The sequence below is a fragment of the Mustela putorius genome, unplaced genomic scaffold (assembly GCF_011764305.1).
Source record: "Mustela putorius furo isolate JIRA1106 unplaced genomic scaffold, ASM1176430v1.1 tig00003834_pilon_pilon_pilon, whole genome shotgun sequence".
NCBI lineage: Eukaryota > Metazoa > Chordata > Mammalia > Carnivora > Mustelidae > Mustela > Mustela putorius.
Window position 1 is genome coordinate 70,431,077 of NW_025421987.1, and position 287,510 is coordinate 70,718,586.

At 36.8% G+C, this 287,510-nt stretch overlaps 3 protein-coding genes and 2 long non-coding RNA genes across 14 annotated transcripts; 3 read left to right on the forward strand and 2 right to left on the reverse strand.

Moving 5' to 3' along the window:
* Positions 1 to 3,558: 3,558 nt before the first annotated feature.
* PDCD10 (programmed cell death 10) lies at positions 3,559 to 47,344 on the reverse strand. Of its 5 annotated transcripts, none has more exons than XM_004756507.3 (8): positions 47,197 to 47,344; positions 28,619 to 28,826; positions 19,162 to 19,215; positions 14,127 to 14,244; positions 13,362 to 13,488; positions 7,270 to 7,348; positions 6,919 to 7,001; positions 3,559 to 4,040 (listed from the first exon to the last, which is right to left on the reverse strand). In XM_004756507.3, exons 2-8 carry the CDS (start codon positions 28,712 to 28,714, stop codon positions 3,959 to 3,961), a joined length of 639 nt encoding a protein of 212 aa, XP_004756564.1. In that variant the 5' UTR covers positions 28,715 to 28,826; positions 47,197 to 47,344; the 3' UTR covers positions 3,559 to 3,958. The 5 variants fall into 5 exon arrangements, with proteins under 5 accessions (XP_004756564.1, XP_012913746.2, XP_012913749.2 ...); XM_013058292.2 differs by having other exon boundaries at positions 28,619 to 28,745; positions 47,197 to 47,329; XM_013058295.2 differs by having other exon boundaries at positions 28,619 to 28,725; positions 47,197 to 47,324.
* A 291-nt stretch (positions 47,345 to 47,635) lies between these two features.
* On the forward strand, positions 47,636 to 119,340 carry SERPINI1 (serpin family I member 1). Of its 4 annotated transcripts, XM_004756514.3 has the most exons (10): positions 47,636 to 48,224; positions 51,662 to 51,773; positions 91,923 to 92,189; positions 93,220 to 93,450; positions 95,625 to 95,819; positions 97,174 to 97,378; positions 102,894 to 102,991; positions 116,985 to 117,071; positions 118,695 to 118,784; positions 119,023 to 119,340. In XM_004756514.3, exons 3-10 carry the CDS (start codon positions 91,940 to 91,942, stop codon positions 119,097 to 119,099), a joined length of 1,233 nt encoding a protein of 410 aa, XP_004756571.1. In that variant the 5' UTR covers positions 47,636 to 48,224; positions 51,662 to 51,773; positions 91,923 to 91,939; the 3' UTR covers positions 119,100 to 119,340. The 4 variants fall into 4 exon arrangements, with proteins under 4 accessions (XP_004756571.1, XP_004756572.1, XP_004756570.1 ...); XM_004756515.3 differs by lacking the exon at positions 51,662 to 51,773 and having other exon boundaries at positions 47,636 to 48,213; XM_004756513.3 differs by lacking the exon at positions 51,662 to 51,773 and having other exon boundaries at positions 47,638 to 48,224.
* LOC123394408 lies at positions 118,898 to 239,240 on the reverse strand. 2 transcript variants are annotated; one of them, XR_006609137.1, is made up of 4 exons: positions 238,891 to 239,240; positions 173,781 to 173,931; positions 121,133 to 121,353; positions 118,898 to 119,055 (listed from the first exon to the last, which is right to left on the reverse strand). It is a non-coding gene; the product is annotated as an uncharacterized LOC123394408 (long non-coding RNA). The 2 variants fall into 2 exon arrangements; XR_006609136.1 differs by lacking the exon at positions 173,781 to 173,931 and having other exon boundaries at positions 238,891 to 239,236.
* LOC101681441 (protein phosphatase 1 regulatory subunit 7) lies at positions 197,587 to 222,849 on the forward strand. Of its 2 annotated transcripts, none has more exons than XM_004756517.3 (7): positions 197,587 to 197,745; positions 205,576 to 205,717; positions 208,901 to 208,994; positions 213,359 to 213,477; positions 216,119 to 216,261; positions 219,243 to 219,440; positions 222,566 to 222,849. In XM_004756517.3, the coding sequence occupies exons 1-7, from the start codon at positions 197,720 to 197,722 to the stop codon at positions 222,675 to 222,677; spliced, it is 834 nt and encodes a 277-aa protein (XP_004756574.1). In that variant the 5' UTR covers positions 197,587 to 197,719; the 3' UTR covers positions 222,678 to 222,849. The 2 variants fall into 2 exon arrangements, with proteins under 2 accessions (XP_004756574.1, XP_004756575.1); XM_004756518.3 differs by having other exon boundaries at positions 216,140 to 216,261; positions 222,566 to 222,848.
* A 19,330-nt stretch (positions 239,241 to 258,570) lies between the features above and the next one.
* Positions 258,571 to 270,437, forward strand: LOC106006200. The gene is made up of 3 exons (XR_001180137.2): positions 258,571 to 258,871; positions 267,379 to 267,514; positions 269,765 to 270,437. It is a non-coding gene; the product is annotated as an uncharacterized LOC106006200 (long non-coding RNA).
* Positions 270,438 to 287,510: the final 17,073 nt, after the last annotated feature.

Consider the following 287,510-nt stretch of genomic DNA (forward strand, 5'->3'; position numbering starts at 1 on the left):
AAAAAAAAACCTTTATTACTTTTCTTCATAAAAGGAAACATGGTGGGCAAACAGTGAAGCTGGATATGTATGAAGGGGCTGGGGAATGGGGCAGAAGGGATATAAGAGAGTAACACTTCTCAGTTAAACTTTGGTATAGTTATGACTTTTTGAAATATGTTAGTATTCCATGTATTTTAAAAATGTAATCAACAAGGATGCAAAGTGTGTATGTAGGAGGGACCTTAAACTTAGAAAAAAACTAAAACCAATGAATCCAATTTATTTCAAATAAATAACATAATCACAGTGAGAGAAAAAAGAGTTAACCCAAGTAATTTATGAACACAGCATGTAATTATATATTCTTATTTGGCAGAGTAAAGGTAGGGAGAGAACTGCAAACAAGCTTTTAAGTGTTCAGTGACATGGGCAAAAGCAATTCTAAGAACTGTTTTAGATGTACTATGGGACTGACCAAGTGAATAAATTCACTTGTGCCAGAATTCTGAAAAAACAGAAACATAGAAATATGGAACGGGGAAGTCAAGAAAAGACCCCTAAGGATGGACTGAAATTGGAGGTATTAGTGTGAACTCATGATTTCTGAAATCAAACACAGTGTGTATATAAGCACGTGTAAACTGTACACGGCATGTGCATACTTATGTTTACGATGTACATGCATTTCCTAATTCTGTCTGAATAGGCCTAGAAGCAGATGATACCCAGCAACCAGATCTATGTGTCTAATAATATTCCCCAGGGTTTCTTAGAGAAATCGCCGAAATCCTGATCCTAGAACATCTTTTATTTAAGAGAATGTGCTAAATAAATAAATAAATAAATAAAACTAAAACGGATGCCACAAGGACACAGGAGCCAGACTGAAGGAGCTCCTACTGAGCAAATTTAAGACAATTTAAGCGCCAAAGTAATGAATTCTAAGCCATTGAAAAAACAACCAAGAGTCCAAAACAATAGTAAATATAAAACTGTACGCACACCTGTATAGATGAATGAATGGATAGCTGGGGCAGAAAGGGTTCCCGCTGACAGCAGAATGCTGAGTGCCAAATGGTAGATGAGGACAGAACACTGGACTCAGAAAAATCAGTATTTTCCCAATTAGCGAAGAATGATAAGCAAAAATCACCAAAGGCTGCTAAATCCTGGTGGAAAATTTTGACGTTATAGCATGGGCTAAAGAGTCTTCTTCAGATTGTTTATTAAACACAAGGTATAAAAACAGTAACTATATATTAGAGAAACTGAGAAACACCTTGACCAGGTGACCAAAATTTCTATCACCAATGAGGAGCAGACAGACACTCCTGTGCCTCCAGATGTGATGCTCTGATGACACTGTTGGGAGTATTCTGAGAATGAATAACCTGAATCTCTTGCAGAAACCGCCAAATTCTACTGGTGGGGGGAAGGGGGAGCAAAAGACTACATCTCCAAAAACATGTTGTATCAATGCCATAAAAAACAAAGGGGACATGGAAATGATCCCCAGTGGAGGGGACTTAAGGGCAAATGAACAATCAAAAGATAAAAACAAAAATGGTAAGGTTTAAGCAATAGGGGAATCTGGGTAAAAGATATATTGATGTTCTTTGTATTATTCTTGCCAATTTTCAGTAAATTTTAAATCATTTCCATATAGAAAGTTAAAAAAAAAAAAAAAACCAAAAAACAATTAGGAACTGATACCAGATTGTGAACCTCATGTTTTGCTAACAAGGTTATTAAACTACAATCATTTAAAAAAAAAAAAAAACAAAAAAACTACCATTGACTATTATATCATTTGGTTTTAAAAAGTGTGAAGAGGGGCATTTTAAATATCCAAAACATAGTAGTCATACCCAAAAAAAGAATGGTCCTTTAAAATGCATAAATTTGTATTTAAGAAAAAGACATCACACGGTCATATTTTTCTCATTTCCCTGTGGACAAGGGGAACTTTGTCAGTGTGGTATTAAGGAATTAGAATTCTAAACAACATATGTTTTCAGCAATGGATGAAGTACAGATCAATGGAAAGAGCATGAAGGCAAGCATGTAATTCAAATCCTCATGCAGGAAGTTACCAGCTTTGTAACCTAAGTTCCCTTAGCCAGTTTCCTCACTTGCAAGGCAGATAGTTTAATCATGGGACTCTTAAGAGAATTAAATTGAATAAATGTATCTAGAATAGCACTTGACACAGAGAAGGGTGCTCAAAAAAATGTCTCCTCCTCTTCCTTTTCTTTCTGTTCTCTGGAGATGACTGGGGCCATATTCGCCTTTTCCTCATTGATCCAAACGTGGCCCCATTAGGCTTATGTTAAGAAACAGCATTTTCCTGAGGACCTCCTTTCTGAGTAAACTTTTTGGTCAACTTCATGAAAATGGAAGCCAGAGATATTGGACAGTGAAATGGAAAGACAGATGACTTATAAAATCAGATGACTTGGGGAATGGCTGGTTAACTGATGAGTTCTGTTAAAGAGGTCAAGGCAATTGGAGGGAAGATAGTGTTAGTCTGTATTAGAAAAGTTTGCTGCTCAAAAAAGATAAAACAGTACTTTTTCTTCATATAGTCACAAGTCTATTTTGCAAACAACCATCTAATACCAAGAATGAATAATTTATATAAAAGTAAATTGTATTAAAGTCACCAATTCCATTTGTTTTACCAGCTATGTATTTTTGGGAAAAAAATCAATTCAATAAAATGTCCATAAATGAGATTGGATGAGATTTCATCCTATTGTCTATTGGGGTTTTTTTGGCTTCCTTTCATATATTTTCTGTTCATACCTAATAGGATGATTTCCTTTTATACTGCCAATGATAGTAATTCTTTAAAAATCTATTTTTAAAAATAAAGAAAAAAATTAAAAAAAAAAACCTAAATTGCATTATAGGAAAGAAATTTATATTGCCAAACAGAAATTTAGTTTTAACACTTAAAATCTTTATAGAAGATAAACAAATCCTGATTTTCCCTTTATTTTATCATAATTGAAAAATGAAATCACTTAACATGATCACTTGACACATAATTTCCTTAAAACTTCTCTCTGGTGAAACAAAGCTCTATATACTTAAAGAGTGTGTATAACATTTATAACACCCATGACAATTTCAAACCAACTAGCACTGGTATAGCTTCAAATTACTATTAGTTGTGGCTACTGTTGGAAAAAGGGTACAAAGCTTATTGGGGCCCAGCATACCAGAAAAACTTAATTTTATACTGTCATAGAGTTCAAGAACTGACATTATAGTGTGAAGACACTATAAACTGCCATTTCTTTCTCAGAAGTCTCTTAAAACAGGCTGCAAAAATATTCAGTACCTCATATATATTAACTAACAAAAATATTTCCATTCATTACCTTTGCCCAAAGTGATTAAGGACCAAAAAATAGAATTCTTGTTGCTTTATTATCTGATAAACTGCTAGTAAGCTCCCGTTAGAAGTTCTTTAGACATTACACCAAGTCATCTTGGTCTTCTGATCATATATATATTCATATATATATACTCATATATATATATATATGTATTTTTTCAAGTAAAGAAATGTTTAACAGATGTAAACTATTTATTGAATATTTGCCACCAAATATTGTTAAATACATTATCTTGCAGCATATCGCTTTCAAGTTAAAATGTCAAACAAACACCAATATTTACAATTCTTTTAAGGAATGTTATATAATGACACATTAAGGCGTAAATTCTTTTGGCTTATAATTCTTAAAAGAATGATAATAGCAAAAGTGATGCAAAATCTTCAGTGTGAGATTATGATTAAGCTACATTTTACAAAAATATGGTGTAAGATGGCAATAATCCCATTCAACATCCTGGATTAGATCCCTTCAGGAGGGACTGATAATTTATACAGTCAAACTTTAAAATTTACAGATAAAGGCAGTCCAATACTGCCACTGAGAAGTACATCTCTTAACATATACAACTTTCAGGCCACAGTTTTGAAGGTCTGAAGTATCAAGTTGGTTTGATGAATTAGTCGGTTGGCACTTATGAACACATTTATTGCCCTGTTTAAAAAAAAAAAAAAGGCATTAATTTTATCCAAAAAATTCATCCTTTAAAAACATTTATACTTGATGCCATCCACTAACAGTAACAAGGAAATCAATTTAGAGGGAGGGGAAAAGGCAAGTTAGTACTGAGGATCGTGTTTTATACCAGCTTGGAATTGAATGATCCTGCATCATTTCAAACTATCTAGGAATTACTGCCCCCTAGTGGTTCTGGCTGGCAATAAGGTGTTGATGGGCTGCTAATGATAGGTGGCGCCTCAACAACCAGATATCAGGAGGTTGAACAAGTAACTGGCCAAAGAGAGGATTTAAATGTAGTCTATAGCTGACTTCAAGGTAAGTTACCAAAATAGTATCTGCTCCAGTATTATACTCAGCCTCAAAATCTCTACATTAGCGGACAACAAATTCGAAAAACTTAAATTCAAAAAACTTAACTACTTTTTTGTAAAAGTTACTTTACATTTGATTTACACCATCTCTCAACTTCTTTCAAAAACAAAAAACTAGAATTCTAAACTACTTTCAGAATAAATCTACTTTTAAAACAAAAAAATCATGTAATTTCAATATTTAAGAGCTAACAATATATAAAAATATGTTCTTAAAAATTACTTTGTGCTACACACATTTTTCCTATCAGCCCATCTTCATGTTACTGGAATAAAGAACTGATGCCCTAGTCCCACTGTGTGGTCTAATCAGTTTCTCAGTATCATAGCTAAAACTTCTTTATTCATCCTAGACACTTCTCAGAAAAGAGGGACCAGAGAGAATTAGCTGTACCTATGCAAATTCATCCCCTTATTGGAAGAGGGCTCAAAGAATAGGCTCTATTAACAGTTATCAGTTTCAAGAAAACAGGTACAAAACTAAATCCAAAATAATGGCACATTATTCATATATGAATAATGAGATTATGATTAAGCTACATTTTACAAAAATATGGTGTAAGATGGCAATAATTATCAAGAAGCTAGTGAATGGAGAAAAAGTAGTAACCGGGAGCTGGAATAATCCATATGTAGAGTACATAACTTCAGATTAATGAAAATTAGGCTCTAAAGGAATTTCTACCTTTTGATGTGCTTATTTCACGATAATTCTTAGTTAGAATCAGAAATAAGGATCCCATCATGTAAATTATTCTTTTGATGTGTTTTGGTTATTCTGGTTTAGCAGTGGAGACCAAGAAAAAAACAGATGTAAGTTTATTTTCAGAACACACCTGCAAGCTTATTAAACTAAGCCATCAAGGAGCATTTCCCCTAGATATCAGAAGAATAACAAAACCACCAATAAAATGTAGTTCAATGCCTTTAATTCATAATAAAAATTTAAAGATTTCAGCCTATTTGAACTGTTAAAAATAAATGAAAATTAACAGACTCTTCTAATGTATTTTTAAATATTATTATCACAATATTGTAATGTTTGACATGGATGTAAGAATTCTTAAACTTCAATGGTAGAATAAAAAGTTAGATGTCCCTGCCAATGATACATGAAATAATCATTATTTAGGTTGTTTTTATGACTTTAAGAACTGTCAGAAAATGGTCTTGTCCACAGATTTCTAGTATTCTACCTTATGAAAAACTCTCGATAAGGCAAAATGCTATAGAAGACATGGCCTCTCTACCAGCTTATATGTTATATGTACATGTGTAAAATGTATATGTAAAAACACAAAATGTCTTGGTTTTCTGGGGTGTTGTATAGATAACTCTATGTAAACCTAAAAACATCCAATTTACTTTTATATATATTACTTATCTTATAGAACAACAGTGAAAGTCTCCCTCCTTCTGAAAAACGGGTCACAACCTTTGTAGTACTTTTAAATCACCTGAACACTTTCTATTAAAGACTTAAACCCTGATCCCACTCCAAACTACCTAAATCAGACCTCTGAAGTTGGGACCAAGGCACTGGAATTTTAAAAAACTAAATCAAAGTGATTCTAATGTGCAAATGGGACTGACAACCATTGCTTTCATTAACTTTAGTTCTCAACACACCTGGCAGTATTAGTACTATCTGGAAACTTCTTAGAAATGCAAATTCTTTGGGCACCTGGGTGGTTTAGTTAGTTGTATACTGGACTCCTGATTTTGGCTCAGGTCATGATCTTAGGGTCATGAGATCTAGCCCCAAGTCTGGCTCCACAGGCAGTCTGCATGAGATTCTTTCCCTCTGCCCCTCCACCAGTTTATGTGCTCTCCCTCCCTCTCTTTTAAACTGAAGGAAAAAAAAGAGAGAAAGAAATGCAAATTCTTGGGTCCACCCTAGATTTGAGAAGGAAAGAGGGGCTCCAAAAACAATTATATGTACATGTGTAAAATGTGTATTTTTTTTCTGTAATAAGCCCTCCAGGTAATTCTGATGCGTCTAAAGTTTGATAATCACAGTTTCAGGTCTGTAGGCCAGTAAGCCAAATCTCACTTCCCATGTTTCTGTACAGCCTACAGATAAGAATACCTTTACATTTTTAAATGACCAAAAAAAAAAAGTATTTTGTAACAGGTGAAAATCAAACAAAATTCAAATTTCAGTGTCTATAAATAAAATTTTATTAGAACACAGTCATAATGTCACTTGTTTCCAAACTATGACTGCTTCTACACCACAAGAGCAGAGGGGAAGTTCTTACAAGCCCACCAAGTCAAAATACTTGCCATGAGGTCTATTTCAGAACAAGTCTGCCAACTTCTGCTCTAGATAAGTTATGGCTAGATTATCAACCAACAGTCTTAGTTATTAGTTAACTTGCGTATGAACAATATAGGGCTTAATTTATATGGTTTTAGTATTACATAAAACCACATAATTTAATTTAAAATAAAAAAGGATGATAAATGACACTACTTACTTGCCATCTTTAAAATAGGTTTTCAGAGTATCACTGAAACTTTTGGAGTACTTTACAAATTCTTTCTTTTGGTGTTCAAGTGCCTACAGACAACAGAGTGAGAAAAAAAAATACTAAATAAGAAAATAATAAAAGCCAAAATCAAAGAAGAGGTTACACAGAATATAGGATGGGCTTTATATTACAAATTAGAATTTTTAGAAGTATTTACTTAAACATATTTTAATTCAAAGACAAAAGCAGTGGTTAATGATACGAAACTATTTTCAGTAATCAAACCATCTTACAACTACTAAGTGTAAATCAACAACATCTAGCTGGCAGCTTATACAAGGCTTCTACAAAACTTACCCTGCGGTTCTGGTATTGATACTTCTTGAAGACATTATTCACCGTGTCAAGAAGTTCTTTTATTGCACTAGCTATATCCCTGTTGGATAAGGAAAAAAGAATCTTCTTAAAATCAGTTGTATTCGGAAGAGGGGTATGTATTTTATATATATATTCCCTGCCCCCAGGATTACTAATCACACTGTTAATTACCAAACTAACACAGCATCAAGCCCAAACATCTGACTAGTTGGTTGGATGGAGTTTTCACCTGTACCCTTTTGTGATCCTGACTTCTCTTGCACTGCTAACCAAAAGTTCTGCAACTAATTTCAACCTTCCCAAACCAGTAACATTTCATTCAGCATTACTTACTCAAATTTATAAGAATTACCTCTGCTTCTCACCTTTTCAGATATTTTTCCTTTCTCTGATGTAGCTGACTTCAAGCTACTATATTCTCTATATTTGCTATCTCATTAACAATTATATAAAATTTTAGTATTACATGTAACTCACTTCTGTATTTATCACCACTTCCAGTTACATAGTTTTGATGTTTAAAAAGAAATATTTCCTTTTCAGACATAGCTCTTCCAAGACACATCCACCTTCTAACAACTGCTTATACCTCTCTTCCAAAAACTCTGCTGTTATTTCCTTTGGAAAATATATTTAAATTCCTGAGAGAGAAAATATCAGAATATTTTTCTACCTTAACCTTTTCAGCAATCATCCTTGGACTACATATATATCAAAACCTTCCTCCCCTTTTAAGCAGATAAAGAGAAGAAACCAGTAATTCTCATGAGTTGACTGTTCTCCCTATCCATTTTTTCCCCCTAAACTCCTCTTGTCTTTTTATCTATGCTCTTTTCAATTTTCATCTTCTAACTGCACAGCAATTTTTACTGGTCAAACTTCTGCTGTGCAAATGCAATTCAAGAGTGAAGATATGAATTATTAAGACATAAAACTAGACCATCCCAAACATCATCTTTCAGTACTTTTTAATCACAAAGGTCAGATTTCAGTTATTTCATACCTGAAACATTTCAGCTTTATTAAAGAAAAAACTGGAAAGCTCTGTATCCAGATTTCTGTGTGTATATGTGTGCGTTTCATAATATATTTCTAGTAAATATGCATGTGGGATGTCTATGAATTACAAGTATACAGGATTTGGGTATTAAGAAATTTTTAGCCTACTCTGAAATAGTAATCACATGTATTAAATATTTTATTTTATTTATTTTTTTTGTATTAAATACTTTAATAAATAATTACTTATTACCTCCTATATGTCAAACACTGATATCAGGTTGAACATTAAAAGATTTAAATAAGACAATGAATATTACATAGAAGTGGTATTTGTCCACTCATTTTTTTTTCTCTTTTTGTCTCTAGTTTAGGAATAGCTGTTTTAACTTACATAATTGTTCCTTTCATTTATAGTTTCAAGTAAGTTGGCTCCTGTATTGCTATGATTTGCATAAATTCACCATTGCTTAATAAAATGATGTCATAAGACCATGTCATGAGAAAAACAACAATTTCAACAATTAAGTATTTGGAAGGTTCTTCAAATCCAAAATGAACCCATTTAAAGCAGAATATAATGGAGCAAACTACAGTGATCAGTGAGGTGTTTATACACAACTACTTTGTAGAATACTAATTTGCTTTAAAAAAGGATTATAAAAATATGCTTCAGGGCTAATAGATGAACATGTATCCATATACAATAATAGCTAGAAATCATAGGTCAAAAGAGTATGAATTCTCACTCAACTGTAAAGGAAGAAAAAGAAAAAGAAAAAAAAAGCAAGGGTTTTCTAAATGGTATCCCAGACTTACTATGAGTACTGGAAATCTGTCTGTACCTTAAAAAAAAAAACAAACCTTAAAAAATAAGCCCCCAGGTGATTTTGCTGATGAACCAAATTTGGAAACCTGTTTTTGGGATCCTAAAGCCTAGAACTAAGGTTTGATCTATTACTGGCCATAGAGCTTTACAAAGAACTCTACAGAATGACCCAGGCTGTTTATCCCAAGGCCTGGCCTTCTCTAAAAACAATCTATGTATGGCAATTTATATCAAATACTACATCATTTATATGTACACAGAACAGTATTTTCACTTAAGGTGCTAGGGTCTGTAGCAGGGAAGCTAAATTGTATTAGTAACTAAGAGTCTGTTTCCTAGAAGAGAAAATAATCAGCTCTAAAAAATACTGCATACAATTAAACAGATCAAGAACTGGAGAAAATCTGAAGGTAAAATAACTATAGTGTAATTATAAACAGTCTGGAGTTAAGTGATTCTGTGACAAGGGAGAGAGAGTAGGGGTATACCAGGACCAAATTTTAGCAATTTCCAACTTTTATGATGCAACTTTGGGGAAACATACATTCAAAAGAGAAGATGACAGGCATCAGAGAAAATGTAAACATACATTTTATCAAAAAATTGCAATGGTAGACTTTCTAATCATGTAACCCAAATTTATATAACATGTATTTATGTGAACATTCTAAAGGAAGAAAAGTCCTATGCTGTGTGTTTAGTTAGGTCTAGACTGGACATCTCTAGAAAAGCTTCTCTGAAGCCATCAGGAAAACCAAACTCTGGTGAATTTTAGAGCATGAATATGCAAATACATATTGTAAACAGTGATAAATGCATGGCTTTCTGGTTTATTAATTCACAAGTCTCTACTTGTCATCCATTAGAACGTGTAAGACCTAAAAAACCCTATAAATTAAATTTATGTATGTCCTTTCTCTCAGTTCTTAAAACTGTTACTTTCATCTTCATAAGCAGAAACTAGAGTAACAGAAGCTAAGCAACTTATCCAAGGTCACACAGCTAAATGTGGGAATGGAAATTTAAACCTAGGTCTGCTAACATACACAAAAATACCTAGACATTTGCTAGCTGACAGGACTCTTTTTTCTCCTTAATATAATCTATGAAATCACATATAGTACTTGGGATAATAAGTATTTGATACATGTTTCATGAAAAATACTGCTATAAAATAAATGAAGAAGATAACTAACTACCTTAAGTATGAAAAAGTAAAATATTTTAAGATTTTTTTTTTTGGACAGAGATCACAAGTAGGCAGAGAGGCAGTCAGAGAGAGAGGGAGACAGGCTCCCTGCTGAGCAGAGAGCCTGATGCAGGGCTTGATCCCAGGTCCCTGGGATCATGACCTGAGCAGAAGGCAGAGGCTTTAACCCCACTGAGCCACACAAGCACCCCGAAAAAGTAAAATATTAAAAAAAAAACAGTAACTACACAGTACATTGTCCCTGAAGGATAAGTCATTTTTTATTTTGGTGCAATTTTATCTACTAATTTGTTAATTAACCATGGGGACAAGATGTAGCAAAATGTATCAGTATCTATCAGTGATACAAATAATTATACCTTATCTATGTTAATTTACACATGGTCTCATAAATATATATTATGAACAAACTTTCCAGGGCCAATTATACCTCCTAAAATGATTAAGAAATAAATTTTAACTGCCAATACTCTCAACTCAGTTGTGCAGAGTGCACTCCAGAAAACAGAACTGAAATATTACTACTGCCCCATAAATGAGAGACAAGCCCCTAATTTGGCCTCTGTCAATGACTATGGACAAGACTCTTGGCCTCCTGACCTCAACTTTCTTATGATTAAAATGTGGCTGTTTATACAGTGTTTTTCAAATGTATCTCTCTAAAGCTACAATGGGTTTAACAGAGATGCCTTAAGGACACCCCCAGAGGGGTAAGATGGTTAATGGAGCAGGATGAGGGCTTTGGGCCTACCATATCTAGCCTAGCTTCAACTATAGCACTCTTCTCTCTCTTACCTACTGGCATTCTGTATTAAGATATCCTTTATCACACGTCTTCCAGATAGCTGAAACGTTCTTTAATCGCTAAGTCAGAACAGCATTACTCATCTCAGAGTGGGAAGCAGCAGAGAAGACCACGGAGTGAGTCGGCCTGGGTTTGAACCCAGATCTACCAACTTATCAGCTCTGTGACCTTGGAAAAGTTACTTAATTTCTTCACCAGTTATAGCAGCGTTATATAATACATTATATATGCAAAATGTTTAAAAAAGCAATGAGAAAGTAATTCTAATAAGTGACTGCTATTAAGGTGGCACTGATTCAATAAACCTTTCCTTCACTGATTTGAGGCAAAATTTGTTGGAAATACTATTTTTAAATGTCAGATCTTCACAGAAATGTAGAGAGATCATAAACAAATATATGATCATTAAAACAAAATTTTATTATTTGAAAATTCTAAAAATAAGTTGTTTAAACAACTATGCTTCAGATAACTGGCAATTTATCCTTTTATGAGCTAAACATGTTTACTTTATATCAGACTAAAAATAAAAATCCATAAACAGTTGACTATCTTCCTTTTTCCAATATTAAAAATAGTTAAAGGAAGTTGAGGCTTTCCTATAAGGGTAAAATATTTACCTCAGGATTTGTTCTCTGTGTCATGAATTTTAGCTAGGCAATGAAAAGTCTTTTTCGTACTTTCAGGTTCTCAATCAGAAGACCTAAAAGAGGAGGGTCGCTCCTTAATAGCTGGGTTGCATACCCATCACAAACTACACTTTCCTAAAGTGAGACTGTCTGCCCCCTATACCACTCAAAACAGGTGCCCATACTAGCTAAAATAGCTTTTTGCAATGTGAATTACGAAAAATACTGTTTCTAGGAGATGGATGTTAATATTAACTATAAGTGAACTTCTTTCCATTCTTTGAAGATACTTAGTATGATGATGTAGCCTCTTTCAAAAACAACAAAACCTGTGCTATATCTTTCAATTTCTACTTGTGCAAAAAAGGTTGCACTGCTAGTGCCACTCAATTATTCCCAATTTCGTATTATACCCAGTGAGGCTGAAGAAAATTGAGACTCTTTACTCATCCAGAAATTATGTATGGATTTCCCCCCTCAGTCTCCCACCCTCTTTAACATGAGGAGACTGCCCCTGATTTGAGAACCACCGCTTAAGCATGACCCTTCTTGCGGCTCCTCACCAGTCAGCCTCCTAGCCCCACACGTATTTTCAGTCTTATTTAACCTGTATCTCAAAGGTTTAGGATTTGGAGATTTACAATTTGGCTAATATTTAAAAATGCTATTCAAGCCTAAGAATACACTACTTATTCTAATGACTTATGCCATTTCTGAAACAAAAACAATACTGGTGTTATGTTACCAATACTATAATTTTTTTGTTGTTGTTGTTTCCACCGGCCCAGGGAGCCTCGAGGTCTCCCTGCGGTGGACAGACTCCGTCCAGAGCCGAGGCACCTCTGGAACGGACAGACGGACGTAGCCCTCGGACAGATGAGGGGCCCCCAAAAATTGGGCCCCTCGACACCCTGGAGCGTCCCCCAGGGTTGGCAGGGGAGAAGTCCGAGCTCGTCAGCTCCTTCTCAAGCTGCCTACAGAATACAGACCAACAACGCACGCTGTTGTACAGTCCTATGCTACCGAAGCATAGGCAGAACAAACACAGACTTAGACAGGACAAGACGAGGAGACGAAGGGACAGTTTTGGGCTAGCCAGCTATCTTACCTCCCGGTGGGAGTCCGTTGGATCCCTGGGCAGGAGTCCGATGGTCTCAGTGGAACCTCCAAATGAAAGACCCGCGGATCCCCTTACCCAAGAATCCAACACTGCCACTGGATGCAATCAGCAAGAGGTTCTTTATTGTTACGCAGGTGCCTGCGGGTGGTCAGCGCGCGCCTGCGGGTGGTCAGCAGCTCCTGCTAGCTGAGCACCTCCAATACTATAATTTTTTGCATTATTTTTTAGTTCAAACTATATTCCAATTTTTATACTTTTATTCACTGTTTTTATATTAACATTCTAAGAAATGTTATCATACTCTAAAGCCAAATACCACAGCTTAGTAGTATAAACATGCAGCACTTAAAAATTTCTAGTCTGATTTCAAATTAATATATTAATTTAATATTATATCATACCAAAATAAAACACCTAGCATGAGTGGTTCCTTTGAAGTACTTTCAAGAAAAGAAGAACAAAAGCCAAAAGTTGCTTACTTGATTGTCTGCAGAAACCTCACTCTGTCATTGATCTCATCTGGGATCTTACTGAGAATCTGTTTAAGTGCTCGTGCCTTTTCATTTAGGTCCTGGAATTCTGGCTCTGGTCGTTCAATCATATACTCTGATAAAATAGATACATAATAAAAACCATCATGCAACTCCCTGCCAAATTCAAGTCTACAAATTCCCAATGCTGGTTAAAGAGGTGGAGGGAGAAGAGAAAGGGAAAGGGAAGGAAAGACAAGGCTGTAAGGCAGAATTCATTAAAGTTCAACTTAGCTCAGAAAAAGTATTATGGCTCTCCCCAAGTAAAAGTATCAGAAGATGAAAGACTAAACATTTCCAATTTGGAATAAATGGAAATTCCATGAAATCTTAAAACAAACAAATAAACAAGAGATAGGCTAAATCAAATTTATCAGGCCTCTGAAGCTGTATTTCACAAGGAAACCTTGAAGTAGTAACATTCATAACAAATATAATGACGATATCTGTCAAGAGGGAAGAGTTTAATAAAAACCTCCATATTGAATATGTAATGAGCTCATATCAAAACCCAACCTACTAATATCTTCTTGAAATCTCACTTGAAAACAAAAATAACTTATACAGCTCTTTCCTCCATTATCATCACAATAATAACAGTAACAGTAAGAAAGGGGAGGAGAAGGGGAAGGGCAGAAGACCCATTTGTCAAATAAATACTTGGAGGAAGTGCTTTTCAACAACTTTAAGAAAATTACAGGAGACTCTGGCTACCTTCTACATCATCAGCTGCCATTCGAAGAAGGGACTCTGTGAAGTTAACTTCTACACTTTTTTTCTCTAAAATTTTCATAATGATGTCTTGTGTGAGTCCTGGATTTTCTTTTTCAGCCTATAAAGAAGAGAAAGCTAGTTTTAAAATACAGAAGCTCAATCAGCATTTTAAAGCCAAAACGTTAATTGTTTAGAATCTGCTGGGAACTTCTTAGAGTAATCAACTTATGACAGCAGAAATCTTGGTAAAGTAGGTGCGGTGACGGCATTCACTTATGTTTTGTCGAGAACTTATACATTGGTGACTTCTTATTACAGCCATGGTCCCATTTGCCATTTGAACATAAAGTACTTAACATTTCCTATTTCTCCTCTACTCTCACTTGCAATCAAACTAGTAACAAAAATAGAAATAAAGATTATACATATTTTGGTAATCCATCAATTACTCTGTTCAGTAGTTTAAATACACTAAGGATTTTTAGCTTTTTTTTCATTAGCTAACATTCCAACTAGAGGATCAAGCAATAACTCATCTTACCAATACTCTGCAGATTCTTTGCACTTAAATGAACAGAATGTCAGGAAAAACAAAAATGAAAACAGAAACACAGGATTTCTTTTGCAGGTTTGATTTAAGCTATAGCATCCTTCACTTTCCCACATAACAACTTTCATTTCCTATTGTATTTCTGTAGCAAGAATATCTCCTTTTATAGCAAGAATAATTTACAGAACATCATTTAATCTTTTTGCTACCTCCTGAGCTTATTTCACAGATGAGTTTGCATTAGTTTTATGTTATTTACACTCACTAGGGCACTAAAATCTTCTAGCCATCTCAAGACTGAACACAGAAAGTTCTGAGTTTACCAAATTTAATTTTCAGATTTGGGTTTTCCCCAGTAATTCTGTCCCATTTTATTATTTTAAAAAACGTTGTTTCTTTTAGGATGCCTGAAAATTTTAATTATGCTGATGATTTCCTATCTTTTTTACCCAATATTAAATAGCAAATAGAAACACAATTTATGATCCTAATCAGACAGCAATCTATTTGTTTCCATATGTGTCAAGCACATTTAACGTCTGTCTTTTCAATTCCATTCTGGTATCATGGCAGATCCAGTTTTCTTCTGTTTCTATTGCTCTTTCCATTATAACATCTTGTTTCTTATTAGGGTTGAGGTATCAAAAACTGAAAGGTTTTGGAATGGAATGGGAGAAGAAAATATTCACATTTATCTTAATCCTGGGATCATTTTAACTGCTGTCATATGCTAATCAAGGAAATCATTTTGATAGATGTTTAATAACAATAAAGTGTATCCTACTGAATTCCATGTCCGTTATAACCTGTTTTGATTTCCTCTTCCATGAATATACTTAAGATACAATCTACTTTTTAAAAACAAGAGTTACCTTAAAGGAAAAGTTGTACAAATATGGGTTAAGATGGTATCAGCATTATTAATTTGGTGACTGGCCACAAAACTATATACAGTATTTAAATAAGCCAGTATTTGATAAAGTGGTCTATTGTCTTTCTCTAGCATTAAATTAGCTATACAATCCATCATCTTATGAGGTAGGGGAATACCCTCCATGTGCTTACAAATTATGCCAGGAGAAAAATAATCTCTCTGATTAAGTTATAATAAACTGCTAAAATCATTAAATGCTAAGTCTGAGATAAAGTTTTCAACACCAAGTTGGTGTGGAGCCCCAAATTGCCAAAATTGGAGCATTACAGAACTCTTACACAGAGGTCTCTCACACAAGTGTTTTTCATGCAAAGAAAACAGTGGCTGGCTATGTATTAAGTAGGCAGGTTCAAATAACTTAGTAAGTACTTGTGTCCTAACAACTGTCCTTAAAAAATACACAATTTAAAAGAAAAACATTTTATTTCATTCTTAAATAACCATGATTACTTATTAATGAGATGCATTCACCTGTTGGGCCCTACACAATTTCTCAAATGTTGGTATTAGACTGGATCCTGCCAGCCTCATTTCCAACCACAGATCTTCTTGTGGTACTTAATTTTTATCACAGCAATGGCCAAAATTCCGATTTCATAAAAATATGACATCGCTGAAAGGAATGTAGCCCAATCTAATATGCTGAAATTGCAAACTACCTCAAGCTAGCATAGTTCACAGTGTCAGATGTTTAATATCGTTGTGCTCCTTTAAAGTTTTAAAATAACTCATGGTACTCTTCTGAGTTTGCTGAGGGCCCCAGGGTGCCTCAGCACCTAGCCTGGGAACAACCGTCTTAGTATCTTCTGGCTGAAATCCTAATTAAGCTACTTAAACTTTTCATTTTAAAAGCTTTAAATTTACCCAATTCCTCTGACTAACAAAATAAATAGATCTGTGCTTAAATTGATGACTTTTAACTATCTATACCTTCAGGTTTTCTCCCAGAATACAACCTTGAATTCTGTGGGGATCCAATTTTTATGAAGAATCCAACTGTGAGAGAAAACTATCCCCCAGTGGCAGTAACATCCACGCTCATGATTCAGTGATCCTCAACAGCACAACCTATCAGAACTTTCCAGATGGGAAAAGAAAGTGAATAGATATCTTAAAAGATAATATTCATTAATATTTTATCTTGGGGAAAATAATTTTAATCCTTTTCTCATGATAATAAAAATAAATATTAAATTACCTTGATAAATGACACTTGTGGTCAAAGAACTAGAAATATGGACATATATTTTAGGAATATTAGTAGGGATATATGGGTGGGCGAGGCATTTATTTTATTTATCTTTTGAGAGAAAGAGAAAGTACAAGGTGGAGTGGGTCAGGGGTGGTGGGGGGGTAGAAGCACAGGAAAGAGAAGCAGACTCCCCTGCTGAGCAGGGAGCCTGATGCAGACCTGATCCCAAGACGCTGAGATCATGACCTAAGCTAAAGGCAGATGCTTAACTGAGCCACCCAGGCGCCCTTTGGTGAGGCTTTTAAAATCTTTTTTGCAAATAAGCTGGTAGTTTTAGAAACACAAAAATCATCTTTTTAATGCATACCCTTTTAATTCCATTTGAAATGTAACAAATTAAATATAATAAAAATAAATCAATGCAAAACTAATTTGTATTCCTCTCAAAATAACTTCCACTTTCCCCAATTATTAATCAATGCATGGGTAATAAAATTTATCCATATGTTAAATCGGATCTATCACAGCCACATACTTTAAATATACTGTTTGCTTTTAAATTGTACTTTACTGTTAAAACATCAGATGTAAGCATATTTATAAGAAAAAACTTAATGAACTTCATTATTTTCTCTCTTTTAGAAATGACACTGAGGATATCATCTACTACTTCAGACAGTCCTCCTTATGAAGATCCACAGGAGAAATCTCTCTGTTCTTGCTATCAAAAAAGCTAAACACTGACTTTTCCATAACAATACTGTATTATGCAATAGGTCGCCTGCCTTCCTTTCTCTGGCCACAAAGAAAATACTCAGCAAATTAACATAAAATAGTTTTCATCATGCTTCCCTAATAACCAAATATGCCATTACAGAGCCACACTGAAGCTCAAAGAAAAAAGAAAAAAAACTGAAGGTGTTATTTCATTCATTCTCTTCATTAACCCAATAATTTGTCAGAACATACTTTAATAAAGCTACTATGTATGTATACACAGGAACTGCATTTTAGAGTATTAATCACGCCAAAATAACTCTAATATATATAACGTAAATTCTCATGGTAAAGTAAGACAGATGTCTAGTGACATTACCAGTGCTAGCAGTTAAAAGTGGTATTAATAAACGATCTTTGTGGGGCACCTGGGAGGCTCAGTGGGTTAAAGCCTCTGCCTTCAGCTCAGGTCATGATCCCAGGGTCCTAGGATCAAGCCCCGCGTTGGGCCTCTGTTCACAGGGAGCCTGCTTCCTCCTCTCTCTCTGCCTGCCTCTCTGCCTACTTGTGATCTCTGTCAAATAAATAAATAAAATCTTTTAAAAATAAATAAATAAATAAACAAACTATCTTTATCATAAAAAGAACTCAAACTTGATTTATAGTTTTAATCCAATAAAACTTGATTATAAATTTATTCTAGATTTAAACATTAAAATACCTGAAATATAAGTTATTTTAGCTATTGACACGAACATAAACACAGTAAGTAAATAAAAATTGAAGTTTTAGGCACCATGATATGTACTGGGAAAGGAAAGGGGATGGATAAAGTTTTATATGAAAGAACGCACCCAGTATATATAATAGGGCTGTCCAACAGAAATATAACACAAGCAACAAATTTCATTGTTAATTATAAATTTTCTAGTGGCCATGTTACAAAAGTAAAAATAAATACATGAAATCATTTTAAGAGTACATCCAAAATATTATTAATTTCAACATGCAATTAATATAAAATACTAATTCCTGAGTTATTTTACATTCTTTACCTTATACTAAGTATTCAAAATCTGGTGTGTATTTTATACTTGGGAGTACAACTCAATTTGAACTAGCCATATTTTAAGTACTCAACTGCAACATGTAGCTAGTATTTATCAAACAGTTCAGGTCTAAAGACAACAAAAAATTCACTCTGAATGACTTGGTTGTATGCTTGCAATGTATCCTTAATCTGACTCCCACACAGGTCTTGTTTTCCTATCAAAAATACTGTTTTATTCTTATGTTCTATAATTAAGCATTATGAAAAACATCTTTTTGAGTTATAATTTTACAAAAATTTTTAGCAAGTCAAATAATAGAAAAAGAAATTCAAAAATATACTCTAAAGCTAAAGAGAAAAAACTCCAGTCAGTTTTCAAAGTACAAAGTGACAAAAAGATGAATGCAAAGGAAACAGCATTTGTTTTAATTCACTTCTGAGAAGTGTTTTAAGCTTTACAGAGTACACTAAAACAGACATAAAACAGCTGAAGAGATTTTCACTAAAAGGAAATAAAGTGGCAATTCTTACATGATATTCAGATTTATATACAACATACATTTTAATCATAATAAATTATTTGCACCTCACCTTAATGAAAGCTGCTCTCAGTGTCTGAGCTGCTGACAGGTTTACTCGTTCTAGCTGCAATATAAATTTTAAATCACTATTAGTACCAATTTCCTTAGAAAAGGTGCATTTTTGATATGCCAGTCTATAGTAATAACTCTGATACATCCATCATTTGCTCAACAAAAATACTTGCTAATTATTCTAAATCACCTTAATTCTTCAAATACACAGGTCATCTAAAATTTTCATTAGAAACCATGAGAAATTGAGGGATGTATGAATTCTTCATTCTTTTTAAAAACAAGACACACTCTACCTTAAAATTGGATTTAAGATGAGCACAGAATGCAAAATAATATCAAGTTATTATAAAAAGAATAAACATATTTACTTCAATTACTGAAAATAGGGTTTAAGATCAACTCTCAATGCTCTGTTGCCAGTATATGGCAAATTGAATGAACAGAAATGACCAACACCAAGAAAACATTTATTATTTAAGATTCTTTGTATTAATTACCTTACTCTTTTTAAATTATTTTACAATCCCTCAGTCAGGGACTAAGTTGAGGTTAGTCTATTTTATGAATTAGCAAACAGCACTGACACAAGGTTTGATAGTAAGTAAGGACTGTAGATCATCTGTCCTCTATGTTATCTGGATTTAAGAAAGGTTACCTAAAATACTGAATCAAAAGTTCAATCCCAAAGCTTTTAATTTTAATATAAAATATGTGAGATTTACAATTCTGAAAGATATATGTCCTGGGGTCGGCTGGGTGGTTCAGTGGGTTAAAGCCTCTGCCTTCGGCTCAGGTCATGATCCCAGGGTCCTGGGATCGAGCCCCACGTCGGCTCCCTGCTCAACAAAGAGCCTGCTTCTCCCTCTCCGTCTGCCTCTGCCTGCTGCTCTGCCTACTTGTGCTCTCTCTAATAAATAAATAAAATCTTAAAAAAAAAGATACATGTCCTTATTATACACTTTACAGAATTCATTTTTCAGTGAGCTTAAAAAAAAAAAAATCCATTTGTTGAAAAGTTAAATGTTAGGCTTAAAATAACTACCTTCAGTTAAATTCCAATTTTTTTAGTCCCTAAAAATTGGGCCAATTAACTCAATAAAACTCAATGTATACATTTTTTATGGGGGACAATATTAAAATGTTCAAAAACAATGTTAACTTTTGTACGATTTTTATGCAAGTGCAGTCTTTTCACAAAAATCTTACGAACATATCATACCTTGCAATAAATATTCCTTTCAACCCCTTGAGGCAATAAATGTAAGTTTTCCTTTATAAACAACATATATACACATATATATCTAAGGCATGGCCTACACTTTATTAAATCACTTTATTTTCTAAACAAGACAGAAATGTCAAGAACCTTATCTCCCTACAAGTTATGCACGCTAAGCAAAAAAGCAACAAAATGTGCCAAGATAAATACTTTATCTCCAAAAATAAATATCAGGCCATTAAATCAGTTTTAAACTTGGCTTCTATAAATCCAGTAAAATCTAACATTGCCTTAGTAGATAAAAGGGAAGATACAGGAGGACCAGGTAGGAAAATACAGCAAAACAAAAACAAAAAAACCAAACAAACCACAAATGAACAACAAGAACAACAAAAACCCTGTAAAATTGGTGAAAATAAGCTGCCACAAATGAAAAACTTTCATCTTCCACGGAATTCATTTAATTGTAATGAATCCTACTTAAGATTAAAATAGTAATTCAGCTCTTCTGATCTCAAGTTCTTGTTGTGTAAGGGAGGGAGAGGCAGGCAGACAGGATGAATGTTTCCACTCTGATAGGAACCATTTCCTTATTTGGGTTTACAGCACACTCTGACCTCTTTCAACAAGTCAAAGGTCTGAGTCACACATGTACCTCCAAGTATCAGCATTACTAACTCATTCTGTACTGCTCTGGCTGGTATGTGAAAGGGTCAAGGGAAGTAAAGAGAGGCAAAGAATAGTCCGTGAAGAACTAATAAAATTAGCCAAGATAGACATCAGATTTCTAGATTAAGTTTACATACGTGTGTCTTAGAAAAGAAAGGGAAAGGCCAGACATATACTAAATCAGATCCGTGAGCTGTGAAGCACCTCAACCAGAACTCTGCTGGGAGTCATTCTGAGATACATTATATATCCACACATCTTGCAGTAAATCCACTAGGCTTCATTATGCATATGATACTCCCATTAGCCAAGGAGCACTAGGCATAACAGGCACATATCTAGTTTTTGAATTAAACTTAATCTCTCATCCATAAATTTATCTAAATTATTCTTAAATCTATTTATAATTTGCAGCCTGTAATACTTAGTGCAATATGTTTTTATCTTCCCTAATAAAAAGTGCTTCCCTATTAGATCTTTAGTGATAGATGATTTGATGATAAAATCACTTTCACCTTACCGTTCATGACAGTGTAAGGTTCTGGCAGTATCTTAACAATTATCATTTACTTAGCACCAGTAATGAACTTTGTTATATATTTTCATAAAGAGCATCTCATCCTCACAATCTATAACTAGTTATCATCAACTCTATTTTATAGAGGCAGAAATTCAGTTTGTATAAATTTACCTAGTATTTAACAGCTAGTGCATACAGAGGCAGGATTAATAAGAAAACTGTCTGGCTCTAAAACTTGTGCACAAGCCACTTAATGCTACCCTGCCTCCCTGAATTCACCCTTTCCAGACTGGCATCAACTCCCTCACTGAATCTCTTCAACTACTTAAGAACTAACAAATTCCTGAGTTTCTACCATGTGCAAGTCAGTGTGAGAGATACAAAGAAATAGATTACAATCCTGGAACCCCAGAAGATCATTTTAAGTAAGCAGCTACATGGAAACTGATGGGATCACTGTCAGCTGTAGTAGAAAAAAAAAGTCTTTATGGAGGTGAGATCTGAACTGGTCCCTGAAGAACACAGCCTCTTAAAATCACCTTCCTGAGCCATTTGCCCACTTACGGGTTTCTTCAGGGTTGGTTAACACATGCGGGAGTAAAGTTTTTATGTGAGTTTAGAACAGAAAAGAATTTCCATTTTGTTTTTAATACTTCCACTAATTAGTCCAGTAATTTTTTTTTAAAGATTTTGTTTACTTGACACAGAGAGATATCAGAAGTAGACAGAGAGGCAAGCAAAGAGAGAGGGAGAAGCAGGCTCCCCGCTGAGCAGAGAGCCCGATGCAGGGCTTGATCCCAGGACTCTGAGATCATGACTTGAGCCAAAGGCAGAGGCTCAACTCACTGAGCCACCCAGGCACCCCAATACAGTAATTTTTTTAAGATTTTGAGATAACAGCTGTTGCTTAGGATATCTTTAAAGAGCCAATGCAATCACTTCTTAGTAGTATTTGATTCTGAATTCGAAAGAGGAGGAAGAAACATACATTTACACCTTGCATTAATGGGTATCTGGATAAAAAGAGGCCTTCCTCGGGCCTCAGCCATCTATGAATTTTATGGCACCAATAAAAGGCTAAAGGGAAAAAAGAGAATAAGCACAAGAGAACAGGGCACCTAATCTCATTTCACCAAAAAAAGTAAGGAAAGTGCCTCCTGAAGTCCCAGCTAGAAGAAAGACAGGCTGAATGAACTTAACAGAAGGGCTCTCACCCCCCAACAACACATTCTTCCTGTTCTGTTTTGTGAGCTCCTCCTGTAATGTATACTTGATAGCTTCTGACAGCACTATTAACTGCAAACTTGGTCAAATTTAACTCTCCATAATATTTATAAAAATATTTCAAAAGCTTACACAAAATTTTGATTCCAATCAGAGTGCATTTATTGCATTGGTCCCTCCAAAGGTATCAATCAGCTCATCACTACCTTATTTTCTAGTTATCAAGCCCAACTCCTACACCCATAACTGGGAAAAAAAAAATCCATTTAACTCCTTCGTTACTTAAGTTTTGTAGGTCTCATATAAAATCTTTTGAAAGTATTCCTTCTTGCTGACAACCTTCTCCCCTCACCACAAAAACTATTGAGTCTATCCTTAAAAGGAATCAAACAAGGCCAAGACACAAGAAAAACGGGCACCTCGGTGGCTCAGTTGGTTATGCATTCAACTTGATTTCAGCTCAGGTCATGATCTCAGGGTCCCGGGATGGAGCCCCTAGCAGAGCTGGGCATGGAGTCTGCTTGTCCCTCTCTCTCTGCCCTTCCTCCTGCACGTGTGTGCACGCTCTCTTTTTCTCTCTCTCTTAAATAAATAGACAAATCTTGAAAAAAAAGAATAAAAGGTACATCTCTTATAACTCAAATGAAAATGAGTAGTCAGATTAAAAAAACAAGCTAGAAGGTAAGTAGATAGACTCAAGAGGCCACCTATTATATTAACTTTTGTGCTGCCACAGAGAAGACAAATGCAGTAATGTGTTTTAAACATATTAAATGCAGTAGTGGTTTCTAAAATAATCTGTTTCTGGGGTTGCCAAGTTGTCCAGCAAAAAAGGTAAGGAGAGTCACCTATTATAAAAATGTTTCATTAAAAATTGCCTACTAGAATGTAAAAGTCTAGGGAATGATCACAATTGATCAGAAAATTGCCCAAAGACTTCCGAATAACAGCTCTACCTGGTACTAGTCTCAGTACTACAACATGTTAAGTCTTTTACTTTACAGAGTTATGAAAAATAAATATATTACTGTTTATCATCAGTTTATAAACAAGGTAAGAAATATAAGACTACATAGCCTAGAGTAAGGGGCGGAGCAGTAATTCTTATGCAAGGTATTAACTATGATCACCTTTGGATGAAGGAAGGGACTGCAGATAAAACCCATGCCTTCACTATGGAGAGGTATGTTTACTATGCTTCAATTTTGGGGTTTGATTTTTTTCTTTTAATTAAAAAAAAAAAAAGATAGTTAGGTATCTGAAGTTGGAGAAATAGTCCCAGATTTCATTTGCTTGTTGGAAAAAATTAAGAGTTGTATATTCTGCTGAGTTGGCAGAAATAACTGTTGGATGCTTCTGAATAGAGTATTAATTACTTACTCAGAACTACCACTTTTGTATCATTTATAAACAAGCCTATAAACCCTGGTGATCTAAAATTTATATTTGGTTGCAAGATTTTTTATTCCTATCTCAAAACACAATATAGATTCTTTCAGAAATTATACTTCACCTTAAAATAATTCCTCTAAAAAGTCACAGGAAATGATTCATGGTGTGTCTTTTCCTGGAATGAAGAACTGAACTATACTTCACTTCTCCTCCATACGCACAGAATCAGTAGAAAGTTATACAGTACAGGAGAACCTGATCTAAGACTTGTCACAAGGCTTCTATAAACTCATTATTCCATAAGGTAACCAGGAGACCTATTTCACAGTACATTTACAACACATGCAATATACTTGGACTCTGAACTCTGCAGCAGTTGATTAAATAACAAGACTAACCCTTTCTCAGCTATCTTGGCACAGCTTCATTAAGTTTAGCAAGCATCAAACTCCCAGAATGCCATAAATAACTTCCCTTTGTGAGCTGGAGTAACAGTACTAAAATTTCCCAGATGTAAGGATGCTATCTAAGGATACTACCTAAATATCTGTTCTACAAGTTGACTTCAGACCACCATTGTTACTATTACGGATGTTATGTTAGGGTGAGAATGTATAAGTTTTTTAACTCTTTCAACACACTGTGGACAAAATTAAGTATATCATTTAGCTCCAGAGTTAAACATTCATCCTTACTGATACTATTTTCTCTAAATTAATTTCACAAACATTTTATCTTTAAATCCGTATAGCACAAAAAAACAAACTAAATTCTAATTTCCCCATTAGATCTGTAGAAAAATCTATGTTTGAACTACGGTTAAATACTAATGTTTAACTGACTAGGTATCTCATTTATTTATTTATTTATTCATTTAAAAGATTTTATTTATTTATTTGACAGACAGAGATCACAAGTAGGCAGAGAGGCAGGCAGAGAGAGAGAGAGGAGTTAGCAGGCTCCCCGCAGAGCAGAGAGCCCCATGTGGGGCTCGATCCCAGGACCCCAGGACCATGACCCGAGCCGAAGGCAGAGGCTTTAACCCACTGAGCCACCCAGGCGCCCCTTAATTATTTTTTTAAAATATTGTATTTATTTATTTGACAAAGAGAGACAGTGAAAGAGGGAACACAAGCAGGAAGAGTAGGAGAGGGAGAAGCAGAGCAGGCATCCCGAGGCTTTAACCCACTGAGCCACCCAGGCGCCCCTTAATTATTTTTTTAAAATATTGTATTTATTTATTTGACAAAGAGAGACAGTGAAAGAGGGAACACAAGCAGGAAGAGTAGGAGAGGGAGAAGCAGAGCATGGAATCCCGAAGTAGGGCTAGATCTTAGGACCCTGGGATCATGACCTGAGCAGAAGGCAGATGCTTAACGACTGAGCCACCCAGGCAGCCCTAGGTATTTTATTTTAGATGTTACATTAATACACTGGAATGTCAGACAATAATGCTAGTATTTTATTCTTTTCAACCAAACACTTCACATTTGAAGGCTTAATTATTTTATTCCATTCCTAAATCAAGCCCCATATTTGATACCTCTATCAAAGAGGAGACCTACTATCACAACTCCTAAAGGCCTATTATTTCTGAATACTTGTTTTTAAGTAACATGACAGAAATAATTTTTATAGAAAGTTTGATACCATGATGTTAGACCATAAATTCCAGAACTAGACCTGACAATCTGACACAGTATCTCTCAGTCTGCTACATCTAGCCATTTCATTTTCCAATTCAGTTTTAACAATTAATTCTTGAACCAACTATGAAACATTTGGGAACACGTTCTAATTCTGAGCCATTAACCCACATATTTTTTAGATGTTATCTAGTGAGAATCATTGCCTTTATTTCTGGAAAAGATTTACCAGTCCATTCATAGCCATTTCCTTTTCTTTCAAATTATTTTTTTTTTACACATGAATAAATTAGAATAGATGGCTCCAGTATGAATTCCAATAGTTCATTTTATCAGAATCTCATATCCTATATGACTATTTTCTAAAGTCAAGATTTGAATAAAATCCATTTTCCTTATGTAGGAAACGATCACTCTAGTTGTTGCAAAAAATCCCTTCTCTCACTCCTCTTCACTAACTAGAAGATCAAACAAGCTCTGCAATATAAACCGCCCTTCCTTCAGGTAATGACTCAAAATACTAGATAAATATAGAAATGTCCCAAACAACTTAACCCAATAGCCCATAGGGGCAGCTACCTATAGAGACCCAAGAAGAGGGAGCACCTCTGGGTAGAACCGCCATAATGGTTCTGGAAGTACCTGAGAAGTTTAAAACACTAACCATCAATACATATTACTTAACAGTTTCAGTGACTATCTTCTTACCTCATCCTTGGTATAAGGATAATTACATAATGCATCTGCTTAAACTCCTGTGTAAGATGTTTAAGAAAATAGTTCTCTATGGTTAAGAAGAGGTATAATGCCTTTTTATTTTTCACATGTCCAGACCCTAGCAGACTACTCAGCAAATAAATGACTGACATTTAGTAAATAGTTACTAAGCAAAACTGAAGCACTTGCTTCTAACAATAATTATAGCTTTGTAATGAATGGGTACATATTGGAACAAAGTGCGAGAATTAATTACTGGAGTGTTGGCTATACCTACCAGAGATGGGTATTAACAGCCCTGAAAGAGTGCCTCCAATGCTACCATAGAATTAGTATAACAGGGACAGGTTTTTCAAAAGATGCCTCCTATTGCTTCCTCTTTAGTGAAAAAACTTCTAAATTTCCCAACCTCCTTTGCAGCTAGGTGTGGTCATTAAGACTAGGTTCTTGCCAATGAGATATAAATGGAAGTCTTATATAGGACTTTCAAAAAGGTTACTTGAAGGAAGTTGAATTGGCTGGAAGGAACACTCACCTCCTATTCCATTTTTTTGTGTGTGTGCCTTCCAGACAACAACTTAGGACATGATGAATGGAGATTCAGCAGCTATTCCACATGCTGAGGTAACCCTGATAACGGAAGTAAGCACTAGGATACTGAGTCATAATAACACTAGCACTGGACCACTTACAGCAAGAGAATTAACTTTTATACAAGCCAGTTTTTGAGTTTTCTTTTATGCTCTCTGAATCTAATAAGACTATTTGATAGACAGCATTTAGAATTTCAAAATACATGTCTGAAATGGCAACTAGGTCCATGATTTCCAAGTTGAAGAGGATGAATCACTCCTCATTGTCCCCAAGACCTAAGACCACAAATGCATCAAATACATTATTATTAAACCTACTGTGGGATAAAGGGCTTTGAAATCCAGAATCTTATTCTAATTTAAATACTTTACAAAAAGGAATAAAGTCATTGGAAATGGTGAGGGTTTCCAAGCTACAGCAGCAACAATAAGGTCAATGGCATGGAGAGCTTTATAACTGAATAGCAAAACAAAAACAAGAAGACCCTAATTAAATGTACAGAAAGGCTAAGGGTGAAGCCACTGAATTTGGAACCCCAGATTTTAGTTCTAGGTAATTTCAGGAACACCATTTCACATACTAAGAACTTGGTTCACCATTAAAAGGAGGGACATGATTAAATCCTTTCTAAGGAATTTTCAGCTCTAATTCTCTAATACCTTAGCGTATTAACATTAAATTAAAAGAAAACCCAAGGGGCGCCTGGGTGGCTCAGTGGGTTAAAGCCTCTGCTTTCAGCTCAGGTCATGATCCCAGGGTCCTGGGATCGAGCCCCACATTGGGCTCTCTGCTCAGCAGGGAGCCTGCTTTCTCCTCTCTCTCTGCCTGCTTCTCTGCCTACTTGTGATCTCTGTCTGTCAAATAAATAAAATCTTTAAATAAATAAAAGAAAACCCAAAAATGTATTAAGTCCTAGATAAAATCCCTCAAATAAAAAGACAACTATATCTTTTCTAGATACTAAAGCAATGGTATCTTCCATTTATCAGTAAAAATATGTTTTGTCTCTACTGACTAGAATTCATCAGGATATTTTTGTGCCTGCTCTTCCGGCTACCTAAAATGTGTTTATCCCAAACTCAACTGTCTAACCCTCATTTACCTCTTTTCGATCTTAGCATGTATGTCTCATCTTCGGTGAAGTTGGTCCTGACCCCTAAAGAAGGTTCCACCAGCTATTTTATTGAACATTTGATTTTTGGTAACTTCACAGGACTCACCACAACTTTCCATTTATGTAATTACTTGTATTCTCTTGTTCAATGTCTGTCTCTCCCTCTATAATGAAACCTCCAGATGGGAAGCAATATATCTAGGTTCCTCCCTCCCCACTGTTTTATGTCCACTCCTGGTACAATGCCTAACATACAGATAAAATTCATTTATGTGTTTGTTATATGAAGGAACAAACAATAAATGAGGCAGGCATCAAGAATTGAAGAGATCATATGAGAAATGATTACCCACTTACCTCATTAAACACAGGATACATGACTGCATAAAGGGGCATAGAAACCATGGAAGTGGTCTCAGCTTCATTCTTCATCTCTTCCATTGTCATCCTCATTCAAAAGCCAACTACAGTAGAAAAAGCAGTGCTAAAATGCAGAGGAATCTTCATTCACTACAGTATTTCTTCTCTTTTTTGTGATAAAATAGGGCACAAAATATATACTGACCTGGTTAAAAGGAAAGAAAGAACAGAGATTTACTCTATGAAGGGAAAAGTACAAATACCAATAGCTTTCTTGGCCAGTGTCTCTATCTTATGAACAGCTGATGTGTTAATATATCTTGTTTGTGAGGATACCCTTAATCAGTAACACACCTCTATTCCTCCTCAGACTCAAGAATTTGCCCTTTCTTACAACTAATTTTCCCTCACTAGGTACTAATTCACAGAGCTGTGATTCATGAACCCACTCATCTTTAACTGAGAGTGCTCCCTGAAGCACCACGGAATAATGAAGCATCTAATTCCAACGTATATGCAATCAAAAAGTTAATACAAGAAATTATCAACAAAGTAGAATTATAGCACTTACATATAACATAAAACTATAACTATGAAATACAGAGAGCATAAATGTTTATGGAAAACTTCATTAAGAATTAGGAAAAAAGAATTAAAGGTGTTTAGAGTAAAATCTTTTGCTAATAATTCACTGATTTTGCCACCTAAAAATAACAAAAACATAGCCAACCACCAGAAATATAAGACAAATCTTTAAAAAACTGGGAAAAGTCTATCAAATGTGGTCTATTTGGGGATAAAATGTTATTTAATTTTGCCAGTGGTATTTCTGAATCTTTGTCCAAATCACACAAAAACGAAGTAGAAAGATCCATAGACACTGATAATTTGGCATTAAAATACTGAGAATTCAACAATATGAGAGAAATTTGGCCTTGAATAGTTAGTTGAGGAAGTATTTTTTTTTTTAAGAGAAAGCAACTGTATTTATTTCCTTTGCTAGGCTAAAAAATGAGCCTAATTATAAAGTGAGAGAGTAATATTAGTGACATATCTGTATTTCAAACAATGTATATTGGTATACATATTTTAAAAACATCAATTTTTATTAACTTCTACCATTTATAAAGCATTTTCAGATGATAAAACATTTTTCACACGCTTTTAGTCCTCAAAATTACATTAACTGTTATTCTAACCTTACAGAAAGGCAGGTTCTGAGATGATAAATGATTTGACCAATAACAATATGCAGAGGCCCAAGACTTGATCCTAATACTCTCAATCCAGACCTAGTAAGTCTGCATTAAAAAAGAAGAAAAAACAACTAAGTTTGAAGTAGAGCCAAAGAACCTCAGCTCATCTACCCAAGAAAATACTCAGAAGTTATTAATTCACTGAATAAATTTATGTTTAGCCCTTACTCTGTAGAAGATGCAGTGAAGGGGTGATTAAGATGTGGTCCTTATCATTAAAACTTATCTGGGCCAGGCTGCGGAAGACCTGAGCAGTTTGAAAGATACAATCAAAGGTCTGAGTATGCAGAGCTTCATAAAGCTCTAATAACCTGTCCCATCTGAGAACTGCTTACCATCCTTCCATAATTCTTACCAGTGAAGGGGAAAAGGACACCTATTGAAACCATTTAGTCCCATTTCTGGTAGTTCTAAATATGGAAAAAGTTTTTTGTTTTGGGGGTACAAGCTGCTCACTAACTTCACAGAACCAAATCAATAAGTAAAAATAAGGCCAATTCCCAAGTTTATCCTATAGGGTATTAGAAAACCATTACCTGATCAAATTATTTATTTAAGCAGACTGCTTTGGTCATACTGTTAAGGATAGAATGGAGGAACATAAACTGAGGGCAGAGGAAACTTAAGAGACCTAGTATAGTTATACAAAAGACCCACTGGACCTAAGCAAGTAGCAAGAGGAAGAAGGTTAAGTATCAATTGTGAATCTGCTGTATCTATTTAACTACTTAATTGGCCATTTGGTAATCTACTTTTCCACTTTAGAAATAAATTATGAATACTTTTTCATAGTAAACTTGGAACAAAAAAAAAAGAAGCTGAAATGCAGGGACAGCAGTCAAAATGAAAATGATGGATACTGGATGCACAGTATAGACAGTAATTGAAGGCATCAGTATCAATGGAAAAAAATAAGCAAGAAATAGAACAGGGCTGACACCAGAACTTGACGAGCCATCTCATGGGGTAACAGAAAGAAAAAAAAAAAATCATTCGTTTGTTTAACAAATATTTATCCATTACCTATACAGAATTAGGCCTAGGACTAGCTATGGAGCAGTGAACAAGACAAGACAGTCTCTGACCTCATGGAGCTTATAATATGAAAGGAAAGCCAGAAAATGAACAACTGTCAGTATATACAAGGGAGAAGTGCAGATGCTGTACTGCTATGGGAGAATTGGGTGACAGAACCAGCATCACAGAAACCAGGTGTTTCAAAGAGAAGGCTGTCCAGAGTTTTAAATGCCCCTGAGCATAGTCAATAACTTTTACCGGGATTTCTTGATGAGGTCATGTATAATGCTCACAGAATAATGTCACTTGTATACTGGGGGAAAGAACTACCTACCTGCAGGAACTGACACAGTGAGGTGGTGAGAGAGGTGATTTCAATAAAAATGGGATGAATTCCCAAAGTAGCCTCAACTGGATTATTTTTGTCTTTTATTTTTTTGAACATGTATGTAGTATCCCTGCATATATAAAGGCAGACAGAGTGAAGGGATCCATAAAAGTAGCTAGAGTCACTCAGAATCCTGCTGGCACCTACCTATCTAACCCACGAAACCTGTTCAAATACTTAATTTTTACCTTTTTTTTTTTTAAGATTTTATTTATTTATTTGAGAGAGAGACAGTGAGAGAGAGCATGAGCGAGAAGAAGGTCAGAGAGCGAAGCAGACTCCCCATGGAGCTGGGAGCCTGATGTGGGACTCGATCCCGGGACTCCGGGATCATGACCTGAGCCGAAGGCAGTCGTCCAACCAACTGAGCCACCCAGGCGTCCTAATTTTTACCTTTTGTAAATCGTGGCATTGAAACTTCTTTTAATTGAATCAATAGTACTGTCCCATGTCAGGAGTTTCACTTAAGGTATTTATGATTCAAATTTAAAAAAACCAAACATATACATATATTTCTTGCCTCTAAAACTAACTTACAGTACTAGTAGCTACTATGTCATCAAAAAGAAAGTGTTAAAGGAGTGCCTGGGTGGCCTAGTCGGTTAAGTATCTGCCTTGGGCTCAGGTCATGATCTTGGAATCCTGGGATCAGCCCTGCATCGGGCTTCCTACTCAGCAAGGACTCTGCTTCTCTTTCTCTGTTTCTCTCTCTCTGCCCCTCCCCACTGCTTGTTCTCTCTCTCAAATAAAGTCTTTAAAAAAAAAAGTAAGTATGATAGCAATATTTATTTATTTTTAATGATTTTATTTATCTGACAGAGATCAAAAGTAGGCAGAGAGGCAGGCAGAGGGGGGGAAGCAAGCTTCCCACTGAGCAGAGAGCCCAACTCAGGGACCCTGGGGATCATGACCCAAGCGGAAGGCAGATGCCCCAACCCAGTAAACCACCCAGCCGCCTTGTATTATAGCAATATTATGAGCTAAATAGGTGTCTGTCTTACATCACATTTATCTACCTTTTAATACTGTTTCTATGGAAAATGTTTAAAGAACCAAGTTACAACTGAACTTCTCAGAACACACATTCACAAAACTGGGGCCACTCATAGTTTCATCAATGTTTACATGAGATTAAAAAATCAACAATTTCAATAAGGCTTTTTAAATATGCCAATTTTAGTTCAAGATGAAATATGCTGCCATTTCTTCTACATGCTTCTTTATTTGAAATGGTTCAATGGACAAGCTACAATTACTCCAAGCAACAAGGAGCCTGTCAACCTGAAGAGCAAGGGTCAACTGAACTGAGCAAGAGCCTGAGGCCCTACCCCTTTGAGAAGGTTTCTTCGTTTCACCACGGGTGTCAGCAGGCCCAGGGCAGGTGGGCAGCACATTACCAGTTTCAACTCCCTAAGGGATACTGGTTTCTGAGGTAAGCACTCATCATTCATGCAAAGCCAACTGAACCCCTAATCCCAAATCTGGAAAGGCCTCAAAAAGTCACCTCATCTACCATGCAGTACAACAGAAACCACAGTCCAAAAAATGACTTGCCATGGTCATAACTGCTAAGTAATAATAAATAAAAATTTAATGTGGGTATAGTGGCAACAAGACAGGAACAGTTACTTAGTTTCCCATCTCCAATGTGTTGCATTAGGGAAAAAGTTTTCATTTCAAAGTAAACTTTGTTTCCCAAGGAGATAGCATCAAAACATTTTTAAAAAACCAGAATCACAGACGTCGATAACTTAAGACAAAATGTGTACTTTTAAGCACCCTTTTCTTCAAAAATACGCTCTGTATATGCTAATACCATACAAATAGAATAAGCAACCAATTCATTTATACTTTCCCCCTTATATCCCTGAATGTTCAAAACAGCAGTACTTGAATGCTGTACAAATGCTTAAGTATTAAACACTTCGTGCACTTAAGACAATTACTATTTCTTTAAAGTGAAGGGAAAACGGGGGCGCCTAGGTGGCTCAGTGGGTTAAAGCCTCTGCCTTCGGTTCAGTACATGATCCCAGGGTCCTGGGATCGAGCCCTGCATTGGGCTCTCTGCTCGACAGGGAGCCTGCTTCCCTTCCTCTCTCTCTCTGCCTGCCTTTCTGCCTACTTGCGATCTCTGTCAAATAAATAAAATAAAAATCTTTAAAAAATAAACCTTTAAAAAAAATAAAATAAAGTGAAGGGAAAACAAAAATAGGTTCTTGGGCATTCTACTGCCAAAGTCTTAGTCTTAGGAGTTTCTGTCCTGACCTGCCCAAAGAACCAACAGGAGTCTGTTCATTTAAAGAACTATACTCAACTGTATCTTACAGATCAGAATCAGCATTTCCTGTGAGAGCCTCATTTTAATCCATCTGGGCAGGAGATAATTCTAGAGCTAAAGTTATTTACTCAAATATAAGGAGGAGATAAGCAAAGTCCATGGTACTGAAATATGCAGTTCTTGGGGAGAAAAAGAAGGCTCCTAAATAAATTCTACCCTTAAGACATCTGTAGGCAGGTGTAATTGTCTTGTTTTTCTTCAGAGTCAAATCCAAAACTTAGCCCTCTCACCTGGCCTTAAATTCTTATAATTCCTTTATTCTCTTTCCTTGAAGTGGGAAAGAACAACTGATGGATTTTGATTAGACCCCCAACCAACTCATGAACATTTAGCTAACAGAAGTTTATTCATTCTGGCAGTAAGCAAAATTCATGTTTATGCCAACATCTGTATTTCTTTTTCCCAACAGAGACATCAGTCAGTGTAGAAGGTACACAGTTGACAATGTTTGTTGAATGAACAAATTAATGAGATAAGAGATGGGCAATCTATAAGCTGAATCAGTCTTGCTAATACTTTCCAAATATCAAGCCTAGCAAAATAAAACACAGAAAGCTAATTAATTCTATTAACAAAGTCTAATTTACCAGTCACAGTTACCAGATTTTACTACTTCTTGCTATCCCAAGCTCTTCCTAGTATGGTAGGCTAAGAGAATATTAGCATCAGATGACTGCAACTAAAATCAGAATTCCAACAGAAATATACATGAAAACCAAATAAAACTAAAGAAAATATAATAATCACAGATTATACATTCCTAATGTCTTTTATTAGGGCTGCTACAGTATCTTTTAGATCATGGGACAAAACTGGCATTTAATTTAACAGTTCACAAAATTCGCAAAGTGCAAGAATTTCCAACATAGGTTAGCCTTGCCTTATACATAAGCAAGATCCAAAAACTTATCCAGCTTTGAGCATAAAACAAAACTTTCTCTATGGGAAAGCGTGCAGGAGTAGTGTAGTTTCCAAATGGATGACTTAAGCCATCACAATCACTTCAGTCCTTATTAAAAACATTCCCAAAATGACTCCATCAAAATCTCCAAGATAGGGTCAATGAAGCTGTATTTTTAGTAAATTCTCATGAACAGGACAAGCTGGAAAACACTGGTAGGGAAAGAACAGTGCCTAGAGAGTCAGAAAATCTACCTGCCAAGGCCAGGCTCAAAGATTTGGGTAAAACGAAGTACCTGAGACAGGGGTTCTTTTTGGTTCTGATTTTGTGGAAGTTTCCCTTAATCACTGGACTTGTTTTCTGAACAGAAACAAAGAGGGAATAAAAGTCTATCACTTTAAAGACTCTGGTATTCTAAAATTTCAGTGATAATAAAATGTCATTACTGTGATCTACTACAGGTTCAAAAGATCTCATGGGAAACTAAAAAAAAAAAAAAAAAAAAAAAAAAAAATTTTATCAGATCACAAAAACTATTTATGAATTCTAGTAGAAAGAGCCTGTCCAATAGTAGGTCGATTCAAGGTTTCAAATACCTGACACATTCCGCGTTCTCTCAAGCACCTCAGATCGTGACTCATACCCATCAGCCTCGCAGCGAAACTGAATTTATTCTAAGGCTTTGTAGCTCAGTCTGGCCATTTAGCACCCCTGAAAAAGGTGAGCCTTTGATGATCACAACCTACCTTATAGGGCCCTCTCACCTCAAAATGTAGCCACTTTTACAAGAGACAAAATACTTCGAGGAGAAAGCTAGGAAAAAGGGAGGCAGAGGAATAGTGCTGAGTAGATCCCACTTAGCCCATAATAAGCTTAAAACCTTCAAGATATACCTACATCTCTCTCCTTCCTCTGCAAATTATATTTTCTATAATCAAGGTCTTCCATATGTAGCTTTCTTTTTTAATAAGGGTATGTGGAACTCAACCTCCCTGAGCATGCACTACAACTAGTTCAGTTTTTAAAGAATTTTGCATTTAGGGACATCTAGAAACAATTCCTTCTTAATGGTTAAGTGTAACATAGGACACTCTGCCACCATATTGTTTACACATATCAAAATTTTTTCTAGATATCTTCAAGGTATCCGTGGAGAATATGCACACAGCTACAGAAGAAAAGCCTAAGTATTAGGTCCGAAAGTAAGGGCTCAATGCATACTGTCATTATAAACCATCTTACCTCTGAGCAAGGCACTTCACCTCTCCATGCTTTAGTTTCTTTTTTAAAATGAACAAAAACCAAGCTGCATACTTGTAAAAGATGAGGTGATTTCTAAATCAAACCATAAAACCTCTAAATTAAATACCTGTAATTTACTAAGCACTGTGTTTTTGCACTTTTAAATAACTATTCAAAGAAAGCACACATTCCACTATGAATTATCACTTCACTGGAAGGTCTAACCTCTCAATCAAAAAAAAAATTTTTTTTAAAGATTTTATTTATTTACTTGACAGAGACAGAGAGATCACAAGTAGTCAAAGAGGTAGGCAGAGAGAGAGGAGGAAGCAGGCTCCCTGCTGAGCAGAGAGCCCCAGACGGGGCTTGATCCCAGGACCCTGAGATCACGACCTGAGCCAAACGCAGAGGCTTTTAATCCACTGAGCCATCCAGGTGCCCTCAATCAAATTTTTAAAGGAACCTCTTTGTTATAACACAATTTCCAGGTATCTGATACCACTAATGGTTAAAGGACTCCAGCTATGGTTTGTTAAAAAACAGGATAAAAAAGATAAAAGTCTTCAGTATCTCTGTAAACATGATTGGCCAAACAAGCATTTGCTAAGCTGTTAATTAAGAAGTAAGTTTCTAACTAAAACATCATCTGAAAGCTAAGATGTCTTTGAAAACAGGTAAGACTGGCAAATTAAAACACAATGACCCATAAAGGAAAAATGCAAAATGTAAAAGTGCTCTAAATTTAACTCCATTCTTTTATCTTTCTTTGTTAATTCTCATATGTTTGTCACTGATAAGTTTCTTTACTAATAAGCACACTTGGTTCTAAACATAAAATTACAAATCAGTCACTTAAAACTTAATGATTTTTTCTGTGGAGAAGTAAGATTCTAAGAAACACTTCAAAATCCACAATGTTACCTACAAAAAAGAAAGAATAGGAATGTTTCTACTATACTTAGCTAACATTAATAGCACTGTCATTAGAGAGGTGAGTAATAAGCACAGTGATTCTAGAACCAGAGTTGCCTAGATGCAATCCCAGATCTACCACTTACTATATGGTGTGACCTGCAGCAAGTTATCTAACTTCTCTGTGCTACAGTCTTCTCATCTATGAAATGAGAGTAAGTCTCTCTCTTAAGGCTGATGTGATGATTCAACAAGTTATTACAGATAAAGTGTTCAGAACAGTGCATGGCACACAATATTATTCAATATTAGCTATTATAACAACATTTTAACTGAAGATGAAATTTCAGATCTCTTTCTAGAAATCAGGTCTCCTGTACAATCATCTAGCCAGGGAAATCAAGGATGCCTGAGAGCCAGATAAAGAAAGGTAAATGATTTTAAGCCTCTTTAAAACAGTGGAACTATTGTTTTCGAATAAAATCTTTTATCAAAGAGAGATAAAACACACTCAACTGTTCATCTGTCCAATAAATGGATGAAGTAACTAGTTTACCAGCTTCTAGTCTCTCCTTCTCATAGCTCTTTAGCAACTCTCTCCACAGCTGTAAAACTACTGCTCTAGGACAATCAGGACACAAACATAATTAAAAAAAAGAAAAAAAAAAGGCATTATGAAGAACAAAGGGGAATGAGTGATCCCAAAAGTAAGGGTAAGTGCTGGCAAAAGCCTTTCTGTGCCCAGATTTTTCTATAACTCAGTTCTATGTCTCAATCTCTCACCAATAAATTTACCCTTACTCTTGTCTTGTGCCTATGCACTTAAGAAACTTAAATGTTAAGACCCTAAAATTTTAAAGTAAAAACAGCCATTATATATTATTTCATCCAATCTCCAAATTTTACAACTTAGAAATGTCCACAGAAATTCACATTAAGAAACTGAACAGAACGGCGATAGAGATTTTAAACAAATAAGCTACAGAGCTACTATAGCCTATTGTCCACCAAATGAACTACTTCTAGACCTGCCCTGACCTTTACATCATCCATGGGTCAATCTGCTTACAGCCAACCCCCAAATTCCACATGGAGTGTTTGAAGACTGAAGCCAGCAAGAGTGGGGCTCTGATTTAAGGTGGTACTAAGCAGTACAAATTTGTGGATTTTCAATTTGGTGCTGATGAGACCTCTTGACTCACTCACCTTAAAAGTTAACTGCATCATGTCAGTGTATGCATTTGCATATTTTGGATAGCACAGTTTCTTGTGGGGATGTGGGAGTATTGTTTCTTAGTATAGAAATCTATAAAGTGGACAAGAATTAAGTTTTTCTACACACAGATGGGACAGTACAGAGCACTAAGTATATGCTCTCAAATTTGAAACAAGGACCTGAGTTTCAATTTTTGCTCAGCTGGGCGTTATTTAGTTATTCATCTCTCTATACTGAGAAATTAATGAAAATATTGGAGTGTTCACCTGACATTGTATTAAGAGTATTAAGGAGTACATGGTTATTAAGAGTAAGTGTTTACCTTACACCTTACATGGTTATTCATACGAAGCAGTTATTCATACAGTGGCTGACACACAATAAGCATTTAATTCATATTGCTACATTTTATTTATTTATTTTAAATATTTTATTTATTTGACAGAGGGACAGTGCCCACACACAAACAGGGGGAGCAGGAGGATGAGAAGTAGACTCCCTGATGAGCAGGAAGCCCAACACAGGGCTGGATCCCAGGATGCTGAGATCATGACCTGAGCTGTAAGTAGACACTTAACGGACTGAGCCACCCAGATGCCCCAGTCACTGACATTTTAGACAGAATTCTATGAACCTGACAGCAAAAGGACTGAAACTAGGGTGAGGCCAAACAAACCACTCAGAGCACAAAACCTGGCTCTGACCTGCATGACACAGAGTAAGTGCCTCCTTAAATTTTGTACCCTAGGCCCCTCATTTACCTCACACTAGTCCACAGAGGCACAGCACAATGACAACCTCTTACTGGTATCCCAACATCAGAAAGGTCACTTTACATAGCGTATTTTAAAAACAATTTTCTCCTCCATTTGCCAAAATGGAGGCATAAAATACTTGGATCACCAGATAAAAGTTACATATCGTCCAAAACAAGCTACATAGTCTTAGAATACTTAAAAGAATCTGACCATCAAGCCTATGTTAAAATTACTTTTTATTCTCTTCATGTGAACAGATCAATTTTTTAAAAAAGATTTTATTTATTTATTTGACAGACAGAGATCGCTCGATCCCAGGACCCTGGGATCACAACCTGAGCCGGAGGCAGACACTTTAACCCACCAGGTGCCCCAAAAGATCAACTTTAATAGAGAAAACTGGCCCAGAGGCAGACTGGGTAACACACTGAAAATAAAGATGCAATCAAAGACCTCAAGATAATTCATAAAAGGGCATAACCTATAGGATAATATATAGCTGAAAACAAAACCAAAGGGCTCGTTACCTCTGAATTGCTTAATAGGAAATGGGAATAATAAAAGTGGCAACAACTGGCTTCCAAGATACCTCTGCACAAATAATTCAGGAGAAAATAGTCCATCTCTTTAGTTGCGACAATCTTCCATTTTTTCCTATTCCAATGCCTAAATTTTTGTTAAAATCCTAGTCTGAACAAAATTAAAATGAAAACATTTGTTGTAGGGCAGGAAACAAATTCAACCCCTTGAATATGTGCATCTTTTGTTTTAAGTTCTTAACCTAGAGGCTCAATCAAATAATGCTCAGTTGAGTAGCCATTAGGTGTCTGAGGTACATCTTTCTATTTTCCTTTTTACTGGTATTTGTGATCTCCTGTTTTACTTTCTCTAATACGATACTAAAGCTTTCCTCTAAAATCCCTTAGAAATACAACTAAACTTAAACCTTCATACTGTTTCTATGCTCTCTATGCTTGAAGGTACAATTTAAGGAGACTGTACCACATGGGTTAGGCCCACCTGCTCTGTATCACTGACAATCTTAGATTCCATTTATCTTAACGACTCTTAATTGCCTAAGGTCCTCTACCAAATGCAAAGTGTATTTTCTTTACCTTACCTTACAAAATTTCTTTGCACCAATACACTGCCACAAGGCACTCAAATGTTGATAAAACTGTGAGCTCCAGATAACAAATTCACTGGGTCATTTGTTTAAAACTAGGTGCTAATACGGACAACGTTTTATCTTGATAGTGGCATTTAACTTCATTTTTAGCTCTGCATCTCAAATACAAATGCTATTAGTCACATATATACACACACACAAAATAAGGATATCTGCTTGTATATATATTTCCTCCCGTAGCCTTCCTTTCAAAACTGTAATTATTTTTAAGGAGGCACACCAAAATTAAGATAGGACCTGAGAAATCTAGATTTTTGACAACACTGCCAGAATGTCAATTTTATTATGGATAAAGCATATGTATTTCTGAATAAGAGACTACAGCAAAATTCAAAGTTTTTTGGAATTAAATTAATTAAACCTTGCAACACTGTGAACTGGTATAGGCAGGAGTTGCAGCCTGAAGGCCAGGCCTGACTCCTCTACCATTCCCAACTGGCTTTGTGGTAATAACCTCATATTAAGTCTGAGATGGGAGAAGGGGTGTACCATCTTAGGGTTTTGTCATTCCTTAACTCCACTCCCCACTGAAGTTCCAGTTCATCCTGAAGACAGGATGGCTGAACGAGGCAGTAAGGCATGTTTTAGTACCAGAGACCCTATGGTAAGCTAGAGAAACTAATTTTTTTCCCCTTTTCTATCTGCTACCTAAAATTAACAAATAAGCAGATGCATGCATCACGTAATATGCAATGAAGGGGGGGTAGAAGAGGTTAAAAGATAAAAAGAAAAAAAAATTAGAAAAAAAAATATTAGAAAGGCTAACTGCCCATGTAACAATCTTCCCACCCCCTTCCCCTTCTACCCACTAAAGGATAATCACAATGAAGAGAAGCTTTATTCCTTTCTCTATTTCCTAGTAGCTAGTGCAGTACTCTGCAAAGTCAGTTGAAGTCAGCAGGTGTTAGGTGGAGATGTGGTGATGAAAAGTCAGAAAAAGTCCATGCCCTTGAGGGCGATGCAGTGTTGCAGGGAAGAGGAACAGTAAAGAAATACAACATGTCAAGCTGCCACTTTGCATAACTCCTCAAGCACACCTGCCTCATGTTACTTACCATACACAAGTGCAACACACATGTTTAACACTTCTTAAAGAAATCAAAAAAGAGAACTACTGGAATCCATAGATGATCATAATTCCATTCCAAGCGCATAAGTCCCAGAATGGAAGATAGGACAGACATGGCTATGCTATTCCTCCTGTCAGACTTGGAGACACAGTACCCTCTCGCTATGAACAGGTCACCACATTATTATTCCTGTGTTATACATATTACTTTTCCAACATGGCTCTGAATAACAAGTCAATGCTTCACCTACTAGTCAAAGGAAAAGGAATTCTACCTCAGTGCTAAAGAAAACTGGCTGGAAGTTATGTTAGTCTCCAACGTGCTAAATCCCTAAAAGATGTTTTCAAGTATATTTGAATGTAAGAAATTTTTGCCTGACATACTGGCCTCAGCATCTAGTATAAAAGTTCTTTGTAACTGCAACTTTAAATCTAACTGCCCTCCAATAGAGCTCAACCAGTACACCATTTTTATGGCAATAATTCTAAATATAGTCCCTTGAGTGAGGCAGTCTGGATTCAAATTCTAATTCCAAGCAATTACTGGTTGTATAACCTTGGACAAGTTGCTTAACCTCTCTGTATTTTGATTTCTCCCATTTAAATTGGGGATAATAGTGCCTCTACTCCTAGGACTGTTGCTAGGATTATATGACATCATGTGGCTTAGTATGATGCCCGACACTGAGTTACTGCTCAATAAATGCTAGCTACCAGATTATATCCCAGCTTTTTCTAAATATTTAGGTTAATTTCACACATAATATATACTCAGTAAATATTTGACAAATGAATAAACCAAAGTATTATTAAGCAATCTATACTTACTTCTAGTAAGTATAAGTCCCTTATTTCCAAGGGACTGGCCTGCGTAAACAGTAGTCACTACCATTTAATACACAGCATTACCATTACCCAATACATCATAAGCTTGCTGATAAAATCTTTTTTCTTTTCTTTTAAATAGCAACAATTAACGGATTCCAACCAACTACAGAAAAGTAGGATCTTTTTTTTTTTTAAGATTTTATTCATTTATTTGAGAGACAGAGATAGCGAGAGAGGACAGGCAGGGAGAAGAGGGAGAAGCAGGTTCCCTGCTGAGCAGGGGGCCCAATGTGGGGCTCCATCCTAGGACCCCGGGACCATAAACTGAACTGTAGGCTGAGCCTCCCTGGAGCCCTGAAAAGTATGAGTAAGACTGAATAGATTAAACTCACTTTTTGAGTAGTTAACCAAAAAAAAAAAAGTTTATTCAAACCAAAAATATAAGGGTAATTTTGAAAAGTAAGATTGTGGGGCGCCTGGGTGGCTCAGTGGGTTAAACTCTGCCTTTGGCTCAGGTCATGATCTCAGGGTCCTGGGATCAAGCCCCATATCCCCATATCCGGCTATCTGCTCAGCGGGGAGCCTGCTTCCCTTCCTCTCTCTCTGCCTACCTGTGATCTCTGTCAAATGAATAAATAAAATCTTAAAAAAAAGAGAGAGAAAAAGAAAAATAAGATTGTAATACAACACTACATCAAAGATGCAATGAATTTTGTAGATAAAATTTAAAAACTTAATTTTTCATTTTCCTACAAAAATGGACCTTCCTGCAAATAAGTTATTTCTAAATGCTACAATAAAGTTGTTTTCATTAGTTACACTGTGTGTGCCCCCCAAAAATCAGTATCTAAGACTGCCACTTTGTATAACATTCCAAATGAAGTAATATACACAAAAAAATTCATACTTACTTCTAAATCTCCTTTACAGTTTATTTACCATGAAATAAGCTGAAAACTTGAAGTAACATTACCTATTTTAATGACCCTGATAACCCAAAAACATGTAAAAAGCAGTGCTTCAGCTTTATTCTCCACATTAAGGTTAAACTAGGTAAATATGAATTTCTTGGCTAAAAAAAATACCATAAATTTTTTTAAAAAAACATAAAAACAGACTTTTTTAAAAAAAAGTAAGTTTAGGACTTATTAAAGACTTACATTTATTAATAAAAACTGGGAGCATTATCAAATTTTAAAGCCAAATACTAGCAATAATTTTTTTGACAATCTCTCCTAGGAATGGGAATTGGTAAATTCATGAAAGCATTTAAGGTTATAGCAACTCAGAGCTGTTCAATTTATTCTATACAATTATTATAGTACCACAAAGGATTATTAACTTTGTTTTCACTACCAAAATCTAACACAAATTTATCCCTGAAAATGGGTTTGCATATTTTTAAAATAATGATCATTTAACTTTCATAAGTATCTAAGTTTAAAGCAAACAGGACCCAGTGAAATATGAAACTTTCCAAGAAGCTCAAAATATAAGCTCCTCTGAAACAAGCATGACTCCATTTTACAAAGTCACCTTGTCTAAAGCAGATGATACTAAAAGTAAAATTCAAAAGAAGATACCATGGTTAAAAAACAGAATGAAACAACAAAGAAAAAAGAAAAGCATGAATTCTAGTTCAGGACAAAATGAGATCACATTAGGGAAGCACAGAATCCATTAAAAGTTTGTTTCCTCTACATCTGTATTTTGTTATAATGAATGTTGCTTGCAAAAAGCAAGACAGAGATAAGGTCTCCAAAATGCTTTGTTATACACAAAGTTTGCTGTAACAGAAAATGACTCCTTTGTCATTTCCCTACAGAAAACAATATCTTCTGCTTTTAGAGGCCTCCAAAAAGAACAAACATCTTTCTATGATTTTTATTATAAAACTTCTGTAGTAAGTCCTTTCATCTAAGGGTGGAAAGCAAATCTGTTTTACTTATTTCTATACTTCTGCCCCTAGCAGAGTGCTGGAGGCACTGTGCATGAATGCACTCATTCAATCAGTTACTCACTCATTCAGCAAGTATTTACTGAAAACTTACTTGTGCCAGATACTGCCTAAGTAGTGTGAGTGTGCCAGTCACATGACAAATGAGAGGGTCCTACCTAGGTAGCTTATAGTCTAGTGAGGGAGTCAGACATTTATCAAATAAGTAAAGAAATAATTAAGTTCCTATTGTGATGATGCTACAAAGTGAAGGTGAAGATACACTGGGAACTTACTATAGTAAGTTCTAGTCTTAGGAAGGAAGGGTCAAAGAAGGTCAGGTAAGGTTCCTCTGAGGAATGACATTAAAACTGAAATCTGCAAATTAACTACATGTTTTGCCAGATTTAGGAAAGGGAGGGAGAAGAATCCCACAGGGAGATGAAATATGTACAAAGGTTCCTAAGTCGGGAAGGAACTTATGTTTGTAGTAACTGAAAGGTGCAGTAAATAAGAAAGGTTGGGAATAAGTACAGAGAGCTGGAAGGGAGGCAAAGGATGAACAGTCAGCATTAAAAAAAGAGTATGAGGGTAAGAGAATTTGAATATTTAAGTCATTTTAAGTCCTCTTCTCATATAAAATAAATTATTTTAGGAACCCAGTCTTTATTCATTAATAGTAATATCTATAACCAGAAGACCTGGCTTATACCTTAATCCCACCAATCAGTAGTTTCATAACTTTACACTTAACTAATACGAACTTCTTCATTCTCTGTGTAAACAGGTACTCAATTATTTTACCTACTGGGAATGCAATGATAATAGAGTCCTGTTCTCATGACCTTCTACCCTCAACGACAGATGTATATGGGAGACATCTTAAGTCCTGTAAGAGATGATGTCCAAAAGTGACACAATGCTCCTGCAAAATCAAAAGTGACAACAAATGTGGATACTGGTGAACTGCAAACTATTATAAAAATACAAGTATACACATAACTCTGGGAACCCTAAATTCTTCAATGCGCAGAGATCCAAAGTGACCACAGTACACCAGCATGAGACTGAAAGATGATAAATATATAATAAAAACCTTACTCCATCACTGCAAACAGATGAAATATCAAAACTATAACTAACCTAAGAGATCGAGAGTAATGATAGAACTGAACCCAGGACAAAAACTAACACACACTGAACAAGTACATTAATTTTACTTGTTTCCAAAATTTCCTGACTTTTAATTCAAAAGCTCATTCCACAACCTCATAGCTGCATTCCAAACGTTAGATAATTCCCTTGATACTTCCTCCAACAAAAAGGAAATGCCTACACTGCCACCTAGAAAATACATTAACACTCTTGCTTTACTATCACTAACTCACATTCAGTTTACTTACACTCTATGTAAACTACCATTTCCTCCTGTAATATAGCATAGAGCCAGTTATCCTCAAATAATTTTGTTTAGGCGGTCTTTCTTCCTTGTGTATTGCATTACTCATGGAGCTATGTTACTCCAATACTTCCTTACTTCATTCTGTAATATTGTATCTCTATCCTATGTTAAAGGTTATATTAATTTCCGTGGGACGCCTGGGTGCCTGTTAGTTAAGCAGCTGACTTCAACTCAGGTCATGATCCCAGGGTCCTGGGATGGATCACATCCTGCTCCTTGCTCAGCAGGGAGCCTGCTTCTCTCTCTGCCTCTGCCTACCACTTTGCTTGCTTGTGCGCTCTCTCTCTGACAAATAAATAAAAACTTTAAAAAAAAAGATTATATTAATTTCCAGATCATCTTAACTTCAATCATACAGGAACAATACACAATATATGATTCTAGAAAGCATTTTTGTATTCAAAAGTTAGACACTGTTAATAATCGCAGAATACATTCAAAAAGCAGAATATTTCAATGGTCAACTTATACAACAGTAAGCCAGGATTAACTGCTAGCTATCAGTAGATACTGAATCACTGCACATAAACATCACAAAAGAAATTTTGATGTCAAAAACACACACCTAAAATTCTATTAAAGATTTAGTAATATTCATGAGCTATAAATGGCCAAACAATTATAAAGGATAAGACCAGTACAAGGATACTGCTTTGTGCTCAATATAAAATATAAATGTCCAATTTTCCCATCCTTCAGTATAAATAGATGATTAAAAGTCATTTATAATGCTAAGAAAAATAAAATAGATAAGCACCTGATGATTTTATACAGACATACACATACACTGGAGTCAAGAAAATGAGGGGAAAAGTAAAGAGAAATCAACAAAAATGTGATGTTAATTCCAAGAAATGCAACGTAACTGCTTTTCTAGTAAGGAGCACATTAAACTCTCTTGATGCTACTATTAATTGAAAAACGTATAAAGTAAGTTTTGTGAAAGAATTCCTACACTACTGGCGTCAGTTTTACAAAATCAGAGTAAAAACCGTCAGTCCTAAGGTAGGTAGGAAAAGGAGTAACTTCTAAAAAGGTAAAGATGGGATGTATTTTTTTACCTTCTCCTAACTCATTATCTAGCGTTTGAAATGGTGGTACAGTCCTCACTTAGGATACCCGTAGTAAGTAGGCTGAACACTCATTCTTATTTTTCCAAAAAGTCAGAGTGTGTCCTTGTTTTACTGAGGAATTTCTCCAACTTAAAAAACTCTTCACCTCACAAGGTCTTCTCAGAAATACATAAAATGCCTTACTTTGCAACTTCCCCCACTCACTTCAAAAAACCACCAACCTCCCTACTCTCTCTTTCTGGTGCGGCAGCCCTGATTCAGAAACTGGATTACAACTGGGTTAGATTCGGATCAGTCCCTACGTGTGTGACCTTGGGCACTTCACTGATCCCCTCAGTTTCTCAGCAGCATCTGAAAACTGTCTTTGAAAACAGAACGGGTGTGAAGATACCTTTGGAATTACACCTAAGAGGGTGAAGGTTTTCTGCTTAGAGGCAAAATTACCTCCTTAGAAGGGCCACATCATGAAACTGGAACTGAATCCGTAGCTCTCTGTCAACATATGACTCTTCTTTTACAGTTCTCCTCTTCTTTCAAAGGGCATAACCTGAGTCACCCTAAGAGCAGACTCCCAAGCGCCCCTTTCCTTCTCCACTTCTCCCCTATCCTACTTCTAAAGCAGGGGGAAAAGAGCAGCCACATCTCCCCGCCCCAAGCCACACCTTCAGAGGACCCCACCCCAGACACATCCGCCCTCTCCCTGCTCCAGGGGCACCAGAGGCCAACCTCGCCCTTCCCCTCCCGCCCCCACCTAGAGGAGACTTCCTGGAGGCGTTCAGGCCCGAGCAGGGTAGGCAGCATTTACAAACCCGCTTTACGCCACTCGCGTAGGGTAACCTCGCTTACGCCCATAGGGCCCCGTTCCCAGCCCCGTCCGCTCCGCCTGCCGGAGCCAAGCCCGAGTGCCTCGGCCACGGCCCCTGTGTGACCCCAGACCTCCTCTGTTCCGCTGGGGGCTACAGAGACTGAGATAGAAGAGCCACACCTTACCGGCAACTGGGGCACTGACTTCACTTCCCACCTTTGGAGCCCTCTTCAACTCCCGGATCAATTCACTCCGGCGACGCCGGAAGGACCCGAGAGGAACCAGGCGTTGTCCGGAATCCTGCCCAGCCGGAGTCGCGCAGGGGCCTATGGGGACTCGTAGTCCCACTCGCCAGCTTCGTCGGCAATGTCTACAAAAGCAAGACTACAATTCCCGGCAGGCGATGCGGTAGAGCCTAAGGCGATGGGTGGGGACACTTCTAGCCAATAACAAGAGAGTTCCCTGCCTTTGCGGGAGGAGGTGAGACCGAGAGAGAGGGTGTTCAAAAGGAGGAGGAAGGGAGGGGTCAGCTCTCACCTGCACCAATCAGGGTGCCGGGTCGGCCCTGCAGGCGACTCACCCATTGTGGGGGCGGGCTAGCAGAGCAGAGGAAGTAAGGGGGTTGGGGGGAGAGCTTGAGGCGGGTAACGTGGGGCGGCAGAGCTGTGGCCGCTGCACCAGAGGGCGGAAGCGCCGGGGGAGTCGCTGGCGTAGAGAGAGGGAGCGGTGTGGGGATGCGTCCTGGCCGGAGGAGCAGCTTCCCTGAAAGTGGACAAGCCCCAGGCACACCAGGCGGCCAGACCTGAGGGTCGTCAGGAAGGGATAGTGTGAGCCTGGGTTTCTGGAGGCGGCGCGCGGGCGGGGTAGGAGGCAGCTGCAGGTGGGAGGCCACTGACTGAGACGAGAGGAGTTCCCAGGGGAAGGGAAGCGGCAGGAGCAACTGCAGAAGTGGAGGGAACGGGAAGGTACTAGGGCAGCAGCTTCCCGCCGCCACCAGCCGGGGCCGCAGCAGGAACAGCAGGGGGAGGAGCAACAGCTGCCGAATTCTCCAACTAGAGGAGGGGGAGGCGGAGCTTGGGTCCCCGTAGCCGCCGGAGGCGCAGTCTGGACTCTAGTTTCCCGGGAGAGACGAGAGCTGGAGCACGAGCCGAGCGGAGCGCGTCCTCCGAGCATCAGCTCCAGCATCCCGCCAGGGGTTGCAGGTGTGTGGGAGGTAAGCGTGGGTGCCTCTTCTGGGCGTCCTCACACTGCCCAGGAGAAAGCGTCTTCCAATAGGAATTCTATCAAGGCACAGCTAAGAGTCCCTGACTCGGGTTAGGGAACTGATGCGAATCCTTTTAGATGAAAGATGTACATTTTGGACTTTTTAGTGGGGAGAAAAAGCAAAAGGTGGCTTGGTTCTGAGTATTAAGGGCGTGGTTGGTGTTTTTGGTGTGAGTTATACCATTAAAACTGTTCTGGGAGGTCTTAAGGTTGAGGGAAACCCTGCTAATTGAGGATAAGGAGGATGATATCTGGATAGGTGCGTAGCTGGTAAAAACCCCCAAATTTTGTCATTGATAGAGAATTACTTCAGAACTCTTTTACTAGGAAAATAACTTTGCATTTTTCTTCAGTGTCTACCCTGTACGTTGTTTTATCAGATTGTCCTGCTACCGACCTGTTTTCCAGGGTGGTTTACTGCAGGTTCCTAAAATTGAAAGAGATTGGTACTAAGGAAGCAAATGCAGGCAGGAATAATCAAAATAACTAGACCTATCAGAAGTATAACTTTGCCAGCAATAATGTAAAAACGTTTTAATGGATGGATACTTAGCATTCCTTCTAGAGGCTCTAGAATATTGGAACAAAGACCAGGACTCAGCCTCCAGTGGGAACATATGGTGTACTTCATTGCTGCCCCTTATTCTCTCATTTGGGTCTGATAATAATTGTACATTAAAAAAAAACTAAAGTACAAGAAAAACTGTGAGGATCTTTTCTGTTTAGGGAGTGTGTGCCAGACGATTACCCTCGGTATGTGCTGTGATGTGTTAGGCTTAAAACACATGTAATAGTGTCATAAAATCATAGTTTATTCTTGGTGTTAAGCCTTGTGCAGTTTCTTTGAATGTTATTAAATACCTGTGGATGAAAATATGCTTTAAGGTAAAGGTGAAAGTCACACCTCCCTTTGTGTAACTATCACAAAATAGCAGCCTTTCTTTTTAGAAAAGTAAGTAAATAGCTATTTTCCTAGTCATTTTCTTTTTGTTACAGAGGTCTTTCAGATTACATGGCTTTTAATCATAGTAGCATATTGCAGCACATTTTGCTCTGAAATGCTTTCATTGTGACAATTGTGTATTTCAGGATCTGGGCAAAAATAATCTGGATTTTCTTTTTTTAAACTAGGATCAATACAACGGGGTAATTACCTTCTATTTTCTTGTTTTCAGGCTTTTCTCATTTACTTAGGATTTTTGGATTTTGTTTTTGTAACACATGCAAAATTCCTTTTTGAAAAGAAATGGCCAGAAGGAATTCTTTTCATAGATTAAAGTTCTGTCCTACTGAGTGCTACTACTGATAAGCCTAAAAGACTTATCAGTGTACTTACTCCTCCCCTCCAGCACCCCCTGCCACATTTGTAGGCACCAGAGAAATACACAGATGGACAGATCTTAGAAAAACAGCTGCCTTTAGATTGTCCCCAAGCAGATCAGATATTAGAAGCAGCAGAGAGCTTGGTATAAAGAAAAAGCAACAGTAGCCACTAAACTTAGCCATGGTAAGGATCTAAGTTTATCTTTACTCTATCTCGGGAGAGTCTATTAATCCACGTAGCTGATCAGACCCTATGTACATGATTTTAGGAGAAAAAAAATGGGTATAGAGTAAAATGGAAAAGATTGTGTTTATCCTTATTTATGATTAAGTGGATTGTTCTGAGTCAGAGTCTTAGAATATTTCTTAGTCTATGTCTCTGATTGATTTTGTGAAATAGAACACTTGCTGTCATTAATTTATTTACCCCATGTAATAATAATAATTAGTAATGATATTGGCAATGAAGTTCTTTCAGAGCCTTTAATAAAAGATCTTTTGAAAGAGTTTGGTTGAGAATCAGTTAGTAATCAAGTAAATCGGATAGAAAAAAAATACCAAAACAGCTGAAATTCAGATGTACTTGGAATCCCAACTGTTTCTGGGTCTTCTGCTGTGAGGTATCATAAAGGATAGAATCTCATTAGGAGTGAATGAGTTTTTGGTATTAAAGTATTGGATGTTTTGCCTGCTTCCAAGATTTGGATCCTCTTTAATTTGTCCGTGAAAGAGATTGATTTCCTGTATCATTTGGGAGTAAGAGCATGTTTTTATAAGGGAGAAAATCATTAGCAATATATAGTACTTCGGTATTTGTGACTTTGAACTTGTCTCAAAAGATTTTAAATTGGTGTTCATTTTAAATCTCAGATAATCTGAAGACTTCTTGACTATATGTTATTGGTGTTGAGATGATTTTATCTGTGACAGTTTATAATTTTATGTAAAGCTCTTCTTAGGTTAAAAGCATATTATTTATTCTGCCCTTGATTTTTAGTGTTTGTGTATGGCTATTAGTGAGCATATGATATGATGAGAAAGAAAAACCAACGGAGTGAAGAATGTCTCTCTGGACAGTGGTCTGGGGATCACTGTTCTTTAGCCAAAAGACTTGGTTAATTTCAAATTATAATATGTTTTGAACTTTTTTAAATTCAAATTTCTGACTCTAAGCTTATTGACTGAAAATAATTGAGTAGCGTGGATTTCTCGTTCTAACAGGAGGATTCACTGATGCATGCAGCACAAAAGAGTGAGACTTAAAGATTCAAGATCACACGTTTTTAGTGTGTTGGGAGGGCGATTTATAGAAGGGGATAGATATGAAAAATACTATTTGATAAACAGTTTGAGAAACTGTCCTTAGCAAAAGAGTAACAAGATTTGATCTGTTTTGTTAAATGCCTATAAGTGGTTCCATGGCCTTTTTCCCCCAATCATTTCTAGAAGCCTAATACCTATAGTTGGAGATAGTACTTTCCTGTGTTGTCATTTTATTATTTTTTTTAAAGACTTTTTTTTTAATTTATTTAACAGACAGAGATCACAAGTAGGCAGAGAGGCAGGCAGAGAGGGAGAGAAGCAGGCTTCCCCCTGAGCGGAGAGCCCCATGCGGGGTTGGATCCCGGGACCCTGGGATCATGACCTGAGCCAAAGGCAGAGGCTTTAACCCATTGAGCCACCCAGTGCCCCTGTGTTGTCATTTTAAACTGGAGTCAGACTGACATTAATCCATTAGATTTTGAGTAATCATGGGTTATTAAAATAAAGCAAAAAAGATCTTCTGTGTATACATTCATTTCTGAGTGGATGAATTATTTGGACGGGGTGCCTGGGTGGCTCAGTGGGTTAAGCCACTGCCTTCGGCTCCGGTCATGATCTCAGGGTCCTGGGATCGAGTCCCGCGTCAGGCTCTCTGCTCAGCAGGGAGCCTGCTTCCTCCTCTCTCTCTGCCTGCCTCTTTGTCTACTTGTGCTCTCTCTGTGTCAAATAAATAAATAAAATCTTTAAAAAAAAAAAAAAAAGAAGTGAAAATGTAAAAGATATTTCTCCCCTTCATAACAGAGATCCTGAACCAGACCCTAAAGATGAGCAAGAATACTTCCCACCCCTTTCTGCAGCAAACTTCGAAGGTTAAATAGTGCTTTGGGGGATGAGGGTTAATTATTATACAAAGGTAAGGATTTGTTTTTGTTTTGTTTTCAGTCTTCTAATGTTTCCAAAATTCAGTCCTTAAAGTTGGGTAAGTGTATTTTAAGTAACTAAATTATTGGATCCTGGAGACGACATACTTCTTTCCTATCTCCTGCTTGTGCTGAGCATCCTTTGTCACGCTCAGCATGAAGTGGCCCTAGGACCGCTTACTGAATTAGAACTACTGACTAAGACTTTTTTAATATACACATTGAGACATTTTGCATTTTGACAGACAAGAGTTAAGTTGACCTTAGAATAATTACTATGCATTAGGCTTTCTGAGAATGTCTTCGTGCTGATTGGCCTTTGCAAAAGTGTCCATTGGGCCCAATTTCATTTAGATGGTGGGGGTTCGAAGACTGATCTACAGTTTTCTGTGCCAACATTTCTAAATTCATTCCAGAGATAGGGAATATGGATGAGGGGAAAGGGCTCTCCCACTGGTGTCAAACAAGGTCTGCGTTTTCTAGCCAGGGAAGCCTATGGCTCAACATCATTTTACCTAAATAAGATACCTTTGTTGAAGCTTACTCATGAAACATATATTTCATTCCATAAAAGCTAAATTTGTTCTTCTATTTTTCTGATCATTTCTTAAAAGAAAAAAAAAAAAAAAGCCAAGAAGAAAGGAAGTAGAAATGTGTTTAAGCTTGGGCATTTATTGTCTTCTGCGTTCAACCTTCCAGAATCAAATTAATCTGATTAGTGTTAGCATGAAGAATTCAAATGTTATTTTCCTTTCGTTATTATAAGACCTGGAGAATTTGAGTTAATTATAGATAGTTTTTTAGTAGTAAATAATAATAGCAGATATTTAACTGCCTTTTCTTTGCTTTTTAACGTCTTTCCAGCATACAAATAGATACAGAGTGGCTTAGAATTGGTGACTGATTAACCTTCCTTCTTCATATTCTTTGGCATTACTCTTCATGCTTAGCATTGTGTCTTGTATTAGAGTTAGCTGAATTCATAACTGTCTTCCTCACCAGATGCTTAGTGACTTCAGAACTGAGTTTCGTGTACCTTTCTATTTAAGAGTCTTATATAAAGTCTATACTTGGTAACAAATTTTAAATATTTGACAGTCTGTAATGAAACATCATATTACATTTTTCACAAACAAGTACAACTAGAAGAGTGAATTTTTCATAGACATCTGTTTTAACACCCTGTACAGCCCTCTGCCCACAATACTTGCTTATAGTGAGCTAAATATAAATATTGGTGTCTACTCTTGACTTTGTGAACAAATAGAGCAAACATCACTATTAATTGCAACCTTGCGTATGAATGTACCTTAAATATAAATTTATTAATTGTATGCCTTTTGGAATTTGGTCCTCTTTGCCTCTAAAATTTTGCTGACTTAAAGACGTACTTTTAAGTAACATTCCCTGCACATTCATAGGCACGCTTTCTACGACTGTTTTTTTCCTTGACACAGAAATAGAGATTTAGGGAAAAACAGATAAATGTAATATGAGGCTTTATCTTAACTAAAATTTAACTGGTCTTAGATGTTCAGCATTTAATGAAATGGTTACATTGGAAGGCCTGATTCAGGCTTCTTAATCCCAAATTATAGAGGTATTTGTCATCTTTGAGTGAGCATGGGCAGGGGATGAATTCTGAGATTTGGCATTAACAGTACACAGTGCTAGCCTTCTGTACATCATAACAGCAGAATGGTACCTCCAGCTCCAGCCCGTTTCAGGACCTCCTCCTGGTTCTGCCTAGAAAAGGAGACTTCTGAGCTCCTCATAGCTCCTAATTTAGTGTGCGAAAGAAGGCAGATAGAATTTATTTTGATAATCTCATTTTCCCAAGTATACTGTTTTTCTCAGTTATATCTCATACCAGAGTTTTCAATAACAGTAACTCAAGTGTCACAAAGTGTTATCTATTGCATAATCTAGCAATTGAATGAGTACCTAACAACTCGAAGCCCATTTCCCTAGCATCCTGGCTTCTTTTGAATGGGCCCAAAACAGCTCAGTGGAATATTTTTGATATGTTGCCCACATCAGCTTGCTTCCATCATTTTCCTGATGACCTAAATTTTGAAAAACTAACTAGTTTTATTTGAGGTCTTTAACCCTATGTCACTTGAGTTAATAAACTTCATTTTTTCCACCTTTTACTAGTGTGCTAAAATACTGTATTGTGATATATAATTTTGCTATTTAATTTTTGTTTACTTCATAAAGCAATCTAAAAATCATTGAAGCAATTAATTTTTTTCTTAGGTATAGTCAGTCTTCCAGTTAAGAAACCTGCACAAAGTATCCTAAATTGCTTATAGATATTAAATTCTTGTTCTGTGTTCAAAGCAGGTTAAATTATATCTTATATCCTAAATCATTTGACATATAATACTGGATAAAATTTTATAATATCCGTATCCTTACAGGCACATAACAATGGTATAATTTTGGTTTTACTAAGTCAGGGGACTTTTAGAAATTATATTAAAAATAAAATGCTAATAACCTAGAATCATAAAGGCCTAATAATAACTATTCATTTTTTTTATTATAACAGGAGATTTAGCTAATAATTACTAATATAAAGTTAAACATTTTGAAGGAGAATAAATCTTACTATCAAGATTATCTGTAAAGGCAAATTTTTACTCATGGCCCAAAAGGAGTTGACAATTTTAAAAAACAGTTTTATAGTGTATGTCACTTAGAAATGCTTTCAGTTTTAAGTTTTTTTTTTTTTTTTAAGATTTTATTTATTTATTTGACAGAGAGAAATCACAAGTAGATGGAGAGGCAGGCAGAGAGAGAGAGAGAGGGAAGCGGGCTCTCCGCTGAGCAGAGAGCCCGATGCGGGACTCGATCCCAGGACTCTGAGATCATGACCTGAGCTGAAGGCAGCGGCCTAATCCACTGAGCCACCCAGGCGCCCCTCAGTTTTAAGTTTTATGTAGAAGAACATAAAACAATAAGGATTTATCATTCTAGAACAAGAAATAGTTGTTTACTTTTTGTTTGGAGTCTCAGTGTTGTAAGGCTTATGTCCTCATACTCTTTCTTGTGCTTGCTGCAAGATGGATAGGATATTCCTGCTGATCCAGATATCATATTCTAGTTCAGGGCAGCAAGAATAGGAATTGCTGTATGTCTTTTGAGTGTTTCCTTTAATCAGGAAATAATAGCTTTCCCAACACCTTCCTCTTGCAAATGACTACTGTGGACCTGCTGGCTGGCCCCTAGCATGCGGATGGCCTTAGCTTATTTAAGAGAGGCTGAGGTATCACGAACTTTTGGCCTTTATGGTGGATAAAGCAGGAGAACAGTGGTTTGAGAATGATTAGGGGGTAACCAGTTAATAGTTTCCGCTGTTGTATGAAAATTAAAACCATGTTAACTTTAAATTATATTTCTTGTCATTCTAACTGACTCTGCCTCATGTTTATTTTTTCCCCCAGATTAGAAAATGCTAACCTTCTTACACTCAAGTTTTTACATCTATGACTACCAAACTTCAAGTCTCTGGGCAAAGGCATTCTTCAGAGACTGCTGGTATCTCTGGTTAAAGGTCATCTGGCCCATACCACATTTAATACTAGTCCAAAGCTTTTTATTACAGGCATAACAACACCTGAAACGATGATTCTGTCTACTTTAAACTACCATAATCCTCAAGGTATCAAAGAATCTCCATGTAGCCTGCATTTGAGAACAAATGAAAGAACAATTGAATATTAGGTTCTTTTTAAAGAAGATGTGTTTAGCTGCCTGAAAAAGCAAAATAAGCCATTGTTTCATAGAGAAGAGCTCACCCTAAAAAATTTTAATCCTGGAATTTATTGTTATTACTCATTCCTTAAAAAGTGTAAATTATTATCAACATCCATACAGTAATTACTACCTAAATTTTGACTAATTTTTACAAGGACATATCTTCGACTTACGGTTTTGATAAACTATGATTCCTTAGGGTTGGGAAGTCTGAGGAAAAAGTGGTAACTAAAGAAAATGGAAACAAATACATAGTTATTCTACATTAAAAAAGCCTCATGATCAAAGATTTTACTGTAGAAACTCGGTTGTATTACAGTTGTCTACTTTTCCATATCAACATCTTGTTTTTCAATTTTTACATTTCTATCATGTGATTTCAGGTGAGTGGCTTTATCAAAATTCTACAGATATGGTGATACATACATTTCTATACTACTTTTACAATCTGTAATATGGGGTTGGGTGCCTTATAGAGATAAAACAAAATGAATAAAGTCACTTACTCCTTGGCATAGTCTTTTGTCAATACAGTTAACAAAAGAAGACATTTTAAAAACAAGGATATGTGACTTAGGACTGGTATTACAATAGCTATTATGGTAGACGTCCACAAGCGGAAGAAATTGATCTAATATGGCAATCTGGATGGCTTTGAAGAAGAAGTAGGGCAGTGTGGTATGTGGGTTAAGAGCACAGGGTGGCACATTATGGGCTGCAGGCACACTACTTTTTTGGTAAATCAAATTTTATTGAAATACAGCTATGCCCATCGTTTACATATTATGGAGGTTGCTTTCTTGATACAACAGCAGAGTTGAGTCATTGTGACAAAGACCATATGGCCCAGAGCCGAAACTATTTCCTATCTAGCCCTTTTAAAAAAGTTTGTCAACCACTAGTTAAGAATGTGGGCTCTGCGGGGCATCTGGGTGGCTCCGTGGGTTAAATCCTCTGCCTTCGGCGCAGGTTGTGATTCCTGGGATCAAGCCCCGCATCTAGCTCTCTGCTCATTAGGGAGCCTGCTTCCCCCTCTCTCTCTGCCTGCCTCTCTGCCAACTTGTGATCTCTGTCTGTCAAATAAATAAATAAATCTTAAAAAAAAAATGTGGGCTCTGCTGTCAAACAAAACTGGGTTCAAATTTGGTTTTGTAATCTGTAATTGACTCAAAGACTATTTATGGTGATATAATGAGGTTTCACACAAAGTGTACTGCAGAATACCTGGCCTGTTCATAAGTATTATTTTATTAAATGTTAGATTTTATTTTGTTATGATCTATTATTTTAACTGAACTGTAACTTCAAATTCAAATGAAAACTAAAAACTAAATTTAAGTACTCCCTACTGCTAAAATAAATGTTCAGGAAACTGGGAAGGGTGTCATCTAATTGTAAAACATTTTCAAGTGTTGCACAAAATATTGGATAGGTACAATGAGATCAATGTAAAAGTGAAAGAACCTCAATGTATGGAAAAGTAGAGCCCAAACTTTAAAATACAATTAATAGTGAACAGCATATTGAATATTGTATGAAGCCATGCCAGTCAATAGAAAAAGAAGTTAAGTTACTTTATTAGAATTTAGAAGAAAATGATATTTAAAAGTAAATATACTAAAGAAGAGACATCACTACCAGTCTCAAAGAAATAAAAGATTATTAGGGAACACTGAACAATTATGTTGTATAAATTATATAACCTAGATGAAATGAGCAAATTGATACTTAAACACAAACTACCAAAACAGAAAATATGAATATATACTCCAAAATCCTCAACAAAATGCTAGTAAATCAAATCTGGCAACAGATAAAAATTATATACTTATATACCATGATCAAGTGGGATTTATTCCAGGAATGCAAGGTTGGTTTAACATGAAAATGCATCAGTGTAATACACTGTATCAGTAGAATAAAAGGCACATAATCATCTCGATAGACACAAAAACATTTGACAAAACTCACCTCATTTTCTTGATAAAAACATTCAACAAACTAGAATAGGAAAGAATCTCCTCACCTGATAAAGGACATATACAAAAACCTAACAGCTAATGTCATTCTTAATGGAAAGACTGAATATTTTACTTTAAGATAGGAATAAGAAGCACGTTGGCTTTCACTTTCTATTCAACATTTTGCTAGAGGTTCTAACCAGCATAGTTAGGCAAGAAAAAGAAATTTTAAAAATCTAGATTGGAAAGGAAGAAGTAAATCCATCTTTATTCGTAGATGAAATTATCTTGTATATAGACAACTCTAAAAAATTCATACACACACATAAACACACGCAGAACTATTAGAACAAGTTCAGCAAGTTTGCAGGATATAAGATAAAGACATCAATTATATTTCTATATACTGACAATGAACATCCAAAACCAAAATACTTTAATCCAATTGAAATAGCATCAAAAAATTGCTTAGGAAATACAAGACTTGTATACCAAAAACATAAGACAATGTACAAAACATCACTACAAAAGATGAAAGAAGACCTAAATAAATTGAGATACCTTGTGTTTCTGGATGGAAACAATATTATTGCTATGAATCAAAATAGATCGTTTTTTTAAAAAATTGACAAGATTTTAAAACTTATGTGAAAATGCAGTGTACCTAAACATATACTTATTAGTAGAGTGGCACTGAGAGTCCAGAAACAAACCCTTAATTTTATAGTCAATTAATTTTTGTCAAGAGAAAGGATAGTCTTCAAGAACTAATACTGAGACAACTGGACATCCACCTACAAAATAATGAAATTGGACCCTGTATCACACCATGTACAAAAATTATGACTCAAAATGGATCATGGGCCCGAACATAAGAGCTAAAATTGTAATATGCTTGGAAGAAAACATAGGAGTAAATTGTCACCATCTTGCATTAGTAACCAAAAGAAAATGTAAATTGAACTTCATCAAATTTAAAACTTTTGTGATTAAGAGACACAAAAAATATGAGAATACAAACCACAGGAAGGGATTAAATATTTGTAAATATTTAAATATATATTATGTATAGTATATATATATTTAAATATAAATTAAAATTATGAATGTGGGTATAGTTGACTCTTGATCAATACAAGTTTGAACTGTACAGGTGTACTTACATGTCAATTTTTTTGATAAATGTACTAAACATTATGATTTTCTTAATTTCTCTAGCTTTATTAAAAAAATAGTGTGTAAATATATACAAAGTATGTGTTAATTGCCGGTTAAATTAAATATTTAATATTTAAATATATATTATATATATAATACATTTGATTTAAATATAATTATATTTTAAAATATTTCTAAATATCTAAATATCAAAATTTGGGAAGAGATTTATAGCCAAAGGACGTAAAGAACTTTTTTATAATTCAAAAATAAAAGACAACCAATTAAAATTAAGCAGAGGATTTGAACAGACATTTCTTTCTCCAAACAAGATACACAGATGCCAAATAAGCAAATGAAAATATGCATAATGTTGGCTACTAGGGAAAGGCAAATCAACCACAATGAGATACTATTTCATATCCATTAGATGGCTAAAATAAAAAAGATAGACAATAACAAGTATTAGGATATAGAGAAAATTGAACATTTATAAACTCCTAGAGGGGTTACAAAGTGGTACAGCCACACTGAAAAACAATTTGGCTAGTACTCAAAATGTTAACCATATAGTTAGCACATGAACTAGCAATTCCACTCTAAGCATATGCCTAATAGAATTGAAAAAATATGTCCACACAAAAACTTGTACACAAATGTTACATAGGAGCATAATTAATAGTCAAAAAGCAGTGTGAACAGGGGTGCCTGGGTGGTATTGGGTGCCTTACTTAAGCATCTGACTCTCTATTTCAGCTCAGATCCTGATCTCAGGGATGGATCCTGCTTAAGATTTTCTCTCCCCCTCGCCCCTACCCCCTACCCCTTCTCAAAAATAAAAGACAGAAACAGCCCACTGCCCCTCAATGAATGTGTATACCCATGCAGTGGAATGTTATTTTACCATAAAAAGGAATGAGGTGCTGATAGGTGCTACAACATGAATGTCTTGAAAACAGTGGGTTAAAAAAAGCAAGACACAACAAGCTATGTTTTATGTAAAATACTCAGAATAGGCAAATCCATAAAGACAAAATAGATTAGTGCCAAGGGACATGAGAAATGTAGAGTCACTTCTAATGGTTATAGGGTTTCTTTCTAGGATGATGAAATGTTCTAAAATTAAATAGTGGTGATGGTACAGTTTAATGAATACATAAAAACCTGCTAAACTGTATGCCTTAAAAATGTGCATGTAAAAATGTGAGTATAGTTGACTCTTGATCAATACAAGTTTGAACTGTACGGGTGCACTTATATGTCAATTTTTTGATAAATATAGTTGTAAAAATGTATTTCTTATGATTTTCTTAATATTTTCTCTGGCTTTATTGAAAAAATAGAGTATATAAATATATACACAGTATGTGTTAATTGACTATTCAAGTTTTCAGTAAGGATTTTGGTCAACAGTAGACTATTAGTAATTAAGTTTTGGAGGAGTCAAAAGTTATGCACAGATTATCTACCATACTGAGGTCAGAGCCCCTATTGTTCACAGGTCAACTGTATATTATAAAATTGAAGAATATATATAGGGAAGACTTACGGAGGATTGAATTATAAGGAACCCAGATTAGCAGATAAAATAGAAGGTAATAGTCTCATTTATATAACTTAGTCTCAGAACACCAGGCAAAATTAATGAACAGAGACCAAGATTTAATCACACTTATTTATTTATTTATTTTTAAGATTTTATTTATTTACTGACAGAGATCACAGTAGTCAGAGGGGGAGGGGGGAATAGGCTCCCTGCTGAGCAGAGAGCCCGATGAGGGGCTCGATTCCAGGACCCTGAGATCATGACCTGAGCCAAAGGCAGAGGCTTAACCCACTGAGCCACCCAGGCACCCCTAACCATGCTTTTTTAAAGTTGTTTTTTCATTTGTAAGTTTTTATTTTAAAATGAAAGGGAGGGGGACCCTTAACTGCAAAGAAAAATAAAGGGAGTAGAAATCAGCTTATCATCAGACTTCCCTTCTGCAGCATTTAGTAATGAAAGGTAACAGGCCAATATGTATAGAATTGCAATGGGATAAGTTTACGATTCAAAACTGCTTATCCAGCTAGGCTGTGATTCGGCGTGCATAAGAACAAAAGAACAATCTTCTCATCATACAAAGGCAGACACACATACCACCATCACCACCAACAAAAAAATGCATACTTACATGCTTACTTGCCAAATAATGATCAAGAATTCAAGATTGGGACTATGAAATGAAACATGACATTTATATAGTTGTTGCTATTGTTTTAAAACAAGGTGTTAAAATTAATTCTTACAAGATTCCTATGGTAAGAAAAAGTTAATAAAATTCTGGATCAAATATCTCTGATCACTTCAAAAAGCAATATAAGAAAGTATATTAAATGCCTTATTGTGTAAATCATGGATTCAATAGATATTTTTTCCTTCACATTCATGGAAAATACATATTTTAGAACAAAGGAAAGAAATGCAATCAATGTAAAAAGAAAAAGCCAAACATGACAAAATGCTAAACACATACATTACAATTACTATTAGATTTAATCCTTTATTAAAAGGTAGAAATTACCAGGCTGGTTGAAAAACAAAATCAAACTATTAGGTTTTAAAAGAAACAAAGCTAGGCAACATGATACCAGTTTAAAGACAAAAGGTGGCAAAGCACTAATAGACAAAATTAATTTAAAAATATGGGGTGGCCATATTTTTCAAAATAAGACACAATTCAAGGCAAGGGCTTTAATTTGGTGAAAAAAAGGTATTTTATATTGGCAAAGATGTAATCCATACTGAACATTGAATAGCCATGAGCCTATTTGTACTGAGTGTGTAGAATTAAAATATGTAGAACAATCTGGAAAGGAATATATGGCCTTGGGCACCTGGGTGGCTCAGTGGGTTAAAGCCTCAGCCTTCGGCTCAGGTCATGATCTCAGGGTCCTGGGTTTGATCCCCGCATTGGGCTTTCTGCTTGACAGGGAGCCTGCTTCCTCCTCTTTCTGTCTGCCTCTCTGCCTTCTTGTGATTTCTCTCTGTCAAATAAATAAATAAAATCTTAAAAAAACAAAAAAGAATATATGGTGTTGGTATTAGATTTGGATTCAAGGGAAACAAGTAAATAAACACACAACATAAAGAATAAAGAGAGGACAGAAATAGACTTGGGAAGAAGCAAAGGCAAGGTGCTGACCCAGAAATGGCAGTAACAATGACGGAGATTCAGGGAAAATTTGGGTTACACAATAGTTTTTATCCTTCTGTTCAGTACTGTACAAAGATTACAAAATAAGTCAGAAGTCAGCCCACAGGTAAGTTGTATGTGTGTGTGTGTGTGTGTGTGTGTGTCTGTTTACTGTATTTGAATACCAGTTTTCCACAATCACCACCATTCTCTTTTGTCTTCTATGGGGCTACTTAGGGTCATTTACCTTACGCCCCTGGCTTCTGTAGGCATTTCAATTTGTGATCCCTAGAATGAGATAAGGGGAATGGCTAAGGAAGAATGACTAAGGAAGAATGAGTCTGAGAAGTAAGAGATTAATTGTTCAAAAAGTAACAATTGCATACACTTAAAAATGGTTAAGATGGGAGAACTTTGATATGTATTTTATCACATTAAAACAAGCTTAGAAACCTAAAAAGATAGTAACAATTATGAATCTACTGAAGCATTTAAATCTACCTTAAGGGGATTGTATTTATTCACCTGTACTCAGTTTGGTTCATATTATAAAAAGTAATGGCTTATTGAGACATTGATACATGTCTGTAAAAATTTCCCTTTGCCTTCAGAGCAAAGAAGTCAACTTTAAAATTTTGTCTCATTTCCTCTCTTTTCGGTCTTAAAATTTTTTAGTTGCTCTAGTTTATGTTCATATCACCTTCCTTTTATGTCATCCTATTTGGAAAACTTTAGTTTTTGGTTTGATAACTGCATCTTAAGTGCCAAAAAACATTAATTATGTATTTTACCCATATAGAAACATAATGTTCAGCTAGCTAACTAGCATAAATAATCAATCCATCCCTGAGAGTTAGTAACCATATACAACAAACCGGAGTAATTCCTATCTTTATACAAGTAAAGACAAGCATTTGATTGTAAATCTGACAACACACAAGTTTTCTCTTTATGTATTTGTTTAATAGTACACCAGCTGATATTTTAAGAAATGTTTTCTTCTTTCTCCCCATCAGAATAAGTTGTCAATGAAAACCTTTAAGATTTCATTTATCAGATGGATCCAGAATTCCTATCAAAACACCCAGCCTTAGAACCTAGGAAGTAAGCTTCACAACCCGGACAAACTTGTTGCTATGAAAGTCACCTTATTTATTTGTAAGGCCCTTAAGCCCTATTCAGAGCCTCTTTATTTCCAATAAACGATTTGACTGTTTATTATTGAATTTGTATGTGTAGACAGATTCACAATGATTCAATGGTGTAAACCCTCTCAATGATAAAAATGAGAGGGAAAAAACTGCAAAACTAAAAAAGCGTAGTTGTGAGAAGGGCACATGTCTTGACAACTCAGTGAAGAGAATTTTCTTAAGCCAGATGGAAGATTGGAGATGTATGAAGTCACAAGTGCTTACCCTGCTGAATGTGCTTTCCAGGGGATAGATTACTGGGGTTCTCAGCAGTCCGAATATGGTGATAGGTTGTCAATGGCATTTTCAGGCTGTCAGCCTGACTTTCAGGGTAGAACTAATAGGTAAGAGTTATGTAGCATTAGTGTGTATGATTTGTTTTAATGTCTTTTGCAGCATCTAAGGTAATAGAAGAGTCTCTAATATAAGCAAAAGATCACTTTTCATAGGTGAAAGGGCAACATTTTAGGACTATATACTATACCGTGATTTAAATGGGTTTTGTTCCAAAATGTGTTAGTATCAGGTTGAACTTCATGAAGTTGCCAAAATTGGACTGTTTCTGACTTGCCAAAAAAAAAAAAAAAAAGGCAATTCATGTGGTTCAACGTAATACATCAGCTATTCCAGCCTACAGAGTATTGTTCCAACTGGGAATCTGTTTTTCAAGGGAAACTAAAATATAATTTTGTTTCTAGGTGAGTAATAAACATGCCTTGTGTCCCTTTTGCCAGGCCCTATTCTCACATGGATGATAATTTTCTCTCTTTATCCTCCCAAGTCTTACATGTAATGGAATTTCCTAGAGCTTGGCCATAGGCCATCTCCCCCACAGCCCGCAGGAAATCTCATCCATCCTGATAGTCTTAAATGTGCTGACAACTCCCAAATATATCGTTGTCCCAGACCTGTGCTCTGAACTCTAACCTTGTTTATCTAACAACTTCCTTAGCTCCCAAAGTGCATGGCATGAAGGCATCTCAGATTTATCTAACCGGAGCACAATTCCTAATGACCTCTCAACCCTCTCTGTTTTCGCCCAACCTTCTCCATCTAGAGAAGGGCACCCTCACTCACCCAAGTGGCCTAGGAGAACTCTGAAAGTCATCTTTTCTATTACCTATGTCCTGTCCAGTCTCTGTCTTAATAAGAATGTCCAGAATCTTTCTGCTCCTTTTCTACCAACATCAATACGGCTACTATCTCCTTTCACCGAAATTATTGTAATAACCACTCAATTTGTCCTTAAGCTTCTGCTCTGGACTCCCTATAATCCATTTTGTAAATATCAGCTTCTTAAATTGTTCTACAGTTTGGGAAAATGCAGCCTTCTTGCTACCTACAAGGCCCTGTATGATCTGGTCCCTACCTACTTAAGCTGGCCTCTTTCCATTTTGTTTCCTGATTTCTTTCAGTTCCTCACAATCACAAGGCTCTGTCCTGCCTCCTGCACCTTCAGGTTGTTCCCTCTGTCTGGAATATTGCCTCCCTCTTTAACTCTTACTTATCCTTTAGCTCTCAGCCTACATGACCCTTGTTCAGAGAGGCCTTGCCTGATCTCCTCTCCAACAGGAAGTAGGCCCCCATGAATCATTCATGTAGCACAGTATGTTTTATTCATTGCACTTAACAGAGTTTGCACTAAGATATTTGCATGTATATTTATCTGGTCAGTGTAAACTCCACGAGGCAGGGCCCTTGCCTGCGGTGCTCACCACTGGGAGGGCCCAGACCATGCTAGATGGTACCTGCTTAAAGTGAAAAACAGTCTGTCTTGGATGTTTGTACTTGAAGACCAGATTGTTCAGAAGAGGTTGGGACATGACGGTCCTCTAGAAGTATGGTATATGGTACGTGGAACTCGGGCTGCTTCCAGATCTCATCTTCACCTCATGTGAGTTAACACAACTATTCTGAGGCCCTGAGTTGTAAGTTTCGAAGGCAGACAGTCTCTTCTGTTCACTCCTGTATCCCCAATGCCTAGAAAAATTCCTGGTAAATAGTAGATGCTTAATAAATAGTTGATAAATGAACGAACTTCTGTTTCCTCTTTTGCAAAGTTCTTGTCTCATGACACTGAGGGGTTTAATTTAAAAAAACAAATGAACATAGTAAGTGCCTAGTACATAGCAGGTACTCAGTAAATGCCAGACACCCTAATGTCTTCTTCAAAATGTAATTCTGATTTTTTTTTAATACCACTGATTCTTTAAAACTCTGGGCTCCCACAAAGCTTGAGGATGAGGGGCCGTGAGGTGGGTGCATTAACCTTTGAGGCTTTTTTCAAACTACCTAAACTTTACTGGCCTCACCTCCCCTGTCTACTACAGAGTGGCTATTCTTTTTTTTTTCTTTTTTTTTTTTTTAAAGATTTTATTTATTTATTTGACAGACAGAGATCACAAGTAGGCAGAGAGGCAGGCAGAGAGAGAGGAGGAAACAGGCTCCCTGATGAGCAGAGAGCCCGATGCGGGGCTCGATCCCAGGACCCGAGATCATGACCTGAGCCGAAGGCAGAGGCTTTAACCCACTGAGCCACCCAGGTGCCCCCAGAGTGTCTATTCTTGAACTTATTCCATGCCTCAGGTGTGTGAAAGCAAAGGTTAAAAAACACCAGCCTAAAACCAATGTCACTGGAATATCTGATAAATGAGGGTTGTGTATCAGAAGACTGTTAATGCTTTTAGTCAAAAGTGTTTGTGTGTGCATGTACATATATATTCATGGAACTCTGTGTGTATGTGTGTGTATTCTATGGAACTGCAGTGATTCTGTAACAGTGCTGCTGTCTTTCTGTTGGTGAGAAATACCAGAATGTGTGATTGATAGCGTGTTCCTCCAGATCTTTTAATTTGGATTTAATTCCAAGGACAGTTGCTAGTCCATGATTTTTTTTTTTCTTAGAAAGGGGAAAAAGGGGCCGACAGAGTAGATTTCTTCCTCTCTGAAATCATGTATGAACCTTACTTCAAGCTCCTTTTTCAAGGGAACTATTTATACTTCCAGTGACCGATGGGAAGAGACTCAGTTATGCCACATTTACCTTTGTTTTACCTCAGTTTAAGCATTTGTGAGCTCTGCAATCATTTTATATCAGTTAATTAGGCATGAAATCCAGGCAAGAGAGAAGGATGAGGGTTAGAATCACCACAGGATGTCCACAAATCCCAGAAACGGGGGCTGTGGGAATTCATCAACCAATAGAGCCACATCTTCCAGCCAGACCCCTGGCTACAGAGACACAACTTCGACAATGGGAATAGATAAAAGTGCCTCTTAAAGCCCTCTACTGGTCTATAATTGTAAAATGTTTACAAGCTTTTGGATTATTTATGCAACTGAAATATTTAAGCAATTGGAAGTGCCCGACTTCTGTGGAGCATATATTTTCATAAATTGCAGTTTCTAGCATCAAGCTGTTCTTTCTATAGTATACGGAGGCTGTTCAAATTTGAATATTTTAAATGTCAACATAGAATAACATTAAGGTTTATGACCTGCCTTTAAGAAAATCCACAGTGCAAAATCTGAATTTACACATCTTTGGGACACCCTGGACGTGTCACTAATCTGATGAATCCATCAGAAGTAAAACTACTTCTGGTATCGCTATATTCAAGACAAGTTAATTGAACACACCCTTACGGTTCCCAGTAGTTGTATCGAGTTGTAGCAACTTTTACCATTTGTCATTTTCCTCCTGTCACTCTAAAGTGCTCCCAGATTTGAACAACTAAATCCTTTTCCTTCCACTTAAGGATTTCTCAGTCTTTCATTGCTGGTCTGCATACCTGCCCATCCATGGGTTTCAGGGTTAAACTGACCTTGTCCTATCCCCAGCCTCCACCCCTAGGCCCCAATAGTTGTGTGCCTCCTGGATTCCCCCTAACCCTTTCTCTTTCCTTGTGACTGATCACCTAACCTTGTTGACCTACCTGAGTTACTGCTTTTCTTCCTTTAATGCTGTTCACAAGACAACATTGGTAACTTTCCTGCAGCCTCAGGCCACACAATGAGCCATTATGCTGTTGTCTGAACTGATATTTCAAAATATATTCATTCAGCACATCCACTCCTTCCTCTACTTCCACTTTAATCTTTCAAGTCTAGCAGGTTACTAGGTCATACCTCTCACTATAAGCAGTACACATATAACCCCCAATCTACATTTCATAAGTGTATCTGTAAACAGAAAAATGTTACATTTTAATCCATGATGTATTTCAGGACAGTAGTTTGGAAGCACTTCCTAATTAAGAAACTGAAAGAAAGCACATGGTATTGTAGTAGTCCCACTAACCTGACTTCGTTTTAGAGTAAGTTAAGATTTTTTTAATCTGCAACACACCTTCACCTCTAAGTTGTAACCAGTAATGTAAAGTTAAGTAACCAATTATGGTTAAGTAACCAATTATGCTGACTGATTCAATATTTTAAAGTCAATTTACATGTGAAACCTGGTTCTTGTTTTAAAGAAATTAAATGACAGGATTAGATTCCTTCAGATGAGCTCATTGTGGTATTGTGCTTTATAAAAAGATCTGTTATTTTAGGTTGAGATGTTGGAAGAGTGGGAACTATAAGAAGCCTGTGGTTAGGAATGGAACCTTGTATATATAAAGCGGACCAGTATCACTGTTCATACTTGAAATTATAGCAAATATAAAATGTGAATTTGATGACATAAATAGTCTTTTTAAAAATATCTTGGTTTTCATCTTTTACTTCTCTGTAACCTCTGAAATCATAGTACTAGCTATTACTATTAAAATGAGTATGTGTTACTGTTTTTCTAATTTTTTTTTTTTTTAATTAAACTTCCAAGTAAGTATATCTGGCCATCAGTCATAGGATAAGGCATCTTTCTGATTTTGGACGAGGTAGATAAGCAAATGCCCCTTATAATTAACATGGCAGTCATAGCCATGAACGCGATTTCTAGTCTACCACTATAATTATTTAGATTAGCTATTTGATTTCCATTAATCAAAGGAAGAAAACTAAGTAACTGCAATATGCAACCAACTGCCTCTGACTTTAAAAATAATGTATTCTGGGTCTCCACTGACTTTTTTCATGTCACAAGTCTGGGCCTCTGTGTGAAAAATAGAGTCCAGGGCCGTATGTAAATGAGGTTTTCCACCCACAGGGGATCAGCTCTGTGAGACTCAGTAAGTATTTAAACAGCTACAAAGGATTTATTAAAAAGAAGAGTGCATCTATTACTGATTGGGATATTTTGAGAGAAAGGCACATTAAATAGCAATTTTTTAAAATAATGAAGTTAGTGAATCACAGTATCAGATGACTTTACTGCTGAAAAGAATCTTAAAGATCAAAGACTAACCCTCCTGTTTTACTGATAAAGCCAAGAGCTCTCTCTAGGACCACCTGGAATATCACAGCTTTTTGAAAGGACCTCAGTTCCACTGAACTTAAAGGTCACTAAAGACAGTATGTAATTGTTGCTTATATCCATGGTGTTTGCACAGTCCTAGGGACATACTAAACATTAAAGTATAAGTCTGTGTGATGAATTAATAAGTAACTATGAACAAACATGGTCAGGGATTTATGTTAGACAAATCATACTCAAGACTGGCTTTATCTGTTTTCAAAAAGTTTGCATTAAAGTGGCCTAAACTGGTAATAATCTCTCTCTCACACACACACACTCACACATACACACTGTAAGATAGCAGTTATTGATCTTTTAATACTTCTTGACAGCCTCTGTATATTCAGATGAAGAGGGGATATAATTATCTGAACACACCCTTCTTGCCATTTGGCAGATGGATAAGTCACCAGCTGGAGTACAAATGTGTAGGATATTTAGTAGCCTGAACCTCTGTATCCTTATAGGTCTTTTATCTTTATTTTTGTCACTGGTAGCATCTGGATCCCTGTGTCCTTGATAACTCAGACCGTTTTTTTTTTTCAGCTATACATTTTAATTTTTTCACAAATGCCACATCTCCAAACAGGCATTTCTTGGGGTAGATTGATTTTTAGCAAGGCATTGATCTGTGTGAGTTGAGCCATCTAAAAAGGCCATAGCAAATCTAGGAAAATATGAGAAATAAAGTAAATAATGATAGTGATGGACTATAATAACCCATGGAATAAAATAAAGACCTATGAATCCATACTGATACAAATAAGTAATTTGAATATATAAGTAAAATGAGAGAAAAGGGATAGCTCTTTCTTACAGGAGAATTCCAATTAATGAATGTACAAAGAATTATGGAAGTAGAAAAATCACCATTTGGCAAACAACCTGTTAATTGTTACAGATAAGAATAATAATGGATGTGAAAATTAGTGGCCAAAAACATGTTGAGAAATAGGATATTTGCAGTCTTAATATATCTACCCACAGGATAGTTTTTAAAAATTTGGAGGAGGGGTGCCTGGGTGGCTCAGTGGGTTAAAGCCTTTGCCTTCGGCTCAGATCATGATCTCGGGGCCTGGGATCGAGCCCCGCATCAGACTCCCTGCTCAGTGGGAAGCCTGCTTCCCCCTCTCCCACTCCCTGTGATTGTGTTCCCTCTCCCTCTCTGTCTGTCAAATAAATAAAATCTTCAAAAAAAATTTTTTTTTGGAGGAGACGGGGTGCCTGGGTGGCTTAGTTGCTTATGTGTCCGACTCTTGATTTTGGCCCAGTGCATGATCTCAGGGTCATGAGATTGAGCCCTGCATCAGGCTCTGCGCTGGGAGTGGATCCTGCTTGGGACTATTGCTCTCCCTCTTCCTCTACCCCCACCCCACCACCCACTAAGTGCATGCATGCCCTCTCTCTCTAAAATAAATAAGTAAGAAAGAAAGGATAGAAGGTGGGAAGGGAAGGAGGGAGAGACTAAGGAGACATAACCACTAAATGCAGTATGAGACCCTGGATAGAATCCAGGACCAGAAAAATGAAGTGCAATAATTGGAAAAATTTAAATAATGTTTATACATCAGTTCATAGTAACATATCAAAGTTAATCTCCTGGTTTTGATGATTGTGTATCGGTTATAAGTAAGATCTTAACATTTGGGGAAACTAGGTAAACTAGGTAAAGGCTTTATGGGAACTCTACTTTTTTTCAATGTCTTTGTAAGTCTAAAATTATTTCAAATTAAAATTCAAAAGTATTCTTTAAAGTAAATAAAAAGGCAGCCACACTTTCTGTTATTTGGATAGACCTTTATAAAAGAAGCCTAAGAGATAGGGAAGTTTTTTGATCCACACCTGACATAGGAAATTCGTGCCAGCCATTTCATTGATTTGCCTAAGGCTGCCCATTATGAAACCAGGTTTCTGTTAGTTCCCATTTTTCCCACTGTTGCCCCTTTGTTCTCATAACCACTTCACAAAGGAGGTGGAAGAGGCATTGTTATTATTCCCACTCAGTAGACTTGGAAACAGCAAAAGGAAAAGTTTTGCTGTTTAATTAGTGGTAGTTAGAACTTAAGTTCACGCTTCCCATTCTTAATCCAGTTTCTTTTCATTCATATCCCTCAAACATAGCTATTTCTCTGTTACTCTCTTTCATCTGACAGACATTTGTTTAGAATCCTCTAGTCAGAACTCTGCACTGAGGACTATGCTTACAAAAGTGGAAATGACTTTCGGGGGCCAGCTGCAGTGAGATAGTTATGAAGAAGCAATAGAAGTTAACCAGGGGGAGAGGGCTAGAAATACCATTCTAAGCAGGAACCGTAACAACTCAGCCTTCAAAGATGGCAGCAAGTACAACAGAATTGGCCTTGAACCCCAGCATCCTCAAGGGCCCATTTATTACTTCTCTGTAAACATTTAGTCCCCATGCACCAGTGAAAGGCGACGTACAGACTATTGAAAAGTAAACTTTAATTTTTCATATTAACTTTGCTCTGGGGGTTGTTTTAGAATCTACTTACATTGTGCTTCACTGGCAAGCTTAAATTATTCTTGCTGCCCAAATATCTCCGTAGTCCAGCTGGCTACACTCATCAATTCCTCTGTGTGGTGCCATCCATCAGGTCTTACTAATGTTATAATGGTTCTGGAGGGAGAAGAGCCAGCCACCAGCTAGAAAACTAAAGTCAAGAGAAGATGCACCTACCTGGCTTTGCAACTTGTCATAAGCTCTCCTGACACCAAGGCTGTGAAGGCAACTGACCAGAGGATAAGTCAGGCCTCCAGTCCTTCCACACTATTCCTAGGTTGAAAATTCATACACTGGCAACAGGAGATTCTTCAATTCGGGTAGCCTTGCTCTAATTTGTGTAGTGTGTGTGTGTGTGTGTGTGTGTGTGCACATGCGTGTCTGAGCTCGCACACGTGTGGTCTTGACTGCTTTAAAATCCTTAATCTGCTTTAACCGTATGGATTATTGAAGTGGAACATCTCTCCGGTATTTATCTAATCTGACCAAAGGTTATACAGTTCAAAGGATCTGAATTTGCCTTTCCATCTTTGGTTTCACACCATGTGTTCTTGTTAGCCTGTGCAGGGGATGATTTCAACATCATGATGATTTAAGGTGTTAACATTTATGTTGTATTCACCACAGTTCGACAAATAACAGTGGCCAACGTCAGGGAGAATACCAGATGATTAATCTCTGAATGGTGGGTAGTCTTGAATCTTTAGCTTTGGAGTGCCATGGTTTTGATAGCATATGGGATATATGCATCTGTATTTTAGCAATATTTAATACCAGTACAGCTCCCGAGACGCGATTAGTACAGATGAACTCTTTGCTTGTACAAGAGCCCTCTTCAGCCTAACCCCGAACAGGGAAAAACAATGCTGCTTTTGTGGTTTCCTCAGGTGTGATTTTCTTTTCGTTCTGAGCCTGCCTTCAGGAATTTGAGCGATAGACTTTCGGGATCACAATTTTGTTATGTTTATTCATTGCAGGATTAGCCACTGATTTGCAATACCTTTAGGTCTGGAAAAATCCAAATAACAAACAAAAAGTTCAAGGCTGGCCATTTCAGCGTGTTAAACTATTAATTGGCCCCAGATTAAAAACTTTGTGGGCCTCTACTTAATGAATGAGTAATTTGCCCAGATTCTCTGTTTAATAAAATTAAAGTCCCAATTGTATCAGCTTCCAAGTGTATCATTAACTGTATTAGTATAAAAGCTTTAAGCCATGTTAGCCTACAAATTTGACTGATGTGTTAGGGTGGAGGAAGGGTGAGTAATACCTGTATTATCTGACTTACGTTTGTCTTTAAATAGTATGTTATCTTACAGCCAAAATTACTTGATCTACATTAACTCTCTAACACTTATATATTCTACTGATGTCCTAATTTCATAAGACATTAGAGTGATTTCTGTTGCATAAATGATAGCTTTCATTGCTTATAAAATGTGCTTAGACACACTCAATAATGCCTTCTTCAAACTTATATTGCATTGATTACATCTGGCAGTCCCATATGGTGAAACTTTGTTACAACCCTTCCAATTAAATTATGGTTAGAAACCCACTTGTGGGGTGCAGCTCAGCGATCTACTAAATTCCTCAATGACATTCAGAACATGAAATAATTTTGAGAGAATAAATTTACAGTACAAGTGGGAGCAGAGAAGAAGGTTTTCAATCTGTATTAATTTATTTTTCAAAATTCATTACTTGCACAGTTTACTTTCCAAGCTAATTCTAACCAAAGATGAGTAACGCTGCTTTGGCAAGAGTATGTGCATAAGATATTTCCATATGTTTAAGCAGAAATACCAAGTTCAGTTCTTATATATGAGTAAATGCAGTGAAAAATGTTCTGAAGGCAGATTCTCTAGCACCTGCTCCCCGGCTTGTTCACAGCTAATGACCTTGCATCCCGTATCATGGAAAAAAGGGAAGCCATTAAAAATCTTCGTCTCCTGCTACCATAGCTCCCCAACTAAAAGCATCTGTGCCCACATACTTTTGCCCTGAGCTTCTAGGCAAGGCCACCCCCTACCTGGACACAGGTGCTTATCCTCTCTCCTCGAAGCACCACTTCTGCAGTTCCCTCTCCTGAAATCATCAATCCCCCATCTCTTGGAGCATTGCTACTAGGAAACCAGCATCCTGTTTTCTCTTGTACTTCAAACAAGCAAGGTGTCTTCTCCATCCAGCTATTGCTGGATTTCTCTGTTCTTCAAAGGGGCTGTCTTTGCTCAGTTCCTAGACCCTCTCTTCCCATTCCTCCGTAGCCGCCCGCACTCCTCCTCACCCTCTCCATTCTGCCTGAGTTGGCTTCTTGCTAATCTTGGGATCATACAGACACACTCCTTCCTCAGGCATGTGCTCTTGCTAATCCCTGGCCTCTGGCTCTAGTTATCAGGGGCTTGAAGGGGCTTCCTTGAAGGCTTTGTCCAGAAATCAGCTAATCAGTGAAGCTTTCCTCAGCTTTTTTATTTAAAACTACAAAATAATATAAGATGAAAATAAGGAGGCAAACTATAAGAAATGCTGAACTCTAGGAAACAAACTGAGGGTTGCAGGAGCAGAGATGGGCTAGGGGAAGGGCTAATTCAGCGATGGGCATTAAATGTAATGAGCACTGGGTACCATATGCAACTGATGAATCACTAAATTCTACCTCTGAAACTAATAAAAAAATAAAATAAAACTGCAATATGCCTTGTCAGCCTCTCACTCTCTTATTCCCTTGTGCTGAGTTGTCCCCACCCCCCCATGCCAAGATATTTATCACATTCTAAAATACTATATAACTTATTATATTTTCTAAATAAACTCCATTACAGGGATTTTTGAGGATTTGAGCGTCAAAAGGCTATGTTGATATAGGTCTCCTTTACAAACAATCCAATGACCCACAGGTGAGACTGTTGAGGGAAAGCCTCCTGGGCTTTGATAGTAGCCCTGAGTTTCTACACTTGATCTTAGCCAAAAGGCCAAGAAGCGATAGTCCTGAGTTTCTACTCACTGCAAACAGGATGGTCTTAGGCTACCTGCCTTCTCTGAGTCTCAGTTTGCTCCTCTGTGTGCGGAGATACTATTCCTAAATCATCCACTCAGCAGATATTGAGAGCAGACAAAGCAATGCACGAGGCGGGTATAGTCTCCCGGGAGACAGATGTGATTTCGCCCTCATGGAGTTTGCTGTCTGGAGAGGAGGTCGATATTCAAGATATTCAACCATCATCCTAGCAACAGACATGAACATAGCCCATCACCTTGTAAAGGAATAAATGAAGGAATTTGTGAAGTACCTCGTCATCAGCCCTCCACTATTTCCTCCTCCTCTGTTCCTCTCACCTCCGAACCCTTTGCACCTCACTTCCACTGACAGACATATCCTCGTTGGTATCTTACCAACTTGATTTTCACACTTGAGTACATCAAACAGTCCCCTGAAATATCTCTTGAAAAAAATGGCGCTAGAATTTTTGATTCAAGACGTTAGTGATGTGGTCCCCTAGCCTGGGCTTTTCCTCCTCTCCCGGGAAATTCCGACTGGAAAGTCCCCCAACCACACACTGGGAAGTGCTGATTTAGAGAAATAGTTTTATTAGCTCCCTTTTTAATACTAGGTTATAAAAACATTTTAGAGTCATGTCATTCTGAATAAATTATGCTTCCCCAGAAGCCATTTAGTCTGGGACTTTTGCCTCACATTAATGATATTAATGATCCTTAGAGGCTACACACCACACACACACACACACACACACACACACACACACACACACTATCTAATCCTACGAGATTCTCAGTCTTAAGGTAACTGGTCCCTGCGAGGACACCTTTTATTGCCTAGTAGAGTAACTTCGTTGCAAAAAATACCTGAGAAGTGTTAAAATGCCATCCATGTTCATTGCTAAAAAGTGAGGAACATCAAAGAGAAGCATAACCCCACAAGAAAATTGAAGAGAGAGCCTTTCTGCCACAGACATTGCAAGGAGCCATCAAAAGATGATTCTGACTGCTGCCGTTACTAAGCCATGCAGATTCAAATATGAGCCTAATTTCATTTCATTAACATAATTACATTAAGGCAAGTAATTTTGAAATGCGACGTGTTCTGTGATAAGGTCATAAAGCCACAGAACTATTCCTTGGTAAGTAATCACAAGGTAAGTTAGGTTTTATTCAATTCAGAATTATTGAAGCCTGGAAAATCTGACCTGTGGGTTGAAAAACAAAAGCACACCAGTGACAATTTATTATTTGTCTTTTAAACTACAGTCATATCATGGTTAGTTCTGTCTCAGGAGAAATTTGTTTTTCTGTGCAATTGAGTTTTCCAGACAAATGAAATGGATCTCAGTAAATATCCCAATATTTTGTTTCTGATGGTTTATGGTAGTTTATCAGACATACATCAGACATCCCCTACGGAGGGATGTACTGAACAGAGAAAGAATTATTTTTGAGATGGCTGAAGGGCATCCTCATGAATATCTTACACTGAGTGCTGCAGCAATGCCATGATTCTCACAGGAAATGTGCCTATAGTAAATCGTCCTAGGGTTTAAGTCTTTATCAGATCTGCATAGGCTTTCATTGACTGTAGAACAACATCTTTTGTGGCTTCTTCCTAAAGACCTGTAGGCCTGTTTCCAGCAGCCTTTTACTCTATTTTTTTTTCCTTTTAATTGCTAAAGATGGGGAACCAAATCAAAACAAACATTACTGTTAGGATTGTATTTAGAATAAAAATAAGCATTCTGGAGTAGGGATCAAGGAATGCCCTGCTGAGTAAAAGTATATAAGCTTCAATACAAAAATGTGTATTTTTATGGATTTTTTTATTTTTTATTTTTTTATGGATTTTTATTTTTGACTATTTTTAAAAACTTAAAGATTTTATTTGTTCTAGTTTTTCCATTGCATTCTGGATTAGAGAGATCATCTGATGCTGTAAACTTTGTCTGAGATAGAACCGTAATGCCAATCCTACAGATTACTGGAGTATTCTAGAATTTCTGAGAGGTTACTGCTTTTTTGCCCCAACCATTTTTTTCCTACAAGTCAGATGACCTTAGGGTCATTCTTAAATTTTTAGGGGTAAGGCCTTAATATTACTTTTATTAATCCGATATGTAATGAATGGTAACTCAGTGTAGTTTTACTTTTAAATAATAATCAAAAACTTTGACCATATTTTTCTGCGTTTAAGAGCATTTTAAGTATCTTTTAGGTGAAAGATCTATTCATGTCCTTTGCCTAATTTTCTATAGAACTTTTGTTGTTTTATAGGTTTATAGAGGTCTTATATGAAGTAGGAAAATTTCACTTTATTTTAAATTTAAGATTTTTTACTTTGCTACTTGCCTTTGACTTCACTCATGTGGTTTTGCTGTAAAGACTTTTTATTTTTGCCTATAGTCATATTACTTTTTTCTTTAATGGCTCCCAGTCTTTGCCACACTTAGGCCTTTTCTAATACAACACTGTGTGTGTATAACACTTCTTTAAAACAGTACATACACACATATATATATACATAATATACACAGATGTAACATATATACACATGTGAATATATACATGTTTTATGTATGGAAAATATATGTGTATCTGTGTGTACTTATATATGAATGTATTTGTAAGTTCCCAGGATTTCTCCTTGGAATTTCAAAGCTTCAATTTTCACTTTTAAAGTTTGACCATCTAGTATTTATTTTGATTTAAAGTGCAAAGTACTTATCTTCTTTATTTTTAAATATATAGTCTGTTCTTTTAACACGTTAGTACTTACTAAATGATCTCTTATTCCACTGATTGGACATGCCAAGTTTTATCATATACTAAATTATATTTCTCAACACCCTCTTCTCATTATTATTGTTTTTAAGTGCATTTTAGTATCTCATCACTGTTAATTTTTTCCCAGAATTTTTTTTTGTTATTCTTGTGTAATTTTTTGTGAATTTTAGAATAGCTTGTCTAATTTTTAAAGGTTGCTATTTTTATTGAAATTGCACTAAATATATAGAGTAATATCTTTATGATCTTGAATATTCCTATCTAACAATAAGGTGTCCATTTCCATTTATCCTAATCATTTCCCCCATTGTCTTACAATACAATATATGATTTTTAAAGTTAGTTTATTTCAACCAGCATCCAAATGAAGACCAGGCATTGCAATCTATTCATATGTCTCTTTGAAGCCACTGGCTTCCTGCCTCCCCAGCTCTCCCTGCCCCTTACTCCTGTATTTTATTTGTTGAAACTGAATCTATTGTACTGTGGACTTTCCCATGGCCTGGATCTTGCTGACTGTACCCCTATGGTGTTGTTTAACATGTTCATCTGTCCTTATTTTAGGAAGAGTGTTACATAAAAGATGAAACATTCTAGTTTTTTTTTTCTATTTCTTAGCAGTATTTCAATTTTTCTCTTGTATAGGTCTTTCTTCTTTCTTTCTAAGTATATTCCTGGGCTTTTAATCATAAAACTTTGATGGAGGGCAGTTAGGCAATATTTATCAAAATTACAAATACCTGTGCCTTTTGACCTGCAATTTAACTTCAAGGAACTTACCCTGCGGAGATAATTGCACACCTGTGAAATGATATATTTCTGAAATTAGCCAATACCTCATTATTTGTAATAGCAAAAGATTGCAGTAATCTAAATTCCCATTGGTAGGGGGCTGAGTAAATTATGGTGTATCCATACAGTAAAATGCTGTGATGCTGCTAAAAGTGTAAGTAAATAAAATGAGGATGCTCTTTATGTATGACAGCAAATAGTTTTCAAGATATGTTGCTAAATGAAAAAGTGAGGTTCCCAACCACTGTGTAAAGGAAGTTTATTATGTTATTACTTCTGTAAGAAGGAAAAGGGGAAAATATATATACTGTATATATTTAAGATTTCTGTGGATGATAACATTTGTTGCTTCCACCAAGAGATACTGGCTGACTAGGGGATAGGAGATAGTGGGTCTTCATTATAAGCCCTTTGATATCTTTTGAATTTTGTTGCCTATGAATGTTTTACCAATTTAGCTTTTTTTAATTAAAAAAAGTTGAAGGATTGTAATGTACTATATAGCAAGTTAAGATCCTAATTAATATATTTTATACCTAAAGCCAGTTGTAGCATTATTTGGCAAACATAGGGTCAATAGGTTAAAAGGAGTGAGATTTCATCTAAACATTATGAGCTACCTTACCATCATGGAAGCCAATCAAACACTGAGATATCTCTCATACACATACACACGCAAACACAAAGCTGACGCACACACAAGGAATTTAAGCAGAGTTAGTCTTGCAGAGGGAATTCCTGCATTCAACTCGAGAAGTAGACCAAGTGACCTCTAAATCCCATTCAACTGGTGCAGCAATGCATAGTAAAAATACATTGGACTGGGATGGGGGGCACCTGGGTGGCTCAGTTGTGTAAGCAGTCAGCTCTTGATTTTGGATCAGGTCATGATCTCAGGGTCCCAAGACTGAGTCCCACATCGGGCTCCAGCTCAACACAGAAACGGATTGTCCTCCCTCACCCTCTGCCCCTGCCCTGCTCTCTCCTCTCTCAAATAAATAAATAAAATCTTTTTTAAAAAGTAGAGTGGGAGTTGAAGTCTTCAAATAGAAGCTCAGATTCCCTTTACATTCCTTAGTAAGCCATGTGAACATGGTAAAATATCTTAAACTGACCATGTTTCAGTTTCTTAATCTGCAAAATGAGGTTACCTTCCAGGTTACCTTGTTATGAGGATTGGTAATAATTTTGTGTCAGTATGTTTAGATGACTAGCAATTATGTATAGATGGCTAGTCCATTATATGCTCTAACCTCTAGAAGTCCCTGAATTAATTGCTATCTGGGGAGAAAACTGAGGTTAAGAGCCTCTATTTTATAGGAAGAATTTCTTTTCATTTTGAAACTTAGGTATTCCTAGCATATTCCTGAATTTTATTAACAGTTCCCTAGTCTTCAAGCTCCTAGACTCTCACTTGTAGATTCTCAGGCTATACTTGAAATGAGAAAATATGACAGCATATCCCATCCTGTTTGAGTAGCCTCTCTTGAGCTTAACTGAGGTTGAGCTTTGACCCTCATTGTTTTTCTTATTGGGACTGTAACTGTGGTTTTAAAAGCTTTATCTATAGATCTGTTTCACTGTAAAATCTACGAGGCTCATACCAACCTAATCCCCACCCTTCAGTCATTCTCTGCAGGGCCAATTATCTGTATATATTTTTTTAAAAGTCAGCTTGAGAGAATAATTTTATTTTATTCTAACTTACTTATGGACAAGCCATTTGCAAGAAAGACCCTGACACATTATCTTGGAGTCCTAAAAATATTCTCTGAAATTTCTCTGACACACCTAGCTTTAAATTTCAATAATCCTTAAGACATGGAAGAAGCGGCCCCCAAGTGAATAAAGTGAAAAGCCGACATCCTCGCCTTCATTTCACCACGACGCCCCTGCAATCTTCCCGTGGTTAACTAAGGACAGCGACACATCCCCACCAGGTGCCAGGGTAGTGAGCACTGGTGCTCAGCAGAAGATCCATAAAATATCCCTCCCATTTTACCCACCCCCCCAACCATAGGAAAAGTCTTGAGTTAGCTGTGTAAAGAGCTTGATAAGGGACAGTTTCCTGTCAGTGAGGATGACTAAACTTAGAAGAGATTCAAAAGGAAATAATTACATCCATGTCTCTCCAGATCTCTGAAAATGAGAGGGGTTGAATACTAGTTAGATTGCTTGACCCTGCTTTGTGGAGAAGTACACTATCTCCTGAAATTTCTTTTTCTTCTCTCTCTCTCTCTTTTTTTCCTATCTGACATTAACATTGGCTTATTTCCTTAATTCATCTTTCTACACACTTCCTAAAGCTGTTACTTTATTTTGAATGTGGTTCTGAAAATTACAGGGAAGTATAACCAGAACACTTTCATGGAGACTTTTTATATCTTCTTAATGTTTTACTTGTTTGCCCACACTCTGCAATAAAAATTACAAGTTGCCTTTTCAGACATTTGACAGTGATGAACAGGAAGAGGAAACCAAACTTTTTTTTAGAAATCCCCCTATTACAATGTGTATGACAGGTTTATAAATAGAGTTAACAGGTGGATGTTTTCAGGTAACATTAATATAACATTAGTCAGTAACAAGATGATTTTATATTTTCATTTATAGGAGTATTAAAAAACAAAGCAATAAAATTATTTTTTGACACATTCTTTCTCACTTTCATTTTCCCCATAGTAGTCCTGCAAAAGACTGTCTAGAAAATAATGTAGGTGACTTAATTTCCCCAGGGTACAGTAAGTCACAAGTATTTTTTTTTTCTTTTAAAGAAAGAGCCACCTAATTTAGGTTGGTGTTTTGTGTCAGAGAGTTCTTTTTGTCCGTTTTAGCATTTCTAGTACAAAGTGAAAAGAATTCTAAAAGGAAATCATAATAAATTTTTTCCAGACTTCTAAACTAGTATGCATCTTAAAAATGTGAGATATGATGACTTTTCAAAACTAAAAATTCTGTATGAAATAAAATGTAGCAAAACAGCATACAAAAGTTCTAATCTTTAGCCTAAGACACAGTAAATTCTCACTAAATAGTAGGTTGAAGCATATGAACATGCCAATATTTGACCACTTTGGCTTATAAAAATGGCAATTTCACAAAATTCAGCCTAATGTTAATATCCTTCTATAATCATCTTGGTGTCAGAAACCTATGAGTGTACAGGCACCTCGATGGCTCAGCCAGTTAAGCATCTGCCTTTGGCTCAGGTCATGATCTCCAGGTCCTGGGATAGAGCTCCATTCTGGGCTCTGGGGAGTCTGCTTCTACCTCTGCCCCTCACCTGACTCGTGCTCTCTCACACTCTCTCTCTCTCCTTCTCTCAAATAAACAAAATCTAGAAAGAAAGAAGGAAGGAAGGAAGGAAGGAAGGAAGGAAGGAAAAAAGAAATAAAAAGAAAATGAGCTTACACCATTTTACTAAAAGAGCCCTTGGGTCTTGGGAATATTATCGTTATTAGCCAAGATAAGAAAATAGCTTTGTGTGGTCTCAACAGACACCGAGGCAAAGTGAAACTAAGCATTTTACCTCTGGGGAGTTTAGGGATGTCCTCAAACCCTCACATATAATCTTATAAAATAAAGAGGTTAAAGCTAAAAGAGAAAAATAACAAGAGCTGGGAAGGCTCTTAAAGCTAAGACAGTAAAATAGTGGCAAGAGATGGAGAATTCAAACAAGAAAGACAAGAAAGAAACACTATAAATAGAACCAAATATAAGTTAATATAAATATAAATGCCTTGTATTTGGGCTATTTCATGTGTATGGCCAACAGCCCTAACTACTACTGTCCTCTGTTAGGTATCATCAAATTATAATACTGTACTTAACAGTTCTGACTCTGCATTATCAAGATAGGTTAAAACTGGCTTTGAATGCTCAAAAGTCTTTCTGTGAGAATTTTTTTCTTTAAATAATTTCTCTGGCTATTTTACCCCCTTTCCCAGCCCTTCAATATATATTCAAGGATTAGCAAATGATTGGAGGGTAATTTAGGCTAATACTCCCTCCATGGACAAAGTAATTGAGAAGCAACCTTATATCTGAGTATTTTCAGATTTTCAGGGACATAGCCAGCTTTTAAAAACTTTATGACACAAGCAATATTTTAATATTGAGAAATTAGAAATTCCAATATTGTTAAAGTTCTGAATAAAAAGCTGGAAGTCTCTGTAAAGACTATATATCTCGGGACGCCTGGGTGGCTCAGTTGGTTAAGCAGCTGCCTTCGGCTCAGGTCATGAACCCAGCGTCCTGGGATCGAGTCCCACATCGGGCTCCTTGCTCGGCAGGGAGCCTGCTTCTCCCTCTCTCTCTGCCTCCCATTCTGTCTGCCTGTACTTGCTCTCGCTCCCTCTCTCTCTCTGACAAATAAATAAAAAATCTAAAAAAAAAAAAAAGACTATATATCTCACACATAAAGGAAAATATCACAAAAGCATATCTCTTGCATCACCCTGTTATCTTCTGCATCCCTAGCACCTAGTACAGGACCTGATATGTAGTTGTCAAGAATAAGTAGTTACTGAAAGAATGAATGGTTGAATGCATGAATGAGTGAGTAAATTAAATTCTAGGTATTGCATTCACATTTAAAGTTTATATATTTTTAAGCATCTATAGTAGCTCATTAAACATCCTTGGTGTACAAGAAATTGCTCGGTACAGATGACTTTGTTTCCTCACCTATAAAATGAGGGTCTGGTCAAGGTGTTTCCAGCAGGAACATTCTGCAGTCTTTTAAACAGCTAAGCCCATAGGCTGGGTAAGAGCAATCAGCAGGGATTTCTTAAAGCATTAATGGGTAAGCTAAGACCATTAATGCCTGGCTTAGTTCCAAAATGGCCTTGAGCCACACATGACCTTGATTGATGATGACTTTTTAACCCATCTCTCTGAAACTACTCTCTGAATCTTGCCTCAGGGCTTGTGTGTCCCTTGTTTAGCTCTCCTGACAGTATTGCAAAGGAAGTCATTCATTGGCAAGGACAAAGTCTCCCTGCTTGTGCCAAACGGAATTATTTATTACCACTTTTTGGGAAGCCCAAGTCACATTTCTAGCAGGGCTGGGATCTGCCAGCTTACTGATGCTTGTTGGTCACCTGCTTTAATCAAAAGCCTTTGGAATTCCAAATGGAGCCTCTTTATCAATTGAGATCTCTTGAAGAAAAAGAGTGTGTTTACAAATAAAACATCTTGTCTTGCGCAAGGAGACATGTTTTATGGAGTTCATGCTAATAATTTTCCTGTTTTTGTTTGTAAACACTCATAGTTGGTCAAGAACCAAGGTTATGAAGAATTGATCTATTTGGCCTACTTCTAGTGCTCCATTGTCAAATAGGGTAACCACAAGCCATAAATGGCTATTGAAATTAATTAAAATTAAATAAAATTAAAATACTTGTTTCTGAGGTATATTGGTCACACTACAAATACCCAGTAGCCACAAGTAACAAATGGCTACCTTATTGGACGAGTACATATATGCAATGTTTATGTCATTGCAGAGAGTTCTGCTGGACTGCATTTTTCTAACTTTTTGAAAGCCACAAAATAATTGAGTATTTTGGTTTTTGATTTTAGAAATCTGTTATAGCCTAACATGGGAAAATGTTTGACTAGAGACTTACATATTCATCATCTATTCATTAGGCCAAACAATTTCCCAAGAAGTTATCTTTGTTGTGAAATGTTCTTGAAAGTTTATAACCCTTATCTCCTCCTCTTGGAGGATGTTTGGCACCAAAAATCACCAAAGCTCCTTGGAAGCCTTGGGTATCAGCAAGGAAACGAACTCTTGTGAGTCACGTCCATCTTCATTCCAATTAGCCCCCCTCTTACTGCTAAGGGATTCAGGCTTAATATATTTATATTTACCAAAGTGTTTAAAAAATTCTGGGGAGTTTTAGCACATCTTCCCTTGGTTGTTTCTCAACATTTCCGGGACTGGTTAGTCCCTAAATGAGCAGACCACCCTAGACTCTTCCAGGCCTAATCTTCCTCTTGGATGCATGCAAAACACCCAAGAATTTCAAACTTGGAGCACTGCCAGCTCCAAGCCACAGAGGTCTACTAAATCATTTCGGAGCACCAGTGATACAGTACTAATTCAACCAACAATTAAGGAATATTCAGTGATTAAGAAAAGACTAATATTTTCTAATTCCTTCCTACTCTGATTACCAGATTATCCCATGAAAATAACCATTTTTTTAAAAGAAAAATTTCTAACTGTAAGGATTTTTAAAACTAGTTAAAGGATAATTATTTCTAAAAGGTAGAATCTTGACTCTCAAACAAATATAAAATGAACAGATATCAAAGATTTTATTTAGTTCATTAACTAATGAGAGAATCAGTAGGCTGTTAAAATTAATTCATTAAAGAATCCAAAAAGCAGATGAATATGTAAACTCATGAGGAATACTAAAACACATCTGCTTACTAGATGCAGAACTGGTCAATATCCACAGGGCAAGAATCAATTGTATTCAATCATACATGTACACTGCACATTTTTGTACACAAGAATCATTTGTATCTCTATCAATTATCTTTAACTTAGAGAACTGTGAAGTTGTTCAAAGATGACAAAGGAACCAAAACTCATAGTCAGATACCCTGGAAGATTATGTTCTAGATAATTCATAGTTTTTCATTGAAGACATCTAGTAATCATCTTGGTCCATTTTCAAGTCTTTTGTAATTTTTTCTGGTACATTACATATCTGTAGCTTACTTTCTCCATAGTTCTGTCCTTTTGATTTACCTGGCCATTTACTCCTTATTTAAGATACCCATAACTTTTCCTTTTTGCTTAATTCAATAGAACAGGAAAAAGAACATAAAGATGCGTTTTTTGCAAAATGTAAGAGAGTATAGAAAGAATCACAGTGGTCTAGATATCTGGGGGGAGAAGCAAAAGAAAGAGCAAATGGAAGAATCCTAATTTTATAGATATTGTGATTACAGAATTAACCCTCCTGCGCTTTATCTCCTCAGTTCTGGCCTCTTGGTTTTAAAATACATCTCAATTTAAGTAGCATCTTCTTTTTAGGCAAAAAGGACATTTTAAGAAGAAAAATGTATAGTTCTTTTTAAAATATAGCACAATGGAGTGTCTTTATTTATACACTAGCATATTATGCCTGTAATAACTAAGATTTTAAGTCAGAGCCTTCTTTTCATCCTTCTGAATCACTTCTGGCCATTGTTTATTAGGCACATGACATGTTACTTTTCATAATGCATTTTTTGATAAAAACTTTTAGCACGTTTGTGATTGAAAATATAATCTTAAGGCATTTCAAAGACCACTGGTGTATTCTCTCCATCTCCATTTGATTATTTGACTACTCCACCTCCATACCCCTCCACACTTTCACACAGCTAATTTGAAAGTTATCAGGAAGCTATTGGCAACCTAGCTCCTGAGTAATAGTCCTTCACAAAGCATGCACGGATCACTCACCTTTCCTGGCTTTGAAAGCACTGTGATTTATATTGAGAGATTGGCAAATTCTTCTGCCTCTAATTGTGCTGCTTGGCATCCAACAGATGGTTCTTTTGTATATATCCCAAGGACAAGAGATACATCTCCTTGCACAAATTCATTTACATACATGGGTCTTATATTCGTGGATCCTTTGTAAAATACTCGGTTGTCGTGTTACAAGAGAATCGGTTGGTTCATTTCTCGAGTGATAAATACTTGGCATCACTTACGGTCAACTTACATCCTCCCCTCTGTTCGCTGGCTCCGTGGCCCTTTTTCTTTTCAGTGCTGACATACAATACAGTGCTACTGAGGACAATTCTGGGTCTAAGTTCAAGCAAAAATTCGACTATGCGAGGCTGCTCCATAAGGCAACTGGGGAAACAAGGATAAATAAATAGCCAAAAGTTTACTCTCTTCCAGGCTATGACGCTTCCACAGGAAGTGGCACAGCTTACATCTCTGAGGATCGACTGATTTCTCTGGACATTGATCATAAGATTTATTCTGATTTCTAGAGAGTTAAAATTGGGGATGGAGAGGTACATAACATATGTTGTGATTGACCAAATTTGGTAAATTACAGGTTGCTAGAATACAGCTTGTTCCACAAGGCCATGACTCCATATATATATATATATATATATATATATATATATATATAATTTTTAATAGATTTTATTTATTTATTTGAGAGAGTGAGAGAGCATGAGTGGGAGGAGGGGCAGAGGCAGGGTCCAAATCGGACTCCGTGCTGAGCAAAAAGCCCAGTGTGGGGCTCGATCCCAAGACCCTGGGATCATGACCTGAGCTGAAAGCAGACATTTAACCACCTAAGCCATCCAGGTGTCCTGGTCATGATTCCTTTTTTGTGTGTGACAAATTCTTTGACAAATTTTCCAGCTTCACTGCTACTAATCTAGGTCAGTCATTTCTCTTAGCAAATCAGAGAATAAACGTCTGGAGACCAGCCTGTTCCAAATTTCACCAAGTGAACTAGTATTAACCAAACTTAGAGCAGTGGTTTCCAACCACTGAGTGCCAACCCATGGGGGGCAGGAGAAAGAAGAAAGTAAAAGTAGTGAAACCATGAATTCAAACATATCCACTTTGAAGAACTGTCTTCTTTTCATGATGAAATGTTCATTCATTTATGTGATTGTAAGAGACATTATTTTCATTAAACTGTTTCGCCCCCATCCCAATGTATTTACTTAATATAATAAAAACTTAACAACCTTATATTGGTCCCCTCAATTAAAAAATAACTACATGCAAAAATCTGAGAATTAATACACTAGAGTGCTTCAAGATAGTGTTCTTTGCTTTAGGCATTTTTTTCTTTAGTTATTCTGTATGGCTCAGGTTTTGTTGTTGTTGTTGTTGTTGTTGGGGAAAGGATCTTCCTCAGCATTTTTTTTTTTCACTTTCTAAAGAATACTTTCTTTTTTATTTCATTCACAATTATGAAACCTTTTTTTTTAATTTTTTTTTTACATTTCAAACAATTGGGTTATCCAAAAAAAGCAACAAGTTGCATTTATGAATACCAGTCTTTTTTGTTTAAGATTTTATTTATTTAATTGCCAGAGAGAGAGGAAGAGAGCACAAGTGGAGGAAGAGGAGGAGGAGCACACAAAGGAAGAGGGAGAAGCAGGCTTCTAGCAGAAAGCCCAAAGTGGAGCTCAATCCCAGGACTCCAGGATCATGACCTGAGCCAAAGACAGACACTTAACTGAGCCAGCCAGGCACCCCTAATGTCTTTCTTACTGTACTAGCTTTCTACTCTGTGATCATTCACACCTCAATTAAAAGATTTAATTTCCTGACCTCTTTGAATGTAGTCTTTGCCAAAGCAGGATACACATATACGCATGCCTATGATCTATTCCACCACGGGCAACCTAAAGGAGATATGCAAGAGTTAATGGCAATTTATTTGTAGCTCTGCCTTTTCTAGCACAAGAGCACAATCTCCCACCATTCTGGTACTGTGGCTCCTGGTGTTTATGTAAAGGCACCGTATTCTGTAGCTTGAAAATAATGCATCTACAAAGTCATGCTCCATGTGAGAGTAATTCATTCTAGAATGTGTTGATTATTATGATTGACGGTGGGGCCCTGGCATTTTGTAGAGTAATGTTAATACAGAACCATTGGAGTAGCACCTTGTGTGATTTTTCAAGGTGGTGCCCTTGTTTTTTAATGCATCCCGTGTCCAGCCGCTGCATGATGCCAGCATTGGTGACAGTGCCACTTTGTCACATGGGAAAGATGGTCTCAGACTCAATAAGGAAACACTTTATCAGAGGGAATAAAAAATGGAAATGAGCCACTACCTGTGGGCTAAGATTAAATTAGCTTCGAGAATTGAAGAGCAGCAGCTTCTCTTGCTATGCCTTCTATGCAGCATTTGTGAGCCTTTCCATCTCGAGCTATATGCATTCAACAAATATTTGGTTTCTACGATATGCAATGCATTAAGTGCTTATGCTGATTATTTTAAAGTAGATGAAGAGGAATGCACTTCTGTGTCTTCAGAAAGCTGAGGAAAAGACTCGGGCACAGAATTATCTGTAATATGAGGAAGCAGTGGTATGTGCTGTTGGAGAAGTAGAGATAAAATGTGCCACCGTTTCCGAGGAGGGGGAAATTGCTGTTGTAACTGAAAAACCAGGAGGGTATTCATGAAGGAAATGGAAGTGGAGCAGAACCTTGAGGAGTGGTTAGGATTTGAACATATGGAACCAGGTTGAAGTAGTTCCAGAGAGAGAATGATATAAGCCAGCAACAGGAGACAGAAATTCTGGTATATGTATTGCAAAAAGGAGTCTGGCTTGAATTGCAGAATCCCTGAAGGGGAGTGGTGGGTAGAAACATGTTGGATCACAGTAAAGTGAGACTAAAGATTTGGGGCTTTACTCTATAGGCATGAGGAAGATTGTGAGGTTTTATAAATATAGGGATACCTATTCATAATAGTACATCAAAACAATTCATCTGGAGGCTGTGCATCCATCCGTTGGATTGAAGAGGGCAGTAACCTGGGCTTCAGAGAATGGGTGGATGTCACTGGTAGAGTCCTTGAGAATGCATTAAGAGGAAGAACTGCCACTATGGCTGTCAGAATGGTCATTGGAAAATGGATGGCAGAAATGCCCAGAACACTCTAGGGAGTAAGTGTTGATAGCTCATTGAGCATAAGGGAAAGGGAGATGGAGAGGAGTCAAAGACTGATGTTTTAAGAAAGAAAGGGAAAAAGGCAGGGAAAAAGAGATTGGGCTTGATTGATAAGACAAGGAGTCCAGTTTGAGTGATCCTGAATTGGAAATGCGGACCAGAGTCAAAGTCTAAGATGATCCCAAAACAATTTGCAATGCACATGAGGACTGAAGACAAAAAGAAATCCAGAGCTAGAATTTGACTTACTAGGGAGTACTATGAACAGGGATAATAGTTGAGGTATCTTTGTTTTGAGAGCAATTCACCAGCAGTCCCAAGAAGAACATTACACAGAAGAGAAGAGGGCCAGGAAGAGATCCCTGGAGAACACCCCTCCCCCACCCCGCTTAGAAGGCAGAAGAAGGGAAGCTTCCCTTCTCCCCAGAAAAAAAATCCTCAGAAGGAATAGTCAGAGGCAGGGGAGGTGAAGGGGCCCCGGGGCGGGGTGGGAGGGGTGTTGGGGGCAGGTAAATAAGATAAAAAAAGGCTGGGCCAGCCTGGCAGAAGCCTTTTTTTTTCTCCTCTTTTCCTGGCACACTGGAAATTTTGCCTTTAAGAGGAGCGATCACTTAACTATAGATAAAATGTGTGTTTCCAGAACAGAGTTCTTTAAATCTTGACTAAAGAGTTTCCTGATATAACTCGCTCCCACTATTCAGAGCCATACTGCTTCTAATTTCCTAGCAGAGCATGTAAATTGTAGCCTGCTGCTTGCTGCCCTGGGGAGAACCCTCTCTCACAAACCTACGGGTGTTCCTTCCAGGAGTCTGCCAGAAGCCTGAAGATACACTAGTGGTTTTGACATCTCTTTCCCCCAATAAGGAAGCACAGCAGAGCTGCAGGTCCACCAAACACTGCTTATTTCTGCCTCTGGACCATATGCCACAGACCAGGGGGTTCCTAACCTGAGGCCAGTAAATATCCTGGCCAATGAAAGTAACGTTCTATTAGCCATGTGCATGCATTTTCTGAAGAGTTTGTTTGCCCTTCTCCTGATTCTTACAAGAACCTCTTTTCTTAAACAGAGAAGAACCACAATAATGGATTACATGCTCTTGTACAATGCTATGAGTTTCTTGAGGACGAGATCCCGTTTTTACACATTTTGGTATCTTCGTGGCACCTCTTTCCATCTTGGCTGAATGAATGGCATTTAATAGTGCTACATTAGATGAGTCAACAGGAAGTATCAAACACTCATCTTTGGCTCTAGAGTCTCTTCCTTAACTTAGCAAACATACAAACCTGGGAAACATATTCTCTAATGATAATGTTTTTTATTAGTAAACTTGTAGCTTAAAATGAGTCCTTCCAACACACACTATTTCATTTACATCTTTGATAATTGTGTCGAGTAGAAATTGGCATCTTCATTTCATGAATGAGGAAGCTAAGACAGAGAAGGCTTGTGATTTGCCAAAGGTCATATGCCACGTGTTAGCTTATTTATCTCATGGCACATTCATTTGTAAATAAAAATGCTGATGAATATACTAGACTTGGCTTTGTTTTTCTAGAATATTTGTTGGTTGGCAATAGGTTGGTTTTTGTTTTATAGGAATGCAATCTTTTTATTAACCTTAAATTTGATAATTGTGTTAAAAGCAATGGTTTCCAAATAGCCATGTTACTGAATGACGGAAGGATACCACTCCCATACAGTGACTTTAGCTTCATGGTCTTCTACTAGATAACATTAAATGAAAGTAATGAGGCCCAGCTTTGGGTCTTTGTAGGGTATGTCAGACAGCAGTAATTGTATCATGAGTAAGATCATGGGCCCTTGAGTCGGACTTGGATTTCTGAGTTCTAGTAACCAGTGTTACATCCTAAGTATTAAATACTGGACATATCTTAGGGTCTCTTTCAATTTGGAAGGGTACCTGCTAAATTTCCATCTGAATCTAGAGATTGAGAAAGTTGCCCTATTCTGCTTCTACCTTTTACTGGAATCGTCTGGAATACAGAAGGCGGGGCGGGGGGGCGGTTTGCGGGATTCCACGGCAGCCTCCCATGGACAGCCCCAGCCCGCAGGCTGGCGGGGCAGCTGTGTTCTGCGCCCCAGTGCTTCAGTCTCAGTGCTGCCTGCGCCACTGACACCGTTCTGCGGCAATGCACTTGATCCCCCACAGGCAACCGTCCTCCCTCCCACAGCAGGGTTGTGAGAGTCCCTATTTACATAATTTACATACAGGCTGAGCCTTACCTTCCTAAACCAAGGAAAAGGGATCTAAACCTTAATAGGAAAGCAGAGGGGTGATAGCTCGTAGTTTCTCAGACCAAAAAAACAAAAAACAAAAAACAACAACAGCTGCAAAAAACTGCTCCTCCAAACAGAACCCTAAAATGTGCAGGATTTACAAACTAATAGGCAGTTTTCCGGAAGTTGAGATTAAAAACACTACAGGAGTGAGGGGGACGTTCTGACTCAAACCCCTGTCAGAAACACCTTGCTCTTAAGTAAAATGTGCCTGCCTTCCTTCTGGTAAGGAACAGGGACTGTGAACGCTCCATGCTCATTGAAATACAGCTTTCCGAATGTGTTTGCTCAGGATCTCTTTACATGTTGTTTTGAGGATATTTTTTTTTTTCCTTGAAGGTCAAGAACTAGTAAAGCTACTTAATTGTTTGACTAGGCAGGTCAGCTTTTAGATGCCTGCAGTGACAAAGAGGGAGAATACAAGGAAGAAGGAAATTCTGTCCCAGCTGTGTGCTGGTCAGTCTGCGCTGTTTGTGGGGAGACAGGGCTTCTGGAATACTGGTGTGCCAGGAGGAAGAAATGTTAGCCAGAGATATCTGGGCACCCACACTTTCTCTTCCAAAGAGAAAATGGTTCAAGGACCAGATAAGCCTGATACTCATTGAAATAGAAGCATCAGTATAAGCTGAAATGGTAAATCAGCCTGAGTTTAAAAGGTCAGTATGGTCGAAGCCTCCTCCCTGCCCAGAGATGGCCACTGGGAGCAGCAGCCTCACAGGGAGCCACGGTGGAAGGGAAAAGCACACAAGAATGTGCTGAACCTGCTTCTTCTCTGGGTTACCACTTCCTGTGGGTTCTGCAGCTGGGGTTGATACACTGGGGCCGGTGGCAGGTGTGTATCTGATCTTTTCCTGCCAACTGGCAACCCAGTTGCATGGTGCATTAATTTTTATAAATTACAGTAAATGGGTAAACCAACATTTTCAAATGCCTGACTTCACTAGTTCCTCTTAAACCCTGTAAATATCTTTTGGTTTCCATTATAGTTCTCCTGGACGTGTGTAGTTTGATGTAAATTAGAGTAAATTGTGTCAAAATCATGACCAAAATATATATGGTGAAGATATGAGAAATTGATACAATAGCCTCACCAAACATGGTCTTTAATTATCCATTATATATGTAGCTATACATACTCTTCACCCCATGAAGGTGGGGACCAGGGCGACCCTGTTCCTGGAAATATCCTCAGAATTAGCAGTGTAATTTGTCCATTTGACTATTAATTGCCTTTTTAAAAATAGTATCTCCCAACATATTCTTTAAAGGGACTTTTGTTAGGAGATATTAGCACTGTAAATGTTTAGAAAATTGGTTTGCTTTACAACTTTGCCAAGAAATAATTCTTCTTCTTCTTATTTTTTTGCCTTTCACTCCATTCTCAGTGATAATTAATATGGAAATTATTGTTTTCCAGGCTTGAGCTCTCCCAACATGGCTTTCCTTGGACTCTTCTCTTTGCTGATTCTACAAAGTCTGGCTTTAGGGGCCACTTTCCCTGATGAAACCATTGCTGAGTTGTCAGTGAATATGTATAACCATCTTCGAGCCACTGGGGAAGATGAAAATATTCTTTTCTCTCCATTGAGTGTTACCTTCGCTATAGGAATGATGGAACTTGGGGCCCAAGGGTCTACCCTGAAAGAAATCCGTCATTCAATGGGATATGATAACCTGAAAAATGGTGAGTGTGCTTAGGTTTAATTTATCAAGGTGGTTTGGCTTTAACTTTCTACTCAATTGTCTTTGGCCACAGGTAGCACTATTCATACAATGTGAGAAAGTGATCTCACTAGGATGGTATGGTTAGGAGAACCATCAGGAAACCCAAGAAAAGTAGTAATTTCTTGCTACATCCTTAGCTGAGTTAATCTAAGGAAATTGTAGATTTTATTATCATTATTATTATTATTTAAATAAACCTCACTGTGACAAATAAAAGCAAACATGGTTCTTACTGAGTTTTCAGTCTAGAGGAAGAGGCATGTGTAAATTAATTATCACATAAATGAAAAATTACAACCATGATAACTGCTAGAAGAAAAGCAACAAGATTCTCTAAGAATATCAGAAATTTTTGCTTAAAACCAACTGTATCTTCATTTTTAAAGTAGCATCCAAGAATTTTTTTGAAATGTTTTATTATTATGAAAATGTTATGTATTGGAGAAAGTTTTTAGCCAAAAGGTATTTTGTAATCATTTTGACATGATGTATGAGTTCTATTTTAACATTTTTAATATGCATGAGAATCAACTCATTAAAAAGTTAAGAACTCTGATTTCTAAGGGACTTTTCTAGTTATAAGGCAAAAAAAAGTTCAGTGAAAGTAAAATTTCAAGGAATATTTTGATTTTTAAAATAGGTAATTAAGCTTAATTCTTATTCTTTAATTATAGAATGAAGACCAATTTAATGAGAATAACCCTAAGCACTTTGAAAGGAGACAACCAAAAAAATCTCTATAATAGATTCTACCAAGACATCAGTTAAAATGAAAAATAATATCCGTTCAAAATACTCAAAAGTTAATTTGAAAATCTAGAAATGGCACAAATATTGGAGCCTCCTTGTCATGTTGCTATGGGGAATAAATACCGCTCTTCCCTTGGGCTCCTGTCTCATATCTCTCCCTTGCTGTGTTTTGGTGCTTCTCCACTCCCGTGGTCATTCACTGTGTTTGTTCCACTAATAAACTTTTTGCCATTTTGCAGGTGATGAATTTTCCTTCTTGAAGGATTTTTCTAACATGGTCACTGCTAAAGAGAGCCAGTATGTGATGAAAGTTGCCAACTCCCTCTTCGTGCAAAATGGATTTCATGTCAATGAGGAATTTTTGCAAATGCTGAAAAAGTACTTTAAAGCAGAAGTAAATCATGTGGACTTCAGTCAAAATATAGCTGTGGCCAACCATATCAATAAGTGGGTGGAGAATAACACAAATAGTATGTCATTTAGTTCCTTTCTTTCTCTGGTAGCTTAGTTTTAACTCTCTTCTACTTCTGAAATTATTTGTCTCTTCACTCTGATTGGATTTTTGAATGTTAACATTTAGTCGAGTATCTAATAATTATTTTGTATAGATTATAGTCTTTTTAGAGGCATTGCTTATGAATAAACATTTTTGAAAGAATTTAAATCTTTTGGCATGTGAAGAATTTTGGCACTGTGATAAATAAGTCTGAAATCTGTCTCTCCAATCATGGTTTTCCTCTGCATGGTAATCCTAACTACTGTATGGAATTTTGCTTGAGCTGACTTATTTAAGAAGTTAGATGCCAGTTAGAATGGCAGTTGGTGGACCTCTTAAAAATAAATTAAAAATAGAATATAAGAGAGAGTTAAAAATCAGAGTTGAGCTTTATTTTTTTAAGATTTTATTTATTTATTCGAGAGAGAGAGACAGAGCACAAGCAGGGGGAGAGGCAGACACAGACTCCCCACTGAGCTGAAAGCCTGACATGGGGCTCCATCTCAGGGCCTGGAGATCATGACCTGAGCTGAAGGCAGATACCTAACCATCTTAACCACAATCTGGGCCACACCCAGGTGCCCCCAGAGTTGGGCTTTTAAATGGCAGAACTTGATTGATAATCAAAAGAATGGTATAGGATTTCTTTAAAAAGGAGTAGCCATTTTAATTCCAAATAAGTGGAGAATTAGAAAGAGATACATTTATTTTAAAATTTATTTCTAATCTTGGGGCACCTGGCTGGCTTAGTTGGTGGAACATTTGACACTTGATCTTGGAGTTGTGAGTTTGAGCCCCCATTGGGTGAAAAAAAAATTTTTTTTTAAATCTTTAAAAAATAATAAATAAAATTTGTTTTTAATCTATTCTTTAAAAATGTATTTAAGCTTTCCATATGTGTCATATTTTACCATTTTATTTTCTAACTTTACCATCAAAATATTGAAATTAGAATTTTTAAAATGAGACCAAATTTCAAGTAGATTGCAGATGTTCACTAAGTTAATTCATACTGTCAGAACTCCCCAAATAATGTCAATCTAATATATTTTATTTTGGAACAATAACAAAAATACCTGACCACATGCCCTATGTCCTCATCCCAAAAATTCTGAGGCACCTTTGTGAGCACCTAGAGAAGTATTATCATTAGTAAAATGAGAGAATATAAATTTTGGTTCTTTTTTAACTATGACATTAAAATGTAGGATAAAAGAAACTTATGTTTGTATTTTATCATTCAAAGAATAAGTCAAGAATAATAATCCACTTTGAGTAGACTGAATGATTAAAAGCTATTTCCAAAATCTTTTTAACATTTTTAGTGGGACGCCTGGTGGCTCAGTTGGTTAAGCAGCTGCCTTCCACCTTGGATCATGATCCTGGGGTCTTGGGATAGAGACCTGCTATGGGGCTCCCTGCTCAGTGGGGAGCTGGCTTCTCCCTCTTCCTGCTATTCCCCCTGCTTGTGCTCTCTCTCTCTCTTTCTCTCTGTCAAATGAATAGGTAAAATCTTTTTAAAATTTTTTAAAATAAACATTTTTTTGCTATCAACAAAGACCCAATATCTTTGAAAACAGATTTGTAAGGAGACATTTCAAATCATAGATAATATGGCATCATGAGTTCAATTGGCTTTCACTCATCTGTTTTCACCTAGTCAAATGTAATTGTTATATTCTGTGGAAAGATAGCCAATATACATGGGGGACATTTTTGAACTGAATGACATTTTAATCACATATGTTGTTCAAGAATAAACCTGGTGATGATTACGGAGCGCTTACTCTGTGTTAAGAGTTGTACACACATCATCACAACTAGAAAGTGGTAAAGTCTGGGATTCTGTTGTACATGGTTCTATCATTTCTGCAAGTGTCAAGATCCTACCAGTGTTATGTCAGGTGGGTCTGTTTTAGACCTCCTTAATCTGTATTTTGTGTGTGTGTGTGTGTGTGTGTGTATGCATGTGTGGGTGTATATGTAACATTTTTCCTTTGAAAGCAGGACACTTAATTTTTTTGTCAATTTGGTATTGGTACATGTTTTTTCTGGATTACTCTATCAGATGGTAGTTTGATAATCTTTGGGTCCCCTTTCACCTTCAGATTTAATATGAATGTTCATCTATTCATTTTTCCTGAATAGGTCTGTTGAAGGATTTGGTATCCCCCAGGGATTTTGATGCCGGCACTCATTTGGCCCTCATCAATGCTGTCTATTTCAAGGGGAGCTGGAAGTCACAATTTAGACCTGAAAATACTAGAACCTTTTCCTTCACCAAAGATGATGAAAGTGAAGTCCAAATTCCAATGATGTATCAACAAGGGGAATTTTATTATGGTAAGACATTCTGGCTTTTATTTCTCTCTTCCTGCAGTGTATTAATTAATTTTTAAGAAAGAATGTGAAATATTTATTATTCAAATAGCTTGTCAGTCTCGTTTGAGCTGCAATTCAGTTTCCTTGGCTCAATTTTCAAAGGCCTCTAATTAGATCCTGAGTGAATATTACATGCATTGACAGTTTTCCAGTAGACTTCTTTAAATTATGAAGTTGATTACACCTGCAGAGTGGCTTTATTCCCATGTACCTTGTAAAGAACATTATAAGTTACTCCAGAAAGCCATTGGATTTGGGGTGGTTGTCAGTGACCCATATGTTCCGCTTTGCCCTTGCTTTGGATTCCTTACCACTTTTTGAATTACAAGCATTTCTTTAAAACTTTGCTTTCAGACTGTGTATGTTTGGTCAGATGTCATTACTCATTCATAGTTTCATTTATTGAAAGTCTGTGATTTGTGATACAACTTAGGATCCTTGGCATTATTTTCAGAGATATTTCATTGGACTTCTCAGAGGTTTAGGGTGTCAATCTTTCTTACACGCTGCAATGAACTGTATTCTTACCCACTCTACTTGAGAACCAAATGTTCAAAGGTCTAAAGGACCTAGATTAGTTATAGGAAAATGCACATAACAGAAGCATTACATTTTCTTTTTGAAAATGGGGGAAATTTTAAGGTAGCAACAGGACCATTTGCTTTAGAGACTTCTTTATGTTTTTATGGAAGCCTGGTGAATTTAGCTAAGTTATTGGAATAAAAATCCCATTACCTAACCAACCTTTATTACCTAATATAGAGGTCTTAAGCACCACAAATACCCTAGATAACTACCTAGATAATGTAATAGATTTCATTTTGACTATGCTATCTTGGCCTCAAAACTTTTAGTTGTGGTAATAATAAAGTCCTAGGTATTACGTAGTCCATTTTCCCCTTCTTAGAAATCCAGTGGGTATTGGCAAATGTGAACTACATCTAAGTTAGATCTAGGGCTTTGTTTTTCTAACCAGGACTGATCATTGCTTCTGAAGATATTCTTTAACTAAATATTCATCTGAAGTATCTCATTTAAAAATAAAAAGTAAGTCTAGAGAATATATTATGACAATTATGATATAATTCTGGGGATTCTAAGATGAAATAAATACTTTAGGACTGAAGGTTCACTTGATTTCAGGAGCTTTAAAAACAAAACAAAACAAAACCCCAAAAGCCTTTTTTCTCAGATACCTGGATACACACACACACACACACACACACACACACTATTTTGGAAGACAGTTAAAACAAATTAAACCTTTTATTTGAACTTGGATATGGGCCTTTTATCACTTTTATTTTTGTTTTAGGAGAATTTAGTGATGGTTCCAATGAAGCTGGGGGTATCTACCAAGTCCTAGAAATACCCTATGAGGGAGAGGAGATAAGTATGATGCTGGTATTGTCCAGGCAGGAAGTTCCACTGGCCACGCTGGAGCCATTGGTCAAAGCACAACTGATTGAAGAATGGGCAAACTCTGTGAAGAAACAAAAAGTGGAAGTGTACCTGCCCAGGTAAGATGTTCCTGTGGGACTCCCTCCAACAGCATAGTGGGAGAGATTTCAATGTAGTTTCCCACTCAGGTCCAAATACCTTTGAATTTTAAGTCTCAGCTACTTTCTTCCCCTACTCCCCTTCTTCTTGTCCCCTTCCCTTCCTCCTCCTTTTTTAAAAGTCGTCTTTTGTACTCACGAGGTCCTGCCCAGAGACACAAGCTCAAGCTCCCTTATCGATTCACTCAGTACTATTTCCTAAGACCTAGTTTCAGATCCTAGTCAATAATCTTAGCTTCATTTTAGAATGTTTCTCAGTAGATCGTCTCTGAATATCATTTGCATTGGCAGTCTTCTGTATTTCATTAATATTTAAAGTTGATTATAGCTGGAGAGAAAACAATCTCCCACATTGTTGGAAGAAGCGCAAGCAAGTTTCTGTGCTCAGTGCCAAGATGCGATCATAAATAAGAAGGAGAAAGATTAAAATTCGCCCTGTGGATTAAATAATAAAATCTGTGCAGGGCCTAGATGTTCTTCTCAACCTGATCTCTGGCCATTCACCACAACAACACTTGGTAGCATGTTCTATCTATGTGCTTGTTGCTATGCTACATACAGATAGCATGCTTTTTCCTGCCTCTGGGTCTCTGCATGTTTTTGCATTGGCCTAAAATGCTCTTCTCATGTTTCTTTGCCTGATACTGATTATTGTGTATGTCTCTGTATATTTCTCTTTTTGATAAAAAGAGAAATTCAGTATAGTATTAACTCTTCCCTTATTAAATTCCATGAACTAAGTGCAGCATGGCCAAATGCTTCAATTCTGTGAGAATGCAAAGTTATTTAGGATGATTTTAACAGAATGCAAAGTTATTTAGGATGATTTTAACAGAATTCTAAATGAATGCTTAGTAAGGATCACATATTCTAATTCAAGCATATTCACTAGAAAATGTGGCCTCCAGGTCCTGTCCACTGAGAAATGGAACATGGCAGCAAAAGAAAATTAAATTTTCATTTTCTAAGAGATACTCTTCAATTATGAAATAGTTTAGCTTGTTTGCTCATATTAATGCCTGATACTAAACTAGGCACAGTTAATTACCATGTATCCATTTCGCCAGAATTTCTATGAACTCTCCCTCTGCCTGGTTAATGCATAGAGAGAAAATAGCTACATAACATAATATAGCTACATAACATGAATCTGGTTTCCCTTTTAAAGAAATTGACTGTTTTCAAATACTTACGTGTAGATAATAATCAATAGGAAAAAATATACCCCTTCCATTTTACAGTATTAGAATCCACTAAGTGTTCAGTGAGAATAATCATGTTTATGACCTCATTTTAGCAGAGGTTAAAAAGTTTTAATAGCCATTTCCTAGGTTTACTCAGGTGTCTGTCTTAAAATGTTTGTCTGGTTTTATTCACATGGAGATACTACTCTGAAATGGCAACTTTGCATTTCTGTAATTTTACCAATTCTTGTCCTGCTCCACAGGTGCTTTTACTTTCTACTATATTAGATTTCATGCATATAGGTTCTAAATGCCTTTCTTAAAAGGTATAGGGTATTTTGAGGGGGGAAAAGGGGACAACTACTTTTGTATTTTTATTATTTTTCCCTCTGAACAATAAGCCCTATAGGAATCAGATACTGAATTGAAATTGTATTTTTATCCAAAATACAAAACTCTATTCAGGAGAGGGTAAAATTGCTATACATATGTGATATCACAAATCCAGTGAAATATCAAAAGGTTAATACATAGTCATACATTTCTAAGATTTAATGGACACTACCAAATATTCTTCCAATATATTCATGGTAGCAAAAACAGTTTGGCTAATATAGATTAAAAAAATATATGTAAGATATCAAAAAAGGACTTTAGAATAATGTCTAACATCCTATAATTATTATGTATTACCATTATTATTATTTATTTTCAGTATACCTTTTAAGTCCTAGTATTCACCTTGTGTTAACCTATGGATAACTTTACATATACTTTTCTTCCAGTAAGATTTTTTAAAAACCTTATTCTCATGAACATTACCTTCTTCATTATATAAGGTGCAAGAAGATGGTTCTAAAATAAAAATCAAATACCTTAATATTTGGAATGCAGGGGTACCTGGCTGTCGTATCATTCCACTCTTGACTTTTGTAGTCTCAGATTTGTCATTTGGGATCAGAGTGCTGTAAATCAATGGATATAAAGTGGTTTTCTATTTTGTAAGCAGAGACCATCCTTTTACTTGGAAAATGATTGTCTTAGAAATAAAGCACTTTCGTTTCATGTTTATAAAAGAAAACTAATACATAAGCCATCCGATATTGTTCTTTAACATAAGTGCTTTTTCTCTGGGCTTTTCTACAGAGGGTGTCTTGATTAGTTTCTTAATTGCTTACAAGTTGTATAAATCTCCTTATATGTAATATATATTTATTCTTTCTTAACATTTGCTCTCCACACCGGAGATATGGAGATGCTTCTGCCCTCTACATACCTCTTCAACTTACTCAGAAAGTTGCAAATGCATATTTACATTGTTAAAATAGGCATGCCTTTGGGTTTAAAAAAGCAAGGTTGTGGCTTTTTATTTTTGAGTTTGGTGGGCGAAATGTAAAATCTACCTATGGTTTGTTTGATTGTTTTTAAATAGCCATCGTTAGAATTGTAGTTCTTAGAGGTGGGGCACTTTGCAGTCAGACAGGCCTTAGCTCATATGCTCATTCTACCACCTACTAGCTGTGTGACTATGGCAAGTTGCTTGGCTTGACTAAATTTCAGTTTGTTCTTCTGAAGAATAGAGACAACAATGCATCATCTCCTAGGATTCTGTGACGTTATCATAGGGATGATTAAATGAGATACTATATGTAAAAGGATTTGTGTAGTGTCTGGGACACAGTGAGCCCTCAGGTATGGGAGATGATAATGATTGTTAGTGTCTGTACTAAAGATTATTTAAGATTATTAAAGATTATTAGCCCTCAGTTATGGGAGGTGATAATGATTGTTAGTGTCTGTATTAAGGATTATTTAAGATTATTAAAGATTATTAGTCTCTAATATGTGAATATTAGTCTCTATTAAGAGGAAAGAGTTAGTAAATGGATGACAGCTGTTTCTCAGTAGTTTGATAAGGAAAGAAAGACAAGAGATGGATAAATAGAAATTGTTCACATCCCATCTTCAACTTTGAACAAACAGTCATGGTCACCTAGATTTTTTTCACTTCAACCTATGTATATTGTCCTATGCTAGATACTACAGATATTGAAATAAAAAAGACACTAGATTTGACTCATTTACAGCTAAAGCAGCAGAGATGAAACAGCAATTTAATCAAATTACTCCACCATTACTAAAATGCAAATATACAATACCTTAACACCTATGATAATGTGAATGTTATATGAACTGCAATATCATAAATGCTGTAACCCAATCTGCCCTTTATTACATGCGTCCTACATACAGGCACCATCCTAAGACTTCTAGAAATCTTTGGGGCACCTGGTTGGCTCAGTTGATAGAGCATGCAATTTTTGATCTTAGGGTTAGGAGTTCGAGCCCTAAAATTTTTATTTTTAAAAATAAAAAAAAATTTTTTTAAGACTTCTAGAAACCTTATTTAATCCCCTTGACAATACTATGAGGCAGGTATTATCAATGTCAGCCAAATCCAAGGCTCAGAAACTAAGGAACTTGCCCAAATTCAGTCTGGCTAAATTACCATCCTCACCTGAAACAGCAAACCTCAGAAGTGTGAAACAAACCAGGTTGCTCTTAAGAAGCACAGAGAATCCTCTCCTAATCTCTTCCTTCACTTTCCTATTTTAGGTGGATCAGAACATACAGAATATGACCTGGGTCTGTGCCCCTGCTCTGCCATTTATTAGCCATCTGATCTTGGTCAAGTTATCTCATCTTTCTCCTCCTTGGTTTCTTCTTCTATTAACTGAGGATAATAATAATACTGACCTCCAGGGATTTTCGTGACGTTTAAATTAACGTTAGAGTCTTGGAATAGTTTTTGGTAGATCCATTAATGAATAATAAATATAAAGCACACACACAAAACACCTTAATCAAGCCATTGACGGTATTCTTTGAGACAGTCCATACTTCCCCACTCATCCCCCTTTTCCACTTTCACAATCAACATCTTCTTTTTGTAGGAAACAAAAGAAACAATGCCAAGTCCAAGTTAAAGTGTAGGATACACTTTATATGGTTTGATATGCTTGCTATACATTTATTTTTCTATTTGTCATAGAAATAGAACCTGCTAAAACTGTTTTCCCCTGACTATTCCTCTTGACGTCTGAGTCTTGTTTATAGCAACCATTTCCTTGTCATTCTTCTTAAAACCAGACATCAGAAATGATGCTAATGTGATGTTTTGTGACTGTCACAGACTTAGCTCTTTTAAGGATACAGCCCATTGCCTAAAAACTTATTTAGGATTTTTATTGATCAAACAGCAACATCTGAGGAAAAAAAGGAAACATTTACTTCTAGTTATTCTCACATTTTATAAAAAAAATAATAACCTTTGCTTAAAAAATGCTGCATTTGTGTGTTAAATGCAACCATGTTTCACTCCATATTTTTCACTAGAAAGATGGGTGAGACAATTCATTGGTTTGGGAGAGACTCTTTAATACGACTAATCAGATGCTCTGTGGAAACCATTTTTTTAAATTAATATTCTGCTCATGACCACTGTACTTATTTTCATTTCAGTTTTAAGTAATGTTTTATTTCTTCTTGCAAATGTGATGCACATTTATGTATAATTCATAAAGCCCATTAAAACAAAAAATACAAATTTGTTACTCTTTTGCTTAAAAAAGAATCTCTAATATAATTGTAAAAGTGTACAGTTTTTAAGATGTAATATTTAATTCACTTTTGTTGATTGGTACCATGAGAACAGGCTTAGGTCCTGGAGGTTAATATAACCAGGAAGATGCATATTGTTAACCTGATAGCTTTTATGTTTCCTTTCTGTGAGTGTATGAAGTTGAAATGTAAGAGGTATTCATTATACAGCAATTAGATACAGCATTGGCTTTCCCTTTTCACAGGAAGCTGAGCAAGGATACTAAGAGAATGAAATGCCTTGGGTAAATATTTGATTAGCCACTGACAGCTTAAAAAATCAAATGTATTACTAGGTCACACAATTTTGAAGGCTACTGAGTTACGAGTTTTATATTCTGGACCTCAAAACACTTACTCCATCCTATATATTACAGTTTTGTGTCCACATCAAATACTTTTCCTACTTAATAATCTAATACTATTCTGATACAATATTCTTTTTGCCGTCTCCTCTTTTTATGAGCACAATCAAGTACTACTTGCAGTCAGATGCCACCCAGTTTTAGCATAATTTACCATTAAAATCTACATATCCAACATTTTTATTCTTGTCCCAGGTAACAGGATACTGTAACTAAATACTTTAAAAGTGCTGTAACCAAATGCATTTCCCCCTATGTGTCCTCCAGGTTCACCGTGGAACAGGAAATTGATTTAAAAGATGTTTTGAAGGCTCTTGGAATAACTGAAGTTTTCATCAAAAATGCAAATTTGACAGCTTTGTCTGGTAGGAGATAAACACTAATTTTTTTAAAAAATGTTATTTCATGAAAGGTTTTAAAAATGATGATGCACCTTAAAGATTTAAGATCTTTAAATCTTAAAGATTTAAGAGTCAGAATTGTTCGAGGGTTGGGGCGCGGATAGAGAGGCCACTTTTAGGCAACAGGCTTAAGCAATACAAATTTGATCAAGGCAAAGGGGCCCAGAGAGAATGGCTGAATGTAGACAGGCCCATCAGGCGACTGACCTCAAAGTATCCATAGGCCCTACCTAGCCAATGGGCTACTTGCAACCAGGCACAGTTACCAAAAAGGGGAAAATCCCATATGTCAATATACTCCCTCAGCCTCCTCCCTCAAAAGCAGCCTTCACCCACCTGTCCTGCTCGTTGGTCCCTTATGGCATATTCACTAAATTTCTAGCTCCTTTAAAAAAACAAATAAATACATTTTCTTTTTTAAATGATGATGTTGAACCCTCTATTTACTATGGTGTTCTGAGGTAAAATAAAGTTATCATTTGTCAGATAAATATAACAAATACATTTACCTTCTATACACAAAGCTATAAATAACAGTTATCAACATTAAGTTTAGATTATTCTGGTCCATGTCTTATCTTCAACAGTAGATATTCTCCAGAAGACCTGTCCTGTACATCTTTAAATTCCCCTATCCTATCTGACACAATGCCTTGTAGATAATCAATAAACATGTTGATTTAATGCCTCAATATGTCCAGTTACAGGAACTAATATAGGATAGAAGGAAGAGAGGATAAATGCATGCCTGCTGTGAGAACCAGACACTTTTTAAAAGAATACCTAGTAAGATGATATAAAGATTATCTTAAGTCTTCAATAAGAAAAGAATGGTTTGGGGTTTTTTGTTTTTTTTTTTTTTTTTGGAGGGGGGTGGAGGGGTTGGGTGAGTCTGGTGGTGGGTATTATGGAGGGCACATATTTCATGGAGCACAGGGTGTGGTGCATAAACAATGAATCTTGGAACACTGGAAAAAATTAAATTAAATTTTTAAAAAAGGATGGTTTTGAAGAAGTAGCTTCCAAATATACCTGGCATATTGGGTGTTGAGTAATTTATTTTAAAAATCCCAACTGGGGGAAAACCTAGTTGAATTACTGGATTCAGATGCCCTAATTTGTTCAGGGTAACAACATTAAGTACTCAGAACATGTGAAATCCTTTTGGAAATATTTTAAGTAGCTAATCCCAAGACATTCATCATTGAAATAAGGTACCTGTGAGTTTAAGACTTAGCTTATAGGGGGCACCTGGGTGGCTCAGTGGGTTAAGCCTCTGCCTTCAGCTCAGGTCATGATCCCAGGGTCCAAGGATCAAGTCCCGCATCTGCTCAGCAGGGAGCCTGCTTCCTCCTCTCTCTCTGCCTGCTTTTCTGACTACCTGTGATCTCTCAATCTGTCAAATAAATAAAATCTTAAAAAAAAAAAAGACTTAGCTTATATAATGATGTTCTATCATTTCTATAGAATATGGAAAATAAGGGGCGCCTGGATGGCTCAGTGGGTTAAAGCCTCTGCCTTCGGCTCAGGTCATGATCTCAGCGTCTTGGGATCGAGCCCTGAATACAGCCCCGCATTGGGTTCTCTGCTCAGCGGGGAGCCTGCTTCCCTGCTTCTCTCTGCCTGCCTCTCTGCCTCCTTGTAATCTCTGTCAAATAAATGAATAAACTCTTTAAAAAAATATGGAATATAAAACAATCTATTTTCTGATGATATCAACACACACACACACACAGATATGTGTGTGATGTCTGATGATCTCAAGATAAAAAATAGCTCAGTGTGTAAGTCCTTTAGATATGCAATTTGTTGGACTCAACTCTCCAACCAGAGAGCTAAGGCATAGAATTTTCCTTAGCAGTTCATGTGCTACGGGAGAGAATTTAGTTTTCCTCTCTAGAATTAAGAACCTGTAGAAAGTCAAGCTGACTGAATAATAGCTTCTCAACTTGGACAATGGGGACCCAGGAATTGAATTCAGTGAAGTGGGTGCTAAATGAAATTGCATATACATGTGCAGTCACATGCATGTGCTTGCACACACACAAACACAAAAGAAAAAAGAGAGCAGAGATAGGTTCATAGCTTTCAGGAAATTCTCAAGGAGCTGATAATCAAAAAAGGCCTTGCCCTCCCAGATTTAGAATTGGACAGATTGTTTTCCAAGCAGGACTCAGCAGTGAGATGATATTCATGTATTTGATACTGTAGTTTTCACCCCTTAATTAGAGAACTTACTCTAAACACTCAAAACACTAGTAGAGTTTTTCTAAATGTCTACTGTATAAGTGATCCAAATTTTGCTGTCCACTAGAAAAATGCAAATTTTGCCAAAGTAAAGGTCTTCATGGCTCGCATCCAAGCTCCTACAACTTTGAAATTTTCAGTGGGATTGTCAAGGAGGTGGGACTGGTAGAGATTCAAAAGCTAATGGGTACTTTTGTGCTTGAGTCAGAAATGTGTATTTGCGGCTCAAGAATAGTATAGTTAAAAGTTCTTATGTTCCCTTCCTCAGGAATTGAGAGAATCTGTCTCCCATACTGGCCAAATTCCAGCTGGGTAATTACATTCCACTTTCTCACCATGGCTCTATTTTCTGTTTTATTAGAGATTCCTCACTGTTTCACCCAAACATCTATGCAGTTATTTGCCCCACATAGAATATCTGTGGCTTTTCAGTCCCAAGGAAGTCATGCTACAGTGGCCAGTCAATTATTGTGGTCAGTGTAGCTTAAAATTTTTGACATATCTGGGAGGTTTATGATGTAATATTTAACTGTCCAGAGACAATAGAGAATAAATATATATTATGAATGCAGATGGTTTGGAAATTTGAAATAATATGCGGATCTTTCAGAGTTCATATAGTCCACGTTGTGAAGGCTCTGTTGGTTTGACCAAACTTCAGTCAGAATTGAGTCCCTGTCAGAGTGCTCCCAGCGGCATGCCTGAGTCCTGGCACCCAGCTGACACTTGGGTGGCACACGGTCGACATACGCTGAAGGAGCAAACGACGGAGGAAGGAGAGAAGAAGTTTCTTCGTGGCCACATTCTCTATTACATTTCTTGGAACACTGAACTCCTTAAAACATCAGTAAGCAATCCGGACCGGCCATCCTCAACCACCATCCAATTTAGTCTTCAGGATGACGTGAGGAAAGGTCTAAAGCCAACTTCTCACGCTTTCAGGGGGAACTCTTTCATTCTTAACTCCCTAGTTTTTGCCAAGACCTTGGTAGCCTCAGCATGTGAGCTCAGCCCAAATAACACTTCCTTTTTCTCCCTCTCTCTCCCTCCTCCTCTCTCTCACCTGCTCTCTCTGTCACGGTCCCTCAATCTCTCTCTCTCTTTCTTTTTCTCTCTCTCACACACACATACGCATAATTTATGAATCATTCATTCAAAAACTATGGGGCGCCTGGGTGGCTCAGTCATTAGACGTCTGCCTTAGTTCGGCTCGGATCATGGTCCCAGAGTCCTGGGTTCGGGCCCCGCATTGGGCTCCCTGCTCCATTGAGAGCCTGCTTCTCCCTCTCCTATTCCCCTAGCTTGTGTTCCCTCTCTCGCTGTGTCTCTCTCTGTCAGATAAATAAAATCTTTAAAAAACAAAATGGAACAAAAACCTAGTGACACAACTATAAGACTTGCCTCTCTGCTTTTGCTAGATTTGATAGTATTTATTCCCTGCATCATTCATTCAGGCATCATATGCTCTGCCCTATGTGGCTGGTGTCCTTTTCACATGTCTAGGTTTTTGCCTCTCTAAATGATGTGAAAACCCTGCTGATTAAAGTGTCTATGATGTTTAGTAGTCCCTACAAGTACCCAGAAAGTTATTGACATTAACTGATTATTACTTTCTACCTTAATGAATTTCATGGGGAAAATTTCATGGTGTTTAAGGTATACATTAATTACGTTCAATGCCCTGTCTCTTCCTTTCATTTAATAACTCTTTGTGAGTGAGTCAGTTGGTGTAAGCTCAGGACTAGGTCAGAAAAATGAAGAAACCACTAAGATATCATACCTGCTCTAAAAAGGGATACAGACTTGTGGGGAGAGAGACATAAACAGTTGGATTTAATAAAAAGAAGCACAATAGATATGCTTTATTGGAGCAGTGTGTCCAGGATACACCAGGACAACCATGTCCTGCAGAGAACATTTGACAATAGCTGGAGACTTTTTGGTTGTCACAACTGGGGAGGGCTACTGGCATCTATCCGGTAAAGTCTGGGGATGCTTCTACATTCCTGGGACCTACACCGCATGAGTAGATTATTCTACCCTGCAACAAAGAATAATCCAGCACCAGATGTCATTAGTGATGAATCACAAAACCCCATGCTAGAGAAAGCATTGTGGAGGCAGAGAGGGAATGGAAAGTCAATTGGCAGAATGGGAGCGTATTGTTCCAAAGATGGAGGGGGAGAATGTAGGTATGCATTTAAGCTTTCAGATGCAGTGACCATTTTTGAATAATGTGTTAGAAAATGATAGCAATGTTTGTCTCTAGAATACAGAACAGAGGCCCCCAGATGAGAGAGGAGATTTTGTTTCCTTTGTCACTGTGCACTGTTCGGGATTTTTTCTTTTGTATGTTTTACTTCCTCAATTAAAATTTTTACTTGAAAATGGGATAAAAACTTTAAAAAATTGCATTCTTAGTAGAATTTGTAAATTCAAAAGAACCCGGGAAATAGTTCAGTACTATTGTGACAGTACTCATTCTTAAATTATGCAAGAAATCTTTTTTTTTTAATGCAGTGAAATCTTATCTTTCTTTAAAAATAGCAACTATGAGTTAGCAGTGGAAAAACAACCCTCTTCCACATTTTCTTGCTTCTGGAAAAATTGAGTGACTTGAGCGTCCATTGGTAAGACCTCTTGAATCCACTCTTAAATTCTCTATCCCATGGCATCCGCCTTTAATTCAGACTCTCATTATTGCTGCCCCAGACGATTTCAATAGCCTCCTAAATGGTTTCCAATCTCTTCTCCGTCTAATCTTTCTTCTCTGCCACTGCCAAGATTGATCACCTTAAAACCCACTCTCAGATCATCCCAGTTCCTGTTCAAAGCCTCCCTTCACTCTGCTTTGCACTGCCCATGGCTCAGCAGGGCATTCAGACTTCAGCTCCCTCCAGCCTTAATTCCAGCTGATTCCTTGCACACAGCTTTTGCTGCACCTCACATGTCCCCAGGGCCCCGGCTTTATAAAATCTCTCCCTCCCAAAATATCTCCTGAACGGATCTTCAGCACAAATATCCCCAACTTCATCGAGCCACGTGATTATACCAACCAGATGTAATAACTCCTGTGTAAATTCTACAGCGTGCTATCCTTTTTTGATGCTGCATATCACATCTGATCTCATATTATCATTATTGATGCATTGGATATCTTCTGCCAGAATTTAAACCTCTTCAGGATTGATCCTTACAGGTTCAGGAAGCACACGATTTTGTGCTTTCTGCCCAGTACTCACTGAATGAAGAAATGAGGAATACAAGATGCTCTGTATTTATTGTGCTTATTTTTTGTCATCTCAATTTGATGTCCATGGCCATAGCTAAATTCCGCTAACATGAAACAGAGTAAAGACTCATACAATAAACATGGAATCTAGAGAGTGCTGAGAATCATTTTCTTCTCAGGCGCGATTTAAAATGCTCATCTAGTGGCAGCGAGGATCCTGTTATAGAGAAGGGCTATTTTTGTAATGGAAATGAATGACTGTCAGCATTTGGATTAATAGATAATCCTCTTGGAAGGTGGAAGGGGAAGGAGAAAGAGAGTACTAAATCCTTCAGCACAAAGTATGAGCTTTAATAAAGGAGCCAATGAAATAAAGGAATTAAGAAGACACAGCAAAAGCCACATTCAGGTCAGACTCAAGTGCTTAGATTTATGCCAGACTGACTCTTCCATCCTGCCCTTGTTGGTTCTGCTTCTCCTTGCACCTGGACGGCAGAGGACTGTCTTTCTCTTTCAGAGCTGTACCTCCACTTCCTTTCTCCCCTGGACTGTTGCCACAGATAGCAAACTTGATGTTCCTACCCCTCGCTGTTTTTGCCCTTTTATTTTTCCTTTTAAAAAAGATTTTATTTATTTATTTGATGGGGGAAGTCTTAGCAGCTTTAAGAAGACTATACCCTTCATTCTTTTTTTTTTTTTAATTTTTTTATTCTTTATAAACATACATTTTTATCCCCAGGGGTACAGGTCTGTGAATCACCAGGTTTACACACTTCACAGCACTCACCAAAGCACATACCCTCCCCAATGTCCATAATCCCACCCCCTTCTCTCAACCCCCTCCCCCCAGCAACCTTCAGTTTGTTTTGTGAGATTAAGAGTCACTTATGGTTTGTCTCCCTCCCAATCCCATTTTGTTTCATTGATTCTTCTCCTTCTGATCTACGCTTTACAGCTCCTGGCACAGGTATCTTCTAAAATCAAAGTAGAGGTGCCCTGTTACTTCTGAATGAGGCCCAGGCTTTCCAGCCTCAGAGTCCAAACTCTTAAAGTCAGGTGCACCCCCTGCCACTCCCCACCTCCTTATGATGTAACCAGGCTCCACCTGGACCTTCAAGTCATTGCTGCTGCTTGTCTCACTTCCCAAGTGCAATCTTCATTGGGAATGCCCTTGCCTGATTGTTTGACTTTCCCTTTTCTACTTATCCTTCAAGAACCAGCCCAAATGACACCTCCTCTGAGAAGCTTTCCCTGTTATCTCTCCCTTCCAAATGGTTTACTTTCCTTCCTCTGGACTGCCAGAGCACAAAGTGCTATCACAGGTTCTATCACAGGAAACCTTTTCCTTAGATTGCTTGTTCACATACCTATCTCTGATGTCAGAGCTCTTCAGAAGCAAGGGCTGGGTCACACATAGATGACTCTCTGTCTTCAGAGCCCAGCATGGTGTGGAGAGCCAGACAGATGCTGGGTGGGTGCATGCGGTAGGAAGTGGTGCTGAGCCCGCCTCGCTCCAAGTATGGAGGCTTCTCTCAGACCTCTGGCCCTCCGCACTCTCCTCAATCCAGCCACACAGGTGTTCTTCTGGGTCCTTGAACACAGCTGGCTTGTAACTGCCTCTAAACTAGCTTTTCCCTCTGCTGGAAACTACCTTCAGGTGTTCCTGTGGCAGGCTCCTATTCCTTAGGTCTCAGCCAAATTGACCATTTCAGAGCTGCCTTCCCCAATACCTCAAGTCAAGTAGCTCATCACCTGCCCTCATCCTCCTGCAAACATCACCTCATCTTGCTTTTTAGTAACACTTAACCGGACCCTAAAATTGTGGCCATTTCTCAATTTGCTTTTTTATTGTCACTGTTACTTAATTTTTGCTTTCCTCCTCTTAGGAAGGAACTGTTTTTTTGTTTTTTGTTTTTTGTTTTTAAAGATTTTATTTATTTACTTGACAGAGATCACAGGTAGGCAGAGAGACAGGCAGAGAGAGAGAGGAGGAAGCAGGCTCACGGCTGAGCAGAGAGCCTGATGCGGGGCTCAATCCTAGCATCCTGAGATCATGACCTGAGCCGAAGGCAGAGGCTTAACCCACTGAACCACCCAGGTGCCCAGGAAGGAACTGTTTCATTCACCATAGTAAATCCAGTGTATCAACAATGTTTGGCACATGGGAGGTGCTTAGTACCTGAATGAAAGAATGAATGAATGAATGTATGAATGTTTCGATACTATCACAACATTTCTTCAAAGAAACAAACAAACAAACAAGATTCCTACCATGAAAAAGCTCAAATTCTACAAAACCTTTCGAAAGTTTATGGGTGGGGTTGATGCTAAAAATATTTTAGCAACTCAAGTACAGAGATGCTTTTGGTTTTCTCAGGCTCTGTTATGGAACTCTCTTCATTTTGTTATTTTAAGCCTGTCCTTGGTGACGCAGACATCCATTTCAATTGGCTGTGTTTCGGAACAGAGCCACAGAGGCAGCGGGGGCACACACTCCTAAGACGCCGCCCCGCCAGCGTTATGTTAATCAGAGATCCTTGGAGCTTTCAGCGCCCTGCACAATATCTCATACCAACAGAGTGCTTGATAAATATTTGCTCAGTGACTGAATGAATGGCTTAGAATTTTGCCCTGCTTTCTTCAGAAGAGCTTGAATTGTTGCCCAGCTCTTCTCTGGGAAACCTACGGTTTACTGGCCCCATGCCCATCGTATCCTTTGTGAAGAGCCCTGCTCCTTGCTGCCCAGAGGAAAGTAGAACCAGTTTTTTTGGCAGCAATATCTGCTGTGGCCAGAAGGGGAAGACTGCTTGGGGCTAGGGCATGGAATTATTTATGTTTTTTTGTTTGTTTGTTTTTCGCATGTAGCTTTGTCTTTTATTTATTTTCTTTTTTAGAGAACAGTGAACTTTCTCTAATTGATAAGACGGGCTCATCAGTGTAAATCTTCTTAATTGCCCTCCCATCCTGGTTCATCAAATATCTGAGTGCCTACTTGGTACCTGGCAGGGTGCACAGAATTTCAGGGAGGAGAGAAATTGGACCAGCAAGGTCCAGGTCCTTAAGAAATAGGTGAATGTCCCTGCAGGAATGATGGCCTTGATTGACACATAATTCCATCAGGATGAGCAATATTGAGGGACAAGTACAGGAAAGTTCTGTGTGACATGACGGGGCGGCAGCAGACCTGTTCTTGTTTAAACCACTTTCAGCTTATATTGGACTGTGACTGCTTGAAGTTTGTCCCAAGAGAAGAGAGTTTCATTTTCTTTTTTTCCCCCTCAGGATTTGTTTGTCACATTTTCTCCTGCTGGAATATCTAAAGGGGTGGTGGTTTTCTCCAACTTACAAGTCCTGAGGTCTCACTTAAATCTGCAGATGTTTGCTGTCTGCTGTGTAGCAGCTAATTACCCTGGGGAGCTGGAACATGGGATTCAGTCTTTATTTTGCTGTATTTGAAATATAAATAATGCCACTGGTCTGTTGGGTTTCATTCCCTTAGCTCTTCTACTTGATTGCATTTTTAAGTTTTTTAGCCCGCTACATGAGCGATGCAGAGGAACCTCATGGAGAACCTTGCATTGCCCCGTAGGTCTGCTGGTATGCAGTATTTGGAAGGCAAGGTGGGAGGCAGAGCCAGTGGGAGAGGAGAGACAGGGCTTTAAGTAGGGTTGTAGGGGCATAAACTGGCTTGGGTCTCATGAGATCATCCCAGAGCAAGGTTTGATATGAAATGGAGGCACTTAGAGCCGTTCTCAACTGCTGTGCCATTACAGACTGTGAGTTTCCCTTTGAAACTCATTTTAAAAAAGTATTTCCATATGTTGTTGGGTTTAACTTCCTGATTAAAACAAAACAAAACAAACTTTTATCTCTATGTTAATAGGTGAGCTTGGCCTATGATTTTATTGGTCTTTTATTAGACTGTCCTGGTTCAATTTTAATATGGTAAGATTATCCATAGATAACTTAGATTGCTTTTATTCTCTTTCTAGAATTGAAAATGGATTTGTAATAGAAAATCCTATCTTTTCCTTGAGGGATTGGTTAAATTGCCTAGAAAACCATCTAGGCTTAGATTTTTTCTTTCTTTCTTTCTTTCTTTCTTTCTTTCTTCTTCTTCTTCTTCCTTTTTTTATTTTATTTTATTTTTTTAAAGACAGGGGATGGTGGGAGGGCTAGAAGGAGAGAGAGAGAGAGGGAGAATCCCAAGCAGACTTCAGGCCTGGTGCAGAGCTCAATGCAGGGCTCAATCTCACTACCATGAGATCAGGACCTGAGCTGAAATCTAAAGTCAGATGCTTAAATCACTGAGTCACCCAGGTGCCCATAGGCTCACATTCTTGAATTTTGAGGAAGGAGGAAGTTTTCATCTACTCATTCAACTACTTTAATGGTTACTGGATTATTCAGATAGTCTATTTTTTTCTTCATCTAGTTTTATCATTTGTACATTTCTATAAAATTGGTTGATGGCAAAGCTTTTTTTTTTTTTTAAAGATTTTATTTATTTATTTGACAGACAGAGATCACAAGTAGTCAGAGAGGCAGGCAGAGAGAGGGAGGGGGGAAGCAGGCTCAGCCCTGAGCAAAGAGCCCGATGCGGGGCTCGATCTCAGGACCCTGAGACCATGACCTGAGCTAAAGGCAGAGGCTTTAACCCACTGAGCCACCCAGGTGCCCCAAAGCTCTTTATTTTCAAAATTATCTGCATAAAGAAACACAAAAATCTTTTGGGGAGATGGAAATTTTCTGTATCTTATTTGTGGAGGTGGGTTCACAGATATGTCAAAACTTATGAGGGACACATGGTGGCTCAGTTTGTTAAGTATCAGCCTTCAGCTCAGGTCATGATTTCAAGGTCGTGGGGTTGAGCCCCACATCAGGCTCCCTCCCTGCTCGGCAGGGAGCCTTTCTCTCCCTCACCTTCTGCCTGCTGCTTTCCCTGCTTGTGCTCTCTCTTGGTCAAGTAAATAAATACAATCTTTAAAAAACCAAAACAAAATAAAAACTTACCAAACCGTGGTGTGGTCTGTAAAATATATTTTTGTTTTCCTGTATCGTAATCATGGTATTGTAAATACATGCGGTTCATAGTGAATAGGTTATACCTCATACACTGATTCACGTTTGTCTGCAGGAAATTACACAAAGTATTTTTTTGTGATTTTAAAAAATTCTCTCTGTATCTTTAGACATGTTTTCTTTTGTCTTAATATTGTATATTTAGGTAATCTCTCTTTGTGAATCTTGTTGAAGGTTTGTCCATTTCATGCTCTTTTAAATAACCAGCTCTGTGGGAAGAGCCCTCAGCATCCATGTTTTCTTGATCTATCTGCCATGGTGCCTGGCACCTCCTACCCATCCTCCCACCATTTTGTAGGGCTAAATGAGCCATAGAAGAGGTTAGATGCCTAGAGGAAGAGGGTACATTTGTGGTAGAAGCCGGCATTGAAGGGATGAGATTCCTTCTTTCAAGGTGTCCAGTGCAGTCAACAGATCAGGCTCAGGAGCGGAGAGGCAGCTTCCTCTGAGCAATGATACATGGCTAAAGTATCATTTGGTATTTTTGAGAACTATCCTCAGAATATTTAAAGAGGGCTTAACTGGCAATGTGGACACTCATTACCCTTTAGGAACTACATTCTGTCACTTTTGTGTTCGGGGCCATAATACCAGCTCTTGGGGCATGACCCCACCTTCACTGGCCCACTGAACAAAATGGGTAACTGAATCTGAAAATAATCTAGCATCAGTTAACTACTAAATGGTACATATATTTGACTGTCTTGGAATTTGTGTATTTGTTTTGCCAGCTGAATGTATCTGACTAGTTACTTAATGCAGTTTATATTGTTCTTCTTATTTGTTGGAAAAAAGAAAACTAGTCTTCTGGATTTGAGGGAGATAATTATACTTAATTGTTTAATGTCAAAACTCTATTGTTTTTTATTTTTCTTCTAGTCATCAAATGCCTTCTAGAAGAAAATATCATAATATGTGAGACAGACTATTTCAAAATGCAAGCTTATATCTTAATACTAAATATAAACTGAGTAATATCCCTATTAAAAGTATATTCAGAGTTGCCACTCAGTTGTCTTGAGGTTTATTCAAAATAAGCATGTGCCATGCAACAGATGTATCAAGAACGTTGTTGAGCATTTCTCCCTGTCTGTATAAGATAATTATGTGTTTTTGAAAACTTGAAAGTGTATATTGTGGGTAGGACTGGGTTACTGAAAAAGTCTTACTATGTAGCCTAATGGGAAATGCACTGTGCTTTTACGGAATAGTGCATCAGCAACAAGGTTATCTTAAATTTGAATTCCACCTCCTGGAATGGAAAAAGGGGGCTAGGGTTGTGGATGGCAGAAACTTGAGTAATCTTGTATCTTGCTTCCTTGTGCTATTTTTCTTTTTATGTATTTGAACTATGTTTTGTTCATTTTGTTTCGATCTTGAGGACCAAAGTTGGAAACCCAACAACCTATTGCTTAGTTTGCTGGAATTGCCATAACAAAGTCCCCAGACTGGGGGGGGGGGGCCTTGAACAACTGATGTTTGTTTTCTCGTGCTTCTGGGGGCTAAAAATCCGAGATCAAGATGTCTTCAGGCTTGGAATCTTCTAGACCTCTCCCCTTGGCTTGTAGATGTCTGTCTTCTCATAGTGTATTAACATTCTTCAGATAAATAGGACCAACAGGATGTGTGTGTGTCTCTGTGTGTGTGTTTATAGAGAGAGATGTATCTATCTATATAGAGAAACAGACAGACAGACTGAGACTGAGATTTACTTTAAGGAACTGGCTTGCATACTTGTGGTGACTTTGGAAATTTAAAATCTGCAGGGTGGGCTGGCAAGCTGGAGATTGAGGGAAGAGTCCAAAAGCAGTCAAATGGAACAATTCCTTTTTGCTTAGAGGTCAGTCTTTGTTCTAAAGCCTGCAGCTGGGGGGCATCTCTAAATACAGTTATATTCTGGGGCACCTTCTGGACTGGCTTAGTTGGTTAAGCAGCTGGCTTCAGCTCAGGTCATGATCCCAGGATCTAGATTAAGTCCCGTCTTTGCTCCCTGTTCAGCAGAGAGCCTGCTTCTCCCTCTTCTTCTGCCACTCCCCCTGCTTGTACTCTCTCTCCCTCTGTCAAATAAATAAATAAAATCTTTTTCAAAAATAAAAAAAATAATAAAGCCTTCAGGTGATTGGTTAAGGCCCCCTATATCACAAGGGCAATCTGCTTTACTCAAAGTCCACCAATTTAAAATGTTAATCTCATCCAAAATTTTTTTTTGCAGAAAACATCCAAAATGATAGTTTGGCCAAATATCTGGGTACAGATATCCTGGCCCAGCCAGGTTGACACATAAAATTAGCCATCAGGCATGGTCTTCCTTTTCTATCTGTGTCCGAATTTTCTATTCTCATTAAGGACATCAGTATATTGGATTAGGGCCTGTCCTAATGACCTCATTTTAACCTAAGACTCTATCTCTAAATACAGTCATGTTCTGGGGTGTCTGGGTGGCTCAGTCATTTAGCATCTACCTTCAGCTCAGGGCATGATTCCAGGGTCCTGGGGTCGAGCCCCACATCAGGCTCCCTGCTTGGCGGGAAGCCTGCTTCTTCCTCTCTCACTCCCCCTGCTTGTGTTCCCTCTCTTGCTGTGCCTCTCTCTGTCAAATAAATAAATGAAATCTTAAATACATACATACATACATACATACAGTCGTATTCTGAAGTCTTGGGAGCTAGAACTTCAACACATTGATTTTGAGAGAACACAATTCAGCCCATAGCAGCCATTAATTGAAAACTAAGCATACGTAGAAAGACAACTCTAAGAAAAAAAGAGCCTTCCCAACACTGAAAATGTGCTCTTTCCTCTGACTTTACGATAAAGCATGTTTGTGAATCCTCAGATAAGCCAATTAACTGGAATGGAAAGTAACTTTTTTCTATTCACATTTCTATAATCTAAAAGTCAATTTTGTTTTTCTTTGCCAAGGATATTTCTATTATTACAGTAATTAGAGATACAATTTTTAAAAATTTCTTACTCTGGTTATGTGTGGATTTCTACCTGTTTTCATTTTGTGCTTTAAAATTTCAGATTAGAGTGCAAATGTTTGAGATGTTTTTATCTTGAGTTATGAACTAATTTGAAGTTGCTATTAAAAACAGAGCCACATTTCTGCTTTCTCTGGCAATATAAGAAATAAACAATGGGAAAATTACCAATAAAAATGAAGGGAAACATTAACAAGAGAATATAAAATAAGAACAAATCAGAAAACACATCTTCAAGGCTTCTCTGAAATCATAATATAATCTGACATTATCTTTTCTATTTTAGAATCAGTGCCTTAAGTCACATTTTCCAAAGCTGTTTAAATAAAGAGTAAAAGGCTCCTCTATTTCTGATACTGAAGAAATGCTTCTTTTCTCTCTCTCTCTCTCTCTTTTTTTTATTTTTCTGCAGATAACAAGGAGATTTTCCTTTCCAAAGCAATTCACAAGTCCTTCATCGAGGTTAATGAAGAAGGCTCAGAAGCTGCTGCAACCTCAGGTGCCAAGTTATAATTTTCTACAATGTTCTCACTTTTTTTTTTTTTTGATTTGTATCTTTAAAACCATCTTGGGTGGGGGTTGGGGGTCATTTTTACAACATAGCTAAAAAAAAACTGACTCTGCTCTTAGAAGTCAAGCTAATGCTGAATCAGCTAGAATTTTCTAAATAGGATATGAAGTGTGCACTTAACTCCAGTGCCCCAATACAGAGTAACCCCCACCTCTAATGAGAGGCCGGAGGACCTTGGTGGCTCGGTAGAATAGATTTCCCTGCAGTGCTGCCTGTTTAAATATTTTAGATATTTTCTCATCACCCATTTAAACATTCTTCTTCTTACCTAATTACTTGTGGACACTAGTTCTTTTTTTTTTTTTTTAAGATTTTATTTATTTATTTGAGATAGAGAGAGAACACAAGTGGGGGAGAGGGGCAAAGGGAGAGGGAGAAGCAGACTCCCTCTTGAGCAGGAAGCCCAACGGGGCTGGTTCCCAGGACCCTGAGATTGTGACCTGAGGCGAAGGCAGACACTTAACCTACTGAGTCACCCAAGCCCTCCTGGAAACTAGTTCTTAATTTTGTCAAAAGTTTTGCCTTTTTAAAAGCACACACATTAACAAGACATAATAAATAATTTTGAGTAATTTTAACTGAATAATGCTGGTAAAATAATTTTAAATAAATAATTCTAAAATTTTGACCTAAATCACGTGTTCAAAGCAAAATGTTAAATGTCCTTGATTATTTTGAATGTTTTGACTTCCCCAGTTAAATGAGAATGATTTTTTCCAATGACATTTTTTCCCATTTATTTCTTTGGGTGTGTTTCAATCTCATGTTCCACTGCTATGTTCAAATTGTAGTAGGATTTTTCCTTCCTCTGGCAAAATGGAACCTATCATTTTTTTAAGCTTCTACATAAATTTGTCCACTAAAAGGATATCACCAGTTAAAACAGTGTTTTCAGGAGGAAATAGAAACACAGTAGTCTTGAGCATCAGGAAAGCCTAAAATCTTACATAATTTAATCTTGACCTTTTCCTTATAATGAATCACCCTGCAGCAAGTATAAAATGATTATCCCATAATAAGGATCTCAGGGGAATTCACTTTCCTAGCCATAGGAAACATCATGCTTCTCTTACTGCTGCTTTTTCCCTTTAATCACTGCCATTCTGGCCACTTACTAGAAGTATGTAAAAATCCTCATTTTAGACAAAAGGAAATAATGATCTGGAAATATGAAGAAACTTAGGGTTTGTTTGGGGGTGTTTGTTAATTCTCCCCCTTTCCTTAGCTCAAAGGTCATTTTAGTAAAGCCATATATATTGATCTGAAACTGAGAATAAAAGTTTTGTAAGAGGCAAAATAAATTTTTCTAGTATTTTTGGTGGATTGGAGGTAGGAAACTGTGTGTGTGTGTGTGTGTGTGTGTGTGTGTGTGTGTGATGTGTTTAAAGATCAGTAGAAATGTTGTCACCTTCATAATTTTTTCTCTGAGTCTTTAAAATTTTGTTTCCTGTAAATTGTTGCTTTTGCATTAAATGTAAATGGTGTTGGAGAAATTACTCATTAGTCTCTGCACATCCACAGACATGTAATTACTTTCTCCCTGCACTGTAGGAATGATTGCAATTAGTAGGATGGCTGTGCTGTATCCTCAAGTTATTGTCGACCATCCATTTTTCTTTCTTATCAGGAACAGGAGAACAGGTAAGTCTGTTATAAGAATGGAACTTTATTTATAGGCCAAAAGAAATAATTTTTTTAAAAAAGAGAGAGCATTTTTTCCCACATTACTTATCAGATCATGTCTAATATTCAAGTGATTTTCTAAAAAGAATTATTTATATTTTTATTTTTAGAACACTGCTAATTGTCAGTAAGAAGGAAAGTAAATATCCCACTTTTTTGTTCACACCCTGTTTTGTTCACTTCCACCCCAATGCAGGTACAGTCTTGTTCATGGGACGAGTCATGCATCCTGAAACAATGAACACAAATGGACATGATTTTGAGGAACTTTAAATCATTTCACATGCAAAATAGTAACTAAACGTGTTATGTTTGCAACTGGTGTATTTAAGATTTGTGTTTTACAGTATATCTTATGATAATATTTAAAAATAGTTCCAGATAAAACAATGTATGTAAATTATAAGCCAACTTGTCAAGGAATGTTATCAGTATCATTGAGGTAATAGTCCCATGGTGTCACTGTGTCTGTTGTGCTGGTATTTAAAATAAAAGTACATATTGATCATGTGAACAACTCTGTTTTCATTTCACAAGTTGTACTAGAAGGATACTTCTAGGCAAACTTTGGAAATGGTGATGTTTTTGGACATCGTAAATCTTTCATAATCATACAGAAGAAAAGCAGTGAAGTCAATTAGCAGTATTACACTTACCGTGAGAAAGCAATAACAAGTCAGATGAAGACAAGCAGTCCCCCAAAATAGAATTATTTCTCTGAAGACGGTATATAGTGTGGTATAAAAGAATGTAAACTGAACATCTTCTGTAGGCTCTATGATCAAACTTGATAGAAAAAAACAGGACTATGCAAACCCCTAGCTTATATAGCTTATTTACTATGTCTTTAAAAACCCACTGCGCTTCAGCAGCCTGATATAGATTAGAAACCTGGTATATCACCATGTTTTGGTGCTCCAAGTAAAATCCAAATTATAACAAAGTTCCCGAGAGTCCCCAAATAAGCCATATGAGCAAATTAATAATAAAAATATGTCCTTCCATAGGTCACCAGAAAATTAATGAGAAAAATCACGCTAGTGCAGATACTGTAAACTGACATGACAGGGGCTGAATGCTGCCCTCGGATATGTTCTTATTTGTCCTTGTGGAAGGTTTTTATGTTTTGAACTTGAATGTAATTAGGGTATCACAGTCCTGGTTTCTCCCATTGGTCACCTGATGGCTCTAGGATGCATTTGTGTTTGGATCCCCTAGAGAATATATTGAGTATTTTGGAGACTATATTCATCTTTTTTCCTAGGACAGGAAGTAGTTGATTCCAGCAGGGTCACTGCCCCTTCTTAAGGTCTCCAGTGAATGACTTAGTCATCCTTTGGCTGAGATAATGATATTCCTTGGGGCCAAGGTATGTGTGGGAGGAGGAGCTAAGGGGGAATGATTTCAGCAGTTTCCATGATGATCAAAACCAGGCCCATTTGGCATATTTTTGATTCTATGATTAATAGTTGCAGAAAGAGTTTGAAACATTTTCAGAACTTAACAGAAACAATTTGCATGTGACTATCCTGGGTGTTAGGTATTTTGCTATGATTTGGAGCCATCAACAACAATTGATATTATCACTACTTTAATTCTGTTCAGGGGAGTGGCTGTTTGGGGGAAACCAGACTTGACCCCAGACCTACTGAATTCTAAGCTCTGGGAAAAAACTTGAAAATCTTGTTAAAAACAAGTTCCCTTGGTGAGCTTGTTACATGCTAAATCTTAAATGTCACAAAAATAAAGGATACACATGGAATGCTGACTTATATAGTAGTTGTTTCAATATGGTTAATTTATAGAAAATTAGACCAAGCAATAAAGTATCCTAAAGTATCAGAGCTTCTTAAACTCTGTGTGTAAGGGAGTTACCTGGTGATCTTATTCAAAATGCAGATTCTCGTTTAGTAGGTCTGGGGTGGGACCTGAAATTCTGCATTTCTCACAAACTCCCAGGTGTTGTGATTGCTACTGGCACATGGACTCAGTATCAGAACTCATCGTAACATAAGGTTTGCATGTTTGGTACTTTTACACGTAGAAACAGAGAAGCTGTATAATACTCACACAACTTGGAGAGATTTGAGTCTACATTAAAAATGCAGTGCCCTTACAGAAAAAAAGAAAAATGGTTTTATTCTAAAGTTTCTTTTTTCATGTATATACTATGGAAAAATGCAGACTCCTTTGCATATTAGAACACTTGAAATATATTCTTTAAAAATATAGAGATATTTATAAGCAATGTGCACAAAAAAATTTATGAATACCCGAGGACAAATACTTAACACTGAATCACTTACAGCTTATATTTTCAGAAGACTTATAGTTTTTTCATAAAGCTGAGGTTATTGTAGAACAGTGTTCTTGTTTTCATTTATAATGTACGCAGATTGGGCTAACTGATGTTGATTCAGTATTGTTACTCAGAGTTTGTGATATTCTTCATTACCGTATCACTACTAGTTAAGCGTTACATATATTGCTGTATCTGTATGTCCATCAGTCAGCTAAAGGAGTTAACCTGTAAGGAAGAGTAAACATTAGACAAGCATATGAATTTTATAACACCCCAAATGCAATTTTTACTAGCTGATATAAGATTAAACTCTATCATCCATGATGTTTACCTTAAAATATTTCAATACAATTTAGATGTCCCTTAAATTAAAATGGATTCTGCGTTGTTATTAGCATGTTTGTGGAATGCATAAAAATAGAATACTTTGTTTATAATTTCTTTAATATCTTCTGTTCTACTAAAAAGGTTAACATCACATAGTTCAATTCCATTTCCTTTAAAAAGTGTAGTTGATCACACACACACGCACACACACATTATACACAGCTTATGGGAATTTCTTTCTCTTGAATATATACTTTGGGAAGAAATCAATAAAATTATATATCTTTTGCTTTTATTTTGAATCTTTCTAGCTTTCCTGAGGTATAATTGACAAAATTGTATATATTTCAAGTGTACGATGAGATTTAATATACATATACAGTATGAAATGATTACCAAAAATGCATCCATGATATCTTACCTTTCTGTGTGTGTGTGTTGAGAAGATTTATTCTCTTAGCAAATTTCAAGCATAAAATATAGTATTCTTAACTACAGTCACCATGCTTTTTTTTTTTTTTTAAGATTCCACATTATGAAAGAGATCATACAATCTTTGTCTGTCTTTATTTGGGTTATTTCACTCAGTCATAGGGTCCTGTGCATTCATCCATGCTGTTGCAAATGGCAGGATTTCCTTTTTATGGCTGAATAATATTCTTTTGTCTATTTGTGTATATATGTATAGGTACATATATCACAAAGGAATATATATATATATATTACATTTTCTTTATTCATGCATCAATTGATACTTAGATTATTTCCATATCTTGGTTATTATGAATAATGTTGCAACAAACATGGGAAAAGATATTTCTTCAAGATACTAAATTTTGTTTCCTTTGGAGATATTTTAGATATTAACCATTTATCATATATGTGATTTGCATGTATTTTCTCCCATTTTGTAGGTTGCCTTTTCATTTCGTTGATGATTTCCTTTGCTGTGCTAAAGCTTTTTAATTTGGTGTAGTCCCACATGTCATTTTTGCTTTTGCTGCCTGTGTTTTTGTGGTGTCACAGCCAAAAAATTATTGCCAAGACCAATGTCAAGGAGCTCTTTTCCTGTGCTTTCTTCTGAGTGCAAACATGGAGAATATGATACTTAGCCCAGCCGCTTTGTTTCATGTCTGCCAACAAAGTTATTCTTGAAGGAATGTTGAAGCCTCGACATGCACATAAAAATAGCTTATGGAAAAAAAATCTGTGTCTCATGAAGACAAGGAGAGAGATTTCCACAGAAGAGTCAGTTTGTGTATTTTCTGTTCATTACTTTGGTTCAGTGTATAGAAGATGGTTTAACATTAATAAGCTAAGAGCTAACAGTGCATCCTGTTCATACCGGCTTCTGATTTTGGTGAGACAAAGATCCATATATTTTTGAAAAGGATGTTTAATTAATACAAATAATACCAGTGCAGATAAAACATGTACTATCCTTAGTCCAGATACACTCTTTATTATACATTAAGTATAGATGAACTTTTCCTCTATCTGAAAATTGCAGAGTTTTTTGTTTAACCGGGGAGAGATAAAGTGGTTGTGTGTGACATATGGCATGTTCCAGAAAATGTTTCTTCAGCAGTCATCACAGCTTCCAGCTGATGTAGCAGTTTTTTTTTTCTCTTCCTCAAATAGGAGACAATGTTTCATCTTTCTTTTTCTGAAAGTTTTGTGATAATTCATGGATACATAAATCTGACATTTGTTCACACAATTGCTCTTTGCTCTGTCTGTTACTCAAAGAAAATTGCTGATGGAGAGATTATCATTTTCTGTATGATTGAGTGACCCCCCCCCGGTGTTTTCTGCTTAAATATTTACAACCAGATAGCTATGGAAGAAACACAGGCTGTGATATAGGAGGGAACCAACTTTAAACACCAAATCTGCCACTTACTAGATATCTGTCTTTGGAACAAGTTGTATAATCTATACTTACAAATAATAACATCTACTTCACAGGGTTGTATTAAGGATTAAATGATATACTATGCATAAGGAATATAATTTGACACATATTAGTCACTCATGGAAGGCTAGCTATTAACATTAGCAATCTCATATTGCAGATCTTCTGAGGCACATAATTTCTCACATTTCAACAGACACAAAAATGGAATGATCGATAGTGTCTCACAATGGTCCGTAAAGGTGGCAGTCATGACATAGATGGCATTGATTGTGCATGTAGTAATCTTGTTGCATGACGATCATCTAACTGTAATCCCTTGGCTTTTCAGTCAGCAAACTATTTGAGAACAAATCATAATGACTATTTGAGGAAGCATCGTAAATCCCAATTATTGTCTAAAAACCTTTCATTGATTTTTTTTCTTGTAAGATAAAGCGCCAGTTTTGAAATTTGTAGAATAGTTGTCAACAGCTTAGAAAAAAGTTCTAGAGACAGAAACTGCAGGCTGGGCATGACTGTGTCACCAGTGCTCTTAGGGTCATGGAGGACAACGGTGTGGGCAGAGCAGACATCAAGCACTGAGCGGGAAGTGACTTGGATTTGGACTTTGTGTTGTAGAAACATTGTATTTTGCTTTGCTTTGCATTGATTTTTCATATTTTCATTTAAAAATGTACATAATTATGATACACAATAAAATTTATTTAAATAAGTTAAAAGACATATTTAATGTTTTGAATGAGTTTAAAATAAACACTTACTCTAGTCAATGTGCACAGTTTAACTGAGTGATTTTTTTTCTTCCTTATTAGTACATAAAACAAAGGAGTGTCTTACAAGTTATGTCTTGAATTGGGTAAAATATTCACATCGCCACTTGTGAAGGAATCCCATTTATTAAAGTACATAGCAGGTGGAAATGGTGCCACCTATAATTTCCAAAAGAGTGCCTTCATCGACTATTAGAAGAGTTATGTAGAAGTTCAAATTCAAAGAGGGGAGGGAATAAGTGAGGGAGAAAAGCACGAAGTAGAAAAGCAAATATTCACAAGCTTCCTGCAAATGGCAATTGCTCTCCGCAAAATGACTCTGCAGTACCTAAAGTGAACTAAACTTGGTCATTAAAAAAATAGCTGAAAGAAGATGGTTTCTGGTCTTCGTCACATAGAGGTGAACATCAATAACTAAAACATGTCTGTGTGATGAGGGCAGGGGAAGGGCTGGGAATGTTGAATCCAGTTTGTCTTTTAAAAAAATTACATTTCTTAATGTGGCTTAATAACATTCTCACTTTACATACTGTTCATGCTCATTAGATAGAGGCAGTCCATGAAGAGGCAGATAACGATCAGGTTTAAATTGCGAAGGTTTCATTTTGCCCTGCAAAATTTTTTTCTCGTTCAATAAGAATCTTTTCTCCAATAAGGTTGTTTTAATTAGCTGGTCTAACAATTTGCAGAAGCTATGATCACACAATACTTCCTTAGCAGCAGACTTTAGCTTTTTAATTTCATTGTCTTTACATGGATTACACTGAAAGCAATTTATAGGGTGTTTCCTATGTCATAATGATACCAGTGGAAGAAAGTTTAAAATAAATGTTAGATCTTGATCTTTGAAATATGCTATCTTTCCAATTGAAATTATTCAAAAATATTTACTTAAATGAAGTGAAATGTATTTTGTTCATTGGCTTCTACTTCCAGTAGCAGTTTCTGAATTTTTTTTTTTTCTTTTTTTTTTTTTTTTTAAAGATTTTTATTTATTTGACAGAGAGAGATCACAAGCAGGCAGAGAGGCAGGCAGAGAGAGAGGAAGGGAAACAGGCTCCCTGCTGAGCAGAGAGCCTCATGCGGGACTCGATCCCAGGACCCGGAGATCATGACCCGAGCCGAAGGCAGCGGCTCAACCCACTGAGCCACCCAGGTGCCCCTGAATTTTTTTTCACCAGTATAAATTACATTCATAGTGCCAAAATTCTTTAACAAGAACTACAGTATTAGAGATTTACCTGGGAAAGTTTTAAAAGGGAAAAATGATATGCCACAAGATGTCACTGTAATCCTAATAAATGGATAAGGTAATAATCACTTTTATTTCAATGTTTAAAGAGGTTAGATGAAAAACCCTCACAATAGATACAACACAGTTGCTAACATTACAGACCATCTTTTCAGCTCTAAACATAACTGCAGCCTGGCGTGAACCCCCGGCATTAAATGGCAACTCTTACAGAACCGAATAAGAAGCTTCTCTTTTGGAAAAAAAAAAAATCATCTTCATTTCATGACACAATTCCATCTAGCCTATTTCTGATTCAGATTTGAAGTGGAATACTACTTTGGACTCTTTGGAAATAAAAACTCCAGGTTAAAGATCCAGTAGAATCTCATTAGACCCATTCTATGTTGTCTTTGATGTCTATGAAAGTTTTCATTGCCAGCCAAAATGGACATAAAATTGTGAGAAAAACAGTTTGGGCCATTAAAAAAAAAAAAGGAAAAGAAAAATCTTGCTTGGTAATGTACTTGAGACACCAATAGTAAATGAACTGCCCATTCTTGTGAATTTCCCCATTGAAAGTCTTTTTCTGATTACTGTCCTATAGTCAAAGCACACAGATGAACGGGGAATCTATAAATCTACTTCAACTATAGTGACAAAATCATGGGGCAAAGTGTTTACGTGGTTCTTTCAAGATCACTTTTACCATGACTTACCATTACCACTCTCTACCTTTACCTGGTAGAGAGAATAACATATCATTTATGAAAGGAATCTCTACTGTGTCTCTGAATGTGAAAATGTCATATTCAGAGTCCTTAGTTGATAATTACAAGAGACTGATTGCATGGCATACATGGATTTGAAGGCAACTTCTTAAAAATTGCCCCTTAAAAAAAAATGTCTACATGAAAACATTTCAAAAAGGAAATCCTTATAAGTAGGTATGTAAAAGCCTTCGCTATCTGTAACTTTAGTTATCAGTTATCCTTTTCCTAAAGTTTTTCCTTATGTATTCACTTAAGGATTATTACTTTATCATACACTAAAGATAGACGAATTAGACACAGAGCCAACAGCCTCCTAAAGCCCTTGAAACCTAGCTGAAAAAACAACTGTATTAGCAGATGACATTAGGATAGAAGCTCATGTTGCGTGCAGCTGGGATATAGATAATATGATGAGTTCTTTAGGACGGGGGCTAAGGATGTCTGGTTCTATAGAAACAAAGAGGAGGCAACAAAGATCTTCAGGTGGTTATTTTTCCTCTTGATATGCTGATTTATTTTCTCTGTACCAGAAGAAAACCTGACAAAATGCATGATTTCAGTTTTCTTTTCAGCTTGATACATTAACTTAACTAATCAAACCAACCATTTTGTAATTTGCATGACATTGCTAACATGAAAGAAATGTAAGAAATTATTTACTTGAAGATAGAAAACATTTCTAAAGAGGTATTTTCTCAAGTAATACTGCTGTGGCTGCATATTCATATTGAATTCTATACTTGTTTGCTTTTGCACATTACTTAATGCTAAAAAAGGTGCTTACCCAGTGCTTACTCACTGCTCGTGATGAAGGAAAAGATTTAATGAATCACTTTGATGGCTAATAAAGATACAGTAAAGCCTATGAGTTTATCTTGTCAGCTAGAAGTTCTCTCCCCATTAGTAAAGCATTTTTAGACACCCCCCCCCACATAGTCTCTAGAGTTAGGAAAATGACTTCTCACATGTGATAGGGTACAGTTAGAACTATCCATGAGGAATCTTAGTACAGGCATTGATGGCCCTGATGCTTACTCCTAGGTAAGGGAGATTATTCTAGTTCTGGCACAGAAAGAATTTTCATGGCCAGAACTTAGACATCTAAGCTTTTACTGGGCACTGATCTGGCTGAGAATGGCCAGGAACAAGCTGACATCCTAATGCTTTTCCAGCCTTGGGTAGATCTCCATCTAAGAGTGTCACTAGGACCATCACCTCTTGGATAACTTCTACAAGGGATGTACAGAATATTGTGTCCAACCATCCACATCTGGTGTTGTTTCTATCCTTTGCACAGCTTTTTTGTTATTTGGAGCACAAACTCACATATTGGCAACCCAAACCCAACCCAAGTCATTCTTATCCACCCTGAAACCCCAACCGGCTTCTTTGGTCTGGCCCAATACTTGCTATAGCTTCTTCTTAAAGTAAAAGTTCTAGCTACTGTCAAACAGAAGACATTTGCTTCAGAGAATTGGATTTTTTAAAATTTAAAAGCAGTTGGAGAGGTATTTGGGTGGTATAGTCATTTGGGCAGCCAATTCTTGGTTTCAGCTCAGGTCATGATCTCAGCGTTGTGGAATCTGCTTGAGACTCTCTTTCCTTCTTCCCCTGCCCTCCCCCCACCTCTCTAAATAAGCCTTTTAAAATAAGCCTTTTTAAAAAACCAATTCTATATATATATATATATATATGCATTTATATGTAATACACACACACACACATACACACACAAAATAGGCAGAGAACCTGAATAGACATTATTCCCAAGAAAGCATGCACACAGCCAATAGGTCATAAAAAGGTACTCAATATCAGTAATCATTGGGGAGATGGAAATCAAATCCTGTCAGAATGGCTTTCAGAAAAAAAGACAAGAAAGAGCAAGTGTTGGCAAGGGTGTAGAGGAAAGGGAACTCATGTGCACTGTCGGTAGGAATTTAAATTGGTGCAGCCATTATGGAAAACAGTATGGTGATTCCTCAAAAAATTAAAAATAGAACTACCATATGATCCAGCAATCCCACTTCAGAATAAATATGCAAAAGAATTAAAATCCCTATCTCAAAGAGCTATCTGTACCTGCATGTCCACTGAAGCATTATTTATAATGGCCAAGGCATGGAAACAAACAAAGGGTCCACAATGGATGAATGGATAAGGAAGATGTGGTATGTAAACACAACGGAATGTTATTTAGCCATAAAAAAGAAGGAAAGTTTGCCATTTGCAATAACATGGATGGACCTTGAAGACATCATGCTAAGTGAGATAAGTTGGAGAAAGACTAATACTGTATGATCTCATATGTGGAAACTAGAAAAACTGAACTTATAGAAGCAGAGAATGGATGGGTGGTTGCCAGAGGCCAGAAGTGGAGAGTGGGGGAAATGGGCGAAGGTGGTCCTAATGTACAAACAAGCAAATAAAAACAAACCTAACAGTTGATAGGAAGCGAAAAGACAGAGCCAGCCCTGTGGCAAAATAAAACAAAACAAAACAAATAATAAACATAGCCTTTCACCACTAGTTCCTTTTTTTCCTGGGCACACAGCATATCCCAGCTTACTCTGCAGTTGGGTGCAACTAAGTAACTAAATTCTGGCCAAAGATATGTGAGTGGACATATGCATGTCATTTTATTATCCTCTACCTCCTTCTTTCCCCTCACCTATTGGCTGGATGCAGAATGTCTGGAAAGGGGCTCAGCCCCAGGAGCTAGAAGGACTCCAAGGGGGAAAGGGCCTGGGTTTCTGAGTTGCCACTTGCAGAAAAGGTGTCCAAGAGAGCCATGAGACCAAGAACACTCATTTAACCAGTGCATGAGCAAACACTACAACTTGTATAGCTAAGTAGCTAAAGTCAAATCTTTTTATTATGGCAGTTAGCCTACTGTGGCTTCTCTGAGCACATACATACATGACAAATTTCTTCCCATAGGTATGCTATATGCTTTTTCCCTTTTTTCCACTTTTCTCCCTTGACATTTTACTAAAATAAGACATTGTAATACACTTATCCTAGGTAACAATGTGGTCCCCAATAGCAGACACATGTATTCTAAATCAATGGTTGCTCTCTGAGAGACTGTACTGAGAGGCTAAATAATGCAGGACCTTACTTTCAGGAGGGATTTTTTTTTCCTTTTAAAAAAGATTTTGTTTAGAGAAAGAGATCACAAGCAGGCATAGAGGCAGGCAGAGAGAAGGGGGTGGGGAGTGGGCTCCCTGCTTAGCAGAGATGCCAGTTCCGATGCAGGGCTCGATCCTAGGACTCTGAGATCATGACCTGAGCTGAAGGTAGAAGCTTAACCCACTGAGCCACCCTTCCAAAGCCACCAGTGCACCCTTCCTCAGCACCCTTGCACAGGTCCAGCCAGTCAACTACTAGGTACTGATTAGATTTTTGACGCTTCTCTGCTTCCAACTATGAGAACCAAATACTTGAAGCAGACTTTTGTTTCCTGGACCAGTCTGCTCCAGGACATTGCATTTTTTTCTCCTGACTCTCTCTTTCTGAGGAGTTCAGAACTACACTGAAAAAGAGACGTGACTGCTGGATTACCTCCCAACCCTTCGGGCTGAGACAGCTAGGGCTATTGACTACTTTTAACATTATCATCTCTTGCCAGGTCTGATACACTAAGAAAAGCAGCCAGGCAGTTTAATAGGGTGTCCTATTAATGAATGCTTATTTATTTATTAATTCATTCACTATTGATTGAGCACCTACCCGGCTCTATGGGGGCACAGAGAAGCCAGTGAGCTTGGCTCCACCCCAAGCCTCAAGAGAGCTTATACTGTTGTAGAACGAGCCAGGAGAGAGATAGACATGTACCGAGGCAGTTATGATCCTGTGCAAGGTGTATGATATTTGTCAGAATTAATTGAGCTGTGCAAATATAAGATTTGTGCATTGTGCTATAAGTAACATAATACATTCAAAAAGGTACTGTTTAAAAGGACCCTATTAGGGCATTTAAAAAAAATAACATTTGTGATTAGCCTCTCCCTTCCTCTGCTGCAAGGAACACTTCCTTTAGATTTGTTTTCATACTGCATTTATTTAAATATATTTACCTGTTATTTCTGGTGTTTAGTTTGGACCTTTATTTTCCCTTGAAAATAAAGATGTTTACTGATCCTTTATAAACTAACCTACTTTGGGGGTATTTATGGCATTCTCATTTCACAGGCATCACACAAATTAAAACAGTGCTAAAATACTTTGAAAATATAACAGGCTATGGAAGCTCTAAATGATAACAGAACAGATGAGGGAAAACTTGCAAGCAATTTAGCAGGTTTGTGTGCACTTTCCCCCAGAGACATAAACTGAGTTCAAGCTATCAATATGTGAAATCAACTCTGAGAATAAATTTCAAACTCAGAACAGATGAAGCCCTGAAACCCAAAATGTCAAGCAAAAACAAACACATAAAAGCAATAGTCTAAAACAAAACTGTGCCCCAAATACTATAATGAGAAGGACATAAAGAGAATAATTTTTTTTAAGATTATTTATTTATTTACTTGTCAGAGAGGGGGAGAGAGAGATAGAGAGCACACAGGCAGACAGAGTGGCAGGCAGAGGCAGAGAGAGAAGCAGGCTCCGTGCTGAGCAAGGAGCCTGATGTGGGACTCTATCCCAGGATGCTGGGATTGTGACCTGAGCCAAAGGCAGCCACTTAACCAACTGAGCCACCCAGGCGTCCCGAGAATAATTTTTAATGAGAGTATAGAAAAACAACAGGTCATCAAATATGATCTTTGAGGAATATATTTTAAAAATGGTTTTCAAAAATAAATAGTTCTATTTTTTAGGTGTTAAAGTCGTGACACACTCAGTAAATACTATGAGTAACATATCAAGTAGTAATATATTTCCCATTACGAATGTGTAATGGGACCTTAAATTTTTGAAAGTGGGAAAAAATATAATTACCTATTCCTTCAGTGGTGACTTTGCAGTTTCAACTATAACCAAGACCATTTTATATTTCACTACGTTAAATTAAAGAAAATACTGCTAGAATCTGATATAAGTCATAGATGGGTACTGCAAACACAATGGAAAATTAACCTGCGAAACATCTCAAAACCAGAATTGCTCTTTTTTGTGTATTTGCACTTAAAGACCTCCCAGGATGCATAGTTTACTCTAAAGCAATGGAGGTACTAATGTTTTCTGCTAGAAGTGACCTCTAGGGACCCAAACACAATTCATTTGCTCTTAAAGAGAACCTGGTCCAACCTTGCATTTTACAGTCAAGGAAGCAGACACTCAAAGAGTCAAAGAGAGTGTAGCGCTTGCCCAACATACCCATCATTATCAACTTCGTCATCATCTTGAATTACTGTGCCCTCTCCATGTGCTGGCCATTGAGCTGTACACATGTTGTACCACATCACCCTCTTAACAATCCTAATTGTGAGGGGTGCCTGGGTGTCTCAGTCAGTTAAGAGTCTGCCTTCAGCTCAGGTCATGATCCCAAGGTCCTGGGATGAAGCCCCCTGCTCAGCAGGGAGTCTGCTTCTCCCTCTCCCTCTCCTGCTCCCCTTGCTTGTGCTCTCTGTGTCTGTGTCTTTCTGTCAAATAAATAAATAAATAAATAAAATCTTAAAAAAAATCTTGGGTGTTATTTTCACCCCTATTTATGAATGAGCAAAAGAAAGTTCAAAGCAGTTGCATACCATGCTCAGGGGCATGCAGCTAAATGTAAGTCCTAGGGGCTCCTTCTTCAGAGCCCGCATTCTTAACCAGTGCACCAAACTGTTTACTGTTTGTGGTGCTATTGGTTAGAATCCAGGGCTCAGGACTACCAAGCAGTCAGTACAGCTATGACATAATTTGCCCCATTTTACGCATTCAAAGATATTATGGAGCAAACAAATAAATGAAAATTAAATGCACAGAACATAATGCCATGTCTTCACAAATTTGTCTCTAGCAAATTTTAATCAATACATTTGAAAGAGTAGCTCCATCTATACAGTTAATTAGACATGCTTTATTTCCTTTCAAAATTACCTCTCCATTTGAGTTACTATTTTAACAGAAGATAAAAGATACTTCAGAGAGGCTCACTGTGCATTAACTGCCAAGAATTGTGACCTGGGCTATAGCTAAGATATATGAGTGTATATTGAGGAAGATAAGAATAAATGGAAACAGCAAAGAAATAATTAATGATAAAATCAAAACTATTCATTTTTAAAGAATTAATATAACACCAGTTTTTGAAATTTCTAATAAAAAGATGGCCTAATATAGTATATAGTGATATGTATATATACATACCTATACTTTCCTAAGGGAGGGTTGATTTTTATGTCAATATACTGTCACCTGATACTTCCTTATTAGAGCTTTAATTTCATCTAGCAGGTATTGAATAAAATGGCCAGCAAGGCAGACAAGAATCCATTTTAATCTACCATAATCCTATGTTTCAGATTTTTAGAAAAATACAAATTTAAAATATGCATTCTGCCCACACCCCTTATTACAAAACACACTCCTTATTTCCACATTTTACCCCAACATGCCCTATCCTGGACTTTTTTTTTTAGCCAGAAATCAATATATTCAGTATCAATTTATTCAATAAATATTTCCTGGCTCTCCCTTACATACCAGGCCCCTAGGATAGAGGACTGAGCATTAGTCCTATTTTTGCATTCAGGAAAATAAGTGGCTCTATGTCAACTTGGTGGTGAATTGTACATTAAAATTCAGTTGACCTTTAAAAAAGGCTTAAACTGTTTCTTTTTGCCAGATGTGTGATTTCCTGGGAAATTTCTATAACAGTTTAAAATGGGTTTTTGTTTTCTCTTTTAAATTCTGTTTAGTATTTCAGATATAAAGGGTTTTTTTAAATTAAAGTTGAAAAATTTTAAGTTACTATGAGTTTCAACAGAGCTCATCTCCAAAGGAGAATATATCTATAGGTATTTGCTTTTTCATGGAAAAATCAGGTAATTTCTATAAGATATTACAGCCAAATATATTTTTTGAATCCACCATGTAATATTTTTCACCACTGCTCCATAATCTTAATAATTTCTATGACTTTTTAAAAATAATATCCACTTACTGTATGAAACATGAATTAAGTGTTCATCAAAACAGGTAGATGAGTCAATTATCACAGATTCATACAATAGAACAGTATGTATCAGCTAAAAAAAATAAACCAGAATTCCACAGATTAATCTGAAAAAAATCATAGACACATAGTATAGAGCAAAATATATATACATGTATAGTATGATACCATTTCTTCCCCCCATCTTATCCTAGTCTTTTATTATTTAAAGAGTAATCTTTAACAATAAATGCAGAAGGAAAGCAATAAACAAAAGCAAGGAATTTGCATAGTGGATGGGAAATGATTGTAAGCCTTGGCAAACCAGAAAAGTTTGTTTTGTTCCATGGGACCAAGAGTCTAGAATGTGGTATACTCTTCTTCTCCCCCACAAAGTTCTCAAACAGCTTAAGAGGGGAGGCTGGATGTGATAACTGGTCCTAATTTTTGCTATTAAGCCATTTTTCTTGATCTTGTTCTCTGACTCTATACATTCTAGACTGTTCTGTGGATTTGTAATAAACTTCCAAGATGAAGAGAAATTTCTTGGTTATTGCTTCCCTGAAATCTTGGCTTGTGTTCATCTTATTAAACAGAAAATGTGCTCCAAAAATGCTAACAAGTACAACTACAAAACCTCTTTCTTTGCTAGTGGTTTCATAGCAATGGGCCATCATGTGAACAATAGGCAGGGGAGTGGGTGGGTAGGGAGAAATGCAATGCTGTTTACAATGCTGTACCTGACGCACTCATATCTGATACCGTTTGTATAAAATTTTAAGTCACATATAAAAGTACCATATAGTACTAAATGGATATGCACAGTAAAAACGTAAAAACCTGTGTGAACTGATGACAAATTTCGGATGGTGGAGATGGAGAGGAAAAACTAGAAATGAGACCAAAGAAGGGCATCCAAGGGAGAAAGACATCAAAGCTATCCGTACTAAAGATCAATAATTAACCTCTAGGCAGAACTTAGAGGTGATTCTAGGGTCCCAATGCTCACAGCCTTTTGTCCCATATCAGAACGTGCTTGTTTCCTATCACTTAATTTTTTCAAGTCATTTAAGGTAGGAGGGTAACTCCTGACCTTCTTATTTCCTTGTGGTTTGAAGTACAAATCTTATTTCATTCTGAAAAATAACAAAAGGGGGGGGAGAAAGGAAAGTGAAGACAAGACAAGACAAAACACGACCTTTGAAACTGACACAGTAAAATGTTATTAAGACCTGGCACTTTGACTTCCAGTGCTGAGATGTCTATTATATTGTCCTTTAAATACTCTTCTATATATTTGAACTATGTCACAACTTTAAAAAGTAAGTTATTGAAAATAGAAATAAGATGTTACTTAAAGAAATTGGGACAAACCAAAAGGAGAGAAGACATTTTCATTATTCTACCATCATAATTCTACCATCCAGAAATAGCCACGTCTACATTTTAGTGTGTATTCTGTAGTCCTCTGTGTGGGAAATGGGACAATATTTTTTGTTACCATTTAAAACAATTATATTGTAAATATATTTTCAGAATATTAAACATTCATTCTTACATCTTTCCCGAATGACATTTCATTGTATTTCTGCAAAATGTTTTATTTAATCAACCCTCCCTTCCAGGAAATACAGACTGTTTCAGTTTTCGTAATTTTAAACATATTTTAATGAATGTTCTTCTACATGTATTTTCTATACCTAACAATGATAATTTCCTTAAAATATAGTTTTATAAGTAGTTTCTGGGCCAAAACTATACACAGTTTATAGTTTTAAAGCACATTTTGAAATTGCTCTCCAAAAAGATACTAAGTTACAGCGACATAATTCGAGAGGGCCAATTCTCTCAGAATAGCATTTATTTTAAAAATCTTCAGTGGTTACATAAAATTGAATTTTACTTTTTTATTATTGGAAATTTCCTTTTCACACTTTTGCCTGTATCTTAGCCAGACATTTATCTTTTTTCTTATAGTTCTATAAGATTTTTATACTAAATATATTCACCTTTTCTTATACATTGTGAATAATTTTGTATGTCATGTTTGCCTTTCCTTTTAGAGTGTTTTTAATGTCTTGAAATGTATAAGTTAAATCTATCAATATTTCCCTTTATGTTTTCTGCTTATATGTATAGTCATTTATGTCATCTTTAGCATTTCTGTTTCACTTTCTATTTGGATATTCAACACATATGGAGTTTATTTTAGTATATCTGAGCATATGGTGCTAGGAATCTTATTCTTTTTTATTATAGATTATTACAAATAGTTGATCAGCTGTCTCAAAGGCATTCATTGACCATCAGATTTAACCTGCAACCTGAATTTTTTTCAATACTTACTTCTCATGTATCCTATTGGTAAATTTTCTATTCTCTTGCTATAGACAAATAAAATGTTATTTTTTCACAAAAAGATTTATTTCCAGTACTTTTTTGTAATTTTCTATTTAATAAAGTTTTATTGGTACAGGACACAGAGTCACCATACAGAACAATATTGTATAGTACAATACAATGATGCAACAATTCTACACATGACTCTGTACTCACCAAGGGGAATGTGTTAAGGGTCTTGAAAGAACTTTAAGAATAAGTTTTCCTGCAGTTAACATTGTGTTTTTAATGCAATTGATATAACTTAAACTATTGCTTTTTCTTATTTTTTACTGCTCTTAGAATTCTAGTCTGCTCGTGCCTAGAGAAGACAAAAAATACTGACTGAGGCATGATCTATTGATTCCTGACATTTAAAATAATTATAAAGTAATAAAATCCCAGGAAATTGAATTTATAATCACAATAGTTATAATATATCAAGCACAAAGACTTAGGCAATATTGACTCTTCATTGGCTAAAATGTTAGTAACAGGAAACTGCAAAGCTAGGATACATTATCCTTGAATTAAGCTACTGTGTGTTATCATCCAACTGATTGAAATTTCAGTTTCACACCTCTGTATCTCGTTCCTTCTTTGGGTCAGTGGAAAGGATGAAAATTCGAAGGACATGATCCAAATTTTCTTATACTTATCCTTGTTCTCACCTGTGGACAATGAATACTTGCATTTTTTAAATACTCTCCCTTCTCAAATTACATGAGTTTCTACAGTTATCACCATGGAAGAGGGGATGTACATAAGGTATTCCTTCATTGGACAGGACTCCCTGAGCTTTAAGATATACATCTGTTGTATTTTTTAATTAGTTGAGCTATAAATATTTATAATTTAATTGTGATAGAAATTTATGGATGACTTGGCTGAATCGTCATGTTTCAAAGAACTTTGTTTCAGCCCTTTTCTTTCTAGGTCTCCAGAAAACTCAACATTTTTGCATTACAGGAATTTTAATACACATAAATATATAGAGAGAATAGGAACAATGGACAACCATAGGCCTATCACTGAATGTTAGTAATCATCAACATTCTGCTGGTTTTGTCTTAGTAGCCTTTGATAGGATGACATCACCCTCCTTTTCTCCTGATAACACTGTATCCTACTTTGCCTCTTACCCCTCTGGCAACTCCTCCATCTCTTCCTCTTTTCTTTAAACTATCAGTTTCCCTGTGAACCCAACCACTCCCATGGCTCCATTTACCACATAGGAGCAAGTCCTACCTTCTTCATATGTCCTGCTCAGTTATCTTTTCCAGGGAACATTAGGCTCAACACGACCAAATGTGAATACATTGTCTTTCATACTCTCCTCAGCACATCTTCTCTTCAGTATCTCAAGAAATAATGTCTCCATCCAATTATTCATACTAGAAACGGAAATGTGAACCTTGATAATTTTCTCTTCCATGGTAAACTGCCAAATTAGTCAATTTAGTCTCGGAAACACTTTTCAAATATATCTACTTCTTTCCTTTTGCACTATCAACATGACGATCAGCACTGTCTGATGAAATACAATGGAATCCACACATACAAGTCACGCAAATAATTTTAAATTCCCTGGTAGTCACATTAAAAAAGTAAAAAGAAATAGGTGAAGTTAAATTTAGTAAGACAGGTTATTTGGCTCAATTTATATCCAAATATTGTCATTTAACATGTAATTAATATAAAATCTTACTAATAAGATATGCATTCTTTTTTTCTTACTAAGTCCTTGAAATCTGATGTGTATTTTATACTTCTCAACACATCGTAATTTGGACAAACCACACTTCAGGCCCTCAGTAGCCACATGTCACTAGTATTGAACACACTGGATAGAGCAGCTTTAGATCATAGACATCTCTTTTTGTAGTGTCTGTTAATGGGCTTCACACATGCCTACTTGGTTTCCTTTCAGTTCATTCTTCATGGGCAGTCAGTGTACTTTTTTTCAATGCAAATCTGTCTTACGATTGCAAGCTAAAATCCTTCAGTGACTTCCCATCTTTCCTTTTTAGCTAAAGTTTGAAACTCCCAACATAACCTCTAACTCCCTCTTTGATTTGACCACATTTGATATCTCCAGTCTGTGTAATATACAAAGCTTCTTCTCATTCACAGCCTTTATACAAGCTTGAAATACTTCTGCTCCTGTTATCCTTAATTCTTAGCCGAAGTGCTACTTATTTACAGAAATCTTCCTCGACACCCCTTTCCTCTTGCTTCTCCCAGAATAGGCTAGGATTCCAATTACATAGTCTTACTACACACAGTAATTTTACTTCATGGCAGAAATTATTTGTGTTATTATTTGTTCAACATAGGCCTCCCATTTGGGACTAATAGTTACTCTTATACATCTATCTCCCCACCAAGAATAGTGCTTAGTACTGAATAAATGTAAGTTTAATGTAAAAATTTGACCCCCTTAGCATTATTCTTGTGAGAAAAAGCTGAGGTTACCAACATGGGCTTAGACCAACCATGATTCACAATCCTGGGCTAGGGAAAGGACTCATTTCTTGAGCACAAAGCTACCACATCCTTGAACAAAATTAATGTTCTGCGAACAAGAAAAAGGGGAAGAGGTGGATACTGGGTAAGCTACCAGTGTTGTCTACCAGAATTTCCATTTCATCATTGTGATAGACTGCTCACCTACTTTGGCTTACATTAGCCTGAGAAAAGAAAGGCAGAGCCATCTGGAGATAAAATTGTAGATGGAGGAGTTTTGTTTTGTTTTTAACTATAAAAATAAAGAGGAAGAAATACACTGTATTAGTCAGGATTCTGCAGAGAAACAGAACCAATAGGATATATATAGATATATATATAGATATATATATCTGTATATGAGGAGATTTATTATAGGAATTGGCTCACGAGATTATGGAGGCCTAGAAGTCCCACAGTCTGCTGTCTGCAAGCTGGAAAACCAGGAAAGCAGATATAATTACATTCAAGTCCAAAGGCCTGAGAATGAGGAGCTGCTATGTCCAAGGACAGGAGAAGGTGGGCGTCCCAGTTCAAGAACAGAGATAATTTCCCCTTTCTCTACTTTTTTATTCTGTTAGAGCCCTCCGCACTGGTGAGGAGAGATTTCTTTACTTAGTCTACTGATTCAGATACTAATCCTTTTTGGAAATACCCTCACAGAAACGCCCAGTTACAGTGTTTTACTAGCTATCTGGGCATCCCTTTGTCCACTCAGGTTGACACATAAAGCTGACCACCACACGCATTATTAACCAATATTCACATTTCCTGCATCATCACATTTGGTCCTCCCAATAATTATGAACAACCTCATTAAGTGGCTGTTATTACTCACCATCACGCATAACTTACAAAGGAGGAATCTCAAATCAGAAAGGTTAAGTGACTTGTCCAAGGGTACATGGAAATCATATGTAATGACTTGGATAGGGACATCAGTGTTCTTGGTCTCAAATCCACTCTTTTCCCTATACTAGGGAAAACTGGGGAACATGTTAGGAAAGCAAATTCTTGGGCCCCTCTCCAGACTTAATGAATCAGAAACTCTGGAAATCCAGCCTAGGAACCTGTGTTTAGGAAGTTTTCCAGGTGACTCCCATGCTCCTAAAATATGAGAATCACTGCATTATACCCTACTACCCACGCTACTTTCCCTTAAGTTGGTCAGGTTTTTTTTCTAGTTGTTTTATGATTTGGCAGAAAAAGAAAAATCCCGCCTTTGTACTCAGGTATATCATAAGAAGTTAAAGTTGTTTTTACCTTACTTCCAGACTCAAAGGGTTCTTGAATTTAGGGATGCATCCGTTGGGCCCCATTTTTAAGGTTACATTCTTGAACCAAAAGTTACTCACTATATACAGCCTGGGTTGCATTTCTGTGTGAGCAAGCAAAGCAAGTGAGGGAAAGTCTGCATCTCACAGAACTTATTTTCTTTTACTTAACAATGAATTACAGTGAACTCTCTCCTCTGCCAAAATGAAAGCCCCTTGCCCTCTATTTCCCATATACTTCTGTGACCCAACCTTTTTACCACAAAACCTGCAGTATTTCTCCTTAAGAAAACAAAAACCTAAAAACATTAGAGTGACTAATAATCATCTCTGACAAAGATGCCTTAATTCTAGCACAAGGTGAATTTGTCTTCTTCCAACTTTGCCCTTGTCTTTTGCTACATTATCAGCACTACAATGATTCTAACCCATAAATCAGGGGCTTATGCTTTGCATGCTGCCTATTCTCCACATGTCTGGGATATTTGTGAGAATAAAAGAAATTGCCGGCCCAAGGTCAATTTCAGTCCCAACTGATATATTGGCAAAGTTTGTCTCTCTCTCCTAGTTTTGGAGGTTTGGTGTTCTCTATCTCATTATGGTCTGCCTGAGCATTGTGTTTATCTACGGCTTTTCCTGCTGCTTAGTTTTCTCGAAGTTCTACACTATCGTGCTTTACCATATAGTCTTCTCAATAGCCCATCTTACACTTATAACCTGTTAAAATGTACGTCCACACACAAAAAGAGCATTGTGCTGACTTTGAATTCAGGTCAACCTTATAGAGCTGATAACCTTGAGTGAGGTGCTTACTTCTTCAGTTTTTCTTCTATGAGATGGGTATATGCACTGATTCTCAAGTATTAGATATATTAGTGTTACCTGGAGAATTTGTAAAAAGAAAAAATCGAGTGCTGGTCTTTCCACAGAGTTTCTGATTCAGTAAGTCTAGTGAAGGGCCCAAGAATTTGTGTTTCTGAAAAAGGTTTATGCTGATGCTGCTTCTGTAGAGACCACACTTGGAGAACCGCTGGAATAATGTTATTAGGTTGAGAAATACTATTTGTAAAGTGCCCAATTCAAAGTAACCACTTAATGAATGTTAGTCTCTTGTCCTCCACCTCTATTCCACATGTCCTCGAAGCAAAGGAAATAGATGATAAAAATGAATTAATGTCATTGGATTTGAATGGAATTGAGTTAAATGCAATTATCTCTGGGCAAAGCCTTCTGGAAACAAACCAAAAGTGATATTTCTGTAAGAATAATCTAAAGGAGGTATTTTAGGTAAGTGAATCTTTAGAAGCTATTGATAAACATTGGCAAAGGCATCAGACAAAGGACACTTCTACACATTGTCATTAGAAAAATAACAATATATATAATGTTAGAGGATAGTTTGGTAGTACCTACCAAAATGTGGAAGATACATAAATTTTGAACCAGCATTTCACTTCTAGAAATATGTCCTTCAGAAACACATACTGATGCACAAGAATATAGTGCAATATATTTGCATAGCAGCTCCTAAATTCGAATATATAAGAAATGTAATTTCTTTTTGCTGTAATGCAACTTGATTTATACATCAAGCCCATTGTACCAGGTGGTAAAAATAAATCCCATTCATTTCAGGCTTTCTTTCCTGACATTTTTCTGGAGCTGCAGCTGAGAAACGGGGGCACGAACAGAGCAGAGACATTGGGGTATGTGCAAATAGTTGGTCTTATGTCATAATCCATCCACCTGTCATCTCCTGGCTTGGCCATTATTCTGTTGGTACTTGATAGATTTTATATACAGGTTACTGTTACCTTATTGCATGATTTCCTCTTAGCAGTCCCATCCTGCCCACTGCTTCTGCTACCCACATACCACACCGGGTGCTATGAAGGCTGAGACCCTCACTCTTGATACCATTTTCAGATACTTGGGATCCTTCTGATATTTCTGTGTCTTATAAATTCTGAGGTTGTTTCGGGCTCTAATCAACTAATATCTTCTTATTCTGTTCCTCCATCTTGAGTAAATCAATAACATTTAATGGTCAATTTTGAAAGTGACACAGATTGCCATTTGAAACCTTTTATTACTTTAGTTCTTATCAAATACTGAAGAAAGGAAAATAACCATTTTGATGGTGAAAAATCTTGTTTTCAAGACAAGTCCCAGATGTAAGCCACTCCTTAATCAGTGACTCAGTGATTATAACTTAGCAACATGCAAGTCTGTGTTAGCTATATATAGCTCTATTTTTGTATGCATTGAAATGAGCCTCTGATGGTCAAAATAGTTTTGTATTTTCAAAATGATAGCAGCTGTTTATCCTTAATTTTGAGAATAATTTGGGGAGTTATGTACTTTACTTTTTACCCAAAAGACAGGAATGACTTCACTGTTTAGATACAGAAAGAAATATGTTAAATCGTTCAACCAATGCTGCTTGGAATAGACTTCTTTAAAACATATTTTGATTGTGTAACTGTTCTGAACTAAACTTGGCTTGCAAAGTCTCTGGATGTTACATAACTTCCGAAAAATACAAGAGTAAGAAAGAAAGACAGAATTAAACAAAAGACAATAAGGTTGATGCATTTCAGCATACATTTTTCTAAGTAGCCACAAAGTGCCAGATGTTGTAATACAAAGATAGAACACAGCTCCTGTTGATGACTCGGGCTAGATGGGGAGAAAATCAAGTAATAGAGACAGAATTCCATCAAACAATAAATACAAAGTACAAAGCCAGATACCGTAAATCCTATCTGAAGAAAATTTTCACAGTAAAGGTAACATATAATCTGTGGTGGAAGAGGGAAAGAAGCATGTTCACAAAGCAGGGACAGAATTTGCCAAGACAAAAAAATACCCTGTTCATTAGTTCTGTGTTAGGAGGAGGAATGTCTGACTTACCTACTATATCCTTAATGACTAGAAGAGTGATTGATGATGCATAAGGGGTAATCAATATATATTTGTTGAATGAGTGAAAACATGATTTCAAGTAAAAGGAAGTAGTTCCAGCATGTTCTAACTGATTAAAGGCACAAAAAGATTGAGGTTAACAGAGAAGAGAGGCTAGAAAGCTAGGTAAACACCAAATGCCACAACCTGGATCTTTTAAGGAATTAAGATTTTGTCTTGGAGACCATGGGAAATGAGTGATAGCTTTTGAGTAGGGCAGTGGCACAGGTGAATTTGTAAATGCATGTTGGAACTAGTGCTAAGTTTTTGGGAACAGGATGCATAGGTGAGAACAGTGCAAAGTGCTGTATCATATTATAAAAAGAACAGTCAATTATTCAGTAACAGGCTTTACTTTGACCTCCCTTGACCATCAGGCCCCTTCCCTGACATCATACAAGCAGCACTGGGAAAAAACAGAGAGGGAGTGTAACCTTCTTGGTGATGAGGAATGCCCCTCTATTGGCCAGGATGTCTGGACAACCCTATAGCTTCTACTTCTTCCTCTAACCTCCATGCCCCTTTGAATGATGCCATGAGAATTGAAGTGGTTCTCTTATTCTTTCAAAGGGTCAGAGGACTTGGGGATGATGATCTTCTTCCTGCCCTTCAACTTTTCTTCACAGGCAAATTATAGAATAGTATCTTTGGCTAAGCAAACTTCTGAGGCAAGATTCTTGCTTTCAAACATTCCTAGACTAGAAGGAGAGACAAGCCTCCATGTTCTAGTTCAAGAGTCACCTTCAGGATATACTCATCAAACTTTCCCAATGATCCATCATGCATTCTGATGCTCCACCAGAGTTGTCCCCAGATCCTGTAACTGATCAAGCATCCAACCAGGTATAAAAGTAAAATGCATTGATCCATTTCTTTCAAGGATGAATTATTCAAACCCTTGTTCCCAATCCTTAACCTCTAAACCTCATCCCTTGACTTGTAGGGGTAGATGGCATGTAAATATAGGAAGGAGGTGGGGAAAGCTTCTGTCCATAAACATTGTTCTTGGGAGTAACTGTTTGGTTGAATTTGGGATTGTAGAAGGAATAGTTCTCCCACCTTTTAGTTTAGAGGGTAATTTAGTCCAACTTCTGGCTGTTCTCTTTGGAATGTGGGGCTAATTAGCACTTCTTGTCCTTATTCATAGGTCCCAGAAGCCAATTTCAGGACAACAGGAAAAGCTTCATTCAACATCCTACACTGGTTCCCTGACAGGAATATATTGCAAGCCACATACGCAATTCTAAATTTTTCTAGTTGCCATATTGAAAGAGGTAAAATGAAATAATTATAATTAATTTTAAAATATACTTCAAACTAATATATCCAAAATATATTTCAGCATGTGAGCAATACAAATAATTAATGAGATCATTTTCATTCCCTTCTTCATACTGTCTTCAAAATCTAGTATTTATTTTATAATCAAAGAATATCTTACTTTGATCTAGACTCACATCAAGTACCTAGAAACCATTTTAGACAGAGTGATTTATGAAATGATAGATTATCTATGACAAAAGCTAACAATGGTTCTTTACAATGTGCATGGAGTAAATCCAGCTTCCTATTATACATATATTTGTGGCTTAGACAACTGAGTGAAAGGGAAGATGCCTAATGCAGGTCTCCTTCTTTCCCTACAGGCTTAGAAATACCACCCCCTAATATGTCCTTACTTACTAAATAATAATTTAGAAACTCAGTTGTTTTAAAATATCTGAGAGGACATTTTTTTTCAATCCAGGTTATTGCCTAATTCAGTAGAGGCAAATTTTCAGAATAACTTTTCTTTAAGCTTTGTATCCCAACTTCTAAAAAAATTGGTGAAATTTGTTATCTCTTAAAACACAAATCAAGCTTTTCTTCCACAAAGGCAGCTCAGTGTCACTTTTGCAGATGGATGGGTCTACTTTCAATGGCCTGGTATCTGAACACAGGCTGGATATGTTCCAATTGCTCTGTTTCCGATTTATTTCCTCAGACTGAGCAAGGAAGAGTCAAGAATCAAGACTAAAACTGCAGTCATTACCTTTTAAACTTATTTATTTTGTGTTGTTGATTTGGCAAGTTGCCTCATTCTATAGAGACTTTACGATGTGCTTATGTCTAACTATTGAAGGTGAGGACTGTGATCTAATCTGTATTCTGTGTGTTGGTAGGTCACTGGGAGGGGGGGTGCCCAATAAATATTAAACAGAAAGATTTTATTGAATCACTCTACACCATACACTTTCTAGTTCATCCATGTGCCAGCTTCAGTACAGAAACATTATGAATAGATGAGTGGCTGAATAGATTCATAAGTGAATTTATTTGATAGTTTGCTGCCAAAACTTTGCTACCTATAATGAAATCATATTTCTTGGTTTTCTCCCATAAATCACAAGAACAGTCTCACATTAATACAAAGCCTAAATTTGGACAAACATATAGTAAGTTCTCTGTCTCTGAAAAATTTAAAGTAGAGGTTAATCCTCAATAAACTCCATTTCCATCAACTCATAAAACCAGAAACTACAAAATGACCTTCAGCATCTCAAAATCAAAACATTTTAATGATATCAGGATATATGGAAATCATAATATTGACTCCAAATTATTCAAAATTGAATTATATTAAGTTCATTCTTAATGCAAAAAATGTTTATTTCTTCAGAGCAACCAATTTTTTAAACTCATTGATCTTAAAGCATTTTACAGAGCACCTATTATGCTCCAGGCATTGATTCTAGGCTCTGAAAAACATAAAAAATTCTGCTTTAATGTAGTATAAATTCTATCAGAGTATTTAACTCAATAGGTACTCAATCAAAATATTTAAAACATTTAATCTAACTAGTTTAATTCATGTAATTAATGATTTTAATTCATTCCTACTTAACATAAAATCCGCAAAGTAGGTGGAAGAACTAGGACAACAGTCAAGATTATTTGATACAAAATTTATGTTCTTTTCACAAAACTGTGACAAGTACTTGTCTTTCTATTCACCTTGTCCAGGATTAGGTTAGGAAAGCTACAAGGTCTCTTACAACTCTAAGGCATTTCCCCCCCTTGGTTCTGTAATAGCATACTGTAATCCAAATCTCAAGAAAATAAGGTTTCAATTCGAAAATGAAGATAATAAGGCTAAAGATAATACTGAGAAAGCAACCTATTCTGAAAGTGTTCTTCCAAAGGAAGTTTATGAAAAATGTGAGCATAAAAATCCAGTATAATCATGTCCTTATAGATCTGATTAAGATGATAGAAATTATATTATACACTGGAATCATTCCTTTTTATATTCAAATATATTAACCTCTACTCTTCCAGAATTGTTCTGAAATGCATTTCTCAGGCTAAGATTTTATTATCTGCCTATAAATCATAAATGTGCATATCATAAATTTCTTTTGACCTCTTCAAATAATATGACTTTCTCCCTTCCCCTGAAATCCTCCCACAGCCAAACTGTTTCACATTGCCCTTGAATGCCTAGTACAAATGTATTTGTGTCTTAAAAGGTTAGTTTAAAAGGTGGTAGAGAGGGAAAGTGATGTAGCAGACAAAAAAGGGGTTGGGAGAGACAATCTCTTAAATAATTAGAGACCATTCAGTTATTTAGAAAATCACTTGTTTAAAAAATTCTAAGAGAAATGTTGTTCCAGATTGATTGTCTTATTTAAATAAAGGTTAGTTTTTAAAATTTTTCTTTGAATTTTGTATCACAACTTCAAGAAAATGAAATATATCTATTATCTCTTAAACCACCAATCAAGTTTTGCTGATTGAGGAAAAGCAAGGCATCCCACTTGCAAATGAAAGGATGGATAACCTCAATACCACAACATTTTGAGCCCCCTGGATTACCTTCTTAATTCTACTCCATATTACAACTGCTTTCTGAATTTTTTATTTCTTAAAAAAGTTGTTGGTATCTCAAAATCAAAATGATACCTTCTAGTCGCCTTTCTGAACCTTTTTTTTCCCTGGGAGTTCTTTTGATGTCACACATTCCAATAGCACTTATTGAATTGTTTTCTCTGCCAGATGCTATTTCACAGGGATGCAAGAATGGATGTCATATTACCTGCTCTCAATTTATTCATAGTCTAGAAATGAGAAATACAAGAAAAAAGTTAAGTGAAGTGATAGAGTTATTCTCTATCGGGTTAAGTGAAGTGATAGAGATATTCATACTCTAATGAAAGTATCATGAAAGAGTCTCTAGCCCAGACTAAGGACTCAGGGAAAGGTTCCTGGTGAACATGATGCCTGAGATGCTCTGAAAGTGAGTGGGATTCTTTAGCGAAGCAGGTAGGCAAGTTGCCTCTGCTCTTTCCTGAAATTTCTATTCATCATGAAACTCATTGGTATATTCCATATGCTTCATATCTCCACTCTACACTGCAAGTTCTGTAAATCAAGACCCATATCTGGCACAAATCTCTCTCTTGCACAGGGTCTAGAATAATGTCTTTAAGACATAAACTCTCAAGTCAAGCAGTCCCATGCTGCAATACATAGGTGATTTGGGATTAAGAGAGGTATAAGCCCAGTGAAAAGGTTTATATTAATTACATCAGAAATTCATCTTGCAGGACCTGACATTTTTCTCATATTGAAGCAGATACAGATGTTTGAAGCCTTTAAGACAAAACTCCCAATTTTCATTTGCTTATTGAATCAAAGAGCATGAGGTAACCCTAAGGGAGTCATCTCCATTTTGTTGAGCATGCACTTTTGTCACACCTCACATCAGAACAGAGTAGACAACATAAACAAATATTGAATGGGTGCTAAAGAGGGTAACTTTTCATACCATATATCAAAATGATAGCACTGAAAATTGATTCAATTTCAACCCGAAGAGACTGATTGAACTGTAGCTTCCTTATCCTTTTACTCTCACCTTCTTGTTCAATCCCAAAATTCACAGCAGGATGTTAACACATGTATTTGTATTTGAGTACAAATGCACACACACACACACACACACACACACACACACACACACACACACACTTTTGGTAAACTATAGTCCTAAGTGCCTATGGCAATGATTTCTGATTAATAGAATCAAAAATCTTCTTTATTACTTTTCTATATTTTCTTTCTTCCTTCCTTTCCTTTTTTTTTTTTTTTGCAATGAATGTGGATTACATCAATCATCAGAAGATCTACTATGCTATTAAAATCCTTGCCTCAGCTTTCCTCATTCTGTGTGTGTGTGAGAGAGATGTGTGTCCTGGTATGGCCTACTGGTTCTCTCTATTCCTAGCCCCTGACTTGGAACCTGGTCTCTAACCAGTGTATTTGTAATGAGTAGGATATCCTCATGACAAATTTAAGCTGGGGGATGCCTGGGTGGCTCAGTTGGTTAAGCAGCTGCCTTTGGCTGGGGTCATGATCCCAGAGTCCTGGGATCGAGTCCCACATCGGGCTCCTTGCTCGGCAGGGAGCCTGCTTCTCCCTCTGCCTCTGCCTGCCATTCTGTCTGCCTGTGCTTGCTCTCTCCCCCTCTCTCTCTGATAAATAAATAAAATCTTAAAAAAAAATTTAAGCTGGAATAGGAAGAGGCTACTTGAAATCAGAAATGCTTACAAGTGCAGGCTGAGATCTTTATTTTGGGGCTCATATGCACTGAAAAGCCTGGCTTTTTCTATGTAGAATGTCCAAGTCACACATGCTGTATGTAGTGTTCTCAGATTTCTAAAGCAAGCAATGGGTTTTGTTTTCTTGGACCTTCATGGTACATAGTACAACCATCATACAATATTTAGTTTCCTCTATTTTTTAAAAAAGATTTTATTTATTTATTTGACAGAGAGAGAGAGATCACAAGTAGGCAGGGAGGCAGACAGAGAGAGAGGGGGAAGCAGGCTCCCTGCTGAGAGGAGAGCCTGATGCAGGACTTGATCCCAGGACCCTGGGATCATGACCGGAGCCAAAGGCAGAGGCTTAACCCACTGAGCCACCCAGGTGCCCCAGTTTCCTCTATTTTGTGGATGTTACTCTAGACTGTAACATCCTTGGAGAAGAACCATGTTTTTCCCTTTTGTAACTCTCCAGAGATGAGACCACAGCTGGTTAAACAGAACACTGGACTCATTTCTTCAGTATCATGGTGAGAGAGCTGAATATGCCAGGGAATTAAAAAATACCACATGCAAAAAGATACTTTTCAAATTCTTTTTAAAAATTACTTCAGGAAACATGCATATATAATATTGTTTATGATGATACTCTATTTATCAATCTATACTTCATTATAAACAAAATGATGATGAAAGTATATGCTAATATTGTTGAAATCATTCACAGAAACATGATAGACTGTGTCCTAATCAAACATAGCAACATAAGAAAACAAACAAAATTGCCTCTTCTTGAGCAGTTCATTTCTGAGTCAAGAAATTTGTAAATCCTGGCTTGCTTACAAAGGATTATTTCCTTTGGAAGAAGAGAGATGGACACATCACATATATGACAGGTTATCCTCTCATAGAAAACACAAATATGGAGTGGAAGGTGATACTTTCTGATGAATTTAAAGTATGATGCCAGGATGTTTTCTAAGAAGAGAACTAACTATTTCAGGGCTCTGAAAAGGATACACTCACCAGGAGAAAGTCCTCTGCTATACAATTGAGTAGCATTCACATTACATTCTTTAAACAGCAGAACTCCAGAGAACCTTGAAGACTACAAAGTGAGAGTCTGACTCCAGGCTCCGGGGGGACAAGCCATGTATGCCAACAGCAACAGCAATTCTCACTCATGCATACAGAGCCAGCATTAAAGACTGTTTTCAGGAACTAGACCAGAGAAAAAGATCTGGCAACTACATACCACTCAAAGATCTCAGCTTTCAAACAATTTCATAGCTTTCCTTGGCCAGATTCTAATTTTGGCAGAAAGGAAATGGTCTGGTAGGGCATTGCTTCTCAAATCTGCATGCCCACACAAGTCCCGTGGAGGTCTTATCTCCCAGGGGATGGTAAGTGGCAAGTTCCTGGATCACCACAGAACCCTGAGTGATACACTGAATCTCTTGAGTTTCAAAAGGTTGGTTGGGAAACCTCTATCCCACCTCAGATCTGGTTGTTTAAACTAGTGGAAGGTGGCACCAGGTAGGGTGTGTACAACCTCTGAGGTGATGGTAAGCTCCAGGCCTGACCTAGGGCTCTGTCCTGTTGGTAGATACCTGGCAATTGTTCAGGCCACATTTGATGCATGTGATGCACAAGAAGGGGGCAGCTCTATTCCTTCTGTGGCTAAAGGCTCAGGGCTTTTAGGACCACAGCTCAGAGAGTGGAGGCCAACTTCATATCTGCCCACAAGACATGGTAACCCAAAAGACTGTGTCTTCATTTACGGAGAGCAAGGGGGAATGGAGGAAGAAATGCTAACCCTTGTTCTTATGGCTTCTCAGACATTCCTGAAGACATCGTGGCCTTTCCTCCTGTCCCCATCTCAGTGAGGAAAACTTGAGCCAGACCACTGTCTCGATTCACCATTGCTTCATCTACATGACTTCCCAGACTCCTTTAGCAGCCTCTGACCTATAGTGTAGTCTTTGGCCACCCTTGTCATTCTTGGCCCCTCAACACCTCTGCACAAATCAGAAGGTGACCTTGCATATGGGTATGGAGAGATGGACAAATCAAGGCTTGACATTCCACTGGCAAGTGGAATGGGGATGGACTGAAGGTCAGGCTGGTTCCCAGTGGGTGCTTGGGCAAGAAACCACCTGCACCACTGCTTCAGCACCTTCCCTGCAGCTGTTGGCTTGCAGAGAAACATCCAGAACCCTAAGGGTGCATCTAACTATCAGTGAACAAATGTGCTTGGAGCTCTTCCCAAATGAACTGCTACCCAAATTCCTGCAGTATGTGGCCTTTCTTGGCTCACCTGAAGCTCCACCTTTGGGGAAGACTTCTTCTCCCAGATTCTTGTCAACAGACCTGCTAGGCTTACAGGACAGGAAGTCTTGAGAACTAGGAAAGAGACTGAGGCTGGTAGTTGTTCAGGAGCAAGCCAATGTGGGGTGTTCTCCTAAGAGTTCCCACACTTGGCTGAGATGCCTCTTCCTTATTCCTGGGTAGGACTCTGCCCCTGACCCCAACAGGACCAGAACAGCCTTGACTTATGCTCCTTCCCATGACAGGGAAATTGTCAAAAACAGCCTGAATTGTTACCAGTCCTCCTCATGAATTCTGTGTAGTATGCCTTTAAATATACTAGGTAAGACAGAAGCCTAAAATAGTTCAGCTCTTAGAATTTGGTCTTCTCCTTGAGTTGAATTCTTAACTGGTAAGTTTCAGGTTTTCTTCGTTGATTAAAAAAAAAAAAAATGATGAAGGCCAAAATTCCATAAAATGATCATAAAATTAATTAATTTGCCATTAATAGCCATCTGATTACTACTCTGGCTTAATAGTTATTTAGAAGAGTACTTTTGCTTATTTATTCATGATTTTGTTGTTGATTCTTATTTTATTGGATTGACTAGAGTATATAAACTCTGTGGCTCTATGAGATGAAGTATATAATTCACAGTTGTCTATGCTCTGATAGCAGAAGGAAACAATGCACATTCTCTGTCAGTCAAATACAAATGCTTTAAATATGTATATATACATATATATGTATATTTGTAAATATTTGAAAAGGAGTCTGCTGACCTTATTTTTAATACATTGAATCTTTACTTGATCAAATTATCTTTATTGCTCCAGAGGATTTTGTTTTATATATTTTGATGCTGTGTGTCTGATGACTAAAGATATTAACCTTATTTTGGACTATAGCTGTTATCAGAATTAATAACCCCTTTGTCTCATTTAATGCATTTGTTGCATACTGTGCTTTATCTGATATAGCAATATTGTCAGTCCTTCATACTTTTAAATTTGCATTTGCCTTTATGATTCTGCACATCCTTTTCAGCCTTCATTTTATTTCATGTGGGCTTCTTATAGATAATACATATTGTATATATTTTGTAATCCAATTTGATATTCATTGTTTCCTGACAGGGAAATGTAGTTCACTTGAATTTATTGTGAAGGTTAATATTTTGGTTTTGTTCTCATTGTATGTAATCTTTACTATTTTTTTAAAAAGATTTTATTAGGGTGCCTGGATGGCTCAGTGGGTTAAAGCCTCTGCCTTCAGCTCAGGTCATGATCCCAGGGTCTCAGGATTGAGCCCTACCTCAGGCTCTCTGCTCAGCAGGGAGCCTGCCTCTCTGCCTACTTGTGATCTCTGTCTGTCAAATAAGTAAATAAAATCTTTTTTTTTTTAAAAGATTTTAGATTTTCTTTTTTTAAAACATTTTATTTACTTATTTGACAGAGAGAGATAGTGAGAGAGAGCACAAGCAGGGGGAGCAGCAGGCAGATGGAGAGGGAGAAGTAGGTTCCCCGCTGAGCAATGGGCTTAATCCCAGGACCCTGAGATCATGACCTGAGCCCAAGACAGGTGCTTAACTGACTGAGCCACCCAGGCATCCCTAGCTTTTCTATTTTTACCTCTTCCAATGTTCTTAATCATCATAGTAAGATTTTTTTTTCTAGTCCTATTAAGTGTCTCTTCTATTGTCTCACCTTTAAATTATTATTTTATGATGCCCGTAAACATTTACTTACTATTCTAATAAAATTATATTCTATGTGTCTTTATCAATACATAAAAATAAGTAGCTGTAGCCGCCACGATATTTAACTTGCCATCACCTCCTGTCCCCTTGTATCCCCCCCACCCCTTTGGAGACAAGACATTTCCACTTGCCCCTGCCCCTTCATCCTGAGCAAACTCCCCATCCTGGCCAACAGCCAATACTTGGGTTTTGCAGCAATAGTTTTATATTTTTAATGTTTCATATCCTGGCTAACTTTTCTAAGACAGCATTTTCTTCTGTTTAGGAATAAGTACTTAAAATTTAAATATATTCCAGTCATACTATCTTACTCATTTATTTTATCTCTGTATTTTAAAATCCATGGCATCTCATGGTTCAACCTTAGGCTATCCATCACTATGATTCATTAAGTAAATAAATTAAAGATGGAAAATCATATTGCCTTTTTTATGCTTTTGGTTTTAGTAATATCCTTTCACATTCATAAACCAGATAGTGAGATAAGCAGGATTTTATGCACCAAGGCCTTCCCTTCACTGCTCTTCCAAACTGAAAAAACATTGCTGCCATTTAAGCCACAGTTAAACTTTACTACAAAATATTTTGATACCCTTTCCTGCTAAAGTAACCTGCAACTCACATGATGATATTCAGATCCCATTTGGGAATTTAGCAAACTAGCAGATTCTGCAACCTGAAATCCTATGAGATTGGGGATATGCATTTGTCTGAGCCCTCTGTAGGGGTTGACATTAAATACTTCACGAATACTATACCTTCCAGGAATTCACATTTTCTCTATTGAATGTAGAACTGTGAAATCTTTAAGAAAGAGCTGACTCATTATTTCTTGACTACCTCCTGCTTGTTAAAGCAGGACTATAAAATAGCTCAAGGGAATCGCTGAGAAATTTGCTTTCATTATATCCAATAGCCTGCATCTGTCCAAACCACACATGAAAGAATGTGGACAAATATAAATGAAAATTGAATTTTGCAGAAGAGGTTGAAGAACTTCACCAGGATAAATTAAATATATAAACTGAAATTTGATGTAAGTTGTGAGCTCAGTCCTACATAGACAGATGGACTGCAGCAATTTTGTGGACATTTTTCCTTTCTTCTCTTTTTACTTTCCCAGACTTCTACAGATTTACCAGAAAGAATAAAAAGATGAATATATTCTAGCAATGCTAAAGGTGTATACATAAATTTCTTCATTAATGGCAAAGACATAAATTGGTACAGATTTTCAGGAAGACATTGTGAATGTATATTCTTGTTTTTTTTTAAAGTAATACACTTTTATAACCTAATTTCTTTAAAATTTATCTTAACATTTAAGCAATTGTGTAAAGCTGTATATAAAAGTGGCTTTATTCATTGTTTTTATGGAAAAAATTGAAAAAATCCCACAAACATCTATTAAGGGCCTCCTTAAATAATTTATTGTACACCCATACATTCAGTAATTAGAAATGGTCACATATATTGACACTGAATAATGCCCATGATGCAATTAAAATGTATAGACACATAGAGAGATATGCTTATGTCTAAATAAAGAATATCTGCATATCTGCTTATGAAGATTGCTTGGAAAAACGCCCAGAAAGCAATGGTTTGAGCCTTATTGGTGGTGTTTATTTGCAGTAGTGGAAAATATGTTGGTCATATCAGCTGTTCCTCAAGCGTATATCCATAAGGATGTTTCCTTATGAATGGCTACCTGTATTCCTTCCTCCTTCTGCTTCTTTTCTTCTTCATTATTTCCATCTTCTCATTTCCCCCTCTGACAGGTTGGTCAATGAGCTCATTTAAAATGAGTAAGACATTCATATCCCAGTGAAAGAGAGAAGGGATAAAAATAAAATAAACAGGAAACAATGGAAAAGGCATCTTATAGTTTATAAAAATGTCAATATTATCAACTAATTCTTTTAGAAATACAAAAGAGAAAGAAAAGGAAATATCACTGACTGTATTGAATGCTAAAGTTTTAAATTAATTTCTATTTGAAGTAGCAAAAAGACAGGGATGTTTGCTACCCTTACCAATTATGCAACACTTTCTGGTGATATCATGTATTCTTTTATATTTAAAAATAAAATCCAAAGGATGCCTGGGTGCCTTAGTCAGTTAAGCATCTGTCTTCAGGTCAGGTCAGGGTTCTGGAATCGAGCCCCGCATGGGACTCCTTGGTTAGCAGGGAGCCTGTTTGAGCTCACTCTCTGCCTGCCGCTCCTCCTGTTTGTGCTCACTCTCTCTCTCTCTTTCTGACAAATAAATAAATGAAATAAAAATAAAATAAAATAAGATTTTAAGCCAACATATTATATTCAAAATTAGATTTTATATTGATGTGGTTCAAATTTTAAACACATTTCTACTATGGACATTGGGGAGGGTATGTGCTATGGTGAGTGCTGTGAAGTGTGTAAACCTGGCGATTCACAGACCTGTACCCCTGGGGCTAATAATACATAATATGGCTATAAAAAATTATTTAAAAAAACACATTTCTAAAATCCTCAAAAAATAAAATGATATAAATGACAAATTACAAAACAGTGTTATAATATTTAGTAGGAACATTTGACTCTTTCTAATAAGAGGTGCAGTTGTGGTATGGGGGTGGGGGATGACCCACAAGCAGAAAGCTGCATTAAACTTATTGTAAATATTTTTACACATTTTCAGTGTAATTTCTCTTCCTTTATTTTCTAGCTGCACATGTGATTTAGGTACACACAAAGTAAAGTATGGTGCTCATCCTAAAACTTCTGGCACTCTCCCAAATCTGTCTGCATTTTTTCTTATCCATTTATATGTAAATTCTTCATTTTACTTGTATCTTCCTTTCTACTAAACTGACATTCAGGAGGTTAAGATCAAGTGGTTTTTTGTTTTGTTTTGTTTTTTGTTTTTTAAATAGAAAAGAGAGGAAAACTTCCAAATTTATTCAATAAGGCCAACAATACCCTGATACCAAAACCAGAGAAAGACTCCACTAAAAGAAGAAAACCACAGGCTAGTATTCCTGATGAACATGGATGCAAACATTCTCAGTAAAATACTAGCAAACTGAATCCAGCAGTACCTTACAAGAATCACTCACCATGATCAAGTGGATTTATTCCTGTGCTGCAGGGGCAGTTCAATATTTGCAAATCAATCAACATGATAGACCACATTAATAAAAGAAAGGCTAAGAGCTAGGTGATCCTCTCAATAGATGCAGAAAAAGCATTTGACAAAGTACAGCATCTATTCTCTATAAGGACCCTCAACAAAGTAAGGAGAGGGAATATACCTCAAAATCATAAAGGCCATATATGAAAAACCCACAGCTAATATCATACTCAGTGGTAAAAAAATGAGTATTTCCTCTATGGTCAAGAACTCGACAGGGATGTGCATGCTCATTGTTGTTATTTAACATAGTACTGGAAGTTCCAGCCTCAGCAATCACATAACAAAGAGAAATAAAAAGCATCCAAATCAGCAAGGAGGAAGTCAAACTTTCACCATCTGCAGACAACGTGATATTCTATGCAGAAAACCAAAAAGACTCCACCAAAAAATTGCTAGAATTGACACGTGAATTCAGTAAAGTTGCAGGATACAAAATCAACATACAGAGGAATGTTGCATTTCTATACACTAATAATGAAGCAGCAGAAAGAGACATCAAGGAATCAATCTCATTTATAATGGCACCAGAAACCATAATACACCTAGGAATAAATCTAACCAAAGAGGTAAAAGACCTGTACTTGGGATGCCTGGGTGGCTCAGTTGGTTAAGTGCCTGCCATCAGCTCTGGTTGTGATCCTGGGGTTCTGGGATTGAGTCTCTGCATCAGGTTCCTTGCTCAACAGAGATCCTTCTTCTCCCTCTGCCTGCCACTCCACCTGCCTGTGCTCTCTTTCTCTCCTTCCCTCTCTCTCTCTCTCTGACAAATAAATAAATTAAAGGAATCTTTAAACAACAACAACAAAATTTTTAAACAACAGTAATAGTCTGAAAACTATAAAACGTGATGAAAAGATTTGAAGGTGACACAAAGAAATGGAAAAACATTCCATGTTCATGGAATGAAAGAACAAACATTGTTAAAATGTCTATACTACCCAAAGCACTGTACTGCAATCCCTATTGAAATAACACCAGAATTTTTCAAACAGCTAGAACAAACAATCCCAGAATTTGTATGGAACCACAAAAGACACTGAATAGCCAAAGCAATCTTGAAAAAGAAAAGCAAAGCTGGAGGGATCATAATTCCAGACTTCAAGTTATATTACAAAGCTGTAGAGATCAAGATAGTATGGTACTGGCTTGAGAATATACGCATAGATCAACAGAACAGAATAGAAAACCCAGAAATGAACCCATAACTAGGTCAATTACTATATGGTCAATTACTTTTTGACAAAGCAGGAAAGACTATCCAATGGGGAAAACACCATCTCTTCAACAAATGGTGTTAGGAAAACTGATCAGCAGCATGCAGAAGAATGAAACTGCATCACTTTCTTATACCATACACAAAAATGAATTCAAAATGGATGAAAGACATGGAATGTCTAAATATGAGACAGGAAACCATCAAAATCCTAGAGGAGAACAGAAACAGTAACCTCTTTGACATCAGCCATAGCAACTTTTTTATAGATATGTCTCCTGAGGCAAGGAAAACAAAAGCAAAAATAAACCACTGGGACTTCACCAAAATAAAAATCTTCTGTATAGCAAAGGAAACAATCAACAAAACTAAAAGGCAACTTTGGGAATGGGAGAAGATATTTGCAAATGACATATCTGGTAAAGTGTCAGCATATAAAATCTATAAACAACTTATAACACTTAATACCCAAAATAGAGCAATTTTAAAAATTGGTCAGAAGACATCAATGGACATTTTTACAAAGAAGACATCCAGACGGCTAACAGACACAGGGAAAGATGTTCAACATCACTCATTGTGAGGGAAATACACATCAAAACTATAATGAGGTATCACCTCACACCTCATAAGGTGTTGGTGAAGATGTGGAGAAAGGGGAGCCCTCTTGTATTGTTGGTGGGAATGCAAACTGGTGTGGCCACTCTAGAAAACAGTGTGGAGATTTCTCAAAAGTTAAAAACAGAACTACCCTAGGATCCAGAAATTGCGCTACTATTTACCCAAATAATACAAAAATACTAGTTCGAAGGGACACATACATCCCGAGATTTTATAGCAGCATTATCTACAATAGCCAAACTATGGAAAGAGCCCAAGTGTCCATCAACTGATGAATGAATAAAGATGGGGTGTGTGTCTCACACACACACACACACACACACACACGTATATATTAGAATATTAGCCATAAGAAAGAATGAAGAATATTAGTCATAAGAAAGAATGAAATTCTGGGGTGCCTGGGTGGCTCAGTTGATTTAGTGTCCAACTCTTGTTTTTGGCTCAGGTCATGATCTCAGGGTCATGAGATCAAACCCTGCCTCAGGCTCCACACTGGTGTGGATCCTACTTAAGATTCTCTCCCTCTTCTCTGCCCATCTGTTCCCCAACCTCTAAAAAAAAAAAAAAAAAGAATGAATCTTGCCATTTGGAACAACATGGATGGAGCTAGAGAGTATTATGCTGAGCAAAATAAGTCATCCAGAGAAAAAGAATACCACATGATTTCATTCATCTGTGAAATTTAAGAAATGAAACAAATGAGCATAGGGGAAAAAAGAGAGAGGCCAACCAAAAAACAGGCTCTTGACTAGAGAGAACAAACTGATGGTTACTAGAAGGGAGGAGAGGGTGGAATGGGTGAAACAGGTGATGGGAGTTAAGGAGTGCGCTTGTGATGAGCCTTGGCGCTGTATTGGATCACTAAATTGCACACCTGATACTCATACTACACTGTATGTTAACTAACTGAAATTTATTTTATTTTATTTATTTATTTTTAATTTTTTATTTTTTTATAAACATATAATATATTTTTATCCCCAGGGTATTTTATTTTATTTTTTAAAGATTTTTAAAAATTGTGCTTTGGTCTTACCTCCTTAGGTCACGCCTTTTTTTTTTTTTTTTTAAAGATTTTATTTATTTATTTGTCAGAGAGAGACACACGGGGAGAGAAGGAACACAAGCAGGGGGAGTGGGAGAGAGAGAAGCAGGCTTCTGGCTGAGCAGGGAGCCCAATGCTCAATCCCAGGACCCTGGGACCATGGCCTGAGCTGAAGGCAGACTCCCAACGACTGAACCAACCATGTGCCCCCTAACTGGAATTTAAATAAAAACTAAATACAAATACTACTACTACTACTACTACTACTACTACTACTAACACTAATAATAATTTGAGGGGCACCTGGGTGGCTCAGTCAGTGAGGCATCTGCCTTTGGCTCGGGTCATGGTCCTGGGGTCCTAGGATTCAGCCCTGCTCAGCAGGAAGCCTGCTTCTCTCTCTCCCACTCCCCCTGCTGTGTTCCCTCTCTTACTGTGTTTCTCTCTGTCAAATAAATAAATAAAATCTTAAAAAAATAATAATAATAAATTTAGCTAAGGAAATGTAAAATAAAGTTTTATTTTTGAGATAACAAATGAAAATATTAGTTAAAAAACAGACTTTTTTTTCAGCTTCATTGATTAAACACAATCTCTTCTGCCTTAGAACAGGTTAATGATTAAGAAGACACCAAATATTAAATGGGGAAAAAAAATGCTTCATTTAACCACCTGGTTAGAGAAAAAGTGCTAGGCTCTCAATAATATGATAGATCCTTAAAAAATTCACTGGACCATTTGAGAGGCAGGGTAGGGTTTCACAGGGGGAAGGGAGGGAACAACGAAACAAGATGAAACCAGAGAGGGAAACAAACCAAGAGAGAGTCTTAACCTAGGAAACAAACTGAAGGTTGCTGGAGGGGAAGGGGGTGAGAGGGACAGGGTGGCTGGGTGATGGACATTAGGGACGATAGGTGCTGTGGTGAGTGCTGTGAGTTGTGTAAGCCTGATGATTCACAGACCTGTACTCCTGGGGCAAATAATACATTATGTGTTAATTTAAAAAATTCACTGGACCAAAAAAATGGAACCTCTTTCAAATATAAGCTCTCCACACACATTTCAAATAGCATTTCTGAGGTTTGCTGTTTTATGGATATAAGGTCCTTCTCCCCCTTCCTGCTTCATAGCAGAGACTCTCTCTCCCCAACCAGAGTCTCACAACCCCTAGCAGAATCTCACAAAGTCCACCTCTTCCCTGAGGTCAGGACACAGTTGTTGGTCATCCAGCCATTTGAAGGAGCTGAACGAGGAGGTAGCCAATCTCTGGCTGGAAAGGTTCTCACTCCTCACTATGTTCTTTTTTTTTTTTTAATTTTTTGTTTTTTTATAAACATATATTTTTATCCCCAGGGGTACAGGTCTGTGGATCACCAGGTTTACACACTTCACAGCACTCACCAAAGCACATACCCTCCCCAATGTCCATAATCCCACCCCCTTCTCCCAACCCCCCTCCCCCCAGCAACCCTCAGTTTGTTTTGTGAGATTAAGAGTCCCTTATGGTTTGTCTCCTAGCGAAATAAGTCCTCACTATGTTCTTAAAAGCAAATATTTAGTTAGTGACATAGCTGTGTTTTGAGTTCTGGTCTGGGGTGATTATACAGTATAGAATTACTAGAACGCATTATTTTAGCAATCAAGACAAGGAGATTTGATATAGGATTTCTCGTCATGAGAGGGCAGAAATATTTCTGTGCCTGTAGCAACTAGATAGTGAATGTATCTACACATATTAAACTTTAACAAATCTTCTGAATCACGTTTTCCTAAATGATTCTTTAATATAGTCAGTGTAAGACAGATAATGCTCAATTATGGTGAAGTTAAAAATTTGGAATTTAAAAATTTGTGTTCACAAACACAAAAATATTGTAATAAAGGCAATTAAAAGTAACTGTTACTTACTTACTTCAGACTGAAAAGATTTATTTAAATATTTCAAGTACATTTTCCCCTAAGCCTACATTTTGTTATTATTTTCTTTGGAAAACTACAGTAATGACTGATGCTTCTCAAGCTTCTTCACCTTTCTGACCGGGATTCCACCATCCCTTTGCCATTGTTTCAGTAACGGTAGGTAAAATGAGCCATGGTGGGAACACGGAGCAAGAGCTACAAATCTAACTTAAGAGTTGAATCCGTAATGCAAAATAAAGATATCCTTGAGACTTGGTTCAAAACAAATGTTTTTTAAAATTTCATCTGTGTTTTTCGCCTGTCTTGTTGGTCCTGTCAGCCAGTGGTTTCTTACTTACCAGTCAAAGCTGTAAACCCCTTGTCAGTAGGCAGGGACCTACAATACATCATCTGTCTCTGAAGTGCAACAAACATCTCTACTAACACAACCAATCCAAAATGAAAAAGAATACATTATAGCAGCCAAATGGTTGTCAATAAAGATATTTTCCTAGCAACCATTCATTCAAAATCAGTAAGCAGCTGCAGTATTCTCTTATCCAAATGACAAATACCTTCCCCACTAAGTAATGTCCTCCCAAAGTTCAGACTTTGAATTGTTTGACACTGAAGAGAATCCGAATTACAGCAAAACCTCTTATTTACATAATTGTTCAATTTGCATTATTTCCTGAATTTCACCCTTTAGGCATCCATATGATGCTAATGGCGAACATAATGGTTAAGAATTTTGTTTTTGATGGCTTTCCATGCTTCACTTTAACCATCACAAGAACTCATAGGATGCTAATACTTACTTCATTGTGAAATAAAATTTGTGAATTGTGACACAAATTGTGACACAATCACAATTTGGGATAGTGAAAATAAAATTATACAGCTAACATGCTTACAACATGGTGAAATAAATCCTAGCTAAATTTTTGTCATAATTTGAAGGTGTGACTTGTGTTATTTTGCTATAAATACCTGAAAAATATTTTATTTGCTAAGAAAGGAACCTTGAGTATTCAAAGATCTCTGCAGAGACAGCTAGGTGCTTGCGACTGCTTTTTGAGATACAGCTCCCATGCTGCAGGCTCTCAGACAATGGTCTTTATAAAAATGGTCTATCAAAAACTTCAAGAAATACTCCTCTCTGAAGGTCCTGTTTACTCGGAAGAGGAAGCTGTGACCAACTGTCCATCCTCTTGAGAGGGGATGCCCAGAAAGAGCATATTCCCTAATGCCCTCTGCTAATACTTCCGTACCATTGACGTGAAAATAGGGCGATAGCAAACTGACTTCCATTTTCACTAACCCAGTCTTTGCAATTCACTACAGATTCTGGACGTATACTTAGAAATTATTTTAGCAGACAGTTCTTTTTATAAGTGCTACATACATAATAATATTTCGATATCAGAGACTTCTACTCCTTGAATAAATATTTTCAACCCAAAATCCGTTGTAAATGGTCTAACAAAGAGTTATTTGTCCAATAATAGACATTGTGATATGATCCTTTGCCCCTTTGTTCTAGCAACTACACTATATTTTATTGTCTACACCATATGGGCACAAAAGTGTTAATCAGTAAACTCCTGAGACATGCCAGCCATGGAGAGGCTGATTATATTACATGAGAAGTGTCATGGCATTCTCATTTTTGTTCACTGAGGGAAATCTGCTTTTGAAGGAGGAGAACAAGGATCTTTTCTCGTGGAGTGGAAGAATGAGTCTCGTGGACAAAAGAGAGGGAGTAAACTGATAGAGTGTTATTATGCAAGGATACAGAAAAAGCTCTCAGGAGTGAGAGGGGGGTCCCGAAAGGGTGCCGATGTGGACCTCCACTGACGACCTTTTATTTAGAATTGACCAGGGAGCTTGTGGACTTAACATTCTTGTGATGTCTTGTTTTGAGCAAGGACTGCTGAAAATATCTCTAATGGCTTATTGTTGCTTTGGGGTTTGGTTCCTATGCAACTGCCATTAAAAGACCCCACCTTGGATGCCCAGGGCAGGGTGGGTCTGCTTTCTTCCCTTACCTGTAGTTTCCTTACACCTCTTCACCTCTGGGATTTCTGTGAGCCTGATCACATAGCCCCCTACCTATCAATACCTACCTAGCTCCACCTGTCCCTTACTGAATAAGAACACTTCAGATGTATATAGGTGGGTCTATGACCTACTTGGGGGATGATTGCCAATGTGTATCTTGTGGGCATGGGGTAGGGTTGGGGGAGTGGGAGCGGTGTAGAGATAAAGGAAGTTTCTAAAGGAATTTGTATATGTTGAAGTAGACTTAGAGGATCCTGGGGGTCTGGCCAAGATGGCCTTTTGCCCTTAGCAAGTGTCAGCATCCAGGTAGTTGAGTTCCTAGGAGAATGTCACTCTGCCTGTTCCAAGGACCTGCCAATGGGCTCTAAGTAGTAAGGAAATTTAATAATTTATCTTCTGCTTTTGTTTCCCACATCACTTCATTTCAACCCCAATAAATAAAACTATTCTTCCAGACAAACTAAGCTAAATAACCTATCACAGCAGCACAGAAGACAATGGGCAAAGACTGAATGGAAGCTGGCAAGAGAAAGGCAATATGACCAATGGGGAGAGACTGTCAGATCTGCAGTGTCAGGCAGGCACAGAGAAAAGACACGGTTAGCAAAAGCTCTTATCCCTAGGCATGTTTTGCAAAAATGGATTGGGAGTGAGGCAAATCTTCCTTAGCAGTCCTCTGTTGCCCTCTCAGCAGTTAGTGTGGGGCAACTCACTGTGTGGACAAAGATGGCAGGATGGTCACAGCCCTGAAAATAAATGGGGTATCTAGAGAGAGAAGGTGTCATAGGATTTGGAGAATATATGAAGGAAGAGGAGTGCAGTCTGTGTTGAACAGAGGTCAATATATTAACTAGATATGTCTAGCAAAATATTTTCACTAGTTTTTTTGTGAAGGGGCACCAAAACCCAAGTGCCAGTAGCGCATATAAATATATATATATATATATATTTATATATATGCATGCACGCTTATATTACTTACAGCAAAACAAAAGTATCATTCTCAAGCTATGTTGTGAGTTCAATTGTTTACAAAATTCGTGGGGTTGTTTTCCCAGCACTTGATCATAATCTTCAATTATTTGATTTATTTATGATATATACTTCCTGGTTGTCTCTCTCCTGCACTGGAATGTAGTTTTAGGCTGGGACAGGGGCCTTCTCTGGTTTGTTCACCTCGAGGTCACTAGAATGAAGAGCAGTGCCTGGAAGAGGCCCTCAATCAGTATTTGTGCCACTGAATGTACCAGGTGCTATTTTAAGTCCTTGAATTTCCACATCCAGAGATATGATCTAGGATTGATTCTTTTTCCCATTTTACAGATGAGTGAATTAAGGAATAGAAAAGTGAAGTGAGTTGTCCAAGTTTAGATGCTGGCAAGTGGCAGAACCAGAATCTGAGCCCAGGCAGTCAGTCCCTACCATTCCTACTCCAACTACTTCCTCTACAAGTTATGTATCTATTCGTATGTATATATATTCATTACATAAATAAGTGAAAACTGGTTTCTGCCTGGGCGCATAATACATGAAATTCTAACTACATCCCTTCCAATATAATGCAGACTTCTTCTGACCATAGACAAAGTAATTGCCCATAATGGACATAATGATTATCCCATCATACAACTTGTGCTGCCTCCATTTTCTTTGCAACCTCAATTATACAGCTTTTTTTTATTATCATCGTTTTACAAAACTTTATGGCTAGAAAAGTACCACATTCATAATGAGCTGTGCCTCATATATGCTAGACACTTAGGCATTCTCCTGAATAATCATGATTTTTTTTTAATGCAACCAGATAACCCCTGGTTTGTGGTTCTCCATGTTTTGTGTCGTGTCACCTTCTGTGACAAGTTCATTTCATAATGTTTGTTGACTTATTTCAGTTAGCTATTATTTTTTCTATAAACTAGAATCTGGGAGACACTTCAACAGACCTCGAAAAAAACAAAACTATTTGAAATTGGGGGCACCTGAGAAAATCCATGGTGTCTGTACATCTTGGACATAAATCTTATCAGCAGTGACATAATTTCCCTCCTTTGACAAGTCATGTAGCCAAAGTTAGGCTACTATTGAAACTGTTTGAAAATTTAAGCATTCAGATGATCAGTTTGGTGGGAGCTTCAACAAATTGCTGAACTGTTAGTCACCAGCCAGTTATGGACGAGTCACCTAGAGAGAAAAAAATCTCTACAGAGAAAATAATCTCTACATTATTATTGCATGGAAGGTCAAGTAATTATGCAGTCAGACAATGCCAGGTGTGCCAGATACTCCACCCTTTCCTCAAAGACAGTCTCTGGTGGCCTGGACCATCTCAGGACATTGTTGGAAAAACACTGAAGTAGACAGATTCTAAATTCTTTTCAGTGCTAAAATGCTATAGGGATCTGAGAAGATCACAAACTTGGAATGGTAGGTAACATAGATTATGCTTAAAGAATATCATACTGTAGTTCATTAATAAACCACTTTAATAAACAAGTTGCTCATCTAATGCAAATAGGTTGTAGGGACAAATTCATATTTTTATGGGGGGACTTCAGTACATTGGAAATATTTAATTCAATGATTTCATTCCTGTCTGATATGAGTAAATCATAAAATCTGTTTAGCTTCACAATTTAATTAGTAGGTTCCAGACTTCATCACTCACTAGCTGGGTGGCCTTGATCCAAGTAGTCACCTGTCTCTTTGCCATAGTGTCCTCAGCTACAAAGTGGGAAAGAAAATCATAACAACTCATAGGCTATTAATAAATGATGCCTGTACCCTGCGGCTCACACATAGCAAGGGTTCACCAAATGTTCGCTAATAGAAGTATCAGTAGTGGGAGCTACCATATTTAGAACACCAGCAACTCTGTCTTCCAAGAATTCTGTTAATGAAAATTATGCTGCTAATTTTTTCAGTTGCATTTATATAAGGATATGAGGATGTATATCCAAGGAGATAACATCCATCTTTAAAACTTTATAATTAGTGAGTCAGAAGAAACACTTAAGTCAAGAGTTTGATTATTTGAACAGAGGAATTCTGAAGTAGATAAAACTGAATGTATTTTTGTTGTTGTTTCAATAGATTTTAGTCAAGTGAAAGAAATGAAGCTCTCAAAAGAAAGCCCAGTTTGACAGTAAGCAAACTGGGGACAGCTGAGTAGAAGGAGAGTCAGCAACTAACTTCCTCCTTATGTGGAAGAAACACTAAGAGCCCATCCAGAATTGGGGGTGGGGGGCAGATATGGGGGGTGGAGGAAAGAACAGAGAAGAGGCAAATAACAGATCGTCACTATTCACCACTTCTGACCCAAATACCTTTGAAATACAGAGTTGTAGGAATGAGGAGAGAAAGAAAAGTCACACTTACTCTCCTCTTGAGCTTCATTCAGTTAGAGGAAAATGTGCAGACTGTTCTAATCCCAAGGCTGGGCTTGTGGGATGGTGAGTTTCACCCAGTTCTAAGGCTCTCATGAAACAGGGTTGAAGCTCTAGCCAGTTGCTGCTGCTAGAAAATAAACATGAGGCAATAGAAACCCAAACCCTGGAGACTCTCCGATAGTAAACCTGAACATAGCTTCAGTGTTAAGTTGGAAGAGTTTAGAGAACTCAAAATTCAGCAAATATTGGGGAAGAATAAACTGGGTTAGGTACCTCTTGTTCCTAGATTTTATGTTTGCCCAACCCTCACGTGAGATTTTCTTTCACCTTAATAACAAGAATAATGAACATAATCTGTTTTGTGCATCTTCTATAGTCTAGGCATAGGGTTAACCATTTTATTACATTTTATCTTATTTGATACTCTCAGCCTGATTGGATAGGTAAAATTATTAGGTCCGTTTTCCCAGCCAAAAAACCAAAGTTTAGAGAGTTTAATCCACTTGCCCAAATTCACACAGCTGGTGACTGGCACAAATGGGATTTGTACATATTTGATGCCAAATGAAGAGTACCTGCTTATATTTTACAATAACTTTTCATTTCATTTTGTTTTATTATCCTTGAAATGTATGTTCATTGTGAGAGACAAAGCTGAAAATATAGATAAGCAAAATAAAAATACCTTTCAAGAATTTAATTTGCTTAAGAAATGTTTATTTCAAAATCCTCCTCAACAGTTTTGCACACTTCTCTTCCTATGGAGGTCTAACCTCTCTTGTCCATCCATGGCTGCTAGAACAGCTCTTTGCACATAACAAGGCCTCAAATGTGTGTGGACCAAATATAACCAAGAGAAAGCTGTTTTTAGGGCTACCATGTAGCTTGATAACATCTGACCATGATGCTTCCTGACTGCAGTTCCCAGACGTAGTCCCAGATTTGGTGGCAATCTTGCCCAGCCAGCCCAGTTTTCTAATACTGAACAACGTGATGTTGTAATAGCATCCCAGGTGCTGGTGGAAAACTTGGTTAAGAGTGAATATCATGGAATTGCTCAATCCATTTTTTTTTTCTACTCTGAAAACATCTTTGAGCAGAAACTTACTCATAAATTAGAATTTTTTTTTCTCTTCAATTTCTTTCCTTTTTTTTTTTTTTTTGAATAGTATACTTGGTTTTAGGGAAATAGGCTCAGTGAGAGAACAAAGAGAATATGTTTGGTGAAGAGTAAAATGCATCAAACTTTAGAAAGTATAGGTTAGAGAATTTGACTCTTCAGATGTATCCTTATTTAAAAAAATAATTATGAAGGGGAAAAGGAAAAGATGAAAGTATCCAAATAAGATTCTTGATCAGCTGCTGCTTTTGATCAGTATTTTTTTAAGGTTTTATTTACTTGAGAAAGAGAGAGAGAGCATGAGCAAGAGGAGGGGCAGAGGGTAAAGCAGACTCCCCGCTGAGTGCAGTGACCAACACAGGGCTGGATCCTGGGACCCTGAGATCATGACAAGAGCTGTCCTCAGACATGAAACTGACTGAGCCACCCAGGTGGCTCAATATATTTTTATCATACAGCGGTGCCTGGGTGGCTCAGTGGGTTAAGCCGCTGCCTTCGGCTCAGGTAATGATCTCAGGGTCCTGGGATCGAGCCCCGCATCGGACTCTCTGCTCAGTAGGGAGCCCGCTTCCCTTCCTTTCTCTGCCTGCCTCTCTGCCTACTTGTGGTCCCTGTCTGTCAAATAAGTAAATATATATATATATATATATATATATATATATATAAAATATATATATATATTTTATCATACATTTGAGTCACACTATTTATTTATCCAGAATAAGAAAGTCTTAACCATAAAAATTATGCAACTTTCCTTCCAGTATTTAATCTTGTTTTTTTCTTCACATGTATGGCATAGAGTTATTCTTTTGAAGGCCGTCACAAGATCTTCAACCTGGGGAGCTGCTCCTCTCACATTCCAAATACAATCCTGTTGAGGGCTGCCAGACACACTATACTACCCCTAGGATGGGGCATGGTGCCAGACTGGGGTCAGTCACATCCTCTGCCTTTGTAGTCATGGAAATTACTCTAGGGATACATGTAGGCCTCAGGCCAGTTGGACTACTTTCAAGGACTATTTCTAACTGAAGGCAGGAAATAGCTCTGTTCTTTGCTAGTTACAAGGATATGTAAGTATAAGCCCCAGGCCAACTGCTACTAATTCCTACCTCATGGACATCACAGACTTAAGATGATGAAGGCAACAATCAGAGTTAGGCAGAAGTATGTACATGTACATTTGTGTGTACATGTGTGTGTGCATCTCTGTGTGTATGTGTTTGAGAAAGTTAGAGAGAAATCCACAGTCTCTGATGCCACATATACTTCCTAAGGTTTGATATTAGGAGCAAATAAATTGCCCATATGCAGAGCTAGTTCAAACCGAATCATTGTTGCTTAACTAAAAAGAGTCCTGACTAATAGCCAAAAGTCAGGTGCTAAGTAAACAAAATCTACAAGACATCTATTGTCCTCCTTCTAGTCCCCTTGATATCTGTCCTGAAAGATGACTTATATAGGAAATGTTGAAGTCTCTTGGACAAGTGCATAAAAACTATATTATAATTATATTATTCAACAATGTATTGCATGCCTTTTGGGACCAGGCATTGTGCTAAGGACAGGGTGACGGGGGCAAGAAAGAGCCTTATCATCATGGCAAAGGCACACAGAAAAGTCAATTACTTCAGAAGGGCTTCGATATACACCTGCAGAAAATACAGTGGGAGCTCAAAGCAGCAAGCAAAGTGCTCCAAAGGGAGGTTCAATCGAACTTTCAGTGTATCTTGAAGAATGGCCAGATTTTGCCAAGCAGAGAACAGAAAAAGTGCACTGTGGACAAAGTCAATAGAATGTTGTAGGGGCATGAACATGAACCAATACATGGCTGGTTTGGGGAATCATAAAACTGTTGGTGTGATCACAATATAGTGTTGTAGAGCTAGGCAGTAGTGAGGGACTAGGCTCTACAGTTAGGCAGAATTGGAGTGCAAAAACCATCTTAAATGACATGGTAAGGAGTTAGGTCTTCATCCTATAGGCTGTGGGAAGCCATCTGAAGTGTTCAACCAGATGAGTGACATGATCAGATTTTTATACACAGGTATGCAATGAGCACCCACGTATCCAATCACCCAGCCAATAATTATCATTTCGTTGTGTGATAAGGTTGGGAAATTTTCATACAGTTAGGAATACTTTGCATTTCTTTTCTTTCTTTCTTTCTTTTTAAGATTTTATTTATTTGAGAGAGAGAGAGAGAGAGAAAGAGCACAAGAGTGAGGTGAGTCAGAGGCGGCAGCAGGTTCTGATGTGGGGCTCAATCTCACCTGAGCCGAAGGCAGACGCACTGACTGAGCCACCCCAGCAAGCCTGTATTTCTTTTTCTGTGGATTCTCTGCTGATCAGTTTCATGACCATTTTTATATTAATTTTTAGAAGCACTTTATGCCTTAGGAAGACATTTGTATTATGTATTGGTACAACTTTTATGGTATACTTTGCAACAATTTTTTCTTAGGCCATCATTTGAATTTTTAAAAATTTCCTTGTAGTATATTTTTATTGTGAAAATTTTTTCAATTTTTATATAATGTAATTTATCATTCTTTTCTCTCATTGCTTATAGATTTTGAGTCATATTTAGGAATTCACAAGTGCTTTTTCAAATACATGCATCTTTCTTTTTCCTACCCTTGATTTAAATATCTGATCTGTTGGGAATTTATCCTAGCTTATGGTGTAAGAAATGGATCCAATTTAATTTTTCTCCAGATGGCTATCCAGTAATCACAACAACAACATATTTAAAAGTTTGTCTTTAACTCAGTGATTTGAAATGCTACCTATATTGTATACTGAATGTCCCTATACAATTGCCTCTATTTCTGGATTTTCCATTTTTTCCATTAGTCCATCTGCCTCTTCATGTACTAATATCAAACTGTTTGAATTATAGAGGTAGTATAGTACTTAAAAAAATCTGATACAGCTTTTTTCCTGGCCCTTAAGTTAAGAAGAGCTGACAACTTTATTATGTTGGGCTCTCTCTCTCACAATACTGATATGTCTTTCTATTCATTAAGATCTAGTTATTTCAAAAGCAATTTACAATTTTTCTTCTATAAGTACCGAACATTTCTTGTTAAGTTTATGTCAAAGTATTTTCTTATCTTTTCTCTATTTTCTGTACTAAATGTGATCTTGTCTTCAATTATACATTCTGTTTCTGTTTATTCATATATGTATATGTGTGTATGTGTATATACACACAAGAATGAATCTATCTATATACATACATATGAATACTATTGATACTTATGTCCTCATTTTATAATTTTATACTTTATTATCTTACTGATTGCTGTATTCTTCCATGGATTCTTTTGAATTTTCAGATTATGATGACATCATCTCTTAATAAATAGTTTTACCTCTTCATTTCCTATTCATATTCCAGTAATTGCTTTTTCATGTTTAATTGCATTTGTTAGTATCTGCAACATAATACTCAATGGTATGGATACACTAGGTACCTTTGTTCTTAACTTTAGAGGAAAAAGACTACAACATTAAGTATTAGACCTTAAACACTGAATTACAGTTTCCCCAAGTTTTGGATGAGATAAATTCACTGTAACATGCTATGGAAGTTTACTGAGTATTTTTAATATGAATGGGTGTTAGATTTTCTCTCATGTATTTATTGCATATATGGAGACAATCACATGATTTTTCTTCTCAGCTCATTAATATAATGAACTGCAATAATGGATTTACTAATACCGGACCACCCTTAAAATCTTTAAATAAAACCAATGGGGTCATATCCATTTTTTTTAAACTGTGCTGTTGGATTATCTTGGCTAATATTTTAAGACTTTGATTTGTGCTTTAAAGAGAAACCGCTGGCAAATTTTGACAGCTATTGCAAAATGTGGGGAGATTGGAGGATACTAGTAAAGATCTAGGTGAGGAATTACTGATGATACAAACTAAGAAAGGAGCTACTTATAATTTCTGTTTCATGTCAGCCTTCCCTACTCTGTACCATCTGTCTTTTTCATGGGCATGTCCTTAAATACCATTACAGTTGACAATGTATTTCTTCAATGAATGAAAGTATTAAAAATATATATATAAATGAGTAGAAATTAATCAGAGGGAGCACCTGGGTGGCTCAGCTAGCTGGGCATCTGTCTTTGGCTCAGGTCATAATCCCAGGGTCCTAGGATCAAGCCCCATGTCAGGCTCCCAGCTCAGCGGGAAGCCAGCTTCTTCCTCTTCCCTCTGTTCATGCTCTCTCTCTCTCACTATCTCTCTCAAATAAATAAATAAATAAGAAATTAACCAGAGGGAATAAACCCAGGTGATATTTACTAGTAGAGTCAACAGGATATAGGGACTAAATAAACGTGAGAGATTAGAGAGACAAAATTGGGTAATATTGTTGCCATTAAGTTAGATAAGGAATTTAATAAAGAGAACTGATTTAGGGGATGGGTAAAATATTGATTTGTAAGATTTGGATAAATCATCTTAAGGTTTCTGTAAGATATCTGAGTGGAGATATCCAGTGGCTCTAATTTCTAAGAAAAAGCCCAGATAAAAAAATGTCTATTAGGTCCTTATTTTTGCCAGATACTGTGCTAAATGCATTACACAAACTTCTTCATTCTTTTTTTTTTTTTTTTAAGATTTTATTTATTTCAGAGAGAGAGAGATAGAGCACGAGCCGGGGAAGGGACAGAGGGAGAAGCAGATTCCACTCCCCACTGAACTTGGAGCCTGATGTGGGGCTTCATGCAGGGCTCCATGTGGGGCCCATCCCAGGACCCCTGAGATCATGACCTGCACCAAAGTCAGACACTTAACTGACTGAGTAACCCAGGCACCCCAGAAATTGCTTCATTTTAATCTAACAACAAGATACTAGGATTATTATCATCTTCAAATTCCAGGATAGAAAACAAAAACAGTGAGCTTAGGTAATTTATCAAGATCACCTAAACTTTAACTGGTCAAACCAGCATTTCAACTCAGGCAGCCTAATGCTAGAGCCTTAATGTAACCCCTACTTGATGCTGACTTCTAGGATTTGGAGAGAACCAATGTTTTCGTTGTGGTTGAAATAGGGGGAATGGATTAAAAGTTCAAGAGTGTATAGAACAATAGTGATAAGAAAAAGCTGAGAGCAAAAGAATTAGAGAAGTAGGCAGAAGAGCAACCCAGGGAAGAGACAAAAAGGGAGCAGCAGAGAGAGGAGGAAAGCAGGTCATGGAACCAGGAGGGAGAGAGTCCCAGAAGTCTTAGACACTTCCAGGAGGGAATTCGATTCATTTTCTGACCTTGATTCTTTATTTAGAATTCCAAAATTTCCCATCATGTTAATTAATTCCTGTTCTTTTAATGTTTACCCCCCAAAACAACAAAAAAAAGGTATCTGGGGTGAAAAATTGCAGGATATCCACCACCATCTTAATGAAATGAAATATTCACAGTGTTATCAAATGGAAAAGAAATCTCTTTATCGTAAGGAAAGATCAGTATGTTAACTTAGGAAAATCATAAATTTACAAAAATTAAATGTATTTCAAGTCACCGGTCAAAATACAAATAACATGTAAGTCTACAAAAGGAATTTGTTTAATTAGAATTATAATTGCTAGGAGATTCTGAAATTCAATCTTTATATTTGGGGGATAACATCAAACTCTTTGGTGTAACATTATTCTACCAGCTCAAGTGTCTTCCTTCTCACTATGTTGATTAGAACTGCCAAATATGGAATAAATAACTAACATAGTGATCAAATGAAAAAACACTATATCAAAGTTTTTTAATGTTATACAATTAATTTAACATAGTAGTAAATATGTTAGCTTTGTTTTGTGATCTTTACGTCATGTCCTTCTTTGTAAGACACAAGGTACAAGATCAATGAGGTTAATCCATTTGGCCTCGCTTGAAAACATTCCAGTATATTGCCATTCATCTTCATAGTCATCTAAATGCAATTTGTTTCCCAGTTTTGTGATTCTACTTTATATTTTATGGAGTTGATAAGATTCCAAAATTGCTTTCAGAATCATCCATCTTGTACACATTTCCCCTGTTATCCAAAAGTAGAGCATTCCTAAGAAAACTTTCATAGGCTGAAATGGTATAAAATGAAGAGTATGATAACATGCTTTTTTTCCCCTTAAAGGTGAAAATCTTTGGGTTTCTTTTATAGTTAGCAAAAACTGGTACTAATGGAAGTGTTTTTATGGAAACAAAGCAGCATAACATGAACTTTAAGAAAGTAGGGATACCGGGGACGCCTGGGTGGCTCAGTTGGTTAAGCAGCTGCCTTCGGCTCAGGTCATGATCCCGGCGTCCTGGATCGAGCCCCACATCGGGCTCCTTGTGCTCAGCAGGTAGCCTGCTTCTCCCTCTCTCTCTGCCTCCCATTCTGTCTGCCTGTGCTTGCTCTCGCTCTCTCTCTGACAAATAAATAAAATCTTAAAAAAAAAAAAAGAAAAGAAAGAAAGTAGGGATACCGGCATAGGGAAAAGCTTTACTCCCTACATCTCTATGCAAGGAAAATGGTCATACAAGTCATAACCCCATAATGAATTCTCTAAGAACAAGGTCGATGGAGAGGATGGATCATTAGAATTTTATTTTTCTGCAAACGATAATTCTGATCTTAAAACGAGTTTCCTTTCATGAAAGGATTTGCTGCCGATGGTAACATATGCCATCTAGTGGCTGACTTAAGCTATTGTATAATGAACTAGAAAATTTATTTTTATGGAAATAATATTGAGGCGGCAAAGTTCTGGTCATTGTATTCAGTCTACTTTTTCTTATGATTCTAACAAAGTAGGAGAGATAGATATTTATTTAAAAAAACTATTTCTTTAGTGCCAAATTTAGTCTAATAATAGTTCACTCCCTTTGTAGGCATCTTCAAAATAAAGGGGAAAAATAAAAACAGGAAAAAAAAGATATGAAAATCTTCAACAGAAGACATGAAAAGTGTGTAATTTAATTATATTTCTAAAATTATTTCAGTTCTGGGCAATTTCATTTTATCATTGAGCAAATGCTAATTTATTTTTGAAATACAATTAGAGTAAATAAAACTAATATATTTAAATGGAAACAACACAGATAAGAATGAATGTATATAAATCACTCTGCTTATTTTTCCTATTGTTAAGCCATTATATACATGTACTTCACGATCTGAACTGACAGAATTCACTTGAATTAGATAGTCTCAATGCCAAAGGCAATGAACAATTTTCTGTCCTTACCTTATTCAGTTCTCAGCAGCATCAAACACAATTGACAGATTACTCCCTCCTTCTGGAAGCACTTTTTTAACTTGGCTTCCAGGACATCATATTCTTCTGACAGTCATCTACATAATTTGTGGGTCCAAAGCAAGAGGAAATTGAGGGTTCCCTTGTTAAAAAAAAAAAAGTCTGTAAGGTACTAAATTATAAAGCTTTATCCTTTCCTTCATTCTCTGAACTTGTCATAGAGTTTTTTATTTGCTTTCAATGTTGTGTATGAGTAAAGAAAAAATTTTAAATTAGAATTATCAGCATGAGTTTTTCCATTTATCTTAATATTCTGCAATGACAAATTTAAATGACAATATGAGCATTTAAGTTGTATTAATTGCACAGGAGTTTATATATGTGTATATATTTCATTCTTCCCAGAACAGTGGAAATGTTGCACAAAACTAATCAACTGTTTTTATTTTGCTTCTTGATGCCCACATAGTCTATCAATATTCTCTGCCTCTGGTTTAGAGATGGGTAAGGGAGGAGTGAAAGGAAAAGCACCCATGGGTTGCTTTACCTTTCCCCTTCCTTCTGTGTCATTGTTTTCCAGTGTAAGTGGTTGGCTAATATAGGGAAGTAAAAAAGGATATGATAGCATTCTTTGGTTATTCATGATTCTTAGATCACTTTTGCCTTTTTTCTGCTCTAAAAGTATATTCTGGTTTGAAAGAAACCATGGCATCTTGAGTCTGTTGGCATCAACACCACCACTAGCACCACTAACTAGTTGTTGATCTAATATGCTTCCTTGTGCTGGAGTCTGACTGAACAGCCAAGTGCTGTGGATCCATTGGACTTCTGTGCTCATGTGGCATCATTAATGTGAATGGAACATTAAGAAATAATGAACATATGGGGCACCTGGGTGGCTCAGTGGGTTAAAGCCTCTGCCTTCAGCTCAGGTCATGATCTCAGGGTCCTGGGATCAAGCCCCACATTAGGCTCTCTGCTCAGCAGGGAGCCTGCTTCCCCCCTGCCCCTTTCTCTCTGCCTGCCTATCTGTCTACTTGTGATCTCTCTCTGTCAAATAAATAAATAAAATCTTAAAAAAAAAAAAAAAAAGAAATGATGAGCATAAATATTGCACTATCTTCTCTCTGCAGCTTGCATGCTCCATTATTTTTTATCAGACTTCACTTTACATTAGTTCATAGATAAAATTATGAAGAACTGGTGGCAGTTGAGCTGCCAAGTATGGGCCCTTCTGGATGCAACACCCTGTGTAGCTACACAGCTGACATGCCTGTGAAGCCTGATCCGCTTTCTGGGCTTCCTGCTACATCACTCCTGTGTGTTCTCAATCTTCCTTATTGGTTCTAGATGTTGTATGACTTGGGTCACCCCTAAGCCTTCTTCTCTTATTTCTTTCTTCTTTAGATGATGTCATCTAGTCCCTCAATTTAAAATATCATCTACATGCAGATACTCCCAAATTTGTACTTCCATCCCTGACTTGTCCTCTGAGTTCCAGTCACACATATAACACTGATTGTCTGGGCTTTCTACTTTGAGGAATAAGGTATCTTACATCTAATCTCACTTTTCTTCACAAACTTCTGTCTCCTCTAGCGTCTCCCTTCACTATTCATCTCATTATGTAAACAGAGGAGTCTGCTTTGATGATTCTTCTTCAATTCCCCTAAAACTAAAGCAAACACCAACCCTATCAGCTTTGCCTTTACAACACACCTCCAACTCAACCACTTCTCTTTACCTACATGGGAACAAATTGAAGATGCTACTACTTACTTTCTGTAATGGCCTCAGAACCTAACTCCTTTCTTCTGTTTCTCTATGGTTCTTTCTCCACACAGCAGTTGGAATGAGAATCATTTCACAGATTTTCACTGTCTAAATCTCCATAATGGCTTCCCAGCACATTTTGAATAAAATCCAAACTTTAAATCATCTGAGATGCCTATCCTCCTGACCCATTTTGTCCTACCATACTCAACCTGGTACTCTGCATTCCAACCAGTTTTACCTTTTCTTTGTTGAAAACTTCCCAAGCTCAGTCTTATCTTAGTCTCTATAGTTGGTATTCTCCCTGCCTGGAATACTTTTCCCCCTACTGATGCTTTAAATTGCTCACTTTTTCAGATTTTTCCATTCTCTATTCAAATATTGTCTTCTCAGAGAGGGCTTCCCTGGGACTCTACCTAAAATAGCATCTTTTATGTGTTTCCCAAGCTTGTATACTCTGTACCACTACTCTGCTTTATGTTTCTCAGAGCACTTATCTGTAATTGTACTCCTTAACCATTTGTTTAATTGTTGTCTGACTCATGGCCAGAATATAAACTCTATAAGCACAGGAACTTTGTTCATTAACTGCTCTATCTCCAAGGCCTAAAACAGTGCCTGGCACATAGAAGATGCTGAATATCTCTGGAATGAATAAAGGGATGCTTTACTTCATGTCCCTGAAAACTACCATATTTTGTACAATAAGTATTATGGAAGGAAGAGAGAAAAAAAAGGAGTGTAGAAGGAAGAAATAACCATTTCTCAGTTTATTAGTTTATTAGTTCTATATAAAGAATAATTTATTTAGTTCTATGTGATAAGAACTAAAATATTATTTTAAAGTTAGATAAATTCTGGGGTGTCTGGATGGCTCAGTTCATTAAGCACCCAACTCTTGATTTCAGCTTGGGTCATGATCTCCAGGTTGTGCGATGGAGCCTTGCAGGGAGATCTTGGTGTGGAGTCTGCTCAAGATTCTCACTCTCCCTCTGCCCCTCCCTGCACTCTCTCTTTCTCTCTCTCGAAATAAATAAATAAAATCATTTAAAAAATAAAGTTAGATAAATTCTGCAAAGATACTCATATTTTGATTTTAAAATGCATTATCTTGGAAACTTTCCAAGACAGCAGAGAATTAGGAGAACTAAGGGAGACCTTAGTTTTGTCTAGTCCCAGGAATTCAACTAGGCAGATAACAAGTCATTCTGAACACCTGTGAACTCAGCCAGAGATGTAATAAAAGAATGGCTACAATTCTACAAATAGGAAAGTGACCACTTTCTGTAATGTAGGAGGAGCAGAGAAGTGAATCTAAGGCAATATGTGGGAAGATAAACCATGGTGGGGAAGGAGCTTCTATAAGCTGGCTACCAGAAAGTAATATAGCGGTGGAGCACAAAATCAGAACTTTTAGAAGTCTGCTCTGGTGAGGGATGCCCCTTTCTGAAAAGCACTCAGGTGGGAAAGTGTGATCTCAGGATCCCTGGGGTCATAGGAAGATTAGGACTGCCTGAGTGTTAAGAGTTCCAAGCATCTGAGTATGGAAGCTGGCTGTAATCAGCAAGCACAGGAGTAGGCTCTCAGCTCAGGGTTGTCATAAAACACAAACTGCTGCATGGTTGGACCACTGCTCTCCAAGAAGGGGCCCAGCATGTGGCAGAAATGGGCAAGAACCCCCTTCCTCCTCATGGGGAGGAGCAGTCTGCTGGGTAGGTAGACTTGAAGGGGGTTATGTGCCCGAGATAGAAATGTTTGGTCACAGGCTGGGTGAGCACAGAGTACAGATGGAGACCAGGGAGACAGGAGTGAGTGACTGCTGCTCCCTGAGGGCACACTGAGAAGTGGGAAGCAGAAGCTTCCAGCTCTGGGACTGGAGATCAGGAAGCCGCCATTTTCATTCTCATCCTCTAGAGCTGTGTAGAAAGCCTTCAGGGAACAAAAGCCAATAGAGCAATCCAGAGTCACTTATATTTAGCCTGGTCCCCTGGCAAGGGCGGTGCAGTTCCACTGGGAGCAAAGACACCTGAGAATCAGCACAAAAGGTCCCTCTCCCAGAAGATCAGCAATAACATTCAGCTAAGACCAAATTTGCTGATCACATAGAAATGTAAAACTCCAGTTCTAGGGGAAAATAGTATATAGAAGTCATGGTTTTCTCTTTAGTCTTTAGTCTTTCAATTTTTTTCTTTTTCCTTTCAACCAATTTCTTAACAACTCTTTTTAAAAAAGTCTTTTTAATTTTCATTTTTACAGTTATATTCTATCCTTTCATTGAATTTAATCTTATTTTTGTACAGATATTTTTTCTTCTTTCTTTACAATTTGGGGATGCAGTTTCTTCTAAAAAACAGACCAAAATACAACCAGAAGCTAGTGTATTGCTCTGTTCTTTTCACCTATCCTAAAATATTCTTTTTTAAAATAATCTTTGTAAATTTTCATATTTGTAGTTACCTTCTATCCTTTCATTGTATTTAATTTTGTTTATATATATTATATACATTATATATATATATATATTTTTTTTTAATTTACAATTTTGAGATGTAGTTTCTTCTAACAAACAAACCAAAATACATCCAAGATATAGGGTATTACTCTATTCTGTTCACTTGTCTTGTCTGTTTATATTCTTTTTTTCTGTTTCTTTGCTTTTTGTCTTTTAATTTTAATTTTTACAATTACATTCTATCCTTTCATTGTATTTAATTTTATTTTTGTACATGAAAAAGTTTTTCTTCCTTTACAATTTTGGGACCTAGTTTTCTGACATACAGACCAAAATACACACAGGATCCAGTGTATAGCTCTGTTCTGTTACCCTGTCAGATTATAGTCTCTCTTTTTAAATTTTTAACTTTAATTAATTATTTTTTTTGGTTTTGGGTCTCTTCTGATCTAATTAGTGTCTATTTTTCTGGAATCGTTGTTGCCATTTTAGTATTTTGTTTTCTGTACAGAATGATAAGATGGAAAAATTCACTTCAAAAAAGAGAATAAGAGGCAGTACTGACAGCCAGGGACCTAATCAGTATGGATATAAGTAAGATGTTGAACTAGAGTTCAGAATGACAATTATAAAGATACCAGCCAGACCTAAAAAAAGCATAAAAGACACTAGAGAATCCTTTCCTGGAGAAATAAAAGAACTAAAATATAATCAAGTTGAAATAAAAAAGGCTAATAATGAGATACAGTAAAAATGGATGCTGTGACTACTAGGATAAATGAGGCAGAATAGAGAATTAGTGATATAGAAGAGAAAATGCTGATGAATAAAAAAGCTGAGAAAAAGAGAGATAAACAACTACTGGATCATGAGGGGAGAATTTGAGAGATAAGTGATACCATAAAGTGAAATAATATAAGAATAATTGAGATCCCAGAAGAAGAAGAAAAAGAAGAAAAGGGTGGAGGTATATTGGACAAATTATAACTGAGAAATTCCCTAATGAGGGAATGAAACAGACAGTTAAGCCCAGAAGTCACAGAGAACTCCCCCTCAAAATCAATAAAAATAAGTAAATACCTTGACATATAATAGTGAAGCTTGAAAATCTCAGAGAAAAAGAGACAATCCTGAAAGCAGTTCAGGACAAAAGGTCCATAAACCATAAAGGTAGAAATATCAGACTGACAGTAGTCCTATCCACAGAGACCTGGCAGGCCAGATAGGACTGGCGTGATATATTCAATGTGCTAAATGAGAAAAATATGCAGCCAAGAATACTTTACCCAGTCAGGTTGTCATTCAAAATAGAAGGAGGGATAAAAAAATTCTAAGACACAGTCTAAAGCAGTCACCAAACTGTGGAAAGAGCCAAGATGCTCTTCAACAGATGAATGGGTAAAGAAGATATGGTCCATACATACAATGGAGTATTATGCCTCCAAAAGAAAGGATGAATACCCAACTTTTGTATCAACATGGATGGGACTGGAGGAGATTATGCTGAGTGAAGTAAGTCAAGCAGAGAGAGTCAATTATCATATGGTTTCACTTACTTGTGGAGTATAAGGAATAACACAGAGGACATTGGAAGATGGAGAGGAGAAGTGAGTTGGGAGAAATTGGAGGGGGAGACGAACCATGAGAGACTGTGGACTCTGAGAAAAAATGTGAGGGTTTTGGAGGGAAGGGGGGTGGGTGTTAAGTGAGCCTGGTGGTGGGTATTAAGGATGGCACATATTACATGGAACACTGGGTGTGGTGCATAAACAATGAATCTTGGAACACTGAAAAAAAATAAAATAAAATAAAATAAAATAAAAAACAACAACAACAACAAACACCCAAATCCACAAAACTTCTAAGACAAACAGAAACTAAAAGAATTGTGATCACTAAACCAGCCCTGGAAGAAATATTAAGGGGGATCCTTTAAGCAAAGAGAGAGCCCAAAGGTAACATGGACTGAAAGGAACAGAGAAAATCTGCAGAAACAGAAACTTTATGGGATATACAATGGCACTAAATTCATATCTTTCAATAGTTACTCTGAATGTAAATGGACTAACTGCCCCAATCAAAAGACAGTATCAAATTGTATAAAAGAGCAAGATCCATCAATATGCTCTCTACAAGAGACTCATTTTAGACCCAAAGTCACCTCCAGATTAAAAGTGAGAGGGTGAAAAACCATTTATCATGCTAATGGACAGCAAAAGAAAGCTGGGGTAGCAATACTTAGATCAGACAAATTAGATTTTAAACTATAAGACTGTAATAGGAGATGAGGAAGGACATGACATCATGATCAAAGGGTCTATCCAACAAGAAGATCTAACAGTTGTAAATATTTATGCCCCTAAATTGGGAACAGCCAGTTATACAAACCAATTAATAATAAAATTAAAGAAACACATTGAAAATAATACAATAATAGTAGGGGACTTTAACACTGTCCTCCCCCTCACTGAAATGGATAGATCATCTAAGCAAAAGATCAATAAGGAGATACAGGCTTTAAGTGACACACTGGACCAGATGGACATCACAGATATATTCAGAGCATTCCATCCCAAAGCATTCTCTAGTGCACATGGAATATTCTCCAGAATAGATTACATCCTGGGTCACAAATCAGGTCTCAACCAGTATCAAGAGTGCTCACTTCAGCAGCACATATACTAAAATCAACCAGTACCAAGAGATTGGGATCATTGTCAGACCACAATGCTCTGAAACTAGAACTCAATCACAAGAAGAAAGTTGGAAAGAACTCAAATACATGGAGGCTAAAGAGCATCCTACTAAAGAATGAATGGACCAACCAGGAAATTAAAGAAGAATTTTAAAAAATCCATGGAAACAAATGAAAATGAAAACACATTTAGGTTCAAAACCTGAAGCAGTCCTAAAAGGAAAGTATATAGCAATACGAACTTTTTTCAAGAAACAAGAAAGGTCTCAAATACACAATCTAACCTTACACCTAAAGGACCTGGAGAAAGAACAGTAAATACACCAGCAGAAGAGAGTTAATAGAGATTACAGCAGAAATCAATGAAATAAAAACAAAAAACAGAAGAACAGATCAATAAAACTAGGAGCTGATTCTCTGAAAGAATAAGATTGATAAACACCTGACCAGACCTATCAAAAAGAAAAGAGAAAGAACCCAAATAAATAAAAATAAATGAACAAGGAGAGATCACAAACAACATTGAAGAAATACAAACAATTACAAGAACATATTATGAGTAACTATATGCCAACAAATTAGGCAATCTGGAAGAAATGGATGGATTCCTAGAAATATAAACTACCAAAACTGAACCAGGAAGAAATAGAAAACCTGAACAGACCAATCGCCAGCAAGGAGATTAAAGCAGTAGTCAAATATCTCCCAACAAACAAGAGCCCAGGGTCGAATGGCTTCCCAGGGGAATTATACCAAACATTTAAAAAAGAAATGATACCTATTCTTCTGAAACTCTTTGAAAAAATAGAAATGAAGGGAAAACTTCCAAACTCTTTCTATCAGGCCAGTAGTACCTTGATCCCAAATCCAGAGGAAGACTCCACCAAAATGAATTACAGACCAATATCCCTGATGAATGTTGATGCCAAAATTCTCACCAAGATACTAGCCAATAGAATCAAATAGTACATTAAAAGGACTATTCACCATGAACAAGTGGGATTTATTCCTGGGCCGCAAGGGTAGTTCAACATTCACAAATCAATCAATGCAATACATCATATTAATAAAATAAAGGGCAAGAATCATATGATCCTCTCAATTGATGCAGAAAAAGCATTTGACTAAGTACAGCATCCTCTCTTGATTAAAATATTCCACAGTGTAGGGATAGAGGGAACAAACTTCAGTATCATAAAAACCATATTTAAAGCCCACAGAGGATATCATTCTCAATGAGGAAAAACTGAGAGCTTTTCTACTAAGGTTGGGAACACGGAAGAGATGTCCACTCTCACCACTGTTGTTCAACATTGTACTTCAAGCCCCAGGCTAAGCAATCAAACGAAAAGAAATAAAAGGCATTCAAATTGGCAAAGAAGTAGTCAAACTCTCACATTTTGCCAATGACATGATACTTTATGTCAAAAATCCAAAAGACTCCACCCCAAAACTGCTAGAACTCATACAGGAACTCAGTAAAGTATCAGGATATAAAATCAATGCACAGAAATCAGTTGCATTTCTATACATAACAATGAGAAGTAAGAAAAATTAAGGGGTCGATCCCATTTACAATTGCACCCCAAACCAAAAATACCTAGGAATAAACCTAACCAAAGAGATAGAAGTTCTGTACTCTAAAAATTACAGAACACTTGAATGGAAATGGAAAAGAGAAATGGAAATGGAAAAATGTTCAATGCTCATGGCTTGGAAGAATAAATATTGTTAAAATGTCTATGCTACACAGAGAAATCTACACATGCAAAGCAATCTCTATCAAAATACCATCAACATTCTTCAAAGAGGTGGAACAAATTCTAGAACTTGTATGGAACCAGAAAATACCTCAAATAGCCATAGGAATGTTGAAAAGTAAAACCAAAGCTAATGGCATCATTCTGGACTTCAAACTCTATTACAAAGCTGTAATCCTCAAGACAGTATTGTACTGGCACAAAGACAGATGCATAAATCAATGACAGAATAGAGAACCTAGAAATGGACCCTCAACTCAATGGTCAACTAATCTTTCACAAAGCAGGAAAGAATATCAAGTGGAAAAAGGACAGTCTCTTCAATAAATGGTGTGGGAAAACTGGACAACCACATGTAGAAGAAAGAAACTGGAGCATTTCTTTGCATCATCCACAAAAATAGACTCAAAATGGATGAACCTAACATTAAGACAGGTTTCCATCAAAATCCTATAGGAGAACACAGGTAACAACCTCTGTGATGTTGGCTCCAGCAACTTCTTGCCAGATAGGTCCCCAAAGGCAAAAGAAACAAAAGCAAAAAGGAACTATTGGAACTTCATCAAGATAAAGCTTCTTCATAGCAAAGGAAACGTCAACAAAACTAAAAGGCAACCTTAGGAATGGGAGAAGAATTTTGCAAATGTCTTATCAGATAAAGGGCTAGTATCCAAAAATCTCTAAAGAGCTTATCAAACTCAGGGATGTTTGGGTAGCTCAGTTGGTTGAGTCACTGCCTTTAGCTCAGGTCATGATCCCAGGGTCCTGGGATCAAGTCTGCATCAGGCTCCCTGCTCAGCAGGGAACCTGCTTCTCTCTCTGCCTCTGCTTGCATTTGCCCTCTCTCTCTCTCTCTCTCTCTGACAAATAAATAAATAAATAAAATCTTAAAAAAAAAAAAAGCTTATCAAACTCAACACCCAAAAAGCAAATAATCCAGTCAAGAAATGGGCAGAAGACATGAACAGACATTTCTCCAAATAAGACATACAAATGACCAACAAACACATGCAAAAATGCTCCACATCTCTTGGCATCAGGGAAATACAAATCAAGAACACAATGAGATACCACCTCACACCAGTCAGAATGGCTAAAATTAACAAGTCTGGAAACGACATGTTGCAAGGATGCAGAGAAAGGGGATCCCTCTACAATGCTGGTGAAAATGCAAGTTGGTACAGCCACTCTGAAAAACAATATGGAGGTTCCTCAAGAAGTTTAAAATTGAACTACCTACAATCCAGAAATTGCACTAATAGGTGTTTACTCCATAGATACAATGTAGTGATCTGAAGGGGCACCTGTACCCTAATATTTATAGCAGCAATGTCCACAATAGCCAAATTATGGAAATAGCCCAGATGTCCATCAGCAGATGAATGGATAAAGAAGATGTGGGGTGTATACACACACACACACACACACACACACACACACACACACATACATATATATATATATATATATATATTACTCAGCCATCAAAAAATGAAATCTTGCCATTGGCATAGATGGACCATAGATGGCATAGAGGCTATTATGGTAAGTGAAATAAGTTAATCAGAGAAAGACAATTATCATATGATCTCACTCATATGTAGAATTTGAGAAACAAAACAAACGATCATAGGGGAAGGGAGGGAAAAATAAACAAGAGGAAATCAGAGAGGGAGACAAACCATAAGAGACTCTTAATCATAAGAAACAAACTGAGGGTTGCTGGAGGGGAAGGAGATCGGCAGATAGGGTAACTGGGTGATAGGCATGAAGGAGGCATGTGATGTAATGAGCACTGGGTGTTATATACAATTGATGAATCACTGAACTCTACTTCTGAAACTAATAATATACTATATTTTAATTAATTGAATTTAAATAAAATTTAAAAATGCAATTAAAAATAAAATACATATATTGTTATTTAGCTAATATGGCTAAAAACTGTTTTTATTGGGTCCTGAATGAGATTAAGGCTTAAACTGCAAGAACTTTTTATCTTTTTGTTCTGTTTCTTTCACCCCTGATTTACCCTACTAAAAAGGTACATAAACAAAATACTTAATTCTCTTTAATTGTAATAATCTCACAGGCAAAAATCAAAATTCAATTATGCTTTGTTGACAGATGGCTGATTGCCGATGAACATCTAAATGACACTTCATTACCTTTGTTGATAAATATGACATTGTACTTTCATCTATCACATGTGAAAATGACAAAAGACAAGTGTTAAAACTTTTGGAAAACAAGCACCTATATCTCTTCAAATGCAACAAAGGCAATGTTACATCTCAATTAGACTAACCCTGTTCTAATAGATACTCGGTAAATATATATGCTCAGGAAATTTTCAGGTGTTTTATATTTGTAATTCAGAATACACACACTTAATGAATATCTGTTTTATTTGAATACATTCAGAGAGCTGGAAAGTAGATTTAAGAACTCAAGGTGGGTGAGTTGATAGATAAAGTTAAATGAATATAGTTACCATAATATTCATTTTACTTGTTTGCTCATCTTATAGCCATGTCTTTCTGAACCACTAGTCCTTATGAATTAGATACTTCAGCAATGGTCACTTCTTTTTGGGTTAGGTTCAATAAACACTTTTGAAATATGGTATCTGTAACAAGAATTATGCTAAGACTTAGAAATATAATCATGAATAAGATGTATTTCCTGCTTTCCAAGGCTGCTAACTTAGTGGAAAAACTAACCAATATATTCTTATTTCAAAAAAAAATCACAATACAGGACTATCACATGGACAATACAGGACTATCACAAGATGGACACAGAATATGAAAGGAACAATGTGGACTAATTTATCTTGAAAGGCATAAGGATAGAATTAGGCAAAGCATTAAAGTTTGGTGAGTGTTACAGAAAGGTGAAACAGAATGAGACAAGACATATGTGCCTTGGAAAAATTCAAAATGTTCAAAACAGGCAAACATGATAGGTATGAAACTGGGGCTGGAAGAGGAATAGGGTAGCAGTAAGAGATGAGACTTTTGAGGTAGATATTAGCCAAGCTACAGAGACCTTTGGGTATCATGCTAAAAGATCTTAGACATAAGCCAATAAACAATGGAGAGCTGCAAAAGGGTTTCAGGCAAGGGAATAATATAGGATAGAGATGCTATATAGAGCTGTGCTTCTCATAGGTAAAAGTTCATACAAAGTAGTTGGGGGTCTCTTTTGAATTCTGATTCAGTATGTCTGGTGAGGGCTTGCATTTCCAAGTTCCCAGATGATATGCTAGCTGCTTACTGGTCCGTGGATCACACTTTGGTAGCAATATTTTAGGAAACTTTTCTTTCTTGTTTTTGGGGGTTTTGTTTTGTTTTGTTTTGTTTTTTAAGATTTTATTTACTTATTTGAGAGATGGAGAGAGGGAGAGCATGAAAGGGAGGAGGGTAAGAGGGAGAAGCAGACTGTCCCCTGAGCAGGGAGCCTGATGCCAGGCTCCAACCTGGGACTTCAGGATCATGACCTGAGCTGCCCCACTGGAAAATTTCTTTTGAAGTATCCAACAGGGACAAACATTATGTTAAGAATACCAAAGAGACTTCTATAGCAGTTTAGATGAGAGATGATGAGGGCCTAGGCCAAAGCAATGGCAGTCACTAAAGATATTTTGAGGGCAAATTGAAGAAATTTCTTTTCTAACATTTTTAATGAAAAAAATGAAATATACAAAAAGTTCAAATTTGTTTTTACAATGAGCTCCCATATCTGCATCACCTAATTCTATAGTTAATGTTTTATTATACTTGCTTTATCATATACATATCCCTATATTCATCCCTCAATTCATTCATCCATCTATTTTTTTAATATATTTCAGTGTCAGCTACAAATATCAGTATACTTCTCTGTAACACAAAAATGTAAGATTGGTTGAAAATGGAGGTAAGGGAGGGTGGGTTGTTTCTCAAGTTTATGCTTGATAAGGAAGAATGTAGAAATTAAAGTAAATGGAGTGGACTGGGAGATGCCATGTTGGGTTTTATCCAACAACACTGACATCTAGATAGCAATTTGAGTTATGCATGTAAAGCTTTAGTTATATTTCACAGTTAGAGATACAGACTGGGAATCGTCAGCTGGTAGTTACAATAAAAGGAGTAGATGAGAAAGCGCAGGCAGAGACAATAGAAAGAGAAGAAAATAAAGGACAGTATCCTGAGAAAAATGACACTGAAAACATGTAGAGGGGTAAAAAGAAAACACAAAAGAGTAGGAATAAAGGAGGCAAAAGAGAATCAGCAGACTGAAGAGTGTCAGAAAACATTTCTTTGTAAATCTCTTCATTGCTTGGAAATCTATGGTTTTAAGAATGCTAACACTTTATATTTATGATACACTATATATCACATTACATTCATACATTTATGTTTAAAAGAGCTGATGTTACACGTTGAGTAGTGATTCCCAACTTCACCCTGTTTTATCTCCATACCGGTGGGAGTAAAAAGTTACTCAGAGAAGATTATACTAAGTCACTCTCTCAGTTCTCACTGACTGAAATGTGAACAAATACTCCTTCTTGTGCCCTGAAGGGATAGTGACTAACTGCCCCCTGAACCACAGGCACATATTTATAACACAGTGAAAATTAATTTCTAGTGAACTTAGATCCTTAGGGCATTGGAGGTCGTAAGACTAAAGAAGATAGAATTTTCCTAAAGATTCAAGAAAGAACCTAAAAATTCCTTCGATAAATTATTTTTAAATATTGTAGATTAGTTTCACAATATAGCTATTTAAAGAAGAAAGAAAGACTTAAAAAGGGGAAACATATGGGAAAGAATCATGGGTGACAGGAAGAAAAAAGTGAGATAAATCCAGCAAAAGAACCAGAGGGAAAACATGGAAACAGGAAAAATTAAAGATCTTCACAAGAGGAATCTGTTTCACTGAACTACATGTTATGTAGAGAGGTATATCAAACTTTTCCTATCAAGGGCCATATAGTCAATATTTTTGTTTTTCCTCTATCACAACTATGTAATTCTGTCATTGTACACAAAACAGACAGCATGTAAAAAAAAATGCACATGGCGTTGTTTCAAGAAAACCTTATAAAAATCAGGCAGCCCCCGATTGGCCCACGGCATCTTGTTGACCTCTATAAGGAGGAAGAGTCAACAAATGAGAATGGCAAACTTCTCTGATAAGGGCCACATATATCTCTGCTGTTTATTCTGCTTTGTTGCTGTTGGTTTTTTGCCTTTTTTTTTTTTTTCTTTCCTTACAACCCTTTAAAAACATAAAAACCATTTAGCTACAGGCTCTATTAAAAAGTAACTATGGGCCAGATTTGGTGAGTGGGCAGTAATTTGTCTGGCCTGTGTAGAGCATACCTTTCTGTGTTATCTGATTCTAATATGATGCAAAGTATTTTGCAACTCTGTAAATTTTAAGTAACTCATACAAAGCAGAGTCATTTTTGTCTATAAAATGGCATGCAAATTCTGTTCCTTAGAGATCCAATCGACTTCCCTTAATCACCGTGGAAGAAGCTAGTTGTGCCTCTATTTGCATGTTTATGTTAATATCCCCAATTTATAAATACCCGATGTTTTTAGATTTCTCTTTGATCTGATTATAGCATGTTGCTAATTTCATCATTGATGAGTTAAAAATACTTGACATATGATCCTTTTAAGATCTATATGAGAAATATGATTTTGCCTTTTTTTAAAATTTTTTATTTTTTATAAACATATATTTTTATCCCCAGGGGTACAGGTCTGTGAATCACCAGGTTTACACACTTCACAGCAATCACCAAAGCACATACCCTCCCCAATGTCTATAATCCCACCCCCTTCTCCCAACCCCCCTCCTCCCAGCAACCCTCAGTTTGTTTTGTGAGATTAAGAGTCACTTATGCCTTTTTTTAAAAAAAATTATCCTTTGAATGCTGTCGTGATCCTTATTTCCCACAATACCTACCAGTTTCCCCTAGAGACCTTGATAATGGAGCGGACTCTCCTAGCTATCTTCAGTCTGACCTTTTATAGTCCCATCCATTCCCTGACACCTTCCTCCCTGACTACTACCTGAACACTCTCCCACAACCCTCCTTAATCCAAACGATTTGTCTGAAACACCATCTCCCTCTAACTTCCAGTTTAATGTGGACTTCTGTTTTGCATATACACATTATCTTATTCATAAATTTTAACTTTGGGAAGGATTGCAAAAGATGATTGAAATAATTTTCAAAAATTGTGGCAATGAAATTAGATGAACCTAAAAGCCCCCTTGGACCTGAGAAGTGAATAATCCCTCCCCTGGCTCTATGTAATGACTTAAATGTCCATTTGCTTATGGACTCTTACTTGGAAATGAAAACAACAAGGGCTGCTACATGCAGCAATACCAGTAAACCTCAAATGCATTTAAAGGAAAGAAAGAATTCAGATTCAAAAGGCTACATATGTATGACTATATTTTCATGGGATTCTGGAGAATGGAAAACTATAGGGACAGAAGACAAATTAATAGTTGCCGGTAATGGAGGTGAACTAGAATGGTTCACAAGGGTAATTTGGGGAATAATAGAACTACTTTCCTCTTGAGTACAGTAGTGATGATATGACTGTATGCGTTTTTCAAATTCATAGAACCAAACAGCCAAATGATATGAAGTTATTGGGTATAAATTATGCCTTCATAAACCTGACTAAAAAAATCAATCTAATCATTGTCTATGTATTTATTTTATGGAAAAGTCTGAAGATCTAATGTCTTAAGTTGAAAACAATAACCAAATATGCAACTTGCCATAAAAGTATACTATTTAAAATGATTTTTGAAATTTAAATTATAGCCAGAAGAAATACTTCACTCTTTTTTTTAGTTTACTGAGCATTTTTTTTTTTTTTTAGATTTTATTTATTTATTTGACAGAGAGGAAGAGATCACAAGTAGGCAGAGAGGCATGGCAGAGGATTTGGGGAAGCAGGCTCCCTGCTGAGCAGAGAGCCTGATGCCCGGCTGACCTCAGGATCCTGAGATCATGACCTGAGCCGAAGGCAGAGGCTTAAACCACTGAGCCACCCACACACCTCTACTGAGCACTTGTTAAATCATGAATGGTGTTGGATTTTGTCAAATACTTTGTCTGTATCTATAGATTTGACTATGTGATTTTTATCCTTTATCTTGTAAATGTGATGGATTACTGTAATTGATTTTTTTAAATTTTTATTTATTTATTTATTTGATAGACAGAGAGAGATCACAAATAGGCAAAGAGGCAGGCAGAGAGAGAGGGGGAAGCAGGCTCCCCGCTGAGCAGAGAGTCCGACGCGGGGCTCGATCCCAGGACCCTGAGATCATGACCTGAGCCGAAGGCAGAGGCTTAAACCACTGAGCCACCCAGGTGCCCCTGTAATTGATTTCTGAATATTGAATTGGATTTGCCTACCTGGGATAAATTCCTCTTAGTTGTGGTATGTAATTCGTTCTATACATTTCATTGCTGGATTAGGTTTGCTAATATAGTTGACCCCTGAACAACATTTGTTCATAGTTTGAACTACATGGGTCGATTTATATGTGGATTTTTTTCATTAAATATAGTACATTACTGGAAATGCTTTTCTCCCTTGATTTTTTTCTCTATCTTACTTCATTGTAAGAATACAGTATATAATACAGTATACAGTGTATGTGTTAACTGATTATTTATATTATCAGTAAGGTTTCTGGTTGATAGTAAGCTATTAACGGTTAAGTTTCAGGGGAGTCAAAAGTTATACATGGATATCCAACGGTGCAGGGTATGGGGGTGGTCAGTACCCCAGCTCCTGCATTCTGCAAGGGTCAACTGTATTTTGTTGAGACTTTTTTGGATCTATGTTTGTGAGAAATATTGGCCAGTGGTTTCCTCTTCTTATAATTTATTAGTCTCATGTGGCATTAGGGTAATACTGGTTTCACAAATAAATTGGGAAGCATTCCCCCTGCTTCTAGATTCTGAAAGAGATTGTAGAGAATTAGCATAACTTTTCCCTAAAATGTTCAGTAGAATTCACCAGAAGTCACCAGGATCTGGTACTTTCTGTCTTGAAAGATTATTAATTCTTGATTAAACTTTAATAGATTTTGGCCTAGGCAAATGGTCTATTTATCCTTTTTTTTTTCACTTTCTTTTTTTGGGTCTATTTCTTCTTGTTTGACTTTTGGCAAATTGTGTCTTCCAAAGAATTGGTCCATTTCATCTAGCTTATCAAATTTGAGGGCATAGAGTTATTAATAGTACTTATTATTATTTTAATGATCCTTTTAATGCCCATGAGATCTGTAGTGATGTCCCTTCTTTAATTTCTGATATTAGTAATTTGTTTCCTCTCTCTCTTTTTTTTTTTTCTCAGTTAGCTTGGATAGAGATTTTTATTTTGTTCCTCTTTTCAAATAACAAGTTTTTGGCTTTATTGTCTTTCTTGATTTCCTGTTTTCAATTTCAGTGTTTTCTGCCCTAATTTTTATTTTTTATTTTCTTCTCCTTACTTTGGATTATTTTTCTCTTCTTTTTCTACTTCCTTAAGGTGGAAACTTAGGTAACTGATTTTAGATTTTTCTTCTTTTTTAATATATGCACTCAATGCCATAAATTTCCCCATAAAGTAAGTATCCCCATACTGCTTTTGCTGCATCCTACAAATCTCAGTAAGTTGTGTTTTCTTTTTTCTTTAGTTCAAAACATTTTAAAATTTCTTTTGATATTTCTCTTTTGATGCATGTATAATTTAAAGGTGCGTTGTTTAATCTCTAAGTATTTTGGAATTTTTCAGTTATCTTTCTGTTATTGATTTTTACTTTAATTTTACTGTAGTCTGAGAGCAGACATTGTATGATTTCTATTCTTTTAAATTTGTTAAGGTGTGTTTCATGGTCCAAAATGTGGTCTATCTTTGGTGGATGTTCCATGTGTGCTCAAGAAGAATGTCATTCTATTGTTGGATGAAGTAGTTTATAGATATTCATTACAACCAGCTGATTGATGGTGTTGTTAAGTTCAACCATGTTTTTACTGATTTTCTACTTGCTGGATCTGTTAATTTCTCATAGTGTTCAGTTCATCATTTCACTTGTTAATCTTTTTTTTTTTTTTTTCCATTTGAACCTTAGTCACATTAAACTACCAGTGATGTCCAAACCACAACACTCTCTCACCTCCAGGCTTCTGCTCATGCTGTTCCTCTTCCAGAAACATTCCTCTCCCCTTCTTTGCCTACCTGATTGTTGCTTTAAACTCCAAGTGTCAGCTAGATGCCAGTTCTTCCAGAAAGCCTTCTCTAACACTTCTCCTTCCTAATGCATAATGTGTCCCTTCTAGGTGAATCCATAGTATTCCACAGCTACTTTTATTGCAGCACTTTTCTTGGTAATAATTTCCTACTACTTCATTTACCTTCACAATATAAGTTTCTTCCTTAAAGAAGTCTGACTTGTTTACTTTGTATTTCTTCACCTAGCATAGTGTCTAGCATATGCAGTAAAAGCTAAAGTGCCTTTTAACAAACTATGATAGAATTTTTAACCAATCTGAAAAATAGTTTAAGTTTAAATGAAAGCTCTTCATTAAATTGGTTTATCTTGTGATTTAATAAGCAATGACTATTCAGCATTTTTGCCTTGTTCACTGTATTTATGTTATCAAGTTTTGCCACTGGAAAATGGAGTGAACAGTGAATACCATTCCTTAATTAAAAACAAGAGTAGATGATTTAAAACATAAATATAATTTTATTTTATTTGGTATTTGTCATAATAATTCTTTTTAATCACTTCTCTCTGAGTTGCTAGGCTACATGGTAGTTTCAGTTAATTAAAATGATTCAGGTTGAGTGAAATTCCTCGATGCTTTTAGAGTTATTTCTAGAACCAGAGTAGATATCTCACACTAAAACATAAAGCAAGGCAACAGTTTAAAAGATATCCAACACAATAAAGTCAGAATTGGAATCTTAATATTAAGGATTGTCAATAAGCAATTAACAATGTTTTCATTGAATAATTAATTGACTTCAAACAGGAAAGTAACAAAACGTTAGAACTTTTTAGGAATAAGCTGTTTTTGAAAATTGGTGTGATATATGCCCACATTAGTATATTAACCAAAATTTGGAGATTAAAAACTAGAATGCAGCAAAAGAAGTATATACAGTAGCTTCATCAAGTGTTGAACATTTATTAATCTCCTTTTGCTTAAAGGAGCAAGTTATTATGACTAGGAAACACTGATAATTTTAACAGGCTCTGGCAAAATGAAGCAGAAATCTTGGCACATATCATATTTTTTGGGAAATGAAAATTCAAAAATGTGAATTTTCATCGGCATTTGGCCAGCTGCCATTTATACTGCAGAAAAAAAAATCTTTAGAACTCATGAGTTAACTTGTGTTAAGCTAAAAAGATAATATCTACATGAGAAAAAATTCAATATTCCAAGAGTCAGCAGCGCTGTAACTTCAGATTTGGGACAACCCCACATACCTTTTAGTTTGATCTCTTGTACCTTTTATCAGACACACTCTATACTTGTATTTTTCTCCAGAGTTGATCTGTTAACTAATCCCATTATTTATCTGAAAGCAAGAAACACTTCTTCATACTTCATATAAATCCCTTGTGTACACATGATGTTATCATACCATAACACATGAGTTATATTAGTATTGCATGCCCTATGGCCTGCTGTGACTTTTGGGATGATAAATCTGCTAAATAAATAAGATGTTTCTACTCTGTAGTGCAGCTTGTTTCCTTCTCTAAAATAGATTTCAGAGATTGACTCCCAAAGATCCAGAGACTGGTCCACAAATTAGTATCAGCTAAGCCAAGGGCGGATGAGGAAAGAAAAAAAGAAACAAACAAACAAACAAACAAACCCAAAACATAGTAGAGTTTTATAAGGAGATATTTTGTTAACTTAAAGGAATATTTTTTTATTTTAAAATACTGTTTTTCCTGTTGAGGTTACCTAATGTATATTTTCATTTTGGAAATAATGATGAAAGTATGCAGTATTATTATTTTTACTTTATTTGAATAATAAAAAATTGTCAATTTAATGTCAGCTAATTAATTTGAAATTTGCTTGCATATTTATAAAATACTCAGACTGGAAAGTACTATTTCATGATAAAATATGACTTTGTAATAGGAGCTGCTCAAATAAGTTAAATTTTACATGAAAAAATCTAAATTTTACACATATATATACATAAACATGCAAATATATATGTTCATGTAATTATGTTAGGAGATTCCATATTAAGCAAGGATTCTTTAAAAAAAAAAAGATCTAAAATAACAGGAACTAGACCCATCTCATGTTTTCTATTAGTAGTATTGCCTAAAAGCAATTTCTTCTAATTTATGTTTAGAACTCTCTTTTTCTGCTTTTCAGTGTGAGCTGCTAAAGTCTTTGGTTTGCCTAATTTTCTTTGACTTCTCTAGGGGAGAAAAGTTCTCATCTCTAATCTCTCAAAGCACTTCTAATTCATTAGTTTCATTCTGCTGTTGAGTATCTATTAATAATATCAGGCCTCGGCCAGGTACTCAAAACTCTGTTAGACCAAGCACATAACTGCTAATCCAACAAGAAAAAGAAAGGACAAAACCTTAATTTGTATTCAATTTAATCCTACAGGAAAAAAACAAAAGCTTTCTATATGATTATTTTTTCGCCAAACAATGGAATTTGAGGCAGGATCCATATATCTATGTTACAAACACCACTTTTTTTTTTTTTTTTTCAGATTTTGCCTGGTTTCCCCATCAGCTATTCTTCATACTATTATTGTTGGAAAATATACACTTCTTTTTTTAAAGCTGCAGGTCAATTTGTTGGGAATGAAAATGATTTTCTACTGAAAGAAGCCTCATGAAATGTTTTCCAAAAGCAAAGCATATGTAAACACAAAAACTTTTCCCTATAGTTACACTGTGAAGTACTCTCCAGCTTAATGACCACCTCTCAGCTGTAAACTGTCTCCATCTTCCATATCAACAGGATGCCTTTAGACCCTGTACTTTCCCTCGATGATTTAACAAATACTTATCTCATGCCTATGATGTTCTAGTCACTGTGTTTGGCATGAGAAAAATCAAGTAGTGAAATAGGGAAACTCCTGTGTTGTTAGTTTTCTAACAACATGTACCAACTGCCTAACTGTCCTTAACTAACATAAACAACTTGGGTTGTCAAAGAACTTTAGTCCGTGTAAACCTTGATTGTTTGGGGAACATACCAAAACTACTTTCAATATTGAAGTATTACTTTTTTCTTTCTTAAAATCAGACACATCAGTGCCACATAACTCATCGTAAGGACACTAATCCTTTCTTTGTGAAATGGGCAACCACTGATGTATTTTGATCAGCAGAACAACTTGTGCATTAATGGAGTGACTCTGAGGGCTGTGTTTGAGAATACAATGTAGGGATGTATGGTCTAAAGCAGAAGACCTGTAAAGGGGCTGTTGCAATGATACCGTTAAGAAATATGGGGTCTCATATGAAGCTAGGTGTTGTGAAATTGGTGAAAGGTGGTCAGATTCTAGATACATTTTGAAGGTAGAGTTTTTAGGATTTTATCTGGGATTGGATGTGATATTGGAGGAAAAAGAGAGTAGTTGAGGATGATTCCATGATTTGGGGCTTGAATAAATGGAGGATATGAACAGGGCTGATTAAAATAGGAAATTTAGAAATTTATTTTGGGGATACTAAGATTGAGATGACTATAGAATATCCAAGAGGAACTTGAAGTAGGCAAGTGAATATATGAACCTGAGATTCAGGACAGAGAGAGAGATCTAGGATAGGGTTATAAATTTTGGAGTCATTAGCATATAGATGGTTTTTAAAGTGATGAGACTGGATAAGGTCATTAATGGAGTGAGTTAAGAGAGAAAGTAGTCTAAGGGCTAAACTCTGCACATGCTGATGTCTAGAGATTGCTGGGAGGATTAGGGAATAGCAAAGGAGATTATAAAGTAGAAAGAAAACTGATGGAGTCCTAGAAGGCAAATGAAGAGAGTGCTTCAGAGAAGAGAATGCAGTGGATGGATCAAGGGGATGAGGACTAGAAGCTGGCCACTGAATTTAGCTACTTGAAGTCATTAGTGACCTTGCCAAATGTAGTTTCAGTGCCGTAGTGGAGTGAAAAAGATTACTTGAATGAGCTCAAGAGAGAACAGGAGGAGAACTGGATGCAGCAAACATAGTCCTTTCAACACTTTTCCCACACACTGTGATGGCTGTAAAGCAATGGGATGGAAGCTTACGTGAGAAATGGGCCAAAGAATGCTCTTCATTTTGTTTTGTTTCTGTTTCAAATGGGAAGAATTATAGCATATTTATATCTTTGTGAGAATTATTCCACAGAGGATAGATGAGTGATGTAGCAGAATGTCTGGATCCATGGCCTTGGGTAAAGATGAAGGGATAGGATCTAGTCCATGAAGGGGGACCGAAGCGCTGATAAGTCCTAACTCTTAACGTGGGGAAAGCAGAGCAAATGGGCAGGTAAGTGTGAATTGGTGGATGAATGGATGATGGTGCCCAGCAGAGATTCTTTTCTGATTGTTCCAGTGAGAATAAAAATGGGTCAAAGAGGATGAGATAGAAGAGAGAGGAGACTGTATGAGAATCATCTGGGAGACTGGGGGAGAGAAAGGGTCCAGGGATTCTGACAAAGTCAGAAATAAATCACTGGGGTATTACATAGTTTTTGCCTGAGGCAGTAGAAGAACAGAGTAATTACTATGGGCTATAAAGCTAAAAAGATAAATGAGGACTGGTTGTGATTTACTTATCTTAATTAATTCATTTTTGGATAATATTGATCTACAATGTTGATTTGGGGAAATTCCAAGGATGCTTAGAAAAGTCAAGGGTAAAAGAGATGCCCTGACATTTGGCATCTCTACCCCTCTCATGGAAAAAAACAAGCAAAAAACAAACAAACAAACAAGATATAATATTTAAGATATTTGATAGTCCCTTAAAAACTATATTAACTAGGATAAAAACAAATCAATATCTGGATCTTTATCAAAAGTGTTAAACTTTTTTTTTTTTTTTTAACTTGGAAGGTTGCTATGCTAGGTTTGAACCTAAAGCATTTGGAATGTAAAATTGAAGTTCTAACAGAAATTTAATGCGGAGGAGAATATGTTTTCATTCTTTTGATATCAAACACATTCATAAGATTACTTAAACATTTTCAGTCTATGGAAGGATTATTGCCGCATGAAGAAAGGGAATGAAAATGTAAACATGGGTGTTTTTTCCAAGACATCCCAAATATCTTCTTTTGAAACAAGGTTTTGAATGAAATCATTTCCTGAATATCTTGTTCTCTGAAGCAGGAAAGACTATGGAAGTGTTTACTGTGCTTTTGGCAAACAACAAATTCTCGGTTTTCAAAAACACGGCTAACATTTTTCTATTCTGGGGAAGGATTGAGAGAACTTTTATTGGCTCATAAAGTTAAAAATTCATGGTGTTCCCTACTATACTCATAGTAGACGCTCTAAACAAATTGGTTGGAGCAATCAATGAATGTAATATAATACTTTCTCCTCTCTTCCGTGAAAAGTTGCAAATATTTGGTTTGAAATAAAAATGTACTATTAATCTTTTATTCTTTTTCGTGAACAATTCTGTCTTCGATTCAAAGGTGTTTTATCTCAGCAAGGTTCAAGCAGGAGTTAGGTAACTTACCTTTTGCTCCTTCTGCTAGTTCTGAAACTACAGAAGAGAAGCAAAAAAACCAAATACTGAGGGATCTATTGTACAAGTACCACTTCGGATAAACCCACGCTGGATGCAAACAATTCAAGAAATAATGGAACTGAAGGCAGCAAAGTTTTCAGGGATCTATAGAGGTTTGTTCTCTCTGCTACCATTTATGTTTCTGTAGTCAAGGTTCAGTTATACCACAGTGTAGACAACTCCCTGGAAACAATGCCCACTGTTATGCTGCTCCAGTAGCACAAGAATTCCTTTGATGAGCTCTAAGAGATTGGTAACAATACCTTCTGAAAGGCCAGGTTGCTAGGTAACAGCTTGTTTCCTCGGTCACAGTGAATACACTAAAGACTCCCCCAAAGAGGCAACAGATTCTTGGTGGACAATCTCATATCCCCTCCTGGGAACATGATGAAAAATGTCTTTGGAAAAATAGCTTTATGAAGGCCAGAGGAACTTTATGTACCAGCAAGACATGTCCGAAAGGTAAGAAAAACGTGTTGCAAGGAACTTTATACATTACTTGAGAGAAAACAAACATATAGGGTTACTGGATTACATTTCATTTAAAAATATAAAGTCGTGCAACCTGTATTACTGATGATGATCGCTTTGAGAGAGAGGCAAACCCTACTGACACCCTCTCTCCTAACACCATGCAACTATTTACAAATGCAATTCAGTTGATCACTGTGGCAGAGAGAGGTGGTTCTAACTGTTCCAGCCGATGGTATGTCTATAAATACACAGGGCTCTTTGGGAGAGCGCGCATGAGCTGCAGGAGAAAGAGGCAAGAAGATTGAAAATAAAGAGCTGTTAGGGTAACATCTATTAGTTATTAGTGAATATTAGTTAACACCTATTAACTAAACAAATTTAAATAAAATTACTACCACAGAAACAGGACTTTTACTAGCTCAATAAAGCCATGAATCAGATTAAGGGGCCAAAACCCAATCCTTATTTCCTCACTTTCAAATTGCATAGCTGTTTTGTAAACATTTCTCAAAACATACCAATTATTAGACACTATACAATTAGAAGGTTTTCAAGTTTCTTGAATTCATTTTTATCTTTACATTGATGTGTGATTTGGCTCTCATCTTTCAAAAAATGACATTTGCACCTTCAGTTCTCAGGTATATGTACATTGAGGTTTCATGTGAGTACGTGGAACTTACTGATAGCTTCCATACACTGCCTACAGCTAAGAGAGGAATCAGGCTCAGGTGTGGGGTTTAGAGACCAAAACAGTTCCCTTACTAAAGTTTTGTTTTTGTTAGCAAGCTGTGTATATCTCAAACAGTGCCTCAATGTGGTTAATGTTAATGTTAAAAACTGTCATAATTTGGAGACATGGACATGTGAAATAATCATTTTTAGCAGGGTAAGAAATTCTGTGGAGACTTAAACACTTAATTTTTCCCTGCTTGCTGACACCCTTTAATACACAATACCAGAGGAGACTTATTTGTGATCTCTGTATAAAATGGCATTTATGATCAATATTATTATTTTTAAATGAGTAAATATCTATAAAATTATTTTAGACATGGTATAAAAAGTGATGTCCAAATTACAAGGTAAACTTTAATCTTTAAATTTTGAAGGAAGAAGGAAGGAAGGAAGGAAGGGAGGAATGAAAGTAGGTAGTTTGGGAGAAAGGGAAAAAAGAAAGCAAAAAAAAAAAATTTCTGTGTGCTAGTATTTGTTCAATCACATTTCTGCACATCACAAGACAGAAGTCTTATTCATACTACCTTCCCCATATACAGTTGGTTTCATTTGGGATGTCATAGATTTATCTCTGTTCACAATATCCACCTTAATCACTTATTATCCTGTAGTGTGTCTATTCTCTCTTGTAGTGTTTTGTATGTGGTTGAATTTTCTATTACAATAGCATATAGTGTGGTAAAAAATTCTTCAAGCATTGAAAACCTAAGTAGCACATATATATAGCTATATATGTGGTTATAATAAAGTTCTCAAAATTTCTAAGTATCATCTTGTAAAGGGAACATTGAGGTGTCTCAATCTCTTTCTCTTCATTGTTTCTGGCATTTAAATATATTTATACTTCTATAAATGTCAGTGAACCTGCTACTGGTTACTGAAGTTTATAAGCTTTCCCTCTGGAGATGTCCGATAGATGTTTGTTCTTTTACTTTTGTTGTACCTTAATTTGGGGGCTTGTTTGTTTCTATAAGAATGCTCATAGAACTAAAGAGCAGAATGAAAATGCACCCCATAAAAAACTGAAAAATTCACAGATTTTAAGTTCACATAAAATTATCTGACTCATTCAGAAAGAAGATAAATGACAATTCTAGTTGTGCTTTTTTCAAAATACATTGTTTTATGGTTTTAGAATCAACAATCTAAGTAATTTAAGATTTATCTGAAGGATTTTTGGAATATCTATAAAACACATAGTTTTTTGGAACAACACGGAAGGGGGGAGAAGAATATGCCATCCAAAATATGCTACTTCATCATAATGAATATTTTGAATAAAATTAGTTAAGAAACAGCTAGTGTAAGAAGGACATTCTGATCCTCCTCTGTCTTCCTGAAAGCAGGAAATAAATCTCCCACGTGAAGTTACCCTCCCTGTATCAGGAGGATGGAAGGCATTGTTATCACCAGAGATGGGGAATTCAGGGCCAAGAAACGTGTATAAACAATTATTTCCTACTCCAAGCCTAAACTTCTTTAAATTGTCAGTCTTCAAAAATTTATTATTTCTTGGTCTAGGAGGTATAAAGCTGCCCTCATGTCATTTCTTTATCACATTTTCATGGGCTCCCACACACATGAAATTACATTTGTTCTTATGTCAACTTAACTTAAGATCAGCCAAAGAACCTACAAGAGAAGAAGGGAAAAGCATTCCGCCCCTACATTTTATTGGTATCTTACTATTTACTCAGTTAATGGGTCACAAACTTCATTTCGAGGCATCAGAAATTTAAAAACCTGGTATATCCGACTTGCCATTTCAGAAATGAAGACATATCAAGATTTCCTCCTGACTTTACAAGAACCCCATTCAGAGTATTTCCTTTTTTTTTTTTAAGACTTTATTTATTTATTTGAGAGAGAGAGCACAAGCAGGGGGAGAGATAGAGTGAGAGAGAGAGAAGCAGACTCCCCTCTGAGCTGGGAGGCCTCTGTGGGGTTTTATTCCAGGACCTGGAGGTCATGACCTAGGCCAAAGGCAGATGCCTAAGCGACCGAGCCACGCAGGTGCCCCCAGAGTATTTCTATTATCTCACCACCATCTCTACTATGTAGAGATGTACAATCATTCCCATATTACAAATGGGTAAAATACAGGCAGAGAGAGCATAGGATTCTGGATTTAAATAAATTTAAAAAAAAAAAGAAAGAATGATCAAAGACATAAGAAAGGCTAAAATAATACCTCCTTTCATCCAAAATTAACGCTCTAGAGTCCATGGCAATTTTCTTCTAGTGTTTACTTCCGAAGTGCCTGGTTTTAACAAGATCTCACAAGACTGGAGAACCTCAATACTTTTAAGGGAGAGAGAGGGGGAATTTGAAGATTTGGGAAAAGTGACCTTGGCTAACTGAACAATAACCTTGAGCTTTTTTCCTTCCTTCCTAAATACAAACTTCTCGTGAGCAGCAATAAGTATAAATGGAATGCTTAAAAATGGAATCATATGAATACAATTCTGACATTCCTAGATGTCCGAAAGGAGTCCCCTGGGCTGTTGTATGATGGCTGCCCAACAGTCTTTCTAGGCAGGAGCTCAGTTTCTCCTCAGAAATGAGACCATCTGCCACTTCCTCCTTCACTCGACTTACAAAGTTACATAATCACCAACTTGACACTTTAATTAAACAGCACCCATTGTGGCCAACAATTTATGAGGTGTATAAATTCATGACTGTAAAGGATGTTGCAGTCTTCAGATGAAAGGTGCTCGTGAGTTGATAAGTTACATTATTGTTACTTTTTATCCAGCAGTCTCAGCTCACCTGATTCCTTCTCGTTGGCCATTCTGTACTTTTTAAAACCAAGAATAGATGGCCAATTCAGATAATGCCACCTATTTTAAAGACACTATAAATCACTGCTGACAAATGCTGTACAGTTTTAGCCATGGCATCTTCTCCGTGGCAGCTTTATATTGGAGCATTAATAAAATTAATTTCTCTTTCATAAGGGCTTAGATCTGTAATTTATGATAACTGTTTGTTCACTGCAGGCGGAAAGATTAAAAATGAGTAAACCAATATACCAACTAAACTGCATGTGTCTGGTTTTATTTTCTTTTGTGGAGGGGAAATAGGAGAGGGTTTTAAAAATAGCTTGATGGTATCTGGAATGCTGTTCTCATAGGTTCTACTATGTGAGGCTTAACTTTTGTTTTCAGTAAATAATAGCTGCTCAGATTTACATGTTCTATTAACTAGTACAATTATTTATATGTAGTTAAGTGGCAATTGGAATAAGAAAATCAGTATTAATGATTTTCCCTCATAACAACTGCACTCTAATAATGACAGAGCTTTACAGTTATTTAAAGAATCACAATAGCTTATATGAATCTAACTTGAATCCAAGTGGTTAAGAGCCCTTAGTCATTTATTCATGTGCCTTGAGCAGGTTATACCATCTCTCTGTGCCTCAGCTTCTTCATCTATAAAATAAGAATGTTTATTATGTTACAACAGTATAAACAAAATAACAGTGTTCATCAAAATAATCAGCACTTCATTTGGTGGCTGTGATGCATAAATTGAATTAATCCATGCAAAGTCCTTGGTATACTCTCCAGCTTTTAGCAAGTGCTTTTTTAAAAACTTTGTTTTAAGATTTTATTTATTTATTTGAGAGAAAAAGGGAGAGAGACAGAATGGGAGGAGGGGGTAGGGGGAGAGAGAATCCCAAGCAGACTCCCACTGAGCACAGAGCCCGACACAAGGCTCCATCTTACAACTCTGAGATCACGACCTGAGCCGAAACCAAGCATCTGATGCTCAACCAACTAAGCCACCCAGGTGTCCTTAGCAAATGCTTAATGATTATGAACTACAAAATCATTGTATTTGTAAATAATGGTAGTTGCCATGACAGCAATAATGTTACAAAACAAACAAAAATCCCTATCAGTCAGAATCTCTATCATGTGCTGAATATTAAAGATAAGGAACTGCCATTAGAGATGTTAAATTCCTTGCATGAGGTACCAGCAGTGTCTGTCCCTCAGATTCCTAGCACTTGCAGCTAGGAAGTCACAGTTGTGACTTCAGTGACATGTACATTAAGACAGTTGCGGATGAAGTGGAAGTCTGAGTTAGTTACATAATCTGAAAGATGCCCCCCCTTTTATAAACTAAAGACTCAAAAATCTTATTTTGCTTAGATTTCTCCCAAAAAGGCAGACCAAAGAGAAATTTTATTTGAAATTGAAGTCAGAGGGGCGCCAGGGTGGTTCAGTTAATTAAGCAACTGCCTTTGACTCAGGATCCTGGGATTGAGACCCACATCGGGCTCCTTGCTTAGCAGGGAGTCTGCTTCTCCCTCTTTCTCTAGCTGTAGCTCACCCTGTTTGTGTTTTTGCTCTTTCTCTGTCAAATAAATCAATAAAATCTTAAAAAAAAAATAGAAGACAGAAGAAATAGAACAAAGAAGATTTAGAGAATGTCCCTATGGTTTCTACCACAAGATTCCATCACACTGCCCTTCAGACACAGCACTCTGGTATGGTGCCTGGGACTAAATGAGAATGTGAAGCATAGCAACTAGACTTTGAAACCTAAGGAAAGATCTCACACTGAAAGACAATCAGGCTAGTCATCTATTGGTTAGCATCTTTCAGATAACCTACCTGGGGATGAAACTCTTGACCGTACTTCAGTTCATTCTGGGGAAGAAAAGACAAGACAGAGAGAAAGAGAGAGAGACTGGGGATGTTAACAGCCTATTTATATGTGTTACCAAGTTTTAATTACCTTCTCTTACTAATAAATATCTAGTATTAACCAGGATAATGGCATAAAGAGGTCTTCTAGTTTATTTATTTATTTATTTATTTATTAAAAGATTTTATTTATTTATATGACAGACAGAGATCACATGCAGGCTGAGAGGGAAGCAAAGAGAGGGGGAAGCAGGCTCCCCACTGAGTAGAGACCCCCAATGTGGGGCTCGATCCCAGGACCCTGGGATCATGACCCGAGCCAAAGGCAGAGGCTTTAAACCACTGAGCCACCCAGGCACCCCAAGGTCTTCTAGTTTAAATCCCCAAATAATCTAATGTAAACTAAGATGATAATTTTCAGTTACTATTAAACTGAATTTCACTTGATATGGTTGTACTAAGTCTGTAGTACCGCACAAGAAAAGTATAGTAAAAACCTAATCAACTGGATCTCTCTTGTCCAATCCTTTAATTATGTGACTTTACTGTGTGTCCCCTGTGCTTTCTCTAGAAAGACTATATAAGCGAACTATCACCATTTCTCAGACTTCAGATTAAAAAAAAAACAAGAGAGAAGGAAATATCTATATTATTTTATTACCACTGTGAAACTGTTACCAGAGTTTAGAGTAACAAGATGACAGTCACTGATGAGTCAGCCACATCCATTATCTAGTTTCCTGACTTCATTTTGGCAGAAAATACCTAGCATGTTTTAATGAAGACAAATGAGCCAAAAAGTCAGCTAAACTTTCATCCTCTGTTTATCCCAATATATTATTCCGTTTTCTCCCCATTTTTTTTCCCTGATTATTGGTCCAAACTCCAGTTATTGATCATGGGATATACCTGTCTCAGGGAATAATTAATTTCACATAATTTGCTGTTATTCTTCTAATATTTGTTAATTTGTTTCAGTGGCAAGATACACTTTGGGAATTTCAATCAACAATATCCAAACTATGAATTGCTCAAGTGGGAAAGATATGAAAGAGATACATTTTTTTAAAGAATTTATTTATTCATTTGACAGAGAAGGATAGTGAGAGAGGGAACACAAGCAGGAAGAGTGGGAGAGGGAGCAGAGCAGGGAACCCAATGCAGGGCTCCATTCCAGGACACTGGGATCATGATCTGAGCCAAAGGCAGACGCTTAACGACTAAGCCACCCAGGCGCCCCAAGATAAACACTTTCTGACTTTTTCACAACATTAAGACTGAATTCTTGATTTGTTCTTTAGTTGCAGATGGAGGAATAATTTTCTCTTTAATAATAGGATAAGTTGTCTTATTTTTTTAATGACACAATAGTGCTATTTTTTAAATATGATGTATTGGCTATGCTCTTCTACTGTATCAGCTCAGTTAATCCATGAAAAATAAAAGATATTTCTATGTTTTACTTTATGAAGGCAACCTCATATACAAGAGACGTGTGGTATCTTTTAAGCAAAATTGCTACAGAGGCACAATAATTGTGCCATAAAATATAGAAGTTCATCTCTTAAGATTCTTGGAACCTGCAAATTTTTTACCAAGAGTAAAAAAGAGGCCAGAAATAAAGAGAGATATGATGTCTAGTTTTACTTAACATGAAAAAGCAATATTTAGAAATTATTTAAAAATTGGCTTAAAAGAATATACAGCACCAATTACAGAAATAGAAACTTGTAGCTAATACTGAAGAGATATGGAAAACTCTAAGAAAAACTATGAATAATAAACCAGAGAATTACTAGGAGAGTAGAAAAGACACTTTTATATCTCAGTGGCATAAAAATAGGATACAGAGAGCAGTGGGGTGTTGCTAAGTGAAATGCTTGAATAGTCTTCCAAAGTGAGTAAAACTAATTAAAGAAACTGACTTTTTAATTTGTTTGCCACCAATTTGTGGAAATATAAGAGGTCTGGGGGAAATTTCAGGGAAAAGGTAAGGGCCAGATTAATAAGGAAACCAATCAAGAGTTTAAGGATGTTTCCCTGTGCAGATCAGCTGCTGGAGCTCCACTAAGAATCGTATTTTCCTAGGAAGGCTGACCTCCTCATTCATATCTTAGAAGCTTGCATGTGCATTTGTGTGTACCATTAGATTTACCTCTCTAGCACATGCAGTCCACCTAGACCCTCTTTCCTTTGGGGAGAATTTGACTTAACTGTTAGCCACAAAAGTATGCTTAGGACTGAAACAAGATGTCAAAGTCCTTCTGAGAGCTAGATAAATTTCTAGGACATCATTTATCCTTTAAATGGAAAAGCTGGTGCTTACGTTGTGTTGCTATTGCTGTTATACACGGAGATATTTCCAGTTAAAAAATTTAAAAGAGACACACAAACACTTTGAGCATTTTCTTTCACTTAGCTCCTCAGGTCGAAACTCAAGCAGTCAGATTTTCCCGTCTAGTTCATCGTACTGCTCTGGTCCCAGTGAGTCACACACTTGGTCAGCTCTGTCAAGGAACAGAACACTTCATCCACATTCGGATTCTGGAATATCATCCCCGGTAAATATGTTTAATTAGCTCTTTACCTAAGACTAAGTTTATAAAATGTACTTCATGTTACATTGAACATTTTTTTTTAAAGATTTTATTTATTAATTTGACAGAGAGAAATCACAAGTAGACAGAGAGGCAGCCCGAGAGAGAGAGAGAGAGAGAGAGAGAGAGAGAGAGAAGCAGGCTCCCCACTGAGCAGAGAGCCCGATGCGGGACTCGATCCCAGGACCCTGAGATCATGACCCGAGCCGAAGGCAGAGGCTCAACCCACTGAGCCACCCAGGTGCCCCTACATTGAACATTTTTTAATTAAGTGTTTAACTTCTGAAATTTACCCTTGTAATTGGGGAGGAATGAAAGTTTGATACTTTTAGTACCAACTCAGAGAGGAGACAGAAAGAAGGTGCTGGAATGGAGGAAGGAAGACAATAGTAGAGAGGAAGAGAAAAGGTAGTGAACCCCAGAATAGAATGGCATACTGCTTTCCTTTCCCCCTGCTCAGTTTGAATTCTCCTTTCAGTCTAAGATTTGTCTCCTTTCTTTCTGGAATGTCCTTTGTCCACAAGATAAAAATTTTTCCTTCCAAACTCCCCACTTCCAAGACTTTTCTGTAACCACCTGTGCTTTTCCCTCCTTTCCTTTACTCACCATTGTTTCACCTATCCCACTGGCTCCAGATGAGTTACTCAAATACCTGCCTCCCAAATTACAGAAAATGAGTTTTCAAGCACAAATGCCATACTTTATTTAACTTCATATCCCTGGTGCCTGATACACAGCAGGGTACAGTATGGATTTTTGAACAAATGAAATGAAATGAAATGAAACATACCAAATTTGAATATATTTATTGAACCAATGGATTAATTACTTGGTCCTTCAGAAATAAAAAAGGAAAAACAAAAAGACACAAATAATCACTATTCCTTTAGGAGGAAGCAACAGTCACTCAGCTGCAGCACACTGACAACCTTACAGAAATATAAACAAAGAAATGTAATGCCTCATTTTCCTACAAGGTCAGGAGTTGTGAAGTCAACCGCATACCTCCTTCAAAAAGCAAACAGCGTTTTGTACAAAATTAGATGGTGGTTGAAAAATGGAAACTTTCTTCTCAAACACAGCTTTAGCTTAGGTTCTTTTTTTCCCAGTAAGATCCTCATGAAATGACACAAAAAGGCAATGGGGTGTGGCAACCCTAGGGAATTTAACTTCTAAGAAATTTATGTTCTATGATAGAAGCAAGAAAAGAAAAATCCAAAAGCACACTGGAAGTTGGGAAAAAAGCTTCCATAAACATGTGAACTGAATGACCAAGAATAGTCCAGGGACCACATTCCTCAATAACCTAAAAATTGTGCTTCTGGGTTTTTTAAAGATTATTTCTAAAGAATGCATAAATTCCTTGAAAGCATGTTAGCAAATCCTCAGATTTTCTCAACAAATTGCTCAAGTGCTAACTAGCTTTTTTCATGTTGCTTTTTTAATACCAACTAGTTTGCTACTAGTTCTATTCTTTAAATGGAGACATTGACATATTTACTAGAATCACCATGGTCATTCAGTGATTAGGCAATGAAGATCAAAAATAAAAAATAATTATTATTAAAAAGCCACCACTTTTCAATTTATTTTGAATCAGCATGTTCTAAACTCTGCTTCATAAAATGCATGAGACCCATGTGCTACTCCAAGAATAAAGGTTTCTATGATTTAAAAGTCCAGGGGAACACTTTGTGAGTCTAGACTCATAATGTATTTATATATATATATAGAAAGGCTCTGTGGAGTCTGGTAGCAAAGAGAAACACTTAACTCAGTTTAATCCAGAGCCTCATAAGCTTATTCAGTGGTGGAAATGTTTTTATGTTAGTATTAGTCACACAAATTTACAGCTTAAGCAAATCATAAGCTATGTGAAATGCTGCTCTGTGAGACGAAAGCATTGGTTCTGAATACTCTAATGACATTTCTTTATATCAAATATTCTGGGTCTCTTTGTTTATGTGCATACCACTGGCTAACTGAAGATTGAATCTGTGGTATATTTAACATAATGCTCTTTTCTGAGTAATACACCTTTTGTTTGTGTTAACCTTGAAACTATCATAAGCTATATAAGTTTCAGGGAATTTTGATTGACTACAACCTCAATCATAGTAAATAATATAAAATTGCCCTAAATATGGTCTTGCACACATTCTGGTCAGTAATATACTTACTGTCTAGAACAAGAAAGATGACCACACCTGAAATATTTCATTCATACTGGCTACGCATTTTAAGAGGAATGTCAATAAACTGGAACTCTTCCCAAGGAGAATCGTATGTTCTTGTTGGATAGTTAATAATCTGTAGATCATGATCCATGAGCAAGAATTATATGACTTAGGGAAAAGATGGCAAATGCTACAAACAACATCATAGTCACATGTGGCTTCTGCGTAGCCTCAAAAGGCAGAACTTTCACAACTGGAGATAGTTAAAGAAGCTTGGGGGCCCATACAATAAAGAATCTTCAACAGGGGTGCCTGGGTGGCTCAGTGGGTTGAGCCTCTGCCTTCTGCTCAGGTCGTGATCTCAGGGTACTGGGATTGAGCCCTGCATTGGGCTCTCTGCTCAGCGGGGAGCCTGCTTCCTCCTCTTTCTCTGCCTGCCTCTCTGCCTACTTGTGATCTCTCTCTGTCAAATAAATAAATAAATAAATAATAATATTTTTAAAGAAATCTTCAACAATTAGAACTGTTATAAGACAGAAAATGGAATGAGGTTTCTCAATCTAAGTAAACCAGATAGTTTCATTTTATAGTTTTACTAAGCATTTAAATTTGGTAGGCTAAATCAACATTGTACTATTACTTTGCATCCTATCAGATTTTATAAATGTACTAGTGTAACAGTATAAAGAAATGTTACCTGTAGCCCCTAAAAACCATTCAATAAATATTAAAGGATGATTTATCAGAGGTGGTATAAAGTGGATTCATGAATGTGTACACTTATCTATTTCTTTTGTCATTTACCATCAAATATAACTTAGAATGAACTAAAGTGACTTCTATGAGGACACGGTTAGGTACTTGGAGTTTAATTTGGCTGAATGTTTGGCAATGATTTGTATTACTTTTACACATAAAAGTAAATGAGTCTCATATTGCCAGATGCTATTTCTCTTCTCTTATTTTAAAGCTTCCATCAGACTCTTGTAAGTACCTTACTTGGCACAAGGTAGAACAACATGACATTCAAGGAAGTCAACTGCGTTGCCCAAGAGTAAGAGAAGGTAAAGAACAAATGTGTGTATCTTTGTATATGTACTCTGAGTAGATTTTATTTGTGGCTTAAAAAATTACTTGGGGGAAAAAGATATTCCTTGGAGATAGAAAAATTCCCCTTTTCAAGACCATAGAATTACTAATATAGTTAGTGAAGCCACTTTAAAGCATATTCACATATCTGATTATATACATAATAAATGTTCAGTATTAAATGCTGTAGAAAGATGAAAAAGAACTTGTAATTCAACTATCCAGAAATAATCACTGTGACTTTTGTTTCCATTTAGTTTTTTTTGAAAGGTACATACACATATTTCTTTACAAAATTGTACAAATGATTTTGTTTCTTGAGTTTTCCCATTTAACTTGTTTTTGTGAGCATTTCTTCCATGTTATTAAACATTACTCAAAATGCAGTTTTTAAAGGTTGCTTATCTCTCTATCATATAGATATTATTAAATATGTTTAAACAATGATCTTTGTTGGAATTTTCATATATTTACAATATTTCATGATCATGAATTACATTGTCACTTAGATGAATAATTTTAACCTGATTTCATTCTATCATTTGTTTTTAAAACACCAAATGGGCATCTAAATGAAGCAAATAGTTTCATTTTATATTTTCACTAAGCATTTTAAGTTCAGTAGAATAAACCAATATTTTATTATTCCTTTTTATTCTATAAGATTTCATAAGTATACTAGTGTGACAGTTTGAAGAACTCTTATCTATAGCCCCTTATATACATAATGTTTGATTTTTATAAGTAGCTTTCAATAGATTCTAAATTATGTAAGAACAAGCACCATACATTTCTCATGTCTCATTTGCATATCCCATAAGCTGATGAAATAATATTAGACATAATTCTGGCTGCAGTGAGTATTTAGTCTTTATAAAATATCAAATATCTTGGCTATCTGCCATCTGTGTTTGCAGACTTGCAGTTACATTGTACAATGTACAATTTTAGTATTGATTTAGAAAAAGTTGCTTTAGATATATTTGCCTACTCATTTCCCTCTCTCAGTGCTTACCACACAATGCTTTTCTTCTTTCACTCAAACTCAGTTGACAAAGGAAGCTTTAAAAAACATCTTTTCTGAAATGTTAAGTAAAATATGTTCTTGTGTTTTAACTCTGTTAGCTCTGTTTGCAGATAAGTACTGACTCCTATTTTTAAAATATTTGTAGGCAGTACTACTAGAGGTAAATGCAAGTTATCCTGTGGGGACCTAAGAGAGAATATTTTTCAAATGGCCAGAAATTATGGAGAATTTTGAAGAAAGGAGACCAAAAGAAGTAGAGGCCATGTGTGTCACATGAGTAAGAAGTTCACAGGCAAAAAGACAGAGATGGTTTTACCAGGGACCAAAGTGGGCAGGGTTCAGCTGGTCCTTAAACTTTAGTGTTGGGACAGATTACCCAGAATCTTGTGGAAAATACAGATTTCCAGGACTGTCTCTCAAAGAATCTGATATAATTAGTATGAATAGGGCCCAGGAATTTGAGAATTTAAAAAATTAACAGGAAATTCTGTTGCAGATGAGCCCCGAGGGCCAGAGTATGAGAAATGCTAGTTTAGGAAGTTTGGAGGGAAGAAATTTGAATAGAAAGTGAAAAATTGATACACTGAGGGTATTGGCACTTGTGTGTGTATGTGTGTGTGTATGAATGTGCCTGTGTATGCGAGGTGTGGTGGTGCTTGATGATTGTGCTACAATGAGGCAAAAAGAAATTATATTCTGAGCATGGTTGGAGGGTTGAAGTTTAGAGAGAACTGCCAAACTGAAGACATCGGGGGATGATAGAAATAAGTAAGATGTAGGAGTAAACTGAAAACGAGTATGTGTAAAGAGAGTCCAGTGGCCTCCCTTCTTTCCTGAATTAAGTGCCAGTTCACGTGCTGAAGTCATCAGCCAACAAAACCAACCCCATATAAGGACCACGGCGGCCAGTCATGCAGAGGACATCATCGCTCTGCAGAGATAAGGCACATTTTCCTTCCAGACCATTAGCAACACCCGATCTCTTGCAAGTGACTAGTTGTAAAAGGAATAGAGCATGATCTGGGGGAAAGAAAACGTTGGAAAATCCCATCAGCTCAAATTGTGAAGAAAATAGATGTCCCTTGTTCATTGCCCTTCATTTTAAGTTTTGTGTGTGCTTGTGTGAGATGGAGAACAAGTACTTCTCAAAAGGATTCTAATAATAATTACCCTTCTTCTAGATTAGATCCTGAAACACCCATTAAAACTACTTCAGTTCATCTCAGTTGCCCCAGTTGGGCATCTGGGAAGTGTACTTAAGAGAACAAAGGTTATCTGGTATGTGATAAACAGCAATTTCCTAAGGCTTTGATGGCCAGATCAAGACTGACTTAACTCCTCCCAATTAAATGACGTAAAAGAGCCAAGAGTTGGGCAGAGTTCTTTTAAACCATAGATGCTTTCTATTTGAAAATCCCTCAGCAAGTGTTAATATAGTCACTGCTGCTGAGTTACAAATCCAGTGAGGGGATAAAGGACAAATTCAGAGATAGCAGGTGAAAGGCAACATTCCAAGGTTGTCAGATATTCCAGACTATACTTCTCAACTGCTAAGATAGATCTTCAATTATCAACCATGTCTGAGTTTAAAAAAGAAAGAATCCAATTTAATATAACTCCTCACAGTGGAAATGACCTTTGGCTTCCAACTTCAAAGAAATCTTTGAGAGCTGCTTAAAAAAAAAATAATTGAAAGAGCAGAAGATCAATAGAACTCAAACAAACAATATAGGACAGAGTTTAATAACTCTGGGGGTATCTACTGCACAAAGCAAGTTACCAAATTTGGGGGTGGTCATATTAAAGACAATAGAACCTGAGTTCTACCCAATTAGATGATTGCCCAGTTTTTCTAATTCTATGACTTTTAATTCCAATCAGCCTAATCAATGAAGAAGAAAATTTCTTAACCCAAAGATATTTTATTCGTAAACTGGTTAGTATACTTCAGGGTTATGTGATTTCCTGGTGGACAAGTACAGTTCATTATGAGAGAAATGCTCAAAAGGTCAGGTTGCATTTCAGCTTCTACCTGTGTCTGAGGAAAGAACTGATGTTTCTATCAAAATAATGGAACATCGGACTCTTTTATTGCCTTCCATAAATCCTTCACAAATGGACTCATTATCTCCCATCAGAGACCAGACAAGACTGTCACAAAAAGTCTTTGTTCCTGATGCCTTTAGTAACCTTTTCTTTAGTATAACAATTTCTTTTCACCTCTGAACTAAGAATCACACACTCCAGAAAAATGGAGAGGGGGAAGTGTGCACAAATGGTACCAGGTAGGATTCATGGAAACACAGGATGCTGGAATTGGGAGGGAATTGAAATCACTGAGCTTAGCATTGCTGTGAGGGGCCCGCTTAACATCACAACAGACCAAAGTTTAGGTAATTGAGTAATACAATGGAGCTGTACTTTCTCAGAGAAAAATACATTTTAGTAAAATTGGAAGTAAGTATTTTTATAAAGCATTATGATCTTCAAACAATTTCTCATCATATTCAGCTGATGTTGGGCTCTTGATTTTAGTCTTCCCTATATTTTTGCAGACATGGAAAACTAAAGCTCAGAAAATTAAAATTAGTCATCCAGAGTCACCCAACCACCTAGCACCCAACCTTAGACTGAAAACAGGCTTTCCTTTCCCTAACCATGGAAATCTGTGCAAGCCTGATGTGGAGGACAACAGGTTTGGGAAATAGTGGGAAATGAGTTTGGAAATGGAGATTGAGATAAGATTGTGGAAAACCTTATTTGACAAACCAGGATTCTCCACCCTGAACTGGTAGACAGGGAGAAATTCTGAAACATTTTAAGCAAAGCTGTTTTTTTAGGAAAGCTGGATGGCCATGTGTATCATTTATATTGAAGGAGAGATCACTGGAAACAAGGCAATCCAAGAGAAAGTAGTTTTAGTTCAGGTAGGAAGTTATGAGAGTCCCAACGTGGCAAAAGTGAGGGACAGATTCTCAAGGGGAAAGTGATGGAACCAAGGGGCCAATTGAGTTGAGAGACAAAAGAGAGGGAAGGCCGTAAGTGACATCCCCAAAGAGAAGACTGTATAAAGACTAAGTCACTCTTTTGGTGATTTTCTTACCTACCTGTGCTCCAAATAATTTAATAGGTTAAAACTGGACTTATTTTGTTATTGCTTACACTATTGCTTACACTATATGGGCCAGCTCATGTTCTCCTCAATCCTGATATCAAGCAGAAGTTTAAAACAACTGGACAAATATCAGGCAAGATGTCAGTCCTGCCACTGTAAACCTACTTCTTAGATCTCACCTTGTGGTATTTGCCCAGGACCCTCCACAGAAGAGCTGCTCTTCAGACAGGAGGAGTGCACCCGGCCTGCTGGGAAAAGAGTCCTTGAAAAAAACAAATGGGAAACATGGCTACAAGAAAATTGGGAGGACTGCACGGTGAGAGCTTGAAAGATGGGAAAAAAGTCTCTTTTTCTCATTGATTCAGTTACGACACTCCCCCCCCCTCCACTTCTGAGGGCAAAATCAAAACTCTAAGCATTCCTCCGCCATTTTCTCTAAAACTAGCGTGTTTGGGGTTCTCCATCTCTTTGTTCACCTCTTCTTCATCATGACGTGATACTTATTTTCTGACCTGTATCTTATCCTAATATTGCTGAGCTTTGGAAAAGTTTAAAATACTTGAGAAAGCAATCGTTCCTTTTGATAATAGTAAGTGTCAAATGTTGGACAATATTCCTTGTGAAAGACTTTATGATGCAATCCAGAATACCTTGAATAATGCATTCAGCCCAAAACTTTGAACAGCTGGAGCAGCCAGCCTGGTCTGAACACAACTCTCCAGAAACAAAACTTCTTACCAGTAAAAATAGGAGCTGTGATTTGTTGGTGCTGAAAATCACCCAGCTGAACAAGCCGCTAGCTTTGATGCAGCCCTTTCCCTACATCAGCCAGAGCACTACGAAGCAGTGGCGCTGCAGTTCTTCAAGCCTCTAATCCCAGCTGGCTCAGGTCATGTTAGGCAGAGTCCTGAGGGTGTAACCGGGAAGGATGTGTTGGTGGCAAAAAAAGAGTGAATCAACCTCTTCGGAATAGAGTGGGATGCCAATATTTTGTTTTTGTTTTTTAAGATTTTATTTATTTGACACAGAGACACAGTGAGAGAGGGAACATAAGAAGGGGGAGTGGAAGAGGGAGAAGATGGCTTCCTGCCGAGCAGGGAGCCCGATGGAGGGCTCGAACCCAGGACCCTGGGATCATGACTTCAAAGAGATGCTTAAGGATTGGCCACCCAGGTGCCCCAATATTTTTGGTCTTTGGAGTGATCAAATTGTGTACATGAAGAATTTAGGAATTCTTCCAGAAATAGATTGAGTTTAAAACCTGCTCCCTGAGGCTTCTTGAAGCCAGTTTTGCTTCATAGGTTGACCATAGATGTTATAAAATTATGGAATTAGGAGTTTCAGAGAGGGTCTGTTCTAAATCCCATCCTTTCAAAAAGGAAGGGGAAGTCCAGAAAGAAATGATTTGCCAAAGGTTATACATCTTGGTAGTGGAAGATATAAAAATTGAATATTGTTTCCCCTGCATGGTGCTTTCTTTTCTTTTTAAAATTAATTTAAAATTTTCATATATAATGGGTGGACACATTCTACTCTTAAAAATTAAACCATACATCTATTTTATTTGTTTAAAATTTAAGCAATGTACCTGAAACGTTGACCTCCACCCCAGAACTATCTTCAGAGGTAATAATTCCATTGTATACCCGTATTCATTCTTTATAGCTGCTGTTTAAACTATGGATATATTATAAAAGCCAGTGGAACCTTCCTAATAAATTATCATAGAAAATTTAATTGGCCTTGAGATAACTGTACACTAAGAGAACGGCTAAATAAATTCTAACTACCTTAGAAAACTTAATTGGAACACAGTTGTCCAAGAAAAACCTCTCTGAGGAGGTGACATTCAATATAGAGACAAATATAACCTCTTATCATTTCTTAAGTTTTATTTCTTTTATCCTTTTGGAAAATGGAACTTAAAGTATCAAAGTTTATGTTTAGTATCTAAAAATATCAAGAACTTAATGATCTTTATAAAGATAGAGTTATCTATATTCCTTTAAAACTAAATTATTTTGATTCAAATTTTTTAAAAAGGGGATTGCCATTTTATTTGTTAATTTTTTTGACAGATTGGTAGCAGAATTCTGGAAATAAATAGATTAACTCTTAGGAATAGAGTTTATAGGGCCAATGCTACCAGCAAAAGTGGCTTGAATTACCTTTATATCAAAACTGACTGACGTTAAAAGCAAAAATAAAGTATCCACTGTCTATTAAATATGGTAAAGTCATTTTCACATATGTATCTGTAGCTACTTTAAAACAAAATAATAGCTTCGATCTTTTGAATGATGGTATCTCCATTCATAATTAATATTACTTATTACTTCATAGGTAATACTACTTATTATTATTTATTCTTTACTTATTATTAAACATATAAATATATAAATTATATAAGTATATAAATAATATTTATTGTTAAACTACTTATATTACTTATTATTTTAAAAATAATCTATTATTATTATTAGGTGTCATTTTTACTTTCTTTAAGAAGAAAAGGGGGACAACAAAAATTTTCATAATACACAGAAGACAAGTTAGCACGGGGGTGGGGGAGTGAAATCTTTTTAAATGTGATTTCTGCATATTTCCAAGGAGGCCAAGGATAACTAATCATTTCAATCAGTAATTCCAAAATAGAATTGTATCCCTTCCACTCTTTACCCCTAGAAAATTTCAGAATCAGTTTCAGGATCCTGCCTTCCCCACTTCCAACCTTGTATGTAATCAGAATCAGGTCTGATTTTCACCTCCCCTACCTTGAGAATGAATTGCTGCTACATAATTGTGAGTATCTGGATGTGAGAGTGTTTTAGAGTGCACACCAAAAACGGTGGAAAACTACTGGTTTAAATAACATCTACAACACAATTTTAATTAATAACTATTTTTAAAAGTTGACAAAGAACTTGCTTTTTCTTTTTATTTATTTTTCCCTTCAGAATTTGAACCTTTCATTTCAGGATTTGGGGGACCCTTATCAAGTTGCAAATTTTAACAGGATTCTTAGAAGACTAATTCGAGTTGAAACCCTCTGGTTAGTGGATAATTCACTGGTGGACTTAAGTGCCACAAAATTGCCAAGGTACCTGCCCTTTAACATGTCTAGTTACTAAGTTAAAGTCAAATATTTGGTATTTGGACATATATGATGATTTTCTGCACCTACTATGGCCAAATGGTCAAGTCTTAAAGGTAATAGTGGTAAGTGATACCCAAGCAAGGCAAAAAGGTAAATTTATACATCAAAATGTCATACTTTAGAGGGGAAAAAAATCTATTCCTTTCCAAATTAATATTATCATCAATTTTTAGAGGAGTAGTTTGGTATGAGGGAATCACACTGGCAGAAAAGCTTGCCACATCCCTTATATTGTACACTGGAAAATGCAATTACATTATATAAGTACAATTGTTGTAACATAGACATTTTTAGTCATATTTGTTGAGCACCCATGAGACTTCAGGTAGCTGACAAGAGTCTTGGTTTCTCTGAGGTGAGGGTAGTCCATCAGAATAGCAACAGAAACAAATTAAAGTTTTAAAAATATATCTATAGATTCTTTGGTCTTCCAAAGATCCCAAACTCCTGACATTAAAGATAATCTGCCTTTTTGCTCATGATTGCGAGAACTCTTTTCTTAGAGAGCTGCTGTCTGCTGCACTAGGCGCACTGGGTAGGTAGAGTGCCAAGAAGTAGGAGATGAAGGAAATTAAGCAGACACAAGAAGGAAGGGTAAATCCTAGAGCTGGTTAAGTTACATCTCTGAGCTGGGAACACATATCCCTGGGTGATAAAAAGACCATCACAGCCACATGGGAGAGGGAAACGGTCAGGAGATGGAGGAGTTGTCAGAATATGCAAAGTCCCTGGGTATCTTCAGGCATTTCTAAAGCCCCTCTGAAATTTTAGATAGACTTGCATAGCATTTGACTTTACTTGTGTTCTTTTTAAGTAAACTCTACACCTAATGTGGGTCTTAAACTAAGCACAACCCCGAGATGAAGAGTTGCATGCTCTAGTAGTTGAGCCAGCCAGGCGCCCCTACTTAGGTTCTTCTTAAATAACAAATTTTTAAATATGGAAATAAAAATTCTCAAAAGAAAATTAATATCACTACTATAAATAAAAATCATTGGTAGTTGATACTGATTTATTCAGGTTTTTGTTTCTGTTTTTGTTTTGCCAGACTCTTTTCTAGGGATATGATGGTGATAACATTAATTATATTTCTAATACATATTTAAATATACATGCAACAAAAACATGTTTAATAGTCACATGGCATACTTTAGAAATACTAAACTAGAATATAGTGTACTTGAAGTATTTGAACTTGACCTGATCCAGATCAATAAACCTCTAAATCTTTGATATATTACATAAAAAAGAGAAAGAGAGAAACCATAATCATTAAAGAAAAGACTTGCCCCAGATTTAGTGTTCTCTTGATATCTTTTTTGGCTTTTCTTTCTATAGAAATAGACTATATAATATCAAATTATGTAATTGCAATTCAAATTTTACAACTGCCAAATCAAAGTATCAAAAGAGAAAAAAGTTGATGTATTAATTCATGGCCTCCTGCTTTCTGCCCCAGGGAAAAACACCACACTTGGTTTGCTGCTTTTCACCCCTAACATCCTGCAGATTGGGGATGTGTGATGGGCTGAATCTCAGAGCCCAGGGTGGATATACATTGAAAATGAGAGAATGACTAGCAGACAAGAAAAGAACAGATTTCACAAGAGGACAGAAAGAGGCGCAGAGGAACTGCTTAGGCTGGGGTTTCAATTAGAAATCGTAGTTAGGCTGGGGTTTCAATTAGAAATCATCGTCACACTAAAGTACTCCAAAAAGCTTATGTGTAACCTGGAAAAGAGTAAAACCCCAAAGTTATCAAATGTATGATTAGGAGTGTACAAAATGTCCATATGAAGAGAGAGTGGAAGGAAACAAGGAAATGAAGAGTTGTGAAAAAATTACAATTCAGTCGGGTAGGGAATTCAAACTGGATTTTTCTAATAGAGTTGTGTGGAAGCTCTTTCTCTCTGTTTAGCACCATCTTTACCATTAGCAATAATTATTTACTAAGTGTCTTTGTGGGGTACAAGGCCATAAATAAGTTCCCTGTGTTTCTCTCATGGTATTTAATCCCAGCTTATACATAAAGAATTTTTCCTTAAGGCAATGTATTAGTGATTTGAATTATTTCCTCTACTTGCATGGCCTTATACAATTAGAGCTTTAAGGCAAAAATATTGAGAAGCAGGATATGTCAGGAAAATGTATTCAACCTCAGTGCCCAACACACATTTCTTCTCCTAAGGATACTTTTTAGTTTTCTTTTATATATAACCAGATTTTTTTTCCTTTTTCTAATTTTTTTTTAAGATTTTATTTATTTATTTGACAGAGAGAGATCCCAAGTAGGCAGAGAGGCAGGCAGAGAGAGAGAGGAGGAAGCAGGCTCCCTGCGGAGCAGAGAGCCCAATGCGGGACTCGATCACAGGACCCCGAGATCATGACCTGAGCCGAAGGCAGCGGCTTTAACCCGCTGAGCCACCCAGGCACCCCTCCTTTTTCTAATTTAAAATATTATTTTTTCAATATAAAATTTAAGTATGGGAAATTTAATTAGAATTTAAGTAGGGAAAATAAGAACAGATCTCACTACTTGGAGGTAATACTCTCCGTAAGTTGTTATGTGTCTGTGTGAACGACTAGATCATTGAGATTCACTCATTCACAGCAGCCGTTCACTCCTTTATCTGAGACATATTGCAAACCCACCATGGACTAACTACCATGCCAAGTACTGAGTGTATACCCTGGAAAAGAAAACAGACTGTATTCAGCAAGCTTATAGTCTCATATATTCAGCTTATTTTCTCTCCATATTTTGATATAAATATTTCTCTTATAAACCACAGTTGTAGAAAATATCACTGTCATTTCTTTGAGGGGTTATGGTCTAGATGAGGCATGCTAGTCCTGTCCAAGATTTAGTAGTCAACCATCTTCTTCAGGAGACAAATGACAAGGTGTTTATATTTTTAATCCAGATGCAGGGTTTTAAATATGAACAAAAACCATCTCACATCTTTCAAACAATTGCCAAAGATACCTCAGATACAGCATTTATCCTTGGCCGAAAACCACATTGAGTCTCTGACTGGGCTCTCAAGTTTATGCTGCACTCCACTAGAATCCCTTACGCTCAAGAGGAACCCTTGTGAGTTTCACCAAAATTACCGGAAACGGTAAGGCCCCCAAACATCTTTGTCATCTATGTTCTTCATTGAATGTTATACTTTGACTGGCTGTTTCCCTGGCACTTAAATTTACTTGGCAAATATTTATCCTATCTACTATACTTTCAGCATTTCATGCCTCTGATGTCACCTGAAGAACTTTGAACCGATCTTTTTTAAAAAAAATTCTACAATACACTCTTCTCTCAGATAATTTATGATTGCTTTAAAATTGTAGGCTTCTCTTATAATGTAACTTTACATATACAAAGATGCTTCATTTTAGACTTTCAAATCCTATGTGTTTTCTCTCATAATGTTTAATAGATATTATGTTTTTTTAAAGATTTCTATGTACAGATTCCTATCAATGTCCAAGTGATAGTTTTATAAATGGTTTATTCTCTGGGTTTTGTTTGTTTGTTTTGTTTGTTTTGTTGGGAGAGAGAGAGCAAGAGTGATCAGGGGAGGGGAAGAAAAAAAGGGAGAGAGAGAATCCCAAGCAGGCTTGATACCTGGCACAAAGCCTGATGCCACGCTCAATCTCATAACCCTGAGGTCATGATCTGAACCAAAATCCACAGCTGGATATTCAAACAGCTAAGCCACCCAGGCACCACTATTCTTTGACTTTATTTTCATTCCTTTGGGCCACAAGGGCACAATTAAATGGATACAAAGAAGTGACTGATTCAATCTACCCCACTGGTTGAAGGTCCTTGAAAGCCTGTGAAGAATAAACCATTTTATTTCTTTGTCACTACTGGAAGATTCCTAATGGTAATAATGCAATGTATACCTTGGGGTATGCAGAAAATTCCTTCTTCCCTAGCTAATTCCCAACACCACCTGTGGGAATTTAAAGGGCAAAAACAAGCCACTGAGTTTTAGAACTTGTATTTGTCCCCAGATAACAAGTCAACTCATGTCTCAGTTTGAATCTGTCATACAAAGGATTAGATCATCTCTAGGTGTGTACCTGGTCTATGATTATGTCCTTCATCTACATTCGACTTCAATAAAATCCTAGTTCTCACTACCTTCCTTTCTCAAACTGCCATTTTCCCATGACAACAACCATATTCTGAGGCCTAGATAATATTAGACTCTAAACCCTGATGTATAACAAAAAATTGTCAAAATAAGAATTCTAATCTCTGTTGCTCCTACATAAATCTTATTACTGCCATTGTCTCCCCCATGACTATAGACTGAAGGCAAAATTCATGTTCTGTGATAATAAATTCTCAAATTGCTTTTACATAAGTGAAAACTAGCAGCACAGTTGCTTTAAAATTGAACGAAGATTTAACTATAATAACATTTTGAAATTTAAAATTGTATTTCTTATAGTCAGAGGAGGTTTAGCTGGACATTTCAACATCATTCATAAAAAGGCACCTTTCTAGTCATAAAGAAAATTGATTAGTATTACATTTTAGTTTTGTTAATTTATACATGGAATTTTATTTTGCTCCCAATTCAGTTACTTGCTTCCCCTCAAAGGATGCCTTACAACAATAGAATTAAGATTAACTGTCTGAAATCTGATATGCCCTGAGGTCTCACTATAAATCTGTCTTCAAAATTTATGATGTGGTATAGAGTTATGTGAGAATGAGGGATATAATGAGGCTCTTCTATTTTCTAATGTTAACTCTGTTGGATTGAGTCCAAGGTGGATACAGACTGGCATTCAAGCTATAAAAAGCCAGATTGTATTGACTTGCATAGTACAGGGATACTTTAAACAGAAAGATCTGCCCAAACCAAACTGAACTCCCAAGTTCATCCAAATTTGGGTTCAGTCACCTAGCCAAAACCCACACTTTGAGGATTATAACAGATTTCATTCTGTCTCTGGGTATCTCTGTGTCCAGGATTTGGGCCAGACTTTCAGTGTCCCTTTACATCATAATCAGAATTATTTAAGTATAAGACTTTCTTGGTCATTGTCACCTAGAATTGTGACTGTCTTTCCCTTCCTCCTTTGTCTCAGATCCTCCAATAAGAAGAAAGCACAGTTCAAAAGAGAAAAAACTTACTGATAAAGCTCATAGCGTAAGTCCCAGTAGGTAGAAGGCAGCCCCATGTCCTGGGACAACCATAGGCAAACTCTTTCACTCTTCTTCAGAAGTCAATGTGATCTGAGTTCACCACAGTTTGACTTTTTGAAAAGTAGTAGCTAGGGTTTCCTGTCAGCTAAGTCTGAACATTAGGGTCAGAAGGCTTAGATTTTCATCTTTGTACTGTCCCCCACAGGCTTTATGATCTTGGATAAATGACTTAAAACAGGGGACAAAAACCTGACAGAACTGGTGTGAGGATTAAATAAGATAACGTTTAGGAAGTAATTAGTGTTAAGAAAATTATGTGGCCAATGAGAGCACCCAATGAGGTCAACACCACCATTAGTTGACATAGCATGTCTACTGACAGGTTCTGGTATCTTTCATCCTGGGCAAGTCCTAATATGCATTTCCTCTGGTCTGAGCCCACAGAACTCCCGTATCTAGAAAAACCATCCACTTGAAAGGAAACACTTCTTTATAATTCTGCTAGGCATTTGACTGTTTAACTGGGCTGATGAGCGGGACCCCTTCCTGAACCTGGAAGTGACTGTGTAAATCTGAAATGTGATCTTCAGAAATGCTCTCTATCAAGAGAAAATAACTCAGGACAAGACTATTTCCCACCTCTTCTCTTATGCCTTAGAGCCAGAATTCTTCCTTAACTATCACTAAACAACTTTACTTCTTTAAAAAAAAAAAAACTTTTAACTTTCTAATGTGCACACATATCATTATCTCATTCTTTCTCTCATGGTTATTTGGCTAAATTCCTTCATTTTTCCCCTTTATAGAACATTGTAAAATGGGACTGAAATTCTCTTATAAAAACAGACTGTACATAGCACCACTTCTCTGATCTATAATTATGATCTGTAGAACTATATGGTAGCTCCCGAAGAGGACAAGCTACAGCAGCATGATCAGCTCAATGAACATAGAGTATTTTATTATAACACTATTGTAAAGATTAAAAAAAAAGAATAAAATGATAGACACTCATCTCTTAATCAATAATGCTTTTGTTCAGTATAGTTACTTATTTTTTTTTAACTTTTGCTTTAGAGTGTTTTCCTGTTTGCCAAACTTAAAAATGCTGGACGGAATTCCGAAGCTACCAGAAGATTCTTCACCACCAGAAGCCAATATGTTTTCAAAAATGTGTATTATATCATAATGCAATTTGTATAAAAAGAAAGCAATCACTATTGTTTCTAAAAACTCATAAATACAGGAGATACATATTGTCATATTATCAATATGTCACTTACCATGTATATATCATATATATGATATATTTATATATTGCTTTCCTTTAAATTAGTGATCTCCAGTTTTGTTTTATTTTTAAAGATTTTATTTACTTATTTGACAGAGAGAGAGAGAGATCACAAGTAGGCAGAGAGGCAGGCAGAGAGAGAAGGGGAAGCAGGCTCCCTGCTGAGCAGAGAGCCTGATGCGGGGCTCGATCCCAGGACATTGGGATCATGACCTGAGCTGAAGGCAGAGGCTCTCCACCCAGGCACCCTCCAGTTTTTAATTCCATACTCCAACAGTATATTTGAAGTATTCACACTTCAAATAAATTTTGAACATACACATATAATTTTTATTTAGAAATCTTATACCTAAAATACTAGAGAAATATATAATGAATATTTTAAACATTAAAAGAGAGATCTTTAAGTGATGGCATAAAAATTTAACATAAATAAAAGCTCTAAGTCTTCCTCCATACTCCAGGAACTCATCTTTCCAGCCTCAAGGCTATAAGTCTTTTACTTTGAGAGTACTGCTTCAAATATCTGGGCCTATCAAAAGCAAGAGAGACAACTGTGTGATTTTAAGCCACATGTTTGGATTCTCCATTTTGAACATTCTGTCAATCATTAGTGACTTTGATACAACAGAAATTTAGGAAGGTCCCAGGCCATTCATTAAATATTTAGAAAATAAACAATAATGGTAAATCTTCTTTATGTTCAGAGACTTTCATAAATTCAACTTTAAAGCTGCCTTCCCTATATATTAAAGGGAAAGAATACAATTAAATTTAATTGCTTTCAAAATTTAGAGAAAGGTCAACAATTAGATCAACTTCTGATCTTATTTTTATTATTTATAAAGATTAACTTTGTTGCAGAACTAACACTTTTCCAAGATGGTTCTTCAATTAGATGCTTACTACCATGAAATAAAATATTTTCTGGATCATCCTGCTATAAGTGAAAACTGCTTATAAAATTATACAACAAAGAATCTAACAAGACCAAGATAAAGTTCCTTCTCTCAAGACTTATGAATGACTAAAGTAGACAACACACACATAAGATCTAAAATATAATAAAATATATTATAAATATTATGGGAGGAAGTGGAAGGAAAAGATTTAGTTTTAAATTATGGGAAGCCCTTTTGAGGACTTTATAGAAAAGATAATTTGAGATGGATGTTAAATAGTAACAGATCTCTCCAGGTAGCAAATAGTAGCAGGTTGTATCAGTCAGAAACATGACACGAAAAGGGGCAAAAAGGGCACCTGGGTGGCTCAGTCAGTTTATTATCTGACTCTTCATTTCTGCTCAGGTCAGGATCTCACGGCTTGTGGGATCCAGCCCCGCATCAGGCTGTGGGCTCAGTGAGGAGTCTGCAATAGAGTCTCTCCCTCTGCCCTTCCCCTGCCACCATGCATGTGCATGTGTTCTCTCTCTTTCACACCACTCCCCCCTCTATATATATGTATATTTATCTATATATAAGCATATATTAGTTATATAATTGTAATATATAATAAATATATGATAATAAATCATAATTCTTAGTAATATAATTATTTATAAATGTTAAAATTATTGAATCATTAATTTATAATTTCTAATTCTATAAATATATGAATATAAATATATATATCTATGGAAATATAGAAAGAGAGAGAGCAAGAGAGAGAGAAAAGGGGCATAAAGTTCAGAAAGCATACATCAATTAGGAATGGGCAGGCTGCAAAAGTCAAAGCAGATTGACAATAGCTTAAAAAAACAGTAATAATAACAGCTATAATTTTTGAACACCTACTCTGTATCAGGCACAGCACAAACACTGTACATTCATTATGTATATCCTTAAAAAACTATGAGGGTCTAACTGTTCTCACTTCACTAGGAGGGATATCTGAGGCTCAGAGAGGTTAAATAGTTTGGTTAAGGTGACACAGGTAGGCCACACAACTATCATATGACAAAGGCAAGGTTCAAAGCCTGAACACTTTTCAACACCCTTGTTGCATCTTCTAATAACATAGTTCTAATTTAAAAATTCAAGATAATATTTTGTGTTTCCAGGGATAGTACCATCTCTCAGACACCATCATAAATACCAATATTTAACCACAATCAGATATTCTCCGTTCCTTTAACATACCCCAAACCTTCCTTGTTCAGGTCTTTCCTTCCTTCTGCAATACTTTTCCCTGGAGGGTAACCCTAAGAAAATCCTTCCTCCTTTCAATACTTATTCCAAATACTATTTCCTCTAAAAAATCTTCCCTGATCCTTTCAATCAGATGTTTCCTTTGCAGTTCCAAAGTACTTAAAAAAATCTTGGTCTTAGGGCACATTTTCTTAATAATACCTCCACTTGATTTTTATTTAAATGTATACCTTGCCTGCTTCCCTAAAAGGGCTGTAATCATGAAATAAGAAAACAGATACAGGAGCACCTGAGTGGCTCAGTGGGTCAGGCCTCTGCCTTCGGCTTGGGTCATGATCTCAGGGTCCTGGGATTGAGCCCCATATTGGGCTCTCTGCTCAGCAGGGAGCCTGCTTCCCCCACTCTCTCTGCCTGTCTCTCTGCCTACTTGTGATCTCTGTCTGTCAAATAAATAAATAAAATCTTAAAAAAAAAAAGAAAGCAGACACATTGCATTTTAGATGTTTATGCATATATCCTTCTGCTTCTCTAAATCTAAAGGTAGGAAAACATCGTCTGTAAAGAACTAGAGAAGAAATATTTTAGGCTTTGTTGGTCATATGGTCTCTGTCATAACTGCTCAACTCTGCCATTATGATGCAAAAGCAGCCATTGATCATATGTAATGAATGGGTGTGGTTGTGTCCTAATAAAACTTTATTTACAAAATGTGTGGCAGGCTGTAGTTTGCTGACTCCTGTTCTAAAAGTTAAGGTCATGTGATTGAGTGCTTTACTCTTAAACAATATCCATTGTCCTCTAGGCCTAGATGAGGTGTATATTTCCCCTACTCCTTGAATTCAGATGTGTCAAGCAACTTGATTTGGCCAATGAAATTTAAGTATGATATAGATAACTTGCAGGCAGAAATTTTGAGAAACAGTTTGTGTTTTGTAGCCTGTGTAGGGTTGCACTCTCATGGCTGGTTGTAAAAGCTATACGTATTTTACAGGCAGTGTGGCTAGAGGGAGTTAACTTCAGTTGGTGATACCTAACTATGCCAGAGGGGAGTTGATTGGAGGGAGGTCAAAGAACTGAATAACATTAAACCTAAAATTGAGTTTCTCACTCTCCTTAGTGACAGCAGCTTTGTCCAACAATAGTATTGCTATTATTTCAAATAAGTCTGCACATTTGACCTGTTCAATACTTCCTTGCACCTTTTATAATATCTAGAGATCTGAGTTATTTTCTCCCATGGACTAAGCATACTGGCAGATATACTGTCTTGGGAAATACTATGTCGGGAAATATACAGAGATTATTATTAGCAATAGAGCTATATTTGTGGGAATTTTATGCATAGGCAGAAAAGATGGCTAACTTCTAGCCATATTGTATTTAACTGAACAGAACCACAACAAGCTCCCATTCTAAAACTTCTTGATCCATCCATCCTTCCGAAAGAGTCAGTTCTCCTCCAACACATGGGAGGGCAATAGAAAAAAAGGGAATGACCTAATGTCCTTTAGCATCTCACATCTAATATTATGTCTCAGTTTCATTCTTTTCCTAAATGGCATGTATATGCAGGCTCATGATTATCTGTATGTCTCAGGTCAAAACAGTAGCAGGGATTAAACTGTATAACCAAGACAACTTTCTGACAGAAGGCACAATGCAGGTAACTCCTCTGTTAAAATAATTTCAGTGAGAGAAGCTAATTCAGTGCCTGAAGAAAACTTACACATCAACTAGTTCACCTCCTCACCAGACCCCAGTGAATGCTCATATCAACTCTACAACATTCAGTAAAGGATTTTCCAGTCATAGTTGGTAAAATCGAAGAATTATAAGTATTTGAGAAACTTATGTTTAGCCCATCCTAATCTGTAAGAAATTCTTCCTTATATTGAACTGATGATATCTGCCTTCTACAGCTTCCAATCAATTGTTTAAATCTCTCAAGTAAGTATCAGCAATTTCATCTTGTAGGGAATTTTTCTCAACTTCCAGGTTCTTGAGAGTACTCTCATATTTTCCTCTTTTAAATTCAAATTCGATTAGTCAAATTTTTTACCTCATTAATTTTTGATATAATGTTCAATGATTCATTAGTTGTATATAATACCACTACTCATCACATCACCTGCCCTCCTTAATGTCCATCACCCAGTTACCCCATCCCCCATCCTGTTCTATTTTTATTTACAGTAGATATGCAGGATGTGTGGGATCAGGAGGATGGAGGAAGGAGGAAGGGTCGAGATAAGGTAACTAGAAAGAGCCAAAGTAAGAAAAAGGACTTTATTTTCCTCAAGTTCTACACACACCCAAAGAGGAAGATTCCTAAACTGAATTCTTTGTACCAAATTTAAAAAATTAAGTTAGCAATTTAAAAAAATAAATTATGTTTTAATTCCTTTAGAAATCATCTACTCTCAATTATTATTTCTTTCCAGGATAGAACAATTTATCACTAATTGCTTGTCATTACACTATCAAACTGTGTTAATGGATGCCCATCTTTTTAAAGGCTAATTGCAGATATGAAACAAATTTCTAATTAGTTTTAGAGCTTGGGAGCAGATGCATCAATATTGGAATCATGCAGGTGTGTATTTGCTTATTTGAATTTTTTTTCCTCTTCAAGAGAATAAGTATTCTGAGTTCTGTTTGAAGTTTCTAAAAGGTCACTCCAAAACTTATTATATTACTTTATAAAATTCAGAGTGAAATTTACTGTCTCTTAAAAAAATATTTTCTCCAAACTCTCAGTGTCCTCGAACTATAAGCATTTTAAGGTACTTTTCACTTTTGAGTTTATATTCTAGTTATTTTTGATAGGGTCTAAAATACAAGTTCTTTCAAGGGCAGGAGTCATCTTAATTCCTCTTTATACTCCTCAAACACTCAACATCAATGAGTATTGAGAGAACAGGTGAAATCTGAGTATATCCTCCTTGAGGTTAAATCTCTATTGCTGGAAATTTTTTTTTAAAATTGTGTCTCATGAGTCTAAAGAAATAATGTTATATGGCTGAGAAAATGTGTTGTGGAAACTAAAAATCTCACTGAGACATGAACTTCCCTATAAGGTGGAAATTAGCTTTGAGGTTGCTCTGGGGTTTTTTTCTACCTGTTCCCTCATTCCTTCCCCTGACCAGTCAGACCACAGGCCAGAGGTCTGCTCCCCCTGTCCTTCCGCCCAAGGTGGGAGGATTGAACTGCTTAGATTTAGGTTATGGATTATGATGAGTTTTCTAGGGTGGAGCTTTCAAGGAGGCTTTGATTTTCTTTTCTCCTAATTCTCTTCCTTCCACACTTGGAAAGTGGTAAAGGCATCAGCTTTCTCTCTCCACCTTTTCCCATTCCACTTTGCTTCCACTTTGTTCTACTTTGCTTCCTCCTCTCTCCAATTCTTTTCCATCCTCTCCCGTCCTTTCTCGCTCTCCCTTTCCCCTACACACACACACACACACACACACACACAATTTGCCTCTCCCACTCTGTCACTCATCAAGACACTTTTCCCAGGTCTGGGAGGTATGCATGTCCAGTTGTACAAGCCAACTCAGTGCTAAACCAATGAAGCAAATGCTCTTTCCTGCTGGCTTGTTTCCATGTTTTCCTGAGATGGCAGGTGTAGCTTTTCGCTTTATAGGGGTAGCCATTTCTAAATGTCAAATCTGGGCTCAATAAGGTGGTGTCTATGCCTACATCTAGTTTGGGTGTAAGTTCTACAAGATCCCAGTACAAGTTACTAGACTTCGTCAGTGGCTTTGGGGGCAGAGAACTAATTTGTAATAAAATGTTATTTTGTTTAACTAGTCATTGTTCTTTCACTAATCCCCTTCCAGAAAATTATAGGAGGTATTTTTATGAGGGAAAGATTCTGGTATTCTTGGGTTCCATGGCCAAAGCACCATTTAAAAAGCATGCCAGCCTCACTTTATTCTCAATATTAGAGTATGTGTTTGTATACACACCTATAAATATACTGATAGATTTCATATTAAACATTAAGCTGAATTTCACCTAAATAAAAGCCTGATGTAAACAATTAAAATAATATCTGGATTAAATTCTATAGATCTCACTCATACAGATTGTCAATCTATTCCCAATACGGTCAGCATTAGTTAATGATATTTCCTCTGCCTATTACAACACAAAGAAAACTAATTACATAGCACCTTTGTAGTGAAAAGGATTAAAATAAGGAACAAATATTTCAAAAAGTAAGAAATAAATATGAATGTGTATTTATCCCCACACAGAGCTGTGAAATTCAAGTAAATAACTGAATATTGGTCTATATTATACAGAAGAATTATGGCCTCTCTCTTTGGCTTTCTAAAATAAAAATAAAGACAAAGCAATTGATCACTGAGTAACAAGATCTAAGATGCCTTTCAAATGAATTTATATTAAGTATCCACAGGGTGTATTGCCATCATTTTTTAAAAGTAAAGTTCATTTTGCTGAAAAATTGTGTTTTAAAAGGTTCATTTATTTCCCTTTTGCAAGCCCATACCTGTTCAATGACTAGATATATTTTTCCTGCTTTTAAAACCATTATCTGTCTAAAACACATTTTAAAAAAGCTTTGTGTCTTTTTCCCTCAGTAAATTATATGGATAAACATAGAAAATGGCCTGCTGATGAAAGGAAATACATTTATAAAAAGCAAATGAGTTTTATCATGCATTGTTGTTCCAATACTTTAAACTTTGGGGGGAAGGTTTATGCCCATCCCTACCCCGGCTCTTAACACTTAACACACATACTTCAACTCCTAAGCTCCTTCATCTATACAGAAGAGCGCCTGCGATCCAGTTCTGATTTAAGAGTTGTTAACAGCAAGCTAGGCCCTGGATATGAATCTGATCCTTTATAATACTTCCAGGGCAGCTAAGATTTATTTAGCATCCAGAACATTCAAGACCCTGTGCTGGCATTTTTAGATCCCACAATCTCAAAGACATAACTTCTACCCCCATCCTTCTGTGAAACTAATTCTAGCAGTTAAGTAAGGCTCTGGGTTATGAAGATCCTTATCCCAGCCCACCAGTCTACTCAACGGTCTCCGGGACTCCTTTTGCATTTGGGCCCTCAGTGCCATCAGGCAGCAGATACTCTTCTCTCTTGAGTTTTGAATGGGACAGAGCAGAAAGGAGACAGAAAGAGGACAGTATAATGCATGCATCATTCAGTGTATGCCAGGTGTGATGGCTAATTTTATGGCCATGATGCCCAGATAGGTGGTCAAACATTATTCTGGAGCTTTCTGTGAAGGTTTTGTTTTGGATGAAATTAACATTTAAAACAGCAGACTTTGAGTAAAGCAGATTGTTTGCTATAGTGAGGGAAGCCTCCTTCATTCTGTTGAAGGCCTAAATGGGACAAAAGATTACTCCTCCCTCACCCCCCCCCTCACTCATCCACCAAAATTCTGCCAGGAGACAGCTTTCAGATTGAAACTGTAACACTGGCTCTTCTCTGGCTCTCTCTGCAGATTTTGGACTTGCCAGCCTCCATAATTGTATGAGCCAATTTCTTAATAATAAATACACACACAGACACACACACACACATACACATACACATACACATCCTATTGGTTCTATTCCTCTGGAGAGCCCTGACTAGTACACCAGGTAATCAGCGTAAGATGTGCATCTCTTATTTGCTTCCAGTTCTCTCTGAGCCCTCGACCAGCACTTTCTCCCATCTTTACCTCTCCACCTTTCCCTGCATCATTGTTTTTACCCTCATTCTGTATACTTGGAAATGACTCTCTAAACATATCCTTAATCCAAAATCTTAAATCTTCTGTGGTTCACTTCTTATACCCCAGGCCTGAGTCCATCACTATCTGACTTTTGATACTTAAAGATTTTGGAATCTAGGAACCCCTTTTCTCTCTCAAGTGCCTAGTCCTTGCTTTTAAAACTATCCTTTCTGCCATCTACTTTTTGAAGCTTATCTTGAAAATCAAACACTGACTTTTCTGTCATCAGTTTTTACCTGCCCCACCCTAAAGCTATAAATGTCTCATCATCTATGCTTAGGGAACAAAAGGAAAATGAATCATGAAAAAAATGTTTTTGGTTCATCAGCTAATATTTGCAAATACTTACACTCCACAAGACACTGGCATAAAATGAGATTCTCAGACCTGGCTTCACATTGGAATTGTCTGGAAGCTTTTCAAAACTATCAATGTCTTAGCCTCTCTGCCCCACCAGAGATTCTGATTTAATTGATCTGGGTGAAGTTTAGATGTCACTATTTTGCTAACCTCTTTCAGTGTTCTAATGGTTCTAATGGTAGAAATTGCTGTTGCAGAGGAAAGGCATGGGACTGGTATATGGTTTTGCCATGAACTAGTCAGACGATCCCTGGAGGGTGAACATCACCTATCTGGGTTCAACGTGCTTCTGTGAAAAATGTGGCATTGATTTTCAAAGTCTTCACTGAACTAACACTAACATTCTGTGAATTCATCCCTGTGAGAACTAAAAGGGTGACTTTGTCCAGTGAGTGATTATAGTAACAAAAGAAGAATTGGTGTGGTCACACAAATAATGCTTCTATTTTGCCTTGAAGTAATATATAGCAACTAAAAGAAACCAGTGCTCTTTTCAATATAAGGGTCTTCTGCTGTTGTCTCTGTTGAATTGTTTAGGTACCAACATCAATTTAGAAGCACCTCTATATGTAGCTCTACTCCCTCAGTTCCTCAGCTAAGTTCAATGAGATTAAGCCTCAAATATTTTCTATGTTGAAAGCATGCATCTAAACATGTAAAAAGTGACCGACCAGATCTTACTAGTAAAGCATTTTCAAAATGTGGACTGTATACAAGGAATTTCAAGTGGTTGCTTTAAATAGCACTGAATCACAGAGGTAGAAGCTTTCTCCTTTTGAATTGTTTTATTTCTCTCGGTTAATCAAGAAAAAATATCCCTGTTCAGTACTGAGATATCTTCATCACATTGCTAATACTTGTTAATGTATTTTAAGAATATTTTAAGAACGAGATAGTAAATTGCAGGCTCTGAAGCAGACAATGGTATTTAGCTAATATTTAATAGCAATGTTTGGTTCTCACTCTTTTTAAGATACATTATATAAATGGCAGATGCATTTCTATCTAGATTTATAGAAGGCTTCCTTTTAAGATACTTTTATTTAAACAAGGAAAAAGCTATCAAGTGAAGATTCAGATGAAATTATTGAGAAAACATTTATCTGGGAAAGGGTGCATGAGAGTTAATGTCAACTAGACAGCCTGATTGAATAAAAAATACAAGTGTTTTAAAAGGAAAAAAGGAAATGACTGAGGTCATACTATTAGGGAGTTGAATTATTTTATTTTGTTATTGGCTGGGTCTGCATGGAAAGCTAGGGTAATAGAAGTTTTTTTTTCCAATTGGATGAACAGGAGATGTTGACCAGACAGATCTTACTATTCCATCTTATCATTAAATACATTAATTATAAATAAATTAAGCACTTTGGTCAAAAGGCTGATAATTTTTTAAATTATCTGTGTCTACACCACCTGTGTCTAGGTGAAACACATTTTAGATACAAAGACACAAACAGGTGGAAAATAAAAGCATAGAAAAAGACATAATATGAAAGCAGTAATCAAAAGAAAGCAGATGTGACTATACAAATACAAGAAAAAAAATAGACATTAGGACAAAAGCTGCTAGAGACAAAGCGTGACATTTATAATAATAACAAGGTCAATCTGCCAGGACTTGTATTAATATTAGTATTAAAGAGGGGTTTTGTTTTGTTTTGTTTTGAGGAGTTACATTGTTCTGATAACTGCCTATTTAGTTATATGTAATGTTTATTTTCCAAACAAGTCTGTTATTTTCACTTATTTATAGTGAACGGGAATCTTAGGTGAGATTCTGGTACTTTGACAGAAGGAATTTATTGGCACACCCTCTGATTTGCATATGGCCTCAGAGGCTCATGGAAGACAACCTGCTTCTTGTTGGTACTAAGGGACAAGAGTGCTAGCCTGAAGAGAGTCGGGGAGGGGGTAAGGGGGGCACTGAAAGAAGAATCCCTATAAATGAGGAAAGAGCCGGGCATGACAGCAATGCAGTCTGTGCCAGGAAAAACTGCGTTAGACCGGAAGTGAAGAGGTAGTCACTGGAAGGTGTGACTGTGGGACCTCTAGGAGAGCTCTCTGGTAGACACCTCTGCTCTTCCACTAGGAGACCTTATCCCTCTTCTCTAATGGAAGAAAAGGAAGAGTCTAACCAAATGGAGACAAAGAGGTAAATTAGGTCCAGAGTGAGGAGTTGGAGAAGAGAGCGGATTCCCAGGGGGTTCCAGAGGTCAAGTAAGGATCAAGGCCATGATGGGAGACCTGCATAAAATCTGAACTGGGCATCCTGTCTGGAACTATGTGCATAAGCAACTAGCCTCACAGCAAGAGCAAATTCCAAGCAAAGGAAAGGGAGATGCACTGGAAAGCATTCAAATTAAATTTGAAATGATTCTCCCTGGGGAACTACCCCCCTACCCAAAAAAAAGAGATTCAAAAAGACTTTAAAAATGTCAAGAAAAATCTAGAAAATTATACAACGTTTAAGAAGAGCATTTCTCATTGAGAGGTGCTGATTGATGCAGCAGCCTTAGGGATAAACTGCAAAATAAACCCATGAATGGAATGTAGAATGCTTATTACTATGAAGCAATATATTTGTATATACAGTAGAAGACATTTCTCCTATTGTCTGTGATCTTCCTAACTTGTCTATGAAGTAATATTATTTCCATTACACAGTTCAGGAAACTGAAATTCAGAGAGGTTAGAATGACCTCCCAGAGATCTCCAGCTGCTGAAGGCTCAATCGTAGGCCTTGTGACAGCCATACCAGTGGGCTCACCTACAATCTCACGGCTTCCAGGATGAGTCAAATGTGCTCCCTTTATACACAGTCTCCAGGAGCCCAGCGTGGGTTTTCATCCGTCAGAGTGGACTTCACAATAATAGCCCAGTAGGAAACGAGTGACATGCTGCCCAGAAGGCAAGATTGCTTTCATCTGGGGCCTCGACCAGACATTCATCTTCCTCATCCATGTGTTTATAAAGGCCAGACACTGCCATTCCCTACTGGAGTCTCAACAGCAGAAGTCTTTCGAACCCACAAAAGTGCAGTATAGGGATGCATTTCCCATCAGGAGGACAGGTGACAACCGAGAGACAGGAGACAAGGGTTGACTCAAAATGAAATGTAGGAGACAGACCTTACTCCCTAATCTACAGGATGGAACAAAAATTTAGAATTATGGTTTCAATACCTCTAAATACCAGCTTCTGCTCTAATACAGACTATACTGAGCTAGGATCTGGCACCAAATACCTGCACGAATCATCAGAACAGGGTGACTGCTCCTGTTTTCAAGAGAGTGAGGATTGGAGAGAAGGACGTATGTTGGCAGTAAAACCTTCACAAGTTCCTAAGGATTTATTAAATGAGTAAATGAATCAGACTAAAATCCCACTTTTATTACTATTTTTTAGAGATGTTATTTATTTAACAGAGAGAGACACCGTGAGAGCAAGAATACAAGCAGGGGAAGCAGGAAAGGGAGGAGCAGACTTCCCGCCGGGCAGGGAGCCCGATGCGGGGTTTGATCCCAGGACCCTGGGATCATGACCTGAGCTGAAGTCAGACGCTTAATGACTGAGCCACCCAGGTGCCCCTAAAATCACAAAAAAAAAAAAAAAAACCTCTTATGGTATTCTACCAAGATATCTTGAGACTAAATTTGTGACTTTTAGTGAGAGAGAGTCAAATGGGACACCAGAATCATAATTTGCTATCCCCAGAGAACAAAAGAGACATGCTTTAGATTTTTAAGTTAACAGTCGTCTGTAGCATGATCATCAACATCACCATTACCACCGCCACCATTGTTAACAAGAAGGATTAGGCACATATGGCAGAACTGAAAAGAAATGGCAGAACTGAAAAGAAAACTTGGATTTACCAAAAAAAGAAGAATGCCAAAGGAGGAATGCCTTTAGCAAAGAAAAATACTAAAAGATACATTTTTTTTAAAATTATGATATCTAATCTTTCTAGAAATTAAACAGAAGGGAGCCATGTAAGACAGAAAAAAAAAAGTCAAGGTGAATAGAATGATAGTAATTATTAATAGTAATAGTATATCCATATCCTAAAACAAACATGTCTCATTCCTCATTTTCCACCTCTAAAAATAACCTTTGGAAATTTCCTTTAGTTGATCGCTTCATCAAGATTATCATCTAAGTCATAGAAAATTGTTCAGTTATGAAACATATTATCATAACAGTCTATAAAAGCTCAATTCCTCCAAGCTTCTCATCTCCATTTTAGCTTTTCACCCCATCTTCCTTTGGAAAACAGCTCCATTCCTTCCTTGCACGGAAAAATTTAATATCACAAAAAATGCTGGTTTTTGTAAAAACCAACTCAGTTGGAAGACAAAGAAACAAGCCTGGTATCTTATTAAAGATCTTTAAAATGTTGAGACCAAACTGGTTTCTTACATTGCAGAAACATTAAGAGTTTGTTCCATAACTCAAGCATCTTGACAAAACCTTCCCCCTCAATAACCATCTATTACCACATAGAGTTGTTGTTTGTGATTAGCTTACTTATTATCACATATTAAAGGAAATGATCTTGAATCTAACATATTTGTTTTCATGTAATTCACAATTTTCCTTCCTTAGCCTCCTGCTTAGTTCAGCTGACCTTTCTTCCCCTTGAGGCAAGAGTTTATTTAGGTTGGAGGCAGTTAAGAGCCATTCCGGCAGAAAGTCCTCAATCTGCGCCACTGCTGCAGATTATTTTCCCATCATTACAACTGTGTCACCAGAATTTATTCATAAATTAACTTTTGAATCACATTTGCTGACAGAATAACCACCATCATGTTCAAATGGTATATCCGTAAAAGAATTGCCCTCTTAGCAATATTTATTATTAGTGTAAAATACTTTGGAAAATTAGTGGAAAATACTTTGCTAGCTTTATCTGTTCTGACTGGGTTTTCCATAGCATTTTCCCATTCCTGAACATGTCAAATTGGGGTGTCATTGGAAAGCACTTCAGCTACCTGCTTTGTGGCAGAGTCACCCATTATTTCTGAGCAAAAATCTTCCGTATGGTTGGTTGCCTAAGCCTAGTGTCACATTATAGGTAATCCGTAAAGCACAAATATTTGTATGTGAAATATAATGTTTATGTGTGAAATAGTGAACACGTACCTCTGTCAGTTTCTCATTGCAATATTTTTTCCTTCAAAGAATTTTTTTTTAGATTCAGACATATTTCTTTATGCTATACATTCAAATCTTGCTTAAATTTTTATATTTTTGTTACTTTATTAGCGAGTAGATTTCTCAAGTAACACATTGAGCTTGTAGCTCTTCTCCATCAACAGTGGCCACTAAACTCCAAATACACAAAGCATTATTTTTCCAATTAGAACTAGAATGGGTTCTTATGGTCTTCCTTTCTTAGGAATAACTTATATTTTGTCATCATATTCAGAAAAAAATCTTTCTTTTGACCAAAAAATCCAGTGAACTAGACTTAGAAAAAGTACATCTGTAAATTAGGATTAAACATAAATAATATAAATTTTATTTATCAAACATAGCTAACAAAGTTATTTTGCAAATTCAAAAGTAAATTTAAAAATTCAGAATTTTTTAATGTTCAGAATTAAAAACCAAATAACTAAAAATAAATTATGAATAATGTTTATATGTTCTCAGATTTTTATACACTTCTCGGTTACAGTTCAGAAACTAATTTAAAAATACTACACATAACAAGCATACAAATAAACCACAAATTGCACATGTTCAGCATTTCAACTGATCTATAGCCTATTAAACAATGTGAGTTCTGAGATGCCTGGGTAGCTCAGCTGGTTAAGCATCTGCCTTTGACTCAGATCACGATCCCAGGGTCCTGAAATCCAGTCCCTGAACTGAATCAGGCTCCTTGCTCAGCAGGGAACCTGTTTCTCTCTCTACCTGCAGCTCCTCCTTGCTAGTGTGCTCTCATTCACTCTCTCTGACAAATAAATAAGATCTTTAAAATAAATAAAGTAAACAAGATGAGTTCTCTGATCATGAGCTTGGATACCATGATATGCCAACTGCTATAATGGTTTCTAAATACTCCAACTTTCTGTAGTTTCTTTGCATTCTTTTTTTTTTTTTAAGATTTTATTTATTTATTTGACAAAGAGAGATCAAAATTAGTCAGAGGCAGGCAAAGAGAGAGAGGAGGAAGCAGGCTCCTTGCTGAGCATTGAGCCTGATGTGGGGCTTGATCCCAGGACCCTGGGATCATGACCTGAGCTGTAGGCAGAGGCTTTAACCCACTGAGCCACCCAGGTGCCCTCTTTTTTCTTTTTCTTTTTCTTTTCTTTTTTTTTTTTTTTTTTAAGATTTCGTTTATTTGACACAGAGAGAGAGAGAGTAGCAGAGTGAGAGGGAGAAGCAGACTTCCCACTGAGCAGGGACCCTGACACAGGACTCGACCCTGGGACCCTGGGATCATGACCTGAGCCGAAGTTAGACATTTAACCGACTGAGCCACCCAGGCATCCCTTTCTTTGTATTCTATTGGGAGCTAATAACTGAGAGTTTGCACACTGACACAGAATGCAGAGCTCACTTTGACACCTAGTATAATATCTACTTAAATAAAAAGATTAAGAGAAATATATATTTTAAATCTATAATCTGTATCATTGCCTCTTGTTTTGTGTTTTCTCAAAAAAAACTTTACATGAATCAGATTTATTTAGCTGTGGTCCTTCTTCCAACCTCGATGTTCTCTTTTATTTCAGGAAATATATCCTGTTGTAATTTTCAGCTAGCCCTTAGCAAAACTCCTAACCTCACTTTAGACATTTCCTTCAGCAAAACTAGGAAAATCATTTATTACAAAATATCTTTTACTAGAAAATGTGACTGTTTGGGCATCTTTTTCCCACCCTGCCTGAGGGAAACCAACATTACCTTCTTAAAGAAGACTTTTAAACAGAGATCACATAGGACTCTCTTAAAGGGAGAGATAACTATGGCAGCAGCCCTTGGGAGAAATTAGTTCCCTGGATTTCAAAGGGGAAGATATTTGGAGGTTGTGTGAGAATTAGGAGCTCATGCCTCACTCCCTTGCAGCAACTGTGGATGTTAGCAAAACTACATAGGGCATGATGCCATCATGAATGGGGAAGCCTATATCCAAGTCACCAAGGCTCTACACTTGGTAAAGTCTCTGCTTTCAGACTTTGGCAGAGATGCCATAGAGCAGATTGCCCCCAAAGCAATAGGCAAGTATATCAGTGATCCTCCCAGTGGAAAGAAACCAAATAGCCCTTGCCAGATTTTCTGGATTTCATTAGATTCCCAGGACCTTTACACAACCTTGGCAATGGAGAGGGAGGCCCAATGATGAATAATATTGGGTTTCCTACCATTTTGGCCAGATAGAGGCAAAGAACAGAAATGTGTTTTAGAGAAATGAAGAACTATAGAATTTACAAATTAACACCCATGACACATTCAAGTTTCTACAGCCTAACAGCTAGCAAGTAAGTTTCATATTCAGGAGATTTATAAAAGCTCTTTAATGCTATTGGCTTTGTGACAAGCAATTTCAACATATTCCACCCCTAGATGGATCTTCATAGTGTTCATTCAATTTACTTGTTTATTCCCCAAAAGTATTTGAGTTCCTTCTGTGTATTAGGAACTGTTTTAGGTTCTGTGGTTGTAGTTGGAAACAAAAGAGTCAATAACTACTGTACCCCATGGAAATTCTATTTTAGTCATTTAGACAATAGACTAAGTAACCATAACCTGTATTACGTTAGAGAGTGATATGGCCTAAGGAGAAAAATAAGACACCAAAGGAGAATCCAGAACTCACTGTGCTCCCTGGTCAGAGTGCTCCCCCAACTTGGTTCCACAGATGAGCAAAACTGCTAGTCAGGATTATTACTTGGCTTCTGCAGCTGTGAATTTGGTTGGCAGCAATCCATGTTCTGGTGGGTGCAAGCCCCTACCGGTTCTTCATCACACATTCCTAGTGACTGAGCCATACAGATTCCCCTACAGTTTTCGTGGTGTAAGATCAGAGTTGGTGCTCCCAAAAAGAAACCTACAATGAGTAGGGGTGAGGGTTGCTAGTTTTATCCCCTGGGTTTTCTTCTCCAGCTGGAGGAACCACAGGCTTAGGGGAGATGTCTTCACAGTGCTGCCTGGGGGAGGAAGGATGCGGTCAACATGCAGCCACTTCTCTTACCCTTTTAATGCACACGGTCTTGGTCTCTATAGTGCAGGGGGGTGCTTCAGCCTCACCTCTGTATTCTAGGATCCTCTCAGTGATATCTTTTTCTTGCATGATTGGCTTTTTTTTCTTTTTGCTTTTTTTTAATTTGGTTTGGTGTGGGGTTTTTTTTTTTTTTTTTTGGTGAGAGGGAGCAGGGTTAGAAACAACCCATGTCATCATCTTGGTGAGTCACTTCCTTACATCTCAGTTTGACCCAGCGACTTCATCACTACTGAAGATATAAATACCTCTCCCTTTTGAGTTCATCAATGTCATGGAAGAAAAGACACTCTGCAGAAGGTAGTGGCACCCAAGCTTGAGAGACAATCATCAGGGTGGATATGATTTCTGTCCACTCAGTAATTACTTCTTGAAACAGGATGATGCTAAATACAACTTGAAGCTTATAAGCTAGTGCAATCACTGGATCTCAAAGCATAGCTCAGAATCATCAAGGCCTATGAATCTCCTTTGAAATTGTTTATTTCCATGAAATTACACTATAATTTTTTTGGATTCTGTTTGACTTCAGAGAATTCTGCAATAGGAAATGAGGCTTCTCAGTGGTGGCTATGTGCATAATCTACATATAATCAATCTGTCTTAGTCTGGTTTCTCCAGAGAAACAAACCAGTCTCTTTATGTATAAAGAGATTTATTATAATGAATTGGCTCATGCAATTATGGAGGCTGAGAATCCCACAATCTGCAGTTGGCAGGCTGACATCCCAGGAGAGCCAATGGTATAGTTCAGTCTGAGTCCAAGTCCAAGGGCAGAAGACCAATGTCCCAGCTTGAGGACTATCAAACAGAAAGTAAATTCTCTCCTTTTCTGCCATTTTTAGTTGTTATTTAGGCCTCCAGTGGGTTGGATGAGGCCCACCCACATGGAGGAGGGCAACCTGCTTTACTCAGTCTGCTGATTCAAGTGTTCGTCTCAACCAGAAGCACAAACACAGCCACTCCATGGCTCAGCCAAGCTGACACATAAAATTAACAATTACACCATGTTTTACTGGACAGTAAGCCCAGGATGGTAAATGATATTTGAGTCATTCAACGAATTTATCAAATATTTATTAGCTCCTATTATGCATTGGTTTCCAGTGTAGGCTCTTGGGATACAGTAGTAATTAAAACAGACAAAACCCATCTTATGAAGTTGACATTAAGAAGTATAATTCCACATCTCATAGACACTGGCTTTCCACTGTCTATTGAAGGACCTCCAGGCTCTTGCAAATTTGTCCCACCCCACAGCATCCAAATATTCTAGGAATTTGGTCAATTAGTCAACAAATGATTGTTAAATGAATGAGCGTCGTCCATTTTCTTCCTTTCTTCCCTCCTGGGCCTATCTTTCCTCTGTGTAGCTAGGTGAAAGTGCCTCATTCCTGAGAGCATCTGAGATTTACAGCTGACTCAGCTCTTAATGACTGCCACTATGACCCTCCCAGGTACCCCACCACTATCCAGGACTCTTAAGAAGCCAAAGGGATCTTAGCTCCCTGGAGTCTTCAGCTCAGGAAAGATAGTCTAAGTTTCATGCAGAAATGGAGGTGGGTAGTTAGGGTTTGAGGACATCCCCCCTTCCTTTTACTCTCTGGTGTTAAACTGCCATACATAGGTAAATAAAAAGGGCCATCTGTATTCAAACAGTTTAAAAAGTTGTTACAACAAATACATCTGTGATTTAAAAAAGAAGAAGAAGAAAAAGAAGAAGATGGATAGTCCCCTAAACCTACGTTAATCCCAGGAAATTGGAGGAAGGCTTGGAGGGGTGTTGAGAATCTGAACTCAACCATGCTGTACTCAAAATTGCCCATCAGGTGACAGAGTCCTTGTCACTGGACCCACCCCATGCGTCTGACTCCTCTTTCTTTCAGATGACTTATCTCTTAAGAGGTGCTTCATTCCTCATATAGATTTCTGGTGAACCAGTGCTGCCTGTCCTCCAGACATGCTGTGCACATGGCCACAGATCAAACCAGCATCCCAACTACACACATAATTGGTTTGAATCTGAACTACTACCTCCTTGAACAAATCAATAACAGACTTGTTTGCTCTCCCTGAGTTTTTAAGACAAACAGATTCGATGTCTTGCCATCTCAGTAGAAAATTCAATCTTGTGAGTCATAAAAGATCTGACAAGTCGGTTCTATTAGAGGACCTTAATTCCGAAAAGTTCTTGATTTGAAAAAAAAAAAATCCCTTTACAAAAGTTTTTCCTGTGTCCTATGTGACTAAAATTTAAAAATTATATTCCTAGAATTTGCTTTTTCTTCTTCCAATGAGCCATACACATGTTTCTATGGTAATATTTAAAGGCTTCTGATTGAATTAAAGGACCAAACAAAAAGAAAAGTTTTAAACTTGATATCTCCTTTTTTGTCACACTGTACAAAATCTGACTTGCAAAGTTCCCAGCACATCCTAACAAAAGATGCAGATAAAGTGTGACAGGCTAGCCTCCTCTGGCTTGAGGAAGACTCTGACATCTTTCCTTTTGCCTGTTGGTTACAAATGTTCTACTTGTGAGAAATTAACCCAATTCTTCCAGGTCTATAACACATTTCTCAAATTTTTCACTACAAATGAGTTAGCCTCTCCTAGTTTGTGTTTGCCTGTACACTTAATTTTATTTTGCTCTGTTTTGCTACTGAATAGATTACCAACAGTTACCATTTATTGAGAGTTAGACGTGGTTATAAAACATTTTCTCTAATCTTCCTTACAACCTGCAAGGCAAATATTCTTCTTCACATATAGCCACCAAGGTAACTGAGCTGAAAAAATAATTTGCCTCATTTGTCCAAGGTCACCCAACCAGAGACTATAAATTAAGGTTTAAAAAAAGGTTTTGCTGAATTTCTCATGGTCCCTGTGTGTCAGTAATAATGAATAATGAATGTTGCCATTACAACACAGCTATGGTTAGAAATAAAGAGTGAAATTTTGTGGTCTAATTAATGCTCTGGAAAGATGTTTTGAAAACCAGTCTCCACACAGTTTCCTGTGTTCTTCTTGCTGATAAAGGCCTACATGAAAGAGGAAACAGAGCTATTGGCTCTCCTCTTTGGATATGCACAGAACAACTTACACATGAAATTTTGCCCCATATTAACTCTAACTGAAGCCAACCTTATTTGTTCTTGGTTGGCATCAGATTTTATTTTTAAAAACTGTTTATTTATTTGTCAGACAGAAAAAAGTGTACAAGCAGGGGGAGCAGCAGAAAGAGGGAGAAGCAGACTCTTCTGCAGAGCAGGGAGCCCCATGTGGGACTTGATCCCAGGACCCTGAGATCATGACCTGAGCTAAAGGCAGATGCTTAACCAGCTAAGCCACCCAGGGGTCCCTGGCATCAGATTTTAAATATGATCATAAATATACATTTCTGTTTAGTAACATCGGAGATGATGTTGCAATGCAGACACTCAACACCAGCTAGAACCTGAGATCTGCCCACCTATTTGTGCTCATTAACGTTTATCTTACATTTTTTCTGAAGCGATTCTGTCTGGCTTATCTCTTCACTCAGGCAAATGAAACCTGAAACCACTCCTCAGGTGATGGCCACTGTCCCCACAAGACCTCTCCCTGTGGTGCAGACCACCCAGACCTTTTGAACTAAACCCATGGCTCGTGCTGGCACAAATGGACCACAGAGTGGTCTGGAATGATCTGGAATGATCTGAATTACCTTTACATTATAATATTAAAATCTCTAACCAAGGAGGAGGACCAGCCTCATTTACATAGCATATAATGTATGAATATGTATAACCATGTTTTCTTAAGGTGCATGCGTGACCTTATGCTCACCTCTACATACGATGGTAAGGCTTCCCTATCTAAGCATTCATTTAACCCTAAACGAAACCATTCATCCTCTCTCGGGGAGTCATGGCTCTGACAGCCATTCCCCATCTCCTTATTCACTACAAATAAAGTCTTCTTTGCACCACAACTCACCTAGTGCACTCTCTGTGATTCACCAAGGAGCGAACTCACCGTGGCTCAGGTATACTGTCACAATAGTGAACTTTGTATTCTGTGTTGCTGGAATACACAAAAAAGGAAAAGTGCCATGCCCAAAACTTTTAAATTACAGAGATTTTACCCTTTACTAATATTTACCAGGTAGGAAGTCAATGATTAGGAAGAATAGAAAAATACACTATGGAAAATGTATTCAAAAAATTGTTCAAATAGGAAATTAAACTTAAAACTGGCAGTACAGGGGCACCTGCATGGATCAGTTGGTTAAGTGTCCACCTTTGGTTCAGGTCATGATCCTAGAGTCCTGGGATGAAGCTTTGCATCTGGCTCCCTACTCAGTGGGAAGCCTGCTTCTCCCTCTTCTGCCCCTCCCCCTGCTTGTGTGCTCTGACAAATAAATAACTAAAATCTTAAAAAAAAAATAACTGGCAGTATTAGCAATTTTTTAAAATATTTTATTTATTTATTTGACACAGGGAGAGAGATCACAAGTAGGCAGAGCAGCAGGCAAAGAGAGAGGGGGAAGCGGGCTCCATGCTGAGGGGGAAGCGGGCTCCATGCTGAGCAGAGAGCCCGATGTAGGGCTCTATCCCAGGACCCTGAGATCATGACCCGAGTCCAAGACAGAGGCTTAACCCACTGAACCACCCAGGAGCCCTGAGCAATGCTTTTAATCACTAGAGCTCTTCATTTGTATTATTTTGTAAAAGTTCTCAAGAGTAGTTCTTCAATTACCACTTCTGTGCACCTGTTATTCCTCTGCATATTCAACCTACATATCACCCAGAAACATTTTGAGTAAAGTTGACTAATGTTTAGTTTCAGATAAACTTATTTCAGAGTGTCTTATCCCTCTTAAGACAAATTGTCACCAAGTCATCTTTTCAATAAATTTTTCTTCAAAAATTATATCTTTTGCTTTGCAAGTGTTGACCTCATGTAACACCTCTGGAAAGCAAGTAGCAATAAAATGTGGGAATTCATTTGAAACTGGAGCAATATCAGAAATCATGGGTCTCAATGTCATCCATTGACATTCAAAAGACCCTCAAAAGAACCAATTGCTCAAGCAAAGTTTAGTTTATCAATGGTATAAAAAAGCAACAGTTCCCTAGAGTAAGAAGGCTATAGTTGATATCTAATTCTTGTTTTTAATAAAAAATAAAGAATATTAGCATGGAGTTAAATACCAGAAGAAATAGCTGAAAGGGTTGAAAAGTCACTGTCTTTGGAGGCATTGTGAAGGAGAAGAAACTGCCATGATGATTCTCATCAAAGCCCTCATGGGCTCTTCTTCACTCCTTACCTTTTCTTTCTTCTTCTTCTTCTCCTACCTGCCCCCTGCCTTTTATTCTCTTTAAAAATATTTACTGGTTACCTTCTCTTAACTTTTTGAGGAGTCTCAGGCCACCAATATCTGTGGAACAAGGCCTAAATATGGAAAGAATAAAGGCTGAACTGAACTCTGTCATGCTGGATTATAAGTGGACATAGTAGTGTGTAAACTAATTTTTTAAGAATGCATATATGGAAATAGATACAGATGTAAGTATATGTGTATGAGTGTGTCTGTGACGATATCTTTCCTATTTCTGCCTTCTGAGAGGCCCAGAAATAATATCTTAGTAACAATGACAACATTTAGTACTTGGATCTTTGTTTCTAAATAATATTCTTAATTTTTAACTAAAAACCCAGCACTCCTTGGAAAAATGGCTGATTCCAGGGCTTAAATAGGAAAAGTACAAGACAAGCCTAGAACATCTTGTTGTAACAGAAGGTGCTCAATAAATTGGTTGAAGGAATTATGAGAAGGGCCCAGAAGCTAGCTTGAAGGCACTCCCACTAGCCAATAGTTAAATAATTTTAACATCAAAATAAATAATGATAGTAATAATTACAACTTATTGAATGAAAAGGGAATTTATAATTCCATATTGATATAAAAATGAGTAAGTGATTTTTTAAGTGGAGAAGGAAAGCCATACATTAAAATAGAAGGCCAAATAACATAATTGGAAGGAATGATAAAGGAAAGAATCAGTATTTAGCAATTATCGTAATAATAACTGACTCAGGAATGAATCATCAATAGATGGTAAGGCAAATGGATGAGTTTATTGAATAACAGGATACATATATACATATTTATAAACTTTACAGTGGATAAACTGGGTAGTTATCACTCTACCAAAATGTTTGAAGTTAGTATGAGTAATGGGGCAAAAGAATGTCACATGCCTCACTGAGAACACAGAAATGTTTTTGCAGATTTCCTACCAAAAAATCATGACCTGGATCTATCTGATCATGACAAAACATCAGACAAGCTAATGCTGAAGTATTATAGCAAAGGACTAGCTTGTACCCTCCAAAAATATCAAGGTCACAAAAGACAAGAAAACACTCTGGAAAACTACCAGACTGGAGGTGTCTACTGAACTATTATTATTATTAAAGATTTTATTTATTTATTTGAGAGTGAGTGAGAGCAGGAGCAGAGGCAGAGGGAGAAGCAGGGAGCCCTGTTTGAAACTCAATCCCAGGACCCTGGGACTGTGACCTGAGCAAAAGGCTGATGCCTAACTGACTGAGCCACCCAGCTACCCTTTATTGAACTATTATTGGTATATGCAGAACATGATTCCGTATTGAATCTTGGATTAGAAAAAATGAAAAATGTTTTATATAACAGCATTACTGGAAGTTTCTAGCCAGGTAAATTAGGCTATTCCAGATATAAAATAAACAGTAAAACTACCTCTATTTGCAGATAAAATAATCCCTCATGAAGAAAATCCTAAGGAATCCACCCAAACCTATTAGAACTAGTAAATGGATTCATCAAGTTTATAGGACACAAGACCAACATACAATAGTCAATTGTGGGGCACCTGAGTGGCTCATTGGTTAAGCCCGGGTCATGAGCTCAGGGTCCTGGGATCAAGCCCCACGTTGGGCTCTCAGCTCAGCGGGGAGCCTGCTTCTCCCTCTCTCTCTGCCTGCTGCACTGCCTACTTGTGATCTCTGCCTGTCAAATAAATAAATAAAATCTTAGAAAAAAATAGTCAATTACATTTCTATGCACTAGCTTTGAAGAATCTGAAAATGAAATTAAACATTATATCATTTTTAATAGCATCAAAAAATAAAATGATTAAGAATAAAAATAAGAAAAGAAGTATAAGACTTCTATGTTGAAAATTACAAAATATTGTTGAAAGGAATTAGAAAGCATTTAAATAAATGGAAAGACATCTATGTTCATGAATGGAAAGACAAAGTGTTAAGATGGCAAAACTCTCCAAGTTGATCTGCAGATTCAATGTGATCAAAATCCCAGCTGACTTTTTTTTAATTGACAAGCTGATCTTTAAAATTGTCTAGAAATACAAGAGACTCAGAGTAGCCAACACAATCTTGAAAAAGAAGAATAGAGTTGGGGTATGCATGCTTGCCAGTTCCACACTCAGCAAAACTGCAGTAATCAACAGTGTGTGGTACTAACATAAAGAGAGACATACAGATCAATGGAATAGAATTTAGAGTTCAGAAATAAACCCAACATTTATGGGCAATTGATTGTCAACAAGGATGTCAAGCAATTTAATGGGTAAAGAATAATCTTTTGATTACAGTGCTTGGACAACCAGATATCAACCTACAAAAGAATACAATTGGACTTCTACCTCATATGTTAAAAATTAACCCAAAAATCAAATGTAAGAGCTAAACTTTAATACTCTGTGAACTTTATGAATTTGACCTAAGTAACGTTTTCCTAGATATGACATTTAAAGTACAAGTCACTAAGAAAATAAAATAGATAAACTGGACTTCATCAAAATTTTAAATGGTATGCTTCAAAGGACACCACTGAAACATAAAGAACTCTTGAATATAAAAATAACTTACTGCTCTCATTTATTCTTCTCGTACCCACTTAAGCCCCCATGTTGCATCACCACTTCCTCATATCAGGGAGATCATATGATAGTTGTTTGGGGGGGAGACAAACCATAAGTGACTCTTAATCTCACAAAACAAACTGAGGGTTGCTGGGGGGAGGGGATTTGGGAGAAGGGGGTGGTATTATGGACATTGGGGAGGGTATGTGTTTTGGTGAGTGCTGTGAAGTGTGTAAACCTGGTGTTTCACAGACCTGTACCCCTGGGGATAAAAATATATGTTTATAAAAAATAAAGATTATATTAAAATCTTAAAAAAAAATAAAATAAAATAAAATAAAACCTAAAAAAATAATAACTTACTGCTCAAAGGCAACACAATTTAAAAATGGGAAAAGGATCTGAATAGATAATTCTACACAGAAGATTTACAAATTGTCAATAGCATGAAATGATTATCATTAGTCATTAGGGAAATGCAAATAACCACAATGAATAACTCTTCACATACTCCAAGAAAATTACAGTTAAAAAGATAGGCAATAGTAAGTGTTGACAAGGATGTGGAGAAATTGGAATGCTCAAACCTTTCTTGATGGAGAAATAAATAGGATAGCTGCTTTAGAAAACAGAAGGTCAGTTCCTCAAAATGTTAAACATAGAGTTATCATATGACCCCAAAATCCCAATTCTAGGGATCTACTCCCCAGAATGAATACATATAGCCACTTAAAACTTGTATATAAATATCCGTAGCAGCATTATTCACAGTAACTGAAAAGTAAAATAACCCCAATGTTTATCGACTGAAGAACGAATAAACAAAATGTAGTACATCTATGCAATGGTATATTATTGGCCATAAAAAGGAACAAGTATGGATAGGTGTTATAACATGGCTAAACTCAGAAAGAAGCCACATGAAAGAAGCCTGTCACCACAGACCACATATTTTGTTTTGAGCTTGTTTTGACTACATATTTAAAATATAGAATTGTTCCATGTTGTATATTTAAAGAGATAACAAAAAAAGGAAATGGTCATCAATTCAAGTTACACCTAAGAACAATAAAGGCTTTCAAATCCCAAGGAAAACGAAGTTTTTAAAAATAAATAAGTCAATACATTTATCAAAACCCTGAAGATATTTAACAACTTATTGAAGTCAGAAAAATAGATAAATTCTTAATATATCAACTATAAGAACCTAGGGGTCCCAGAAATTATATTTCAAAGGATTTAGAAAGAATGCTTCATAAAATTAATATTACGTTCTTTGTTAAACTATAACTTTGGTGACTTTTGATGTAATTTCACCCCTGAAACTATACCATGATAAATTACTCAGCAGCAGCACATTCCATCTCTATGAAATGGCCAGGATGGGCAACTCTGTAGAGATGAAAAGTAGATAAGTGGTTGGCTGGGGCTGGGTGGGAGGAGAGGAGAATGATTGATAATGGATACAAAGTTTCTTTGAGGGATAATGGAAGTGTTCTAAAATTAGAGTGATGGTTGCACAACTCTAAACATAACTGAATTGCCTACTTTTTCTCCTACCTTACCCCGTCTTGAACTGTACACTTTTAACAGGCAAACTTTATGGGATATTAAATTTCTACAAATAAATAATATATCCATAGAGAGAGAGATGGATAAGGTAAATGTGGTAAAATATTAACAGTTAGGGAACCTGGATGGTAGGTACATGGAATTTCTAAATTTTGCAGCTTTCCTACAAGTTATATTATTTCAAAATAAAAAATAAAAATAAGCTTTATGGTGGCCCCTGACTTTTTTTAACTAAATGCCTGTATCATGGTGATAAAATTTTAAAAATTACGGAACATATATGGGTTTAGAATGAAGTAAGAGAGAACATGGTGTATTCAGGAAGAATCCAGAATTCCAAGAGGCATCATTCAATAATATAATGGCCAGACATTCCCCCACTAACCTATAGCTTTAAATTCAATGTACGGGGCTTATCTGGCAAAGCTCCAGATTTGGCCAGTTTTTAGCTCTGCTGTGTAGGTAATTTATTTATGCTCTCAGGATGTAGGAGGCAGAATTCTTAGATCACCTGCAATGACTCAACCCTTGTATAAGGCCCTCCTCCTTGAGTGTGAGCGTGAACTGTGAAGATGACAGGACAGTCCCTCCCCTCCATGCCTGGATTATGTCATATGGCATGGTTGACTTTAAGAAAGTATAGACCTGACCTAAACACATGAACCACTTAAATCTGGGTCTTGACATTAGAGACAAAGGAGTCAGAGATGTGACAGGAGATAGGCACATTGCCTGCTTTAAAGATATAGGGGCCACATGGCCAAAAATGTACAGAGCCTCTGGGAGCTGAGAGTAACCCCCAACCAACAGCCAGCAAGGAGACTAGAACCTCAGTTCTAACCTCAGGGAATGAGATTGTGCCTACGGCCTGAATGAGGTTGGCAGTCGGTTCTTCTTCATAGGCTCTAGATGGGAAAGCAGCCTCGTGGACACTTTGATTTTGGATTTTGTGAGATCCTGAGTGGAGAACCAAGTTGTGCCCTGTTGGGACTTCTGCCCGATAGAACTGTGAGCTAATAATGTGATGTGCTTTTTTAAGCTGGGAAGTTTGTGTTGATATGTTATAAAGCAAAAGGAAATGATACATAGAGTATCCATTTCCTCAGATATAACATGAGAATAGGGTGTCTGGGTGACCCAGTAGCATTTGCCTTCAGCTCAGGTCATGATCCCAGGGTCCTAGCTACAAGCCCTGCATTGGGCCCCTGCTCAGCCAGGAGTCTGCTTCTCGCTCTGCCTCTCCCCCCAACTCATGCTCTCTTTTGCTTACTCTCCCTCAAGTAAATAAATAAAATCTTTAAAAACAATAAAAACAAAATAAAATGAGAATAATAGCACTGTCTGCCTCATGATGAATCCTTACCAGATGAAAGAATCATATAAAATATTTAGCAGTCTTTCATATAGTACATGCTTAGTTTAGGTTAGCTCTCATTATCATTACTTTTACCATTGTTATTGAGATCAGGTAAAGCAAAATCTCAAAAAAAAAAAAATCAGAGTCTTCTCCAGTAAACCCATGATAAACTTAATTTATTCATTAATATGCCATCCAAAATATTTTGGCATACCTTGGATACGAATAACATTCCTAATATCATTCAGAATTAAGGCTTTGGCTTTTATTCAAGATGTGATTTATCCCAATAGTAGCATATCTGAGTGAAAGATAACTTTCTCAGTCCTTTAAAGAATTCATCACCAGTTTTGATGACAGGTGGAAAATGATGGAGACAGCAGGGAACATTCTTATAAATGTTCCCTGAATATGGCATTTAAAGTTTTATACATTAACTGTAAAACTGAAATACTCCTGCCAACCAACAGAACCAAGATGGTATTCACAAAACAAATAAGCCAAACCACATGAATAAAGTCACACTTGTAAAATGGGACTGAATAGTTGGGTGTCACTTTATCCCAGCTATGGGGTAAATACTCAGGTGGCTAATACCCAGACCCTAAAAATCGGCTGACTATAATATGCACCTGTGCACATGTGAAGCAAAACAGCACTTATTCCCAGGTGTATTTATCTAAAGATAAGTAAGTGAATCAGTGAAGCAGAAAAATTGCTCACCCATATAGCAGTAAGTTAGCTTTACTTCAAACACTTCATAATTTCCATTTAGGTTTTGTAATAACACCAAGATTGCCATGGATTCATTCTCTTTGCTACCGAGTAAGGACAGCACTCACTCTTAGATCTTTACTACCCATCAAATTTAAAACTGCTCCAGTATTTTAAGATCTCTAGAATTAAAAGAAATGCACCATTGAATGATCAGAGCAGTAGAGAACATGAAGTAGATCCATAGATCTGCAATAAACTTCTTCAAAACATAAAAATGATAGAGAAATTTGAATATACCTTCTCAACAAAGTGAAAATGTCACTAAGCTATATGATGGTTCTTGAAATTAAGACATAATTTTGAGAAAATCATTAATCAACAGCTATTAAATACCTGACTATGATAAACAACTTTTGATAGTTGATATTCCTAGCTAAGAAAATTAAGTTTAAAATTTATTTAAAGTCTCATTCAACTCTCCTTACCTTAGACATAAATCTATCCTAACTGGACCCATTTCATGTTGTCTTTTAAATTTTGAATCCTAGCAACATTCTTACTTTAATCATTCTTGAAACATTTCTAATTTTGGAAAGAAATTTTAACCATTATTTTTACAAAACACCTTAGCTTATCATTAAAAAGAATGCTGACTTACAAAGTTGTTTTATATACATATAATTTATATCTTGATTATTTACTAGCACATCACATTCAAAAATACATTGCTAGTTGAACAGAGTGCCATATCAATAAATCAAACACAGACTTAATCCTCATATCTGAATAATGATGTACAGCACATCTTCATATATGGGGCTCTGGGAGAGGGGAAGGCAGATAACTTCCCACATTAAGGTACCCCAAATTAGTTGAGAACTATTTTAATATATTTAGTTAAGACTTAGTAAATTTGTGAGGCAAAAATAGATATTTGAGAGTGCAATTACAAATACAGTAAAATAATGTTAAGTTCAAGCTGCATATTTTTTGTTATTAAATATCATTCTTTTAAATGACATAACTATAACATAAAGAAAAAAAAGTTAGGGGTTTGTCTGTTTTTCAAAAGAAAATCAGTCTCTTAACTTCATAGCAGCATTACTAAACCAGATATGTTTTAGGTAGTCAATCACTATAATCCCTTTCTGGTGTGTGTAGGCTTTTTGCAAGAAGGTCTATAGCTTTACTTCAATACTAAATGATGCTGAGTTCTCAAAATTATAAGAACCATGGATTATTTCATTGTTATCAGAGATTTAAATAAATACTGAGAAGAAGCCCAAAGGGTTAAAATTATTTTATCTGAATAGCAATAACAATAATTTTATTTTTATTTAATTTGAAAAATACTGTACTTGTTACATTATATTAGTAATTTGAAATGGTCTTTGTAGATGTTATCCCAAGTTTATGCAGACATATTTACGAATATTTGCACTACATTCACATAGGTACTTAGTTTTTATAAAAAGGAGTCCTGATATATATGTACAAAACTAATTTTTATTTTTTAATTACAAATACACTGTGGACATATTTTCAGATCTGTACACATATATCCCTGGCATCATTCTTTTTATTGGTTGTATAACACTGCTCACCTCCAAACATGTTACATAATTTAGTCATTCCTTAGTTTATTGTCTATTTCCTTCCACAGATAAGCTTCATAGGATAAAGAGCTTCATTTCCTGCCATATCCAAATGCTTAGGTTAGTCCTAGCATACAGCAGGTTCTCAACAAGTACTTGTTGAATGAGTTGAGTTTTAAATAATGCAAACCCACAATTCGTTTTGTTATGCTCTTGTTAATGAACTTATTTTGATTGTGTTCTTTGCTAGTAAGGGAAATATTTGAAGACTGTCTCTATGGATATATCTTCCCTTACTGAAGCAATTATTTTTTAAATTCCTAGAAGGTAATTGTTAGGTTACAGATTATATGCTTTTAAAAATAGTATTGCTAAATTGTCCTCCAAAAATATAATGCCAAATTAAATTCTTAATGCAAGATATGAGTCAGCCATTTAGTTTTATTCTTTATAACTTTCTGCTTTTCCAATTTCCTATAACCGACATTCATCGTCTTAATCAGAAGCAGCCATGATTAAAAAGAAAATTAGTTTTTATTTTCTTGATCGTCCTAGAAACATTATTTAACAGTCTAAAACCTGAACATACCAGATATCACTTGGACTACAGTAGTCTTTTTTCACTCATTTAAATTATTCCATTACTTAATTTTTAAAAATTGTTATTTCAATGTCTATCAACAATTTTCTACCAAATAGGAGCCTTACAGCATGCTTATTGGAGCAGAGAAATTAGAAAGATTTAACTAATTTTCCAAAGTTGATGTTGCCTTATAATTTGCATAAATATGAAGAAAAATGCTTTTAATAAATGATTTTTTATTAATGATGAGTTATTAATAAATAAATGTATTTGACTCTCAGCCCTTTTAGTAAAAGCCCAGGGAGAAAAGAAATATATTAAAATTTTCAGAGTACACAAAATATATATTAGTTTCCAGGTTTGGAATGTTTCTAAGCAGTAGATTAAAGAAGGAGTTATTCAGCTTTAAAATCTGACCTTACTGTTCAATAAGTGTGACCATGGCTTTGGTAAAGTGTTGTCCTTCTACAAAAATTATACTATTAACCCCGCATCATGATACCAGAGCTGCTTATTCAGACCTTCTGACAAATTGCACTGAACCCATCACATATGTATGCATCTCATCTAAATAGAAATAAACACAGGGAGGAGTTTGCATCAAGGTACATAGATTCCCTTTGTGAAGGGGAAACAAACGGTAACTCTAATGGGACTGGACCTTCCATCATTGCCTCTCTTCTGACTAATTTATCCAAGCACAACGTTCATTGTCTCCTAAAGAGTTCAGAAGCTAACGAAATTTCATAACTGCCGGACTTCTGATTTATATAAGAGCAAGTTGTAAGTAATCAACAGAAAGTGGAGATCCACCAGGACAGCCATGCCTTCGTCTAGCAAGCAACTAGCACAGACCGAAACAGGCAGAGAAATAAAATCTCCAAATGATCAGATTTATTTGAATATCTGAAAAGAAAGTCAGGAAAATTTGAGCGAGCCAACAGAGGTATATTGAAAAGGTATAAAGAAAATAAAAACAAACAAGGTGAGAGCAAAATAACCTTAAGTAAGCAAAAAATGGAAAAAAGAAAAATATAATAATAGAATACTATCTTGTTTATTAATAAACAATATCTACACAATAAACACTGGCCAATGGTTTAAGCAAATGTTTTACAAAGATACTGGGAAGATAGAGGAAGTGGAAGGGAGGTGAATACAAAAGAGAAATACAGAACCAACAGGTAATATCTACATGTGACAAAGAAAAAGTTATATATATATATTGAAAATTTTGCATATAGAGGAGGGGGAAATATCAGACAAATCAACGAAAGTTGTTAAAAGTGAACTTACCTGGGAAATGGGGCTCGAAAGGAAGAAAGAGAGAGAAGTGCCTGATATTTATTATAACTCTTCCACTTTTAAAACCCTTGTGTATAGTATTTTGAAAAAAATCTTCCCATTTTACTAAAGAGAGAGCACAGCACGTAAACACACACAACACAAGCATGCACACACAGGCTGAAGGAGAGGGAGAAAGGGAGAGTGGGAAAAGAAGCTTAAATGCAAGCCCCCCCAGGCCATCGCCCACCATCAGCGCCACACTGGGCTGAGAACTCAGAGGCTGACGCCCCGCCAGAACCCCTTCCTCAACTCTCCACAACCCCAGCCCCCCGCCCCGGCCACAACAAAGCTTCCCTAGGCTGGGGCCCTCCGGGGAGCCACGTGTTCAAGGCTCTTTTCCAAGTGGGCCTCTCGACACACACCGAGCAGCTAAGGGCTCTAGACTATGGCATCGAGGACCCAAGTGGGTCCAGCATGGAGAGCCCATGGTGCTCTGTGTCAGAACCTTAAGATCATGCATGATCTGACCCAAAACCAAGAGTTAGACATTGTATTGGGCCATCCAGGCACCTCTAACATTTGAATATTTAAAGTTAATATTTCAATAATTTAAATTTGCAATAACAAAATGCATTCGGCCTTATCTAAATAGAGAAATAATTTGTTAAAGAATACGGAGGACACAGGGACGAGGCTGTGTATCCAGCCACATACAAAGATAGGGCTCATTAAAGACATTCCTAAAGCCAAATGCTGCAATTCCCAGCTACCACCCATTCCAGTAGAGTGGATGTTACATACTCATGTTGCTTACTTTTGGATCAGTGTTACAGACTGTTAATGACAGAATATGACTTCCCTGCTTTCGGGCTATGGCCAAAGGAATCTAGAAAAGTGAGTTTTCTTTAGAGAGGCCAAAGAAGTATGGGAAATTATCAAGATATAGAGAAGTTATACAAAAGATAACAAATACTTAAAATGACAATGTTTGCTACATATAAATAAATCGATTCCTTTCCTAAAATGCATAGTTTCTCCTTTCTGTCATTAATATCTAACCATTTAAATACAAACATCATTGGTAATTCCAAAAAAAAAAAATAAGAAGATGTTACAATTATTATTTTAAACTTGTGGGATCTTATTAGGTTATCAGTTACCATGGGGAGCTAGATACATCAGAGCACAATTTATACAGAGATGTGAGTATAGATCCTAGGCCTGATTATAAGAAAGCAAGTGTGAGAAATCAGCTGAGAAACATTTGGTTAAATGGAAAGGTTTTGAAGTCTGAGTGAAAACTCAACATCTTGGATAAGAGTTACAAATTTTGTCATAAGAATATCTTTCTAGGGGCACCTGGGTGGCTCAGTGGGTTAAAGCCTCTGCCTTCAGCTCGGGTCATGATCCCAGGGTCCTGGGATCAAGCCCCACATCGGGCTCTCTGCTCAGCAGGGAGCCTGTTTCCTCTTCTCTCTGTCTCTCTCTCTCTGCCTGCCTTTCTGCCTACTTGCGATCTCTATCTGTCAAATAAATAAATTAAATTAAAAAAAAAAGAAGAGCTTTCTACCATTAAATTCCCCTCTTTTACATACTATGCACTGAAGATTAGTTTTATTGCAGCTGGAATTTGAACATCTTAAGTATATGTTTTGGTGATTATATTTTTCTTTAGCTAAAATTATCATAAATTTCTTTACATATTAGCAGCAATTATCTGATAGTCAAGTTTATTAGGAAGTAAACATGTTGATTTGTCTCCAGGGTAACCTATGCACAATTGGATACAGGTGAAGACATAAAAACAAGATGGATAATAATGTTATAATAATATAGAATAAGAATTGGAATTGTTATTTGATTAAATAAGAGTCCAGCTTTTATTTACTAAGCTGAGTCAACATCATGCCAGGAAATTAGATTATCCCCACAATCCAAAATTATATATGTAATAGCTCCCAAGAATATTATCACTTGAGGGGGTGCCTGGCTGGCTCAGTGGGTTAAAGCCTCTGCCTTCGGCTCAGGTCATGATCCCAGCGTCCTGGGATCGAACCCTGCATCGAGCTCTCTGCTCTGTGGAGAGCCTGCTTCCTCCTCTCTGCCTTTGTGATCTCTCTCTCTGTCAAATAAATAAATAAAATCTTTAAAATAAAAGAATATTATCACTTGAAAATTCTTCAGACACATTAGCCCTTCAAGAGAGAATCGCACAACATAGACATCTCAAGAGACCATCCTATCAGTTATATTCTGTCTCCAGTAAAGATTACAGTAGTTATCAATTCCCAAAATGTACATTATGGTAATAAAGTTAGAGTTGATGCAGGATATAACATCCTCATTTTACAGATTATAAAACCAAAAATCTTAGAAGTGGGAAATATATACCCTCATTTTTATAAGTGAAAAGTTCAGAAAATGAAAGCAATATGAAGAAATTCACATATGAATGGAAGAAAACATTTTAGAAGGCAGATGTCTTGGTGTTGAACACTGAGCCAGAATAGCATTTCAGACAGTATGCACATTCTTAAGTACTATACTATACTGCCTCTTGACAAAGGAGAAGTGTGGTTATTGAATATCAGAAGTCTAATTTCGATCATTACATTAAAATAAGAGGAGATTATGGTTCTCAGTTGATTCTGTTATTTGCAGTAATTACATTTTTAAAAAATTTTTCTTTCTTTCTTTATTTGCAAGAGAGAGACAAAGCACAAGCAAGACAAGGGACAGAGGGAGAGAAGAGGGAGAAGCAGACTTTCCACTGAGCCAGACATGGGGCTCCATCCCAGGACCCTGATTTCATGACCTGAGATGAAGGCAGACACTCAACTGACTGAGCCACCCAGGTGCCTCAGCAGTAGTTACATTCTATAAAGTAGCTGCAAACAGTGAAATAGTGACTACTGAGTCATTGTTCCAAGAGGAAATACAAGATTAGATTTCTGAAAGTTTTTGGTGAAAACGTTTCTTCAACTGAGAAATTTATAACTTTTTTAATTATATGCAATATTTGTTTGATTATATAAAACATTTTTGTATAATAAAACACTAGCTGAGAAGGGTTTACCATGATCCTTACTCTGGTAACATGAACTTAAATTTCTTTGGCTTTCAACATCACAACAATGCTATCAACCATGCATTGTTGCTGTTCTTTTTTATCAATCATCATCTCATGAATCCCCATATTTAGCCGTCTTTCCATCCTTTCTGTAACTTCCTCATAAGCTGTAGATGTTACTTTAGCACTTTCCAGGGAAGCCTCATGTATAGATCAGTGGATTTCCTCTTCCTTTTTCTGGATAGAAAATAGTTTCATTAACCTTGAACTCACAACCAGTAGCACTGTAAATCATGCCTAAATGAAGTTAATCTAACACAGGTATTTTCTCCAGAAAGCACATCACAATTTCCTTCCACACAAACATACACACACACACACACACACACACACACACACAAAGCAAACAAACAAAAACAAAAAAAGAAGATAGCACTTTAGCACAGTGGTTGGGGGCCATTTTGAACAGCAAAATCACCAAACAAGCCCCCAAATGCAAAAATCACAGCACTAAATTGATCATGAAAAAGACACTTGAGAGTTAAAGCAAGAATGCAGAGTGTTGCCTTGCTTGACCTCAACTGGGAATAGTTTTTCACTGCTCTGTCCACAAATGACCAGGAAAGTAGTGTTTCACTGAGGTTACAAATAAAGCTTAATGAGTAAGCAAATTTCATGAGTAAAGATTGACTATATATTGACCAAGAATTTGAAAGAATGACAAGACTAGAGTGGTCAGGATGGAGGACAGGGTCTCCACTGCTGGCGTGTGTCTTCTGAATTAGGACAGAAATTTCAGAGGTCAATTTGTGAAGAGGAATAAAAAATTTTTAAGATTTTATTTATTTATTTGACCGACAGAGATCACAAGTAGATAGAGAGCAGCAAGCAGAGAGAGAGGGAGAAGCAGGCTCCGTGCTGAACAGAGAGCCCGATGTGGGGCTCGATCCCAGGACCCTGGCACCACGACCTGAGCCGAAGGCAGAGGCTTTAACCCACTGAGCCACCCAGGTGCCCCGAGGAATAAAAAATTTCTTTGAAAAAATCATTTACATGTGATGATCAATTTCATGTATCAACCCAATCTGGCCACAGGGTAACCCAATATTTGGTCAAGCATTATTCTGGATGTGTCTATGAAGGTATTTTTGGATGAGATTAACATTTACATTGGTACACCTCATAAAGCAGATTGTCCTCTCTGAGGGGGGCTTGGGTTGAAGATGCTGCTCATCCAATCAGTTGAAGCCCTGAATAGAATACACAGGCTGACCCTCCCTTGTTAGGACAGAATTTCTCCTATCTCACTGGTTTTAAAGTAAGGTATCAGTCCTTTTCTGGCTTTGGACTCAAACTGAAATATTGATTCTTCCTGTGTCTCAAGCCTCAAGGTCTTCTGAATGGAATGGCACCATTGGCTCTCCTGGATCTCCAGCTTGCTGAATCACCCTACAGATCTTCAGACCTCCCAGTCTCCATAATCTTGTGAGCCAATTTCCTAGAATCGACTTATTTTTCTCCATATGTACATCCTATTGGTTCTGTTCCTCTGGAGAACTCTAATACACAGGCTTTGTCGTTCGAATTGTACTTGTAGGAATATATCTTGATTTACTAATCAGCAATAGATAAATGTTCAGACTGGATGATAGATAGGTAGATATATGTGCATGTCTATATCTTTTATGTAATAAGCAATTTATGGAACTACTACAATAGCAACAGATTGGAAAAAGGGCCTAAACATCACAAAAATTTTTCTGTACATCATACTATGCCATGATTTAAAAAATTATGATATGGACATATTTATTTACATAAAAAGGCACTTAAAATATTAGGTTAAAAATGACTCTGGGGGGCACCTGGATGGCTCAGTCATTAAGTGTCTGCCTTCAGCTCAGGTCATGATCCCAGGATTCTGGGATCAAGCCCCACATTGGGCTCCCTGCTCTGTGGAAAGCCTGCTTCTCCCTCTCCCACTCCTTCTGCCTGTATTCCCTCTCTCTCTCTCTTTCTCTCTGTGAAATAAATAAATAAAATCTTTTAAAAAATGATTCTAGGTACCATACATAATGGAATTACATTTTAAAAATATATATGAATATACATGCATAGAAAGAACTCTGTTAGAAGTGATTATGTCGAGTGGCAGGATTTTGGATAATTCTATTTTTGTTACCTACTACATATCTATATTTTTAAATTTTTCTATAATGAACATATAATATTGTGTTGTTTAAAAAAAAGAAAGAAAGAAAAGCTATGATGGAACTAAGGCTTGGTGACATAGTAGAAAGAACTCTAGATTTAGTGCTTGGTGACCTGGGTTCTAAACCCAGCTCCTCAACAGTAGCTTAGCTACCCTGGTCCTCATTTTCTCATCTATAATATGGAACTGAAATAATTGCTTTCTAAGGACTTTCCCACACCAAAGTCAATCTTCCTTGGGCTCATGTCTCTTTGGATTCTTTGGTGAGTGTTTTAAGTATTGATACCCTCATGATCTCAACTCCGGAATCCAAGGAGGCATATGAATGATTTCTGCACATGGGCTGATGGGATTTTCCCAACTTGTGGCTCTAACCCTAACTTGGCTCAAACTTGGCTTGTGATACTAGAAGGGAGGGACATAAATCAGATGTAAGATTCTAATTACCTGGTTTCATTGTCCAAGTGTCCTAGAGAAAGACAGTATATAGTAAAAAACAAAAAACACACAACAAACAAACAAGAAAACAAAAACCATGGATGTTGGGTTTGCATTCCCACTTAAGCACTTACTAATTCTGAGGAGGATTTTCCTCACCAATAAAAAAGAGACTATTCTATATACTTCAAGACTGTTTTGTGAGTTCTAAATTATTCAAGGTATCTAAAGTACATAGGACAAAATAGGCACTAGGAAAAAAGGTAATCTTTCCTTTTCTTCCTTTCACAGATGACACATTCTAGAATTAGGTAAATTCTTAGGAAAATGGGGGAAGGGAAATGAGTTTTTTTCATAATTGTCCTAGGACCTAGAAGTAATCTTGTTGTTCTACCTAATGATTACATTAGACAGTTGATAAACTGTAACACACAATGAATGTGTTGTCATAGCAGTAAAAAAATAAAATTTAAAAAAGCAAGTTAAGCAATGAGAGACACGAAATAAGGATTTAATTTTGGAATCTAATTTGGAACACAGTTAAGGTGATGGAGGAGACTAATATTTCATTCATCTAATAAAATATTGCCAGGCTGGGTAGTGATTAGATACAGAGTCATTTCCTGGCCCTCTAATAGATAATAGCTGTGACATTGTATCCTTTAACAAAGTGCCAGAGGAACAGCTTAGTGTACTCCAGGAGGAAAACAAATCACACCTGTCAGACCTCCATGGTTCTGGGATTCTGCCCACCAAAGTAGTAACATAGTTTGACCTTATTCTACTCAAGAACCCTGGTGGGATCTCAAGATAAGAGGTTATTGTTTATCTTGAAAACTACTCTTGGAAACAGAGTTGGGCAAACTCACATTGATGTGTAACTAGGAACAAATTATGAGGCCTCTTATCAATTCAATGAATCTTAGTTTTGCACAGTGAAATCACTTAGTCATCCAAAGAGATGATCTCCTAAATGTTTTGGTCTCTGATCCTCTTCTGATGTCTGATTACTTCCAAATTCCCTAAAGGTGCAGCTCCCCAACTTTGTGCCAAGTCACCTGAAGGGAAGGCAGAAAATTCACAGGGGAGCTGTGGATATTCTCTGTTTTTTAAGGGAAACACTTTGATACTGAGTGTCTTCAGATGGCTCCTGAATTACAAGTCTGAGTTTATTTTCAGACCTGGTAACATTCCTTTGAATGACATAACCTTTAGAAGCTGGGTTTTTTGCAGTTTCTGTGATAAAAAGCAAGCACCACACAAAAATTAACGTGGAACAGGAAGTGATGGTGGTGGTGCCCAATTTCAAGAATGATATAGGATTTTTTAAAAAAGATTTTATTTATTTGACAGACAGAGATTACAAGTAGGTGGTGAGGCAGGCAGAGAGAGAGGAAGAAGCAGGCTCCCCATGGAGCAGAGAGCCTGATGTGGGGCTTGATCCCAGGACCCTGGGATCATGACCCAAGCCAAAGGCAGAGGCTTTAAACCACTGAGCCACCCAGGCACCCTAGGATATTTTTTATTTTTGTTTACATGTATTATTTTTTCAAATGGCTACTGAGTTGTGAGGACATGAATACTTACAAAATCATTTGGCTCTAACTACTTAATACACTAAACTGTCAGGTATTTCTTCTGTCCTAAGACTGTTGTGGAAAAGGAAGAAGAAAAAAACAAACAAATAAAATCAAACAAACAAACAAAAAAAAACCACAGACATGAAGGGACCCATGAACAAAGAAGGTCTGGCAACCTCTGCCCATATCCCTCTTCTACCTTCTCAATATGGCTCAGGCAATATTTTATCTTCAAATGCTTATCTATCATGATAAGTGCCCAAGAAGGCTGGGGAGATGGCTATTCTTTTCCTCAAAGCAGAGAAAGTTAAAATACGTTTAAGTTCATTAAGATCTTTTCAAGCTATTGAAAAATACCTGTTCTGGCTCATGTTAAGTATTTGGCACCTGAGGACAACCATCTTTTCCCTCCAATTCTCAACTGGCCTTAGCTTCCTGTCTTCTTGTCAAATGTATGAGATGGCTGATGCCTTGATTTCCAAAATCAGTGTGCTCTGGAGTTGCCTACTGCATGTGCTTATTTACAGCAATATTTATTCTGTCTGACCTGCTTTCTGCATTTCTCCAAACATATCTCTATATCTCATAAATACACTATTTCAGTTCCAATCATGTTGCAACCTGCAAGCACCCTAAAATCATTATTTTATTTTCTCCAGTTTAAACTGGAAGGCTGGGAAATAAATGTTCAGACTTTACCAGTTATTCATATTAACAGTAAGGCACAGGCACTCCCATTTATAATTGCATAGTGAAGATCCCTGAGAACCTGTTTGAAACCTTCTCTTTCTTTTCTCTCTGTTGGTTCTGTCTGGGCAAATTCCTCCCATCTTAGTGCTCCTGCAGCATTAGATCTATGTAGATGGCTCCCACATTCCTATCTCCTCCTTTATCTTGTTTCTAAATTGCAGCCACACGTTCCAAATTACATAGATATTCCACAAGCCTCCAAAACATCACTGTCCCAAATATACTCACCCACTTTCTTCTCATACTGCTTTTCCTACCTCATTCTTTTACAACCAACTCAGGCCTTTACTCTTCTTTCTAGTTGTGTATCTTTTCCTTCACCCTATAATCCCCCTACAACTTCACAGGTTCAGGCTTATATTTCTCTGTACTCCAGTTTATTCTTTACAAAGCAGATAGATCATTTCCTAAATTCAAAGAGGCCCATGTTACTTTCCCCTGCCAATTTTATTGAGATATAGTTCACATATAACACTGTTTAAGTTTGAGATACACAAAGTCATGATAAGATAGATAAGGGTCTCATTAACATAAGTATTGCTGCAGGAATGAATAAGTATATATTATATTGTGCAGAATTACTTCCAACTTGTTTTAACACAGTAGGCCAAGAACAGAAACAAAGGTATCCTCAGACTGGGCCAACTGGATTAATCAGTTTCTATGTTGTCTCTCTTTGAGACATTTGGAAGCAAGGCTAACTTCCTTGGATCGAGAAAGCCTTTGGCATTCTGGATCCATTTGAGGAACAAAAGGGGATAATGAAACCTTTGAAAGTCTGTTATAGGAAGGAGTCAGATAATTTCATTAAAAAAAAAAAAAGTCATGATCATGCTTGTACCTTTAAGCTAGTGAGGAGCACTTACAAAGATGGGTTGGAGAGGAGCTGGTTAAGTGCAGAAGAAGTCTTCTAAATCTGTTTCTCCCATGTTTGTGGGGCTGAGAATTAATAACTTTGGAAAAGGGAAGTTGTAATCAAGTATCAGGAAGTATCAATCTTCAGGCCTAGAAATGGGATAGGAAATGCAGAAGAAAGAGCTCCTTAGTGGTCTACCAAGATAATTCTTTCCATTTAAGCAGAGACTGTTTACATGTCAAACACTGATGATTATTGAAGTAATTTAATAATGTTAAATATTTTAAAACCAGAAATCTCACAGTCTTTCTGAAGTTATGCTCAGATTTACTTTTTTTCAACACTGATAGTGTTATTTGAAATTTGGTGAAAAGCTACATAAGGTAATCCATTGAACAAATGTGCTACATTTTTTTGTTTAATCCAAAATATGAACATGTACATTTTTTTTCCAACTTGGGAGGGATGCTCAGTGGTCAACCTACACATTGGTCATTTCCCACATGTGCAAATGCATCTGCTGAATAAATTCTTAAATGTGGAATTGCTGTATCTAAAGACATGTGTATTTTAAATTTCGATGAAGAATGCCAAGTCATGTTCCATAACTATTACTGTTTGCACTCTTATCAGTGGCAAATGAAGTAAGCATTTATAATTAAATGCATAACTATCTTATCATATAGTCATTCTACAGTTGTTTTTCTCTGAGAAAAACAGTTTTCTATCATTCCTCAATAAACACAGGAAAGATACAGGATGCTATTTTTTCATTAAGTGAAACGTTCTTTGACCAAAAATCCCTTCTGTGAATTCTTTATTCTCGCGAGGAGTGCTTTGTGCAAAATGGCTTCACTCAAACCCTTGTGGGGGAAAGTTCATAAGATTTGATACAAGAGAAATCTTTTATGTATCCACTTCTCCAAATTTCTGTCTCATTATTGCCACACAAGGAAAAAAGTATGAAATGATGTAGAGAACTTAAGCTAGGCACTGATTTATCAGAAAGAGCAGGAACATGCATTTAAAATGCTCATCTTTAAAGAAAAAGAAGGAACAAGTTTTTAAAAATGACTTTACTGTGCATCTAACAAAAAGAATCAATATCTGGTTTTTGCAGGAGCAATCCCATAGTGAAAATAAAATCATTCACCCTTGTAGCTTTAAACAACAAGTTTTTGTGCCTAAGGAAAAAAGGGCATTTTCTAGAGAAGCTTTAAAGGAATAATGAGAACTTAAAATTACTCATGTTCCATTTTTTTAAAACACTTTTTCTTGAAAATGAAATAATTAATGCACCATTCCTAATGCCCAAAAGCCTTGAACAATTCTTCACAAAGTTTACTAAATAGTCAAGACTGAAGTAGATGTTAGCCAAGAAAAATAAAAGCAAGAGACAGAACTGCATTTCATAAAGTATTATTTCTCTTGAAGACCTCAAGCAGGCAAAATGCCAACAGAGTTGTTAGAATAAGCTTTTCAAAAGCTACAGGCAGTAAACCAAAGAAAAGTTATACAAAATCTTCTTTAAATCGGAATAAGATGAAATGGAAAGAGGGAAAAGTCAACATTTCCTAAGCACCACTAGTCTTCAGATTTTATCCCTTAAGTTCAACCATATTTGGTGCTTTGGAAGTATGTATCAGTTAAAATGAAAAAGGAGAGAAAAAGGGGAAAAAAAGAAAGTGAAAAAGGAGACAAAGATATGCAAATACCAGCTAATACAAGCTGCTGCCACTTCTCTCATCTGAAAGCACTTCCATGTTCCTTTAAATTAATACCCTCATGTTGGTTCTCCTAATCATGCTAGTCAGTAGACACATTGACTAGAAATTTATGGTTTACCCCATGGGCAAAGCTCCCTTTACACATTTATCCCATAAGATCCCCTTTATTGCAATGTGTGTTCACTTCCTCCTTTCTACATATAAAAAGGTATTTTAAAAAACTAATCCAGAGCAACTGAATGGCCAAGAGAGATTCAGAAGTAGGACGGTGAAAATGCAGTTCTGAGACTCAGATACACACATATATATGTTTGGAACTCTTCAACACAAAGGTCACAGCCAAAATACACGGTGAAGCAGAATAATGAAATAAAAATTACAAAGGAGAAAAAGGCAGCGAACAAATCAGCAGGGACCAAGAGCAATCACGCTCCATGATCCCTGCGATGTGGGAAAGCGCCTGGCAGAGACAGCCTTGCAGGGGGCTGCCTGTGGAACCTGAGCCCGTCACCAGTCCTCTCCAGGCTTCAGTTTCCCCATCTGCAAACTGGGAAGCTGTCTGAACTCATACCCTGTGGGTGGGTGTCTGATTCTAGGCTCCTACAGGTATGTCAAAGGAAGGAGGATGGGGCTGAAAGATATTACCAGGAAGGCTATTTCCTCCATCCTATCTGACACGATCTGGGCATAAATAGTGCTACTTCCCAAATATTCTTCCATGCATCCCAGCCCTTATTGTGCTAAGATGGAGCTTTATGACTTGATCTGACCAATTAGCTGAGAGCAACTCTGCATCGTTTCTAGCGTGAAGCATGAAAGAGTCCACAAATGGCATGGTCCATGCCTTGTGTTACCCAGAAACTCTCAGGTAGTTCTTCTATGCTTCACTGGTATGGGGTGGGGGGGGGGTGGCTTTCAAAGCTGCTGCCAGACCCATAGCCCCAGAGCATCTTCCTGCCCTTGCTAAGTATGGCCACCATGGCATGTGGAATGTAGTGCCATGTCAAACTGGGAACTTTCTGGTAACAAATCTTATCAAACTAGATATTCAGGTTGAGTGATCATTTCATGTCTCCACCCCAGACCTTTCCAGAACTTCAAATGAAGCTGGGGAAGTCAAAGATCTGATGTTTGGTATAGACCTGAAGACCTCTAGTTTGAAGACTTCTCATACATTTCCAGTTGGAGTATAATTTAGTACCATCACTATGGAGGATAATTTGGCAATATTTAGCAACTTTTAAGTACACGTGGCTTTGAATAGCAAGTCTACCTTCAAGAATTTATACTGCAGTAGGATCATGCTCTCACAGAATGGTCTTTTAATAAGGTTATTCATGGGGAATTTGTAATAGTGAAAGATCAGAACCTTGCATATCCATCAATGTGAAACTGGTTAAATAAAAATTATGGTAAATTCATACAGTGGACTATTATGAAGACACCATATATAAGGAAGTGGCTCTTTATGTGCTAATCTGTTAAGATCTCCAAGATGTATTTGGAGGATTAGACTGAAAATCAATAATATGGATTATGCAGAAAGGCAGTGGGTAAATAAAGTTCAGAAGAGGAAGGAAGAATTTTCACTAGATACATTTATACTTCTTGGATTCTGAACCATGTGACTGTAAAATCTATAAATACCTATAAACACATTTTTAACTAAAAAATACACTTGTTTAATTTTTAAAATATACCTTTTCCCCTAAAATATGTATGTATAAAAAACTATATACTTACATTTTAGAAATTGCTCCAAGTTGAATAATTACTTATTTATTCTTTGAAATACCTTCTTCTCTCCAGAAGTTATATTTGCTTCAGTTTTAATGAAAGAAGAGCCTCAGGGCGCAGAGAAGCAATTATTAGTTCCTCAGAATAAGCAATTACTGGTAACTAGGATTTAACTAAATCAGTTTAAAGTTGTAAAAATGCCATCTTTTTACATAAGGTCAATAGTTGGGATTTGTAGCATTTTTTACTCAGACCTTTGTGTGTTAAGTGTTTCTCCTTGGCTTATTTCAATATTTGCATTAAGACTCATTCTAGGGGTGCCTGAGTTAAGCAGCAGTACGTTAAGCAGCTGCCTTCGGCTAAGATCATGATCCCGAGTCCCGCATCAGGCTCTCTGCACAGCTGGGAACCTGCTTCTCCTTCTGCTCCCCCTTTTTCTCTCTGACAAATAAGTATTTTTTTTTTAAGTCTCATTCTATGGTTTTTGTAGCTTCTATAAAATTATATCACTTGGATATAAAATGACAAGCACAAAGCAATTTTTTGGTGGTTCTCAGACAACTGAAAGCAACTAACGGTTTTGTGAGTGCTCAGTGTACAAGAAGACTGCTCTGAGCCCTTTGCTATTATTTGTTTCATTGGTTGTTTAATCATCACAATGATTCCATTAAGCAGGTACTATCATTTTACAGGTGAGGAAATTGAGGCACAGAGGAATTCACCAAGGTCATGCAGATAAGAAGTGATGGAAAGAGGATTCATACCCCAGATTCTGCTCCAATAATGATGACGATAACTAATATCTATTGAACAGTCATTATGTATCAGGTACTGTCCTAAACACTTCCATGGATTAACCAAATTTTGAGGGATTGACCAGTTTAATCTTTACAAAAATTCTATGCGTAGGTACTGTTATCCTCCCATTAGATATGAGGGTATTTTCCTAGTTCCAGCTGCTATAACAGAATACCCTATTCTGGGTGACTTTGACAGTGAACATTTATTTCCCTCTGGGCCAAGAGACCCGTGCAGGACTCAATCCCAGGACCCGGGATCATGACTTGAGTGGAAGGCAGATACTTAACCGACTGAGCCACCCAGGCATCCCTATCCCCCTCTTTAAAGAGCTGCCAGTAGCTCAGTGAAATTCCCTGGTTCACATAGTAAGGAATAACACAGACAGGGCTTGAATCCAGCTGGGTCTGCCTTCAACAACCTGGGCTCTTCCCATGACACCACTATGCCCCTCCCTGAAGCACAGGGCAGACCATCAGGGCCTGGGGTCAGCTCTGGCACTAGCCAGCTCTTTGTCTTGTCCAAGCTGTCTAACTTCTCTGGACTTTCATGGCAACGCTTATAAAGAAAAGCGGAAAACCAGATGGTCTCTAAAAATACTGACAACCCTGGGAGTTTCTGACCACCCAGCATCCCCCCTCTCTGTCCCTTCTCTCAGTTTAGAAACTCCATCCAAGGAAATCTCTATTCACCCCCTTACATTCTGAGACGACAACACTCAGGGAAAATAGCTCACAGCTGAAGAGTTCTGAGCATTTAAGAGTGAGAGTTGAGAGTTGAAGTTCCAGAAGAAAGCAAACATTTGTCTCACGGACCCAGGTTCAAATCCAGACCTGGGTTCAGCTCCTGGCTGCACTCGCTCCACATCAGTTCCGTCATCAGTTCAGTCATTGCCTCTGCCACCGCCCGCCGCTGCCTTGGTCCTGTGCCTTTGCTCATGCGGAACCTCCTTCAGTACCTTCTTCTTCCCTTTCTCCTTCCTTTTCCAAAGCTATAATATCCCTCAGGTCCCACTGAAATTGCCTCCTCTCTAGGACTCCACCCTTGTTCTCTCCTCTTTCCCTACTGGAAGCATTCTTTCTTGTACTTGGTTTAGTTTTTCTCCCTAAACGCTAATGGAAGTCAAGAGCACACAGGTCACTGCCACTTCATTTATTTTGTGCTATCCTTCTAGCTATCTTTCTGGTCAGGAAATTCTTCATGATCTCCGGTCATTTAGTCTACCATACTGGAAGCTGACTTTTTTACATGTGAAGCTTATAACAAGTTTATTTTTTTAACATGCAAAATAATCCCCAGTTCCTTTGACCTTTTCACCCCCCCCCCACTATTAAATATCTTGGTGGTTCTTCCTCTGCCTCTCTCCAACTTTTCTCTCCCTCTTAATTCCTTTCATTCTCCCTCTCCCTGATCCTTTCTCTCCTCCTCTTCTTCATCCCCTTTTCTTCGTTCTCTTCCACTTCCTTCCTTTTCTCCTCCTCCTTCTCATTCTTTGTCTTCCTTTCTTTTTAAATGTGTAATTTCAATTCCGTTTAGCCAGTGTGTTGAAGTCCAGCTATCTATAGAACTCTGTCATTGGCATTAAAGAGGATTAAAAAAAACAGTGCCTGGGTGGCTTAGTCAATTAAGCATCTGCCTTCAGCTCAGATCATGATCCTGGGGTCCTGGAATCCTGCATAGAGTCCCACAAGGGCTCCCTGCTCAGCGGGGTGTCTACTATTCCCTCTGCCTCCTGGCCCACTTGTGCTCGTTGTCTCTCACACACACTCTCTCTCTCTTTCTCCCAAAAACAAATAAGTAAATAAAATCTTTTTAAAAAAGAGAGAAAGAAGATTTTAAAAAATCAAGAACAATCTCTCCCCTCAGGGAATTGGCAATCTACGCAGAAAGAAATCTGCAAAAAGTAACGATGACACAATACAGTCTAAGAAATGCCTGGGGAACTGGAGATTAATCTTCATTTGAAACAAATAATGCAATACACACCCACCCACACACAAAAGCTGTCTTAAAAACAAACTCAAGAAACTTATAACATTTAAAAAATATTAGATTTACTAACAGAGAACCCAAGATACAAATTAGTTATAATTTGAAAGTTCTTCCAACTTTCATAAAACAGAAAACAAAATCCATTGTTATTGTTGGTTCACAAGTTAATCAGTTACATTTTATATGGAAAAGATAAAATAACTTTCTTCTGCAGTTATTTAAGCAGAAAGTAGCCTAACTTACATTTATAACATAAAATTTATTTCATTTTTTGGCTTGCTTTTCCAGGTTAGATAGGCATTATGCAGCATTTTAATAGACCCTGAGTGCTCTATGACAAAATTTATACGGTGATGTTTGCCTCATATGGAAGAACTTTAAAAAAGGAACACTACAGTGAAATGGTGAGAAGTTATCTAGCATACCTAGCAGTCCAGTATACATTTTTGACCTTAATAATCCAAAAGACTGCCTTTTCTCTGGTTTATAATCCCACATTGTGGAGTAGATGGCTTTTAATCTTTGGAATCTAAGCTAGAGGCCTCAGGGCCCTCTCTAGGCTACTGCAGCACTCCTCATCCATCAGCTGGACCAAGTAAAATCTCCTTCCCTGGCCGTGCTAAAAGGCAATTTTATGTACTTCTCTGTCAGTCTCAGATGAGCTGTTTCATATCTTACAAACAATACTACCAGAAAGATGGGCCTTCATACACCTCTTTATGTATTACATTAATAACATAATCAATGTATTAATTTACTTTTGTGTAAAAGAAATAGAAAGAGTCCACTATATAAGAACGTAATGCAACCCCAGGAATTGCTGTTTATAACATTTTTGTGTTGATTTTTGTTACCAAAATCAGAACATGTCTCAAACATTAGGCAGTATGTTTACTGAAATCAATCAAAAATAATACAGGGGCCCCTGGGTGGCTCAGTGGGTTAAAGCCTCTGCCTTCAGTTCAGGTCATGATCCCAGGGTCCTGGGATAGAGTCCCACATCAGGCTCTCTGCTCAGCAGGAAGCCTGTTTCCTCCCTCTCTCTCTCTGCCTGCCTCTCTGCCTACTTGTGATCTCTGTCTGTCAAATAAATTAATAAAATCTTTTTAAAAAATAATAATACAAAAGTGTGGCTCAAACACACATGTGTAAACCAAAATGATAATGAACACAAACAAGCGAGGAGAGAAGAGTCAGAGAATCCAAGGCTGTTCAGTCCATTCCCCCTTCCTCTACAAACAAGATCCCACTATCATATTGGCTTCCATTTGTGTTCCTAGCTTATTGAAAGCCTGTGTTTCAAAATATCTTGTGCATTGAAAAGTAACAACACAAAACTTAGTGAGCAATTGCTCTAATGAAAATTTTGGATAACCATTGTCACTATCCTGGAGTTACTCATCTATGGTGTCAGTCATATACATATTTGTAATGTCCCAATTTATCAGTTTAAAAAACCCAGCCAGCATATAAGTGAAACACACGACAGCTCTCCCATTATTAACAACAGGAAACATAAATATAACCTCCTTTCATCCAGGGTATCCTTAGCAAGATTTGCAATGCATTTTATTATTATATTCACATAAACAACGCAGAAGAAAATTTAAAGCAAAACAGAGATGTTTGATTTATTTCTACTTCTTTTCAACATTTCTTCTGACGTGACTCTAAAATAATGAGTAACACTATATTTTAGTCAATAAAACCAATATTCTGCTTTTAAGAAATGAATTATAGAAAATTAAAAAATACTCTACTAATAGAAAATGTAATACATTGGCTGGGATTCTGTGTATTTCAAAAATTCTGCCAACAGTGTAAATATATTTTAGGGCTATGACACAAGAACTTTATTTGGCTTATAAATATATTTTTATCTCTACATATTCTATTTTGAGGAACATTGATAGAGCATTTGCTTCAGCCAAAAATCTTTTCAAGAGAAATCAAATAAAGTTTAGGTTTCCTTTCTCTTTATAAATTTTAAAATGCTACAGAAATTTTGTATTTTACAGAAAAATAGGAAAAAAAAAACCAATTACCCATTCTCCCACTTACTGTCAGAAGCATTTTTGCTATAATTTTTCTTAGGCAATTATAATTATAATTTTTCTTAAATGCAAAATTTATTTGGTGTTACTTTTCTATCATGGTAAGATCACAATTTGGTATCCACTTCCCAACAGCTTCAAATACAAGGAAAGGGATTTTAGAATGATACTCAAATTCCCATCCCTCCTCTCCCTCTGACAGGTTTTTATCACCTTGACAAATCACTTATTTCTCTAAGCCTTAGCTTCCTTGTCTATGAAATGGGGATAATGCTGATGTATGTCTGAGGTGATCCCCAAGTGAATGTGTGTCCACAAAGGTCAGGTTCTCATTGGTGAACACTGGGGACCTACAGGAATTAGAATTCCTCTCAGCCTAGTTTGCTGCCAGGATCAGTATGATGAGAGCAAGGCTCAGTGATTTCTGCCAGACATGCAAACATTCCACGACTTTCAGGATCACCAGTTCTCTATCTCCAGGAAACCTCATAGCGATCTTCATGGAAATGTCACTCTAAAGTAGAGATAGGCACCCTATTCTAAGGTGGTGAGTATTAGGGTCCATGATCAAAGGAGAGAGACTGATACAAAGCGAAGGTCAAGCAAAGCTTTATTTCACGCCAAGCATTGAGAATCAAACTGACTGGTCAGGGCTGTCTCTTACAAAGAGGCAACAATGACGAGGACGTTGACCCCAATGATGACGACGACCCTGACAACACCGCTCCTGATGATGCCGCTTCGACAACTACAACCCCCCATGATGCTGCTCCCAGCGACACTGCTCCTGGCGCTGCTCCTGGCGACTACCCCGACAATGTTGCTCCTGACGATGCCCACGACAACACTTCCCAGCCTCACAGATTAACTTTTATAGAGGTGGTTGAGCCTGGCTTATACACAGGTGGCCGATGAGATTGCAATACACAGAGAAAACTGCACAATCATGCTATGTCGGCAATACAGGTAGCCAATTGAATTTCAATTTACCATAGTAAATACATGCCCGCCCCACTGACTAGATGTCTCCATCCGGCCTGGTGTGCCCTACTGACTGGATGTCTCCATCGGGCCTGGCCCACCCCTGTATCCGGTGTTTGCAAGTAAGTTCCTCTGGCTAACCAGGCCCTCACAGTGAGCAGTGATATTTCTAATTAGAATAGATAATGAAAACTAAAGCACTCTTCCAGGGACATTGGTCTGATGGGCTCTCAACAATTAATACACCATTCAGGGAATGCAAACTGGTGTAGCCACTCTGGAAAACATTATGGAGGTTCCTCAAGAAATTAAAAATAGAACCACCCTAGGACCCAGCAACTGCACTACCAGATATTTATCCAAAGGACACAAAAACACGGACTCAGGGGAGGAGGAGCCAAGATGGCGGAGAAGTAGCAGGTTGAGACTACATCAGGTAGCAGGAGATCAGCTAGATAGCTTATCAATCCATTGTGAACACCTACAAATCCAACAGGAGACCAAAGAGAAGAAGAGCAACAATTCTAGAAACAGAAAATTGACCACTTTCTGAAAGGTAGGACGGCAGCGAAGTGAATCCAAAGCAATGGGAAGATAGACCGCGGGGGGAGGGGCCAGTTCCCAGCACATGGCAGAGCAACAAGAGCACAAAATCAGGACTTTTCAAAGTCTGCTCCACTGAGGGACATTGCTACAGAGGCTAAACCGGGGTGAAGCCCATGCGGGGTCAGTGTAGCCCCAGGTCCCGTAGGGTCACAGAAAGATTGGGGGTGTCTGAGTGTCACACAGCTCGCAGGTATTAGAGCGGGGAAGCCAGCTACAGAGACAGAGCGGAGGAGTGAGCTCCCAGCTCAGGGTTACCTTGAACTGGTCACAGACTGGGTGAGCTCAGAGAGCAACCAGAGGCCTGGGATATGGGAGTGATTGAGCGCTTATCTCTGAGGGCACACTGAGGAGTGGGGCCCTGAACTATTGGCTCCTCTGGGCCATAGATTGGGAGGCCACCATTTTCATTCTCGTCCTCCAGAACTCTATGGAAAGGATTCAGGGAACAAAGCTCCTGAAAGCAAACCCAAGCGGATTCTTATCCCGGCCCCTGATAAGGATGGTGCAATTCTGCTTTGGGCAGAGACACTTCAGCATCAATCACTACAACAGGCCCCTTCCCCAGAAGATCAACAAGAAATCCAGCCAAGACCAAGTTCACTTACCCAGGAGAACAGTGGAATTCCAGAAGAGGAGAAAGCAAAGCATGGAATTCATGGTTTTCTCCCCATGATTCTTTAGTCTTGCAGTTAATTCAATTTTTTTCATTTTATTTTTTTCTTCTTCTAAATTTTCTTTTAACTTTTACCTATTCCCTTTTTAACATTTTTTTAATTAGTTTATCTTAACAATACCTTTCATAAAAAAAATAATCTTTTTTGAACCTTCATTATTATAGTCATATTTTATCCTTCATTGTATCTAACTTTATTTTTTGTATATACATAGGGTTTTTTCTTCTAAAAAAATTGGGTACAACTTCTTCTACTAGATAAAAATATACCCTAAATCTAGCTCCAGGCTTGTTCTAGTCTCCAGCCCAAGCAAAATCTCTCCACTTCCTTTTTCTTTATTCTCCCAACCAACTTACTTTATCAACTCCTTTCTTAGAAATTAAAAAAAAATTTTTTTCATCTTTACAGGCATATTCCATCCCTTCATTGTGTTTATTCTTATGTATGTTTTTAATTCTTTAAAATTTTGGGAGATAGTTTCTTCTAAAAGACCAAAATACTCCCAAAATTAAGTGGGTGACCCTGTTCTAGTCACCAGTCTAATATACATATTTTTTCTTTTTTATATTTTTTCTTTATTTGTTTTCTTTTTTTAATTTTTTTTTTCTGAACTTCTTTTTATCCCCTTTCTCCCCTACCCCATGATTTGGGATCTCTTCTGATTTGGTTAAAGAGCATTTTCCTAGGGTTTTTGCCACCCTTTTACTATTTTATATGATCCTTCATATATTCTTATCTGGACAAAATGACAAGGTGGAAAAACTCACCACAAAGGAAAAAAAAAAAGAACAAGAGGCAATACTAAAAGCTAGGGACCTAATCAATATGGACATTGGTAATATGTCAGATCTAGAATTCAGAATGACAATTCTCAAGGTTCTAGCTGGGCTCGAAAAAAGCATGAAAGATATTAGAGAAACCCTCTCTGGAGAGATAGAAGGCCTTTCTGGAGCAATAAAAGAACTAAAATCTGACCAAGTTGTAATCAAAAAAGCTATTAAATAGGTGCAATAAAAAATGGAGGCTCTTACTGCTAGGATAAATGAGGCAGAAGAAAGAATTAGTGATATAGAAGACCAAATGACAGAAAATAAAAAATCTGAGCAAAAGAGAGACAAACAAATACTGGACCACGAGGCAAGAATTCGAGAGATAAGTGACACCATAAGACGGAACAACATTAGAATAATTGGGATTCCAGAAGAAGAAGAAAGAGAGGGGAGCAGAAGGTATATTGGAGAGAATTATTGTAGAGAATTTCCCTAATAATGCAAAAGGGACAAGCATAAAAATCCAGGAGGTGCAGAGAACCCCCTTCAAAATCAATAAGAATAGGTCCACACCCTGTCACCTAATAGTAAAATTCACAAGTCTTAACGACAAAGAGAAAATCCTGAAAGCAGCCCAGGAAAAGAAGCCTTAACATACAATGGTAAAAATATTAGATTGGCAGCAGACTTATCCACAGAGACCTGGCAGCCCAGAAAGATTTGGCATGATATATTCAGAGCACTAAACAAGAAAAACATGCAGACAAGAATACTATATCCAGCTAGGCTCTCATTGAAAATAGGAGAGATAAAAAGCAAAACTGAAACAAAAACTGAAAGAATTTACAAACACCAAAAAAGCTCTACAGGAAATATTGAAAGGGGTCCTCTAAGCAAAGAGAGACCCTAAAAGTGGTAGATCAGTAAGGAACAGAGACAATACACAGTAACACTCACCTTATAGGCAATACAATGGCACTAAATTCATATCCCTCAATAGTTACCCTGAATGTTAATGGGCTAAATGCCCCAATCAAAAGACACAGGGTATCAGAATGTATAAAAAAACAAAACCCAACAATATGCTGCCTACAAGAAACTCATTTTAGAACCAAAGACACCTCCAGATTTAAAGTGAGGGGGTGGAAAACAATTTATCATGCTAATGGACGTCAGAAGAAAGCAGGGGTGGCAATCCTTATATCGGATCAATCAGACTTTAATCCAAAGACTGTATGAAGAGATGAGGAAGGACACTATATCATACTCAAAGGGTCTGTCCAACAAGAAGATCTAACAATTTTAAATATCTATGCCCCTAACACGGGAGCAGACAACTATATAAACCAATTAATAACAAATCAAAGAAACACATCGACAATAACACAATAATAGTAGGGGACTTTAACACTCCCCTCACTGAAATGGACAGATCATCCAAGCAAAAGATCAACAAGGAAATAAAGGCCTTAAATGACACACAGGACCAGATGGACATCACAAATATATTCAGAACATTTCATCCCAAAGCAACAGAATACACATTCTTCTCTAGTGCCATGGAACATTCTCCAGAATAGATCATATCCTGGATCATAAATCAGGTCTCACAGTATCAAAAGATTGGGATCATTCCCTGCATATTCTCAGACCACAATGCTCTGAAGCTAGAACTCAATCAGAAGAGGAAATTTGGAAAGAACCCAAATACCCAGAGACTAAACAGCATCCTTCTAAAGAGTGGATGGGTCAACCAGGAAATTAAAGAAGAATTTTAAAAATTCATGGAAGCAAATGATAATGAAAACACGATGGTTCAAAATCTGTGGGACACAGCAAAGGCAGTCCTGAGAGGAAAATATATAGTCGTACAAGCCTTCCTCAAGAAACAAGAAAGGTCTCAAATACACAATCTAACCCTACAACTAAAGGAGCTAGAGAAAGAACAACAAAGAAAGCCTAAACCCAGCAGGAGAAAAGAAATAATAAAGATCAGAGCAGAAACCAATGCAATAGAAACAGAAAAAAAACAATAGAACAAATCAATGAAACTAGGAGTTGGTTTTTTGAAAGAATTAATAAGATTGATAAACCCCTGGCTAGACTTATCAAAAAGGAAAGAGAAGGAACCCAAATAAAATCATGAATGCAAGAGGAGAGATCACAACCAACACCAAAGAAATACAAACAATTATAAGAACATATTATGAACAACTCTATGCCAACAAATTTGACAATCTGGAAGAAATGGATGCATTCCTAGAGACATATAAGCTACCACAACTGAACCAGGAAGAAATAGAAAAACCGAACAGACCTATAACCAGTAAGGAGATTGAAACAGTCATCAAAAATCTCCAAACAAAAGCCCAGGGCCAGACGGCTTCCCAGGGGAATTCTACTAAACATTTAAAGAAGAATTAATACCTATTCTCCTAAAAATGTTCCAAAAAATAGAAATGGAAGGAAAACTTCCAAACTCATTTTATGAGGCCAGCATCACCTTGATCCCAAAACCAGACAAAGATCCCATCAAAAAAGAGAATTTACAGACCAATATCCTTGATGAACACAGATGTGAAAATTCTCACCAAAATACTAGCCAATAGGATCCAACAGTATATTAAAAGGATTATTCACCACAACCAAGGGGGATTTATTCTAGGGCGGCAAGGTTGGTTCAACATCTGCAAATCAATGTGATACAACACATTAATAAAAGAAAGAATAAGAACCATATGATACTCTCAATAGATGCTGAAAAAGCATTTGACAAAGTACAGCATCCCTTCCTGATCAAAACTCTTCAAAGTGTAGGGATAGAGGGGACATACGTCAATATTATCAAAGCCATCTATGAAAAACCCACCGCAAATATCATTCTCAATGAGAAAAACTGAAAGCTTTTCTGCTAAGGTAAGGAACATGGCAGGGATGTCCATTATCACCAATGCTTATTCAACATAGTACTAGAAGTCCTAACCTCAGCAATCAGACAACAAAAAGAAATTAAAAGCATCCAAATCGGCAAAGAAGTCAAACTATCACTCTTTGCAGATGATATGATACTATATGTGGAAAACCCAAAAGACTCCACTCCAAAGCTGCTAGAACTTGTATAGGAATTCAGTAAAGTGTCAGGATATAAAATCAATGCACAGAAATCAGTTGCATTTCTCTACAACAACAAGAAGACAGAAGAAAGAGAAATTAAGGAGTTAATCCCATTTACAGTTGCACCCAAAACCATAAGATACTTAGGAATAAACCTAGCCAAAGAGGCAAAGAAGCTATACTCAGAAAACTATAAAGTACTCATGAAAGAAATTGAGGAAGACACAAAGAAATGGAAAAATGTTCCATGCTCCTGGATTGGAAGAACAAATATCGTGAAAATATCTATGTTACCTAAAGCAATCTACACATTTAATGCAATCCCTATCAAAATCCCACCCATTTTTTTCAAAGAAATGGAACAAATAATCCTAAAATTTATATGGAACCAGAAAAGACCTCGAATAGCCAAAGGAATATTGAAAAAGAAAGCCAAAGTTGGTGGCATCACAATTCCGGACTTCAAGCTCTATTACAAAGCTGTCCTCCTCAAGAAAGTATGGTACTTGCACAAAAACAGACACTTAGATCAATGGAACAGAATGGAGAACCTAGAAATAGACCCTCAACTCTATGGTCAACTAATCTTCGACAAAGCAGGAAAGAATGTCCAATGGAAAAAAGATAGCCTCTTCAACAACTGGTGTTGGGAAAATTGGACAGCCACATGCAGAAAAATGAAATTGGCCCATTTCATTACACCACACACGAAAATAGACTCAAAATGGATGAAAGACCTCAATGTGAGAAAGGAATCCAACAAAATCCTTGAGGAGAACAGGCAGCAACCTCTTCAACCTCAGCCAGAGCAACTTCTTCCTGGGACATTGCCAAAGGCAAGGGAAGCAAGGGCAAAAATGAACTATTGGAATTTCATCAAGATCTAAAGCTTTTGCACAGCAAAGGAAACAGTTAATAAAACCAAAAGACAACTGACAGAACTGACAGAATGGGAGAAGATATTTTCAAATGACATATCAGATAAAGGGCTAGTGTCCAAAAGCTATAAAGAACTTAGCAAACTCAACAACCAAAGAACAAATAATCCAATCAAGAAATGGGCAGAGGACGTGAACAGACATTTCTGCAAAGAGACATCCAGATGGCCAATAGACACATGAAAAAGTGCTCCACATCACTAGGCATCAGGGAAATACAAATCAAAACCACGATGAGATACCACCTCACACCAGTCAGAATGGCTAAAATTAACAAGTCAGGAAATGACAAATGCTGGTGAGGATGTGGAGAAAGGGGAACCCTCCTACACTGTTGGTGGGAATGCAAGCTGGTACAAATACTCTGGACAACAGCATGGATGTTCCTCAAAAAGTTGAAATTAGAGCTACCCTATGACCCAGCAATTGCACTATTTATCCTAAAGATACAAACATAGTGATCCAAAGGGGCACATGCACCCGAATGTTTATAGCAGCAATGTTCACAATAGTTAAACTATGGAAAGAACCTAGATGTCCATCAAAAGATGAATGGATCAAGAAGATGTGATATATATACACAATGGAATACTATGCAGCCATCAAAAGAAATGAAATCTTGCCATTTGCAATGACGTGGATGGAACTAGAGGGTATTATGCTTAGCAAAATAAGTCAATCAGAGAAAGACAACTATCATATGATCTCCCTGATATGAGGAAGTGGAGATGCAACATGGGGGGGTTGGGAGGTAGGAAAAGAATAAATGAAACAAGATGGGATCGGGAGGGAGATAAACCATAAGTGACTCTTAATCTCACAAAACAAACTGAGGGTTGCTGGGGGGAGGGGGGTCGGGGAAGGAGGGTGGGGTTACGGACACTGGGGAGGGTATGTGCTATGGTGCTTGCTATGAAGTGTGTAAACCTGGCAAAGAAATTGAGGAAGACACAAAGAAATGGAAAAATGTTCCATGCTCCTGGATTGGAAGAACAAATATCGTGAGAATATCTATGTTACCTAAAGCAATCTACACATTTAATGCAATCCCTATCAAAATCCCACCCATTTTTTTCAAAGAAATGGAACAAATAATCCTAAAATTTATATGGAACCAGAAAAGACCTCGAATAGCCAAAGGAATATTGAAAAAGAAAGCCAAAGTTGGTGGCATCACAATCCTAGACTTCAAGCTCTATTACAAAGCTGTCCTCCTCAAGAGAGAGGAATAATAATAATTTTATCCCTGGAGATAAAAATACATTATATGTTTATAAAAAATAAAAAAATTAATTAAAAAATATGATTCAAAGCGGTGCATGCACCCCAATATTTATGGCAGCATTATTTACAATAATAGCCAAACTATGACAAGAACCCAAATGTCCATCTACTGATGAATAAAGAAAAGGTGGTGTGTTTATACATATGTATATGTGTGTGTGTATATATATATATATATATACATCTATATATACATGCATTAAAAAAAAGCAAAGTTTTTTGCTTTCTTTTTTTTTTTTTTTTTTTTTTTTAGAGAGAGAACAATCAAGAGAAAGAGCAGGGAGGGAGGGGCAGATGGAAAGAGAGAGAGAATCTCAAGCAGGCTCCCTGCCCACTGTGCGGGAGACACAAAATCTGTCCCACAACCCTGAGATCAGGGTCTGAGCCAAGGTCAAGAGTCCAGTGCTTAATTGGCTACGCCACCCAGGAGTCCCATGACTCACTATTTTAAAGTCAATATGAACAATTGAAACTATGCCATATACCATCATAAATTTACAAAAAATCTTTTAATAAATACTTATTGAGCTCCTAGCACTATTCTAGGTTTTGGGAATATGGAAATGAAAAAGAAAAAATCTCTTCTTTCATGGATATATTAACAATTAGTGCTCCCAATAAACTATTTGTAGGATAAATAAATGGTTGATATCTTTTTTTTACTGTTATGAATATGTTGATGTTGCTACTACTGATTATGACTTATTATGTACCTTCTGTATACATTGTGTGATATATATGTATATGTATATATAGAGACAGATTTATTATAACATGAACATTTTTCCTAAATACTATTGTTAATTACTACATGGTAGGTCAAAGCAATCTGCTTAGTCATTCTTCTTTCCTTGGCATTTAAACCATTTTAAATTTTTTATAATAAGAATAATATTGTGAGAAAATATTCTGTGATAGATCTCCAAAAAGTCTACTTAATAAAACTTCTCTTCTTTCCCACTCTCAACCGTAGTTAAATTGGCCATACTATTTATGCCTGAGGGCCAAGCAGCTCAACTCTCCGGAAATGTCATCATGTGTCCAATATCACACTGACCTTGCCTGTTTTAATTTGTAAAAGGATAGCTTTGGCAAAGCCATGGTGAAGAGGAGAGTGCTTAGATACTCGAGAAAACAATATATTGTGAGGAAGGTCTAAATCCAAGATCATCTCCTTCTCTGGGTCTTTCTCTTCTTCCTCCTCCCCTCTCCTCTGCTCTCCTCCCCTCTTTTCCCTCCTTTCCCTTCTTTCCATTCCTTTCTTAAGTGTTTCTTTTGCCAGTTTCAATGCTCCCAGCCTTTATATCACTTGGTAGCTAAGGTAGAACCATTTCCAACCCTGGAATAGATGTCCCTAGACGTGAAATGGCCTTCCAGGCACTGTGATTCTTTCTAAACGGTGGGAGGTGCAACAATTTGTTTTTTCTTTCTTTCTTTCTTTTTAAAAGATTTTATTTATTTATTTGACAGAGATCACAAGTAGGCAGAGAGGCAGGCTGAGAGAAAGGAGGAAGCAGGCTCCCCGCTGAGCAGAAAGCCCGATACAGGGCTCAATCCCAGGACCCTGGGACCATGACCCAAGCCGAAGGCAGAGGCTTTAATCCACTGAGCCACCCAGGCACCCCTGTTCTTTATTTCTGAGGGGATAACCCAACATGCCCCAGAACTATGTTGTTGCGGACAAGACCCTAAAGGGTTTTACTTCCTCCCTAAGCTTAGGGAACTTGAATATTTTACAGTGAAAAATAAGAGAATTGTTCCTTGTTTTAGAGAGAAATATCATCTTGATTACACTAGACAGGAAGCATGCCTGCCGTTTGCTTTGGAAAGGAACACTACTTCTATCTTCCAAGGCTGTTTACTATACAAACATCCTTTAAAAAATAGTTCAAACAAAAGGTAGTCAGTGCCTCACTTCTCAAAATGTGGAGAACACAAGAAACTCATGGATTATTGTGTCCCCAAACTGATCACATATATGGAAAATGTTCATGATATTTGTTCAGTAAGCTATGTAAGATTTCTGAAAGCATTATAGTGCTGATCCATGGGAGTAAAACCTTGTTGAAGGGATCACAGTGTTTATTTGGGTTAATAATCTATTAATGATTGCTTGGTTAATAATTAAGATTATTTATTTATGTTAATTAAGATTTTCAACTTTTGGGTTATATGATGATGTTTTGTGGTTATAGAGAGGTTCATCTCCTTGACTCTATCTAAATTTTTATTATATAATTATATTCCATTGAAACTAAGATCTCAAAAATGATAAGAGGTACCATTATTCTACTTACCACTAAGGAAAAAATGATCTAATAACTATACATTCCAATGCTTTATCATCATATCCACTGTGAATTACATAATAATTTTAGAGATTTTAAATTATAGGAAGTAGAGGTGTCTTAAAATCAATGAAATATGTATTGATTGTCTGCCTTTCCCAACTAGAACATAAACTCAAAAGGAAGGTGGGGATTCTGTTTTGGTTAATCATCAGTATGTGCTCAGTGCCTAGAACAATGTCTGGCACATAACAGTCAGTAAATATTTGCTGAATTAATATAGGAAAAAACGATTGGTTCTATTTCCCTCTCCTTTCTCTCCACCCCCAACTTTGGTCTGAAACAGTAGTTCTCAACTCTATCTACATATAGAATTATCTAGGGAGCTTTAGAAACACACCAGTTTCTGGGCCCTATTCAGACTAATTAAATCAGAATATCTTGGAGCAAGCTACAGACACAGGTATGCTGTAAAAGCTGTCCAGGTGAATCTAATGCATGCTGGAAAGTTCAGAACCACTGATTCATGCTGCTCCATTAATAGCACATACACATGGGGCAATCACACAGCTCTACCTTGGATCTCCCGTGTGTATGCAGATTTGATCACTTGCTGGATGAGAAAAGGCTTTTTAAAGGAAATCATTGATATTCCCTCAGAGTCAAAATCCAATAAGCTTTTGTAACATGTTCTTATAACTATCTCATTTGATCCTCAAACAAACAGGTGAGGAAGAGATAGCAAATATCATTTCTAAAATTGCAAAGACACTGAATCTCAATAATTTGCTCAAGGTTAAAAAAAAAGGGTACGCTCATTTTATCTTTGTTTCAGGATCTTCAGAAAGTCAGAATAACTGTTCTAAACTCTCATTTTATCTCTGTATTCAAACAGCATTTCCTAATCAATGTGTTAACATTAGTAAAACACTGAGGGAAGATCTGATTACCGTGAGCTGTTCATTCATTCAACAGCTGCTCACTCAATAGTGACCAGTTTGTGGAGTACCTACAATGTTCCAGCTGCTAATCCAAGGCAGGCTGAATTTGCCCTGTAACTTTTATTCTGCCCCAGCACCCTCTAACTTTTCCCATGTTCCTGCCTCTTGCCACCCTGCTGGCCTTCCTTCATCTCCCTTGGTTTAAGCCAGTGTTCTAGGTCTTGCTAATAGCACAAGTCTCTTCATGCCGTTTCATTATTTGAAAGACTGTTAATTTTCTTTTGAACTACAGTGTCCTACTTTCTTCATGCTTCAGGCCATGATTCTCTGCTCTTTCCTTCTACTTGCTGGTTTTTAATCAGTGAGTTTGGGGCTCCTTGAAAACAGATGGAAACATGCTAAGAATAATCTCCAATTAACCACTGGTGAATTAAAGTTTGAGAACTGGGGTCGATTTTGTTTTTTGTCTTTCCAGAGAAAGCAAAGTCCTATACCTCTAATGTGCTAGAAACCATTTTTCCTGGAGGGTGAAGAAAGTCATTAAACTCTCATTATCATTTTATAAAGTTGGAAACATTTGCTAGGATTATAAGAGGGATAGCTCTGGCAACAAGGAAATCTGCACTTAAATGATCTTATGCCCATAAATGAATGGAACTTACAATAAAGCATTTTCCTGAAACAAACCTAAAAGACTCTTAGAATCAAAAGTCACCATGATAAAAATGTAGGCAAAATAGGCAGACTGTTCTAATGCTCTTTAGGGAGAGAACTAATTTCCTCCTGGGGTATTATAACATTATTAAAAAGTTAATAGGATATCAGCCATCCTTAGAAACCTTTAATCCCAAGGATTTATATTATACAATTAAAGTCCTCATTAAAGAATTTAACATCATCCATAGACATTTAAATTTATATAGAGATGGTAATTCCCTTTGGTTTTTATGTAGTTTCTTTTTAAATTTGAAATGAGGCTGGGGATGCAGAGTCCACTGTTTCTAACTACACATTTAAAACAGATATCTCACAAGTACTATTCAACCCAGACTCTTAACATGCTCTGCACACATTTTTTGGGGAACACCCCATATTATTTTCTTCCTAAGCAAATGTTTACTAGTACTCTAAATGTTCTAATATGATGTACAATAAGTTGGGTGACCACACATCAATTTTTGTCTGGGACAATCCCAGTTTATGTCTTTGTTCTGGCATAATTATCAACAATGCTCCCTTTCTGTCTCAGAAGTATCATAGTTTGGACAACAAAATATAGGGGCACCCTAACAATTTTAGTTTAACACAGTTTAACCTGTTCCACAAACTTATTTTACCATGGAATACATTTAACCTAGAACATGTATCAACCCCCTAAAAAATGATATTTTGCAGCTTTCCTAATTAATACTTTAGACAGTCTCTGCCATGAGTTTAATTTTGTAAAAATTTAGTCTTACCCTTTTCTTTCATAGGAACCATAAAAATCACTTGCAGGAAGTAGTCATAATAGAAGAAACTGCAGGCACATTGAAACATAGGAGAAAGATGAAGTGTGCAGCCTCTTTTTCAGGTTATGGACATTGCGAAATTGTAGCTATGGAGCATCTGGTCTACCATCCTTCAGGGGCTTGTGGAACCAGGTCTACCATTGATTTCTCAACTCAGTTGCACATTCATGAATGCACTGGGTAGATTATAGCTGATTTTGCATGCTACTATCTTAAGCACCTAAATTCACTTCTTCCCACTACTTACCACCTATAAACCTCCTTGAATATTGCTGGTCAATGCCAAAAAACAAAACAAAAACCAAAAACCACTGCCTAGAACTCAATGGTAGGCCTGAACTCATAAAAGCTTTGTGGTCACCAGGTCTCCATTCATTCCCCTACTAGCCTTAGCAGGGCTGGCAGAGGAAAACATCAGAATCAGAGTAATTTAACTGCTCTAGGGTGGTGTGTTTTTGTCTGTGGCAATCCATGTCCCAGGAAGTGTAGTTGGTCAGCAGAAGGCTCCTCTTTGGAGACAGGAACCCATGACAAGGGTGCTCTCAAGATGACTGTCCTATTTTGCTTGGGCCAGTGTTTCTTTTTGTGAGGAAAGCACAGATTTCTGTCACAACCATTGTCCCAAAACATCTCAGCAGGAAACATTCAAACCCACAGATATCAAAAACACACCCACAGAACTCAAATTCTTCAAGTATTTTAAGTTTTCCACCTGATTCACTTTTAACAGCAAGTTTAACTCCAGAATAAATCATTACATTACCCAAGGAAAACCCACTCATTACATTAAAACAGACAAACAACTCCTGCCAATAAGAAAGTCAATTGCCATCTCAAATAAATTATTTATAACTACCAAAATAACCAATGTTCTCCTGAAACCATTTTCTGGAGACTGTTTGGGTCCCCAACAACTTTACAGTATTGTCCCACATCATCCTTAAATGTTGATATCACTAGATTTTTTTTTCCCCTTTTGAAATAGTAGCTAACATCTTTACAAAGCTTCCTGTGTCTACTCATGGTTCTGAACACTTCTGATGCATGTACTCATTTAACCCTCCTAACAATCTTCTGAGATAAAAATATCACCATCCCTATTTACAGACCAAGAAAGTGTGATGCAGAGAAGTCTACTAACATGCCTATGATTACCTGGCTAGTAGGTAAACAGCCGGTCATTCCCCCACTTACCAAACTGCACGCTTCTTTACAATAGAATAGGTCTTTATTTGAAAGCTTTTGAGGACAAGTACTAGGTCTTTCTTGTTTTCCTTTCTCCAACAATTCATGCCCTACTTTATGTATTACAAGCAATCAAGAATGGATATAATAAATATTTTAATCAATAGTAGTTATGTTTCAGAGAGATGAAAGACCAATATTCTACAAAGATGTGCCCGCGGGATAGTAAATGTTCAATAAATATTTATTGATTCTTTCTGATAATGTGTACAGAGACTATGCCAACATTTTCTACAAATGGTATTAAGTTATTTCCTAGTTCTTCAGTCTGATAAAATTGAATAATAATTTAATAATATATTTCCCAAATAAAATTACTTAACTGTCAGTTTAAGCCCATGAATACCAAAAACATATTCTGAGCCACTTTTTTTAACTGTTCATTTTTTCTTTCCAACAGTTAAGACTCTTTACAGGATTGTCCCTCCAAAATTCCTGTCTACCCAGATCCTCAGAATATAACCTTATTTGGAAATAGGGTCTTTGAGAAGTAATAAGTTAAGACAAAATTGTACTAGATCAGACCCAAATCCAACAGCACATGCCCTTATAAGAAGGTCATGTGACAACACAGACACTTACAAGGAAAACACCACATGAGGACAGAGACAGATGTGAAGGTAATGCCCATACAAACTAAGGAACATCAAGGAGTCTGGCGACCACCAGAAGGCAGGAGAGAGGCCTGGAACAGATTCTCCTTCAAAACCTCCCTCAGAACAAAAGGAAGGAATGTTGCAGACACCCTGACTTTGGACTTCTAGCCTCTACACTGTGAGAGAATACATTTCTGTTGTTCTAAGGCACCCAGTTTGTGCTAATCTGTTTTGGCAGCCCTAGGAAGCTAATGGAGACACTAATGTCAAATTTTGGTATGGGTTCATTGTTAGGTAGAAATTTGCTGATGTCTCAATTGTTTTGACACTAATCAGAAAAAACTTTTTTTTTTTTTACAATATCACTCTTTTCTACTGTAAACATACATGATCTTCATTTATCTAAAATGATCACTTTTCAAAACAGTATGTAAATATTTTATTTAAGTTTTTGAATAAACTACCTCTGCCAGTTAATTACTTGTTGCTACATGGTGATGTGAAATTAATACTATATTTTCTCCATTAACAATAGGCCATTAAATTCCTGCCTGACAGATGATACTTTAAGCTTCTCATATTGTACAATTAATTTGATAGAACCTTTAGTGAAAGACAAGTCAGACCTTCTCCTACTATCTTTTCAAAATGATGACCTTTCCTTCTGGGTTGTTCATAAAAATATTCAACAGCTTTGGAAATAATTTCAAAAGCTACAGTTAATCCATTCATAACATCAAATGTTAAATTGTTGAATAATGAATTTGGCAATTATTTTACTAAGTTGACAAAAGAAAAAAATTGCTAAAGTCAGTTCTAACTATATGAAGCCATTTGTGATTATACAAAAACACATGAGCCTTCCCTCCCTTTTACTCCAAGAATATTTTCAGTTTGAAAAAAGGACAAAAAAATTATTCATTTGGACTTTGTTTCTGATTATCACTTGGTAAGTACATTAAATTTTGAAAACGTAACTCAAATATACTTGAAAATAATGACAATATTAATTAGAACCAGACTACCAATTTT

Coding starts and splice junctions, on each gene's coding strand:
- PDCD10 (XM_004756507.3), bottom strand. CDS start 28,714: ATGAGGATGACAATGGAAGAGATGAAGAATGAAGCTGAGACCACTTCC. Junction 7,349..13,361: donor AGGTTTCTGCAGACAATCAA/GTAAGCAACTTT, acceptor CTTATCCAACAG/GGATATAGCTAGTGCAATAA. Junction 4,041..6,918: donor ACCTATTTTAAAGATGGCAA/GTAAGTAGTGTC, acceptor TTTTTTAAACAG/GGCAATAAATGTGTTCATAA.
- SERPINI1 (XM_004756514.3), top strand. CDS start 91,940: ATGGCTTTCCTTGGACTCTTCTCTTTGCTGATTCTACAAAGTCTGGCT. Junction 93,451..95,624: donor GGTGGAGAATAACACAAATA/GTATGTCATTTA, acceptor TTTCCTGAATAG/GTCTGTTGAAGGATTTGGTA. Junction 102,992..116,984: donor AAATTTGACAGCTTTGTCTG/GTAGGAGATAAA, acceptor ATTTTTCTGCAG/ATAACAAGGAGATTTTCCTT.
- LOC101681441 (XM_004756517.3), top strand. CDS start 197,720: ATGTACCAGCAAGACATGTCCGAAAG. Junction 197,746..205,575: donor CAGCAAGACATGTCCGAAAG/GTAAGAAAAACG, acceptor TCTTTCACTTAG/CTCCTCAGGTCGAAACTCAA. Junction 213,478..216,118: donor AAAATTGGGAGGACTGCACG/GTGAGAGCTTGA, acceptor TTTTCCCTTCAG/AATTTGAACCTTTCATTTCA.